Below are 288,358 nucleotides of genomic sequence, written 5' to 3' on the forward strand. Positions count from 1 at the left end.
CTGTGTTCTGGGTACAATGGTCAAAGAAGTGCTTATTCGTTTCAGCTTTTGATTGGTGAAAAGGAGTTTGGGTTATGCAAAAATACTCGATATTTGATTGATGTTACTTGTGGATCCAGTCTAAAAATTATTGAAACGAGGTCCCTGAAAACAAAGAGAAGGTTGCAGCCTTCTGTAGGTAGGAGCCTATGTACTAGTATCTCAAGCTAGTACAAGTACTAAGGGGGTTGGAGCTCCCTTCTAGGAAAGCTGGAAAACGAGAGAGAGTTGTAGCTCTCTGCAGGTTGCAGCCTGCGTACTGGTAAAGTCTGCTCCAGTACAAGACATTGTAAAGAGAAGTTTATAATTAAAAAGAAGATAGAGACGAATTGCAGCAGGGGGTTTTCACTCACATTGGGTTTCCTCCTTATATCTTGTGTTCTTGTGTGTGACTTTCTTCTGCTCTGTTTCACTATTTCTGGTACTGTTTATTTGCTTCTGAATCACAGATTAATAACTGACTCCTCGAAGATAAATCAAATTATAAGTCTGCTTTATATACGCGGGTTTCTTTATTTGTAGTTGCGTATATACGCGGTTTTTATTAACTGAAGTAGCGTATATCATCTGGAATTTAAAAAGGAAATATTTGGCTTAATAATACTGATTCACCCCCCCTCTCAGTAGTATTTCCAACAGTTCCACTACCCAGTTTTTAGTTCTCAGTTTAGAATTTGTTGGAATATATCCTAAACTCATGAGCTCGACCCCTAGAGGCTAGGAAAATTTGTTGTTTTCATATATCTTATGTTTTTTCAGTCATTAGCATGATTGGACTTTTGAGAAATCTTGGAGCTTCATTGTATACATTTCTCAGCAGTTTTGGCTAAGGAATAGATCAGGGTTTGCAACACTCTATGGGATTCATGTGGCATCTTGTTTTGATATTTTGTTTCCTTCTATAATTTTAATTTTGATATGTGTTTTATGTATGCCATTATTTCTCTTGCTTCTTCTTAACTAAAACAAACAAGGATAAAGGTAGAATCCATTGAAATTGCAGTGCTCTACCTAGGGTTTGCTTAGTTATTGATGTTTTCAGCTATTTGAAGAGGATCCCTGAGGTTTTCTTGCCCTCTTCAACTCCTCACCTATCTAAATCTCTCCATTTCATTCAATTTGAAGTATCAAATCACTTGCCTACCTTGCCCCATTGAGACTTCTTTAAAATTGAGCCTCATTCCCAAGACCCAAAATTTGTCTTTCCATTTGAGCCAACAAAACATCTTTAAATTCAATAAAACTCTTTGCACACATACCTAGCCTAAGATTAGTATTCATATTAGTCATCTCAAGCCCTCATTGATCATATTTTGCTGAGAGTGACAAGGAGAGAGCCCTCTCCTGACCTGGTAGGGCTAGCTACAAGGTTAAGCATGTTTTGATGTTACCATAGATCCTACCTTTCTCAGCCTGAGGTAGATTTAGGCCCTAAAAGATTCAAAGGAAACTCATCCCTCCATGATGACCTGCTCGTTCTTTGACATGCATCACACGCATTACAATATGCTTTATAATCTTTATGCAGTGTCGGCCACCACAACCCAACGCACAAAAGTTTTTGCGCTATTGCCTGTGCTACATAGTGCCATCTCGGGAACTCCTCCATGAGCTTCAATGAGTATACTATTTTGTTCAAAATCATGCACATATTGTTGAAGCATCTTGTCCAATCCCATTTTATACAAATGTTCGGCAATTATAGAGAAATCAGCCGCGTGCACTACCAACTCTTTTTTCTACTGACTGGTGTAGCCTTTTGGAGCTATCCCTGTAGTCAGGAAGCAAATAATATCCCTGAAGTGATTATCCGCTACGCACACCGCGAAGAGCTGCAGGTCAAGCAAGCCTTCCTCCAAACTAGTAGGCTCCTCTCCTATCTCAATGCGCGACAGATGGTCAGGGCTTGCATTCAACCTTCCTGACTTCAAAATTACCTCAAAATCATATTCTTGAAATAACAGCAACCATCTGCATATTTCCCCCCCAACACAGGCTTATTGACTAGAAACTTCAATGCATAATGGTTTTTGTACATCTTGAAATGTCTGCTCAACAGGTAATGCCTGAATTTTTGGAGCGCATACACCACCGCCAATCCTTCGCACTCTGTCATCGAATAACTCTTTTTCAGCATTTGACAACTTTCTTCTCGCAAATTCTATAGGATGATCCATTTACCCTTCACCAACCTATGTCAGTACTGCTCCCAACGCAATACACGAGGCATCAACATGCACATGGAATTCCTTCTTCCAATCCGGGAAGACCAATATTGGTGTGGTGACCATTTTTTCCTTCAAGACATCTGGACTGCACTGGAATTCTTCATCCCAATAGAATGTAGCGTCCTTATTTAGATTTTTCTCCATGGGCGCGGTAATCTGAGCATAAGCCTTGATGAATTTCCGATAATACCAGGTATGGCCCAGTGTTGCACGCAGCTATTTGAAACTCCTTGGGGCTTCCAAATTGATTATTACTGTGATCTTGGCAGGGTCCACCATGAGTCCTTGCTTGCATACCACATGACCCAGCAAAATCCCAAAGGGGACACAAAACAAGCACTTCTTCAGGTTCAGCGCGATCTAATACCTTCGGCACGTATCCAACATTAAGCGTAGACTGGCTACATGGCACTTGACTAACCCAGACACTATCCAGTCATTAAAATATACCTCCAAGAATTTGTGAGTAAATTCTTTGAATGTCGCGATGACTACGCGAGAGAATATCGCCGACATATTCTTGAGTCTGAAGGCATCACTATGTACTAAAAAAACCCCCATTCCATCGTGAAGGTTGTTTTACTCATGTCTTCTAGTGTGATCTTGATCTAATGGTATCTAGAGAAACCATCAGTAAATGAGTAGGCTTCCTGTTCTCCCACATTGTCCTGTACCTCACTAGTAAACGGTGTCAGGAAAGGATCATGAACGCAGGCATCGCTAAGCTCTTTTAGATCTACGCAAATCCTTATTTATCCCTTCAGCTTCTTTTCCTGAACTACCATTGGGCTCTCCCAATCAGATTCCTCCACTGGTTCAATAATACCTGCCTCAAGCATCTTATCCAACTCCAGGTGGACCTTTTCCTTATATTTTGGATTAAGGCGACATGACCTCTACTTAATAGGCTTCACATCTGGTTTCAGAGTTATTTTCATCACTCCCAAACCGCCTATGATGCCTTTCAGGCCCGAACATTTTGTAGGGAACAAATCCTGATATTTGCAGAGCAACTCAATGACTTTATCTACTATAGCATCATCCCAGTAATCCCCAATCTTCGCAAACTTTGGCTTTGCCTCTGTGCCAATGTTTACTTGCCTAGTTTTCAGCGGCGCAGTGATGTCTAGATTATCTATCTACGGTCCCTCAACCTCGTGGTGGCCTTCTACTTTTGGGATGTTAATATTCCTTGGATCCTCATCCTATACTTCAACAGTCATATTATAGAATTCTAGCGCATGGCGCAACTGGGTGCTCCAATTTGGTTGAACCAATTCCAAAGGATCCTATGGGATTTGAAAGATAATTGCCTTAACCTCCTGCAATGCCTCATCAATGATTCCAAACCCATGTTCAAAGTTGAATGTCCTCACGAACTCTTCTCTTAAGATATCCCACTCCACGGTGCCATGGTGGAGCTTGGTTTCCAAATACCAATTCATAGGGATTATGTCCAGAGTGTGACAAAATAAATGCACCCATTCTGGTTGCGGCTTTGTTCCATATACCTTAGTCCATTTGGCCAAATGATCGCATAGATCATTCCTCCCATCATACTTATCAGTTACCCATACTTTAGGATGACCAAATCACGTTCTCATCATCCTTCTGTAATCGTGCCAATCATCAAAGTTGTCTTTGTGCGTACCCCACCACTGAGTGGGCATAGCGAGTAGTGTCCAGTCCAATGCCTGAAAGCGGTAATCCTCTAGAACTTCTATTTCAAAAGCATCCAAAAATTTATTTACGTCAGTTAAACCATCGTAATAATGAAAATTTCTTACCTCTGAAAACACACAACGCATCGATTTGGTCGTCATGTTGTAGCACAGTGTGGGTACTTCATGCAGCCTATTTTGCTAATGTTCCAACTCTTCGTCTAAATCTGAAGTATAGGAACTTTCGCGGTCCCATGCAATTTGTTCATCAGATGTCAGATTAACCCAGTCTTGATCTCACACTATGATTTTATAGATCTTATCAAATCATCATCCCTCTCCTCATAGTCATGGACCGGTTCAGTATAGTGCGGTCCTTCTTTAGGGTCCAACGGTACTACAACGTGGAGTGATTTCCTTTCAAACGACATTGTTCGCTTCTTCAAATTGATGATCCCATTCATGTCAATAAACCAATGGACCAATCAATTCCCAGGGGCACGGGGTATGGATTGCTATCATCAACAATCTCTATTACTTCAAAATCAGCCAGCACGCTCGCACCTTCTATATCTACGGTAACTCCCTACAATCATACCATGGGGATAATCTTCTGTTGGTTTGCCATCCTTAGTTGAATCGGAGACCACTGCAACGCAGGTCTCCGCATTCTCTCCCAGGTCTGTTTAGGAAATACGTTCGTGTCAGACCTCAAATCCAAAATAACCTGGTCCATCTCATAGTCTCCTATTTGTGCGGTAAGCCTCATCTCGCACCCTGTTCTTGCCTTATGATTACCGATCTTTCTAACTACGCGGGGTCCATCAGAAGTGTTATTTTTACTGACACATTTTTTTATCAACTCTTGTATCCCTTTAACAATCTTTCTATCACGCAGTAGTTTCATACAAGTCTCCAAGAAGGTGGTAGGCACAAAGGGATCAACCTCTACAGGCAGTTTGTCTTGACTTCCTGATGTAGAGGCCTCAACGAAGATTTTCTTCACTTCCATGAAAGTTTCCTTCACATGCTCCAGATCAAACCGAACCTCCTTTTTTGGAGCCTTGTGGACCCATTGACCTTCTTGAGGATGCTTTCCCTTATCGTTACTAGTTGCGATCCCACTTCATAGTATGATATTCACATTCGGGCCCTCTTTGCGGGGCTCGACCCTCATCATCTATAAGTTCTAGGTAGGACACTGAGGTTTCACTTTCTTCTCCTACATCTTGGCCATCAGCGTAGGACATTCTTTGATTGTGTGGTCAAACTAAGTGCAGTATTGACATGACAGGCGTGTCTGATTCGTACACTCTCGCGCGTAGTGTCCTAGCATTCGGAAATTGTAACAAATGACCTTCCCCCGACCCCTACCAGGTCCTCCTCTGTCTCGACCTCATCCGTGTCCCTGATATCCTATGTGTGTTCCCCTAGTGCCCTACTCCGAAGGCTGAGTTTCTGCTTGCATTTGATACGTAGGCGTCCTCTCCATCATTAATTAATAACTTCGACAGTGGCGCTCATAATGGCCCACCGATTTGTAGAAATCGCAGAAAAATTGTTGTGGTGTCTATACAAACTTTTGCAACAAATGACAACTGTCTGTTACATGTTTTTTGACTACTTGACAAATAGTGCACCATAGCATGGTCCCCACACTTGGTCCTACTGGAGCTTCCTGCCTTAGGGGCATAGGCTACCCTCCCGTGATGTAATTCGCGAAGACAGGGCAGTGATCTTTATCATGTCCCTGGTTTTTACACTTGAGACACCAAAATTCTTCGCTCACCTCCGGCTCAGCGGCTTTTTCCTTTTTCAAGCTCTGCAACTCCAAGCAGAAGTTCTGCAACTCTACATGAATATTTTGAACTCCCAAAGAAGCATCCTGGATAGGTGCCTTGTGCAATCTCATCACGATTTCTAGAGATTCTGCCTGAGTTCCTATCTTTTGTTGTCATAAAGCAATCTTTAAGTGGGGTAGGAGTACAACTATAAACCAATCCCAGTTTTGGATATCTGTGAGATTCATATTAGCTTCACGGATCCCGCACTTCAGTCTTTGATCTAGCTCCCATGGCGTTTCACCGGGCCTCATCATGATTTCCTTAAATCCAATTACCAACTGCGAGGCAGATTTAGGCTTACTGAATTCCTTGTTCAAAGCAGTCTGAGTATCTGCCAACGACGCCAATGGATTATTAGTGCAATACTTCACATACCATGTCAGTGCGCGGTCCTGCAGAGTGGTGACTAACTGTGCCTTCTTTATATTATCATCTGTAATTTTTTGTGCTATCCACACAACCTTTGCAACAAACCAAAACTGATCTAGATCCTCACTTCCTAAGCCTTTGAAAACTGGCAACTTCATCGTATTCGACATGTTGACCAGCGGTGGTGGTGGTGGCGGTGTGGGTGAAGGTGTATGTTGTGGAGGTGAAGGTGGAGGTGGTGTGGATGGATGAGGTATCCGCAGAAAACCCTGCCTTATCAACTAGACAATGCTCTATGGTGAAGCCTGTGATGCTCCCTCGTTGTCACTTGAAGGAGGTCCAATCAATGGACTATATTCAGGACCTGTTTTTCCTTGATTTCTAAAGCTTCGTCCACTTCACATAGATCCAAACATCAAGGTAATGGCATAACCCGCTTTTCACACAAGAGCATCTTAATCCAAGTATTCAAAGATCTCAAATACTTACCTCGCGGTCCCTTGAAGAAGTGTCGCTCTGCTTCGTTGTAACTGACTGAGGTATCAACCACGAACTCTATAACAAATCCTCTGATGACTTGATCAAGCCAGTGATCAACTGCACACATGATCTTATCTTCAGAAGCTTCCAACCTCTGCACGAGCTCCGGGGTCCACACTATCGGACTGTCAAGCCTCCACCTTCCTTGGCCGTCTTCCAATTTAGCGATCCACTCGTATAGTTCGATCAGGAAGGTGCAATAGAAGATTTCATGTATTTTTGTGTACAAATATCTATCCAACCACTGTTCTTTTTTCAAGTGTGGATTCCTGTTTTCTTGCATTGGGAATTTGTGGATCCTTCTATCAAACCACTTCTCAATTTCCTTCTTGGTCAGATTCCAGTGATGCGACATCACACATCTTTTTATGCAGATCTCGGTCCCGACAACAGAACCAATTGTTGGCTTAGTGGGTCTTGACCCAGGTTCAAATTTATTTGCGCCAAACAAATCCCTGCACTACTGGCTCTTTTGGCATCAATGCGTAGTGCGTGGACTGAAATCTCACCTGAAGCAATATGGGGGGATGCCGGAACCAAGTTTCCACACCCAGAGATAAGTGCGATGTCCTTTTGTGACCTAGGTCTGCCTTCTCGCAGATCGATAAGACTTTATGGCTTATCGAGGAACTTCCTTTATTCAGCCTCTAGACCTCCGCGAAGGTCTACGACTAGATTTTGCGGACCCTAAACAAGAAAATTAGCTACTTACGTGCACCATAGATAACTCTTAGACCATATTTGCTCAGATTTACTTTAGTGATTGATAACTTTAACAGAAAGCATTATAATCTTCGCGTATTCACTTCACATTAATTGCATTAAGATAATAATGTAGATCAAGTAAAGTCAGGCATCAATACATCATTATTTCATAAAACAATTATTCATCACAACATAAAGTGCATTCATACATAACAAAAGTTAATAGGTAAAACACAGGAATTTCTGCAACAATATTCTTTATTGATATTCAGTTAAGCTTACAGACTCAAGAATTTCCTATGCACTCAACTGCAGGGATCCACACACTCAACTGTGGACACTACTCTAGGCATCTGCGCACTTAGCTACAGATCCTTCCTTCTTACTCTCCTGCGCTAACTTTCTAGACTCTTTCCGTCATACCCATAGACAACTTCAATTACTTTCCTTAGACTCTCTAAGACACACCTATTTATACAATCCCATGGTCTGTGAACCATTGGTAGATCTTCAAAAGCTGACTCTAGTTACATAAAAGAAGGGTAAAAACCTTTTTTACTCTTAACTAGCTACGCGCTCCATGACCACAATTTACGGAGCCTTTACATATTTTTACATCAAAATTTGGGCTTTTGCCCCAAAACTAACCCAGGGGACCCCATCCCAACAGAGGGGGTGGAGACTTATATATCAAATCATATCTCGGCCATGGATCCTAATCAATGCAAATCATATCACCCATGCCAACCTGCTAAGAAATCCCGCTACCAATGATGTCAAATGTGTTAAGAACAACCCACCAAATAATGGAGATGTTTGATCATGCTTTGGTCGAATTCCTAAGCCAATATTCTAGAGAAGAAGGAACAATATATTTTTTCCTAGCCACCAAGGTCCACATACTATCTGTAGAGATCAACCACCATCCACACTTTGTATCTAGGGCTCTTGAACATATCAAAGAAGAGATGGATAATAGACCTGAAGAAGCAACCATAATCATCAAAGTCCTAAATTCAAAAACAAGGGAGGAGATAGAAGAAATGGGAATTTAAGATAGGATGGATATAGTCCTTGAAGTGAGGAAAGCATTGGCTAAGAGGAATTTAGTGCTGCAACTTGAGAACAAATGTGAAAATTTATAAGTTAAGATTAAGATATTTCATTAAAAGTTCTTTGTTCTCCAACAGAAAGGACTCCCATCATTGAGGGATTCTCATGGTCAATTAATTCAGCAGGAAGACTATAAAAAAGGACTACATGATATAGGAGCAGACAAATCAAAATTTTCTAAAGTTAAAGGAATTATTAGTGGTAAAAGTTTTCTTCAAGGTATAGTTGATGATTTGTTTATTTCACATGAAATTCATCATCTTTTTGTCAGTAAACCAACTTTTGAAAAGTATACTGAGGTAGATGAGGCCTACAGAAAGGTGATAAATTTTTCATGCCCAAATGATGATCAGTGGGATAAGTTCATTGAACTTATCAGTTGAACAAGAATCATATTTCCTCGCAATATTTAACAAGGTAGCAGAAAATTCAGGAGCACAATTAGAAGAATGCAGATTTAAAGCTAGCAGTTGAAACTAACATCCTCGAATAGTGTGCAGAGTTAGAAAATCAGTTCGAAGACCTTTATTTTGAGTTATTTTGATTAGGATTATCCAAATTATATTGGATAAACATTTATTTTTTCATGAAAAAGCTATAATAGGTTAGAGATTTTTGAAAAAACTCTATATGTACTTTGTAATTTGAAGTAAGAAGGGTTGATACTTGAAGGATATTTTTGAGTGATATTGTTGTAATATTTTCATCTTGAAGATAATCAAAGGATTCTGGTTTCCATTTATGCAACATTTGTGTACTTGTGAGTGTTTTCTAGTGATTTCCATAATCTATTTCTGCATATTTTTGAGATAGTGTAGGACATTGGGAAGGGAAAGACTGAATATCATTCTCCCCGACTTCCCTAATGCAGGGTTATTTTTATATACTGTGTTATAATTAAATAATATGTTTAATTAGATACTCATAAATTAATATATTATTAATTCTATGCTATACTTAAACATATTTTGTTTACTATAGAGCTACATCTGTACATTTCCTCTCAGCTTAGATGGTTAGATGTTCAAGAAGTTTATTTAGTCTTCTAAGTTCTTCTTCATTCTCCCTTCAAAGAAATTATAAAGATTGTATGTTCTCATAATGGAACACTGAAACTTTTATTAATCTAAAGAATTAAATAATTATAGGCATATGCAAGTATTTACATCTTTGGATCATCCATTTCAATCAATACCCCTCACAATTGATTATTTGGCATGTTTCTTTGGGCGAGGACTATCTACAAAGATACAACACCATCCACCCAATTTTTTAGGCTTGGTAATCAACTCCCACTCGACCCATGGAATATCCTTTTTTCATTCTTTCTAGACCAAAGAAAAAAAGAACGTAGACTCTTGATTTTTTCCAAAATACATTTATGGATCCAGGCCAATGAATCCCAATAAATGGGAATGGATTCCAATATAGATTTAATAAGCAGTGAATGACCCACTCTAGAGAGCCGCCTATGGCTCCAATTGTTCAGTTGACTACCCATTTTCGCCACAAGCCAGGCCCATACTTCTTTGACATAACAATTTGGTTTTAGATGAAAACCCAAATACTTTAAGCCCATATCCATAGGTATAAAAAGATATGGGAGGACACCAGATAAGTGACATATTTCCATTTTAAATATATTTTGATGAGTTATAGAGGATTTTTGAACATTAATGGAAATGATTGTGGCAGCTCAAAGAGTGAAAATAGGTCAATACCATCAAAGAATCACGAACATCACCATTGCAGAAAATAAGGATGTCATCCACAAAAAGTAGATGGGTAATAGATACGTTCTTGGAAATGACCACTCCCTTGAAAATCCACCTTCTCTTAACATCACTAAGAATACGACTTGGACCTTCCCCCATTAGAAGAAATAGAAGAGGTGATAAAAGACAACCCCTCCTTAGGCCCTGTTGAGCATTGAAGAAGGGAAATGCAAAACCATTGATCAACACAACAAAATAAATAGATTGTATACAATACATAACTAGTTAACGAAATCGAGGCAGGAATCCAAATGAATGAGTAAAAGTATAATGTAAATCCAATTTACCTGATCATAGGGTTTGGATAAATCAATTTTAATAATATATCCCTTTTTATTTTGATATTTGAGACTACCTAGGCCTTCCTAAGCCACGTCAGTGAGCTCATGAATTTGACAACCCTTGAGCAAAGAAAACTATTTAGGAGAAATATATCTGGAAAGGATAAGCTTAAGTTTGATGACAATAATATTAGCAATAAATTTTTATATGACATTAAAAGGATATACGCCAGAAGTCGGAAAAGGAAGAAGGATGACTGGATTTAGGAATAAAGGATATGAAATTAGAGTTAAAAGTAGGGTAGATGTGACCCTCCTTTCTTTACCAGGAATTCCACACCCCAACCGTCCTAACTAGGAATTTTGTCCCATTGAAAGTTATGTAACATTGATTTAAGCTCATCCATATAAACTTCCTCCACTAATGCATTACTTTCCTCTTCATCAATCATTTTGTTGGGTTGTGTTATATTCTTTCCATGACTAGCGCACGTAGTTAACTAGAGGGTTAGAAGGGGGGCGGAGCCCCCCCTTCGTTGCGCCGATTGCGTAGCGGGGGGGTCATAGGGGGTTTGTGGGGTGCAGGTAATGCCCCTCTATGGGGTCTAGGGTGGCGCCCCAGGAAATTTTGTTTTTTGGACCATATATTATGTTGGGTAGACCTACCTATGGTTTTGTGCATGATTTTTGCACATGGTTTTGGATGCGATGGTTGTTGGTCCATGGTTTTGGATGCGATGGTTTTCGGTCCATGGTTTTGGACACAATGGTTTTTGGTCCATGGTTTTGGATGCGATGGTTTTTCGGTCCATGGTATTGGGTGCTTAAACATGTATAAATATGTATTGTAACATTGAAAGGAACTTAATCAAAAATCAAGCTGATAGTCCCGGTTTTGGGATCCAGGGAAAAATATCTGTGTATATGTGTTATTCTCTCGCATTGTTTATTTTCTGTGTTTTAGAATTCATATGCAGGTAATTTCTGTATGGGGTTAAAACCTACATTTGGTTTCAGAGCTGTTTTGGCTTCAAGGGGACGCCTTTGTTGCTGAGGGGTTTCACTCAGGCCTGTGGTAGACCCTGTTCAGTGGGAGATCTACGGGATCGATTCTAGTGGTGAAAGAATATGACAAGCAGTAGAAAGATAGAGATCGAGAAATTTAATGGTCAAAGTTTTGAGTTATGGAAACTCAATATGGAGGATCTGTTGGTGGATAAAGATCAGTGGATCGTGGTAGATCTAGGTACTAAACCAATGGGGGTGTCTGATGAAGAATGGAAGAAGTTGGATCGGAAGGCAAAGAGCACAATACGATTGTGTGTCTTAGATTCAATATTGCTGAATGTATTAGGGGAAGCTACGGCGAAGGCTTTATGGGACTAGTTAGGGACTTTGTACCAATCTAAGTCTCTGGTGAATAAATTGTTCCTACAGAAAAAGCTGTATAACTTGAGGATGAAAGATGGAGACTCAGTGACAGAGCATCTACGCATTTAATGCTGTGGTAAGTCAGTTATTATCTTTTGATATTTAAATTTTAGATGAAGATAAGTGCATCAGTTTTTTGTGTTCTCTACCAGATTCGTGGGATAGTCTGGTTATTGCAATAGGTAGCAATGCAACTGCCTTGCAGTTTGATGAAATAGTCTCATCCTTGCTGACGGAGGAAATGAGACAGAAAAATATGGAGAGCCAGAATGGTGATGCCTTTTCTGTACGAGGAGGGTACCAGAATAGAAACAAAAATAAGTCATCGAGTGGGAGGTCTAAATCTAGAGGGAGATCCCTATAAAGGTGGTGTGCTGGAAATGTGGAAAGGAAGGGCACTACAAAAGGCACTGTAAATCTAAAGCTCCTAATAAAGGAAAGGGATATGATGATGCTCCTTCTGCAGAGGTGAAAACCACCTCAGATGAAGGTGGGGATGTGTACTTGGCTTCTTCAAGTACACATGTAGATCATGAGGCATGGTTGATTGACTCAGGTGCATCCTTTCACTTCACTCCCCATAGAGAGTGGTTTTGCGAGTATGAGAAATATGATGGTGGTGATGTCTTCTTGGGAGATGACAGGAAGGCTAGAATCATTGTTTGTGGAAAAGTAAAGTTGAAGTTGCAAGGTGGAAGGGTTAAAACAATTCCGGGTGTTTTGCATATTCCTGCATTAGCCAAAAATCTGATTTCTGTAAGCAAGCTGGATGATGCAAGTGTAAAAACAGTGTTCGAGAATGATACCTACAAGATGGTTCGGGAGGCATTGGTATTGATGCAGGGAGTTAAAATTGGAACTCTGTACAAGCTACAAGGTAGCATTGTTGTTGATGGGTACAACAGTTCTGTGGTTCCTGAAAGTGGAGCAGAAAATCTAGTGGTCTCTAGAGAGAAGACCATGTTGTGGCATCAAAGGCTTGGAAATATTGGAGAGAAGGGCCTTCGAATACTTCATGGTAAAGGTATGGTAGAATGTATAAGTAATAGCTCTCTAGATTTTGATTTTTGTGAAAATTGTGTATATGGGAAGAAAAATCAGGTGAGTTTCCCCTTTGGTGGTAAGAGGGTGAAACAGATATTAGAACTTGTGCACAGTGATGTGTTTGGACCTATGAAGGTTCCATCACTGGGTAAGTCTGTGTACTATGTATCCTTTATAGATGACTTCTCAATGAATACATGGATATATTTCCTTAAGAAGAAATCTAAAGTCTTTGACAGGTTTAAATAATTTAAGGCTTTGGTGGAAAACCAGACAAAGAAGAAGATAAAGGTGTTGAGGACAAATAACGATGGAGAGTTTCGCAGTAAGGAATTTGAAGAATTCTGTAGGAAGTGTGGTATAGCACAGTAGAAGACTACTCCATACACACCTGAGAAAAATGGAGTTGCAGAAAGAATGAACAAGACATTGATGGAAAGGGAAAGAAACATGCTCAGTGGTGCTGGGTTAGGATAGGAATTCTGGGCAGAGGCAATGGAGACAGCATGTTACCAGGTCAATAGATCACCTTCATCAACATTGGAGGATAAGAGTCCACAAGAGGTATGGACTGGTAAGAATCCCTCTCTTTCACATCTAAGGGTATTTGGATGTGATGCATATGTACATGTTCCAAAGGAGAAATGAACCAAGTTGGATAGTAAACCTAAAAAGTGCATCTTTATTAGGTATAAGGATTGTTTAAAGGGTTATAAGCTTTGGAACCTAGTAACAAGGAAGGTTGTGTACAACCAAGATGTGGTGTTCAGAGAGGTAAAAGATATTAAACATGAAGTCAAACCAAAGGAACCTGAGAAGATAGAGTTTGAGCTTAAGGAGGAAGAATCAGACTCTACAACAGAGGAGGAATCCGAAGATGAAGAGCCACAAACTTTGGGTGTGAGAAGATCAATTCGAGAAAGAAGGCAGCCAGAAAGGTATAGTCCATATGCTTTCTGTTCAAATTTTTCTTTATCTATTATTGACGATGATCCCATAACTATGAAGGAAGCAGTAGATTTAGAGGATGGAAAACTATGGAAAGAGGCCATGGCTGATTAAATGGCATCTTTGCACAAAAATGAGGCTTGGGATCTGGTGGAGTTGATGGCTGGAAGGAAACCCATTAGCAGCAAATGGGTGTTCAAGAAGAAGACAAATGCAGAAGGAAAGGTGGAGAAATACAAAGCTCGGTTGGTAGAAAAAGGTTATTCCCAGGTGTCGGGAATTGATTTTGGTGATATTTTTTCTCCTGTTGCCAAGGTAAATTCTATTAGATTACTTTTATCTATTGCTGCTGCTTTTGATTTTGAGGTAGAATAGATGGATGTCAACATTTCTTCACGGGGATATGGAAGAGGAAATCTACATGAAGCAACTTGAAGGCTTTGCAGTGAAGGGTAAGAAAGCACTGGTATGCAAGTTAAAGAAGTCTCTGTATGGGTTAAAACAGTCACCAAGGATGTGGTATCAGAAATCTAATACATTGAGACGGGGACTTGGCCTCACCAGAAGAAAAGCATATCACTATGTGTATTTTAAATTAATTTGTGACTGTGTTATTTATCTGGTCTTGTATGTGGATGATATGTTGCTGGTTGGAAATGATAAAGAAATTATCTAGGATTTGAAGACCCAATTTTCCTCCAAATTCGACATGAAAGATTTTGGTGCTACAAACTATATTTTGGGCATGGAAATTAAAAGAGATCGGGCAAAGATGAAGCTCTAGTTAAACCAAAGGAAGTATGTCGAGACAATACTGCAGAGGTTTAATATGTAGGATAGTAGACCGGTGAAGGTTCCTATTCCTATAGGTGTGAAGTTATTTGCTAAATAGTGTCCCAAGACACAAGAAGAGGAAGAGGACATGTCCCGTGTTCCATATGCAAGTGCAGTCAGTAGCCTGATTGGTCTGTACTAGACCAAACATTACACATGCAGTGGGAGTATTGAGCAGGTTTATGTCAAAACCAGGGAAGGAGCACTAGACAACAGTGAAGTGAGTTTTCAGGTATTTGCGTGGCACTAGTGATTATGGTTTGTGCTATCAAGGAAGATCAGGATTAGATAGAGTGTTGGATATTTGTGGCTTTGTTGATGTAGACTGGGTTGGAGATCTGGATCAGAGAAGATCTACAAGTGGGTATGTGTTTAAACTATTTGGAGGTGCAGTCAGTTGGATGAGTAAGAAACAATATGTAGTGGCACTATCAACTACAGAGGAAGAATACATGGCAGCCACTCAAGCAAGCAAAGAATTAGTTTGGTTGCAGGGATTATGTTCAAGTATGGGGTTAGTATAGGGAGCTATAAGGATAGACTGTGATAGCCAAAGTGCAATTTTCTTGGCAAAGAACCCTGCATATCATTCAAAGACAAAGCAGATTGATGTTCAGTATCACTTTGTGAGGGATATGATAGAAGACAAAAAGGTGTTGTTGGTAAAGGTGGACACTTTGAAGAATACTACAGATGCATTGACAAAATCTGTGAGCTCTGAGAAGTTCTCTTGGTGTAGAGAACAATGGGCATTGCAAGGTTGGATAAATGACTAAGCTCTCTTGTGGCCCCTTATGGAAAGAAAACAACAAGTGGGAGAATGTTGGGTTGTGTTATATTCTTTCCATGACTAGCCCATGTAGTTAACCAGGGGGATAGAGGGGGGGCGGAGCCCCCCTTCATTGCGCCGATTGCATAGCAGGGGGGTCACAGGGGGTTTTAGGGTGTAGGTAACCACCCTCTATGGGGTCTGGGGCAGTGCCCCATAAAATTTTGTTTTTGGACCATATATTAGGTTGGGCAGACCTACCTATGGTTTTGTGCATGATTTTCGCACATGGTTTTGGACGCGATGGTTTTCGGTCCATGGTTTTGCACACGATGGTTTTTCAGTCCATGGCATTAGATGCTTCGGCATGTATAAATATGTATTGTAATATTCAAAGGAACATAATGAAAAATCAAGCTGGTAGTCCCGGTTTTGGGATCCAGGGAAAAATCTCTGTGTATATGTGTTTTATGTGTTGTTTATTTTCTATGTTTTAGAATTCGGATGTAGGTAATTTCTGTATGGGGTTAAAACCTACACATTTGCAATAACAACTGGGCTATTTGGATTACTTCTGCAATAGATGAAACCTAAGGAGATTTAAATTGGTCCTCAAATTTTTTTTACCCATATTTGTCAAACCATTAAAAGAAGAGATCTCATAACCTTGGTCGTCCTGTAGACTCCTTATGGTCTTCATTATTTTTCCGCCCTTTGAAAATGCTTGGAAAAACTTTGTATTTTAATCCCCACTTTTTATCCAAATATATTTACTTCTTAATTCCATTCCTCCTCTTTGGATTTTAAGAGGCCAAACCTTCTACTTTCCAGGGACCTTCAAAGGGAAAAATAGTTCGATAAAGAAAAATCCTCCCTGTTAGTGGAAGAAATAACTTCCAACTCCGTTTCAGTCACTTCAAGTTATTGGACCTCCAAAATATTTTTTTCTCTTTGCTCACTCCTTAATATTTTGTTTGGTCCTTTTAAGATTTGATTCAAACTGGGCTACAACTATGGCCTTTAACAATCAGAAATAATTATACTTTATTAGAGAGATGAATTCCTCGTCGCATAACTAGGAAAAGTTTAATTTGACTAGCTTGCCCACTTCTTAGGGAAACCATTAATATCAAATAATATAGGTGAGTGGTCTAAGATGCCACCTTCTTCCACTGATTGTTTAACCATAGGGAGAGAATCAAGTAAATATGTAGCAATAAGAAACATATTGATATTTTTGTCGATCCAATCATCCCTAGAACATCTGTTCCACCAAGTAGGAGAAAGCTTTGTAGGCTCAACATCCACTATAATATTTCAGGAAAGCTGCCTTCTAATGAAGTCCACTTGAGGGTTAGGATGGCCCTGGAGGCCCCAAGATTCAACACGGCCAAGGGAGAAATTAAGATCACCACCAAAAATTACATTATTTCAAAGGGGAAAAGAATTATCAAAGTGGTACCCTAGAATTTAGGGCGGTTCTATGTGGGACCATATATATTTAAAGAGGAAATAAATTGTCCTAGAACCAAAGGGGAAGCTCCAAACCCATGATTGAATTTGAGCCCCAAATGGCTGTAAATAAACTTTCTATGGGACCCAACCCATGACAAGGCCCCATGAATGGCCCAATGCATCCACATCTAAGAAGGACCAACCTTCAATAAACATTCAAGGAAAGAAGAAATAGACTCACTATTACCAAGAGTCTCCTAGAGAAAAAATATATTTGGTGAGGAAACTTCCATGAGGATTTTCAAAGCTTATTTTTTTGAGGGACAAGCCAAACCCTTACAATTAAAAGACATAATTCTCATTAACGGGAGACCATCGGGGCTAGGATTTCTCTAAGGGCCCCTTGAATGGGTTGTTGTTTACCTATACCGAGGTCAAATTTTTCTTTCTCTTGTGCAATAGAAATAGATTATTTGCAACCACGACATTGGCTTCTGTTAGCTTAAAGAGGAAGTTGCCCCAAACCCCATGAAATTCCCCCCATCTGAGGGATCACTAAAAAATAATGCAAGTTATAAAGCACATAGAATGATAGGTGTCTCTCTGATGGGATAAAAGAGGAATACAATGATGGGGAGGATAAGTCACCAGGGGCAAAGGAAAAAGGGCACAAATTTAGGTCCGGATGAGAGGGAGGCTTTAGAGACAAAGGAGAAGATACAACTTCGTGGAGATTCCTAAGGACAGAGAGAAATGTACAATACATAGAGAAATAGAAGAAACAACATCAAAATAATAGGAATTTGAAACATAAGAGGAAGGGCATGACACAACAACTTCATCATCGAGAGGTAGGGGAACATGAGAAATGGACCCGTGATGCAATCCTTTAGACACCATAATTGATGTGTGGTACTTAGTAGAAACATCAAGAGAAATTGAACATGAGGCCAAGGAAGAATATTCTATGGAATAGGATGCCAAACCCAAACCATCCCCGTGTGAGCACCTTATGGCCGATGAACTTTCTTATTCATAGGAAGGCAACATTTCTTTCATATTGTGACAATGTTGGTGATAATTCCAATTTCAAAATGGTATACCCTCATAATCAAGTAAGACTGGATTCATCCCAGGCCCAATATCCATAACACTAGGAAACCCACCTCTAATATCCACATTGACAAAACTATGGGCCATCTAAGTATCACCAGAATATAGATATGATGAGTTGTGCTCCAAATAGGAACCCAACTGATTACCAATATGATAGAAAAACTACTCATTCCACAAGTGGGATGGGAGACCAGGAATGCATATTCATACTAGAATAGATTTGGTCTTCTCATGCCTAACATCAAAGTGGGGAGTCCACTGCTTGAAAATGGCTAGGGAAGAATCAATATTTAAAACCCCACTTTCAATTAATTTAACATTTGCTTCATCTTGGAAAATCAGATAAACCCATCCCTTCGTGAGTTCTCGAACAGAGATAGGGTGATTCTTTAAGGGCCACACTAAGAATTCCACCATTCATGTAGAAAAAGGAGTCCAAATTTCTGGCCATGAATCCTGTCGAGCGAGGATATTTGACTAAAATCCTTAGCTTACTAGATGGTCAAATGTAGGCCCAGTGTCGGGCCACATGAATTGCATATTTTCTACAAATGTTTACCTTACTTTTCACTCATTTACCACTTATCCTTACATCACTACACTACTATTTTGAAATAAAAAGCCATCAAAGATACATAAATAAGCAATAAGGTAAAGGTCTAGTATTCTCTCAATTTTATATGTTTTAGTTTGTTAATTCGACTTAATATGAATGAGTTACAAAATTTGACACATTCCACAACCTCACTAATATTCTGCAGCTGAATCTAATGTTTGAATATATCTCATGGAAGACAGTTACGCCAAAGCACATGGGAAGATGCCAAATTGTGCCTATATCGTTATCCACCTTTTAGGCATAAATGGAAGTTCATAGGTTGAACGTAACATCAAAGTCAAACCTTTGGTAAAACTGCGACATGGCATATTCTTAGCACTAGAATAGAGTATCAAGCAAGCGTGATCACAAAGGAATGAAGGATCTCAAGGATGATGATGTGTTTCTCACATGATTCGCTTCCTTGATAGGGAATCATGTGAATTTGAGTTCCAATAGAGATCAAAGATTGAGATGTCAATTTGTAGTTCTAGCTTCTGACAATTAGTTTCTCTGGGTTGTTATTTTAAAATATTATAAAATTATTCATTGAGAAGTGAACCATATGCTAAGATGTTGTTATTATTCTTTAATTCAAGTGACATTATTTTCACTGTATATGCACTTCTCTGCTAATACAATTTTATATTATGGTTGCACCTTCAAAAAAGAGTCCATGTTTGATAAGAAAATTTGTTGAGTTTTCCATATTGACATGTGCCTTAGGAGGCCCCCCTGTTGAGTATGAGTGTAGATTAGCTTCCTTACATTTACTTTCTGCAAGATTTCTTTTAGTATTTTGTTTAATTCTATGTTATTCTTTGTTTATTTTTTCTATGTATTTACTCATTTATTTCTAGTTCTTTTATCAATGCAAGCACTTGAATAAACCTTTGAAAAACAATAAAAAACATTTGTTAATCACTCATTGCTAGTAGTCTTTTACTTCTGCATTTGTTTTAGTCTCAAATTTACAGATAAGATATGAGTTATTGCGGAGACATGAATGAAATATGAATTATGTACACACACCAGTCTTTCACAAGCTTAGTTTACTTTGATTGCATAAGTAATTGTCATTTCAAATTGGTCTTTCCTAGAATAACATCTTCGTATTTTCATAGGATAATTATATATTTATTTTCCTTAGAGTAGAGTTCAAATGCTTCCTTAGAACAAAGTTTAAATGCTTTCCTAGAATAGAGTTTGATAGCATAGTTTTCAATTGATCTTTTGTAGAATAGATTTTGCATGCTTTCATAGAGTAAGTCTATTAGAATAGAATTCAAGAGCTTTAATATAATAAAGTTTAGAATAGATTTTTAATGCTTTCATAAAATAGAGTTTAGAATAGGTTTGAAATACTTTTGTAGAATAGATTTGAGTGTCTTTCATAACATAGAGTTTAATTGTTTTTCATAGTATAGATTTACATTTTTTTTTTTCATAAATTGGAAGTTACGTTTTCATTTTCCATAGCTTAAAATTTAATCACTTTCTAGTTTAGAATTATTTTTCTCAAGATATATTTCTTTCCTTCGAATAAATCTTATTTCATTCATAGAATAAATTTGGTTTCTTCTTTTAATGTTTTTTATAAGAATGTGTGTGTGCTCTTTTTGCATATCACTTCATGAGTGGAATTTTATTGTAATTTCAGTCTTGTAGTTCCTTTTATTAGGCTAGATTTCCTTTTTGAATTGAAGTTTAATTTCATAGGATATATTGTGCAAGTGTAATTCACAAGTGTACACACTTGAATTGTCATTTTAATGAAGTAGTTTAATTAACAATTAAATTACCCTACATTTTTGGCGCCATTGTCGAGGAACTATATATAGGCATTTACTTTCAATTTAGAATGTATTTTTATTTTACACAACTCTGATTAGGAGGAGTGTAAGATGAGAGGTAAGAAACTACATATCATGATTGTGGGTTTCTTCCTAACCAGAGCTATTGCATTGCATCTCATTCTTAGTTGCATTAATTTTTAGATGCATAAAATTAAAATTCATTGTAGAGAGAATGTATAGGGAAAGATATTCTATGAGTAGATTTATTATAGGACACACTATAATTCCATCCTCACCAACCACCCACACTAGAATATGTGGTGAAACAAGATCCACATCACCATCCATATCACAAATTCCATCTTTTTCAAGTAGAATAAGAATTCTTCAAGTATAAATATCAGATATTTTACCTAGAGAAGGACCAACTTCATCTATAGAAGCAGTGGTAGAAGAAACTACATCTTCAACTGAGGGAGTCATCTTCCTTTGTTCAATAGGTGAACAAACTTATTGGATAATAATTATAAGTAACTAGTGAAGAAGAAGAAGAAGAATATTTCATTGAATAACCATTGGTAGAAGATCTAGAGGAAGACAATCCACTTGAAGAACCTTGCATAAGTTCTGAAGAATCAATGATGGCATAAGGAGAAGGAGAAACATTACATGATGGTCACCCATTGATAGGAGGAGAAGAAATACCACCATTTAAAGGTGGAATAGGAGGAAGAAATCCTCCTCTTAGAGGTGGTAGAGGTGGTATAGGTGGAATAGGTGGAAGATGAAATGATGGATATGATAATAAAAAAGAATATCCCTTTGGATTTCCTATCCAAGATATTGACACTATTGTTACCATGAAAAACATCTCCTCATATTCTTCCTAAATTCCATGGTGTGGGGACAGAGGATCCAAAAACGTTTATTTTTGAATTCGAAGTATTACGTAGATCTCATGATTATTTGCTTGATACTTAAAAGTTGAAATTGTTTCTAGCCACATTGAAAGATGGGGCTCTCAAATGGTTTATTTAGGAACTAAATTTGTAAGGTCATGGGGTGATATGAAAAGATTATTTTTAGAAAATATAAGGATTAATGTATACATCATGATCTTAGAGAAGAAGCTTTTAACATGACTCAAAAAGAAGATGAAATCCTTGAGGGTTTAGTAGAGAGATTTGCATATAATGTTAATAGAGAAAAATTACATAATCTAGGACTTGATACATTAAAAACTCTCTTACTTAGAGCTATAAGGGATGAATGGATTAATCTCCTTAACCACATATATGAAAACATATATCAAGAGGAAAGAAAAAATATGTCAAGAATCCTAGAGATTCAAGTATGTCAAGAGTAAGTAAATCTGCATCGAGAACAGTAAGTTGCAGAGAACTTTCTAATTTTCTTGATAATTTAAAACAAATATCCTTGGTAATCTTAGTGAAAAAATTGATATGATAAGAACACAAAACGAGCAAAAAGATCAGAATGCTTCTCTATCTATATTTTTTCCTAATGTAGAAAGAAACATGCATTATGAGAATGTCTACTTGACAACATTGAAATTTGTGTGATTTGTGCATAAACATATGCTACAAAAGATTTTCCTTCAATACTAGGATTAAAGGATGTTCTTGTAGCGGCTACAACCACCCTTCAAAATTTTTCCTTAGCTTCATTTTGGAGCCTCCCATCCAACCTTCACAGTAGCTTGCCTTACTTTGTTAAGTTCACAAGTTTTAGTGTTTTTCTTGCACAAAGGTAGCCTATCGATCACAACTCGATGCATTCCCCTTAAAGGTGATTACCCAGACTTGGTCCAGCTGTAGGCTGAGAAGCTCCCCTAAGAAATTGCGTAATTCTGGAGGGCAACCAACCTTCCTTTCAGACTAGAAACCTACTGGGTAGCAGAAATGCGCAATTCTAGCAGTCAACACTCACAATGAAAATTGCGCAATTTTCCCTAGCAGGGCTGCTCAGCCCAGAATTTGTGCAAATCTTGGTAGTAGTTAGCTGATCTGCCCAGAAATTGCACAAATCTCATGGGTAACTAGCCCATCTCCCAGCCAGAAATGCTCATTTTCTCCTAGCAGTCGAACAACCTCTTGCATGTGCATCTGAGTTGACCGGTTCCCTCCGGGACCGAGCAAAACTGACTTGCATGCATGGGATGTTTCTCCCAAGTCAGCATGCAAAGGAATCCCTTGTTTTAGGGATCTATTTTTAGCAGTTGGAGGTTACATGCAAGGATCATTTCAGAAACCTCCCACCAAGTGTCGCTTTCCCTAGATTTGTGGCATGCGCGTCACAAGCTCAATGTTATCAAAACTCATCAACCGGATGCCGTAGAGCTCATTCCTCACATCAACCTTGTAGCTCTAACATCCCACATCACATCTAGGAGCTGTCGGCACACTCAACTCAGTTGTTTTGGGGTAAGCCTGCTTTCCATGACTTGTGTTGCATTTCTGACACTTTCTGTGTTTCGTTTCATATTAACGTTGTCTACCTGATTTCAGTGAGTGCTTGTTGTCATTTTGATACATACTAGCTTTTACTAGCACCGTTTCAGTTTTCATTGCTATCTCACTGCTGTCACATGCATGAAACTGTTTTACATGAACAATCGCCGATTCAGCGACTCGCTTCACCCACATGCATGTTAATCTATGTATTGAATCTTTCATTCAATGTTTACATGCATGATCAATCACTTCTACTTCCACTTAGTGTCGCCATGAATTTACTTCCACATTTGCTTTCAGTTTCCCGTCGGCAAGTCAGGGCAGCCTTAGCCCATGTTGGGTGTGGACCCTGATTATCTTCTATATTCAAAGGTATTGTCGAATTGGACCCCAGTTCGTAATGAGGCAACAACACTGCCTGTAAAATACGTTACAGGGGGGGTCCAGGGGGGACGGCTGTGACCTTTGGGAGCCTCCCTATGGTCGGGGGATCAGGGGTAGTGCCCCCAAAGCTAAAAATAGATGTAAAATTTCCTTATAAAATGTTGTAATTTCATAGTCAATCTGGGTCGTTCATTAGGTAGAGATCTGACGGTAGATGTTATGTTTAATTTAGGGTTTTTTTCCCTATAAGGAACCTCCTTGCTATAATGATGGAATTTTATTGCGTCTATGTATATCTGTATTCTGAGTGAGGAAGAGAGAGGAGATTGAGAACGAAGAGGGAATTACAATAGATCTATTGTAGGTTGTATCTCTTTAGTTTGCTGGATAATATAAACGGAAGGATTGGTTATTTCTCCGTGGACGTAGCCCAAACTGGGCGAACCACATATATCTGTGTCTCTCTTGTTTTATGCATTTTTTGTGTTTATAATTCTGCAATATTTTATGTCTTCCATTGCTCTATAATATATAATTTTCTAATAGCCCGAACTTTGTCTCACCAAGAGCCTCACCAAGACAACATTACACAATACTGAGAGGGAAGGCTCTATCCTCCTCTTAGGAAATGTGCATTTATGCCCAGGGACTATCCTCCAGGACTTTTTTGTGCATTTTTGAGAGACACTGACTGCTAGCCCAGAAAATTGCGGAATGCAGTCACTGAGCCTACAACCATTGCCAGCTGAGATTGCGCATTATGCAATTCCAATAGTCAATAGCCAGAATGGACTGTGCATTGCGTAACTCCAGCAGTCAGTCAGTCTCCCAGCATCCCAGATTGTGCCTTGCACAGTCTTGGCAGCCAGTCTCCCGACCTCCTAGCCGAAATTGTGCAACCTTCACGATCAGTCACACACGTATGTTGCAAGTTAGTTCTCAAGTTCATTTTGGTTTTCGACTGACAGATTTCTTGCCATGAGTGTTGTCATGTCTCCACGTATTGCAGTTGTTCATCTGCCTCTTAGCAATGTAGGTACAATGGTTTCCAAGAGAGCAGAGTCATAGGCACCGTTCAAAGCACACCTGGAGATGCAGTCGATCAAATGTCGATGAGATTGCCTACTCACGAAGATATCAAGTTGTTCATAGAGAAGGACATCAAGATATGACAACGGCAACATCACATCGAGCAACATCATGAACAACAACTGAAGGCAGCATACCGAATGTACTGAATGCAACGAATGCAAGAGGAAGTTTGTTGACAACACAGAGGCAGAACAATGTATGTTGTTTAACTTACATAGTTGTGTATGAATTGTTTTGTATGAAATTATATGAATCTTGTTGCAAATGTGTTGTTGGTTTAACCATCACTTTGGATTGCCAGCTAACTTACTTTCCAGCTTGTGATGCATCTTCACTCGTGTGTTCCCTTCCCATCCGAGTACTGTTTCAGGTTGCCAAGGGGCACACTCATCTCAACCCACCTATGTTAGAACCTCTTATGCACCTTCCTTGACTCACTACAATGGTCAAACCCTTGCTATTGATAGACTTATCTTACTTGCCTCTGTGTGACATCACGGTCAAAGCATTACTATACAACCCACTGTTGGGACTCCTACACCAAACTGTCTGAGGTCTAATTGGGACTTCTTACCGGGGAGATCCCCTTACATGTTGGCTGATCCAACACTGTCAACATTTTGGCACTAGAAGGAGGGCCAGATGACAAGCTGAATTCTCACATTTGTTTTGAATCTCTACACATCTATCATGACTCACTACCGAGTTGCTCTTCTGGAATGTATGTCTTATGGAAACGATTTCATCATCTCAAAAATTCTCTCGGATAACTTGTCTCATAAAACATTTGATGGTGGAGGCTACGTAGCCTTGGTAAGGCACGTGGTCATCGTTGTAGGCTTATGCGAAAGACATGGATTCTTTGAAGAATACATGAGCAACGAACTGTTCATCTACATGCTTTGAGGGCACCCAATGCACTGGTGTGCCACACTGCCTGAAAAATCTATTCATTCTGTTGCTCATCTGGTCATAGAGATAGACCATGATTTAAATCACTTTAACTGGAAAGCACTTGATCAAGAAATTTTGAAATTACAAAAAGCACCCGATGAATCTGTTAATTAGTTTTACACGCACTTTTGTAATGTTGCATATCGATTCCATAAAGATGAAATTGATTGGGAATTTCTTTATGGAAGATTTGAGTATCTTCTTCACATATCCGAACCTCGCTCAGCACACTTTGGTGATGGAGTTGCGTAATCACAGGCAGGCACAGTCACTGTCACAAATGATTATCTGCCTTCACCTCATCAAATAGCTCCACCACCGTGAAGTGATGTGGGAGATCATGCACATGCCTCTGTTGAACTTTCACACTCTCCCACCCCACCTGCTCTTGAGATTTGTGCAGATTTAGCTTGCAAGCCTGTGGGTTGTCACATGGACTCTTTCCCTCGACCTCCAGCCTCGTGTTTTGTTGATCCTCCCAATTATAATGCCTTGTGTTCTCCCACTGCGGAATCCTCACCTTTTGTGAACAAGGACCAAGCTATCGACGAAGATGGTGTTATGCAACTAACCTGCGCCAGCATTCATGATAAGTGTTTGCGGGAATCTAAAGAAGATCCTGTGGTGAAGGATGATTCCCTTCCAGCCGCACCTCATCTGCTTCATTATGAAATCCCTTGTGATTCTGCCACTGCTGATTTCCCCTATGAAAACCCATTTCCGGATGTTTCTACTTCCAATCATTCACAAGACACCTCAGATGTCAACCTATCATTACAGTGTGGAGAGGACACATATTCCTCGGAAAATTCATTCAATCTATCATTTATCTTTCTTGAAAATGCAGAGGGTGAAAATCTTTTCTTCTCATCTACCCCTCTACCCGATTCATCAAATCGTGAGGATGCCGACAAACATCCTAAATTTTCTAATCTTGGTTGTCGTGATCTATTCACTTCCTCATCCAATCACGATGTTGATTCAACTATTGTTAATCTATCAGAGAAATTGGTCTATGATGATCTATTTGTCAATGAGGTCAAAACCCCAGACTGTTGAGGCACTTCAGCCCAAGCTGATGGTTATGTCAAGCCCTCGCTTTCTTGAGGTTGGTTTCACTTTTGGTTAGGAATTTGTTGAAAACTCAAGGCTCCTCATCACTCTCTGCTTTGCATTTAAGATCAACCAAACACCCAGATTTCACTTCCTCCACTCGAACTACATGATCCCATCGCTCATGCGTTGGAGGAATCTTACACAACAAGCACACATCCACAATGCAAGTGGCCTACCTTTCTCACGTTTGATTGCATGTGACGGTCAAGAGAATGCATACACTCAACATCTACATGCGCTGTAGCACAACATCATGGCAGCTCCACAGAATGCATGTCATTCACTTTCACTCATCCTTGTTTTGTGGTCACTTTCACTCATCCTTGTTTTGTGGTCACTTGTAAGCTCGGAGTGTGTTTGTCTTCATTGTTACATCTTTCTTGTTTTCTAGTTCACATAGCTATCTTGTTCGTGAACCATGCCTTCACCAACATGGGTCAATCAATGTGTCTGTGGCTGCATTGGAAGTATCACTTCACGTGAGTTGACCCATGCATTGTTAGCTTAGGAGTAGGAGTAGTGTTTGATTTTGAGTTGTTTGCTTGCATGCTTGTTTGCTTACTTGCTTCTTTTGTTGTTTGTCTGCTTACATGTTTGATTACTTTCTTTTCTTTTGATGTTGCTTCTTCCCTTACTTTTATTTTATTGTTTGTTAGTTCGCTTGTTTCGTTTCGTAGGATAGTTTCGCATGAAACCATGTATGACTCTTGAAACAAGCTAGGTAAAGTACAAGAGGCCTTGTGCAACTATCACTACTTCATTATCTATCATCCTATCTCTATATGAAGAACTTGTTACTTTTAGTCCATGATATGTCAATGGAAATATGTATTGTTTGAAGTGAACCTTGGTGAAAACAATGCTTGCGCACTAACTAGTATCACCTACTCTAGTTGGTTGCTTTTGGGTTAACCCTTGTTAGCTTCGTCAAGTAGAGTAAGGTGAGGGGGGAAACCTTAACAAGCATGCCAGAGGTATAATAAACTACTTCTCTGCAGAAAAAACCTCTTCTACTCTCAATAAGTCAGGATCCCTCTTCCACCTCTGAAATGAATAAGTGCTATGCATAGTTACGAAGATGCAAAAATAAAAATAAAAAATGAAAAAGTGAAAAAAGTTTGAAAAAAAAATTTGAAAATGAATAAGGCAAAAGAAGAGAAAGGCTTCCTGCATAGAGAGGTGATGCAAGTAACTCTGTCGGGGTAATGAACAGGTTCGCTAGCAATGGAGCCATGCTTGTGTTCCTATGTGACTCTGCCAGGGTACTGTCGAGGCCTGCTGGTAGCAAAGCAACACCAGAGATGAAACTAAGACTCTGAAGACTATACTACTTGTGCACCAATATACCCCTCAACCCTAATCGAAACAATTGTGTTGCCTTGTCTTGGAATGTGTGTCAATCAACCAAGAGCTTGGCAGATGCTACATATTATAATCAAGCTAGTGTGGAAACTAAGAGGAGCTGAGAACTGAACAATACTTCCGAAGGTGTTAGACTTGCTTTTCACAAACAAGGTCCATTCAAAGAGCTGGAGTTCTATTAGTGTGTCACCAAGTGTTGTAGCAACTACAACCACCCTCCAAAATTTTTTCTTAACTTTATTTTTGATCCTCCCTTCCAACCTTCACAACCAATTTCCTTACTTCATCAAGTTCACAAGTTTCAGTGTTTTGCTTGCATAAAGGCAGCCTATTGATCGCAGCGTGATGCATTCCCCTCATAGGCTTATTACCCAAACTTGGTCCAGCTACAGGTTGAGAATCTCCCCCAAGAAATTGCACAATTCTTGAGGGAAACCAACCATCCCTCCAAAAATTGCGCAATCCTAACTGGTAGCTTGCTGGGCTCCAGAATTGTGTAATTCCGACAGTCAAAACTCACAATGAAAATTGCACAATTTTCCCCAGCATGGCTGCTTAGCCCAAAATTTGTGCAAATCTGGGCAGCAGTCAGTTGCTTTGCCTAGAGATTGCACAAATATCCTAGGCAGCCATCCCAGCTCCCAGCCAGAAATGTGCATTTTCTCCCATCAGTCAAAAAACCTCTTGCATGTGCAGCTGAGTTGACCGGTTCCCTCCGGGACCGATAAAAACTGACTTGCATGCATGGGTTGTTTCTCCCAAGGCAGCCTGCAAAGGCATCCCTTGTTTTAGTGATCTATTTTTAGCAGTTGGAGGTTACATGCAAGGATCATTTCAGAAACCTCCCACCAAGTGTCACTTTCCCTAGATTTGTGGCATGCATGTCACAACCCCAATGTTATCAAAAATCATCAATCGAACGCCGCAGAGCTCATTCCTCACATCAACCTTGGAGCTCTGACATCCCACATCACATCTAGGAGTTGTTGGCACACTCAGATCAAATGTTTTGTGGTAAGCCCGCTTTCCAAGACTTGTGTTGCATTTCTGGCGCTTTTTGTGTCTTGCTTCGTATGAACACTATCTACCTGATTTTAGTGAGTGCTTGTTATCATTTTGATACATACTAGCTTGTAATAGCGTCGTTTCAATTTTCATTGCTATCTCATTTCTGTCGCATGCATGAAACTGTTTTGCAGAACGGTCAATTCGACGACTCACTTCACCCACATTCATGTTGATCTATTTACTGAATCTTTCATTCAATGTTTACATGCACAATCTATCACTTCTGCTTTCACTTAGTGTCTCCATGCATTCACTTGCACATTTGCTTTCAGTTGCCCGTCGGCGAGTCTAGGTAGCCTTGGCCTGAACTCTGCCTCACCAAGAGCCTCACCAAGACAACATTGCGCAATCCTGAGAGGGAAGGATTTTTCTTCCTCTCAGGAAATGTGCATTTCTACCCAGTAACTATCCTCTAGGACTGTTTTTCACATTTTTGAAGGACAGTGACTGCTGGCCCAGAAAGTTGCGTAATGCAGTCACCGAGCATGCAATCATTGCCAGCTGAGATTGCACATTGTGCAGTTCCAACAATCAGCAGCCAGACTTGACTGTGCATTACGCAGTTCCAACAGCCAGTCAGTCTCCCAGCAGCCTAGATTGTGCCTTGCACAGTCTTGGCAATCAGTCTCCCGACCTCTTGGCCGAAATTATGCAACCTTCACGATCAGTCACACAAGTATGTTGCAAGTCAATTCTCAAGTTTATTTTGGTTTTCGACTGACAGATTTCTTGCCATGAGTGTTGCCATGTATCTAAGTATTGCAAGTGTTCATCTGCCTCTCAACAGTGCAGGTACAATGGTTTCCAAGAGAGTAGAGTCATAGACAACGTTCATAGCACACCTGGAGATGCAGTCGATCAAATGTCTATGAGATTTCCTACTCCCGAAGATATCAAGTTGTTTGTGACAAGAACATCAAGATATGATAGCAACAACATCACAACGAGAAGCATCATGAACAACAACTAAAGTTAGCATACCGAATGCAAGAGGAAGGTTGTTGACAACACAGAGGTGGAACAAAGTTGCAAGCTCAAGCAGATCCATTGATGATGAAAGAAACTTTGGAGACTCATGCTATGAGGTGACGGAGCGACATGAAGATCACGTGAAGAAAGAGAATGGAACAAAGAAGGAGTTGCATGTGCTGAAGTAGCAACTCAAGGAAGAACATGAAGTTTCACAGATAGACGAATGAGTTGTGGCAGGAACAGGAACAACAGTGGGCGCAACGTGCACTCACATATGAAACTACGCTCGTACATGTTAAATATCCATCCCAACAACTGGCATGGAGCAGACATGGTGAGCAGTGTTGTTGGTCACATGCAAGGGATTCAACAACTTGCATGTCATTGTGCGCACACATGCGATCCAACCCATTCATCACACTCACCAAGGTGAAGACAAGAAGCAATTCCAACTGGAGTTGAACATGTAATTCAACAAGTTGATGTGCATGACCACCATCACACACTTGAATATTAGCACAGACACTATGCATCATTGTGTTTCTGGTTCAGCTGCACCGAAGAAGACCATGCGCATGTTGTTGGCATTATGATACATGTGTTGTACTTGATCGCAACCCACTTGTAGCAAAATAATTCACATGTATATGGTAACTAGATGAATCTACGTAACTAGATGAATCTATAGGAGATATATCAGATGTGACAGAGTGCATGACAATTGTGTTTACAGATGTGACAAAATGCAGGGCAGTTCAAAGGAATTAGTTCAGAAGTAATGTACAATGGAAAATCACATTATAACAGGTCTATTCAGAGGGAACAAAGTAATGGTACAAAAGAATAGGATGAAGGAACAAAGGATTACAGTTCAGAATCAAGAAGTTGAAGAAAAATTACATTTTCAGGTATCTTAAGTTGTATACGCGGGTTCACTGTACAAAAAGAGCGTGTACACACGGGTTCATTGTACAAAAAGAGCATATACATATGCACGCACTTTCATAGAAGAAAAAATGCGTATGGGATGAAAAATTAAGGAAATTAAGGTGAAAGAATACCAAGGGTCAATACCATAGTATTAGCCCACAATATTGAGCAGAGTAACAGTTATTTGATCCCATCTAAGAATACCACAGGCTTTGAGTGTTGGTTTGATCCAAGGTATTGAGAAAGGCTAAAGCTATATAAGGAGGAGAAGATCAAAGTGCTAAATGCAGAAGGAATGAATATCTTATGAAGTGTTAGATCAAAAGAAAATATGCATGTTATGTTTTCTGATGCTTTGCTTGATCTGAACTAAGTGTGCACTTGAGTGTTTGATGATGGATGAGATCTAATGATGGATCAGGATCATAATGACTTATCATTATGTGATCTAACAATGGATATGCTAGATATAATTGCTAACACATGTTTTATCCTTATATATGATGATCTGGGTATGTCTGAAGTCTGGAATTGCAGCAAAGTTATAAGTAAGTATTTGCAGATCTATACGTTGGTTCACTTTGATGAAGGTGTGTATACACGCTGGTTCGTCTCTTCCAAGTAGCGTATGCAAAAGAAAATCTTGATGTTCAGGGATGACTGATCTATCAGATCAGTGTTGTTGTTTTACTATTATCTGTCAATGAAGTCTTCTTAGATCTGAAAGTAAAACTAAATGCATAAAGAGTTTGTGTCTGATTGATTGATTGATTAAGTAAGAAGGGTGATCCTTGCTCCTATCTATTTAGAACTTTGTAAATTGACAGTAGATATTCAGAGTATCACTGATTGGTACAGTTTGTGGTTCAGAGGTTTATGATTCAATATCTTTAGAGGTATACGTAGGTTGGGCTAAAGGAAGTTGCATATACATGCACGTTGGCTTCATTGAAGAAGCGTATACAGTTTGACACATGATTTTTGAGGTTAAAGTTGGTTCTGGCTTTTGATGCAGTGTTATGGGTTCAGATCTGTGTACTGGTTGCAGTGATCTGTCTGTTCCAATTGATTGGTTGAATTTGATTAAGTTTGAATGAATGGTTGATTCAGTGGTGTCACAGGTTAAGTGATTGTTTCATTCAATATGTCAGAGGTTTCAGTGATTGATTGATTCAATTATGGTTGATTAAGAGATTGATTATTGGTTTCAGTTATGCCAAAGATTGATGATTGGTTTCAGTTATGTCAGAGATTGATGATTGAGTTTTAATGATTGGTTTTGATGGTTGTATTACAGTGATGATTGATTTTTGAGCTTCAATGTTACTAATGGGTCCAGTGTGAAAATTTGATGAAACATCGCCTTCATATTGTAGTATTGTGTACCAAGAGTATCTAGTGTGAAAATTTATGAAACATGGTCCCTCGAGGACACTGAGGGTTTGAGCCTTTAGTGAGGAAGTCAAAGCTTCCTGCTAGTAGTGGCTGATGATTTGATCAGGTGGTTGGAGCTCCCTTCCAGTAGTAGCTGGAGAATGAATGAAGGTTGTAGCCTTTTGTAGGTCAGAGCCTACGTACTAGTAAAAATATCGGCTAGTACAAGAACTAGTGGGTTGTAGCTCCCTTCCAGAAGAAGCTGGATAACGATAGAAGGTTGTAGCCTTCTACAGGTGGGTGTTTGCATACTAGTATGAGTCTGCACCAGTACAAGATTGTAAACATATTTTCTTATTATTAAAAGAAGACAGAGATGACAACAGCAGGTGGTTTTCACCCACATTGGATTTCCACCTTAAATCTTGGTGTTCATGTGTGTTGCTTATGTGCGATGGTTTATTATGTTATTACTGCACATGGTTACTGTTTAATGTTAAATAAATTGCCGATGCACTGATTAAAGATCAACATATAATGAATTAACTTAATCATAACTTCACTGGATATATGCCGGTTTCCTTAAGAACAATTGCGTGTACACACAAGTTCGCCTCACTGAAGTAGAATATATAAATCTGATTATGGAAATGAAAAAGTTATTGATTTGTAAATACTGATTCACCCCCCTCGCATTATTATTTCCAACACATGTTAGAAGACGAGCTGTATGAAGGAGCCATACCAATGCACTGGATGCAACATAGGTAAGAGCTCACTTCAGCAAGATGTCACCATGGGGTGCATGCACACCATCATGGACGACCAAGCTTGGCATCAACTCACCAACCTCACCATCACAAGCATGTCAAAGAGTTGGTCTCACCTCAACGAACCGAGTGTCAGTGATGTGTTGCATGGATTACTTAAGCCATTTTGTCTCACATGAGCACATGTGCATTATAATGTAACGTCATATCAAGTGGAAGTTCAAGTGTCAATAGTTGGATGTAACAGTCATAGAGTAGATGAAGAGTCATGAGGGTAGATGAACTATCACAAAGGGGAATATCAAGGGTCACCCCACCCTTTGATATAAATAGAACCTCATTACTCATTGTAAAGGCTTTTGGTCAGCTAAGCTTCTGATAAGACTATCTTGGAGAGAGATTGGACAGTATTGTGATGCACCTTGGCTTCTCCACTGCACGAGCTAGTTCATCTCTTTGGAGGAACAAGCAGATGTGGCTGTAACATTCCACTATTTGGGCTAGCAGGTTTACATGGATGTATTGTATGATTGGAACTTACACTTCTTTATATAATAAGAGCCAACACGTTTTCATGCATATGTTGTTATTGTAGTTGGATTGTTCCAGTTGTTGTAGTAATGTATGTTGTTTAACTTACATAGTTGTGTATGAACTGTTTTGTATGCAATTATATGAATCTTGTTGCAGATGTGTTGTTGGTTTAACCATCACTTTGGATTGCCAACTGAATTGCTTTCTAGCTTGTGATGCATCTTCGCTCGTGTGTTCCCTTCCCATCTGAGTAATGTTACAGGTTTCCAAGGGGCACACTGATCTCAACCCACCTATGTTAGAACCTCTCATGCACCTTCCTTGACTCACTACAACAGTCACACCCTTGCTACTGACATAGTTATCTTACTTTCCTCTGTGCAACATCGTGGTCAAGGCATTACTGTACGACCCACTGTTGGGGCTCCTACACCAAACAGTCTGAGGTCTAATTGGGAATTCTTACTGAGGAGATCCCCTTACATGTTGGCAGATTCAACACCGTAATAGATGTTTACCAAGAAGAATCTGGAACAAGTCAAACACCAGAACAATTTTTCCATGTTTCTCCTAGAAGACCTTGGTAGCCTCATAAACTAGGTATGGTGTAGGATCCCAATCCACAATCTTAATCTTATGCACAAAATTAGAAATGTTGGAATACACCCCTAACTTGGAAAAACTTTCAACCCCAATCTAAAAATCCATCTTGGTCACAAGGATAGTAAGGTTCCTACGGTAGAAATCCACAGTACCCTCAAACTTTGTGTGCATATGTTAGATCAATTTTTTCAAGAAAATTTTAGTATTCAATACTTTTCATCTCAAACAATCCAAGATATCATTAAATTCAATGCAAGATTTTCACAATACTCTTGTAGAAATTAACCCAGGAAAAACATTAAACGTCAATAATAACTTGGAGGAATTTCAAAAGGAACAATTGATTAAGATGCTACAAAAATATTCCTCTACATTTTCATGGGAATACAAATACATAAAATATCAATATAAATACTTGCATGCATCCTCTCTCTCTCTCTCTCTCTCTCTCTCTCTCTCTCTCTCTCTATATATATATATATATATATATATATATATACACACACATACAAGAGAATGTCAAACCTATAAGACAACCTCAAATAAGGATGAATCCTAATCTGAGGAAGATTGTTAAAGAAGAGTTACAAAAATGGATCAATGTAAACTTTATTTATCCAATTCCAAATAGCTAGTGGGTCTCACCAATGGTTATTGTGCCAAATAAAAATGGAAAGTGGAGAGTTTACATATATTATAGATAATTGAATAAAGAAACTTTAAAAGATAATTTTCCATTACCTTTCATTGATCAAGTTTTAGATACATTAGCAGGGAAGAAACACTTCTCTTTTCTTGATGGTTTCAATTGATATAATCATATTCAAATTGCACCTGAAGATCAAGACAAGCCAACTTTTACATGTTGATAAGGTACATATGCTTATATAGTACTTTCTTTTGGATTGTAATGTACCTACTACATTTCAAAGAAAAGTATTGGGTATTTTTTCTGACTTGATCCATGATTATGGAGAAGTATATATGGATGATTTCATTGTATATGAGAATACTTTGAAGAATATTTAGAAAAAATGGAAAAATTCTTTGTTAGGTGTCAAGAAGATAATATTTCATTAATTAATGAAAAATTCTTTATGATGTTTAATGAAGGATTTGTTTTGGGACATCATATTTTAGGTTATGGAATCAAAGTGGATTCATCAAAGGTTGAAAACATTTCAAAATTTCAGTGCCTAAATGGCAAAAGGATATTGAATTTTTTTTGGGATTCAAAGGTTACTATAGAAGGTTTATAGAAAAATTCACAGAGCTTGCTTCACCACTTTTGAAATTACTCACCAAAGATTGTGAATTCATTAGGATTTTGATTGTCAAAAAGATTTTTCATTGTTGAAACATAAAGTTTTTGAGGCACCCATTTTAAGAGGGTCAAATTGGTTCCTTCCATTTCATATTTCTACTAATGGCTTAGATATAACTTTAGGTGCCATGTTAGGATAAAAGGACTTAACTCCTTATGCTAGAATTTGTTTACTCCTATAGAGTTGAATTATATAGTCGTAGAAAAGGAGTTTCTGGTAGTTGTTCATGCTATCAATAAGTTTAGACACTAAGTTACTGGATATGATACTTTTATTCACACTGATCATTCTTCTATTAGTTATCTTATGAATAAACAATTAACTAATAGCATAATTACTTTATGGATTTTACTATTGTAGGAATTTAATATTACCATTTTAGATAGGTCGGGAAAGGAGAACACAATTGTTGATTTCCTTTCCAAGATTCAAAATAATAGTACTATAATCCCTGTAGTAGATAATTTTCCTAATGAATATCTTTTTGCAATATCTACTAAAAATCCTTGGTTTGCAGATATCACTAATTATTTGGCTATAGGAAAATTTCATCCTCAACTATTAACAAAAGAAAGACAAAGAGTTATCAAATCTAATGCACCTTATTGTTGGATAGAAGGAGAAGTATATCAAATAGAAGTTGATATGATCAATAGAAGATGTGTTCGAGAAGATGAGGAGTACTTAACGCATGTCATGATGAACCTTTTGGAGGAAATTTTACCGATAGATGAACTGCATATAAAGTGCTTCTTTTGGGATATTATTGGCCTTCTCTTTTCAAGGATTCCAAAAAATATGTCAAGAGATGTGATAGTTGTCAAAGGATGGGGAAACTTGTCCAGACTAATGAAATTCATCTACAACCATATGTACTAATAGAACCTTTTGAGAAATGGGCTCTAAATTTTGATCGGCCCATCAATCCTCCATCCAAGAAAAAGATGTACATTCTTGCTTGCACTAATTATGTTACTAAATGGGTAGAGGATAAGCAACTAAATTTTGCTACTGAAAATTTTGTTGTTACATCTTTGTGTGAGAATATTTTCACCCATTTTGGTGTACCAAGATAAATTGTGACAAATCAGGGTGCTCAATTGACATCCAATCTCATGTAAAATATTATGGAGTAATACAAAATCAGGAATTGAAAAATCCACTCCATATCATCCATAAAATAATGGACAAGTAGAATCCACAAATAAGGTTCTTGAAGCTATGCTAACCAAGACCGTACATCTACATAGAAGAGATTGGGCAGATCTACTTCTATAAGCACTATGGGTATACTAGAGTACATGTAGGAGTAACACTAGACATATTCCTTATGAGCTTGTTTATGGAAACAATTTTTGCTTCTTATTTAATTCCATGTAGAGACATACAAGACAACAACAAAATTGGGGCTAGTTCTCTCCAAATCCAAAAAGCAAAGATTGGCACAACTAAATGAATTAGATGAAAATAAACAAGATAACATTCAAAAGACAAGCATAATCCAACAAAAAAGGACAAGATGACATGGCAAATTTATCAAGGACAAAAAGCTTAAACCAAGTGATTAGGTCTTTCTCTTTGATTCCAAATTTAACTATTTCCAAGGGAAATTTTGAACACATTGGTTATAACTTATGAGATAGAAATTGTTTTTGACAATGGGGAAGTAAGGATTAAGACCATTGATGAAGAAGGTCATTTTTCTTGTTAATGGGCATTGATTAAAGCTCTATCATGAGGCATTGGCAGTAGAATAATTTGTTCGAAGTTTGCAAAAAAAATATGAGATGAAATTGGTGGAAAAAGGGGATTATTCTCCTCTACCACCAAATGATATTTGATTTATTTTCCTTAAAAAAAAGAGAGAAAAAAGTAAGAAATTATATAGTTATGAAAACCAACATTGTTGGCATAAAATATGCAAGAAATCCTAGTTGAAAACCAAGACTCTTGGAAACTTGGATATCTCCTTTCCTTTTTGCAAATAATTTTTTGATTCAAACTAATCAGTTTGAAGACTTTGTTTCTCTTTTAATAAGATCTTGTCAACATTATCAACATAAACAACAAGAAGTTTCCTTGAATATTTGGATCAATTTTCTAAGATTGGTAATATTTCGTAGCCAATGAAACATTCTATAACTGATTCATTCTAAGCAGCATACAAGTGTTGCCTTCATATCTTCAAGCAATCAATTTCAGAGGCAACAAATATGAGGTAAATTAAAAGGTAAAAACATGTACAATTGGTCAATTTATTAAAGTTTAACTATAGGATTTGGAATGTATACATGGACTAATTACTATTATTTTCCAATAAAGCTTAGAAAAGGCTTATAAGAAGCCTCAAATCCTAATGGATTCATAAATAAATCCATAGTCCACCACCTCAAACTACGAGAAAAAAGGTCATTGGTGAGGGTAATGCTTGTGACGAACCTTTAAGGTCTGTCACTAGCATCGCATATGGTGATGGTCTTTAAAAAAGTGGTGTTGTAAGTGTATTCAATGATGATCCTTTATGGTTTGTCATCAAAGCCATTTTCAATGACATTTTTGGTGAGGGTCGTTAAAGGCCCGTCATTAATTCTCTCTTTGGTGACACTTTTGTTGAGGGTCGTTAAAGGCCCATTTCTAATTCTCTCTTTGGTGACACTTCTATTGATGATATTTTATTGACCGTCACCAATGATCTTTTTGGTTACTTTTGGTGACGGTCAATAAATGTTCGTCATCATTTATCATTCCAATGAGTTTTTGATGATGCTTCATGCTTGTGACGGACATTTAAGGTCCATCACCAATGTCACATATGGTGACAGCCTTTAAAAAATTGTTGTTGTAAGTGTATATAGTGATGGTCCTTGAAGGTTTGTCACCAAATCCATTTTCAATGACACTTTTGGTGAGGGTCGTTAATTTCCCATCATTAATTCTCTCTTTGGTGACACTATTGGTGAGAGTCGTTAAAGGCCCGTCACTAATTCTCTCTTTGGTGACACTTCGAGTGATGATCTTTTATTGACCCTCACCAATGCTCTTTTTGGTTACTTTTGGTGATGGTCAAAAAATGTTTTTCATCATTGATCATTCCAATGAGTTTTTGATGACGCTATGTACTTGTTACTATATTTTTTGTCAAATTATTTTGATTTAAGACCATTGTTGTGGAGTCTTTTTCATTATTTGTCCAAGGTCACAGTGGTTATAATAGCCAGTGAATATGTTAAGAAGTAATTAGTGTGTATCATTTCCCTCAAGTCATAAGAATATAATCTTCCTATGAGTCAATACATGATTCATCTCTATTAGGTTTATTATCTAGAAAATTTCCTTTAAATAAAGTTCCACTAGTGTGTGTAGGAACTATATTATTTAATACATAATCAAGCTTTGTCAATTCTATTAATGAGAGAGACCTAGCACTCCTCAACACTCATGGCACACCTTGCATGTCTTGGAACATCTTTGTACCTGGAACATCTTTGCACCTAGAACATCTTGCCATGAGTAGGACGCCAAAGCACATGTTGGCATACCATAGCATAGCATAGCACTCCCCTATCATGTGTTGGCATTCCTTGTAGTCCCTAGCATGCCCTGGAATGCCTTCACATAATATTGCATTGACAAAGATTAGCACTTGGCACACATTGGCACTTGGCATGTATTGGAACGTATTATTAGTGTGCCTAGCATGCCCCTTTTGAAAAAGATAAAGTCCCGACTTATTAACCCTCTTATGTGTTCATTTCCTTTCATTTTAGCTTGGCTATTCCTTTTTTTTCCTTGAAACTCCTTGACACATATTGGCATACTCTGGAACCTTGCACATCCTAGCATGTCTTAGCACCTGGAATGCCTTGGCACTATTTGGCACATGTTAGCACACCTCGGAACTACCTAGCACACTCTAGCACTTCTTGGCATTCCCTGATATTCGTTGGCATGCCTTACCCGTTCTTAGCATACCTTGTCACTCCCTCCTTGGCATGACAACTAGCACTAATTGACACTCCCCAACACACCCTCATATTCATTCACTTCCATGCATTTTGACCTAGTGCTCCCTTGTGTTCTCCTAGTACTCCCTAACACTCCTCAGCATGCATTGGCACTCTCTAGCACACCTTAGCACTCATAAGTGAAGAATGAAACTTGTAACCAATGTTACCAAACTTGGAATAGATAATAAATCAGTGAGGGAAAAGAGCTAAGAGTTTTAATTAGATTGGGGAAAAATCAAGAAAAAAATCAGTGAATTCAATAAATAAAAATATACACATATATTGAATTAAAAAGAAAAACATTTTTCATTGATATTCAGTAAAGCCATGTCCAAACAATTCATAATATCAATAGATTTCCAAAATATTATGAATGAATAAGCATCTCATATATGTTATGAGTCCAAACATGATCCAAAGTACTGAGTCATGACTCCTAACTAGTGACTACATAGAACTAGAAGCAACTACTTCTAAAAGTTTAAAAAGCACTACATACTAATTAGAAAAAATCAGTAACTAAGAGTCGAAGACTCTTAAGAGTGAGAACTAGAAGTGATTCCTCCCACTCCTCTGCTTGCACGACACTCAAAGTTCTTCAAGTCATGTAGGCTTAAAAGAGGAGCCTCCTCTAATTGGATCCAATCTGCTACATTTGTAGTTTGCAAATTTATCTCTTCAAGGTCTATTGGTGAATGATCCAAACCTATCATTATCATGAGACGTTGAAATGTGACTTTAAGTTTGACTTTGAACTTTAAAGTTTAAATTTTAAATTCCAAATCATATTATGAAACCTTCAAATTCAAGCTCTCACCTAGTATTTTCTTGTTGCGAAGTTGTAGATTGTAATGGAAAAATACAAGGTCATTTAAGTGTTTTTGTGTCAATCGGTTGCGCTTCTTAGAATGTATTTTCTCAAACATGCTCTAGTTGCACTCACAACCTGAAGCACTGCATGCTTGGTTTAAGATTCGAATGGAAAATCTCTTCAAATCTAGCGTATCACTACAAAAGTTTTGCCACCAAAGACCTAGCAAGTGGCAAGGGTTTGTGAGTAGACGTACTAAATACTAAATAGTAAAAACTTAAAAAGACAAAAAAATTTAATAAAACATTTAACATACAAAATAAAGTTTAAACAAATTTAATGAACTAATAAAGCCTTCAAGCCTCAAAGGGTACCTGGCAACACCTTAGACCTTTCTCATATAACATTGGTGTAGGAAAATAATTTAAGTGGTGCTCTATAATCCTATAGTTGGGAAAAGACACAACTTTGAAATTCTGGATCAGGGAAGCACCTTTCCATGCATGTCATAAGTCCTCTGTGAACCTCCCCATCCTCATTAAATTTTCTCTTATCATAAAAATATTATGGGTTTAAGAAGTACCTAGCAGCATGTAAGGGGGAATGCAATTTCCTATCCCAATGTGCATCAATAATGTCCCAAAGAGGCATATACTTTGCCTCCTCATCCCCATATCTTCTTTTGATGGCCTCCTTTGTGAGATCCATTGCCTCATAAATGTAACCCATAGTGAGTTTGTCACCATCAACCATCCTAAAATTTCAACCTTTCAAATTTAAATTAATATGAAATATTGAAAATAAAAAGAAGCTTGAAATGAAATTTAAAACATGAAAAAGTTAAAAGACTTGAAGTACCTAAGAACTCTAACAAGGGACTCCATCACAACAATAATCTCTTCGACATCTTTCCAGAAACCATCATTAAACACAAGTGCAACAACTTCAATGCCTTCAAGGGTCTTGGAATGTTTAGATGCCATCCACTCAGGTCCCAAGGACATCCTCTTCAGATTTATCTTTTACTCAACCACAAATTGCAAAGATATGAAATTTGTTGCAAATCTAGTCACTGCAGGTCAAACAATTTCTTTACCTTCAGTGTATTTTCTCATGGTGTTTAGGACAATAATGTACCCAATGATGCTTACCAATGTCCTCAAGCATTAAATCGATACAATGGGCAACACAATAGGTCCAAAAAATAGTGGGGTGCCTAATCTCAAAAAGTCTACCAATAACCATATAATTAGCTACGTTGTCGGTGACAATTTGTACAACATGTTCTTCTCCCAATTCTTGAACGACTTCCTCCATCATTTCACAAATAAGTTGTGCAGTCTTAACCTTGTATGAGGAATCCACTGATTTGAGAAACATTGTACCTACTGGACAAGATACAAGGAGATTTATTAAAGTTCTTTTCCTCTGATCTGTCCATCCATCACTCATGATCGTGCACCCTGTTTCTACCCATGATGAACGAAACTCAGATAGCACAAGCATGGCATCTTCAACACTTTCTAATAGAAAATTTGTCCTAATGCTCTCTATTGAATGAGCTTTGAACCCTGGACATGCAACAACAACTGCATCAATCGTAGCTTTCCAATAAGGACTTATGGCACAGTGGAAAGGTATGTCAGAATAGTACCAAAAGTTAGCAATGGCTTTCCTTGCCTGAATATGGATATTTTTTTTCCAACCAGTGGTATGCAAGGTAGGTTGGGATCCTAGTTTTGTGCGGGGAGAAAAAAGGGTGTTTATGTTTCCACCTCCAATGTTGAATGTAGGAGGATTCATTTGGCCTTGAGTTTGACTTGGACTTGGAGGCATGTGTGGGAAACTTGGGAACTGTATTGAGGATTCAATAGAGGGAGATGACAATGGGGTAGTGGAAGAAAAATTGTCAACTCCAGGAGTTCCTATTTCTATTTTTTTCTTTTCTTTCTTTGCATTATGCTGACTCAACATATCAATGGCCAAGGTTTACTGGTGTTTGACATTTTTGTCAACGTTTTTGCAGAGACCTATATCATGGTTGGGTATTTGTGCAAGGTGGTACGTGAATCTATAAATGCCTCCACTACGTTTCGCTTTGCAAAATTTACAAAGGAGCTTAGGGTCTCCAAGAATATTGTCACAATAAGCCCAAGAAAAGTCCTTCTCCCTCGACATTTTTGTTTTTTTGGACTTGTGTTTAAATTGTAGATTCTATTTAGATTTGGAGTTGTTCCTTCTATTTAATTTGGCTCCTGTAAAATAAAATAAAAAATCAAAATTAAAAATGCCATATATAACTTCGCAAAAAATAGGGTTGGTTTTAAAGGATATGAGGTTTTGTTAAGGATCAAAGAGGAGTCTGTCCAACAACACAAGCATATTTTGACCTAATATATCATTATGACCTTGAGACACAATTAGGTATATATGAGGAAATGCTACATAAAGGAAATATTATCAACATATATTGCATTGTAATCTTGAATTTGCAAGTTCGTTTAGCATAAGACAACTGAACCAATACATCAATAACAAATTCTCGAAGAACAAAAATACCCAAAGTTGTGAATGCATGGTTAAAGCCTTTGAAATCGGCAAGACATCGACTAAGGAAGGAATGCTTGATGACTTGGTCGATGGTTGGTATGAAACCATTTCTCAGTGCATTTTTAAAATCTATTTAAGCCCCATTTATAGGGTTGAAAATTCATAACAAAAGGAATACACCTAACATTCAATTGCTGAATAGTGAAACTTGAAACTTGCCATTGAAAACGACATTGAAACTTCAACATAGTAATATACCTATTATTTAAGCCAAGTGCTAATGTACCTCGCTTGTTGAATAATGAAGCAGCTAAGCCTAAAGGTAACACACGCTGAAGGTGACGCGTGACTACCCAAGGGTCGATATGGAGTATGGATAGAGCACACATTGGCGACTGCCCGATATGGAGTCTGGACTTAGGCTCACCTTGGTAGTTCCCCGATATTGAGTTTGGACTATGTAATAGTGAGTAGTGATTGATTACTGAAGGTCTCGACGTATGAGTTTTGGGCCTGAGAAATGAGAAATAAATTTTGGAACGACTAACGTTTAGTTTTTAGCAATGCGGCATACCTAAACTTGAAAAACTCGTGCTCGTCGAGTGAAGGCTAAAAATTGAATAAATTAGAATTAATCGCAGGAATTTGCTTTAATCGGCAAGTCTCAAGTCAAAATTGCATTGACCATGAGTTCAACTTGGTCAATGTGAGTTAGACTCGCAAATATTTAGATCAGATCATTTGGAGAGCGAGCAGATTCCAACTCGTGATTGATCAGCGAGTCCTGTTTCACTGCTTGTAACCGAAATCTGAACTGAAAATAGGAGTTATTACAATTGAAAATAATTGTGAATTTTATAAACTGAAATTGGCCCATCGACATCGTTTCTATTTGTGGTTGGGTGCGTCAATGGAAGAGATTCATTTTAAATCGGGTTTGTGGAGAAAATATTTTATGGAAGATGTTTCTTTTATGTCGAGGAAGACATAGTACTATTTTTTATTAAATTTGAATAACAATAGTATCTAATTTGTATCTCCCGTATCTCATTATTTTTATCCCCTGTTACTCATACAAAATTTGGGGTAATAGTGGACATGTAGCATCAAGCTCCACTCCTTTTAATCCAAAGTTCTACATGAAAACCTTTGTGTCACTTATGCTGCAAAGCCTTCGCTGTAGAGTGTGGAGTTAACACCTACCTCTGCACGACAAAAGCTACACATAACTTTTGACTTGTTTTTTTCACCTTTTTTCCATTCTTTGTTTGGAATCTGGGACAACAAGCTCCACATACTTTTTTTCCATACCTCTATGTGAGTGTAACTTTGCACATTTTCTTTACTTCAACCAATATCAAAAGCATTTGTGAGCTTCTTTCAAGGCATGAATAGATGATTCAATCATGGAAATTAGCAAAGTTTCTAAAGAAAAAAATAACAATGGAGTTATCCATTTCCATTTCAAATATGTTAGGATTCTATTGAGAGTTTTTTAGAGATAATTATTAACTCGCCCTCTAATTTTCCCTTTTCCTTAATATAAATTGCATCTCTTATTACATTTCTAATCAAGAAATTTACATCAAATACTGGATCAAAGGGCCAAGGAATTTTCATAAATGCTTCCTTGTCCAGTAGAAGAATAAATGGTCAACATGTCAGCTTGGCTCCAATTTCTTGGGAATTAATAATTGTTTTGAAAAATGACTATTCTTGTTTGAATCTAGAACTATGTTTAATCTTTGAAAATGGGTTTTCCTCCAAATTGATCTTGGAAAGGTCCTTATTAAAGGCTCCTCTATATCTCCTCCACAAGAATGAATGGCATGTATGTTGAAAAGTATAGCAGAGCTCCCTTCTTAAAAGCCTAATCATCTCATTGTCACTAAGAGCTCCTCCTTTTCCCCAAATGGGACCCAAAACAACATTGAGTACTTAATTATGATCCAACCTGAGAAGTTTTGATTGACACTGCAACTCAAGAGCTATTAAATTTAAAGTGCGCTAATATGATTCGTCATTCTTTCATTGAATAAGTCTATTGTTTTTGAATTTGTCATTTGTGCTTGTAGTATGTGGTACTGACCTTGTTTCACTTGAAAGGGTTTTTATTCTTGGACTATGACAATGCTAGTAAGATCTAGGCCTTTTGTAGTATTTGTATCCCATGATCATTTTTGCAAGATGTATGTCCTATGTGGAAAGAAATAAGCATTTAGTTATTACCTCCTAAACTAAAGCATTGTTTATTTTATTAGGTGCCATGTAACATCCTCTACAAAATTGAGGATGAATGGGACGTAATATCCTATCCATCCCCGTAGAATATAGCCCTCCATAAAGGGGAAAACCCCAAAAATACCCATTGTTGGGCAATTTTTGGGGAAACTTGGCTTAAAAAACCCAAATTTGGGGTTTGGAGTAAGGTTTACTCAATCACTTAAGAATATGAAACCCCTCAACAAAATCTATAAATAAAGAAGGATTGAATTCATTTTGGATCACTAAGTGTGGACTAATTCATTTGTTCTTGAGCATTAAGTCTGATAGTTTTTGACCCCTTCTATCTCTTGTCAGTTTTAGTGGTGAAATATTCCACCCTAGTTGACATTCCCTTATTATCTCATTGTTTGAGCACAAGGGTCTCTGGTTGGTCAACGAATTCTGTTGGATATTGGTCTCTTGTCTTTTTCTGGGCACAGGAATTCTGTTAAAGGTGAATGAATTTGGAGGATAGTGCATGATAGCTTAGTTCTGTTTGGCATACACCTGTCTTGAAGGAAGCAACAAATTTTTTGAGTCCGTAATATCTTGTTCTGGGCAAAGCACTTACCTTAGGCAGTGGATTCGTTTCTGGCACCTAGAGTAGCGAAACTCTTTGCTTTATTTACTTTTTTCATGCACAGTTAAAAGGAGCACTTCGCTAGTTATTAATTCTCAGCCTTAGCTAAGGAAGCATGTCTGCATATCTCATATCATATTCACTAGTGACAGAATTTAATTGTCTTATCTATCCATGCAAGGAAGGTGCATTAGGATTAGGAGTTAAGAAAATTGAGACATTATTGTACATGTTTCCAGATTCATTGTACCTTCTAGACTAAAGGAAAAGTGAATAGTAGTGTTTGAAATTTTTAGTTATTTCTTGTTTCAAAGAGTATTAAATAGTGATGTGATTTGAGTTTCAAATATGTGTACTTGTTGTTACTTTCTTCAGTGGCATGTGCTTCCCTATTTAGAACAAAGGGTTTTTCTATAGTATCTAGTCTAAAAAGCTTCTTCAATGCAAACTAAATATCAAATCATGCCCTTGTACTCCAAATCATCTAAGGAATCACCCTAGAGAAGTTCCAAAGTAGACCAATGAGCTTTGACAGGCCAACTCCAACCCCATGTCATTATACAACTGTTGACATCACTGCTACAAAAATTATTCTGAAGTGTTGCATCCTATACCAATTCATAAGATGGATGCCTAAAGGGGTTCTAGAAGGAGGCTCAACCTTCATTACCACATTTAATAATTTTCAAAGGTCCCTTTAAACCATACCAATTTTTACACTTTCACAATTTGGCCATGTTCTTATCAATCTATATTTTGTATAGAAAATTCAGTCCTATTTTACATGTTTATTAAATTTAGGACAATTATAGGTTAGCTCCAACAAAATGTCAACAAATTTGTGGGTTAGGTTGGCATTTCTCCAAATACTATCACACATGTATATATAACAATACATTTTCCTTTTTAGATCTTGATTGGTTAAACAAAAAGGTTCGCTGCCTGTGTAATTTTGTCCCATACCTCCACATCAGTACTCATAGATAACAATATTATTAATTCTTCATCTGTGTGCATAGTAAGGTCCCTTTTGGTTGCTATTTTTGATGGAGCAACCTCTAACAGTACACCTTTTACCACAAAGATGTTGTTGTTGGATAGAAATATCTAGAGGAGTCTTACACCAGATATATAAATGGCTATTGTATATCACAATAATAAGCATTAACATATGAAGATGTGCATACCCTAAACTATGTGCATTCAATCCATTACTTTTTCTTTCATGGCAGATTTTGTTCTGCATAGTAGATGTGTTGTGGCACTTGAGTGCGTTCGCATAAAAAATTCTATGGCCAAACCTGGGTTCTCATGTGTCATGGAAATTCAACATATGCCTTGTTCACTGAACAACTACTTGTAACTCATCTTAGGGTACTCATGTACAATCTCACTCATCCCACTTAACAAGTTACCAAGACAAGGCTCATCACATCCAACCTTGGTCTGAAACAATTAAGCAACACAATTTACATCTTGACATGCCATAGCACCTGACATGTCTTAGAATGCCTTGGCACTATGTGGCATGTGTTAACATCCCCTACATTCCTTGGCATCCTTTGACACTCACTAGCACACCGTGGCACTTCCTGACATGCCTTGGTAGTTTAGCATATCTTGGCATTGCCTAGCATATAACCTTGTGACTCCCTCCTTAACACACCTACACTCATTGTAACTTCCTCTCACACGCTCTTATTCGTTAATTTCCATGAATTTTGAACTAGCGCTTCCTTATGTTTCCTTCACAACCCCTAACACTCCCTAGCTCACCCTAGCACCTGACACATCTTGGCCTACCGCCTTAACACTAGCATTCCTTGGCACTGCATAGTATACCTTGTCACTCTCTCCTTAGCACACCTAGACATCGATAACACTCTTGGTCACAAACTCTTATTCATTCATTTCCATGAATTTTTACCTAGTTATCCCTTGTGTTTCCCTAACACTCCTTATCACTCCTTGACATGTGTTTTTACACCCTAGCACCTATGACATCTTGGCATGTTGCCCTAGCCTCTAGCATGCCTTAACACTACCTTGCATACCTTGTCAATTTGCCCTTAGCACACCTAGAACTCAGTGAAACTTCTAATCACAAACTCTTATTTGTTCATTTCCATTCATTTTGACATAGTTCTCCCTTGTGTTTCCTTGGAACTCCCAGCTAAAACTTCCTTACACGCGTTGGCACATCTTGGCTGCTTGTCGCCCTAGAACTCTAGCATTCCTTAGCATTGCCATGAATGCCTTGTAACTCCTCCTTAACACACTTGGAACTCACTAACACTCCATGCCACACATTCTTATTCCTTCATTTCCATGCATTATGACCTAGTGCTCCCTTGTGTTTCCCTAACACTCCTTGGCACACATTGTCACACCATGGCACTTGTCACATCTTAGTAGGATTTCCTAGCACTCTATCGTCTAGTGGCACTGCTTATGATACATTGTCACTCCCTCCTTAGCACACCTATAACTCGTTAACACTCCCTATCACACACGCACATTCATTCATTTATGTGTAATTGAAACGAGTCCTCCCTTGTGTTTCCTTGGAAATCCCTAGCATGTGTTGGTGCCACATCCTAGAACCTAGCACACATTGGCATGCCTTAGCACTTGGCATGTCTTGACATGCTTAACATTCCTTGGAACTTTATAACATGTGTTATCACTTCCTAAAATTCCATGCACACCTTGGCACTCCCTAGTTTTCGTGCCCTCATAGATAACCTTACTTTGTTTGTGACTTGGGAACCCAACCAAGTCATTGAAAAAATAGTGTTGTGCCTAGACCAAAGTCTCCCTTTGTCTCAAACTGCTTTTTCCATCCTCTTATCACAATTGTAGGCTTTCCTCCTACAAGTCCTAATATGAACTTCTCCTAACACACTTTATCCATGGGACTCCTAGAATTCACTGACATTCCCTGGCATAATCTATTATTCATTCATTTCCATGCACTTTGACATAGTTCTCCCTTATGATTCTCTGACACTCCCAAACACTCCTTGCCATGCATTGACACTATCTAATATATTTCAACACGCCTTTTCATTCCTTGGCATGCCATGGCACTTCTTAATTATCATTCCCTCATAACTACCCTTATTTTATTTTAGACTTAGGAACCCAACCAAGTCCTGCCTCGACTAAAACAACTTTACCAAGTTACATTTACTACGACTAGACTATGCCTTGTTACCCTAATGGACTACAAATCATCATAGGCTTCTCATGTCCAATATTAACTCATCCCACTTAACAAGTTTACCAAGTCAAGGCTCACATCCAATAGTGCCCATAAAACAACTAAGAAACATAGTTTACATCTTCACATGCCATAACATATGGCACGTATAACAATCCATTGACACTACATGGCACACATTATCATCCCCTGCATTCCTTGGCATGATTTTCCACTCCCTAACATACCCTACCACTCCCTAACATGCCCTGACACTCTAGCATGCCTTGGCACTGCCTAGCATCTACCCTTGTCATTCCCTCCTTAACACGATTGGAACTTGCTGACACTCCCTATCACACACTCTTATCTATTCATTTCCATGCAATTTTAACTAGTTCTCCCTTGTGTTCTCATGGCACTCCCTGACACACATTGGCACACCCTAGGACTTGGCACATCTTGGCATGTCACCCTGGCACTCTAGTATTCCTTGGAACTACCTAGCATACCTTATCACTCCCTCCTTAGCACACCTAGAATTCGCTGACAATCTGTGTCATGCACTCTTATTCATTCATTTCCATGCATTTGAAACTAGTGCTCCCTTGTTTTTCCCTGACACTCCATAACTCACCTTGGCATGCATTGGCACACCTTAGCACCTAACACATCTTGTCATGTTTCCCTAGCCTCTAGAATGCCTTAGCACTGCCTAGCATACCTTCTCACTCCCTCCTTAGCACACCCTGAAATCACTGACACTTCTTGTCACAAACTCTTAATCGTTCATTTGCATGCATTATTTTCACCTAGTGCTCCCTTGTGTTTCCCTAACGCTCCCTAACACTTCCTAGCACTATTTGGCACACCTTGGCACTTAGCACATATTGCCTGCATGTCGCTCTGGCACGCTAGAATGACTTAACGCTACTTAGCATACCATGTCACTCCCCTCTTACCACACCTGGAACTCATTGACACTCTTTATCACACACTCTTATTCATTCATTTCCATGCATTTTGACCTAGTGCTCCCTTATGTTTCCTTAGCACTCACTAACACTCACCACACATTGGCACACCTAACTGTAATGAGTTTCACTAACAGTCAATCCAAAAACCCTTCCAGAGTCTAGCTAGTTACTTGTTCTTCACTAAGATATTAGGGTTAATTTTATTGTATAGTGTTCAATGTGAAAATATTACTAGGTGTTTTTATCACATAGAGTAATTATGATCTTCCCCATGTACACAAGGATAATTGAGAAATGTTTCCCATAATCATGCAAGTGGAACTTCAACATGAACATCAGGGTAACCACACAATATTTATCATATTTACACAATGCAAGGTAATAGGAAAATATTTACATTATATATGTGAATGTACTAAGATCAGAACCATTAGCATCATATCTACATATTTACCACAAGACGAGGGTCATTACAACCCCTTAAAAATAGCCATAAGGCCTTCCTTTTTTGCAACTCCTTGACCACAAGGGTTTAATTGAAAAACACATAGTTCCTTTAAATATTTGTAGGTTGAGGCAACCACTACAAGCCCTTGAACTTAAAGATAATCAAATATTTGCGATTTATTACAATAATAAGTCCATTATGCACACTCCTCATCTTAGAGTTGGGTAGAGAGGGAGAATACTTGATTGATGCCAACCTTGTAAATGAAAAACTTTGTCTACTCATTGGTTGGACACTCCACCACTAGTTGACACCACTAACACACACCAAAAGTCCAAGATACCCATAATATGTGCCCTACACCCAAGGGCTTAGACTACACCTCCATAAAATGTACCTTCAACTTTAGATGTCCTAAACAGTAATATCCTAACCCTAGCCTATTTGTTAGATTTTTGTAACTTTCTCCTTAATTAACATTTGTTTTTAACTATTTAATCCACTTACCATATACTCTCTCTTGTTTGCACCCACCTATTATACAAGAACACTTATGTTTTTAATGCAACCAAGTTAAGAGGGAATGTTTCTTTCTTACACTTAAATGTTTTCAATACAACCAAGTTAAGAGCACGTGTTTCCTTTTCAAATTCCAAAAGTATAACATGTCTATCTATATAAACTAACAACAAAATCATTTCATAAAAAAGGTAAGCTTAAAATTAAATTATTATTATTATGATAAATACACCAAATATGGAAAAATTGTTTTCAAACACAACCATAAAAAAAGTGTTAGTTTATCAAATACAACTACAAACTTATTAAGCCAACCTAGATCCATATTAACCCAGATCTATCAAGCGCCAAGAGGGATCCAATCTCTCGAAGTGCAAACCTCTTTTTTGGTGTTTGGTAGATCCAGGTTAAGATGGATCTAGGCTGGTTATATAATACTATATAATATCTATATTTGTATCTATGTGTCTCTTTCTTATTCCATCTCTCTATCTCACCCCCCAAACATACACACTCTCTCTCCATATATATCTCTCTCCCTCCCTCTTCCTCTCCGTCTCTCTCTCTTCCCTCTATCTCTTCTCTCTCCATCACTCCCTTGTCACTCCCTCTCTCTCTACCTTTCTCCCTTTATGTCTTTCTTCTTTCTTCCCTCTCTCTCCCCATATAACTTCATCTCTCTCTCCTCTCTCTTAGTCCTCTCTCTCCCTTTATCTCTCACCTCCCTCTGTCCCCCCCATCACGCTCTCTCTCTCTCCCCCCTCCATCTTTGTGCCTCCCTCTCTCTCTCTTTCCCTTCTCTCCCTATCTTTATCCCCACCTATTCTCTCTCTCCCCTCCTCTCTTCTCTCCCTCTCTCTCTATCCATCTATCCCTTGTCACTCCCTCTCTCTCTCCACCTCTATCTCCATATGCCTTAGTTATTTCCTCCCTCTCTCTCCACCTCTATCTCCCTATGCCTTAGTTCTTTCCTCCCTCTCTCTCCCCCTCCAACTCCATATCTCTCTCCCCCACTCTCTTCTTCTCTCTCTCCCCTCTCTCTCTTCCTACCTCCTTCTCTCTGTCTCCCCCCATCTCTCTCTCTCTCTCTCTCTCTCTCTCTCTCTCTCTCTCTCTCTCTCTCCATCTTTGTCACTATCTCCCTCCCCCTCTCTTCCCTTCACTTTTCTTGCTATCATCACTTCGATCCTTAGTTAAGATAGATCTATGTTGGTTCTTACTAATATTTGTATTATATAAATTTCACATCTTTAAATACAAAAGTATTCTCATTTATAATTTTATTAAAACCTTAATTTAATTTATATGGGAATAATTTTAGTAGTCGTGAGGATAGAGGGTTTATATATATCTCAAAACTAATTACAACCCTCTTCCTATTAGATTCAAATAAAAAGTGTTATAAAATTAGATTAAATTAAAATATTTTTATTGTGAAATAAGTTATGGTTTTCGGGCATGTGGTATTGATAAGGCATGATATTGGCCCATGGTATTGTAACAAAGCCTATTTACAAGTTAATAATATCCATGGTTAAAGTGGGGGTGAATATCGATGGTTAAGAATCTTGCCATATTGTTATAAAATATTTAGATTGTGAAATAAGCCATGGTATTGTAACAAACTCTATTTCCAAGTTAATAATATCCATGGTAAAGTGAGGATGACTATCCATGGTTAAGAATATTTTCATATTGTTATAAAATATTTTGATTGTGAAATAAGTTATGTTTTTAGAGCATGTGGTATTGATAAGCCATAGTATTGGCCAGTGGTATTATAACAAAACCAAATTTTTACAAGTTAATATATCCACTATAAAGTGGGGGGTGAATATCCATGGTTAAGAATCTTGTCATGTTGTTACAAAATATTTTGGTTGTGAAATAAGTTATGATTTTTGGGCTTGAGGTATTGATAAGCCATGGTATTGGCTCATGGTATTGTAACAAAACCTATTCACATGTTAATAACAAAATAAAAATATAACAAATTGAATTTTATTATTTTTATTATTAATTGAGCCAACATTTAGATTTTTGCACTCATCCTCATACTTTTAACTTTTATTATTATTATTACTATTATTCTTTAACTAAGCCCATATTTAGAATTGTTTACATACTTACATTACACCTACACATCTACTCTATACTCTATAAATATTGTATTTATTGTTTTTTAGGGAGGGAAATTTTAACATTTTTGAAAAAATTCAGCCTTAATTTTGATGTAAGAAATCCCTCCTAATTCCAATCTTCATTTACTTTCTAAAACAAGTAGTATATTTTCAATTTTCATAGGGTGTAGGGAAAACTAGTAGATATTTTCACTTTTCACAAGGCGGGAGGGAAAATGAGTTGAAGAGAGTTGTGAATTAATTTTTCACTTTTCATAAGGCAGAGGGAGGGAAAACTAGTAGCATATTTTCACTTTTCACAGGGCAGGAGGGAAAATGAGATTGAGATTGAATAGAGTTGTGAATTAAGGTTTTACCAGTAGCAGACTAATATCGAACCCCACCATTGGATCTTCAATCCATTAATGGCGCCCAGGTATGTTTCATTTCTAACCTCACTGCATTTATACCCCACTTTTAGTATTCTTCCACACAAGGAGGACTGGTTCAAAATTCACTATTTTTTTCACCCTTTCTTTTAAGTTTAAGAGTAGCATATTTTCACTTTTCACAGGGCGAGAGGGAAAACAAGATTGAAGAGTGTTGTGAATTAAGGTTTTACCAATAGCAAACTGATATCGAACCCCACCATTGGATCTTCAATCCATTAATGGCGCCCAGGTGAATTTCCACCCCACTTTTAGTCTTCTTCCACACAGGGAGGAGTACACACACCTCAGATCCCCCACCATTGGATCTTCAATCCATTAATGGTGTCGATGTATGTTTCATTTCTAACTTCACTACATTTACACCCCACTTTTAGTCTTCTTCCACATAGGGAGGAGTACACACACCTCAGATCTCTGGTTCAAAATTCACTATTTTTTTCATCCTTTCTTTTAAGTTTACGAGTAGCATATTTTCACTTTTCACAGGGCGGGAAGGAAAACGATATTGAATAGAGTTGTGAGTTAAGGTTTTACCTCTTCAATCCATTAATGGAACCTAGGTATGTTTCATTTCTAACCTTGCTGCATTTCCACCCCTCTTTTAGTCTTCTTCCACACAAGGAGGACTGGTTCAAAATTCACTATTTTTTTCATCCTTCCTTTTAAGTTTAAGAGTATCATATTTTCACTTTTCACAGGGCGGGAGGGAAAACGAGGGAACATAGGTAAAATCATATGTTTTTTTCCTTCTTTTATGGTTTGTCTCTATAGAGTTGATTTTACTAGGTGTACATTGTATGCATCTCAAAATTTCTCTTTAGGAAATCCTATTTTTATTCTTTCCAAGAAAAACTCTCTAGGGAATCCCAATGGATGTCTCCCCACATTCATGGATGGCATCCTTGGTAAAACCATTGGCATTGACTATTGCACCTCACCCAAGGGATTTCCAACATAGAACCAGCCAAATACCCAGTAACATTAATGACATTCAGTTGGGCTAACCCCTTGGGCTTAACATTTTTTTAGAGTAACCATAACAATCAAAGCCTGTTCCTATTTTTATCTGGGTTTTTAATTCCTTCTTTGATGTGGTGACAACTTTATATGACTATATAGATGTTTATTTTTGTCAGAGTATATGTTGAAAAGTAGATGCTCTCTTACATTCTACCTTGTCTATTATTATTGATGGAGTTCAGTTTCATTAGTTGTGACCAAAGAACTGTGTCAGGCATGTATACAATGATTCTTGTATCACTATTTATAAACTAAACATTGTCCTTAAACAAGCAAAGTAGATCCTTAATGTTACATGTTTGTATCTAAGGGAACTTGCAATCCTAATAAATGAGGCGAAATTTAAGTGTTTCTAGAATCCAAATCTCAGGTTTGTAATTTCACCCATATATGGTCCTGGAAAAGTGAAGTGAAATTTAATTATTTCCAAATCTTAAGTGTTGTGAATTCAATCATATTTGGTGTTGGAATCTTTTGAGCAAACAAGAATAATTTCTTTTAGTTGCATTCAAATTTTCCAAAAAGAATACTAAATTTCTCCCTGAAATGGCTTTGGGATTGAAAATTTTGTAAATATTTTTAGGGAAACAACCCAAACTACTTTTTCCAGATTAGAGTTTTATAACACTAGATACTAAAATAGTCTTCTATTTTCTGTTGCAAATGTGTGATAGAGTCTTCCCAGAAACTGATCAGAAAATTAGGTAGATGCACTGGACGGACTAAATAATTTTTAATGAATAATCACTTAACATAAATGATATATTAGGTTGCATAAATATGTAACTTAGAAGCATGAAATGAAGAAGAAATCTCAATGAGATTGACATATTCTTAATTGAGTTGAATGAGGCCAGAAATAACTTTGACTAGAGGGTGTTGAAAATGGCATAATTTTGTTCTAGTTGGATAGATTTAGAACTAAAAATCAGCAGTTTTCTTGCTTGCATAAGTTGGGAAGCTTTTTGTATCTCAAGTCTCAAACTTATTGAATAATATGATTTATGCCTTGCAATGTTGAGATATGTTATGATACCACTTGCTAGTAACCTAAACACTTTGGATGAAAATTTAGTTGTGAATTTTACTTGCAAAAGATATAAGTGAAAATATAGATTAATTGTCCCTTGTGTAGAATTTCCTTGAAATTCTGCTACTGCTTGAATGAATAAATATGAAACTAATTGTTGCATGAAGACAAAAAATATCTCTACCACTTTGTAGTGGAATAGAGCAAAAATAAAACATAGTCACACTATAGCAAAAAAACCAAAATTTTCTAGGGAACCCAACTGGGAAAACCCTTCGCTAGCTGTAGAAATTTAAAATACTATCCATATTAGACTTTGAGACACCTTCTTCAAGACCAGGTTCATCGATGCTTATTTCTTTCCATATTCATTTTCATAAGCATTAGGGTTGTTGTCCATCAAATCAGAGTATCTAGAAAGTGTCTCTTTAATTTCAGAAAGTAGATCATGATCAACTTCATCCAAGAATCCCCTAGAAGGCTCATCAATAGCAAGAAGAAAGGTCTTTTTTTATTTTATTTCATCACATGCATCCATCATAATAACTGATTTGTCTTCATTTCTTTCACACTCATTTTCAATGTTAGATGCAAAAGGTAATTTAGTATGATATAATCCTTAGGTAACCAACCTCAGACATATTTTTTGTTAATTTATTTTGTTTTAAGTTTATTGAGTTTGAGTTTTATCATGAAACTACTAGAAGCATACTAGAGTGGGTGAGTTGATTATCTTGATAACAATGTTATGGTTTGATCTAGTCCTTGAAAGGAACCTATAGTTGATGATAAAAATTTCACATTCCTTTCATTTTTTAATCTTCACATATAACAAATATCTTTATGTTATAGCCTTTAGCTAGATATATATAGTAACTTCCACTCAAAAGTTGGATGCCATCATTTTGGAGCTTGAGATTACTCAACTTACCTTTGTTTGAGTTGAAAATGTCATTAGATCTCATTATATCATCTATTGCAGAGCATGAATCCAATTTACCTTTGTTTCAGTTAAAATGTAATTAGATCTTGCTATATCATATTTTGTAGAGAATTAATCCAATTCCTCAGAGTCCATTTGCTTGAGGTATAACAAAGCTACTTTAATTCATTAAAGTTACTTTTCATATTATATTTGCTGATTGTGATTCTGCAAGCCACATCTGCATTGGAAAAGGGGCATATTTAATGAAGTGTGGAAGGAGAGGGAAGCTTCAGTTATGTCCTTTCAAAATTTCTAAGGTATGTAATAAAATTTTAAAACAATTATCCATAGAATGTTGTGCTTTAACTTTTTCTTTTGATAATGGATTATTTATGTGATCTCCCCTCTCTTACACACAACCAGATTCTAGACATACATGATTTTTTGGGATATGTGGACAATGGACAGATTTACGCTAAGCATTTATGTAGAAATTTACACTGTATAAGATCAAGCATTTACGGTTGAATATTTCCTTGCCACTAAATTAGAGTTGAAGAGTCAGACTCCTATGTTTCAGGCATATACCTCACTTTTAAATCAATTTATTGTTGACTCTGTATAGACCTTCCATGGGAGGGAAAAGAGTGATCACTACCATTGCTTAATCTTTTTGCAGGCCAAGTAAAGATTCCAAATGTGTATAAATTAGTGGCTCCTTGGAGAATCCCAAGAGTGGTGCTATTGTAACAACAAGAAATTCGTTTATTTTGAGTTCTTCATTAGTGCATTGATAGTATATTGTTTATTCCATACAATACCTCAACAGTGTATGATCAAATTACAGTTAAGCTTGTCATAATATTTTGACTTACCCTCTTTTAGAGGGAAACTAAGTAGCAAGATACATGTTGGAATTCAAGAGGCAACAATACTACAAAGTGGGAAAGAGGTTTCATAGTTAACCTGGATTTCACATTATGGTTGGAGTCGGTTTTTTGGTAAGATGTTGGATACCCTAACTTCCTTTTTATGACTGAGTGCAAGATTGAATCCTTCGACATATTCCTTGCTCAATTGTCATTAAGTGATGGGTTTTCTCAAAAGCGTTGCACAACTATAAACTTTACTAGAGTTGTTCTTGAGTCTTCGGAGGTGGTTAGCTTTTCAAATCACACACGTACAAGAACAGGAGAAATAATATGCCCGACTAATTTGAAGTTATCTACCTATGAATAAGGTGTTCTCATTCATAAACCTGATGACTCGCTTTACTTCTTTCTAGTAAACAACTTTGGGACTTGCCATGAATCGTGAGACAATTCCAACCCCATAACTATAAATTTATTATTTAAATATATACCCAATAGATTAGAATCTACACAAGGAGAACTCCATTCTTGTTTCGAAAGAACCTGCAATCGACTTGTACCATGCTATTTAATATTTTCTGTATTTATTCACATCCTTGGTCTGTGACATAAAGATGCAATAGGATACCTTGCATTTTCTATACTAACACTCCTAAAAAATAATAAAGTATGCCCAAATATATCATTTCAAATTATCTATGTAGCTCACCTTTTGGTTTTTCAATTATCAAAGTTGTTACCTATATTGATGAGAACTTCTACAACCGATATCATAGTGACAATATATACATTATAGTTTTATTCGTGTTTCTCTGAAAGTGTTTCTCCTTCAATAGAGCAACAATACACAACAATTTCCATTTAGGGGAGAAGTGTACCCAGTAGCAACCTTGGCATATGTGCAGATGGGTTGAATGCACATTAGACTCTATCTGTTGTTTTGAAGGTGTTTCTCCTTCAACAATACTTCATCTTAGTAGATACTTTCGATCTGCACCTTTAGTAGATGCATGCAACCTTGGGATACATGTTGTAGATTATAGTTTTCCTATGAGGTTGTAGCAGCGATGAAAGAAGTGCATCGATTTTAGGCATATTTAGTATGCTTTTATAGTTTGACTTAGATGCTCACTTTTCTTAATTTAGGTGTTTTTCTTAGTTATGTTTTATGCACAGATTTATCTTTAATAAAAGTGAATAGTAGAGAAGGGTTCTATATTTTGAGCAAGGGGCACACTTCTAGGTAGGAGGTACTCTATTCTAGGAATCTTTTGCCATGCAGGTTAGGTGCTTTATCCGAGAATCCCAAGAGGCACTATTGTAGCAATAAGAAATTCATTTATTTTGAGTTCTTCATTAGTGCATTGATAGTATATTGTTTATTCCATGCAATACCTCAATATTGTATACAACCATATTTAGTATGCTTTTATAGTTTGACTTAGATGCTCACTTTTCTTAATTTAGGTGTTTTTCTTAGTTTTGTTTTATGCACAGATTTATCTTTGAGAAAAGTGCACAGTAGAGAAGGGTTCTATATTTTGAGTAGGGGACACACTTCTAGGTAGGAGGTACTCTATTCTAGGAAGATTTTTCCATGCAGGTTAGGTGCTTTATCCAAGAATCCCAAGAGGCGCTATTGTAGCAATAAGAAATTCATTTATTTTGAGTTCTTCATTAGTGCATTGATAGTATATTGTTTATTCCATGCAATACCTCAATATTGTATGATCAAATTATAGTTAATATTGTCATAATATTTTGACTTACCCTCTTTTAGAGGGAAACTAGAGTGTGTGTCAAGCTTGCACGTCACAATTGTATCATGAAGAATTTACTTGGCACGAGTTTTGTGGATCTAAGCAACCAGATACCTGTTGGAATTCAAGGGGGAACAATACTACAAAGTGGGAAAGAGGTTTCACTGTTAACCTGCCTTTTACATTATGGTTGGAGTCGGTTTGTTGGAAAGATGTTGGATACCCCAACTTCCTTTTTATGACTAAGTGCAAGATTGAATCCTTCGACATATTCCTCACTCAATTTTCATTAAGCGATGGGTTTTCTCAGAAGTGCTTCACATCTATAAACTTTACTAAAGTTGTTATTAAGTCTTTGGATGTGGTTATCTTTTCAAAGCACACACGTACAAGAAGATGAGAAATAATATGCCCAACTAATTTCAAGTTATCTTCCTGTGAATAGGGTGTTCCCTTCCATAAACCTGACGAATCGCTCTACTTCTTTCTAGTGAACAAATTTGGGACCTTTCATGAATTGTGAGACAATATCAACCCCATAATTATCAGTTTCTTATTTAAAGTTATACCCACTAGATTAGAACCCGCACAAGGAGAATTCCATTCTCGTTTCAAAATAACCTGCAATCGACTTATACCATGCTATTTAATATTTTATGTATTTCTTTTTATCCTTGACCTGTGACATAAAGATGCAACAAGTTACCTTGCATTTTCTATACTAACACTCCTAAACAATAATAAAGTATGCCCAAATCTGTCATTTCAAATTATCTATGCATCTCAGCTTTTGGTTTTTCAATTATCTCAGTTGTTACCTATATTGATGAGATCATCGACAACTGAGGCCACATTGACAATATCTGTTAGAGTTTTATCTGTGTTGCACTAAAGGTGTTTTTCCTTCAGCAGCACTACAATACATTGTAGTTTCCATTCAACAGAGAAGTGTACCCAGTAGCAGCCTTGTCCTGTGTGCAAATGAGTTGAATTCACAATAGACTTTATTTATTGTTTTGAAGGTGTTTCCCCTTCACTAGTACTTCATCTCAGCAGATCTTTTCAATCTACACTTTCAACAAATGCATACAGCCTTGGGGTACATGTTATAGATTCCAGTTTTGCTGTGAGGGTATAGCAACAATGAAATAATTGCATCGATTTTAGGCATCTTATTGTTGTTGTATGAAAACATGCTTGTCTAGTGTTTCCCAAACTTATATAGAGCCTTATTTATTATACTTTTATAGTTTGACTTAGATGCTCAATTTTCCTAATTTAGGTGTTTTTCTTAGTACTACTTTATTTATGCACAAATTTATCTTTAAGAAAAATGCACAGTAGAGAAGGGTTCTATATTTTGACCAGGGGAAACTCTTCTAGGTAGGAGGTACTCTATTCTAGGGAGCTTATGTCATGCATGTTAGGTGCTTTATCCTAGACAGAGTTCCAAGTCCTTGCCTCCTTGAAAAATTCCCTGCCAGATAAGACACCAGTGGATAGAGTTCCAAGTCCCTAATTTTTCCAAAAACCCACCTAACCTTAGCTATCTAGCCTAAAATCCTTTACATTCCAGTCATCTCTTGGCTGTGATTTCATAGAGAGAGCCCTCTCTGGTCTGATAGGCTAGCTACCAAACTAAAAGCTTGGTCTATGGTTACCTCCGTTGATCTCTTCATCAACCTGGGACATTATGGAGGATAACAGAGGGCATAACAACTAGGGAGTGCCATGGTGTTCTAGTGAATGTAAGGTTCTCAAGTCATGGAAAAATGAAATGCTAGTTATGAGGTCATGGCTACCAAGGTGTGTTAGGGAATGCTAGGGCATGCTAAGATGTGCTAGATAGTATGAAGACATGTCAAACAAGCTAAGATGTGCCAAGTGCTAAGGCATGCCAAGATGTACAAGGGTTCCAAGTCCCTGCCTCCTCTTCTTCCATATGATATCCACTTATGACATTTCCTTTGCAATATTTGCTGCATTTGATAGTTATAGGTCATTTATAGGTTATAAATGTCTTCAGAGTTTCACTTCTAATTAAGTATTCAACTGAACATATTGATTCTCTCATACATAACTATTTTTCCCTCCACCCAATTTTCATAACTTCGATAACCATTAGGTAAGGACCTACATCTTCGATGTTGCTTTACTTGTTTAGTAAAATATTACTGAGACTTTAATTTATTGAAAGTTGTAGAATTTACAATTTATGAAGTTTCAAGGTATAATTAAAAAAAATATAATTCTTTAAAGGGTGCTAGCTCAATGGAAGAGCACCTGCTTTACAAGCAGGAGGTTGGTGGTTCGATTCCATCATGCCCTGACATCCATATGGAATGACGACGATCAATTTTTTGTGACGGAGGCTCTTTTGATCATCACTAATGAGCTTTGGTGACATTTTTTGACCCTCACAAAAATTATGAAATGGTGACGGTCAACGAACACCACCATATATACGCATCAATAATGACGACCCTCAAAGGTCTGTAACCATAAATTGTTGTTGTTGATATGAAATGGTGACGGTCGTTGTCCGTCATTATAGTCATTATTCATGATGGACATTGCATGTCACCACAAAACCTATACTTCTAGCAATGTAGCTTTTGGTGACAGTCAATGAACGTCACCATATATATGCACCAATAATGACGGCCATTAAAGATCCATCACAATAAATCACTATTGTTCATATGAAATGGTGACTATCACTATTCGTCATTATAATCAATATTAGTGATGGACCTTGAATTTCACCATAACACTTATACTTTTGGCGATGCCACCTTTGGTGACGTTCAATTTTTGGTGACCAAGGCTATGGTCCATCACCATTGCTCATATGCAATGGTGACAGTCGCTATCCGTCATTATAAATCATTATTGGTGACGAACTTTGAATGTCACTACAACACCTATACTTTTGGTGATGTTCAGTTTTTGGTGACGAAGGCTATGGTCCATCACCATTGCTCATATGAAATGGTGACGGTCGTTATCTATCATTATAAACCATTATTGGTGACGGACTTTGTATGTCACTACAACACCCATACTTTTGGCGACGCCACCTTTGGTGACGTTCAGTTTTTGGTGACGAATGCTCTTTTGACTATCACCAATGAGCTTATGGTGACATTTTTCGCCCCTCACCAATGTCCTTCTTTCTTGTAGTGTCACTCCATAATATGCTAAAATATTCCTTATCCTATTCATAAAATGAAAAATCAAAACCTATATCGCAACTCAAAGAATTTTTAGTAAACAATTATGGTTAGTTATTATGGGAGAGTCCTAATTCACTATCACCACACAATCTTATCATAAAAATTTCTCCATTATTATCCATCACCCTCCTCGTTCATTTCACCAAACCATTTGATTCGTGCCTCACCATTCCTTGCAACAATAGTGTGATTATGAGGTAAAACTTATCTTATGACCACGGATGTCATAATCTTTCATGATCCTAAAGGAGTGAAGTTCCTGACTACATACTCAAAGCTCAAAAAGCAATTTCAAAAATTTGGATGGTTAAATTTCTTTGGAAAGTTTGAAGGTTATGATACTAAGGTCACAAGGGAATTTGTAAGGGTGTTCGATGGAGTTGAGGTTGAAGTTGGGGACATTACATTGAAGGTGACATAATCATTCTTAGCAGAGGTTGTAGGGCTCTCAAGAATTGACTTGAACTTTTTCAAATGTCAGAAACTTAAAGATGGGTCTCAACATTCAGAAAAGGAATTCCAATATCTGCATTTAAAAGGAAATGGCAAAACTTGTTTTTTGTTTTGCTAATTTTTTTACATGTGAAGGCATATATGGAGTCATCTTGTTTTACCGTGCTCAATTGTTAATGAATTTAGAAAGGTAAAGAGTTAAATTTACCATACTATTTGCTGAGTAGCGTGAGAAAAATGGATTTCAATATTCAAAGAAACTCAAGGAATATTGATAGGGCTCTTTATTATCATGGAATGGTCAAAATTATTGTTGAAGTAGAATTGAAAGCATGAAATGATAACTAGAAATACTTTTTAGTTAAAAATCATTTCTTCAATGTCTTAGATGAAAATATGATTCCAATATTGAAAAAGAGGAGAAGTAGGGTTCCTCCAAACCCTAACCCTCAAGATGAGAAAGCAGAAAAAGAAGTGGTACTAATACAAGAGACAAAGAAAAATGATATAGCAAAGATAGGGGATATGAATATTGAAGATACATAGAAAATCACCACACCAAAAGATCCATTGAAAGAGAATCCAGATACAACTGAAATAAAAAAGTGTTCAAGTCTTCCAAATACTCCAATAAAACTGTCAAGGGGAAGACCTAAAAAGAAGAAAAATGTGAACGAGAAAAAGGAAAATGTATCAAAGATGGAAAATAAAGTTAAAGAAAATGAACCGAACATTATGGTCTCGCATGAACTAGAAAATCAAAATACTAAGAGGAAAAATGACCAAAGATCAAAAGAGCTAGAGCATGGAAATAAGTGTCGAAGAATTACAAGGAGCATGTTGAAACAAAGTAATTTTGCTTCATCATAGGTTATATATGTCCATGAGTCATAATCACCAGTTCCACCAGTTCCAAAGGAAAAGAGTCCAAAGGTAGATATCATTCAACAATAAGCATGTGATTATTTTGAATCACTGGAGAAAGAAGCACATAAATATAATGTAAATCCTCCCTTTGAACAAAATTTCATTGATGATGTTCCCTAACTTAATATCACTATACAAGATGATAATATTCCTTTCCATATGGAGCAAGAAATTATTAAAATACTAAAGGAAGATATAACTAAACTTCAAGTGCTAGAAAGTCATGTAAAAGGAGAGAATCAATTTCTCAAAGAACATAATGAAAAAATTCTCAAACATATGTACCTTTGGTATCGAAAGAATTTAAAACTCAAGAAGGCCAACAAGTTGCTCCAATAGAAAATTAACGGGTTGAGGACTAGAATAATAATGAAGAAACCTAGATGGTTAGTAGCTTTGTAGAAGAAAGGAGTTCAGAGAAATTTCTTTAAAGATCAATGCTACTACAATTTTGAATTTTTTATACCACAGGTGCATGCAAACATGCAAAACCATAAGCGTGGGGGAATGTTGGGCCACAGGTATTGCATCTTTTTGACATTATGTTACCTTACTTTTCACTCATTTTCCACTTATCCTTACATCACTACAATAGTATTTTGAAATAAAAATCCATCAAAGCTACAGAAATAAGCAATAAGGTAAAGGTCTAGTATTCTCTCAATTCTATATGTTTTACTTTGTAAATTCAACTTAATTTGCATGAATTATAGAATTTGACACATTCCTTGACCAGACTAATATTTTGCAACTGAAACCAAGGTTTGAATAGATCTCATGAAAGAAAAGTCAGCCAAAGCACATGAGGAGATGAAAAATGGTGCTTACATCATTCTCCACTTATTAGGCACAAATGGAAGTTCACTAGTTAACTACAACATCAAGGTCAAAAGTTTGGTCAAACTATGACATGGCATATTCTCAACACTAGAATAGAGTATCAAGCGAGCATGATCATGAAAGAACAAAGGATGTGAAGGATGATGATGTGTTTCTCACATTATTTACTTCCTTGATAGTGAATCATGTGAATTAGAGTTCCAATAGGAATCGAAGACTAAGATGTCGATTTGTAGTTATAGCTTCTAGCAATTAGATTCTCAGGGTTATTATAATGCTTCATTGAGAAGCAAACTATATGCTCAGATGTTATTATTTTTGAATTCAAGTGAATTTTTTTTAAATGTATACACATTGCCCTATTAATACAATTTTCTACTATGGTTGCACCTTCATGAAAAGAGTTCGTGTTTGATCAACAAATTATTTGATTTTTCCATCTCTCATGCCCCTCAGAAGGCCCCCTATTGAGTACGAGTATAGATTATATTCCTTACATTTACTTTATACAATATTTATTTTAGTATTTCATTTAATGCTATGTTTTGCTTTGTTTATTTTTTCTCTGTCTTTTACTCATTTATTTCTTATTCTCATGCAAATACAAGTGCTTGAATAAAGCTTTGAAAAAAAACATTTGTCAATCATTTTTTTCTATTATTCTTTTACTTTTTCATTTGTTTTAGCCTTGGATTTATAGATAGAATATGAGTTATTACGCAGACATCAAAGAATTCTTAATTATGTAAACACACTGTCTTTCACAAGATTTAGTTTATTTTGATTGCATAAGTACTTGTCATTTCAAATTAGTCTTCCCTAGAATAACAACTGCTTATTTTCATAGGATAAGTCTATCTTTATTTTCCTTAGAGTAGAGTTAAAATGATTCCTTGGAACAAAGTTTAAATTCTTTCCTAGAATAGAGTTTGATAACATAGTTTTAAATTGATCTTTCATATAATAGATTATGCTTGGTTTCATAGAGTAAGTGTGTTAGAACATAATTCAAGAGCTTTCATAGAATAGAGTTTAGAATAGATTTTAAACACTTTCATAAAATAGATTTTAGAATAGATTTTAAATACTTTAATAGAATAGATTTGAGTGTTTTTCATAGCATAAAGTTTGATTATTTTTTCATAGTATAGAATCACATTTTTTTTCATAAATTAGAAATTGTGTTTTTATTTATTTATTTTATTTTTTCCACAAAAAAATCATACCTTTCTATTAAAAAAAAAAGTTACATGGAGTAGATACAACAAAGGTGCATTCCAAAAATTCCTAGAAAATAAATGCTAGTGTCATCACTTGATAATCTATAAGCTAGTACATAAGAAATAATCCCAAAGAAATTGCGTTTTCATTTTCCATAGATTAAAATTTAATCATTTTCTAGTTTACAATCAATTAGCTCAAGATCCATTTCTTCCCTTAGAATAAATATTATTGCATTCATAGAATAAATTTGGTTTCTACTGTTAATGCTTTTTATAAGAAAATGTGTGTGCTATTTTTGGATATCATTTCATGAATGTAATTCCATTGTAATTTTAGTCTTGAAATTCCTTTATTATACTATATTTCCTTCTTGAATTGAAGGTTAATTTCCTAGCATATATTGTGAAAGTGTACTTCAGAAGTGTATGAACTTGGATTGACATTTTAATGAAGTAATTTAACTCACAACTAAATTACCCTACACCTAGCACCAAAACCATTTGTAGATTCTTGGTAAGCTTAAAAAAGTGACTTTTCTTTCATTTTCCTTGCGAAGGACCCCCTTATTTTTTGGAAGGGCCCTTCTCTGACACAACTGAAGCCACCCTACCAGAGCCTCACACCTCCTTACCCAAAAAATGAGACTTGTCCTAAGGGACTTGAGAAGCCAAAAATTTTAGAACACTACTAGTAGAGGATAAGTTCAGAGGGATGCGAGGAAGAGGGTCCCTAAAAAACCCCATAAAATGGAAACCCATCACAAAAATCCCTACCCTCAGATGATATGGTAAGAGTGATAGAAAATAAGGAGCCTACACCAAATTCCATAGGGTCCAATGGAAATAAAGAAGACACTAAGGGAGACTGCAATACAGAACAACAAGGGTAACCATGAAAAACATGGAAACCCTGAAAAACTTCTGACACTGGAGGGAAAAGATAAGGGAATGAAATCCCAACTTATGATAAAACCCTATCACCAATAGGAAATATATGATCTGAGGATGAGGGCACTAGGATAGCCAATGAAATAGGTCACTACAAACCCATAGATAAATTTTCAATGACATAAGAAGGAACAAAATAAAATAGGAACACTTGGGCGTCAAACTCCTATGATTTGAAGGATGTTAAGGGAATGTCTGGGAGATATTTCCACCCCATGTTCAGGGCCAGGTTAATTCCCTATCAGTTGAAACCCCTCCAAATGGAACCACTTGTAGGAATTAAGAAAGATAGGGCTAAACAAGACAAAAACCCCATAGAGAGTGATGAGAACTAAGGAATCCAATGCAAAAAACATGAATAATAGATAAGGGACCATCAGAAAAAAGAATAAGGCTCTAAAACTAGCAAGAAGATAGGGGAAAATGCCAGAAAGAATCCCAGAAGCAATGATGCGATGACCATGGCCACCTGTAGAAACCATAGCTTCCATACTCCTTCCCTCCTCCCCTAGTATTTTTCTAACTACAATTTAAAACCTCCAACAACACAATTTTCCATAAAATAAAGAATAATTTGCCTAGGCCTAATGATTTATGCACATGTGCATTATGATGTAGAACACCATTTGCAAAGGAATAAAGAGACACCATTATAATTTATTGAAAAAAATGAATTCTTAAATTTATTACTAATTCAATGTTGAATTTATGAAAATAACGAATCAAAAGTACATTGGATCAATTTTGATCCATGGTGCCCATTGTTGTGTCTAAGTAGGAAAAAGAAGCTATGCATGTACTATTGATAAATCCAAGAAATTAGAGTGGAGTAGATAGAAAGAAGATCAATAGATGGATCCCATGGAAGATTGGTAAGTATCATTTGAAAATATAAGTAGCGAGAGAATGGAGAGCTCATTCAAATTAGAATTGTTTCTCTTTTGTGCAGCAAGAGGATTCTCCACAACCAAAGATTTTGATATTAAATGCCTTATACTAAGATGTAACTTCAATAAATAGGTGAAAAACACATGCATGGGCTCCATAATGGGAGGATTCTATCATATAAAAATGACAACATTTTTTTTTTGAATCATGATATGAGGAAAATGTTGGAAATAATACTGAGAGGGGGGGGTGAATCAGTATTATCACATTAATAAAACTTTTTCATTTCCATAATCAGATTCATATATGCTACTTCCACAACTTCTTATGATTAAGTTAATTGATCTTCAATGAGGGCATTAGAACATTATCAACCATATTATCAGATAACAGATGCAGTAATAGAGAATAGATCATCACACATAAGGCACACACATGAACACCATGATATAAGGTGGAAACCTAACGCGGGAGAAAACCACCTGCTGCAAGTCATCTCAATCTTCTTCTTAATAAGAAAATCCTTTTACAATATTTGTACTGGTGCAGCCTCATACCAGTAGGGGAGCTACAACCCCCTTTGCTCTTGTACTAGCCGATCCATTTACTAGTACGCAGGCTACTACTTGCTACAATGCTCCAAAGATTTCCTTTAGCTCTTGTACTAGCTTAGATACTAGTACGTAGGCGCCGGCCTACAATCTTCTCTCCTTCAAGTACCACGTTTCATCAATTTTCATACTGGATACACTGAAGCACAACCCATAAACTGAAAGGCCACATTTCATCCAATTTTCATACTGGACCCAACAACAACATTGAAGCTCAAACAACCTTCTGAAACACCCAATCAACTGAAATAACTAGATCAACAATAATAGGACCAAACCCAGAATACAACAATGATAAACAAAGATTTTAAGAGAAGGAAGCACCCTGCTCAACTGCTAGCCTGAGTCCGGACTCGCCCTGCTCAACTGCTAGCCTGAGTCCCGGACTCACCCTGCTCAACTGCTGGCCTGAGTCCCTGGACGCACCCTGCTAAACTGCTAGCCTGCGTCCCTCGCACTGAGTCTACTGAACTGCCTGCGTCCCGGCGCACCTGAACCCTTCTGCTCATGCGTCCGGTGCACCTGAAACTCTTCGCTCCTGCGTCCCGGACGCACCTGAACCCTTACTGCACCTGCGTCCCTCCGGGCATAGATGATTTCAAGACTTTAGAAGTAACCCAGACAATCAGATCCACAGATCTGAACATGCGCCAAGAGATCTCAGTCCATTAATAGATTCGCCTTCATTAGATCTAGACCAGATCTCACCTCATAAGATATTCAACAAAAGACATGCTCAAACAAAATGATCTCCTTTGCTTTATATAGGCAATCTCCTCCTCAAATCAAGGAACAATACCATGAGCCGACACCATAGAAACACAAAACTGTCGGCTAGATACCACACAAGAAACCCCCACGTGCTTTTCTCTGCTTTGAAATGTGTGCACTGGGTGGACGCACCCCCTGAACGCTTGGCCTGCGTCCCTGGACGCGGGTTCTGCATGGTGTACCTGCGGGTACGCAACTTCTGAACTGGCTTCCTGCGTCCTTCATAATTTTTCAATAAAATGAGAGCTGATCATCAACTTCTGCTGCTGACTTGAAGAATAGTGAACTACCACCTGAATGGGTTGCCATCAAGGACAACACTTTAGCCATAATGTCAACAATCTCCCCCTTTGGACTTGATGGCAAAGCTTACTAAGAACTTGCCATTTGATTCCTTTGAGCTGTCCTGCATCTATGTATTATGTTACATCTGATATCTCTTCTGAATGTATATAAGTGAGATGGTCTTCTATGAGGGGGGTTGCCATCAAGTACAACACATGCATCATAATGCCAACAATCTCCCCCTTTGGACTTGATGGCAACAACACCAGATCACTCTCCCCCTTTGACATCAAGGGCAAAGGGGTATGCTCCCCCTAAGAACATGCTCCCTTTGACTATGAACCAGATCTGCTGAAGTCTCTGAATGAGCTCCCCCTTTGTATATGTCATGGTGCTCCAATCTGATAATGGTCTTTCTGAGAACCAGCTGAGATGTCTGCTCTGCTGTATGGTGTTTGTTCATGGTCAAGCTCCCCCTGACTGTAAGCAAGGTCTGCAAAAAGATGTTCTACAAGAAGAACATGACTCTATATATATCATAAATGACCTTCCTATCACCCATCACAATAAGGATCATCCATCCAACCAAGTGGGAATACATCAAAAATATGAGAACCAAATACATTACATCTTCATCCCATGCATAGTGGGGTACATAGGCCGTTACATGACCTGAAGAGATGACTATAATAGATAGACCATTACAACATGAGTCTTGCTACGACCTTCCAAACATCTAAATATCATGACAAACAACAGCACTGTATAATCTGCTCCATAGTATCTGTCAACATCAACTCATAACCATCCAGATATACATGAATCAAGAGCCATCAAATGAAAGCATCAGCATCAATCAACATATGTATGAATAATCATCCCTGTATCCAGCCAACAATCCTCATCCATTTGTGCCAAGAAAGAATTCATGCATCATGCTCATGTTAACATCATCATGAAATGCGTATGAGTAACTCATCATCATCATGTCTCCAACAATGCGACTTTGAGTAATCATCCACGAAATCAGCCAACCTCATCCATATATGTGCCAAGGATAATAAAGACTTCATACAAGCATCATTAGAGAATCAACCATACATCTGATCATATGACCAACTCATAATAGCAAGATGAATCATAAACATTGTCACCAAGGACCATAATGCCAACAATGCATTTAGGACATATGCTCCCCCTGAACCAGTGCCATCTGTTAAATCTGATCATGCATATCAAGAAGAATCAGCCAATAAATGCTTTGAGACATGTACGCACTTTATCTTCTGCTGCGCTGCGTCCTGTTGCTGCAGGGACGCACCCAAAAACACTATCGCGCCGCGTACTTTTACTCAGGGACGCACCCAAAATTACTATTGCGCCGCGTCCTTTTGCTTCAGGGACGCACCTGATCCTCAGTCGCTCTGCGTCCCCACGCAGATTTTCAATTACTGAACTGCGTCCTGGACGCACCTGGACTTGGTCTGGCCTGCGTCCGCACGCAAGTCTCCTGTTACTGCACTGTGTCCTGTACTTTCAGCTTCCTCTGATTCTGGTATGTCTGTACATTGTACCGTGCCATCCTTTTCTGACTGTACTTCCTTTTTCCTCCATATCTTCAAGCGTGATGATGACATTTTCTCCTTTTGATATGGTGCCCAAACTTTGTTCCTGCATTCCTTGGCTATATGTCCAAGCTTGTTACATGCATAACATCTTACATGTTTCATATTCCTCCTGTAACAATCAGTAGCTTTGTGACCAAACATATTGCAAGCAAAGCAATATCCATAAAAGTACCTTGATTGAGATGACCTTTCTGCATAATGGTCTTGAACTCTTCTTCTTCTACATCTAGCTGCAACATGTCCAAGATTATGACATACATAACATTCAACATTATTCATAGGAGGAGTAAACGATTTTCTTTGAGGAATCTCTTTCCTTGGTTGATGATGAGATTGATCTTTTATTTCTTCATTGATCACTTTAGATTTCTCTTTAGAATTTCTTGCCTCACCTTGTGAACTAGATTCACCTTCATGGAAACCAAGACCAGTCTTTATAGCAGGGGACCTTTGACTACTAAGAATATCATCCAATACTTTAGAGCTATCTTGAAATCGTAAAAGCTTATCCTTTTCTTCTAGTTTACTTTTCAAGATATTTACCTCAACCTGAAGCTGTTCTTCCTTTTCAAGAGATTTCTTTTTCAAAACTTCTTCACCGTTCCTTCCTTCTTCCATTTGTTCCCTTAGTTTGAGAATTTCTTTTTCTTGTTCTTCATACAGATCCTGCTGCATTTGACGAACTCGGAAGGCACATTCTAGTTGAGATTTTAAGCTGGTGACTTCGTTTTCTTGTTTTGCAATAGCTTGGAGTAGATCTGTATTCTGCTTCTTTGATTCTTCAAGATCTCCTTTTAGTGAGAGGATTGTAGCTTCAAGATTTTCATAGTAGCTGGATCTATCTTTGAGTTTCTTGATGGTTGTGCTTCTTTCGTTGACTTCTTTTCTTAATGATGTCACTTCATGCTGCAATTTTTGACATTGGTCTTCCTTGTCCTTGAGTAGCTTTCTTACCTTGTTTCCTTCTTCTAGTTGGGCCCTTAGTTTGGTAGCTTCTTCTTTGAAATCACATTCCTTTTTGTTCAATAGATCTTGTTGATCTCTAATTTTGTCTGTCAGCCTTTTAAAATCTGCCTCTATTTGATATCTCTCTTGTTCACCCATAAGAGCAAATTCAGTAGTTTCGCTATCACTTTCATCTCTTTCACAAGGAAATATAGCTGGAACATCAGAGGATAACACATTCATACCTGATAATGACTCTGAATCTGATTCTGAATCTGAAGAGCTTCTTATGCCTAATCCCCAATCGATTCTTCCACTATCATAGTTCTTCTGAGATGACTTCTTTTTCTTATGAGCTTTCTTCTTAAGCTTCTTTCCCATTGTTCCACGGATCTCCTTCAAGCGATCAAGCTTCTATCAAAGGACCTGCTCTGATACCAATTGTTGGAAATAATACTGAGAGGGGGGGGTGAATCAGTATTATCACATTAATAAAACTTTTTCATTTCCATAATCAGATTCATATATGCTACTTCCACAACTTCTTATGATTAAGTTAATTGATCTTCAATGAGGGCATTAGAACATTATCAACCATATTATCAGATAACAGATGCAGTAATAGAGAATAGATCATCACACATAAGGCACACACATGAACACCATGATATAAGGTGGAAACCCAATGCGGGAGAAAACCACCTGCTGCAAGTCATCTCAATCTTCTTCTTAATAAGAAAATCCTTTTACAATATTTGTACTGGTGCAGCCTCATACCAGTACGGGAGCTACAACCCCCTTTTCTCTTGTACTAGCCGATCCATTTACTAGTACGCAGGCTACTACCTGCTACAATGCTCCAAAGATTTCCTTTAGCTCTTGTACTAGCTTAGATACTAGTACGTAGGCGCCGGCCTACAATCTTCTCTCCTTCAAGTACCACGTTTCATCAATTTTCATACTGGATACACTGAAGCACAACCCATAAACTGAAAGGCCACATTTCATCCAATTTTCATACTGGACCCAACAACAACATTGAAGCTCAAACAACCTTCTGAAACACCCAATCAACTGAAATAACTAGATCAACAATAATAGGACCAAACCCAGAATACAACAATGATAAACAAAGATTTTAAGAGAAGGAAGCACCCTGCTCAACTGCTAGCCTGAGTCCGGACTCGCCCTGCTCAACTGCTAGCCTGAGTCCCGGACTCACCCTGCTCAACTGCTGGCCTGAGTCCCTGGACGCACCCTGCTAAACTACTAGCCTACGTCCCTCGCACTGAGTCTACTGAACTGCCTGCGTCCCGGCGCACCTGAACCCTTCTGCGCATGCGTCCGGCGCACCTGAAACTCTTCGCTCCTGCGTCCCGGACGCACCTGAACCCTTACTGCACCTGCGTCCCTCCGGGCATAGATGATTTCAAGACTTTAGAAGTAACCCAGACAATCAGATCCACAGATCTGAACATGCGCCAAGAGATCTCGGTCCATTAATAGATTCGCCTTCATTAGATCTAGACCAGATCTCACCTCATAAGATATTCAACAAAAGACATGCTCAAACCAAATGATCTCCTTTGCTTTATATAGGCAATCTCCTCCTCAAATCAAGGAACAATACCACGAGCCGACACCATAGAAACACAAAACCGTCGGCTAGATACCACACAAGAAACCCCCACGTGCTTTTCTCTGCTTTGAAATGTGTGCACTGGGTGGACGCACCCCCTGAACGCTTGGCCTGCGTCCCTGGACGCGGGTTCTGCATGGTGTACCTGCGGGTACGCAACTTCTGAACTGGCTTCCTGCGTCCTTCATAATTTTTCAATAAAATGAGAGCTGATCATCAACTTCTGCTGCTGACTTGAAGAATAGTGAACTACCACCTGAATGGGTTGCCATCAAGGACAACACTTTAGCCATAATGCCAACAGAAAATTGTTAACATTTTTATCTTTTTAGTTGTCTTGATATATACAAAAATCAGTAATAAAAAAAAAATAAAAATTAATATCAATTAAAGCATATTATGAAAAGTTTCCTTATCCTTCACCCTTCAATTGAAAAATAAAAAATATTTTTCCTTTCAAATTTGACAAATAATTTTCTATTTTAATATTCATTTCGATAGGAAATAATTTTATGCCCTTCTATGATAGGCAAGAGAGATCTTTAAGGGTAATGAGACTTCAATGTTTAACCCTGATATAGACTTACCTTCAACGTATGTTCTAGGTATAAGGAGGTATGTATTCTTCTAAGTACTCCTAGGACTTACACAACCTCATCTCCTTTTAACGTGTCTTCAAGTGGGATCAACCATAGCCAGAATGGAATATTGGTGGGTAGATTAATTGGAGGTTTTAACCTTGTATAGATAATACCTACAAACAAATTATTAAAAAGATATAACATATACAATGACAAGAATAGAAAATATACAGGCTGCCCCAAACCTTGTGTAGGGGGGCCACCACCCCCCCTATAACATGCCAATCAGGGGGGCCACAAGTCATACAAAGAATATAACACATACCAAACATCAGCCTCCCCAGTGAACTAAGGCACTGTGGGAATTTGTACATATTTTTAAATAATTACGTGAAAGTTGTTTTGTTTTAATTTACTCAAGAGATCCTCGGAAGAGTAAAATTGTCCCTATAAAGATTATGTTTTCCCATGTGACCTTCAATATTTTGGAGTAAATAGGACTCAAACTTGACATATAATGAAAAGATAAGAATTTATCCTCAATAAGTTTTTATTTGTTAGCGATAGTGACACTCTTGTAATAGTTGTTTAATGTTAGGTATTGTGTAAACCCTATACCCGGAGGGCCATGGCTATTATCCATATAATGAAAAGATAAGAATTTATCCTCAATAAGTTTTTATTTGTTAGCGATAGTGACACTCTTGTAATAGTTGTTTAATGTTAGGTATTGTGTAAACCCTATACCCGGAGGGTGATGGCTATTATCCAAGCTATAACATTGTTGGATTCTTATGTTTGCTATGAATATTGTTATAATAAAATACACTGGCCTTTATAGGTTCCTAATCAATATATAAAGATTAACATCAACTAGAGATTTAATGTAAATAATCAAGCACTCATAACAAAATTTCAAAAAAATCACAAATTTCGGTAAAATTTAGTTTTATTACATGATCTAATTAACAAAATCCAACATGAATCCTCTTGTTGTAAACTTATAATAGGATTATACCCTTAGAGATCCAAAGTTAAACAAGGGGAGCTGCGACGCAGCGAGTCCCTGCGTGAAGTTGAGCCTGTCTATTACGCACTACAAAGTAGAGGAAAACACATATCAATATATAGTCAATGGCATAAAACAATGAACTGATGCGGCAATTGAAATTTTGTAAGCAGAAACTGTGGACCTTCCAAGCAAACCACAGTGAAAACGAGTTCCTTCCATGCTTATATGCTGCTGCTTCCATGCTCATTGATCATTAGTAGAGGAGGATAGGTACATAGTGAAATTAACTATATGCATTTACACCGAGTTCTTTTGACCTTTGAACGGTTCTGCAATTTTCTCAGCCAAACAAGCAGCATTTTCATTTTCTGTGAGAACTGGCAGCTTCCAAAAAATGCACAATGCTATTTGTCTCCGCAGTGGAACCTGATCTTTATGGTGACCATTAGACCATCACAATTGCAGTTCACAAACATAAACACCGTTAATTCATAATCAGTGAGTACCATGGATATATGAAAGCAATTAAATTATTCCTGAATGCCTCCTACACCCAGATTTTAAATCTGTTAACAATTGGTCTGACTCCTGCGCAGTGCGTACAATGTTTCTTGGCAGCGACAATAAATTCCTGAATTCAGCCACTCATATTTGTAAAATTATGCTCATGCCTGTTATGAAAAGATGTCAATTAATAAACACGTATGTTATTAAATTTTTAATTAAATATATGAAAATGCACAAATGCATATAAGAGTACATTTTCGGCGGTGTTCAATGGTTACATCAAAGAAAAAGTTTGGTTACACATGGCGTAAGTTAAGCTGGCGAGGATAATAATTATCATTGTTGAAAAGGCATATATCGTCACAGGCTAAATAGAATTATGTTGGATATGAGAGTTGCATGGTATTCGGTATCCAAAAAATGTTCTTGAAAATCCCACTCGGTCATGATGATTTTGTAACGATGAGCATACAGAATTCCATGCGGAGATAATTATTTCCATCGTGCCTGAATTAACTGTCCTTTTAAACAAAAATACCCACATAGATTTTAATGATGTGTTTGATTTTAATGGATTTTCTTGGGTGTTAGCTGGACTAGTGATCCAAACAAGATAAAATTCATGATGTTGCAAAATTGCATTCTTAAATGAATTTTGTTATCAATTTATCGAACTGCATCGATCAATACCATCAATTCTCTGAGGAAACTGTACACAACAAGTTTTCTTCCCAAGAGAATGATCCATGAAAAAACACGAACAGACATTGACTTAGCAAGAGCTTCGACTTGACATGGGCGCGACATTACAAGTGGCATGTTACCAGCTGCGAGCTGGATCGTCCCACGAATTATTATATATTAAAATAAGCCCATAAGTATTTTATGCCACAGAAAATATGAAACGACTTCCACGACAACGCCAGCAGGGTTTCCGGCCCCACCACCAGAGACAAACCTAGCGCCACGGAAACCTGTTTGAACATAACAAGCGAGGTGATTGAACATAACGCATAATGCATGATAGAAACGTGGCTGAACCGCAGGACAACGGTGACAAGTGCATGTTGGATAGCACTATCTGAAAACGGCCTACAGCTCACGACTGACCGTGAACTGGCGCTTTCTATTTGAACGGAATTAGTCTTCGGTTATCAGCCCTTCGCATCCAAACTCGAACCCGTGACCTACAATGGACTGGGCAAAACTTTGTTGAACTCTCAGAATATTATCTTACATTACCTCCGGGTTTTACAGAAGCAGGTAAAGATTTAGTTTCATTCGTGCATTTGTTCTGCTGGATTGGATAAGTTCCCAGAAGCTACGTCCCTCTTTTAAACAGAGTGTATCAGATTGCAAATGGCTGAAAACGGGCAGGGGTTTCGAATCTCCTGCTAAGTCCTTTTTGTTTGATTCGAAAATGAGGCTTGCTCAGCATTTGGAAGAGGATGATCTTCCTTGTATTGACGAGGCATTCTATGGGTATGCTATTCATAAGTTCAAAGATGCTCTTGAAAAGATAGGAGTGGTCACTGAGGAAGGAGGAGGATGCGATGTTATTGTTGATCATCATATTCAGATGCATACAGATTTCAAAACCATAAAAAGGCTATATGGACTCGAGGAGCTGAGGCCTTGAAGGACTCGAGGAGCTGGGCTTTCTCAGGATTAGAAGCCGTGGATTCTCTGACCAGAACAATTGTGGGATGGCCACTAGCAATACTAGCTTTCGCAATATAGCGACTTTTTTGCTGGTATTTCCTGCAGTTCAAAGCCGTCAATGACTGTTATCCTTTCTATGAATTCCCAATATATGTATTCTGTTATTAGAAGTATGATCAAATTTATGTTGTTGAAGATCACTTTTAAATATAGCTTTTTTTATAACAGTGCTTTAGAGTCTAGACACCTACGCTTAAGAGCCTTCTCGAACTTTGTTTTTCCTTTCTAAGAATTTACAATTGTCGGACACCTCTGCTAAAGAGCCTTTTTCAAAATTTGTTTTTCTCTTCCAAGAATTTACACCTGTCAGCCTTTTTCTTGAATAGCATTGATCTGGTAGCCTGTTAACTTGCTTTGCCTGGTGACCAGAGAACAAGATCAAGAGTTAGATGCGCTTAGTGCGAGTGTTGAGAGACTTGGCAGTGTTGGTCTCACAATACATGAGGAGCTCATGGGACAGGTGAATTTTCTTGGGCATATTTGTTCCTTTGGTTATTAAACTGCTAGTACTATGATCTAATGCATTCAAGTGATCGAGTTCATCAGTGTTTGCCTATCAATTCCTGTTGATTTTAGATCAACATTTCTTAAAAGATGTTAAAGAAGTGAATCATGTCGACTGATGCGTACCACAAATCTGCCTTTGCCTGCAGGAAAGAATTTTGGAGGACCTTGACCAAGACATGGACAAAACATCAAATAGACTAGATTTTGTTCAAGTTAGTTCTATGTGAACACCATCGATTTGTTTCCACTCGAGTCTTTATCTAAACACTGATTTTCGTAAAATGAATCCTCGCATTCTCAATGTATACTACGTAATATATAAAGTGGATTCTCCTCTCTTTATATTTTTTGTTTGGTTCAGAAGAATTAAAAGACATCAAAATTAATGAAACTGAGCCTATAGGAATGTACTATCTGATTTATCTGTTCAGATATATATAGAGGGACATCAGAATCGGAGGCTACTCTAGGTACTGCTCTAAATTCAACCTGAAAGCATTACTTATCAAAATTCCTAATCCAAAACATTCTTCTGTGCAGAAAAAAATCGCTTTGGTGATGAAGAAGGCCGGAGCCAAGGGACAGATAATGATGATTGTGTTATCTTTGATCAAACAGAGCTGCAATACTATTTACAGAAAGAAAAGCTGAAAACACAAACCAAACCATACCATACCTTTGCAGGTAATGACTTTTCCATCCATGTTTGTGGACAGGAGCCGGCTTGTCATTTGCAACCACCGTCGATGGAGTAATTGTTGCAACGGGACTTCTATAATGACAAGGCTTAGAAGATTATAAACAGCCACACTATAATTGATGAGCCAAATGAATAGATATAAACATGTGAAATGAACAGGAATTGTAGGAGAACGCACCTGGTTGAGTTTATGTAAGAAAATATCTCTGTTGCAGACGATTTCAGGCAGGCCGCAACGATTCACTTGAAGCAACTGGCACAGTACTTAGCAGGGGAGCCTGATTGCTGCCCGCAACGATTCACCTGAAGCAACTGGCACAGTACTTAGCAGGGGAGCCTGATTGCTGCCGATGTTACCAAAGAAGAAGACTGTAAGAGATTCATAGACACTGTAAGATCCCTTTCTGAGATTTAAAATGTTCTTGTTCTTGTAGTTCTCTGTGTAAATTCTATGTTCTGTTAGTATAATAGAAATTCTTCAAATTAATGCAATAATTGTGGAAACCTGTACAGTAGTATTAAAATTGCATGTTTCATTATGAGTAATTGTACCAGTCTTTTTCAGGCGTTCCTTCAGGTTCATTCAGTCCAGCTTCCAGCTCCAGCTATTAGTCTTTCTCCGCTCCTATTCTCCCACAGGCAAGCAGCTCGAGGAATTCATGCAGCAAGGGAAAGTGGGCGGGGAATGAAATGTACCTGTGCGACCACGGCCTACACAATATCACAGCAAAGCCACAGCAAAGCAAAGAGGCAAGATATTTTGCGCACAGAGGTGTTGATATTGGGGCCTCTGCTGAGCCGGTAGGCGGACACCTCCCACCATGCAACCCTTTACCATATGGCGGACACCTGCACAACAGCAACCAAACCTTACCATATGTATGCCGTTCAGATATCATACGAAATAACATTAAACATTAGCCAATTAATGTTAGCATTAAGAGCAAACCGCTAACGGTCAGGCCCTGTTCATTGTGCCTAAATAGCAATTTAGGCTATGGTCGGGCCTCTTCCGCCTCGGGAAGAGGCCAAATAAGATGGCGAAGGCAAAGTCAACTCAAGTCAACTCCAAACTTTACAATATAACTGCAAATAACATACGAAAAGTTTGCAAATTAATGCTAACTCGGCTCCGAACGGTTACTATAGTCCCTGCCGGATGCCAGATGGCAGGGACTAATAAAACCAGCTCGAATAATGTAATTTATGTCCCAAACAAATTATGCAAACCAATGATTTAACAAACTATGATTGATATATACTTTGACATAATCTACCCACAAAGGTACATAATTAAAAATCAACAAATAAGGGCTTGAAAGGGAATACAAAACAAATTACGATTGCGCAAGAAAATGACCTTCGAATTCTGATCCTAAAACTGCGTATTGATATCTTTCAACATTGTCTTCTTAATTTTTTCTATCAACTATGAAATTTTTACTTCTAAGATTCATATCATGTTAAATTCCCTGAAATAAATTTAAGCTATTTCCATTCATCCCACCATCCATCATGTTTAAAACTCTCTTAGTTTTAAGTTCTTGAGGAGGGACAAGGTTTTCTCCAGAAAATCAAGCATAAAAAAATGTTGGAGCCTCATGAGCCAACCATTTCCTAACCTCTCTCAAGTGGAAAGCAAGCAAGTGAATCTGCACCGATAAAGTGTCCTTAATGCAAAACCTATTGGAAATCAAGTCTTCCCTACTGGGTGTATCAAAAACATAGTAATAAGAACCTATAATAAGAGAACTGGCAATTCTCATGTGAATTTATTTAGCCCCTTGCTCGTTTAATCAATCTCAAAATTTTGGATGAATTTATGCCCTTGACAATTGAATCATTGACTACAACCACCTTCTTTCCCTTCAAGACTGCCATTCACTAGTGGAAGCTTCAACTTCACCCTAAAGCCCCCAATATTTTTAGAAGGCTCTGTAAATTTTCTCCCCACATAATGAATCATAATCATAACTTGTTGGAAAGGCACATTTTCCTTAGGAACATAACCAAGTGCAATAAAAACCTGAGTCCAGCACCACAATAGTATTATCACAATCCTTTAGATCTTCATTGATGATGATCTCATTGATAACATACCTAGAATGATAAATTGATCACTCGAAGACAAGAAAATTAGTAAATTAAAAATAAATATGCTCAAATATATAGGATTTTCTCTGTTGACAAGCCAATAAACACACAAAACTTATCCCATCCTTTTCCACAACCAAGACCTCTATGAGATTCACTTCTATCTGATACTTGGCCTCATTGAGATCCAATACACAGGTCTTAGAGGTGAAAACAATAACTTCGTTCTTCCTCCTCCCCATGACGAGGGGATTAACCCATGTGAATCCCTAATATCCACCAATTTATCCACATGAAGGAAAACCATAGAATAAACTCCCTCTAATTTCTAACATGTATTTACATTCTACTGCAAAAATGGCCCAACCTTCGATATATCAAACAATTGAAGCAACCTCTGTATCAGAAGAAGTATTGAAGATCAAATAATTTTCTTCAAGCCTTTCCCTAAGGGTTTCATAAACTATTTAAATTCCCTGAAGAGGTATTGAAGATCAAACTATTTTCTTCAATTTTTGCCCTAAGGATTTCGTAATTATCTAAATTCCCATTTTGCGCAACACCAAGAGAACCATTTTTTAAAGCATAGAAGAACTAGCATTAGAGTACCTCACATGAATGATGGCTGAGCTCCCAGGTATTTTATTGATTTTGGACTCGTCAATAATCATCAACGAGGCCCACACTAGTTATGGTGTGTAAAATTCCATTAGTCACAATTACAATGTTCACCCCTCCTTCCCATGATGTTGTAGGGACAACCGAGTTAAATAATAGAATTGTGTTGCCTTAGGGTTTCCATAAATTCCCACCATGCGACATTCTTCCTTTATACATAAACTGAAGAGAAGATATAATTTCCTTCTCTATAGGGAAAAAAAGAAATATTAGCCTTCCTATGTGGGCCCTAGGGGCTATTTTATGGATTTTAGAGGAGAAACTTTTGTGGGTATTGGGGCATGCAACGAACATATAAACCTATAGAGACCAGGGCCATAGAGGAAAATGTTTGAATGGGGACTACTAGGGATTTAGGGATAATTTTGCAGATGAGTTGCAGGGTTTTAGAGTGTATTTGAATAGAGGTTTGAATATAAGAGAAGAATAAATATTGTCATTTTTTAGATAATTTGTGGATAGGTTTCATGATATTTTATTGTTGGGTTTTAGGTAGGTTTGATGTAGGAACATCTTACTTTATGAAAAATATACGTATTTACAATTTCCAAAATTTAAGAAAGATCTAGAAAATAGTAGATTATATAAAATTCTAGAAAACAAATGTAATCAAAACTAAATTTATTTGTTAAACAGATAATTTCTTTGAGAGTATTCCCCTCAACTTCCTCCAAATATGCAGGGAAGGGATTATCTCTTGAAAATTCTAGATTTTTCTTTTCCAATAATAAATAAGGATGTAATTAATTTGTTGGGAAAGAAAGGAAAGTCTTGAGCTTCAATATTGAATAAAAGTTTGTTTTTATGATGAAATGATGGAGTTATGTATGAGTATGGTTTAAAATAAGAGTTCTAGTAATTTATGCCATCATTTTAGTATTAGAGCTCAAGTGGATTTCATTGTTTTGGTGTCAGAGCTCAAGTTGATTTCATTTTTTTCCTGGTACACAATCTTGTCCAAACTGTCTGTAAGAAGAATTATCTCGCTGGCGTCCTTATTATTAGTGGGCGACTGTTGGTCAAAGGTATTCCAAACAAACTAGGAGGAAAAGTTCAATATCTATGTTGCTTCATTGCTCCTTATCTCCCTCTTGAATCTCCACCTCCCATCGCTATCATTAGCTACTACTGTGTCGACCACACCCACAATGTGGGTGATTTCCGCAACCATTGCTAGAAGAAGTAGAGAAATATGTTTTTCTACTACCATATTCACTAAGAACAACGTGTACAAAATTTCCCTGATCTCTGTGTTTAGATCACCTTGATAATTGCCAATGAAGTCAGAAACAAACATGTGGGACTGAGTGACAATAAGTGCGCTGGGAAGTGTTGTTAAAATAAATGAAGACACATGAAAAATCTAATTTGTTGCTATGTATATATATGCCATAGTCAATTTAGTAAAGAACAAGCCGAGCAAGTCACTTGCAATACCCGCCATTGGTTAAGGCAGTGTAAATGTTTATAACATGAAATAATATCATATTACCTTATTTTCCATCCATCATTAGGAATTTTCATCGATCAAAGAAGCTGAGATACCAATGTAAATAAAAATAAATAAATAGGAAGACACGTGAACTCCCTTGATAGATCATTGTTGCAATTTGATAACATATGGAAAAGAGTGGGATTTCTAGTTTTATCATATTGGTGTAGTGGTACAATGTGGACACACAACGAATAATGGGCATAAAAGCTGAAAAGTGAAGCATCAGATATGCATAAATACCTGTGTGTGGAATGGACAACCTGCATTATGGAGACTAATATGGAGTATCTGCATGGATGGACATTATATTAAATGCTGTGCATGTTGAATTTTTTATAAGCAAGTGTTGTGTTAAACAATTCATAGTATTTAATGGTGAACCATGTCAAACACTGAATATGGTACATTGGATTATGTGCGTTGTTGTTGAAATGGCATGTTGTGTGGAAATTTCTATTGTATGTTGTGTGTGGATGCTAATGTGATATCCCTGGTTTGATGTATTTATGTAATTAAATATGTATATGTGTATCTTGCTAAATGTGTTAGTCTAAAAAAAATGAAATTTTAATTATCAATAATTTAATACTGATAATCACTTATTATAAATATGTAATTATGATTTTTTATTTTTTTAAATAAAGAAAATATGGAAAATTAGTTTTTAAGTACAGATGGCTGAAAGAGATGAGGTTGCAATTGTTGTGGAATAATTATTACCCATCAATAAATCCTAGGCATCTAATCTGGATGATTAAATTTATTAAGGAATTATGAGATTGGCCAATTAATTATTTCCCTAGAAGACAAGGAATTGTCTTTAGGGGTTAATGAGTTGATAACTACCTGCCACCTATTGGTGAGGTGGAGGTAGTTACTAACCACCAAAATAGTGGTATATGGGATTTGATAAAAAAAAAAAAAATTGTCTAATTTATTTTATCTGATTATGAGAAGAGAAGAAACTGAATAGAAGCAAAGAAATAGAGACAAAAGAAAAATTGTTGACCTATTATGCTTGGGGGGATATTGGCTAATTTGTAGTATCAAGGTTGGGAGGATCCAAGTACTTGATTATTAATTTCCTAGAAAGCAGTTTCAAGTCAGCATTTGTTGCCTTATAACCTATTTACAGAAAATTAGTTGATTGAAAAGTGATGTGTCTATTTTACAATTCTGAGTAATATATGCATATACTAGTGGAAAAAAAAAGAGTAGAAATAATTTGGTTGAAGAACTCTTTGTTTAAACAATGTTGTAAAAATTTAGTATTGAAATCTAAAGGAAAAGGAAGAATTAGGAAATCATATATGTAAAACTTGGTACTATTTATTTTTGCAACATTTAATCAGTAGAAGCTATGCTACGGTGACATTGAAAAAAGAATGGTATGTTTATTCTATTTTTAGAAAGGACTTATTGTTTACAAGTTCCAAATAGAATTGATTATAAAAAGAAAATGAAATAGTGCATGTGTATATGTACAATGATATACATAAAATAAAACATATATTCACTAGTGAATGACTGTAAACATAAATATGAAAACATGGAAGAGTATACTTAAGTAGAATCTAATGTATGATATGTACAGATATATACTATTAAGCATTAGAGATAAATGAACTTTGTAAAATAAAAAAGGCACAAATATAATAGTAAATAGACTTGTTCTGGTAGAAAAGAAAAAGATTGATTTTATAATTAATCATATATGCAAACTCTTAAGCATATAGAGATTATTTTTCTAAGGATACACAAGAAGAAATCTTAGAACAAGTACAAGGTTAACATTTCATTTGGACCCAAACAATGTCAAATAGAAGCAAAGAACAAAATGTGCAGTATATTTATATAAATACTCTTACTAAAATTATAAGAATAAACAAACTCCAAAATATGTTTGAATATCTTCATAAATTAAAGTACTAAAATACATAATTTGGCTCAAATGGTCTTAGAAGAAAGTTTATAAAACAATGTTGGGAAAAAACCAGTGAATGAGTATATACTCGAGAATTGTAAACAATACATAGTTACAAAATGACAATAGCCATGAAAAGTATCTTCCATTTAGGAGGAAGAACTTAAAATATAGAGAGAATCATCGTCACACATTTCATTCATGCCAAGAGAAGCATGAAACCAAGGAGGTCGAAATCTCCAACTTGGTAGAGAATGTGGTCGAAATATTAGTAGAAGTTTAGATATCCGTGCATTGGAAACATCGAAGAAAAAAGGAAAACTATCCATATACAAAATTTTTACATGTGAAAAGTAAATAAAATTATGATAGTTGTTAATCTAAAAGAGCATGAACCTGAAAACATATAATTACTTATAATATAGTGAATGAAAGAAATAGCTTAACAGTATTACCTTAGAACAATCATTTGGATTTATGTTAGTATCCACCTATAAAAGAAACCAACAAATTAATACATAATGTGAGAGAATAATTCTTTAATATTTTAATAGAACAATTACAGGAGACATCAAGAGAAATCATAATTTTAAATGTCAATGTAATTAAGACTACAAACCCTGTAACAACAAAAATGAAGAATTATAGATAGTGAACAAAGGGTTTACTCCCACTCACGGTGGAGAGAAAAACTTGAATAAGTAAATACACCCTAAATAGAAAAGGCTATGAAAGTGTCTCTACTATATAAAGCAGAAAATACATTAAGAAGCCGTGAATTTTCACATATCAAACAAAGAAGAGAAACATAGTATCAACCTTATGCTCTAGACAGAAGAGTTACGACAATAATACAATATTTCATAGCCTGATAGAATTTATATTATTACATATACATAGTCGCACTCTTTAAGAGAAAATATAAATTGTGATGCAACTCTATATGAGCTATGTAAGTAATATAGTAAACAAGTTTTCAAACCACAATTTGAGTAGGGTATCACGGTAAATAACAAACCCAAAATACATTTTTCTATTATAGATCCAAATTATAGATCCAAATTTCTAATCACCTGGATTAATTTCAAGCCATAAGAAGCCTTAAATGGATATAGGTAAATAAAAAAAAACCTATAAGGGCTTTGTTTTTTAAACTACCCAGTGGTATACATTCACAAATAGAACCTCAACCTAGAGAAATATTCCAATAAAGGAAAGAATAGAAAATTTAACACGGTGTAAAAGAATATCAAGTCAATTCAAGCGTAAAGGTACTTGTAATAAATCGTAGGTCAGTAAGAAGTATAACAAACGATTATGTTTGGAAAAAATAAAAAAAATAACCCATTTCCAGAACGTTAAATAGAGAATCAAAAAGGGTTTTTAGTTTACCTACACAATGTAGCTCAAAATATTCACATTTTCTTCCTTATCTGATGAGAGACTAGTAGCCACGTTGTTGGTATAAAAGCCCAATGAATTTCTTCAAGGACATAATGGTTTCACGAAGGGAATTTCCTGTAAAAGAAAAGTTTTGAATATTACATATGAATCGATTAGTTTGGTGAAAATTCATGAGTAGAATGAAATACAAACTTCTAACTATGAACACAAGTTTAAAAAGGAATGAAAAATTACCTAGGTAGTTCTCAAATAATAGAAAGAAGCATGTCATAGGGATGGAGGTACCAAATGTTTAAGAAATATATGAGAACAATAGTTAAAGGATGTGTTCTCGCAACATAAAACATAAAAAAATGAACCACAAATAAACTCTTAGAAAGATCGATGTTTCAGAGCCAAGAAAACCCAACGGCAACAAAGAAAAATGGGTAAACCAAAAACAATGAAAAGAACGGACAGAGCCATAGTAATTCTTTCATCGTGAAACCCTAAATTCATTTACACCATCGATCTATTACGAATGTATAATATTCATTGATCTGGTAGGTGGGGAGGACCCTTGTGGCAGTGCCAAAATTTGACAGGTACACATGTGGAAGACTCTAGAGAGTAAACATGGTCATTACAAAAATATTATCTTATAAATTAAAGAGAAAATTCCATGTTGACGTCATAATTTAATAATATGACATTGAATCGTTCACATGAGCCAAACAACATTAACAAAGGTCGATCAGAGTATGAAACGATGTGAAGAGGAAATCTACACACGTAATATATATGATACATTTGTTATAGTTCCATTCTCTTGGTAAATTCGAAAACCAATAGTGTGATATTATAGAGGCGGGTATGTATACCAAGGATTATATAGTTATAATCTTATAAATAGGTATATGCAAATAATAATTCATGTGTAAAATTTAAATAAATATTTTGTTGGCATTATGATGCATGTGTTGTACTTGATGGCAACCCACTTGTAGCAGAACAACTCTCACATAGATAACAGATCATAGTGCAGCAGGTCAGTAGCAAAGAATAGATGATCAGACTACAAAGAAAAAAGAAAGAAAAGTACATACGCAGGTTCTCTATATACCAAGTCGTGCACGCAAGTTCACTATATACCAAGTCATGTATATACGCAAGTTCGCTATATACCAAGTAGTGTATACACGCAGTTTCACTATATACAAAGGCGTGTATATCGTACACGCACAGTTTCACGCAAGGAAAGGCGTGTACATGTCAGAAAACTAAGTTTTGGGTCCGTGGTATTTGGACCTATGGTTTTGGACCTTTGTATTGTGTCCGAAGTATTGAACCCAGGTATTGGGTCCCTAGTATTGGTTCTAAATGGTTTTGGACCATGGTATTGAGTAAGACCTAAGACTATAAAAGGGGAAGGAGATCATTGGGCAAATGCATTGACTCAAGTATTGAATATCTGATGAAGAGCAAGATATAGAATTGGGTTATGGTGCATTGTTGGGTCTGAACCAATCACGAACCTGAGCACTAAAAGATGGATAAGTTCTATTGATGGGTCAAGATCTTAAGGCTTGAATAGTAGTATATTTGTGTTATTTTGATTTTTTTGGTGCATGACTTGATTTATAAATCTGATAATCTGGGTTTAACTGATGTCTGAATAAGTGAAAAGGGTAAATTATTTTTTATAGATCTGTACACAGGTTCGGCACAGAAGAGGCGCATATACACGCAGGTTCATTAATTCAAGACAGCGTATACGCAGGGTGGCCTTAACACATCAGCGTATGCACACAAGTTCTACATATTGAAGTAGCGTACGTCTCATGAAATATGTTTTAGCTACTTCTGTTTATTGTTACAGTGTTCTGGGTTCAGGATTGGTTCTGGTTACTGTTACTGTATTCTGGTTACAAATTTCTGAGAAGTGATTGATTGATTCAGCATTGGTTTGTATAAAAGGGATTGGTTGATGCAGATATACTTGATGTTTGATTGATGTTATTCATGGATCCAGCCTGAAAATTTATGAAACGTGGTCCCTGGAAGAAAAGAGAAGGTTGTAGTCTTCTGTAGGTCAACACCTACGTACTAGTACATCAGCTAGTACAAGAGCTAAGGGGGTTGTAGCTCCCTTCCAGGAGAAGCTGGAGAACGAGAGAAGGTTGTAGCCTTCTGCAGGTAGCAACCTGCGTACTGGTATAAGATTGCACTAGTACAGAAACATTGTAAAAAGAAGTTTCTAATTAAAAGAAGATAGAGACAAATTGCAGCAGGTGGTTTTCACCCACATGGGGTTTCCACCTTATATCTTGTGTTCTTATGTGTGACTGCCTGTTCTATTTTACTGTTCCTGGTTATTGTTTATATGGTTTGATGCACAGATTAATGATCAACATCTGAAGAATAATTTAAATTACAAGTCTGTTGGTTATACGCTCGTTTCCTTAACCGTATTTGCGTACATACACGATTTTCACTAACTAAAGTAGCGTATGCAAATCTGATTGTGAAATGAAAAATAATTGACCAGATAATACTGATTCACCCCCCCTCTCACTATTATTTCCAACAGAGTTAGCATTCTTATAAAGAAGACTAAACACTTTTTATGATTCCTTGTATTGGAATAAAAGGTAAAAAATATTAGGGTGTTGAATGTGTTAGGTTGTTATATTTAAGAACATAGGTCAAAAGAGAAATAAGTGGAAATCTTGACAAGTGATAATCAAAGTTATCCTTGAACCATGCTATGCATAAAAGAAAAGTAATATGACAAAAACTAATATAATTATTGAGAAGGTTATAGTGTCAATCTAAGGATGTAATGGTATATCGATATTAGAAATACGAGAGAACAAAGTAAACACAACACATTTATATGAATTCTTTACAACCATTAAGTTGGTAAAAAAAATATTGTAGATGAGGTATGTTACAAGTGTTATGAGAGTTATAGGTTACAACATTGGGCCTTTTATGAGTCTTGAACTAAACCAAGTTATTTATTTCAAAAATAGATTATTCAAAGGACTGTTAGGAAAGTTTAAAGCATGGCTGAAGAATTTAATGGACAAACTTCCATAGGATGACCTAGAAGAGGTGAAGAAATAGATACTGAACTAGGAATGATGGGTGGAGGAACTAGTAATGTAGAAAATCAAGAATTTGAGTTATAGCACATAGTACATAGCTTGAAGGAAAACTTATATGAGTTAAAGACAAACCAAGAAAGGTTGTCCAAAGCCAAAGAAAAACAAGAAGAAATTAATGGACATCTGTTGAGGAAACTGGAAGAAGACAAAGCCAATAGGAAAGTAAAAGAAACTCATAAGAAAAGAGCTAGAAGTGAATCAACAAATACTATTGATTCTATGTAGAAATTAATATAAATTCGCTACTACTGATGAATTCAAAAAAAAAAAAACGAATTACAAATTTACAGGGGAACTATCAAATTTACAAGGGAGCAATGATTACAAATTTACAGGGGAACTATCAAATTTACAAGGGAGCAATGATTACAAATTTACAGGGGAACTATCAAATTTACAAGGGAGCAATGACATGCAACCATCAAAACCACAAGAACATAATGATTTACAGGGGAACACAACTGGGAAAAATCTATCTGTTGCTTTTCATTAGTCAGATGAGAATGAGAAACTATTACAATGTCTTGCTTCAACTCTAATGCACACCCTGCAATGTAAGCCTATTCTCCTGCTGACTATCCTGCTTTGGCCAACACCTAGCTAATTAAAGCCTCCAACTTTCTCCTATTTCCTTGCATATTTCCAGATAAATTGAGCTCCTAAATAATAGGGTAATTTCCTATTTATTTTCACAATTTAGGAGAAATTAAGTTCCTAAATAATAGGGGAATTCCCTATTTCCTTGCGCAATTCCCAAGTACTTGATCACTTGCTTAATTGACAAGCCTGTACACTCAACTAGTATATAATTGATGATTACAATGTGCCTTTTCCTCCACTCCATCTAGAGAATTTGAATTCCATGCATGTTTGGGCTAGTTTTAGTTGATTGACTAGTTTAACTGAGAGATCAGTGAGTTAACAACATTTCTACTATTCAACTGACTCAATTAATTACTTGGGCTCAATTAACTGAGTTCGACTAAAAATAACTAAACTAGATTGCTAAATTTTAGCAATTAATACATGCACAACTTTACTCCAATCCTACAAACTCGAATTTGTTGATCTAACTAAGTAGAAAATGCCATGTCACTCTAGCTAACTGCATTCCAAGTCACCCCACTGATGTGGAAAATCAAATTTTCTCCATTTGACTAAGGCACTAGTCAAATGAATCCTTTTATTACTACAATTTCAACACTCCCTCTTAGAAAGAAAAGGGTTTTGCACAACACAACTCCTATAGGAATGTACTATAACACAACTTCCTCTCACTATTTTTATTGCTACTGCAACAATTGTAACTAACAAGCATCCTAAATATTGAATCAATAATGTCTCTGAGCTGCAACTACCTCCTGAGCATCTGACTTCTACTAGTCTCTGCATTGTGTACTGGGAAAATAGTAGTTTTGTTGATTATGATGCTGAGTCTCTTGCTCTATTATCAACACTACTTTGTGCTCCTTAGTATCTGACTGCTCCAACTGACATTGGTCCTCCTACTACTGAATATTATGGGCCCCTATAGCATGGGTAATGATCCATGAGAAGAGTATACTGCAATTGTTGCTCCTCTCCTATGGACTCTACCCAAATCTTTAAAAATGTGAGACTAAGGCTTTACATTGTCCCACCTCACTCTTGGAGGTATAGCTGCATGCATGGCGAAATATATCTCTAGCTTGTAGAGATTTTTCACTCCAACTCCAATTTGTTTCACTTGTCTAGTAGCAACATGCTTCAGAAAATAGTTCCCTTACTGAACACCACATCATAACCTTTGTCCTCCAATATAGCTACATAAATCAATTTTTTCTTCAGCTCAGGTACATACATAACATATTTTAGATGAAGATAGGAGCTTGACTCCATATTAAAGGTTACATTTCCAATTCCTTTGGTTATGTACCTCCCATCATCCCCAAGTTCTATGTGCATTCGAAGATCCTTCTCCTCTAGGATACTGATTAAATTATTTGCATCTTGTCAAATGGAAAGAGGCACCTGAATCTAGGTACCATACACTCCCCATGACAGTGTTGGCCATGCATGCAATTAGGGTGAAGTATAATTCGAATTGAGATTCCAGAGAATCTCCTCCTGCTTCTGCTACAACCTCCTTGTTGGATTTCTTGTGGGGACAATTGGCTCCATAGTGTCCATAGTCATGGGAATGAAAACATTTTATTTTGTTGAGGTCCTTCTTCTTTCCATTGTTCTAGATGGATTATGTATTGCCTTGGGTCTTCATGCCTTGAAATTCTTTCCTTTTCCAACTAGAGCCCAATATTCTTCCTCATCTATAATGGATGTGACGCCATATCTAGTGTTTCTTTTGATCTCCTCATGCACCAAATCAGACCAAAGTCTCTCCAAACTAGTAGCTTGTCTCTTCCATTAACTGAGTCTTGAGAGTTATGCCAGGATTTCAGAAGATGACATATTTTCTCCTACTCCTCCAAGTTGATCTCAAACCTGAGTGAATCTGGAGAGGTAGTGTGGAATGGTTTCATCTTTTTGCAATCAGATGTTTTTGATCTTGTCCCGCAATGCCAATTTCCTAACATCACTACTGTTTTTGAATAACCCAATGAGGGTATTCCACATAGAAAATGGAGTTTCCTTGCCATGTAAATTAGAGACTATGTGGTATCTCACACCCTCCAAGATGATCCTCCTGGCTTTTGCAGTATCCGTCTTCCACTGGGCTAACTATTGTGCATCCGATGCTACTAGTTTTAGAATGTCAAATATGGTGTACTCCAACAGTCCATTATCATTGAGTAAAACTTCCATCCTATCCGTCCAAGCTATGAAATTCGAGTTTCCCTCCAGGGCATACTCTAATCTATATCTGTTGAAAGACATTTTCCCGCATGAAAGAAAATTACTTCACTAAATTTGTAAGTCTAAATTTCTGAGGGAGAAGATCTATTGAATGGCTTCTATTGTGATTTCAAGCTCTAATACCATGTATAAATTAATATAAATTTGCTACTATTGATGAATTCAAACTGAAAACAAGAGATTACAAATTTCCTCTACAATTTCGTGGAATGAAAATCACAATTTAGAAACACATGCAATGACATGTAACCATCAAAACACAAGAACACAATGATTTACAGGGGAACTCAACTAGTAAAAACCCCTCTGTTTATTTTCATTGATTAGGTGAGAATGAGAAACTATTACAATGTCTTGCTTCAACTCTAAAGCACACCCTGCACTTTAAACTTGTTCCCCTGTTGACTATCTTGCTCTGGCCAATACTTAGACAATTCAAGACTCCAACTTCCTCCTATTTCTTGCAAAATTAAGGAGAAATTAAGCTCCTAAATAATACGGGAAGTCCCTATTTCGTTGCACAATTCCCAAGGACTTGATAACCTAATTAATTTCCAAGCTTGTACACTCAACTAGTATATGATTGATGATTACAATGTGCCTTTTCCTCCACTCCAACTAGGAAATTCGAATTCCATGCATGTATGGCCTATTTTTAGCTGATTGACTAGTTTAACTGATAGATCAGTGAGTTAACTACAGTTCTACTACTCAACTAACCTTCAGTTGACACAATTAGTGACTTGAGGTCAGTTAATTGAGTTCAACTAATAATCACTGAACTAGATTGCTAATTTTTAGCGATCACTACATGCACAACTCTACTTCAAGCCTAGAAACTTGAATTTGCTTCTAAATAAGTAAACAAGGCCATGTTACTCTAGCTAACTGCAATACAAGTCATCCTGCTGATGTGGAAAATCGAATTTTCTCCATTTGACGAAGGCACTGACAAATGAAGCCTTTGCGTGCTACAATTTCATCATTCTAAAACTTCTAGTGGAGATGAATCTCATGAATTTTAAGAGAAAGAAGAACAAAAATATGAAAGTAGGACCTCCACATCTAGAAAGAAGAGAACCAAATCTCAGTTGCAAGGAGAATTTAAGAAAATTAGGCCTCCTAATTTTGATGGTGAATATGAAGAAGGATTGGAGGCATGGCTCCTTAACATGTCTAAATACTTTTAAGTCTACAACTATCTGATTAATTTGAAAGAAATATTGGAAACTTACCAATTGACTAGTAAGGTAGCTTTATGGTGGGGAGAGAAAAAAGTTGTTAAAATAATCAGAGGCAAAAACATCACTTGGAAACTCTTTAAGAAAGGATTCGGAAATAAATATCTAACTGAAATGTATTTTGATGAAAAGATAGAGAGTTTTATGAGTTAAGATTGGTATAATCCACTATGGATGAGTTTGTTAGAAAATTTATGAGTTTTCTGAGATATGTACCATACTTAAAGGAGGAGAAAGCTAAAATACAAAGAATTGTTAGTTGTTTAAATTTCTCACACAGAGAAATAATTGAGTTCGACAACCCAAAAACTATGGATGAAACCATAAGAAAAGAAAAATTATGTTTGTTCTCAAAATTAGAAGAAAGGCAATAAATCAAATGGTTGGATGGCTAAAAAGCATAAGAACTTCTGCATTAAGAAAAAATGATTCAAGAAGCCAAATATCCAAAATACTTACAAAATTAATCAAGGAGGAAATTGTAGCAAAAGTGTGAATCAACCAAGGAATTTTGGGCGAAAAATTAGACAAGGAGTTGGAATGGGGAATAAAAACATTGCAGAAGAAACCCAACCACCAATTAAATGTTGGGGATATAGTGAAAATCACTTGTGGGGAGACTTTCCACAAAATCCAACAAACAAAAGGGGGATGGTGAAATTTCTTAAATAACCTTCAATTGTTAATGACATTTTCTGCAACATTCCAAGAATTCGTGCAATATTAAATGGAAGATAGGCAGATCAACAATCAACAAAGGTGGAAGTCCAAGGTATGAACAAAAAGTTTTAATATTAGTAGACCCTAGATCTACCTTAAGTTACATTTCCACTGCTACAATTGAAAAGTGTGAATTTAGTAAGGAAAAACAAAGAAAACCTTGGTTAGTATAGCTAGCCACAAGGACAAACAGAAAAGTATCTGAAATCAGTAAAAGTTGTTTATTGATTTTGAATGGAATGAACACTCATCTAAATTTAAATTTGTTTATCTCTAGGGTTATATGACGTGTTAATTTGGATGGATTGGATAGAGTCTCATAAGGTAATTCTAAATTTTCTAAAAAATTCCTTTATCTATGTTAATGATGATGGATAAGATTTCACAGTTAGAGGAGTGCCAAGAGTTGTTTCATTCAGGCATATTTCTACCTTATAACTAAAGAAATGTGTTCACAAAGATTGTCAGATGTTTTTTGCTCAGACTAAATACTTAACTAAAAACAAACAAAAACCATCTTTAGAATACTACCCTATTTTACAATAATTTAAAGATGTTTTTCTCAAGGATATACTAAGACTACCTCCAAGAAGAGATGTAGATTTTACTATTGATCCATTCCTGGAGTTGTTTTGGTGTCCAAATATCCCTATAGGACGAGGATTCTTGAGTTAGTGGAATTGAATTTTCAGTTACAAGAATTGTTGGACAAAAAGTACATAAGGCCTAGTATCTCTCCTTGGGGTGCATTGGTGTTGTTTGTCAAAAAGAAGCATGCAATGAGGATTTGTATTGATTATAGACAACTGAATAAAATGATAATTAAAAACAAATATCCCCTACCCCTGATTGATGGTTTGTTTGATCATGTTCAAGTAGAATCAATCTTTTCAAAAATCGATTTAAGGTTAGGATATCATCAAATAAGGATCAACGATGAAGATATACACATGACAACATTAGAACATGATATGGACATTATGAATTTGTAGTGTTTCCATTTGAGTCACTAATGCACTGCCAACTTTCATGTGATTAATGAATGGTGTGTTGAGTCCTTATCTTTACAATTTTGTTATAGTATTTATAGATGATATTTTGGTTTTCTCTAAGAGTAAAGAAGAACATGATCAACACTTGTAGATTTTTCTTCAAACACTTAGAGAAAAAGAACAAATTCAATATCTGGGTCATGTGGTGTCAAAAGAAAGGATTATGGTGGATCTAGAAAAGATTAAATCCATTATAGAGTGACTGGTTCCTAAAGATGTAGCTGATGTGAGGTCATTTATGGGGGTTACAGGTTATTACAGAAGGTTTATAGAGGGTTTTTCTAAGTTGGAAAATCATATTACATCTTTACAGAAGAAGGGGATAAAATTTGAATGGAATCAAAAGTGTGAGGACAATTTTGAGAAACTGAAACAATTATTAACTACAACTCCTATCTTGAAACTAGCTGATCCAAATAAAGAGTTTGTCGTGTGCACAAATTCTTGTAAAGAAGGTTTGGGAGGTGTTTTGATACAAGATATTCATGTAATCAGTTATGAGTTGTTGAAGGATCATGAAAAGAATTATGCTAAGCACGATTTAGAGTTGACAACCATAATACATGCTTTAAAAATGTGGAGACATTACTTGATTGCGAGAAAGTTTCAACCAAGGACAAACAATGTTAGGTTTAAATACATTTTTTATCAGCCTAATCTAAATGCAAGACAAGCTAGATGGTTAACATTTATTAGTGAGTATGATTTTGAACTCATACATATTAAAGGAAAAAATAAAAATTGCTAATGCCTTAAGCAAGAAATTACATCAAATTTGCACACTTTCAACAACAAATTGGCAAATACGTTTAATTAAGATGATTAAAACAACAACATAATTTGATGAAGAATATTTACGAATCAAAAGAAAATTGCAGAAAACTAAAGAATTAGGTGAAAATGACACAAATTTTACAATGAATAATGCATATTCCTTGTTGTTTAAAGGAAAAATTTACTTGCATAACAATCCATAACTGAAAGTTTTTGTGTTATATGAATTACATAAGAGACCTATAGTTGGTCACCCTGGGTATCAAAGGTTGATAATTGTGTCAAGGAAATATAATTATTGGCCAAATATGAAGTCTGAGATAGCAAAATAGGTGGCTAGATGTTTGGAATGTAAAAAAGTAAAGGATTCCCATCAACATCCAATTGGTTTATTGCAACCTTTGCCAATTCCAAAATAAAAATGGTAAACCACATCCATGGATTTCATTATCGGTTTCCCAAGAACTAGGAAATAACATGACTCAATAATGGTAGTGGTAGATAAGCTAAATGAAGATGCACATTTTATCCCTATTAAGTCTACTTTCAAAGCTATCAATATAACATAAATTTGAATGAAGGAAATATTTAGGCTTAATGGTATGCCCAAAACCGTAATTTCAGACCATGATGCCAAATTCACTTCAAAATTTTGGAAAGGAATATTTAAAGGAATGGGGACATAGCTGAAGTTCAGTACAACTTATCACCCTCAAATCGATGAGAAAATAGAAAGGACTTAACAGATCTTAGAGGACATGTTGAGAATCTATGTTATGGATAAACCAACAAAGTGGGAAGACTACCTTCACTTGGTTGAGTTTGCTTATACTAATGGGTACCAAACTTCTTTAAAGATGGGTCCCTTTGAAGTACTATATGGCAAAAAATGCAAAGTACCTATGAGTTGGGATCATCCTAAAGATATATTAGTGTTGGGGCTAGATATGTCAAAAGAGATGGAGGAAGTGTTTAAATAGGTTAGACAAAATTAGAAAACAACACAAGATCATCGAAAGAGTTATGCAGATTTGAAAAGAATACCAAAAGAATTCAATGTGGGAGATCATGTGTATTTGAAAGTGAAACCCAAGAAAATCACGCTTAGACTTGGAAATTGTGGTAAGTTATCACCTAGATATTGTGCAAATTTTGAAGTTTTATCCAGAATTGGACATGTTGCTTATCAAATTTCCCTCCCAACAAACATAAAAGTTCTCATTTTTTTTCATGTGTCTTTACTATAAAAGTATGTGCATGATCCAACTCAGATCATTGATTGAAATGTTGTATAGGTGGAACTAGAGGGAGAGTTCCTAGCATAACCATTGTGTATTCTAAACTAGAGAATAATCACACTCAGGAATAGAGATAGAACTCAATTGAAAGTTCAATGGAAACATTTCAATCCAGAAGAGGAAACTTGGGAGTTCAAGGATGCTTTCAAAGAAGCATATCCTTCTTTGTTTTGATAAAACCAGAGTGTATTCCAGGAAGTCAATGATCAAACATCATGATGGTGTTAAATTCAAGGGGGGAGGATGTGATCTCCCATAGCTTGATGTATTTATGTAATAAATGTGTATATGTGTGTACCTTGATAAAGGTGTTAGTCTGAAAAACATTTGAAATTTTTTATTATTAGTAATTTAATACTAATAATAAATGATTATAAATTTGTAATTATGATTTTTTATTTTTGTAAATAAATAAAATATAAAAAATTAGTTTTTGAGTGTAGATAACTGAAAGAGATGAGGCTGCAAATTATTGTGGAATAATTACTACCCATCAATAGGTCCTAGGCATATAATTTGGATGACGACATTTATTAAGGAATTATGATATTGGAAAATTAATCGTTTCCCTAGAAGATAGGAAGTTGTCTTCAGGAGTGGGAAACAAAATCTCATTAATGAGTTGATAACTGCTTGCCACTTGTTAGCGTGGTGGAGGTCATTGCTAACCACAGAAAGTGTGGTAGATGGGATTGGATAGAAATATTTTGTCTAATTTATTTTCCCTAATTCTAAGAAGATAAGAGACTGAAAAAAGCAAAAGAACAAATACAAAAGAAAAATTGCAAACCTATTATGTTTGAGGGAATATTAACTGACTTGCAACATCAAAGTTGGGAGGAGCCAAGTGCTTAATTATTAATTTTCCAGAAAACTGTTTTGAGTCGATATTGTTTCCTTATAACCTACTTAGAGAAAATTAGTTGATTGAACAATGATGTGTTTATTTTACAGTTTTTAGTAATATATGTATATATTGTTGAAAAAAAAGAAATGAGTAGAAAGATATTGGTTGAAGAAACTCTTTGTTTAAATATTGTTGTGAGAATTTAGTATTGAAATCTAAAGGAAAAGACAAAACTAGGAAAACCTATTGGTAAACCTTGTACTGTTTATTTTTGCAACATTTAATCAGTAAAAGCTTTGCTACGATGACTTTGAAAAATGAACGGTATGTCTATTCTATTTTTAAAAAGTATTTATTGTTTAGAGGTTCCAAATAGAATTTATTATAAGAATAAAATGAAACAATGCATGTCTATATATACAATGATATATATACGAAACACTGATTTCACTGTAAACATAAATACGAAAACACAGAAGAGTATACTTAAGTAGTATATATATATATATATATATATATATATATATATATATATAATTCTACATTAGATATAAACGAACTCTATAAAATTAAAAAGAATAAAATATAACAGTAAATGGACTTATTCTGGTAGAAAAAGGAAAAACACTGATTTCATAGCAAATAATATATGCAAATTGTTAAGCATATATAGATTTTTTTCTAAGGATACACGAGAACAAAGATTCGGACAACTACAACATTAACATTCCATACGGACGCAAACAATGTTGAACACAAACAAAGAACATATTGTACAGTATATTCATATAAATACTCTTACTCAAATTATAAGAACAAACAAGTTCCAAAAGATATTTGAATATCTTCATAAATTAAAATACTGAAATATAAAAAAATTGGGTCAAATGGCCTGAGAATAAAATTTACAGAATATTGTTTGGCAAAAATAGTTAATGAGTATATACTCGATAAATGTAAACAATACATAACTACAAAATGGCCACAAAATGACCATAGCCATGAAAAGTATCTTCCACTTAGGAGGAAGAAATTAAACAAACAGAGAGAGAATCAACATCACACATTGCATTCATGCCTAGAGAAACGGGAAACCGAGATAGAATCAACATCACATATTGCATTCATTCCTAGAGAAGCGGGAAACCAAGGAGGTTGAAATCTCCGACCTAGTAGAGAATGCGATCGAAATATTAGTACAAGTTTAGATATTCGTGCACTAGAAACATCGAAGAAAGTAGGCAAACTATCCAGACACAAAATCGTTACCTGTGAAAAGTAAATACAATTATGATAGTTATTAATTTGAAAGAGGCATGAACGTGAAAACATATAAGTACTTATAAGAGAGTAAATGAAAGAAAGAGATTAACAATATTACCTTGAAATATTAATTTGTATTTATGTTAGCATCCACTTACAAAAGAAACCGAAAAATTAATATATGATGTGAGAGAATAATTCTCTAAGATTTTAAGAGAACAATTACAAGAGACATTAGGAGAAATATTATTTTTAAAATGCCAATGTAATTAAGGCTACAAATCGTGTAAATATAAAAGTGGAGTTATAGACACTGAACAAAGGGTTTACTCCCACTCATGGTGGAGAGAAAAATGTGAATAAATAAATACATCGAGAATAGAAAAAGTTATGAAAGTATATATGCTATATAAAGAAAAAAATACATTCAGATAAGTCGTGAATTCTCACATTTAAAACAAAGAAGAGAAACATAGTATAAACCTTACACTCTAGACAAAAGACTTGTGAAAATAATACAATATTTCATACCCTGATAGAATTTATATATTACATACACGTAGCCGCACTCTTTCAGAGAAAATAGAAATTGTGACACAACTCATATATGAGTTTTGTGTGTAATATAGTAAACGAATAATCAAACCACAATCTGAGTAGTGTATCATAGTAAATACCAAACTCAAAATACAATGTAAAAGAATCTCAACTTGATTCAAGGGTAAAGGTACTCGTAAGAAATCCTAGGTCTGTAAGAAGAAGTGTAAAAAAGACTATGTTGGAAAAAAAATAAAAAAAACATAACCCATTTCCAGAATATTAAATAGAAAATTGAAACAAATGGTTTTTTGTTTACCTGCACAATGTAGCTCAAAATCTTCACATTTTCTTCCTTATCCGATGAGAGACTAGTAGCCACATTGCTAGTATAAAAACCCAACGAATTTTTTCAAGGCCTTAAGGGTTGCACGGAGCGAATTTCATTCAAAATAATTTCTTTAATATTACATATGAATCAATTAGTTTTATGAAAATTTATGAGTTGAATGAAATACAAACTACTAATTATGAACAAACTTTAACATGGAATGCAAAATTACCTGGGTAGTTCTCGAATGCCTAAAAAAAGCATGCCAGAGGGATGGAGGTACCAAATATTTAAGAAAGATATGAGAACAATAGTTAAAGGATGTGCTCTTGCAACATAAAACATAAAAATCAAATCACAAATAAAATCTAAGAAAGATCGATGTTTCAGAGCTGAGAAAACCCAGTCGCAACAAAGCAAAATGGGTAAACCAAAAATAATGAAAAGAACGAAATAAGTTGTAGTCATTCTTTCCCCATGAAACCCTAAATTTGTTTACACCGTCGATCTATTATGAACACATAATAGTCGTTGATATGGTACTTGGAGAGGACCTTCATGGCAGTGCCAAAATTTAACACTTACACCTGTGGAAGACTATAGAGAGTAAACATGGTTATTCCAAACCTATTATGTTATAAATCACAAAAAAAATCATGTGTCAACAACATAGGTTAATTATACCACATTGAATCGCCCACATGAGCAAAACAACATTAATAAAGGCCAATCCAAAGTATGAAACCATGTGAAGAGGAAATTTGTACATGTGTAATATATGGTACATTTGTTATAGTTCCATTCTCTTGTGAATATGAAAACCATAGTGTGGTATTATAGAGATGGTTATTCATACCAAGGATTATATAGTTATAATCCTATAAATAGGCATATCAAAATAAGAATTGATATGCGGAATTTAAATAAATATTTACCATTCTTATAAAGAAGACCAAACAATTTTTAATATGATTCCTTGTATGGGAATAAAAGGTAAATAATATGAGGGTGAGGCATATCAAAATAAGAATTAATATGCGGAATTTAAATAAATATTTACCATTCTTATAAAGAAGACGAAGCACTTTTTAATATGATTCCTTGTATTTGAATAAAAGGTAAATAATATGGGGGTGTTGAATGTGTTAGATTGTTATATTTAAGAACATAGGTCAAAAGAGAAATAAGTGGAAATATTGACAAATGATAATGAAATCTATCCTTGAACCATGCTATGCATAAAACAAAAGTAATAAGACAAAAATTAATACAATTATTGAGAAGGTTATAGTGTTAATATAAGGATGTAATGGTATATCGATATTAGAAATACGAGAGAACGAAGTAAACACAAGACATTTGTATGAAGTATTTATAACCGTTAAGTCTGTAAGAAAATATTGTATATGAGGCATGTTACAACTGAGAGTAATTAATGAAATAAGTATTGTACCATGGATTTAAGCATATTGGATGGAGTTGTTTATCAAAGCTGCAAATTCTTTATACATTCACCGTTTGCCAGCTACAAATTGAATGTTACAAGTTGGTAATGTAAGTTGTAGAAATTGTAGGACGTTGTGTGGACCTGTTTGCACGAGTTATCACATGCTTTTCCATTAACTTGGAGATATTATTGTTAGAGATATTTGATTGGTGATCTTAGGTTTATAAATAAATTATTATATTTGTTTGGTTGTTGGAATTGATAACTTCAACATGATATTATTATTTTTCTCTACTTCAAAGAAAAGAAAATAAAAATGGCACATAGAGCCATAAGAGTGATAATAAGTTGAGGAAGACTAGCTTCTAACCAATATTACTCAAAGAAGTAAGAAGCATAACAACAATATTAGATGCAATGGAGAAAACACAAAGAAGAAGAGTCGACGTTGAAGATGAAGTGGAGTCCAAATAAGAAGAAGTCAATGTTGAAGAAGAGACTCCAAAAGAGAAAATGATCAATATGATCATGGGATTGAGTATCAAACCAATATTGGAAGTGCCTATGTATGAAGGAAGCTTAAATTTTGAATAGTTAATCGATTGGATTAGCACCATGGATAAGTATTTTGACTATGAGAATGTAGCTAAGGAGAAGAAAGTGAAATTCATAGTGACCAGATTGAAGATACACACCTTCCTATAGTAGGATAACATGCAAACAAATTAAAGAAACAAAGGGAAAAAGGAGATTACTAGTTGGGATGGAATGGTGGTGAAATTAAAATGTAAACTTATACCCAAATATTATCACCTAAATCTCTTTAGACAAATGAAAAACCTTAAGAAAAAAATCAATGTCCATAGAAGAGTATATAAAAGGGTGTTATAAGTATAAAGGTTGGTGATGTAGAAGAAAGCATTGAAAAAGTAGCTAGATATGTGAATGGTTTAAAATATGAAATCCAAGCTGAGTTGAGTTTTTTTCCTTAAAGAACTATTGAGGAAGCATATGAGGTAGCTCTCCAGATGGAAAATAAATTAGCAAGGAAACAAGGCCAGAGAGAAAAAGGCGCAAAGTACAATGGGAAGTAGATGACATACAAGTAGTTGAGGAATATATATAGAGCACATAGAAGGAGGTGGTTCCCATCAACCATAATATTCATCACGAAGAGAAGATTTCAGAGGAAGAAGATATTATCATAGAGGTAGAGGATGAAACTTTGTTGTTAGATGTTACACATGTAATATAATTGGTCATAAATCTAATGAATGTTTAGAGAACACTTCCAAAAATACTAGAAGAATCCACATTACACACACACATGCACATATATATTTATACACAAAAAGTGTGAAGTCCTTCGTGCATGAGAATGCACCAGAAGTTGGAGAATCTCCAACAATGAAAAGAGTCTTGTTGAAACCTGCTAAGAAGATAAGGGAGCCTCTGCAAAGAAAAGAATTTTTTAGAACCACATGTAAGTCAAAAATTAAATGTTATAAAGTTGTTATTGGTGGTGGAAGTACTGAAAAATTGGTGTTTACAGAGATGGTGGAGGATTTAAATCTAAAGAGGAAAATGCATCCTACTCCATACAAAGTGTCATGGCTACCAAAAGCAAACGAGATCTTGGTAAATGAACAATGTGAAGCATAATTCCAAATTGGATGCTACAAAGATAAAGTACTTTGTGGCATTATGCCTATGGATGTATGTCACATTTGTTTAGGAAAACCATGGAAATATGACAAGAAAGCAATGCATGAAAAAGGGAACAACACATACACTTTTGAAAAGGACGTCGAGAAACAAGAATTACTACCATTGAAGGATGAAGGTGCAACAACATAGATTATTAGTTGAGTACTAATGATCAGTGAGAAGAAGTTTCTGAAACTGGAAACATAAGAGGAAACAAAACATACATTGCCTGATAAGATAGAGACAATTATTGAGGTAATTGATTTTCCTTCAAACAATCATATTTTGTTAAATGAGCATGATAATATGATGAATGATGAATTTTCTAGTGAAGTGTTGATGAGAGAAAATATAGATTATCCAATGCTATCTATTGAAGAAGAAAATTTTCAAAAAGAGATTATGATGGAAGGAAATAGTGAAGAAATTGTCATGTGTGAACAACAGGAAGATGAAGAGAAAGAGGTTTTCCTAAAATAAAACGAAGGGTTTTTGTGTGAAAACCTCAAACTGATCTTGAAAATAAAAATTGTTGTGAGAAAATTGTGGAAGATGAAATGTTTGTGGGTTTAAAGAAGGATGAGCGTGAGAAAGTGATAGAAATACAATTCCATGAGGTGAAAAATGAGATAGTGAAGCATATATATGTGAAAGAAAGGAAGGAAGGGCAAAGGAATATGAAGATAACTTCCTTTCAAGTTTTACTGAATTTATATACATGGCAATGATTTTGATGGTTGAAGATAAGATTTAGAAGCTTCATGAACAAATTTTTTTTTAACACGTTTTCTTCATGTGCGAGTAAAATCGAAGAAGACAAGAAAAAATTGAAGATAAAATTTGAAGAAACAACTCATAAAAATATGTCAGTAATGCATACATGATTATTATGTTTTACCCAAATTCAACAAGAAATCAAGGTTCCAAATCAAAACACTAGAGAATAATTGAGAAGCAAACTAGGTCTAAAACCAACAAACAAGCCTTGGGATCTAAGAGGAAAATAATCACCAATGCACCTGAATTACTTCATACTTTTGAATGAGGAAAACAACAATGAAGAATTTATGGATAGGATTCCATGGAGAATTTTATTCCTCGAGAGTCTTATCCAAGAGCATCTTACCTTATGAAAAATATATGTATTTAAATTTTCCCAAGTTTTAGAAAGATCTAGAAAATAATATATTATATAAAATTCTAGAAAAGAAATGTAATCTAAACTAGTTTTATCTGTTTAATAGATAGTTAGGATAGATTCCTAAGTTTGAAAGGATTCCCCTCAACTTCCTCCAAATATGTAGGAAGCAACTACCTCTTGGAAATTCTAGATTTTCCTTCCCCGAGAATAAATAGGGATGTAGTTCATTTGTTGGGAAAGGAAGGAAAGACTTGAGCTTCAATATTGAATAAAATATTGTTTAATATGAGGAGTTGATGCATTTATGTTTGATTATGATTTAAGATGAGAGTTTTGGTTCTATGTGCCATCAAAGTTTCATGTGTTTTGGTCAATTTTCCGATTAGGGTGCATTTATCATGAAAGGACCATAGAGGAGAACACGTGAATCACAAAAAGTGTGATTTTAGAGACACAAAGGAACACGTTTATTCTAATTAAGAGTTGAAATCTCATGAATCCATCCTTTCCTTGATCATGACTCTCATGCCAAATTGTAGCACCCATATATAACTAACCATTGTAGGATCCTTGGATTTAGTCCCAAATTACAATTTTTTTGTTATGCATTAATTTAGATTAAATAACTTACATTTATTTAGATTAAATAACTGACATATAATTTAACAAATCATAACATAAGTAATTTCTATTTAATCTTTTTCAAATACATTTATCTATAGATATTTCAATTTTACTCACATGATATTCTTACAAATATTATTAATAAATACGTCAATATCAAGATAATTTTCATAACCATTGATAACATCAATATTCAATGCACATTTTAATTGAATTTTCTACAAAAAATTACAATAAAGGTATTGTTCACCTGAGTGTAGAGCCTTCAATGTAGGCAGGTCATGATCCTAGTTACTAACTTAAAAAAAAATCTAATGACCAATTCTTCTGTAGATCCGAACACACTAGACAGAAGTTGTTGACCCACTCAGTTATACACCCTACCGATGCCAATGTACTTGTATTCCCTTTTGGCCCCTCGAGTTGTAGTGGGTTTGTAGGAAGGAAAAAATACCCAAACTAGCTGATAAAAAATGGCCCACAACTCTCATCTCCCTAGATCAACAAGTTCCTATCCACCACACTCTCCAACAAGTACTCAAGATCATATTTTCACAATTAAAAGATCACAATATCATAAGTTCTCACAAGAATACATGGAATGCCATTATGACACCTATCTAGCACTAGGGAGCTAAAACTAAAAAATCCCCCCTCCTTCATAAGAATGGTTTCCCTTATATAGTATTTTACATGATGATTAGATGTGACACTTGTTTTCACATGCAAAAATAATTAATTATTTAATTCCATAAATTTGATTATTCACCAAGACATGTGTCTTATCTACAATTTGTTTCTCATGTAAATTCCTATTATTTTATTTAAAATGGTGTTTTTCTCTCACCCAAGAGTCACATGCTCCTAAATTTACTCGTAATTATTCCCTTATGCCCCTTTTACTTAATTTTTGAAATTAATTTTAGTCAACTCATTGTTACCTACCATGATTCCAAGTTAAATTTAGTTACTTCCTTAAATTTGTCCATTTCAAAAATTAGTTATCTTTCCTAGGATTTTCTTAATTAGGTAAGGTTCTTTTGATTTTAATTTCTTTGAATTATTTACTCAAATAATTCAATTCTTGCACATTACTATTTAGATTTTAGTTCACTTAAACTTACATAAGATAATCCCCTATTTTTAAACATGATAACTTATAATTCATATGTACATATATATCTACTTAGCTCTAACTTACACTAAACGCCTTTTAAATATTAGTTTACTAACATTAGTTAAGTCATTTCTCTCATTCATTATGCTTTCTCATTAAGTTTAGTTTTCAAAGTTAGCACCGATTAATATTTAGATTAACTTGATACTCAAATAATTTATTTTATTTTCATTTATATCTTTCGTAACATATCAATCTTTAAGAATCTTATTAATTAATCCAAATCAAGAGATTTCTTTATCCCCTCTCTATTGCCAAGGGTGCCAACTCTTGTGCCTTTCATGGGGCTCACAATACAAGGGTGCCACAGGTTTCCCTTCAAAAACCAATGATTTAAGATTTCCTTGTCTCCATATGGTTCCAAGAGTTCCATGTAGGTTTTAACCCTGTACATAAATTACCTGCATACGAATTCTAAAACACATAAAATAAATTATGCGAGAGCATAACACATAAAACACATATACACAGAGATTTTCCCCTAGATCCCAAAATTGGGACTACCAGCTTGATTTTTCATTATGTTCTTTCAATGTTATAATACATATTTATACATGCAGAAGCATCCAATACCATGGACCAAAAACCATCGCGTAAACCATGGACCAAAAACCATCGCGTCCAAAAACATGTGCGAAAATCATGCACAAAACCATAGTTGGGTCCGCCCAACCTAACATAGGTTCCAAAACCAAAATTTTCCGAGGTGCTACCCTGGACCCCATAGAGTGGGGTTACCTGCACCCCTCAAACCCCTGTGACCCCCCTGCTATGTAATCGGCGCAACGAAGGGGGGGGCTCCGCCCCCCTGTTAACTACGCGGGCTAGTCATGGAAAGAATATAACGCAACCCAACATTCTCCCACTTGTTGTTTTCTTTCCATAGGGGGCCACAAGAGATCTTAGTCATTTATCTAGCCTTGCAATGCCCATTGTTTCTCTACACCAAGAGAACTTCTCAGAGCTTACAAATTTTTTCAATGCATCTGCGGTATTCTTCAAAGTGTCCACCTTTACCAGCAACACCTTTTTGTCTTCTATCATATCCCTCACAAAGTGATACTAAACATCAATGTGCTTTGTCTTTGAATGATATGCAGGGTTCTTTGCCAAGAAAATTGCTCTTTGGTTGTCATAGTTTATCCTTATAGCTCCCTATACTAACCCCATACTTGAACACAATCTCTGCAACCAAACTGCTTCCTTGTTTGCATGAGTGGCTGCCATTTATTCTGCCTCTGTAGTTGATAGTGCCACTACAGATTGTTTCTTACTCATCCAACTGACTGCACCTCCAAATAGGTTAAACACATACCCACTTGTAGATCTTCTCTGATCCAGATCTCCAGTCTAGTCTGCATCGACAAAGCCATGAATATCCAACACTCTATCCAATCCTGGTCTTCCTTGGTAGCACAAACCATAATCAGTAGTGCCATGCAAATACCTAAAAAACCACTTCACTACTGTCCAATGCTCCTTTCCTGGTTTTGACATAAACTTGCTCAATAGTCCCACTGCATGTGCAATGTCTGGTCTAATACAGACCATTGCATACATCAGGCTACCAACTACACTTGCATATGGAACATGGGACATGTCCTCTTCCTCCTCTTGTGTCTTGGGACACTGTTCAACAGATAACTTTACACCTACAGGAATAGGAACCTTCACCGGTTTACTATCATGCATATTAAATCTCTGCAATATTGTCTCAACATACTTCCTCTGGTTTAACCAGAGCTTCCTCTTTGCCCGATCTCTTTTAATTTCCATACCCAAAATATATTTTGCAACACTAAGATCTTTCATGTCGAATTTGGAGGACAATTGGGTCTTCAAATCCTGGATGATTTCTTTGTCATTTCCAACCAGCAACATATCATCCACGTACAAGGCCAAATAAATAACATAATCACCAATTAATTTTAAATTCACACAATGATCTTCTTTTCTTCTGGTGAAGCCAAGTCCCTATATAAATGTATCAAATTTCTGATACCACATCCTTGGTGACTGTTTTAACCCATAGAGATACTTCTTTAACTTGCATACCAGTTCTTTCTTACCCTTCACCGCAAAGCCTTCAGGTTGCTTCATGTAGATTTCCTCTTCTAGATCTCCATGAAGAAATGTTGTCTTCACATCCATCTGTTCTACCTCAAAATCAAAAGCAACAACAACAGATAAAAGTAATCTAATAGAACTTGCCTTGGCAACAGGAGAAAAAATATCACCAAAATTAATTCCTGGCACCTGGGAATATCCTTTTGCTACCAACCGAGGTTTTTATTTCTCCACCTTTCCTTCTGCATTTGTCTTCTTCTTGAACACCCATTTGCTGCCAATGGGTTTCCTTCCAGCCGGAAACTCCACCAGATCCCAAGCCTCATTTTTGTGCAAAGATGCCATTTCATCAACCACAGCCTCTTTCCAGAGTTTTCCATCCTCTGAATCTACTGCTTCCTTCACAGTTCTGGGATCATCATCAGTAATAGATAAAGCAAAATTTGACAAAAAGAAGATACTATACCTTTCTAGCTGCCTTCTTTCTCGAACTGATCTTCTCACACCCAGAGTTTGTGGCTCTTCATCTTCTGATTCCTCCTCTACTATAGAGTATGATTCTTCCTCCTTTAGATCAAACTCTATCTTCTCAGGTTCCTTTGGTTGGACTTCATGTTTAATAACATCTTTCACCTCTCTGAACACCACATCTCGGCTGTACACAACCTTCCTTGTTACTGGGTTCCAAAGCTTATAACCCTTTAAAGCATCCTTATACTTAATAAAGATTCACTTTTCAGATTTACTATCCAACTTGGTTCGTTTCTTCTTTGGAACATGTACATATGCATCACATCCAAATACGCTCAGATGTGAAAGAGAGGGTTTCTTCCCAATCCATACCTCTTGTGGAGTTTTATTCTCCAACGCTGATGAAGGTGATTTGTTGACCAGGTAACATGCTGTCTCCACCGCCCTCTGCCCAGAATTCATGTCCTAACCCGGCACCACTGAGCATGCTTCTTTCCCTTTCCATCAACGTCTTTTTCATTCTGTCTGCAACTCCATTTTTTTGAGGTGTATATGGAGTAGTCTTCTGCAGTGCTATACCACACTTCATACAGAATTCTTCAAATTCCTTACTGCAAAACTCTCCACCATTATCTTTCCTCAGTACCTTTATCTTCTTCTCTGTCTGGTTTTCCACCAAAGCCTTGAATTCTTTAAACCTATCAAAGACTTTAAATTTCTTCTTAAGGAAATATATCCATGTATTCCTTGATAAGTCATCTATAAATGATACATAGTACACAGACTTACCCAGTGATGGAACCTTCATAGGTCCAAACACATCACTATGCAAAAGATCTAATATATGTTTCGCCCTCTTACCACCAAAGGGGAAACTCACTCGATTCTACTTCCCATATACACAATTTTCACAGAAATAAAAAATCCAGAGAGCTATTACTCATACCTTCTACCATACCTTTACCATGAAGTATTCAAAGACCCTTCTCTCCAATATGTCCAAGCCTTTGATGCCTCATCATGGTCTTCTCTCCAGAGACCACTAGATTTTCTACTCCACTTTCAAGAACCATAGAACTGTTGCACCCATCAACAACCGTGCTACCTTGCAGCTTGTACATAGTTCCAATCTAAACTCCCCGCATCAATACCAGTGCTCCCCGAACCATCTTGCAGGTATCCTTCTCAAACACTGTTTTTACACCTACATCATCCAACTTGCTTATAGAAATTAGATTTCTAGCCAATGCAGGAATATGCAGAACACCCGGAAGTGTTCTAACCCTTCCACCTTGTAACTTCAACTTTACTTTTCCGTGACCAATGATTCTAGCTTTCCTATCATCCCCTAAGAAGACATCACCACCATCATATTTCTCATACTCGCAAAACCACTCTCTATGGGGAGTGAAGTGAAAGGATGCACTTGAGTCAATCAACCATGCCTCATGATCTACATGTGTACTTGAAGAAGCCAAGTACACATCCCCACCTTCATCTAAGGTGGTTTTCGCCTCTGCAGAAGGAGCATCATCAGATCCTTTTCCTTTACTAGGACCTTTAGATTTACAGTCCCTTTTGTAGTGCCCTTCCTTTTTGCATTTCCAGCACACCACCTTTACATGTTTTCTTGGAGATTTAGATCTCCCTCTAGATTTATATCTCCCACTCGATGACTTATTATTGTTTCTGTTTTGGGACCATCCTCATATAGACAAGGCATCACCATTCTGGCTCTCCATATTTTTCTGTCTCATCTCCTCCGTCAGCAAGGATGAGACTATTTCATCAAACTACAAGGCAATTGCATTGCTACCTATTGCAATAACCAGACTATCCCACAAATCTGGTAGAGAACACAACAAACTAATGCACTTATCTTCATCTGAAATTTTAATATCAATAGACGCTAACTGACTTACCACAGTATTAAATGCATTCAGATGCTCTGTCACTGAGTCTCCATCTTTCATCCTCAGGTTATACAACTTTTTTTCGTAGGAATAGTTTATTCACCAGAGACTTAGATTGGTAAAAAGTCCCTAACTTGTCCCACAAAGCCTTCACCATAGCTTCCCCGGATACATTCAGAAATACTGAATCTGAGACACACAATCGTATTGTGCTCTTTGCCTTTCGATCCAACTTCTTCCATTCTTCATCAGGCAGTCCTATTGGTTTAGTCTTCGGATCTACCACGATCCACTGATCTTTATCCACCAACAGATCCTCCATCTTTAGTTTCCACAACTCAAAACTCTGACCATTAAATTTCTCGATCTCTATCTTTCCACTGCTCGCCATCTTCTTTCACCACCAGAATCGATCTCGTAGATCTCCCATTGGATAGGGTCTATCACAGGCTTGATCAAAACCCCTTAGCAACAAAGGTGTCCCCTTGAAGCCAAAAAAACTCTTATACCAAATGTAGGTTTTAACCCCATACAGAAATTACCTACATAAGAATTCTAAAACACATAAAATAAACAATGCGAGAGCATAACACATATACACAGAGATTTTCCCCTAGAACCCAAAACCGGGACTACCAGCTTGATTTTTCATTATGTTCCTTTCAATGTTATAATACATATTTATACATGTCGAAGCATCCAATACCATGGACCAAAAACTGTCGCATCCAAAACCATGGACCGAAAACCATCGCATCCAAAAACATGTGCGAAAATCATGCACAAAACCATAGGAGGGTCCACCCAACCTAACATAGGTTCCAAAACCAAAATTTCCTGGGGCACTGCCCTGGACCCCATAGAGTGGGGTTACCTGCACCCCTCAAACCCCCTGTGACCCCCCCGCTACGCAATCGGCACAACGAAGGGGGGGCTCCGGCCCCCCTCTAACCCCCCGGTTAACTACGTGGGCTAGTCATGGAAAGAATATAACACAACCCAACATTCCAACCCTCATTCCCTTCATGAATCTCATGTTCTAAGGGTGTTATGGGTTGCCCTTAAAACACCTGTGATCCGAGAAGGGGAAATAAATACTGGTGGAAATAAAAACTCAATAGCCTCCTTATCACCCTTGTTGATAGTTTCATGGTGACTAGGGATCAAGGATTCCCTTGATGTACGCCCCTCAGTGGTGCTTCCCAAGTGACCATATCCATGGTCTAACCCCTACAGTATCATGCAACTCTAAGGATAAGTATCCCCATGTACTTCATGTTGAGCCATGACTGAAGTGCTCGTAGGTATAACTAGGGATGCTAATCATACCCCTCCAAATATGTCTAATCTCCTTCACCTACAATCCCACTACCCATAATTGGGTCGCTCGATCAACACTTATCAGTGCCTACAAAGTTGTGGGAACATTCATCAGTATAACCCATATAAGTATACCCACTATCTACATCAATACCAAATATCAAATAAAAAATGCAAATCATAATATGACTCAAATCATCATGATATGGGTCATGTCCATAGTCTTTTTTTCCTTCCATACTTAAGAATTAGTTAGTAAAATCTTATAAACATGATATAACCATCATCCAAGAAGTTGATTTGTCACATAAAAATTCCATAATCAACATTATAATATCATGAATTACATAACTCACCCAAATATAATAATTGCCTGGATCATCATAATGATGTCCTCGAATAATAATATATATGTCATAAAGCTATATTAGGGTCAAGATAATGTAAATGTCAAATCATCTAGAGTGGGGCATTACATGTTCTTGATAGGAGTTTGGAAAAACATGTTGAGAGTCTTGTTTGTAGATGCAAAACATATGGTCGATGTCGATAAGTTGCTAAAGTTAATGAAGTTGATGGATAGACTATGTTTGAATTTCAATTCAAGATGAAATTCATATCTGGGATTGAGAGTTGCAAGTGGTACTAAGGAATTGGTTAAAGAAAACACAATGCCACTAAATGGAAATGTTTATTGAAACCAACTTAAGATATTGGTTGTAACCAAATATACAAAAAGAACATTATGTTTAGATTTGGAGTACTTGAAAGTGAGAAAATATAAATATAAATATAAAGATCATGCATTAAAAAAATGTTTAGAAAAAAACTAAATTTTATTTTGAAAATAATATATATATATATATATATATATATATAATTAATTTGGCATGTCTATATGTAATAAAGTTAGACATGTAATGAAGTTTTCAAGGAAAATGAGGTGATAGTAATAGAATATGAGATTTTTTATTAAATTGAATTGCATGTAATGAGGTTTATAGCAACGACTCCCTAATAATGATCAAAAAGTGAGAGGGTGTCAGGCTTTTTTATCCCTCTCTAGAGATTTTTTCTTCAATTAAATTTTTTGAAATAAATTATATATGTATTTTATATGATGTTAATTTTTTTTATTTTTTTATTTTTTTATCAAATAGTATTTATTTCTTTTTTTTAATATCTTAACATTTTCTTTTTTCATTTGATCTCTAGAACTATGGCAATAGGTGTCAAAATAGTTAATTATTGATTGTATTTTTTCGTAACACTTTTTTTCCTTTGTTAACAACTTTATATCTAGAATTATGGCATCAAGAGTGTTAAAAGAAACTCTAATGTTTATTTAACTAACTTAGATCCATTTTCATGGCATTACTCAGAATGGTGGCTGGTGTGTAGCCCTTGGCTTCTCCTTGGACCGTGACTCTCGTTACTTCATTGATAGATGGTTAGCAGCTTCTCGCGAGTCCAAGGTTTGTGATCCCCCAAAGAAAGATGAATCATGGTTAGTTCCTAGTCACACTATGGTTTTATGTAAAGGCTCAGCCTAATCATGGATAATTCCTACCAATTTTGTTACTGTCTAGCTAGCTCTACGTAGTAGAGCCAACAATTTTGTAACCTTTGTCACAGTAGATTTAGGACTAGTCAATTCTTTATACTGCTAGATATTCTCATTAGAGAAACATATGTAATTTGAAGAATCTCAATTTGTGTTATTGGGCATGTTTCCCAATAGAGCGACCCATAACACAAAGACAAACTCTGTAATATTTTGCATCACTAATATAAAGCCAAGCTTTAAACAAAAAAATACGAGCTTAAATCTATCTTAACTCCAGATCAACTCTAGATCTACCAAATGTCGAGAAAGATTATATATAAATCATATATCTTCGATTTTTGATAGATTTATAGTTAAGATGCCCAAATAACTATTTTATCTTAATTTATTTTATTTTATTTTATATTATATAAATTAACCTAAAAAAACATTACAACATCTCTTTTATATCACTTATGAATAGATTGGAGAATCCCAATTAGCTTGTCCTTGAACTCTATATGCATGGCTATATGTTTAAGTCACAGGTTTTGTCATGCGTCACCTTGACCTATGTATGCATGGACATATGTTCATTCCACAGCTATTGTTGTGCCGAAATATACGATCTTCGTAATATTAAAATGGTTTGTAAAATTGTGACAAAATTTCTAGCACATAGGCCATGAACCAAGGCTATAACCACCATACTTCAAAGAAATCCAACAGGATTCAAAACTAATAGAGAAATCATTAAGCATATACCTCATGGGCCTATTGCAAGTTTCTTATTACATCAATTCAAAGCAACCATGACACCAGGGTCTATGTTGAGAGCTTCTGCTCTTCCCATTCACATGATCGTTGCGAACTAGCAAACAAAAACACCAACAAATCCAAGGAAAATGCATTTATGACTAGTTTTGTTCACTGGCTATAGTGAAGAATGATTGGATGATAACAAATCTGCACTTTTTTTAAAATGTTTTGAAAAAGGAAACCACGCAAGCCATGGCTAAACCATCGAACCGATCAAGTTTCACAAATAAGGAATCACCTTGAAGCACAAGAGTTACAAACCTCAAAATTTAGACAAATCTAGGTTTAGAATCAGCCAAATTTGAGCATCCTCGCATGTAAATGCCAAACTGAGGGGGCTTTGATCCTCCATTCTCCTCTAAACTTTCCAATATCATGCCTCTAATTACAGATGGGATAGGTTAATCTCTTGAATCATTGTCACCGTCAAACCAATCACAAACCGCCCAGCACTGCCAAGTCACAATCCTAGCTAAAGCAATGTGTCCCCAATGCGTCCTCCGTCGGGCTCAAACCGAAGCTAAAGCAATGCGTCCCCAGTCGGGCTCAAACCAATGACCAACGAGGTTGAGAACCTAGAATTCAACCAATTGCACCGAGGGTCTACCAATTGAGTTGAGGAGGACCTAAACCCAACTCCTTGACTGTCTCGTGAAAGTCAACTACATAAATTTTTAGCCATATACATAATTCTAGTTCTAATAATGATGAAAGAGGAGATGGGGTAAATTTTTTAAAATACATTTAGTTTGATTTTTTTATCTATTAAATTAGTACAATAATATTAATAAATGTAGTTGATATATGTGTATATCAAGCACAAACACAATCATATTAGTAAATATGATTGGTATACACAAATAAGTGTATACCTAACACAATAATAATTATTAAATATATAGTAGAGATTTAATATTAATATTAATATTGTATCTAGGATTGAGGGCTCATGGCTGGCACTTCATGGTTGCTTAGGGTTTCTGGCAAACTCTGCAGCAACTGAACCTCTCTGCACAACACTAGACTGCAACAACTCAGCCTCTCTGGCGACAACTTTAATCAGCAATTAGGCACATTGCTATGGATCCCTTTCTAGGGGCGGACTCGGAGCCTCCCCCCATTGGTAACAGCGAGATTCAGACTCCCAATGGGACTGAAAGGGCTTTGGATAAGGTTCAACCTGACAGCACTGCAAAGCAGACTGACCCAGTAGAGCAAGGGAAACAAAAATCACCACAGGATACGGAGGCAATGCCTCAGACTCAGTAGCAAGATCATCCTACATTGAACAGAGAGATCCCCAAAGCAACCTCTGCCACTTGCAAACCTATTGCAGCAGAGTGATGCAAGATAGAACTACATGGTCACCGGATCAATACCCAAATCCAATTTATGAAGGACCATGCTCTCATAGGGAAATTTATCGGCTTCTGGCTGATGGAGAAAGCCCTGCAGGGATGGATTGCGGCCAAATGGAAACCTAAAGAACATGTCACCTTGCAGCTCAAGCGTAAAGGTTTCTTTACGACTATATTCAACTGCATAGAAGATCGTAACAGAGTTCTAGATGGCGACCCCTACTTCTTCAACTCCGCAGGCCTGTATCTGAGAGACTAGATCGAAATATTCAATCCGGACAAAGAGGATTTCAGTTGGGCGCCAGTCTGGATCCGCCTGTATTCCCTTCCATTGGAGTACTGGGATGAAGAATCGCTAAAAGACATTGGAAATGGTCTGGGAGACTTCATAAAGATAGCTGAAGAAACGAAACTTAGAAGGTATACCTCTTATGCTCGCATCTGTGTCTACATGCATCTAGACAAGGCACTCCCAGACTCGGTAAGTCTATATCATGATGATTTTGAATGGATTCAGCCTATATATTATGAACATGTTCCATTCAGATGTAGAAAATTTCATGCCCATGGTCATCTTTTCCGTGACTGCCCCCTCAATGAAACCCCCAAAACCAATACCAGCTCAGAAAAACCTGTTTCGGAAGGATTTACCAAAGTCAATATCCAGAAAAAGCACCACAAAAAGCCTACCTCAGGCCCTAGAAATCCCACAGCCAACTCCTCCATACCCTCCACCAGCAATAGCTTTGATATCTTAGCACAACCAGCATTGAATGACTCTGAATCCCATAACCAAACCGACGATATACCCAAGTCATCTTCGGTAATCCAACCCTCAGACACAAGGAAAGCCCTAAAGCCACCTCATGCCATGGTAAGCCCAACATCCAATCCCAATAAGGAAACTGAATGGAGGTCTAATGGAATGGAAATTGATATCTTTCTCCAAGAACCAATCCATTCAAATGACTTAGTAGCGGGAAGCAGTGAGCCCAAACATATGGAAGAGGAGCCTGAAAGTATTGACATTGGGGATCTGGATATATTCAACCTTGAGCAAGCATGTAGGAAGAAAGAGTTTGATAAAATCCTGGATAGATAGTTAGAAAGTTTGGAGGTAATCCTTTCTAGAGCACATCAGCAGCGAACTTTAGGGATTCAACCGGGTAGTCAATGGGATGGGAAAAACCTTCCCAAAGATACCAAGAAACGAGGAAGAAAGACAGATATGCAAAGAACCATCATCATTGGGGAAATGTTGATGGATTCATGAAGATATTCCAAGTTAACGAACTATTACAGGCTGATACCCAATATTGAACCATGAAGCTTACATTATGGAACTTAAGAGGGTTAAACAACCATGTGAGATACATAATGATCAAAAACATGATACAGCAGGAGAAACCTCAAATTTTCTTCATGCAAGAGACAAAATGTAATAGTAATAAACTTGGCACCACTCTCTCAAAAGCCTGGCTAGGAAGCCATTCAGTAGCAGTGGGCGCCTCGGGAGCTTCAAGTGGACTGGAAATAGCATGGGATACACAGGCTATTTCACTCACTGATATCCATGTGACTCATAATCTCATTCAATCTACTTTTCATATTATTGGGACCAATGCTCACGAACATCTCACCAATGTCTATTTCCCTTAGGATGCCACGAACAAATTGGCATTGCTAAACACAATTGCATTGCTCAACTCTACCAGAGTCCATCCTATTTAGATTATAGGTGGTGATTTTAATATGATTACTAAACTTGAGGAAAAGAATGGAGGCTGAGTCAAATTAGACATGGAAAGCAGCCACTTCAAGGATTTTATACAAAATAACTAGCTCATTGATCTGCCCTTTAACAATGGAATGTACACCTGGAACAACAAAATATTAGGCTCGTAGCAAAGAGCCTCATGGTTGGATCGATTCTTGTTATTTGACAATGCCATTCATTTAGGAGGAGACTTTCCTGCCTCAATCTTGCCTCTATCCGGGTTAGATCATTGGCCCATATCTCTTCAATGGCAAAGACCTGGCAACTCCACAAGGAGACCCTTCCGTTTTGAAGCATTTTGGCTCACTCACCCAGAATTCAACAATTTGGTCTTCTCAGTATGGAAAAGCTTCACTCCCCCTGAAGGATAAAAAATGTATCAATTTCAACAATGGCTTAAATATCTCAAAATGCATATCAAGTAGTGGAATCAAACGACACTTGGAAATATCTTTCAAGCCCAAAAAGCTCTAGCACAAGAAATGATGGAACTTCAACAGAAAATAATTAATGAAGGAAGGATAGAAGCACTGGTAGAAAATGAACAGAACCTTCAAAATTAGCTAAAAGAAAGAAGAAAGTAAGAGGAGATCCTCTAGAAGCAGAAATCTAGAGTAAGATGGCTAAAAGAGGGAGAGCGGAATATGAAATTCTTTCACCGCACCACCATACAGAGAAGAATGCACAACAACATCACACAAATTTAGAATCAACAGGGAGAAAGGCTGGAAGAACACGATGATATCGAAAGAGAGCTCCTCCAACATTTCAAAAATGTTCATCAGGAACCACAAATCAACAGACAGCCAACGATAGAACGAATTCTCTAGCATATCCCTAAAATCATAACGGAAGAACATAATCAATTACTCCTTCAACCGGTTACTCTACAGGAAGTTGAATCAGCTCAAGGAGGGGAAAGCTCCAGGACCAGATGGTTTTACCTCCAACTTCTTTCATAAATTCTGGGATCTCATCAAAGTGGATGTATGGCAGGTTGTGGAAGAATCTAGGACTTTGCATTGGTTGCTTCCATCTCTAAATGCTACCTTTATTGCACTCATTCCTAAAGAAGAGCATTCTATAACTCTGGACAAATTCAGGCCAATAGCTCTCTGCAATGTTATCTACAAAGTCATCTCCAAAGTCATCGCTTCCAGTTTGAAACCGCTGCTTCCCTTGCTAATATCGCCAGAACAATCGGGATACGTAGAAGGACGGCAAATCATTGACGGCATCATCCTCACCCATGAGATCATTCATTCATTAAAGCACAACAAAAAAGCAGGTATGCTTCTCAAAATTGATCTCTCTAAAGCTTTTGACAAGTTAAGCTGGATCTACATTCAAAAAATGCTTACTGCCTTTGGATTCTCTCCTCCCTGGGTCAGATGGGTAATGAATCTTGTCTCCTCTACTTTTTTCTCCATATTGGTAAATGGCATTCCCTCACATCCTTTCCACCCCTCTAGAGGCATTCGTCAAGGAGATCCCCTCTCTCCCTTTCTTTTTGTGCTAATGGCTGAAGGGTTAGGACGTATAATAAAGAACGCTCTTCAAACTCAGCAGCTCAAAGGCATTTCACTCCATGACTCCCCAACCATCACGCATCAACAATTTGTGGATGAAAACATGTTGTTTGGGCACCCTTCAGTTCAAGAAGCATTAATGTTTAAATCCCTGCTTGATGAATATTCGGAAGCATCTGGAGCTAGCATCAACATTGCAAAATCCCAAATTTTATTTTTTCACACTCCCCCCACTACTCAATCCTTTATAACTCGCATTCTTGGATTCTCTAAAGCCTCTCTACCCTCAAAGTATTTAGGCGCCCCTTTGACCGATTCAACACTTAAACATGCCTCTTGGAAATTTCTCCTCGAAAAACTTGAAGCCCGCCTTGCTTCCTGGACCTTTAGAGCCCTTAATATGGCTAGTTGGTTAGTGCTGGTTAAAGCCGTTTTACAATCGATGCCTCTATATCTTTTCTTTGTTTTAGCGGCACCAAAATGGGTGCTTAAGAGAATAAAAAATTTACAGTGTAACTTTCTATGGGGATCCTCAGGCCAAAATAGTAAATGGGCATTGGTCAAATGGACGATAGTTTGCCTTCCCAAAAAATATGGAGGTGCGGGTCTTTGAGATCCTCAACACAGCAATGCAGTTATGGGAGTAAGGATATGGTGGAAATGGCTCTCAGCTCCAAACACACCATGGGCTACACTTTGGACTGCCAAATATGCAAATAATAGACCGCCAGAAGATTTAATCAGACTTCTGTCCACTGAAAAGGGCTCCTTAATATGGAATGCAGCCAGACAGCATAGCGCCATGATACAGAAGCACAGTTTCTGGGAAATCAGAGATGGTAGCAATGCTCATTTTTGGGTTGACTCTTGGCAACAAAGGCCAAGACTCAGCAATTTGTAAAAACCTCCACATCAGATGATTGGACAACGCAACAGAAGGAAAAAGTCAATCAACACTGGATTCTAGCCCTTAATCAGGGATATAGACAATGGCTAGAAGCGACACAAATTATCAGACAAGGAATAGAGCAAATCTATAATGAGATTAACACAGAACTCACGAATAGGAAAATTAGATTCTCAAACAAGAAGGATATTCTGAGATGGGGGTATACACCATGAGGGATTTTCACCACTAAGGAAGCATACAACCTTTTGATTAGCAATCAGGATTCAAAAGACCCTATTTGGGACAAAATCTGGTCTCCTGGTATTTGGCCCAAGATTTCAACGTTTCTCTGGCTGCTATGTCAAAAAAGGATACTCACCTGGGACAATCTAAGGAAAAAAATCTTCCACGAGCCCTCAAGATGCCCCAATTGCAACCAACAGGAAGAGACAATACAACATCTTATGGACACGTGCCACCTAGCCAATAAACTATGGGAAAAAACTGACTTTAGATGTCAAAAAAGAGGCAGAGTAACAGGGGATATTACAAACATCATCTGTAATTGGGTAGTCGATCCTTACAAGAGCAGGTTGCTAAACTCTCTATGGAAAATTATTCCAGGCCTTCTCGTCTAGACTTTATGGAAAAAAAGAAAGAAATGCATTTTTAAGAATCAATGCACACCTCTTGATAATATATGGAGTAATTTCCGCAACAATATTCAGGAAACCTTGGCACTTCAAAAATGGCATGAAGAGGACCTTCCTACCCTTCCTCAGGAGAAGAACATATGGGAGAATTGACATCTTCGAATTACCCAGACTCATGAGCACCCTAGCAACCTCTCTCAAAATCCCAAAGCACCAAGTAAATGGCAGCCTCCTCCCCAAGGAATGATACAATTAAATTTTGACGGAGCCTTCAAAGGCAACCCAGGCATGGCAGGTTATGGAGGCATCTTTAGGGATCATGGAGGCAAACTACTCCTGCTCTTCTTAGGCTCAATAGGTTGGGACACGAACGATTCAGCTGAACTAGAAGGATTGTGGCAGGGACTTTTCTTAGCTCAGCAGCATGGATTTTTTCCTATTGTAATTGAAGGATACTCATAAATCCTTATCAACATGGCCAATCAAATTCTCCAAGGAACACATGCTCAGAAAGTAGCTAGCAGCTGGAGATTAGCAGCTCATTTAGAGCTCATAGAACATTGGCTCTTAACCAATAGAGCAATCACATTCCAACATGTCAAAAGGGAAGGTAATAAAGTGGCAGATCTCTTGGAAAATCTGGGGGTGGATAGTGATAGAGTTCTAAATGTAGGCTCGTTTGACATCTTAAATGACAACTCTCATTTACAGGAATGCACTGACCTAGTGCAGAACGATGCAGAACTATTGGATGCGAGTGTTTAAAAGCGCTGGTACAACGCAGCAAATTTGGGCCAGCAAGTGGCATGGCCACCTGACCACCCACACTTCCACCCAGAAGATCACCACCGACATTAATGGTGTTTTACTGTAATGCGCGGGCCGGGGAAACCTCAATCTAGTTCTTAAGATGACATATTTGGACCGCCTTCCCCCAATTCTGCCTCCTCTGAACTGCAATTGTCTCACTGCTTCTGTAGAGCCAAGCTCGCGCATGACAACGGGGAGACGATGCCAAATTTTGTGCTGCATTGAGATGGTAGATGGTTCCCACTTCTCGCAGAGTCTTCTTTGTTGCCTTTGAACTAATGCTTCGGTCTTGAATCTTGGTTTTGAACAATGGATTACTGGTCCTCCTGCTCCCACTAGCCATTCAATCCCTGGCATTGCTCCTCCTCGTCCTCGTCTGCCCAATTTCGACTAGGTAAACATTCCTCGTCTACATCACAGGTTGCACTGCAGGAGAGGCAGTATCAGAGGAAGAGCAATTCACCCCCCTGTCCCTCTTTGAATTGGCCCCTTCTGACTCTTTCTCCCCCTCGTTGACAGCTCATTTCACGGGACGTTATCTAGCCACCTGCAGCAGTTCAGGGTGAGCTCAAATGGCAGGTTCTCGGATGCTGAAGATGCTCCACAGCCTCCTGCTATCTCTGTCCCGTCTCTGCAACCCAGTCACTCTGCCCAATTCCAGTTTCTCTGCACACTGTATCGCCCTTGCATAATTGCAACCATTTCAGTAGCTTTTAGAGAGGAGCCTCAAAGCTCTAAAGTCCCATCTCGCAACATTCAGGAGAGGACCAAAACTAGTAAAAGAAAAGCCCCTGGCAGCAACTCAGGGATGCACAGAAGCCATGAAGAAGCTCCGGACCGCACAGGCATAGCTCAAGGACACAATAATCCAGGCCACTTCAAGACTATGGAAGCAACGCTGAGAGATCAACAGGATGAGGAAGATGACATGGAGGCATACAGGTGTCTGATAGTGGAAGAACCTCCTCCCACTAATGACACCTAGCCGGCCAAAGTTTTTTCAGGTTTTGGGTTCCCGGCTCCCAACCTCAGGGGTCTATTCTGTTGTTTCTTTTATGTAAATGTTGTTAATTTTGATGTTTGTTCGACAAACTATTCCACTCTGGCATTACAGGTTGCTACCCTTGCGTGGGTAGCAAACACTTCTAGTTTTGGACTAGTTTCCCCGGTGCGGACAGTCACTTTCAGTTATTGGTTGTTAAACATGGCATAATCTGAGGCTTGCTCTACAAAGGCCTGTGCCTCCTTGTACCATTTTTGTTACATTAATAGAATTAGTCATATTTAAAAATAAAAACATTAATATTAATATTAATATTAATTATTATATATTTATAATAATTATATAAATAATAATTATATTTTATAATACTAGGTTTAAAATGTTGGGTATTAAGATTAAGTTTTCATATCGGGGTTCCAATTTTGGATTTTAATTGTAGAGTTTTATTATAGGGTTTAAATATTGGGTTTTAGCATTTGGTGTTTAATATTAGGGTTTTATTATAGGGTTTTAATATTGTATTTAATCATTTGGGTTTTAATATTAGTAAGCATAAATTAAGCTAAGTGAGTTTCAATTAACGTTGAAACCATAATTTTTAACCCTAATTTTTTAATTTTTATTTTTATTTAATATTAAAACCCAATATTACAAAACCTAATATTATAAAATTTAATTAAACCATAATATTATAAAGCATAAACCCTAATATTATAAACCCTATATATTAAACCCATCTTAAACTCTTTTATTAAACACTATATATTAAACACCCTATATTATAAAGCCAATATTAAAAAACTTAATATTAAACTCTAATATTATAAATCTTGATATTTTAAACCTAATATAAAATACCAATATTATAAAGCATAAACCTTAATAATATAAACTCTAATATTAAACCCTATATTATAAACCCTAATATTAAAAACTCAATATTATAAACCCTAATATGGTTGAGTTACATCAACGGAGGATAACTATGAGTGACTTCTGACTTTTGTTAAATATGGTAAACATAGGGTTGATCAAGTTTGATCATGGTCAACTATTTAAACGTCGACTATAAAGGTTAACTCTGTTTGACTATGTTTGACTAATGTGGTTGTCTATGCTTGATAACCCCCCAAACACACATAAACCTAATATATAAACCTAATATAATAAACTCTACATATAAACCCTATATATTAAACAATATATTATAAACCTTGATATTAAACCCTAATATTATAAACCTTAATACTAAACTGTAATATTATAAACCTTATTATTTTAAACCTAACGTTATAAAACCTAATATTAAACCCCAATATTATAAATAATAAACCCTAATATTATAAACCCAAATATTATAAACTCTAATATTAAACCCTATATTAAACTCAATATTTTAAAGTCTAATATGGTTGAGTTACATGACAGAGGATAATTATGAATAAATTTTGACTTTTTTTTTAAATATGGTAAACATAGGGTTGACCAACTTTGATCATGGTCAATTACTTAAACATCAACTACAAAGGTTAACTTTGTTTGACTAATGTGGTTTTCTATGCTTGACTATTATTATTAATCAACAATATTAACAGATGATTCCGTTATGACCGAAGTTGAAGAGTGTTGAGTGTCAAACATAATCAAATATTGTTGAACATGGTCAACCACATTAGTAAATTTGTTTAACTCTAATATTAAACCCTTATGTTTAACACTCTATATTATAGACCCTAATATTTTAAACCCTATATATTAAAACCCCTACATTATAAACCCCAATATTTTAAACATAATATTATAAAACCTAATATTTTAAACCCACTATTATAAACACTAATAGTAAAAACCCAATGTTAAACTCAATATTATAAACCCTAATATTAAACCCTATGTTATAAACACAAATATTATAAACCCTAATATTACACCCTATTGATTTTTCAAGTGCAATAGATAGAAGAACTAATTTCTAAAAAACTGATAATTACTTCTAATGATGTATATATTCTTTTATCACTTCCAATTTATGATTATGAAATTACACTTCAGAAATCTAGACATAAATGCACAAGGACAATAGAGATCACAATGCACAGAGATAACACAATATTTACCCTAGGAAAACCCACTTGGGGAAAAAACCTAGCAACCTTTCCTTGCAAAAATTCTTCAGTTCAATAAGAGATACACCTAATTCTGCTAGTCAAATATGAAGGTCAAATTGACCAGTAGTACAATGGTCAAACAACCCTCTTGTCAATCCCAACAAACTCAACCCGACCTAATCTACCTCGGTTGAAATTAGGCCTCCTAGAAACTGCCCCAAAACTTATCCCTTCTACCTAGAATATACTTACCAGAATTTTAGCCTTGCTACCCATAAATGGCTACGCATAAGTTCAACTTCTTGGCCAGAATATGCCTAAAAACTTGCATGTGCAAAGTCAAATAGAGATAAATAAAATGCTAGAGATGTCTTTTTCCTTGTTCTTCTTCTCCTTCGCTTGGATACCCAAAAGATACTTTATTATGTGTGTGATCGAATTGTGTCTTGTGGAGGAGGTCGAGTGCCTTATATATAGTGTTCTTGATGGTTTGAATGGTTATCTCTTCACTGGGTCTGACTTGACTTGAAGGAGGTTTTACTTAAAGAGTTTGGAACCAAAAAATCCAAATTTCAATTTTTTTCTCTTTTGAAATCGACATGAAAAACATGTCTTATATTAATCATTTCAAGGGATAAACAATAAAATGACATGAATAACATGTCTTACATTTTCATTATATATTTGAAGGGTTAAAATATTAATTATGATGACCAAACATAGCTACAAAATTCAACACTCCCTCTTAGCTAGGGAGGTATTCATAATGACTAGCTAGAAGTTCTCTTGTTCACAAATTTATCTAAGAAAAGATTATAACAATTCATCATTAGCATCAACATCATATAATTACCATAACATTGGTAAAAAACTTTGACACACGGGAAATCAATAACATTAACAATCTACCATAATTATGGTCGATACCTCTAACATATGGTGTATCCTCACCATAATCTTGGTTGATACTCCTGACACATGGTACATCATTAGCATCAACTAGTCACCATAATTTTGGTCCATCTGAAACATGTTATACATATTAGTTTTGGTTCACCACCATTTCAATCAATATCTTTGACACATGGTGAATCTCCAAAGTCATCACTATTCATGAGTAGTTCTAGGTTTGATGCTAAATGTTCTCACTCAACCTATTTGGAGAGTCTGATCCTGATGCTGAAAGACACCCATTCAATTGAGTGATTATGGGTCTTTAGGAAAATTCTTCCTAATTTTGGTCAACATGCTTAACACAGGAAGAATGACTGTCCTCTACCAGACCATTCTCCCTAATTTTAGTCAACACAGTTGACACAAGGAGAATGGTTGCCCCTGATGCTATCTCATCAACACCCTCTCTCACTGAGAGAGGCATTCTCAATGAGTCCAAGCTTGTCCCTAAAGTACATAAACTTCTCTCTAGACAAACGCTTTGTAAGAATATCAACTATTTGTTCATCAATAAAGATGTATTGGAGCTTCATTGCTCCCTTCTACACCATGTTATGAATGAAGTGGTACTTGATATTGAAGTGCTTCGACCTGTCATGGAAAACTAGATTTTCTAAAAACTTAACACAACTCTAATTGTCACAATATATCACAGTGGGTTCCAACCCTTGATCAAATAATCCTGCGACTAACTTTCAAATCCACATTGTTTCACGACTTGCTAAACTAGCTGCAATATACTCTACCTCGGTAGTGTTGACTACAATAGATGTCACATAGCCACTTCTTACTAGCAGGATCGAAATATACCATATAGGATTAATTTTACCATGGTAAAACCAACTTTCATCATAGGAAATAATTTAGTAAACCATTTTTCCTAAATTATTTCTCATTAAAATCCAAAAACCCCATGAGAATAATTAAATAAATCATTATTTATTTATTATTCCTATTTATTCCATATTTACTTTTTTTTGAGATAATTGTTAAATCATTATTTAATAATTATTTTAAATTCAGATTTTCTTTAATTCTCACAAAGTGATTGATAAATAAATTTTATTTTTTAATCACTTTAGCCACTTTCTAAATAAAGATATTTGAAGGTTTTGAATATCTTTTCCCTCTCAAAAAATATAAAAAAATATCCACAATGACTAGATTTTGATTTAGTCAATAATATTTTCTTATTTTCTAATTCCTAATTTAGCTCAATATTTTGTTATAAATAGAAGGTTTTCTATTCATTCTTCACTGTTACCATTTTCATCGTCAACACTATCACCTCATAGCATTTGAGCTCCCTCTTGAGTTCAAACACTTTTTATTTTTCTGCCTATTACAAATTAAGATGGACAAGAATGTTGTTGAAGCACAAGGACAAGAAAACTACCCATCCCATGGAAGGGGAATTACAAACCCATATTGTAATTTCTCCTCACTAGGTGTATTCATTAATAAAATTATCATTTATTCAAGTCCTCCATTGGGTTATTACAATTTAATTTCTGTTTACATAATCTATTTTGTTGCAAGGTTTTCTCTCATGATTTATTGCAGATATGAAGCATAGAAACAACCATATTTTGTTGTTAGGGTTATAAGTCACCTATAACTTAGTAAGGGATTTTCGCTCACTTGCAGAAAAAGAATTTACACTAAAAAATGATGACTCCAATGGTGTAGTAATTTAGAACCTTGGTGACTGTTGTTTCAGTTATTTTCAGTGTTTTTCTTGAATTTTTATTCCTCTCAATTTCTATTTTTAGATCTCTTTGATTTTTTGGAAACTTTTCCATTTCTATTTGGGTTTCACATATTTCTACAGGTCACAGGTACCAGCAGAGTAGGAGACAACACAATTTAGGCTAGGTCTATCAAGCGAAAGAAGTAGGAATAAAGTGCACTTTTGGCACACTTTTCAGGTCAGTTTTTGCACTCTGCTTTTTTCAGACTTTCTAGATTTTGTCGATACTATTGTGTGTGCCAGGAAGGGTTTATGTTATTTCCCAAGTCACCTCTAGGCCTCGATCCACTTAGTAGTTTCTCATTGAGGAAGGAAAAAACCCCTAGGGTTTAGAGTACACCTCCATCCTTTAGGAAGAGAATTGTTGAGTTGAGGAGTTTGGTGTGCAACATTTTTAGCCATTGTTTTTTAGTGTTTTTTCCACTATTCTACAGTAATTTTAGAAATTTTGTTTAAACACTTTATTCCCTTTAGAATCTTGTGCTCACTTTCCCCGTCAGAATCCCATTGTGTATCCTTGCTTTTGCATCTTCTTGCCTGTCTTTTTTTGAGCATTTTCACCTCTATTTTTTGTTGGTTTTCTGCATCATTTTCAACATATTTTCTCCTTTAGATTCGAGTCCCTTAGAAAATAGATATTTTAGCCATTTATGTGTCCTTTAATTTCTTGTTTTCCCTCTTTTATATTGCTACTCGATTACCTTATTGTGGTGGGGGGGTGTTGTACTTAAAATTTTTGTTCCTTTTATTATTCATTTTTAGTACTATTTACAGTTTACACACTTTATTTTCAACAACATTTGTTTCATCAAAACATGCTTAATGAACTCATCCACTTGACACATTTTTCACACACACACACCCTAAGGGAACATGAGCTTGGTTATCACCTCCAAGCCAAGACTTGAAACAATCCACATTAATAACTGAACTCACATAGATGAATCCCACTTGGGGCACCAGGGCCAAAATAATATTTGTAATTAGGTATAGGATTAGTGGGATAGGCTTTCAATAACACCTATTGATCACATACATTGAGAAATATAAAGTCAGCATATTAGGGAGCTTAAAATCCTTCATTATCCCATGGTCAAAATCGAAGTGCGTGAGAGACCCAATTCAAAGGGGGTTAGGCTAGATCATGGTGCGAGTGGTTCTCCTCAAGGCTATGCAACTCGTGGTAGGGAATTATGTGTCGTGGTTGATCACCAAGAAGCTCAAGACCTTAGCATGCCAAATCGTACCAAGGTACAAGCACATCATATGCATTTCCCCATCTGCATCAGTCAATTCTAGGGCCAACTATTGTTCAACCTGGTTATCAAAACCTTGTCGTGAATCCTTACTATCTGTAAACACAACCTATAACTCTAGCCCCATCGACACCAACCCTTCAACCTTCCATTCCTCCATTGCCTTTGCCACAATCACAACCGCCTCCTCAAGGTCAAGTATATGCTCAACATAATACTACCAATCCCCCTAACCCCAAGAAAATGAATAAGGGGAAGGGTAACCATAACCAAAAACCTCAAGGTAACCAAGGCAATCAAGGTACACAACCTAATGCCCCTAAGGGTGACCAGCCTAATCCTACAACCCAGCAATAGGGTAAACAACCCAAGTAGAACAAGGCTCCTAGAACTAATAAACCTTATGCTTGTTGTGGAGTTTTTGGCCACTATAATCATGAATATCTCATTTTACCTTAGATGTGCCAGGTGTGGGAAGCTCGAACAATTGCTTGTAGAGGACCTTAGCCTATGGCACCACCTCCTCCTCCCTCTTCTTCGTATCCGATGGTGATTACTAATCCATTTCCTCATCAAGGATATGTGGCTGCCTAACCCACACATAGTACTACAACCCCTCAACATCCACAATTGGCAATAGAAATTACCAGATTCACGTGATGGACTTTGAAGGAATCGACCTCTAGACTTGGTCGCGCCAATTTGACAATCCTCCTGATAAGTTAGTGACTGATTCCCAGCCCAAGAGTTCCATTGAGCCTCTATCATCCCTAAGGTCTATTACATCGAAATGTTGCTTCTTCTAAACTTTCCCATACATATAGTATAGTAGATGACTTGGCACAAGCTCATGCTTCCATATCAATGTTGGAAGTCCTCCAAATGTGACCATCCCAATGGAAAGATATACTGTCTTCTTTAGATGCTATGGATTCTCTTAATGATCATTTGATCATCTTTGATGTTGATGAAGAAGCACATCCCCCCTACCTTCATCCATTGCTTTTCAGGTACCAACCTCAATTAAAAACACCATTGTTAAATGGTGTATAATTGACGAAGGCACCTCCACCTGTGTGATGGCCGCTAGTGTATGGAAATGACTTGGTTCCCCTAACCTATCACCATCCACCATCACCCTTCATGCATGGGATGGCCACCCCTCTCAGCCTCTCAGTCTCTATCAGAATTTCCCTATAACTATCACTGACAAGACGGCAATGATTGATATCGAAGTCATCGATGCCCCATTAGATTATAATCTCTTGTTGGGTCATAGTTACACCTATCCCATTTCAATTGTTGCATCTTCTATCTTCCGCAAGAGACACTTTCCCCATAATGAAAGATCATTACTATCGATAAAATTACTTACTATGACCCCCAGTCACAAAAATCTCCTCTGAATACCATCTCATTGATGGAAGGCAACAAAAATTCCACTACCATTACCACTATTTCCTCTAAAGTCTACAAAGATTCCATGCTGCTTGGGGATTATTGTGGCCCTCTTCCTACCCCTTTTAAGCCTAATTGTTCAAGTGTTTGCATGCTTCAAGCATCATGGGCCACCGGCAAGCGATCTAGTATGCCTTCACAACAACCATCCCCTCTGTAACCCCCTACTCTAGAATCAACTCATCCTTCAAGTACAATTCCTCTAGGTCAATTCCCTTCCACTGGTATCTCTCCCGGTCCTTTCCAACTAGGAACCATCCCCCCACATATTTCCCATCCAGGAGAAGTTCCTCCAAGTCACTACCCCTCTAGTCATATGCCTGTCTTATTCCCGCTACCAAGAATATTTTCTATCCCTATAATGGCTACTTTGAGTCTTCCTAACTTCATTTTTGGGATCCTAGTAAGGTACATTGATCCTCCAACAAACACTCCCCCCAACCAACTCAAACCTTACATGGATTTGACTCTGGTTCAACCTGTCGTTACCACTCCTTCCTTTGCTTTAGTTCTGTCACAACCCCAACAGGAGTCCATTCCTATTTCTAAAGAATCTGGTGAGGGGTGCAAAGCCCTATAGAAGGGGGCCAAAGACAAGGCACCCCAAGCAACTCCCACTCCTCCCAAACCACCTAAACCTTCTCCTACATGCGCTTTATGTGATTTTTTTGGGCATGCCACCAATAACTGTCCTGATCTCCCTCATATTAATAATGTGGTCTCTGATACTTTACCCAACCCTAACATTCCTAAGATCCATGTTACCTTACCCGAGTCTGCCAAGAAAAATAAAACCTTATGCACAAATCACCCTTGTGCTCTGTGTGATAAGCATGGACATTATTCCCATCATTGTCCCCATCTTGAAGACTTTTGTGATAAACTTCAAGTGCTTTACAAGTTAGATGTGTCCCATAGTGACTTCACTCCCCTCTGTTGGCCCCAATACTTCGCTAGGACGAGAGGTTTCTCAAACCACCATCGTGATTCCCCCTCTTGATGTCGAGATGAAAGATAGTACCACCCCTATTCTCTACCTATCATCATCCATGGGCTTAATTTATTCTACCTCTTTATGAGTTTCTAAATGTGTTTCTTTCAAAACACATTTGGAAGACACTTCAGTTTCATTATCGGTGGATTCTACATCCACTATTCATATATCTCCTCTTCCTGACAATGCACATGTGAACTGTGTCTCCCATGAAGATGATTGGTTCCATCACCCCTTACTTCTAACCCAATAATTTAAACCAAATCCACCTTGTGGCCATTACGTTGCCACATGATGTTTGGGTAAGGGGGGATCCATTTTCAAGAGTCGAAGAGAAGCAATTCTCCCTTACCCTCCTAATGCATCTGGTAGTATTGACTCTAGTACCACTATTCTTCCCCTTCTTGAATAAGTTCTAGAGTCCCATCTCACTCTAGATCCTCTTCATTCCTCCATATTCCATCACCAACCTAGTCCATTAGACATTATTGTTGTTCAAACCCAGTGTCATCTAAGTGAGGATCAATTCATTGTATTCAAATCCACTCTTTAGTAAGCTAACACCATGTATGTGAACACAAAAATTAAGTCCATTTTACTCATGTATGTAGTTCCAACATGAGATTGGTAATCCACCATTTCCTGTCTCATACTACATCTATCTATTCTTCCCATAAGAAGGCCTCTGTAAAACAAAAATATGGTTATGACACCATAGCATGCATAACCATATTATGTACCAAACCATCCATACAAGTGTTTAGAGTCCATTGTTATAAATACATCTGGCATGTCCATAACATGTTGCATATACATCTAGCAATTGGGAACCATTCCCACCTTTGCATACCCAATCAATCCCCTCCATCATCATATATTGGAGGGTTTTATCTCATGCTTGGGCATATGATGACACCCTTGACCGCTTTATCACTTGATTGACATAAGTCTCGGCTTAGACCCGACCAATCTAGGTATGGTCGATTATCCTTTCATTCCTCACCTTTCATTCTCTGGACAGTTTGTCCTACTAGCCTCTCCGATGAGCCATAAACACATTACATATCATATATGATTGATACCATATGTTAACACTATAAAATCATACACACATTTGTTCAATCCATATGGCAACCAAATTTGTCCTCTAGAACGTAGAGTTAAATATTTTCCAGCTGAATACATCATGAAAAATAAAAAATTTAAATTCTCCAAAGGTATCATGTATAGAATTGAATTGTGTGGCCTATCTATAGGCCAAAACTAACAACCACATGACTTTTCCTTCAATAGCCACATGGTCAAAGAAAAGTGCGACTCAGCGATTCGAGGCCACTTTACACACTTGGAAGATGAGATTCCCTAACATGTTCCATTCAACGACAACCAAATTCGAGTCGCCATAAAGATATGCATCCCCCAAGGGATCCTCTTGTCCTACTCATGGGTCATTTTATCTTTGATGGATCAAGAGAGGGAAGAGGGATTCAAAATTCTATATAAAAAGGCCATTGGAAGACCAAAGTGTTATAGACATTTTTGTGCCTTACAGCATGAAGCATGAAATTTCCATAATCTAAGGGATCCAAAGTCCCTAAACATGTTGTTCCTACCCCTAGAGGAACAAGGTCAGCAAACCACAGCACTAAATATCAGTTCTCCACCTGAAAACACTCAAAAACAAGCTAATTTTGGATCATGTCAACTGCTCCACTGAGCATCTGCGCTGAATGTCAACTGCTCCACTGTGTACCTGCGCTGAATGTCAACTGCAAAGAAGGCTACCTGCGCTGGGCGAGTTTGGACAAGTGGCACAGTCATTCCTCAAGGTGTCAATGCCCAGGAAGCTTCCAAAATGACACTTGGATCAAGGAATTCGACTGATGATGAGTAAGAGGGTCTATATCTCCAAGTGGAAGCAAGAACCTCCAAGTGGACTCAAGAACTGAAGAATAACTGAAGTGAGAGAGGACACTAGTCAACTTCATGCCAAGCTCAAGCTGACTCATCCTTTCTCCAAAAATCCTATATATAGATCTCTCTCATGAGGTCTAAGGAGGCTGGAATTTTGTGAATGTAAGGAAGTGTTGTTGGTTTGAGTTTAGAACTATTGGGTGATTTTCTTTGAAGGAGGTGAAGAGGAGATTTCTTTCTGCTGGGAGGTGGTGCTGGATTGGGCCTTTTATGGTTGTATCACTTCCTGAACTTTACTTCTTCCATTAATAAAGCATTTGAGGTTCTTCTATATACATGTGTTTCAATGATGTGTTGCTATACTTGTATATTTGATTTATTCTAATCCTTGAATCAATTATGAATGTATGCTTCTTGTAGTTTCCCTCTCTTGCCATTTTGCAGGATCTTGGTGTAGCTGGGCCAGTGAAAGAGCAAGGAGCTGGGAGCAAGCAGCAAGGAGAGAAGATTGGATCAATCATTAGCGGAAGACACCGGTTAGTGGATCTCTTTCTCCCCTCTTTTACATCTCATAAAGAAGTAATCTCGAATAGCTTTGCTTTGATTGTTGCTGAGGTACTATCACCCTTAGAGTGGGATAGGGTCATTCCGTATTGGATACTTTTCCCAACAACAAATTGGCGACTCCTCTAGGGATCGTATCTTGTTGGTTGTTTGTGTTTTTGCTATTCATTTCATAAACACAGGGAGTACCGAATCGAATTGCATTTGGATCTTTCAAATGCAAAGTAGAGGGCAGCTGCTCTAGCTCAGTTTCTGTGCATGTTTATGATTTGAAGAGCTGATCCACAAGGACTCTAAATAGCTCTTAGTGATAGCTTTTCATCCTCCTTTTCATCCCTTAGTGTGTGCTTGATTGATAGCTTCTGATTTGGCCAAAAACTGTTGATTTCTGAGCAATCTGTGACCCGGAAACTGAGAAAAACGAAAGTTTATCTCTTCATTGCAGGCACTGTGAAGGCAGTCTGCATTTTAGCGCAGATCCCGAAGGGGCTACCTGCGCTGAATGTCAAACTGACAGTGTACCACCTGCGCTGAACCAGTTTTGCCTAGTGCTACTGGGGTTCCCTGCTGTTTATTGCCCTGTTTTCATCCTTGTTTTTGCAGCCTGTTGTCAGTCAATGTACCTATCTGAAACCAACTTTCCTTGCCATTATTCCGCCTCGGTTGTATAAAGAAACTGTATTTGTTCTTTGTGTATTTCTTACATCATTTGCAGTTTCCCATAACGAAAGTGAACTAGTCTTGCTGTGGCCTCTTAGATCTAGACCTGTGATTAAGTGTCGTTTTGATCTTAAGAGTTAGTTTGTTTGCTGTTCATAGCTGATTGAGCATTTGCTTTCGTCATATGGTTTGAATTTATACATTTCTAGTGTCGAAACAAGTAAATCTTAAGGTGTATTTTGATTTTGGACAAGCTTGTTTGCTTTCACTTGAAATTGAATTCGAAATTATACAACAGCTTTCTTTTTGTATTACATCAACATTAAGAAAGAGAAAAGAAATACTTGCATTGTACATTTTGCATTTGATAAGTTTGCAGGTTGATTTAGGAAAAAGTGCATTAGTGTGTGCTCTTTGATCTATGTGAAAAGATGATGTCTTTCTTTTCCCTCAGTAGTTAGGATTTTCAAAGTTAAAAGATTGGAAAAGCTTGCTTCTCATCTTAGACTGCATTTAGGAATTTGTATCATACATCTCGTGGTGAACCTTGAAAGGCAAACTTTAAAAAGATCAACTTAAAATATATTGAATGAACCTAACAACGCTTTGAAACATAACACAAACACATAGAGGTCTAAGCTAGAGACGTGTTCCAGCGTCGTTAAACGTAGTGACTGTCGATCTCGAAGAAGGTGGGTGATTCCTCCTGAGAGTCGGTGGCACTAATACGGACTTGTGCTCCCACGTACCATCGCGTATATATTGGGAGACCCCTATAGGCATATATCTTTTATCCTTAGGAAGCCGTGTCGGCCGCCCTACTGATCGCAATGCAGTGAACACAACATTCACGAAGATCGACCACCCGTACCGTAAAACGTATTCTGTGGTTTTGCGAAAGGTTTGGCACACCCTCTGCCTAGATCTCCAGAGTAGTTTCTTTTGGCCTTTTTCAAACTCTATAACTGAAAAAGTCCATCCGAGCATTTGTCACTTCGGGCTCATTAAAACATCGAAGGAGACTAGAGTCATCTTTAGCTTTTTCTCGACTCTTAAAAAGTGAAAAAGCAAGTTGTGTCTAAAAGCGTCTAATAAAATTCATTCAATTCGGAAACACAAATTTCCCCTTTTAATATTTTAGTTGATCGAGTAATCCGCAATCGTGGAAGAAAGTCAATTGAAACCCCGTCGTTCGCGGAGGCTTACGAGTCAACCGTCTTTGTCTCCGAAATCGAAAACAGTACGGACAAAGCGAACTCGTTTAACCGGTTCAAAATCTCCTATAAAAGTTAGAACAAGTGTTCCAACCGCATCTGAGGTTCCGGTTACTCCAAACATTTCTGGAAACCCTGCCTCTATAGAAGAAGTTCAACAACCATAGAAGGACAGTAATATTGATCCTAGTCTGGGGGCAAATACTTGTATAACTGAACCAGTTCCATCTGTAACCGGTCCAGAGAGTTTTGCTCCTCAAACAACTGTCGCTGTCGAAACAACCACTTCTTCGGCACCAGAAATATTTTACGGACCTGACGGTCTTCCTCTTCCACCAGGTTTGATTGCGATAGAGGAAATCGCAGAGGATCCGCAAGCAAGTACTCCAACTCATTTTGGAGTCGGGGTCACTCTATTTCCTTCATCAGAAGTTAATCCACCACAAGTGGAAGTTCCTGTAGAATCGCTAGGCAATCTATTGGATAGACTTAAAATGTCTGAACAACCGTCATCATCTAGGACTGTGTCAAATGACACAGCGACATCAGAAGCCCCTGCCGTCACTCCGACAATGTTTGCCGGCATACCAGCTGTCCCGACTAGCTCACAACAGCTAGAAGGAGTCCACCAAGGGACTATTTCGACAGTATGGTCTGTTCCAGTTTGTTCATCCGGAGTAATACCCGGCAACTCTTATGTTGAGACTCGCCAAATTGATCCATTTGGAGGTCAATTTGGGCAATCCAGTCCCCAAGGACAGTCAATCCCCTTGAGTTCCGGATTGCTACTGTATGGGGGGCAGTGTGCCCTTTCATTACCCCCTCTGGGAGGGTACCCATACGTGAGTTCACAACAGTATTCAGGTTATACTGGAATTGCATCAAGTAGTTGGGTACCTATGCTACCTCAACAACCGAGGGTTGTATATTCTATGCAACAGTGTGTACCTATGACGAACATCCCAACCACACCGGCTATTGTAATAGTGTCACAAGTTCAAGCGATACCTGTTGCATGTCAACCTCAGATTTCTCAGGTTGTAATGCAACAGCCACTTGACCATGGGTCACAACCACAATCGCCAACTGGTGGGGCGACGCAGGTACAAACGGGTACAATTACCCCACACCTTGGTCCAACGGTTAGCATAGCACAACAGAACATGGCTTTACAACCGTGGCTAGTGCAATACCAACAACCACAATTCCAGCAGGTATACCAAGGTTCTGAGCAGCAGATCTTTGCGAACAGTGGACAACCGTATATCCAAAACGGTCAAAACCAACCACTTTACAGTGGTCAAGTCCACCAACCGTATCAGTCATACCAACATCAATTACATTATGCTGGTATGCAAAGGCCCACTACTCAAGCGATTCCATCGTACCCTGGTTACGCTTCGCCTAACCTAAATCAACAATTACCATTCGTGGCAACTTTAGAGTTACCTGATTTACACCGGTTAACCAACGATCCGATTGCTTATGCCCCTTGGTGGCCAGCGATTCCTCATAAACTTCCATCTGACATTCCTAAATTCAATGGAAATCCAGGTGAAGACCCGTCGAATCACGTGATGACTTTTCATCTGTGGTGTTCGTCGAACACCCTAAACGACGATTCGATAAGGCTTCGCCTTTTTCAGAGGACATTGACAGGTCCAGCGGCTAAATGGTATATTGAATTGCCAAGAGCCTCTTTCGACAATTTTAGTTCCCTAGCCAGGACTTTCTTAACCCATTTTCAATTACCGATAAGGTATGAAACGGGAACAGAAATATTAACCAACTTCAAGCAGACAACTGCCACCCATATATCTGATCATATACATGAGTGGCGTCGTCATCGTAGGATGGTGAAAACATACGTTCCCGATCAGCTGTTAGTTGAATGGTTTATAAAGTCGTTACTTCCGGCTATAACGGAAGATGTGGCCAAGGGGGGAGTCGTAACAGAGGAGCAAGTTATTGCTCGTGCACAGTATTTGGACTTAGTTTATACTCAGTCCGGCACGCTCTACAACAAAATACCTGACGCCCCTAGACCGGAATTTTCAATTCCTCCCCCTCCTAAATCCAATAGTGAATCTCATGCCGGTGATGGCATGATTGGCACAGTAAACGTGAAATCGATAAAGGCTTCGTCAAAGAAAGCCCGTAAGAATTCGGATCAAAATGCAAAAGAAGAAATTCTTGCTTCGGAAGTAAATGCCGTATCAGCAGATAAAGGCAAAGAAACCAATCAACCAGGAAGCAAGAAGAAGCAAAACAAAGGGAAGAAGAAGAAACAGGGTGAGTCATCTCCTGGAAAAACTTCTTCAAACCCTCCTGGGAATAGGAAATATCCATGTTTAATATGTGATGATAAGGATCATAACACGAAGAATTGCCCATACAAAGCTGAGCTTAAAAGGTTCTTTAAAAGTTCACAAACCTCAGCTGTGTTGACTGATCCGTTTCCCAACCCAGGTCAAAACATGGTTGATAGTGGAAATGCTTCCCCGTCGCAAGCTTATGTTGTCGGTTTCAAAACAGCAGAATGATGCTTTGATTTCGACAAGGAACAAAGATTACGAGAATCCGCAACTGTCGAACGACAAAGGTAAAGATCAACCAAGTAGTTCGACAACAACTTCGACCGAAGTTGTCCCACCCATAATTCCTGAATTAACAATCAAACCGTCAAAGGGTGTAGTACACAAGTCGACATTTAATCCTCGCGCCAGAGCGGCGCAGCATTATAACATAGTGGAAGATTTGGCCCAATCGCCATCCGCTATGTCGAATCTTGAGGTATTACAAAATTGTCCATCCCAAAGGCAGGCGTTGTTATCAGCAATTGGTGGGGTTGATCCTAAGGATTCCAATCTAGTATCCTTTGACCACAAAGGATACGATCCTCAGTTACCAGCTCAATTAGCTTTCCTTATTCAAGTGAAAGCCCTTAACAAAACTGTTCACAGAACAATTATTGATGAGGGAGCATCAACATGTATTATGTCGATGAGCTGCTGGAAAACTTTAGGATCTCCAACCTTGTCGCGATCATCGATGACATTAAAAGCTTTCGACGGAAGGACTTATACCCCGTACGGTATCCTTAATAACTTAAAAGTTGAACTAGGAGGAAAAACAGTAGAAATTGATGTGGAAGTCATCGATGGAAATCTTGACTACAACATCCTACTGGGAAGACCATGGATTTATGCCATGGCAGCTGTCGTGTCGACTTATTTTAGGAAGATCGCATTCCCGTTTGAAGGAGGGATTACGGTCGTCGACCAACAGAACTTCCTCCCTAATGGTTCACAAGTTACAGGAAGCATTCCCATGATCCATGAGAGCAACCATTCGCTTCAAGATATCGGAGTAGGATTATTGAAAGACCCCACATTGATGGGAACTTTCGCGCTACCACCTCCTATTCACATAGGAAATATACCGTTTGTAGCAACCTGCAACATGATATCTTCCACGAAGGTCGACATGGATCGTGCAATTGTTTTGCCCCCAAGCCCTTTAGAAATATTGTAGCAATCAATGTTTCAAGCATGGGAGGCGAACCCAAATCAACGCTCGTCAAGCGTTTGGGTAGATAGGTCTAGAGAATATGGCACCTCATTAGATCCTTGGTCGAAAGTACATGGGACTGACGAAGGAATCTTACAATCAATGTTGATTGAGGGGGCACCATGGAATGATCACCACCATCGTTCCCTTCTTCCGGAATATGAAGAAGATACTCAAAGTGACCTTTATCACCCTTCAGTTTTTGAATTCCTAACAAATACTGTAAACACGGTGGATTCCGAGCGAAACCTATCCAATATTGAAGAGACTATAGCCATAAATATCTCGACTAAAACAGATGTTGTAGAGAATATTTATGTCGGCAAAGGTTGTTCCCCTTCAGAACTGGAAATATATAACGCTCTTTTTCGCGAATTTAGAGATGTCTTTGCTTGGTCATATGATGAAATGCCAGGCATTGACTCGAGTATCGTTGAACATGAAATTAAAATGTATCCTGATGTCAAACCAGTAAGACAACAGCTTCGGCAGGTGCACCCCAAGAAAGCCGCTGCCATTAAGGCGGAAGTTGAAAAACTTCTCCATGCTGGATTCATCTACCCGGTTCCTCTAACCGATTGGGTATCGAATATTGTCCCTGTTATGAAGAAACAAGGGACGATTAGAGTGTGTGTCGATTATAGGGATGTAAACCAAGCTTGTCCGAAGGACAACTACCCTACACCCTTCATCGACCAGATAATTGATGAATGCGCCGGATGTGAAATCTTTTCATTTATGGATGGATTTTCCGGGTATAATCAAATAAATATCCGCCCACAGGACCAGTCAAAGACTGCATTTATTTGTCCGTGGGGCACATTCGCTTATCGAAAATTACCCTTTGGTTTAAAGAACGCAGGGGCGACGTTTCAGAGGGCAATGAATTATGCCTTCCATGACATCAAGAACATTGTTCAACCTTATCTCGACGACCTTCCGGCTCATTCGCGAAAGCGGACTGATCATCCGCAGCATTTAAGAGCGATATTTCTACGTTGCCGACACTACAAGATAAGACTCAATCCACACAAATGTGTGTTTTGCGTCGGTTCTGGTCGTTTACTTGGCTTTGTAGTCTCTAAGGATGGGATTCGTCTCGACCCCTGTAAGGTTCAGGCAATCATTAATTTGCCTCCACCTTCAAATTTGCTTCAGATTCAGAAACTCCAAGGGAAAGCGAACTTTCTGAGGAGGTTCATTCCAAATTACGCAGAACTTGCTAAAGGTTATACTCGTCTTTTGAAAAAGGATGTACCTTTTGTCTGGGACCAGGTGGCGCAAGCTTCCTTTGATGCTCTGAAAGATTGTCTAGTAAAAGCATCATTAATGTACGCCCCAGACTATCAAAGAGATTTTAACCTGTATCTGGCTGCAGCAGATACGACCATTGCAATGGTTTTAGTTCAAGAAGTCGATGGAATTGAACATCCTATCTATTATTTAAGTAAAAACTTAAATGATACAGAAAGTAAATATTCTTATGTTGAAAAACTAGCGCTTGCAGCTGTTCAAGCGATTCAAAGATTTCGACATTATGTCCTCTTTCGGAAAACTACCATCTTGTCAGATTGCAACCCCATGACTTATATACTGTCGCGACAGTTGCTGGGGGGAAAATATTCAAAATGGATAGCGATCCTTCAAGAGTTTGATCTGGAATTTGTAAAATCCAAATCAAAGAAAGCTCTAGTTTTCGCAGAATTATTGTGTGATCTCCCATCGTCGTCCAACGATGAAACATCGGAAGAGTCAATCGTGGACGAAAGTTTGTTTATGATATCTACAAGCGATGAGTGGTATGGAGATATCATAGTTTATCTCCAAACCCAAAGATTCAGGCCAGACACCTCTCGCTCCGAACAAAAACGTATACGATACCAAGCAAAAGACTACATGATCGTCGGTGATACACTTTACCGTCGTGGTATCGATACAGTTCTGAGGAGGTGCCTTACCCATGAGGAGGCCGAAAAAGCCCTGAATGAGTGTCATTCAGGCACGTGTGGGGGGCATCAATCTGGATATGCAACAGCACAAAAAATCTTACGAGCAGGATACTTCTGGCCAACAATGTTCAAAGATTGCATAACCGCAGTCAGAAGTTGCCATGCTTGTCAAATTTTTGATAGCAAAACCAGACGACCACCCACACCTTTACAGCCGATAGTTGTTGTTGGGCCCTTCGCCAAGTGGGGCATCGATTTCATGCAATGTAACCCCACCTCGACCGGGGGGCATGGGTATATTATAGTCGCTGTTGACTATTTTACCAAATGGGCCGAGGCGATGCCTACATTGGATAACACTGGTGAAACAGCTGCCCTTTTCTTTTTCAATCATGTAGTCGCCAGGTTCGGCGTACCACAGGCTATAGTGACAGATCATGGGTCGCATTTTCGCAATCACATGATGGTCGAATTAGCTGCCAAGCTAGGGCTATCTCACGACAGCTCTACCCCATATTATCCGCAAGCCAACGGACAAGTTGAAGCAATCAACAAGGTCCTGAAGCGTATGTTGCAAAGGATGATCGGGGTTCATAAAAGAAGGTGGCACCTAATCCTGTACTCAGCCTTGTGGGCTTACCGAACGTCGGTAAAGAACGCAACCGGGTTCACACCTTTTCAACTGGTGTATGGCCTGGAAGCAGTCTTGCCAATCCAGTGCGAAATTTCGTCGCTTAAACTCGCAATTGATCTTCTCCCCGGAACTTCAGAAGAAGAGGCTCGTTTCTTGGAATTAATCCAATTGGATGAAACCCGTCGTGATGCCGCTTTGGCTAACGAAGCCCATAAGAAACGAGTCAAGGCTCAGTTTGACAAAAGTGTCAAACCCCGTGTCTTCTCAGAAGGTGATTTGGTCTTGCTTTATGACCAAGAATCCGATAAATTGGGAGCAGGTAAATTCAAATCCTTATGGATGGGCCCCTATATTGTTAAAAGGGTGTTAGCAAAAGGAGCCTACGAGTTAATGGATTACGACGGAATTCCACTGGCGCAGCCCCGCAACGAGCTGTACCTCAAGCGTTACTATGCTTAAATAGTAACCTGCATGCTTTTGTTGTATTTTGTTTTCGCTAAAGTATTTGTTCTGGTCGAGTGATCCACCTTTTCCATTTGTTGCAGATGTCGAACCTTCTGGAGACATGTGTTGGATATGCCGACGGAGCGAGTCGTAGTTCGCGGAACCTATCCTCAGCAGCCTGGGCCATTTTTTATCCAAGCGGCGAGTTAGTAAGTTTCAGAGGTGTGTGTATTGGGCAATCAACGAATAACATCGCTGAGTATAGCGCGTTGATAGAACTACTCTCTGATGCCATCACACGTGGCATACGCCGACTAATTGTCAGGCTAGACTCACAGCTCGTAATACTACAACTCAATGGTATATATTCCGTTCGCAATCCAGCTATTTATCGCATGTTCCTAAGGGTTAAGATCTTGGAAAGACGATTTGATTCAATTCAATATCAACATATTTCCAGAAACTTAAACACATTAACTGACTCATTAGCAAACTATGTGTTAGATAGACATTTGCAACATTTATAAAAGGACACATCATCAAAGATTGTACATATGGATCATATAACTCAAACAGAATAAAACTCGAAAATCAAAATATATATAAGCTGTTTATAGTTCATACATAATGTTCTGTAACCAAGACAAAATGGGTCATATGACCTAAAAACTCAAAAATGCTAGGGGGCACCCTAGCCTAGTGGTGCTCATGATAGCACGTCACGGCCTGTGCAATCATGCGCAAGAGACGAGTCCATCGTCTAGGCACACCAGTAGTGTGTCGCTGCAGCTGTAAAGGTAACTCATCAATCCTCACATCGGGAATGCCGAGAGTAAGGCTCTCAACCTGCTCCTGCACAGCTGTAAGGGTCTCAGTATCGTCAAGGTCGCGGAGGATAGCTCTCCTAGCAGGCTCCACTGCCGGGGAAGCAACTGGCAGTCTTGGACGAACTGCTGGACGAACAGGACCAACATTTGCATGCACCCAAGAGTATGATTAAAAGTCTTGATAGAATAAAGCACAGCAACATTATGAATAAAACAGTAAACAGTGATATGGTCAAAGAGTTTACCAATAGCGCCCCACTATTTGCCATCCGGTAGCACCAAATCCGGATCACCTCGGAAATCCATACCCACATATGGATACTCGGAAAAGACCATCTCCTGGCACTCGAACCACCTGAAGAAGGCCTCAGTAAAAGTAATCTGAGGTTGACCAGCATGCCTAGACATGTGATCGACCCACCTCTGCATGCGTGGCTCGGTCGGAGAAGGCAAGTCGAGTATGATGTACTGAGGCTGCATCAGTGGGATTTTCTCCAAGGCAAAGGCAGTCAGAATAGAACCAAATCCAAAGTTCTTCAGCTTCCCGTCCTTCACCTTGGTCAATTGACTTTTCATCTGAACAAGTACTGCATCACACCAGTTGAATACTTTCGGTTGGAGACACTCCAAGGCGTGCTGCATATAAGATCTGTTGGCAACATGTAGAGCTGCGCTACCGGCCATCCTACCAATGGTATACAGAATGGACCTGAGAGACCTGTCAGTAATCTCACGGATAACAATCTTGCCGTCTCTGCTCGGCTGAGAACCTTCCCTGCAATACTGGCGGACATAATCTCTGGTGGAATCAGTCCCCCGGGCCGTACCTGACAAGGAAATGGGGGCACCTCGCCTTGACAATCCAGTCAAGAAGTACATGTCCTCTATGGTCAAGGGGATGGATTTTCCCCTAATCTGGAATACTTGGTTAATAGGATCCCAAGCATCAAGCATATACTGCAGCAAAGTGATCTGTGCTCTCATACTAGAGATACGGAAAAACTTCAGCAGGCCACAGTTCCGCAGCGCGTTCACCGTGACAGGGTCATGGAGGGCAATCATGTCCTCCTCTTCATGTTCTCGTTCTCACCATGTAAGGGACATTTTGTTCAAAGTTCCCTGCAAAACAAACAAGAGAAGGAGTAAGTTCCTGATTTTGATGAAAAACTGGCGAAAATTCATCAAAAAATGAGCTGGAAACTCAGTTTTCTGAGCCCAACGCAGGCAGAGAGTGTCCCACCTGCGCTAAAGGTCAGGCTGCCTTAAGGCAGCCTAACATTCAACGCAGGTTTCGAATGGGGAACCTGCGCTGAAGTTAGGGTGCCCTGGCAAAACCCCTGAGGCTCAGAAAGACTAAAAAACAGGCATAAAACTGGAAAAGGAAACCATGAAAAGAAAGAGCTAGGGTTTAGCTCCTACCTGGTCCAGACGGCACCGAAAATCGTCCGCAGAATCTCCCGGAATCAGCTGGTGAAAATCAAGGGGAAAGAGGCACCTCCAGAGCTCCAACAAACCAAATGCAAATGAAATGGTAAAATGAGAGGTAAAAACACCTTTTAATGGCTTTTTACGTAGTTCAAAGTGAAATATTAGGGTTATAATCTCATTTTCATGCAAATATCATTCATTTCTAACAAATGTTTTTGCAGGAATTGAAATGCAGTACTATCCTTGAGAAGAGAAAAACTAGTAATGGTAAAAAATCAAAATTTGACCATATAATCGAGCAGTTTTACCGCGGAATTTATGCTCGTTAAAAAATAGAAAAGCGAGATCCGAGCAGTTTTAGCACATAGTTCATGCTCGTTAAAAAATAAACATAAGATTGAGCAGTGTTTTGGCGCATTCAAGCTCGTTAAATAAAAAATGAACCTATCCCGGTAAATAACCATTGTGATCGTAAATTTATTAGCCATAAAAAGCCTTGGTCGTGTTTGCACCTGACACCTCCATTTCATTTGGCCGATCGTTCACCTCCATATGATTGTTTACCCTTTTTGAGGAACAGCTGCGAAGAGTGATTTCACCTAGCCATCCTTGTGACACTGCCGTGATTGGAAAATTCCAACCTGTACCTGGAATCTGCTGCTATCCTTGTTTATCACTCGTTCCTCAAAAGACGAGTCTTCTTTGAGCTCTTTTCAACTGACTCGTAAAATATGAAAAGATTGCCGATTTTTGGCCTTCCAGCTCGTTAAAAGGACCGGAAGAGCTATCCCTCCTCTAGATTTTAATCTTTTTGGACCTGAGGGATTATTGCACAAAAAGGTCGAGCGCTTGTTTTATTCGGCTCGTTAAAGTTATCGAAAATTCATCCCTTTTGTATTGTTTTATACTTTTTCGGACTTAAGGGATTAGATGACGAAAAAGGAATTTTAGAGTTAACTTTCTGTACCTTTTCAGACTCTCTAAAAATGAAAACGACCGAGTTTTCCTTGTCGTTAGACTCGTTAAAATGATTAAATAGCGACAAACTTGTCTTTAGACGAGAACGAGTTTCCCTATCGCTAGGCTCGTTAAAACATAGCGATGGGCTTGCCTGAAGGGCAGGTTATAGAACAAGCATATGTTATCCTCCTCAAGCTTGACAAAAATAAAGAGGTACTGGTCAGAAATGACTGGGGAAAAATTGGGAGAACCTTAAAGCTTTAATGGTAGCAAGTCGCTCTTGAACATGACACTTTTCCTCCGTATCACATCGGGTTGGGTTGTTTCATTCACCGGTCTCATCACCATGGTCTCGCCAAACCATCCACATTTGGGGTAATGCTACCGATCCATCGCATCAGTGTCGTTCTATGTTCAAGAGATGTCGTTCAGAAAGAGTCAACCGTGTCCCATCCACTGCCATACATTGTCCTTCATCCATCCATGATCGCCACCCTGAATCATATGTCACAGATTGTTTTCACCTCCATTAAAGTCATTAGCTCCGTTCCGTGTCACTGATGTGGGATTCATTAAGGCCCTCCTTTGACAGATCGCTTCTTGTCGACTTCAGCTCATTATCCAAGAAGTTGATCTAGGAACACCCCCCTCAGTACTTTGAAGCTTGCATGCCTCAATGGCAAGTTTCTCACTTCCGGCGACAGGTATACATCAATGACCTTCGACCAGAAGATTTTGCATGGTGTTCGACGCCAAGTCCTATATTCACACCACGTGAATTGTACTGCAGTACCTTGAGGGTCATTATCATTATTGGTGATTCCTCTCGCGCTTGTTAACGGTTTACATCATTGACCTGTAATCAAGCGATGTCTTTCCATGTTCGACTTCAGCGCAATTCTCACATGGATCGACTTGTACTTAGAGTGAAGATCGAACGAGTTTGAAGACCCCGGATCTAGTTTCATCCATCCGGGCTGCGACATATATTCAGGAAATATAAAGACATGTGACATGTACATCATTGCAGCAGATGATCATCCTACTCAAAGGATGATAATTTCAGCAGAGAATTATCAGTCTACCATCAGACGATCGTCTGTTCTATGTACCAAAATGAATTTATAAAGCTGAGCATGGGAATGCCCGCCTCAGCTAGATCATGAAAGCAGAATGAAAAATAATGTATTGTATTGTATTTTATTACAGGTCACCTCTCAGCGATTGAATGAACTTCGGATCCTCCTGATAAAGCATTTCACCTGATAAACGACCTCATACTTTAGGGGGCAACTGTTATAGACATTTTTGTGCCTTACAGCATGAAGCATGAAATGTCCATAATCTAAGGGATCCAAAGTCCCTAAACATGTTGTTCCTACCCCTAGAGGAACAAGGTCAGCAAACCACAGCACTAAATATCAGTTCTCCACCTGAAAACACTCAAAAACAAGCTAATTTTGGATCATGTCAACTGCTCCACTGAGCATCTGCGCTGAATGTCAACTGCTCCACTGTGTACCTGCGCTGAATGTCAACTGCAAAGAAGGCTACCTGCGCTGGGCGAGTTTGGACAAGTGGCACAGTCATTCCTCAAGGTGTCAATGCCCAGGAAGCTTCCAAAATGACACTTGGATCAAGGAATTCGACTGATGATGAGTAAGAGGGTCTAGATCTCCAAGTGGAAGCAAGAACCTCCAAGTGGACTCAAGAACTGAAGAATAACTGAAGTGAGAGAGGACACTAGTCAGCTTCATGCCAAGCTCAAGCTGACTCATCCTTTCTCCAAAAATCCTATATATAGATCTCTCTCATGAGGTCTAAGGAGGCTGGAATTTTGTGAATGTAAGGAAGTGTTGTTGGTTTGAGTTTAGAACTATTGGGTGATTTGCTTTGAAGGAGGTGAAGAGGAGGTTTCTTTCTGCTGGGAGGTGGTGCTGGATTGGGCCTTTTATGGTTGTATCACTTCCTGAACTTTACTTCTTCCATTAATAAAGCATTTGAGGTTCTTCTATATACATGTGTTTCAATGATGTGTTGCTATACTTGTATATTTGATTTATTCTAATCCTTGAATCAATTATGAATGTATGCTTCTTGTAGTTTCCCTCTCTTGCCATTTTGCAGGATCTTGGTGTAGCTGGGCCAGTGAAAGAGCAAGGAGCTGGGAGCAAGCAGCAAGGAGAGAAGATTGGATCAATCATTAGCGGAAGACACCGGTTAGTGGATCTCTTTCTCCCCTCTTTTACATCTCATAAAGAAGTAATCTCGAATAGCTTTGCTTTGATTGTTGCTGAGGTACTATCACCCTTAGAGTGGGATAGGGTCATTCCGTATTGGATACTTTTCCCAACAACACAAAGACAAGGCAATGTTATGCTGTCAAAATTGTTCTCAAGCAATCATGCATTCCATTGTTGAAGAATAAGTAGAGCATTAGTGTGTTGGGAATTTTTTTTCTCAACAATCCAACACTCTAGTGTGGAGAGGATTTCACCATTGAGAGAGCCTTGACACTTCTTTGAGAGAGAGGATAATCTTGCAAAGAGAGTGAATAAAGGAACCTCCTTCTTGAGGATTTTTGAGCACCATTTCTCAAAGAATTCTCTCCAAGTGTTTAATTTCATCTATTGTATTCAGCTTCTACTTTCAACAATCAATAAAGTGAGCCATTTTCCATTATATTATTGACTTGTTTGCTTCATCAAGAATTATTTATGTGTTTTGTTTTTTAGTTTTTAGTTTATGTTATGTATGCATTATTTTAACCATTTTCAATGCTTTGTTTTCTCATGTTTGTCCACTAACAACAACCAATTCTATTTGTGATTTCTTTGTAGGGAACAACCAACTACTAAGAAGGTGTCTTTTGGTACCCCATTACTACAAAAACATCACCACATATTTGGCAACTCCAAATGTTTTTTTTTACTCTAACGGTTGTTTTTGTAGGACCTCCTATATGCATTATCATTGTTTGGTCCGTTCAACATCTCTCTCGAATTTTTGCAAGACCTTATGGACTTGTTCTCGGCTGGAAAGCTTGATTGTTCAAAATTTTTTGTCATCTGTGCAACTTTAGTTCAAACAGTCGTGCATGTGCATCTTTGCATAGGAAAACCCATGCGGTTTATGAAGATAACAAACAACCATTATGATTTTCCTTTGTCGGGTGAATGGCAACCTTTAGTGAATTGCCTTCACCTCTGCAAATTTTTTCCATTTAGTTTAGATTGCCTGATTTCTTTACTAATCACTATTAGTAGAGTAATTATGTTATCTTTTTTTGTATTTGAATTTTTCACATACCTTAATTAAGGGAAAAGTAAGTGGCCACATTCCACACATCTTTTTCAATTTATTTTGTTATTTTTCATTGACTCACATAGCTTAATTAGTAAGGAGTAAGTGGCCCATTATTCACACATATTGTTACTAACCAAATTATTTTTATTTCATTAGTTTTTGGGATTGATACCAAGTGTTACTACAAAAATTAAGTAATGCCTACTTCCCTTGTGTCTTCTAGGTGAACCTGTGCTTGCATATGAAAGTCTCAAAGCACTTAAGTTTCCATCTCCCTTTAGGCAGACATAGTGTAATAGGAAAAAGAGTAAGTGGCTCATTATCCACACATTATTTCTTTTCATGCAATGAACAATCAAAACATAGTGTAATTAGAGTATATTATAAAGGATCACCATGTATCCACATCTTATCACACTTTGTATGTTCACTTTTCCACTTGCACACACATTACACATCACACACTAAGCTTCTATAAGATTTGTATAAGAAGGCATCTAGTTTACATAAATTTTTGTACTTAGCTTATTTTTGCTTACATTCTCACACCCTAAGTAAATCAAGACTCCTAAAAGCAACCATAACTTTAACCAACTAAATTTCCCCACAGGGGCCATAAAAGAAGTTATAGTTCAGGTTAGGACCATTAGGGGGTAGGCATCCCATAAGCCTCTCTGGTCATTTTACATCTTTGAAAAATAGAAGTTGACTTTTAGGGTTCTTAAAATCATTCATCATCCCACGAACAAGACTACCCAAGTGTGTTATAGACCCCATTCAGAGGGGGTTCATCTTAGGTCCAATGCATGCAGTACTATTTGGGGCTACCTGACCCATCTAGTGCTCGGTACTAGTTATTGACTACCAAGAAGATAAAGACTCGACTTATCCCATGGGATGAAGATATCTTAGTGGCCAAAATTAGGGCATCCTTTCCCTATAGGTGGAGGTGTGGGCAACACTAAAGCCTGATTTGTTACCTTGGTTGATTCTTCAGTTGATGGAAAGTGTTGCATGTTCTCTTGAGATGATGCCTAAGTACCCATCAAAATATATCTTTTCAAGTCCTAGTTACTTTGAGAGTAGTAAGGATGAATAGGTCTTTATAGGATCTTTTGTCATACTAAAAAACAAATGAAAACCATTTTTTTGTTTGATTGGTCACATAACATAAGTTAACGAAAACGTAATTATTTTATTTTCACTTTGTTTTATGTACGTGATTTACTTACTCTGATACTTACCTCCTTCCCTCATCACACAAATTAAAACACACTCTACTTGACACCATATGGGACCCCACTGCTCCCCGTCTCTCTAGACTTTTTCAAAACCTCCCTCCATTACTAGGAGGTGTGCTAGGTATCTCACCATTTAGGCATAGATGACACCACACAACCATTGTTACAGGACCATCCTTTATTAGTGAAAATTTGATTGGGACCCCTGATTTTCAAAGCACTCCTTTCACTACCCCTCACGGGACTCCAAAAGCTACCCCTCAGGGGAGCCGACACAACTCCCCTCCTAGGAGTCCATGTGGTTATCACCAGGGTAACCATCCACATCAGGGAACCTAGTTTACATATAGCTCTTCAAAATCATTTTGTGATTGCATACAGTGCAAGTCCCATTTTTAGCTTCCTCAAATCTCCTTGATTTAATCAAGTTAACCAATGACCCCATTTCACATGGTTATAATTGGCCACCCATGCCCACCAAGCTCCCTTTGGACGTTCCAAAAATTTGAAGGGAAACAAGGAGAAGACCTAGGAAACCATGTTATGACCTTTCACCTTTGGTGTTCATCTAATAGTATTACAGAAGATATTATTCACCTATGATTGTTTCAACATGCCCTCACATGGTCTGCAGCAAAATGGCACATGGACCAACCCTCTGGGTTACATGGGAACTCCAATTCCATAGCCATAGTATTCCTTACATTGTTCCAAATCCTAGTCTGCCAAGACTTAGGACTAGAACTCCTAACCCATTTCAAACATAAATTTGCTACGCACATATCTAACCATATCCATGAGTGATGGAAACACCGTAGTTTGTGCAAAGCTCATATGGAGGCCAAAATCCTCCTTGACTTGTTTTTAATATCTCTCCCATTAGAAATCTCAAAAGATGTGGTAAAATACTCCCCACAAAACGAGGAATAATATATCGCCAAAGATCAATATTTAGAGCTCATATACGCACAATCTAGATAACTCTATTATGTCTTTCCAGATGCACCTCACTTGCAAACTTTTAAACCTGAGTTATCAGGTGCATCTAGTGTTGTAGACAGATTGATTGAGACCACAATCCAAAATAAACCAGGAAACACCTTCTTGTACTCTAGAAATACATACAGTGGGCAACGATTTGGTGCCAATATTGTAGCACCTCCACCAAAAAACATGGGATATTATCCTAGGCAACCTACTCCCTTACAAAGCCCTATTATGTAAGTAGGTTCGTACCCTCCCACGTAGGGTAGCCAATACCCCCCCACACAAGGTAGCCAATATCCTCCCCCATGGGGAAACACATATTTCCCGAGGACCGCGGAAGCAATTTCCACTTCCCAAAGAACATTTGTTAACCAAGGATAGGGGAACAAATATTTCCCTTTTCCACCACCTCAATAGAATAAGCCACCAACATAAAATAATGCAAGGGTTAATTATGTGCAAACTTATCTCCCTCAACGACAACAATCCTTTGAACAACTAAACATGTTTAATACACCCAACACTGCTAAGAAGAAAGGAAAGAAAAAACCCAAGGTAGAGCTTGCACGTGGGGGGAAACAATTAGCAACAACCCCTGCAGACACCAGCTGGGGGCAACCCCAACCAGAACCCAAACTATGGACAAACCAATAATAACTCACAAAGGAAAAACAAGAACTCGAACCTACGGACTAATCATGCTTGTGCCATTTGAAAGGAATACCATCATTACACCCATCATTGTTAACAACTCCCTAAGTTGAAGAGGATGAAAGGTAGTGGGGGGAAAGGGGGGGAACCAACAAACTGCAATAATGTAACAGCCTTGCCCCCATTAAGGTGTGGTAAATACCCAACAGGAACCCTTGCAACAACAGTATTACAATACTCCGAGAGGAAGGTCCCAAAATACTTCAAGTAGCGTCATTGGCATGGAAGGGGAAGAATTTTTACTGCATATGCGAAACGGAGAACATGGAACTCCCCCAAAAACCAACCCTTCATATGAGCCCTCATATTGCACCAATAATGTTGCAACTCCCAAAGGCTTCTCAACTCAAATTATCAACTCGAGGTTCATACAAACTTAGAGGCGCCAGTGTTATATGCATAGTAGGTTAGGTTCTACTCATGTCACTCATATTCATGAAATCATATCAGGGTATTCAAAGACCATTCCTCCAACTAATTGTAGTTAAAACCTCTTATGAAAGCATAAATGAACATGATTCAGCTACCAAGGTAAAAATTCCATTCATCAAATGTAAATGCTAATTGAAGTTGCATAAGGAAAATAACTTATCTATTTGCAGAAATAACTCATGATACTCTACTTGGATAATTTATTTGAATTAATTACCTACCTTGCATGCATCATTTATCTACTCACACTTGCTGAAATTGAGAAATCACATCTTTAACATGCCTATGAAGAAAAAAATGCTAAATCTAACTCTTTTTTTTTCTATCTAATGGTTGCAATGATGGAAGGATGAGGTTGGAGTGGTCCTAAGGTCTCCCTAATCAAAAAATCACAGTGTGGGGGCTATTATTCAAATTAACTAGGCCAGAGTCCAAGTTTGGAGAAAAACTAGTTGAAGAAATCAAAGTTATAGGGCTGCTACAGGAGGTATTGTATTGTTATAAGAGGCCCTGCTTTGCTACAGGAGGGGGGTCTAAGAGTGTTATGAGGATGGAAATGGTATCTTAGGGATGAAGGAAGGTGGGTGGAGGTAGGAGGTAATAAATTAAGGCTATGGGAGCCTCTTGGAAAAGCCTCTTATTTGCCTTGATAGAGTGATTGTGGAGATAGAGGTTAAGGTGCCTGGAAGGAGGATAGAGAAGTACATGTGAATTTGGGAAGGTATTCCCACCTTTGTAGATTATCATAGTCCCTGCAGCTAGCCAAATCATGCACAAATTGATCAATAACACAATAAAATAAATTAACATGGAAAAGATGAGTTGAATTTGACTAAAATATATTTTATCCCACAACACCCAACTGATCGCTAAAAAAATGAAACTAACTCCTAATTTGCAGAGGATAAGCATGCAAAAGGATCAAAACTAACATCTATACATTTCTAAGAAATCATAAACAAATATTTTTGGATTGTTATTGAATATATTTCCAATATCTTCCCACAAGAGTGGTGATAGGAAATCCTGCAATTACAAGTTTTTAGGATATAATATCTACTGAAACAAGAGAAGGATTGCAATTCTTTAAAACAAGAACAGGAAGGAAAATATAAGAGAGGGACTAAAGCCTATGGGTTGGGCCCAAACCCAAGGGTTTCAGCCTTCCAAAACTAACTCATATGCAAATCAATGGTAAAATTCTCATTAACAGAAAATTATAGTCTCGTACATCATATGAAATTTAAGAATAACAATGTCAAGCAATAGGCTCAATGGCTACTCTTAGCTGGAACAAAAACTCAAAAACAATCATGAACCTTTCAACAAGTTTACTTATACAAAAATGATTGAGGGGTAACTTCCTTGAAAGGAGGAATGATCCCCTCCAAAATATCGAGATTTGTGGATCTAGTTCCCTTTGTCCTTGTCATTCACTTGGAGTTCCTCAACTGCTAGTGAATTCAAGTTGTTGGAGAGGATTATGTGATCTCAAGCCGAGTTAGGGAGTTAATGAGGTGGACAACCTCCCTATATTCTCTCTAGGTGTCTCCATCAAGCCCTTGCATGGTAAATATCTCCAAAAATTATTCTTTGACCTACATATTAATCACATTAGGCCATACAATATGAAAAACACCTTTTAGTCTTCCTACTAAGCATATTATGGCTAAAAATGTGAATTAATGTGAGAAAATGAGAGTTTTAAGGGCTGGAGGATAGCACAATGAACTCCAAAAGATACCTATTGATGGGACCCATCATCACCCCCTGCTGAAAGTGTTTCTCACCCTCTGAGAAACTCAATCATTGATATGAAGTTCATTCATGGCCCTGGTGACCTCTTTGACATCCCAAGGCACTTCAGATGGTGTGCCTTCTGTGGATAGAAACTTGCATTTGCATCTATGTATTCCCATTCTTTTTGTTCCTCTGCTTGATTTTTTCCTTATTGTAGGCCCAATAGGAAGGGGGGACTGAGTTTGAGGCCTATACACATGATCTTCAGCCCTTGCATGATCCTCTTGTATAGGGGGGGTGTTCTCTAAGGCACTCCTTAGTCTCTCAGGGAGTGATATTCTCTTATTTGTAAACTATGTGGTAGGGCTTACCATCTAATTTGACAAGCTTGCAGACTCTCTGTCCCCAACATCCTAAAAGTGTCCTCAAAATGCAGGATGAATTTCTCTTAGGATTTTAAACTGCATCCACTGTTATTTGGGGGAAATAGCATAAGATTTGGATGGTTTCCTACATTGTATAGCTTCCATGGATAAACTTTCCATGGTGGAAATTTGTGTCTCTTTTTCTTGTAGATTCTCTCTTAACCTGGTGTTTTCTGCCTATATCTATTCCCTCATGATTGAATCTCTTAATTTCAGGTCATTTAATTATTTTCCCAAATCATTGATTTTCTCTTCCATGAGACCCACATCCTCTACAATTTTGGATTTTTCAATTTGCATCCATCTATGTGTTCTACCTCTTTCCTTCTCTAACTCAAAAAAGAGTGGGATGGCGAATTTCTTGGGTATAATCCTACCTCCCTCAACAAATTTGTAGTGAGATTCTAGGTTGAGCTATGGATTAGGCTTTTTTAGTCATTTTTCTTCTTCTTTTAAGTTTCCTTCCCCTTCCTGTAGCACTTCCTATTGCTCTTGTAGCAACCCCTATTTCTTTGTAGTAGCCCCTGTTTCTCATGTAGCTTCTTTGTTTCCTCCTGTAGCTCTTATTTTTCTTCTTGTAACATGGCAGCTTGTGTCTTGAGCCTCTTAAAGGTGACTACCCTGGTGGTGGGCCTTCCCATAGGGAGCACAGGTTGCTTTGTTTTGATCTTAGGAGAAGTAATTTCTTCAATATTCCCCTCACTAGGTCCCACTTCTTCCTTCTTGGTTGCTAACTCCTCTATGGTGATAGGGACCTTTGTAGGAGGCTGAGGTTTCCCTTTCCTTATCCTAGTTCTCTTCCTTGTTTTGAAATATAGGGGACCTTGCCTTGGCTGCCTCCTTTTGGGATTGGAAGGTGTGCTCAATGTGGCCAATGTTGTAGCCACTTCTTGCTCAGTATGTCCTAGAGAGAGACTGGTTTGATGTCCTTGTTTCTTTGTCCCTTGAGGCTTTGAGGTCTCCTCAGGGTTCTCTTTTTATGCTACTTTTTTCTCTCCTTCTTCTTCCTTAATTTCTACTTCTTCTTCTTCTATTTTTGTTGCCTCCTCTTCTTCCTTGGTTTTCATTTCTTCTTTTCCTTCTCTACCCTCAATACTAGAGGTTGTTTTTCCCTCTTACTATGTGGAGGTTATGTTTTGTGTTTCAATGAAAGTTTCCCTATCCATATCTATAAAATCAGTCCAGAGTACATTTTACCTTCAGTGGTTTAGGGCATCCATAACAATCAACTTGATGAGGTCATGGTGAGCAATATGTTGGTGCTCTCCTTCCCTCACTTTCTACCTCATCTCAATGATAGACTGAAGTAATAAATGGGGAACATTGAGTCTTTGTGGGATAGGAAATTCTTCTTTGAATATTAACTCATGGAGTAACCTAAAATGGTAGGCATATACAATTCTCAACCTCCCCTCCCAGGCTATTTATTTGAGAATGTAGTAGGCCACTTCATCCCAGGGGTAAGGTAGGCTCTCCCTTCTCACTTCATTTTTTTCTTCTATATGTTTTTCTTTCAGAATGAAGAAGTTCTTCCTATTGTGACCCTCATTTATTTTTCCTCCTTACTCCATCAAATTCCTAAGGGTAATGTAGTAACTTTTCTTATGTGTTCAACTTTTAGAGAGATGTAAAGGCCTCTAACAATAGTGTTGGCACTATATTCTCCTTGAGGATTTAGTGCCATGGAAAATTCCTAGGTTATGTTATCATCATACTCCTTCAACAGTTCAAGGAAACCCAACCACTGATGTCTTTGAAAAATATTTACCACAAGAGGATGTTGATGAATTCTCTTTGTGTCTGTGGGATCTCTTTTGTTAAACCCTCCCCCCATTTCTCCTACTACTCCTTCTCGAGGATACTTAGGTGTATTTAAAATTTTGACCTTAGAGCAGTCTTGGTTGTAGAGACAATGTCAAATTTTCCATTTCTATCATAGGGGGAGAAGGATGCCAATAATTTATTAATAAAACAAACCTTTCTTTGAACCTATCTTGCTCTTACGTATGAAAATTTCCAAAATGGAACTACTATGTAATTCCTTGCTACAGGGCACTTATTTCAAGCAAGAGTTTCCAAGAAAAGGTATGGAAATTAAAGAGGGAAAGGATCACTTACTCCTTTTAATGTTACTTTGTCATGTGCATGAGGGTTTGAGGGAAACTTTGGGTCACTTTGGCTTCCTTTCTCCCTTCAATTATCTCCTATAGCTTCCTTTTGGGCCTCCTATAGCATCCCAGAGCCTCCTATAGCTCCTCCTGTAGCTTCTCCTGTAGCACCTACAAACATTATTCGAATCATCTCGGTGGCACCCAAGGTAGTCTCTGATAGAACTAGCTCATCCTTCTCTAAATTTTTCTTGAAATAAGTGATTATACAAATGGAGTTGAGATTTGTACTTAACATTCCCTTTGTGGTAAAGGTTTAGCGTGCTACGATGACATGGCTCTTGCATGAACTCCCTTTTCTAACCGTTGTCCCCACTCCTTGCAATCATCACCCTTCTCCTCATGATTATCACCTCACACCTTGTAATCACCACCTCACTTATGAATTTTCCATGTGCATGTGTAACTAAAATGAACTTTGGTTTACTAATCGAATGTGGCTGAGTTTACCAGCCACATCCAACCCATAAAAAAATCATATCTCGACCATTACATATTTTATCATCATATGCATAGGGAATAGGTGAGGGTTTCCATACATGCGCCTGCCTGTGATGTCAATGTGTTGGAGAATATTGCATGCTAGAGATGAGCTTCATAATAGGATGATCATGAAGGTGTTGATTTCCTTTGCTTCTTCTGCACAGGTACTCATAACTTAATAGTTCTTTGACTGATAACATTGTTGTGTGTACATGTTTCTTCTCAGTGTCCAATCTTTTGTTGGTGGAGTGGATGGATTATTAGCTGATGGGCCCCTCCTTACTTCATAAATGGCTCTATGATGCTCAAGGCAGCTGGATCTCTTTCTTTGTGGTTGGAAAAAGTTTATTATGGGATTTTTAGTGTGACTACACAGGCTGCTATAGGAGGAATCCTCTTCCTGTGGCAGTCATTTAATTCCTCTTTGAGACACTACATTGCATGTGGAATTTGAGGGAAAGTTAGAAAAAGCATGTTTAGGATCATGTGGAAGTGGTGTAGGTGAGGGGAAAATAAAAGCATAGTTTTTTTGTGTATGCATGGTAGAGTGGAAGTTGGAACTGACTTTTTTCTATATGGAGTGGATGGGTGATGAATTTTATGTTGGTGGACCTCTCTCAACACTTCCTGAAGAAGACATGAACTCTTGGACTATTTCTCCAATCGTATCTTCCTCTTGTAGTATTTTGGGCTCCTCTTGTAGCATTACAACGAGGAGGAAAAATTTGATTCTATTTTGACTAGATGATGGAGAGAGGTAGGGAGGTGAGTGAAGTATGTGAAAATTCAATGGATGGCTAGACAATTGGAGGAATTCACTTATAGAATCTCTCCTATAGTCATGGTTTTGTTGACTATTTGGAGTCCTACAAAAGAGAGATGTTAGCATAAGTAGCGTAAGAACTCCTTCCATGTGTTTTTATTTTCTCTTTTCTCTTTTTTCTTGTTTTTTTTGAGACATGCAAGATGCCTCTACAAAGGTTTTCAACCTGCATGCCTTCCCTAGGCACCTCAGAGGAGGTTTTCACCTGGGGATATTTTCATCTTTTATTTCCTCTTTTTTGTTTTTCTTCTTTTTTTCTCTTGGGCTGCCTCAGAAAGGTTTTCAACCCTAGAGTTACCCTTAGATGTCTCATGGAGGTTTTCATCTAGGCCCTCTTACTTTTTTTTTCCTTTTCTTTTATAGAAATTTTGTGGACTGAGGGTTGTGAGCCTCCCAATCACATTCAATTCTCTACTGACTGAACTAACAAACTCTTCCTTGGACAGAGGTATTTTATACAACTTCAACCTATAATCATTTACAAGTAGGGGAATACCTTCCTCATCAATGGTTCTAATCTAGACAGACCCATTCTCATGGAATTTATCTACTAGATATGGACCCAACCATCTTGTCATTAACTCCCCCTTGAAATATTTGAATCTAGAATCATATAGGAGGGCCCAATATCCTTCTTGAAAAGTCTTATCCCTAATGTGTTTGGCATGCCAAATATTCCTCTGCAACTGGGTCACCTCACGGAGATATTTCATCTTGAACTCATATAAGCCATTAAGTTGGAGCAACCTCTCATGTTTTGTTGTATTGAAGTCTAATTCCAACTAAGTTACCATCCTCAAGGTGTTTTATTCAAACTCAATAGAAAGTCGAGCCTTCTTCCCATAAACTAGTTCATATGGAGTGAATCCAATGGTGGTCTTCCAAGTGGTGTTGTAGGCCCAAGTGGCGCCTGCCAACCTATCTGCCCAAACTTTTAGGCTGATGCTAACAAGCTTAGTTAGAATGTTCTCCAATGCTCTATTTATGACCTCTAACTGCCAATTTTCTTGAGGGTGATAGGAAGTGGATGTCATGTGCTTGATGTGGTGTTGCTTCAAGAGATATTCAATTTAATTTGATGTAAATTTTGTTCCTTGATCAGTGAATAACTCCCTTGGAAAACCAAACTTGTAGAAGATGTTCTCCCTCAAAAATTCAGCCACCTTTTGCTCAGTTGCCGCCTTAACTACCTTTGTTTCATCCCATTTTTTCAGGTAATCAATGCACACAATGATATAGTTCTATTATCTTGATGCAAGATTAATAGGTCCAATGAAATCCATGCCCTACTTATCAAATTGATCTAGGGTCACTTGAGTTTGTAAGGGAATTTCATCCTTGGCTGTTGGTTTGCCTATTGTTTGGCACTGATCACACCTAGTAGTATACCTTCTTGCATCCTAATGTAAAGTGGGCAAATAATATCCTGATTGTAGAACTTTGAAGGATGTCCTCTAAGAAACAAAGTGGCCCCCATAGGGTTCATCATGGCATGCTGAGAGGATGTCAAAGACCTCCTCTTCCCTCACACATCTCCTCGAGATCTAATCTAGTCCCAATCTGAAAATATTCCCCCCAATCCAAGTGAACTCGACACTTTTCCTAATAATCTTTCTCTTCTCCTTGAAGGATGGATTAAGAGGGAACCTCCCAGTAGCCAAGTAGTTGGATATATCAGCAAACCAAGGAGAAAGAACCAATAGTGCAAAGATATGTTCATCTAGAAGTTGATCATCCACCATTTCTTCATTATCTACAAGTAGGGTTAGTCTTTACAGGAAATCTCCAACCACACTGTTCTTTCCCTGGTTTGTTAATAATGGTCAAATAAAATTACTGCAATAATAACAACCATCTAATTATCCTAGCATTAACATCAAGTTTATTCATTAAATACTTAATGGTTGTATGATCAGTGTGAAAAAAAGTTTGATAACCAGTGATGTAGTGCCTAAACTTGTTTAAAGAATGTACCACAACCAAGAGTTCCTTTTCAGTGACTGTATAATTCAACTCAGCTTTAGAAAGGTTCTTACTGATGAAATAGATAACATAAGGCAATTTGTCTTCCACTTGTCCTAAGGCTGCCCCTACAACTTTATTTGATGCATCTGTGTGTATATGGAAAGGTAATGCCTAGTTGGGACCCCTAAGGATAGGTGTAGTGGTCAAATTTTCTTTCAACACTTCAAGGGCCTCTTGATAGTTGCTTGTCCAACAAAAGTCTAAATCTTTGGCCAACAATCCAAACAAAGGTGAAGCCAACTTACTAAAGTCTTTAATGAACCTCCTATAATACCTAGCTAATCCCAAGAAGCTCCTAACATCTCTTTGTTTTTTAGGGATGGGGACCCTTTTAATGATGGCAATTTTTTTTGGGTCAACCTATATCCCCTCCTTGGATATATAATGGCCAAGGACAGTCCTTGCATTCATAAAAAAATCACATTTCTCGGGACTCAATGACAGATTCATTTCAATGCATTTTTGTAAGACTTTTCACAGATTAGACAGAGCTTCCTGGAAATCACATCCATAAGGAGTGAATTCATCCATGTAAATCTCAACAGTGTCATGAACAAGTTTAGCAAAGATACTTAAAATTGCTCTTTGGAAAGTAGCATGGGCATTGCACAGACCAAATGGAAGGACCCTGTAAGAAAAGGTACCCCAATAACATATAAATGTGGTATTATCTTGGTCTTCAGGGCTAATTTGGATTTGGTTGTATCCACTAAATCCATCCATGAAGGAGAATAATTTCTTTCCCACAAGGCCATCTAGGACTTGGTCAATGAAGGGAAAAGGAAAATGGTTCTTCTTTGTAGCCCTGTTAAGTTCTCGGTAATCAACACAGATATTACACTTCCCATTTTTCTTGGGGACTAAAACAAGAGGTGACACCCACTCACTATCTAAAATGGGGTATATTAACCCTACATCGAGTAACTTCTGCAATTATTCTTTCACAATGTCCTTAAGTGTTGGGTTCATCCTTCTCTGAGGTTGATGCACAAGCTTGCATCCTTCCTTGATGTAAATATGATGAGTATAGACTAAGGAATGCACACCTTTCATTTCCTTATAATCCCAAGGAAAAGCATCCAGCTTTTACCTCAGTGTTATCACTTAGGAAAAACCTGGCTACGGGAAAAACCCTAAGGTAACCTCAAAACCTCTTTTAGGTTGAAAATTGGCCCTTCAACCTGGAGAGAGATCTCTCCATAAAACTCAACTACTCTATGGTCACTTTAGTAGTAGGTTTTCAAAATTGAGTTCACTGGCCATATTTAGTTCATAGGATAAAAATGGTTGGGTTGTTTACAAAACAAACCATTGGGCATGGAGTCTAGTTTTAAACAAGTGAATCTATAGATCCAATGAGAAAGCTATACAAATCATGATAGAAGCAAATCATTTGATTGTTTGAGAAATTGGAAGAAAGAGAAACTAGAATGAAACAAAGCTTATAACTGATCGAGGCAACAAATACTAATGGTTGATAAATACAAGAAAGGAGCATCAATGAATCCCAATCTTATATTCTAACATTTTCAAACATGAAAGAAAATTATTATAACAAATAAGAACTGATAGGGAACTAAAACACATGAGTTTCCTATAAAATGCTCATTAAAAACTGTAATATATTCAAGACTACTAAAATATACTAGAATACAAAATGTTTTTTCAATAAAATCCAACCCTTCTTCATTCTTCATAAATTGTTTTATAGAACTTACATCAACTTTTTTCAAAATAATGGTCTCCATATTAATTACAATAATCTGAGATATCTAAATATATTTAAGTCCATGCATGTAAATATAAAACTTAGATACATTCAGTTTTTCCTAAAATAGCTACAAGAAAATATGATGATATATAGGTCAAGTAAAATATCTTATCAAATTATCTCCCTTGGAAATAGAAATAGGTCCCTAACTGATAGCACAACATCCTAGCTGGAAAAAAAGTTCCCTCAAAAAAACATTTCAAAAATTCCTCCAAAACTGCTCTTTTGTTGATCCTTACTTTCATTCTGACCTCCTGGTAAAAAATGTTGATACTGTTGCTGTCAGCTTCACTAGTTTTTTTCTTTGTAGCTTTCGTTGACAGGATGACTGTTAGCATTTTATTTTTCGCCTGATTTCAAAAATTGTTGACAATAGGAAGTTCAGTATTTTCTTTTATCTGAATTTCGCTGACTATGGAGATGTTAGCACTACCTGGTTGCTCCAAAATCGCTAATAGATTAACTGTCAACTTTCATCCCTATATAATTTTCTATTAATTGGCACACAGTTTCACCCCAAAATAGCTAACATTGGATCTTTCAACTTTATCAAAAACACTAACAATGTGAATGTAAGCTTTCCCAACTGTTCCGCTGTATGTAAAAACTAAAAGGCCAACTATCAGCGATAAAAAGAAAACCATGTTTCATAAAATAAATAGGAAAAATTCCAAGTTTAATCCCCCAAGCCTCTTAGCTGAGGGTACTATCTACCCTGAGCAATATATCCACATTCTCCAATCTTTGGCTTTTTCTTTCCCTTGTCTCTATAGGTCCCTTTTTCAAAATTTCTTTGCCTCTGCTCTTCTTAGAGCCTATGGTTTTCTTCCTGTTGATGATGAGGTACTTCAGTGGCATATTATCAACATCAATAACGTCCTTGGCCAACTCTGGGTTATTTATGAGTTTGATTTTGTATCTTAACTTGTTAGTTGGCCTTGTATGGGGTCTCATGCCACCCTTGAAAACTTCAAACAATGTCTCCTCCTCTTCTCTTTCAACCTCTTCTTCTTTTCCTTTAGGAACCTCCGTTTTATTTGCGTCTGTAGGGGAAGTTTTGAAAGGTGATGTCACAGCCTGGGAAGAGATGATATCAATAGGTGGGTTTATAGGGGATCCAGGGTCTAGTTTATGAAGCATGGCACTTTTCCTCTAGTAGACTTTTGGAATATTTGGACCAGATGATGTAGATGGAACTTCTAGGCTTTCTTGTCCGAGAGGTGGCTAAATAAGGGCTTAATCTTTAGCTTTCGTCTCTTTTTTGGTAGTATTTGGTCTGCCTCTTCATGTTTTAAGGGGTTGAGGTTGAAAACCTCCTCAAAAAAGGAAATGGCTCCAAGTCCTTTTTGCCTTGGCTAGCTCGTTTTCCAATAATAGATTTATCAGGGCTTTGTGGTATATAAAATGAGAGGAGGGATATGTGCGGGTCGTGAACCTAGCTGCCATATGTTTAAGGCTTAGTAGAAAATAAAAACATGGATTAATTCTTATTTGATCGGCAAGATGTGCGAGGAAATAAAAGTGGTAGAGTCTTACCCGATTAAACCATCCTTCACAAGTAAAATATTGTTGACAGAGGCATAAAGGGACATGCCATTTGTCCTGCAACCACTCCTTTTGAACTCCAACCCTCCAATTTTTCCCCTTGAATTATTCTTTGAAAAATAAAGGGACATTGATCCCTACCAACACATGGTTGTGGAAAATCCTCTCTTCGTCTGCTAGTAAGGTTGTGCCCTCAACAATGTTTTTCTCTGTAACTGAAAATGATAGGCCTCCCACCTCCACGTGATTTCCATCAAAACCCTAAGCAAAAGACCGACCACTGGATCATGGAAGTCGGTACAGTGGTGGAAAAAATCACTCCAACTGGCTTGCTGAAACAACTGATGAATTTCGGGGTACATGTCCAGCAAATCCAACACTTTGGGCTCAGAGCGGTTCACTTTCCCTCCTTTCCCCATCGTGCTATGTGGTATTCCCAGGATTTGATCCTGAATCCCTATGAGCAAAACGGTTTTCAATGCCAAGTGTGACTGAATCCAAACTTAACAAAAATAAATTGTTAACGAAACAAGGTAAAACAACTCGACATGCAAATGAGATAATATAGTTGGCGAGTGAATAATCATGGAGTTTCATGTTATGATTACAAATGAAGTTTGTATCATATGGTAAGATCATATTAAATGACATTCACTCATAGCAGTGTAGGAAAAATCATTAACCAGTACTTTTTACCCCTTCAAAATAAATAGGGACACATTTCAGTGATATCGTTGATGCTGACGTGGTCAGTAAAGTCATCACTTTTTAAATTTAAAATTTGTTTTTGGCTCTGAAAGTTGGCCTATCAATCAAAATTGAAATTTCTAATAAGGCTATTGTCAGCAAATTTGTTCCAAGACCATATCGAATCACTAAAATGCTGATAGCCCAACTATCAGTAATTTCCCTATTTTATTACAGCTAAAATGTTAACACTGAAATTGTCAACATTTTCTGAAAAATATTTAAAAAATGAAGTTTATTGTGATAATAGTTGGCTCCACAGAGATGTTGTTGATCAATGATGGTAGCAAGAACTCCCCATAGACCAGTTACCTCATCCATTACAAACACTAGCTCAAAATAAAACTTTTACTAACTCAAAAATAAGGACTTCATATTTTAAGAGATGATCTTTTACAAACTTTGAACTTGAAAAAATATGAGTGTTCCTAAAAAACTTTTATTTTCAGATGAATATCAGCCGAACCTTAGGGCCTTTGCTTTGGGCTTTGATTCCCTTAGAATATTCATCCATGCCTGCAAGAAATTTTTTAAAAATATATGTATATGTACAATGAAACTTGAAAATCATTCTTTGTTTAGGAGATATAATGCTTCAGGAAATGTCCATTGACTGGATATTCGGGTAGTAATTTTGCTTACATACCTTCTAATATGAAATTGTTATTACCCGGGAAATATGCAATTTTGTATGGCCCTTTCCAAATGTTCTCAAACTCCCTGTGCTTACCTTTATCCTCAATACAGGCATCCCATTTTAAAACCAAGTCTTGGCATTTAAAGTCATCCTCTTTAGTTTTTCTATCAAAAAATTTCTTAATCTGATCATGTACTTCATAATATTTTTCATACACTCTTTCTCTAGTTTCTTGCACTTCAATTAGCTGATTTATCCTTCTCTATAGCTGATTTGGTTCTTCTCCCAATTCTTGCAAATATTTCATAACATGAATTCCAATTGAAATAGGAAACAATGTGTCAACTCCATATACTAATTGGAAAGGAGAAGTGTTGATTGGCCTCTTAGTACTAACTCTATCTGCCCACAAGGAAAACTTGAGTTTTGTGTGCCAAGCCTTTTTGTTATCTTCTAACAACTTTTTAATAATTCTGATCATACTCTTATTGGATGATTCTGCCAGTCCGTTACCTTGAGGGTAATAGGTTGTGGAATGGCTAAGCTTGATATGGTAGTCTTCGCGGAATTTTACTAATATCTTAGAATTAAAGCATTGTTCATTATCAGTAATAGCAATCTTCAGGAAACCAAATCTAGAAAGAATATTTTATAAGAATTGAATAACCACAAGATTTCATTAGCTTGCCTGCTCGGAAGTGCCTCAATTTAGTTTGTGAAGTAATTTGTACTTGTCAAAATCCATCTATGTTGTGCTGACAATTTCGGATGAATTTCACATATAAATTCAATCCCCCACTGCCGGAAAGGTGCCTCCACAGAGATAGGTTTCAAAGGAAAAGACATTAGTTTTGACTTACCCTCAAACAACTGACATTTGTGACAAGATGCTACTTCTTTTCTAATATCATAAAATAGAGTAGGCCACTAAAATCCAACTCTTAAGATTTTATCTACTTTGGCCTTCCAGTAATGATGTCCCCCACATGCTCCTTCATGAAAGTATTTATTCATTTTCTTGGCTTCATCTTCTAGTAGGGAATTTAATAAAATACCCTGAGGATCCTTCTAATACAAATAGCCATTTAAAAATCTAGTTTGTGTCTTATTTATTCCTGGTGGTACTTTTAAAATTTGCATAATGTAAACAACAACAACATTGCACAGACATTGTTTAAAATAATCTTCAACTTTAACAACTGATTCTTCACATGACAGATCTAATAATTCAAAAATAGAATTTATACCAACAACATCAAGATTTGTTTAATTCATTATCCTAGCAAGGCCCTGCCCTTTAACTAACTTTGTGGGTTTGATTTCCAAGTCAAACTCCAACATTTTAGCAATCCACGTCCATCTTCTGCCATCACTGGCTCGTTGTACTAAATTATTTTTAATTGTAGCATCCAACACATACACAATCACATGAGAATGCAGAATAAAAACTGTAAAATATTTTCGTGCTTTGATTAATGCATATGCATGTTTTTCTAGAATGTTGTACTTCATTTCAGCATCCCTCAACACCCTATAGAAAAAAGGATATGGGTTATTCTTGACCTGCCTCATTCTTATGAAGCAACACACAGGAGATAGTGTGTTTGGAGGAAAAAGAGAAAATCATTAAATCCTTGGAAAAATTTGGACTAATGAGTAAATATGCTTGGCCTAACACTCTCTTGATATCATTAAAATAATTCTTTGCTTGCTCAGTCCACTTAATTTCGCTCCCTTTCTTAAGCATACATGTTATTACTTTTAAAATTTCTGCAAAATTTGGAATAAAACGCTGCAGAAAATTTACTTTACCTAAGAAAGATTGCACTTCCTTCTTGTTTCTTGGCTTCTCAATATTTTGGATTTTTGTCACTCTGTTGGGGTCTATCTTGTTGCCATCCTTTGATATTATGTGTCCCAACAACTTGCCTTCCTTCATGGTGAAATGGGACATTTTTGGATTTAGAGAAACTCCAAATTTCCTGCACTTGCTAAAAACTATCCTTAGACGTTTCAAATGGGTGGATTCATGTTTTGAGAAAACAATAATGTCATCTAGATAAATTACCACAAACTTATCTCTTTCATTAGCAAAAGTGATGTCCATTGCGTGCTAGAAAGTAGCTCTGACGTTCATGAGTCTGAATGACATCTTAGAATACATGAATGTACCCCACGACATGCTGAAGGAAGTATTCTCTTGATCTTTTGGGTCAACCAGGATCTGATTGTATCCTGAAAACTCATCCAACATGGAAATCCTTTCTACACCAACTACCTTCTGCAGAATGTGATCCATTTTTAGCAAAGGATAATTTTCCTTCAATGAGAATTTGTTTAAATTTATGAAATCCACACACAGGGGAATTTCCCCACTTTTATTCCTCACCGGCACCAAGTTTGCTACCCAATTGGAAAATTTGAGTGGAATTATGATTTTTGCAGCTAGTAGTCTCTTTAATTCTTTTTCAATCTGTGGTAGTAGTTTCACATTGATCCTTCTTAAAAAAAATTAAAATTGTTTTTCATCTTCCTTAAGTGGTATAGTATGTTGGATGATGGACTGATCATAAATCTTCAAATCTTCCTACCTCCAAGCGAATATATCAACAAAATATTTCAATGATTATGCATATTTTGGTTTTTGCTCCTTTTTCAAAGTGTTAGAAACTTTGACTATCTTTGGGTCATTTTCAGTCCCAAAATTGTAATCCTCCATCTCACCATCGCTTGGAAGAATTCTTGGCTTAACTGCTACATCATTAGAATCGAAAAATATTTCTAAAGGAACCAAGCCTCTAGTAATTAGATTGTTACTTAACATAATAATTTCCTGTCCAACCACAACATTCAAAATGACTGATGTCTCAAAATTCTTATCTGTAGTTTCATCTTCATGCTTTTCTATTACAGTGATGAGAAATTCATTTGTTCTTTCCAGAAATATTTTGATTTGTTGATCGCCTTCAAACAACTGCCAGTGTTTTGTATTATCCAGAATTGAAGGCATATGTCTAACATTTATCTCATACTTTTCATTTATATAAATCGGAATTCTGAATGCACTAGAAATTGCTACTAAGGAATATGTAATTCCATTCTCCTCTCTTGATACCAATGAGATCTCATGTTAAAAAAATAAATTATAAAATAAATCCCAAACTTCATTTATGTAAGCTCTCATTCTTAGATGCTTAGTTTGATAGGTACCTTTGATTTGGTTCACAATCAGCTTTGATTCTCCAAAAATGTGAATTTTCTGCACCTTTTTCTCTCTTAATAGATTTAACCCAATAATGAGAGCTTCATATTATGCTACGTTATTTGTAAATTCAAAATGCAGTTTAAATGAATGTAATTGATTTGTACAATATGGTGGAACAATCCACACTCCTGCTCCAAAAACTTTCTCACAAGTGGAGCCATCAAAATGTAATTTCCATACTTCATTTGAAAAATTTTGAACCTGTTCTTGTTGAATATTAATTTCATTTTATGTTCATGTTTCTCCCTCAAAACTACAATCATTGAAGAAATATTTTGATCCTAGCTTCATGTCTACTGCATAGATTGGACGATTATCCGGCTGGGTTTTGTTGCTCACCATATAGGCCATTTGAACCTCTCATTTCATTTCACCAAACAATGGTATAGAATCATAGGACATGTCCATCTGTAAAGTTCCTCCCAACCTTGATGTTGGGCGCAACCCAACTTGGTCCATGTTTTGGTCAAGGACTCCACATTTTGAGGAGAAAAGTGCGTAGAGCTGGTGATGTTTTATTCATCGCGCAATTCTAGGGGCTTTGGGGTGGGTCAAAGTCCCTTATTTTGTAACAAGAATTGGGTATTAGTCCATTATTTTGTCAGATCCATGATGTGTGGACCATGGTCTTGTAGTAAGGAAATCTATATAAAGAAGCTGTAATACTTTGTCTAATATAGCCAAGGATAGATAAAATTCATAAATTGATCATATTTTATGTCTTGGGTCTGTATTCTTGGGAAGGCTCCGTAGCTGAGTGCGCGAAGGCCTTGGAAGAGTCTGCAACTGAGTGCACATACCACCTGCAACTATGTGCGCTAGTTAAAGAAGTGTATGTATTGAAGATCCTTATTAATAAAGAAGAAGTTTTGGTGAAGTATTGTGCATATTTCTGTGTTCATTATTTGTTGTTATAAATATCGTCATGCATGCTTTTTATTGAATTATTCGGAAGAATACATGTTATGCAATTTTCGAATATGTTTAAGCAATAAGTGAAAATATGTGAAGTTAATCATCAACGTGAAGTTATTTATGTATGTGAGGTTGTAGATATGTATAAAATATAAGTGAATACATGAGTGCCATAGCGCCGATATTCCTCTGGCTGCAGAAACCTGGTACTACAACCTCCCATAATCATTTCAGGTGAGACTGTGATCTACTTGCGGGTCGTTGTCGAAAGGGCCAGTGGTTGAGGGTTTTTTTGGTGTGCATTACACTCTAAACCTAGGTCAAGCCCCCTTAAGCCAAAAAATGGTTCTATTGCTAGCACTAGGATCTACTTAAGGGATATGTTTTGGCGTCCATCGAAGAAAGAAATCCATGAGTGGGTTGAACAGAAAGAAAGAGAATTTTTAGAAAAAGAGAACAGAAACCCTCGATTATTAGCTAAAGACTGGTTTCAGAAGTATATCTTCAAAGAGAAATACAATATCTTCTTTGGTTCATTCCACATTGAACTATATGAGTGGGTATCTAAGTTGGCTGAGCATAAGACTTGTTTTAAAGGAGATGCACCTAAGGAGTGGAATCCTGAATTGATACAACGACTCAAAAATGTCAATAATAATATCTCAAGAGTTGTTGATTTCTAGATCAATAGAATTTCGGGAGGATTTATCATTGAGTTTGTGATAGATGCGATCATGTCCTATAACAAAGTTGAATGAATATTTTTCAAAGGACCGTGAGTTAAGCTCTTACGATCTTTTAATCTCTAGATTAAGATGTTATTGTGTGAAAAGGTGATTTTCTGAATGCAGGCAAGATTAATGTTTGGACAAAGAGGGAATAAGTCTAAACCAAGACCAGGGTCTACGCGAAGTCAAAAATGATATAGAGTAAATCATGAACCAAAGAAATTTATTGAGATTGACTATAGCCCCTTGTTAGGAGGATCTAAGAGTGAAGAAGAAAGAAGTAGCCCTACAACCCCATGACATTCCCCATCCCATCTCGAGGGCATGTCGAAGTTAGGACTTGAGAAGAATCAGGGCATCTTTGGGATTCCCCCCATCAACTCGCCTTACCCCCATCCCCCTAACCATAATTACCCTACATCTCCTCCCCCTCCCCCTCCCCCTCCACCTAGCCCCCTGAGAAGGAAAATGGTCGATGATATTAAGCTACCTATTTTTAAAGGACTATGATTAAAGGACCCTGATCAATTTTGGGTTGTAGATGATGCAGTATGGACAACAAGGCAGATCATTAGTGACGATGTAAAGAAGGCGTAGCTCGTCACATCACTACAAAAAAGAGCGCTAACATGGTATATGAAATACTATGTGACTAATATGACTTCTTCATTGGATGAAATTAAGAAAGCACTTGTATCATAATTCAATAAGACGAAATCAGAATCGCAGTGCATCACAGAGCTAAAAGAAATAAAAAAGATAGCGATTGAATATGTGTGGGAGTTGGATCAACGATTCAAAGTGTTTATGGGTCAAGTAAACCTTAATATACCCCAAAAATAGCATAAGGAATGGTTCATAACCTTGCTACTGCCACATATTAGGTTACCTTTGACACAATAGAAGATCGCAACTCAAGCTGAAGCATTGGAGATTGTGATGAAGATGGAAGCTTCACCGATTGGAGATACTCATACAGGAGTATAGCAGATTCAAAATCAGCTAGCCAATTTGACCTTGGAAATGCAAGATCTCAAGAAAGGTAAAGAAACTCGTTCAGATGTATGGTGTACAAAATGCAAAGTAGAGGGTCATTATAAGGATCAATGCCCTATGTTCAGATATTATTTGGCAAGTGGAGCACCTAATCCAATAAACCTAGGTTTGTGGTGCGAGATTTGTAGAATGAGAGGCCAACATCACTCTGAATATTTCTACCTATTACAGAAGTATGTGCAAACTTTGAAGCAGCGATTTTGTGACTTTTGTAAATCAGTAGGTCATGATGAGAAAAATTGTCGAAGTTATGACTTAATGATGGAGCGCACTGTTGATACTTATAGACTACAAGATTAAGGACATACACACAAGGAGCCAGGCCAACACGTTGGTCGAGGAGGATTTTAAAGACATGGAGGAGGAGGAGCTAGTTGAGGACGTGACCAGATTATTTGTTATAACTTTGGATAGACAAGACACTTCGTAAGAGACTGTCAGAAGTGTATGACAACCTACAGCTACTATAAGTCTTTTGATCATGTGATAGAAGAATGCCCCATCCTTATCGCGAAGATGTAGGAGAAAAGGAACTAGCAGCCTACAACAAATATTCAAATGATCACTGTTGAGCCAAGGGAGGATGAATCATGCATTAGTATTGTAACAAGAAGTGGAGTTGTGACTAGAGATGATAAAGAAGTTGGGAAAAAGGAAGTTGAAGCTACATGGATAAGCAAAACTATTTAAAAGGCCCACACATTTGACATTCAGAAGGATAAGTAGGTGTTCATGGAGGCGAGGTGGATTTTCATGGATGAGGGGGCCTCAACCTCTATGGCAGAGCCAACCCATAAGAATAATTGTGATATAGTACTAGTTGCAACACAATATGTGGATCCAGATATTTTGAAGTCTTTTGTACAGACTTTCATGAAGTTGTTGAGAAACTAGAAGGTTGTGGATGGATTGAAGGAATTGATAGACTCTTGTGCTTCTAAAGAATTACCACAGAACGAGATGTGCACATTGAATAATCTACATAGACACAAGAAGAGAACTGGAAAATAAATGAGGCTTACTACACAAATCGGAGAATATGACATGGACCAAGTTATCTTGGATCTAGGATCTGATGCCAATAACTTTTTGAAGCAAACTTGGGAATTGATGGGTAAGCCAAAGCTACAATGGTCAACTATCCAGCTGAAGATGGTGAATCAACAAAAGATTGTCCCTCTAGGAAGATTGTCAGGTATCATAGTAGACATTGATGGAGTGTGCACTACCACTGACTTCGAAGTGATTGAGATTGTGGATGATAGTAATCCCTATCCTGCATTGCTTGGATTAGATTGGGAATTTTCTAACATGGTTATAATTAACTTAAAGAAAAGGTAAATGATATTTGAAAGCAATAATATGTGAGTGATTGTTCCCTTAGATCCATCTGAGGGAGCGAGGTATACTAAACCTCTCAAAGAATAATACAACACATATGACATCAACAACATTTATCAAATAACAACAAAAGAAGAAGAATGGATTAACCCTACTGCAGATGGAAATTTGACTTGGGAGAAAGATACTTCCCGCACTTCAAATTTATAATAAGAATTAGAGAACTGGAAAAACGGGTTGCATGAAGTGTCTACATGGCGATGTGCAAGGATCACTAAAGCAGTGCGTTGTATGACCACTGAGGTATGTTATTTTCCTTTGTATGATGGTTTGGGTAATATAAATACATTATTTAGAGATTAAGAAAGATAGACAATTGAATGTCAAAGAGTTTTAGATTTGGATCAAGCATTGAAGGCTACTCCTACTAGATGGTGGGGTACTCATAAGAAGAATATAGGATACTGCCAACAATGTAGAAGATTGATGTGGGTAAGGTCTGGTCAAGTAGAAACATAGCACATAGATAAGTATGATGGCTAGACTAATCCTAGAGACCACATACAACTTTGTATGGCAGCTTCGGAATAAATTCCGCGAGAAGAATGGGTGCATGGCTTCATCCATACCTGGAGACAATTCCTCATAATTGGTATCTAGAAATAGAGCTTCGACATGGTACTGCTAGCTGGGAAGAAATGTTTGATAGATTTATAATGACATTAAAATTTGAAGATGACTATCCACATATAGATCCAACTCTGAATATAGTTAACAAGAAGATTTTTGAGAACGGATTTCTATTTATCTAGAAACCTGATTGGGTTGCGCATATATGTAATGCAATGGAATGCTTTAATCTCACTACAGAGGAGGATGAAGATCCTCGCAATATTGACATCAAAGAATCAGAAGGTCATCGCGAAGTAAATGTACCTGAGATAGAGATGCTTGATATAACGAAGCCATTAAAGACGAAGAAGTTGAATATAGGGTCAGAGGTTCAACCAAAGTACACAACAATATGAGATTACTAGGTAGAAGACACAGTTAGCTAGATAACAGATCTCTTACATGAATATCAAGAGTTGTTCCCGACTAAGTTTTCATAAATGAAGGGCATAGTAGGGGATTTGGGAGTTATGAGGATTCCTCTGAAGCCTAATGTGAAGCCTGTCAAAAAGAGACCTTATAGACTGAATCCAAAATAGAAGGAGAAGGTGAAAGAATAATTAGACAAAATGTTAGCATCTTGGATAATCAAACCTGTCGAAGAATCTGAATGGGTAAGTCCCATGATGGTTCAGCAAATGAAGGAAAAAGGGGAAATCAGAATTTGTGTTGACTTAAGGAAATTCAATGATGCATGCCTACATGACCCCTTCCCTACACCATTTATAGATGAAGTATTGGACAATGTAGGAGGACAGAAGGCCTATTCTTTCACAGATGGTTTTTCAGGATACCATCAGATCATAATTGCGCCATAAGATAGACATAAAATGACTTTTTCTACAAAGTGGGGCCCTTACCAGTACACAGTGATGCCTTTTGGATTAAAGAATTTGCTTGCTATCTTTTCCATAGTTGTAGTTGTGGCCTTTAAAGAATATATACACAAATTTTTGGAAGTCTTATTATATGACAACAAATTCGCAAAGCTCCTAGGAATATTTAAAACACACTAGTTAGGACCATATATCATCAAGAAAATCTCTGATGGTGGTGTAGTTCATCTCACGAAGTTGAATGGTCAGCTGATTCTAGGACGAGTTAATGGTAGTAGATTGAAGATATACAGGGATGACTCTGTCCCTGGAGCTTCACACTAAAAAATGAAGGGAGGAAAGTCTTAGTGCCACCTGCAATTAAAAGTGGGTGTGGGACTATAAGCTACTCTGTAGAAAGGGACTTCGTCGAAGGATAATACTACGCGATATTTAGGAGTATGATGGAGTCCAAAGGAACTAAGACAAAGAAAAGGTGGCTGCGCCACAAGGGAAGGTTCATCGAAGTTGGCCGGAAATATGACCGTTGGAAGGTAAAATCTAACGTTAAAAGGAAGTTGTCATTAAAATCCATCAGAGAAAGGCATTTATGAAGAACAATTGGCTGTATCTAGCCTATACCTACATTAAATGAGAAAATATTAGTCAATCGTGGGGCTGGGAATTCAAATTTATTATAAAAATCATATCCTACGCCACATTTTACACTTTGTTTCCTGGAGAATTCAGAATTTGCATCTACGTGAAAAAGAGCTATTGTGTGTCTGAGAAGATATTTGAAGAAATTGCTAGAATATTTGCAGAAAGAGGATTAGTATGTATAGTCGAAGCACAGACCGGAAAAACCACAACAGTAAACATACCCATGTCCCCAAGGCGTGTAAGGTCGCCGAGAAGCAGGTACCCAAAGAAGCACAACCATAGAAGAAATAGGAGAAGGGACTAGCGAAGGTCTTTGGGGCAGAACTAAGAACACCCCTGAGGAAGAAAACACAGAAGGAAGTACACACAAAGAACAAAGAAGATAAGGGGAAGAAGCCTGTGAAAAAAGGAAATAAGTCGATGTAGCAAAAGGTGCCTCAACAAATCTATGATATTGAAGAGGAGGCTTAATTTCACCAGATGGAGATAAGGGATGAAGAGACTCTCGATGTGCTCCCACCTTACATGCCACCATGAAAATAGAGTGCCAAGTCGGTTAAGGATTCAAAGGATGGAAATTTTGGCACGTACAATCCATTGCTGCCGGAGGAAGTGTCGTTTGATGGTGAAGTGTTGGGGAAGATCCCACGGTTGAAGATGGAATACTGGACTTGAATGATTGAAGAAAATACTCTCAATTTGAACCAAGTATATATCTGAAGCAAGTTCAACATCCAGAAAGTGGGGTCACGAGGTTGGCACTGCACCAGTAGGCTGCAGGATTGTAGAGAGAGGGCCTCTTAAAAAAGTTGAATGTGACACAATTCGGTAGAAGCACATCCAATATAGCTTGTGTGCGGAAACTCCTCGCACTGGTACATGATGGATGCCTCTAGCTAGGGACAAGGATCACGATTGATGTGATATTGATCAAAAGAATCACAACGTTTCCTCATCAAGGAAAAGACCCTGCAGAAGAATTTGTGGGAAAAGATAAGGATCGGGACATGGCACCCATTGCCATACTTAGTGACCGAAGATGATTTTCTCATAGTAGTACAACGCTGGCCGAAAGAATGGATGACTCCACCTAATGGATAGATTGGAACAGAGAAGGGTACCCTACAGGGTGCAGGTACAATCGAAAAAGATAGAGAAACAAACAAAATAGAGTGAGAGAAGGAGCATGAGGAACCCCTCAATGATGTAGGATTATTAGAGGAGTCACCCTTTATTGTCAAAAGGAGAGTACCAAAAATTGTGATGGGTTTAAGGAAAAAGTAGAAAGAAGATAAGTCCAAAGGTGCAATACTGCTGGTCCTCACTAATGGGGACATCAATGAGATCGAAATAAAGGTTCAGGAGATCACTGTGGAGACCTGGGACAGAATTGAAGATCGCTATAAAGTGATCTTGGCACCGGTAAAATAAGGAATCATGGAATTGAAGGTGCTCCCATAGGCAGCAAGACAATCAAAACAAATAAATCAGTGATTGCAGGTAGAGCGTAGAATAGAGACAACCTTCAGGGTTAGAATTTTACAGGTGTCATCTGGAGCACTACAATTCGACACACCAAAAGAGAAAGAGCGAGCTAAAGCATGTCACAATGCCAACATGAACATCATTAGGCTGCCCATTCAAGTATTACATGAATTTCATTAGAGTTTAACAACCGAGTTGCAGAAGCAGGAACAACGTACCTTGTTGTTGACTATGCAGGTAGAAAACGATAAAGCTACGTTGAAGAAGGAGCTGGAGCAGTTGGCTAAGAAAAGTGATGATGTATGGCAACGGCAAGAGCAGTTGGAAAAAGCCATCACATACACTTGAAGCACATTTCCAGATGTGAAGGTCTATGAGGAGGAACCACCAACAGAGAAGGTTGTGAAGCTCACACTTGCAATAAAGGAATCAAAGAATACACTGGCAAAGATGAAATTCGAGTATGAAGTCCAGATATCAGAGATGCAAATAATTTTGTAGCCAACCATGCCACCAGAAGTGTGGAAGTAGGGGAAGAAGGACTTAAAAGCAACATTGAAAGGCATCTCCGACACAATGGCGAACGGCAAGAAATTACTAGATGACACGATGTAGATTTGGACCTCACTACAAGAGGATCCAAACATTCAGAATATCGAGGAGGAAGTACAAGTGAAGTAGAATCAACGTGACAAGATCTTGATAGTTGCAAAGACCCTACCAGCCTTTTAGAGGCTCACCAGTATTATCGAAGGAAATAACCTCCAAAATTAGATAGATGATCTTCAGAGGAAGGAGCAAATTTTGTAAGAGAGGACTTAGTAGTGGCAGGATGACACCCTCCAACTATCGTAGGTAGTGGAAGAAAGGATTAAAGAGTTGAAGAAAAGGGAGACAAAATTACTATAGAAGGATGCTGGCTGTTATGAAACCAGCTCAAGAAAAGATAGAAAATATAGATCAACGCCTTAGAATTCAGCCTCTTCGAGGGGGCAACCTCCTTTACATTACATAAATGAACAATTCTTGGATGATTCAAATGACAAAACCTCCTTTCTATATATAGGAGTCTAAGGAGTCACAATATAATCCAGTCGACCTAACAATAATAATATAAAGCCACAAAAATAACAATAGAGGGATTCTATGGGGCACAGTAATAACAATATGGGGGCAATAGGGGCACAACAATATTAATAAGGGGTATAACTACAATAGTAATGGGGTAATCACTAGTATTATAGGGACCCAACATGCCCCTCTCCTTCAAAAAAGTGTTGTCCTCAACGCTTGAGTAGTTCTGGATACTTCTGCATAAAATTCTCATCCTCCCATGTGGAATCTTCAGCGGATAAGTTCTTCCACTTGATAAGATACTCTAAAATTGAACGATTTCATAGTTGTCGAGTTCTTGTTTCTGTGATTGCTTCCGGTTCCAATATAATTTTTCCTTCCTCGTCAGGTTCTGAAAATATTGATTGAACTGGGAGCTTGTCGCCTATAACTTTCTTTAAACATGAAACATGGAAAACTGGGTGCAATCAAGAAGCTGCAGGAAGCTCCAATTTGTATGCCATAGTACCAATCTTTTTCAAAACCTTGTATGGACCATAATACTTTGGTGATAATTTATTATCCTTCGTAGCTTGCTTGAGGGACATTTGCTTATATGGTTGTAGCCATAGGAATACCCAATCACCTACATCAAAACTTCTTTCACTGCGATGTTGATCTGCTTGTTGTTTCATTCTATTCTGTGCCAACACGAGGTTATCCTTTAAGAGTTGGAGGACTTGTTGTTGATGTTCGATGTGATGTTCCACTGCCTGAACCTTAGAATTTTCTCTTAAATATGATGTGATGGATGGTGGTTGATACCCATAAAGTGCCATAAATGCGGTCATTTTTGTTGTTGTATGGAAGGAAGTGTTATACCACCATTCAGCCAGAGGCAACCATTTGACCCATTGTGTCTATTTATCAGATACAAAGCAACGAAGATATCCTTCCAAACATTTTTTTACTATCTCAGTTTGCCCATCAGATTGAGGATGATAAGATGAGCTATGAGCTAACTGAGTACCAAGACAAGAAAATAATTCTATCCAAAAATTTCTAGTGAAAATGGGATCTCTGTCACTTACAATAATCTTTGGGTTTCCATGTAGCTTTTGAATTGTTTCCATAAATGCAGTAGAAACTGTACTGGCTTTAAATGGATGTGATAATGCACAAAAGTGTGCATACTTGGTAAGTCTGTCAACTACCACCATGATGACACTCTTTCCCTCAGACTTGGGTAAACCTGTGATAAAATCCATTGAAACCTCCTCCCAACATTGGCTTGGAATGGATAAAGGTTGTAATAGACCCGGTGTCTTAATTGTTTCAACTTTATTTTGTTGGCAAACCAAACATTCAGCCACAAACTTTTGAATATCTGATTTAAGGCCATCCCAAAAAAATTCCTTCTTAACCCTGTGGTAAGTTTTTAAAAATCCCGAGTGCCCTCCTAAGGGAGAAGTGTGCAATTCCATAAGAATCTTTTGTTTTAGCTGGGAATTCTTACAGAGGTATAAGCGATCTTTGTACCATAACGAATCATTTTTCCAGCTAAATGTATCATACGTACTGGAATCTTGTTGTAACTTTCGAATAAGTGCCCACACTTCTTCGTCATTCTTCCATTCCTCCCTTGCTTCGTTTATCCAATCTGGTTGGATAATAGAAATGGCGCACAACAATGCTTCCACATCCTCATCCTTTCTTGAGAGTGCATCTGCCACCACATTTTGCTTCCCTTTTTTGTAGATGATTTCAAAGTCATAACCCAACATCTTTGTGACCCACTTTTGTTGCTCTTCAGAGGATAATCTTTGTTCTAAAAAGTATTTAAGGCTATCATGATCCATTTTTACCTTGAAGTGTCTACCCATTAGGTAGGGTCACCATTTCTTAAGTGCATGGAGTATTGCCAACATTTCCTTCTCATAAATAGCTTTTCTTAAAAACTTTCCCTTGATTGGACAACTTTCAAAAGCAATGGGTCTTTCATCTTGCATTAGAACAGCACCAATTCCATTTCCTGAAGCATCACATTCCACAATAAAGGTTTTTGTGAAGTCCGGTGTAGCTAAGACCGGTGCTTGGCACATTGCCTCTTTAAGATGTTCAAAGGCCTTTGTTGCTTCCCGAGTCCATGAAAATGCATCTTTCTTCAATAATGTTGTTAGAGGTGCTGCTATTCCCCATAATTCTTAACAAACTTGCGATAATACCCTGTCAACCCGAGAAATCCTCGCAGATGCTTTATGGATGTGGGGATTTTCCATTCCTTAATGGCTTTAATTTTGCTAGGGTCTACCTTAACTCCTTCATGAGATACAATATGACCCAAATATTCCACCTCCTGGACTCCAAAGAAACATTTGGATCTTTTTGCATATAATTGTTTCTCCTTCAATAGTTGTAGCACCTTGTCAACATGTTCAACATGATCCTTCCAAGACTTGCTGTAGATTAGTATATCATCAAAAAATACTAACACAAATTTTCTAAGGAATGGTTTGAAAATTGAATTCATCAAACCTTGAAATGTTGAAGGTGCATTGGTAAGGCCAAAAGGCATGACCAAAAATTCATAATGACCCTCATGAGTTCTAAATGTTGTTTTCAGAATGTCTTCAGTCTTCATTCTGATTTGATGATATCCTGAATGAAGATCCAACTTGGTGAAGTAAATTGATCCATGCAATTCATCCAGTAATTCATCAATGACAGGAATGGGGAACTTATCTTTAATAGTGAGCTTGTTGAGCTCCCTATAATCCGGACACATGCACCATGATCCATCCTTCTTGTGCACCAATACTACTGGAGCAGAGAAAGAACTTTGACTCAGTTGAATTATACCAGCCTCTAGCATTTCTGCAACCATACGTTCAATTTCACTCTTTTGGACATAGGGATATCTGTACGGCCTGATGTTTGGAGGAACACTTCCTGGAATCAGATGAATAGCATGATCATGATCACGCATAGGTGGGAGACCTTTGGGAGTCTCAAATACCTTGGAATGATTGTCCAGGACTTTTTTGGAGATCTGGAGAAATAGATGATTCCGATGTGGAAACATCTAGCGAGCATAATTGTGCATAATTCAACTTCCTTTCCTTCCGTAGAAAATTTGATGAAAAGTTCTTGAAAATTAAAAGCTATTGTACCTAGGGATTGTAGCCATTGGACTCCTAGTACAACATCAGCACCTCCCATTGGAATGGAAAGCATTGGGCTAGTCAATACATATTCTCCCATGGATAGCTTGATATTATGGCACTTTCCAGAGGAATTTATTGTTCCTCCATTTGCAATCATCACTTGACACTCTGGTGCTGGATATGGGAAGCAATTCAATTCTTTTGCTACCTTACAATGAATAAAATTGTGGGTGCTTCTTGAATCAATCAACACTATTACCTTTTTCTTCTTGATTTGTCCTTCTATCTTGATGGTTTGAGGAGTGGTAATTCCCGCCAATGCATTACAAGATATGGTCGGATTTATTTGTTCTTCATCTAGGCTTTGTTCCTGGAGTATATCCTCTTCTTTTGACCTTTCTTGCTCCTTTTCTTCTTCCTCTTCACAATCTATGTAGAATAATTTCTTCTCAGCACACTTATGACCTTTAGTGTATTTTCTATCACAACTGTAACAAAGCCCTTTTGCTCGTTTTTATTTCAATTGTTGTGGTGTCAACCTTATAGGTTGTGGAAGACTAGGGGCAACAACACTTCCGTCTTTATAGTTGTGAGTGGTATGCTTCCTGGTTGCCATAATTTTGCTTTCCATTTTTCTTGCTAACCTGAATGCCTTCTCTAATGAATCAGGTTCCCAAAGGCGAACATCATGTTGGATATTATCCTTTAAAAACCCTATGAACACATCAATCCTATGCTCCTCTGGAATATATTTTACCCTTATGTTCAATTTTTGGAACTCCTCAATGTGCTCCATTATTGAACCCTTTTGTTTGAGACTTATCAATTGGCTAAAAAAAGTGTTGCTTTTTGTATCCTCATAATGTGCTATCAATTCTTCCATAAAAATTGCCCAAGTGATAAATGGTTTACGAGAGCAAAGCCATTGATACCATACAAACTGATTTGGTTCCAAATATAAAGTTTCCATACGTACCTTTTGTGTGTTTTGCACATTATTGAGATCGAAGAATTGCTCCATCTGTAATATCCATGTTGCAGGATCCTTGCCATCAAACTTCCTCATATCGATTTTTGGAATATGGTGAGTCTTCGATCCAACATTAGCGTCTATGGAATCATGATTAACACTTCTTTTTTTCTCATCATGAGTTTCTTTTAGTACCCTTTCACCCTTAGGTACCATTTCTTGTACCAACTTATTCATATTTATCTTCAATTCGTCCATGTCTGTCTTCAAATCTATCTTCAAATCATCCATATTAGCTTCCACGTCAATCATCTTAGCTTCTACGCCTTTCTTTAAACATTCCATCTTAGCTTCTACACCTTTCTTTAAACCATCCATCTTAGCTTCTACATCTTTCTTTAAACCATCCATCTTAGATTCTGTTCCTTTTTGTGCAAGGGACAGTTGTTGCACTTGGTCTTGTCATTTTGATATATCATGTTGCATTTCTTCCTCTTCTTCATGAGTCATGCTAGAGCTTTCAGGTTCCTTACTAGGTGTTTGCATTTTCTTTCCTCGGCGAATCAGTTACCGATAATAATGCTCTACTATGCCCTTTGAATTCCTTCAAAATAAATTTTCAAACCAAGCTTAAGCAAAAATTTAAGAAAATCTACACACCTTTTTTCACTTTGTAGGAGCTCGATATTGCCTCTGATGTATCTATGTAATTTCCAATCATCTATTTCTGAATTTGTGAGCTGTAGTATCCCTCTATGTCCTCTTTCCAATGCCACAAGTCTGACCCAAATTGGATTCTCCAAGGAAGAGTTATGTGAAATCTCCCACAGTGACTTGCTTATAGACTAGTTCAGTAGTGCGAACTTGTACGATGTGCCACGAGTCACTGTTTTGACCTTTGGATCTGAAACATGCATACAAGAAACTACAGTCTGTCCTCTTTCTGTACCTTCTTATGAAATTTCAATCCGATCCCCAGAGAGAAAGTTATGATGATTTTCCCCAGGTCACATGTTTTGAATGTAATTCAGGAGTCTTCAAAAAGACAAACTTCCTCATATCATATCTCCGCAAATATCGTGCAAAAAGCTCTGAAATTCGGACCCACGTTTCAGTGTGATTTCTTCTCAAATGGGTTTTTTTTTCGACTTCTGAAACATCACAGAAAAAAAAGTTATAGCGAAAATTCCATGATGACCTGTTTGGAGCAGCGAAACCCTAGAATCCAAAGCTCTGATACCAAATGTTATGAAACCAGCTCAAGAAAAGATAGAAAAGTTAGATCAACGCCTTAGAATTCAGCCTCTTCAAGGGCGCAACCTCCTTTACATTACATAAATGAGCAATTCTTGGATGATTCAAATGACAAAACCTCCTTTCTATATATAGGAGTCTAAGGAGTCACAATATAATCCAGCCGACCTAACAATAATAATATAAAGCCACAAAAATAACAATAGAGGGATTCTATGGGGCACAGTAATAACAATATGGGGGCAATAGGGGCACAACAATATTAATAAGGGGTATAACTACAATAGTAATGGGGTAATCACTAGTATTATAGGGACCCAACACTGGCCCAACCACAGAGGCATTACTGGAGGAGGTGCACCAAGAGGAGAAACAAACGACAAAGACAGTCTAGCAGTACAATGCAGTCTACAATGGAATTGTACCAAAATCAAGGGGACTGCAGCTTAGTGACTCAGGACGAGTCATGGGTGAGTGTTGGGGGCTTGGGTGCAACCCAACTTTGTCCAAGTTTTGGTCAAATACTCTGCATTTTGAGGAGAGGAGCTCGCAGAGCTGGTGAAGTTCTATTCATCATGCAATGTCTAGGGGATTTGGGGTGGGTCAAAGTCCCTTATTTTGAAAAAAGTATTGGGTATTAGTCCATTTGTTTGTTGGATACATGGTATGTGGACCATGGTCTTATAGTAAGGAAATTTATATAAATAATATGTAAAATTTTGTCGACGATAGCTAAGGATAGATAGAATTCATAAATTGATCATATTTTCTATCTTGGTTTGTATTCTTGGGAAGGCTTCATAGCTAAGTGCACAGAGGACTTAGAAGAGTCTGTACTTGAGTGCGTAGAGGACTTAGAAGAGTCTGCAACTGAGTGCACAGAGGACTTAGAAGAGTTTGTAGCTGAGTGCACATACCACCTGCAGTTGGGTGTGCAGGTCAGAGAAGTGTATGTATTGAAGATCTTTATTAATAAAGAAGAATTTTTGGCGAAGTATTGTGCATTTTTCTGTGTTCGTTATCTATTGTTATAAATATTTTCATGCATGCTTTTTATTGAATTATGCAAAATAATACATGTTACACATATTTTGAATATGTTTAGGAAATAAGTGAAAATCTCTGAAGTTAATCATCAACTCAAAGTTATTTATGTATGTAAGGTTGTAGATAGGTATAAAATATAAGTGAATACATGGATGCCACAACATGGATATCCCTTTGGTTGTATAAAACTGGTTCTAAAACCTCCCATAACCGCTTCGGGTGAGACTGTGATCTGCTTGTAGGTCGTTCGTAAAAAGGCCAGTGGTTGAGGGTTTTGTTGGTATGCAATACACTCTGAACCTGGGTCAAGCCTCCTTAAACCGACACTTGTTGCCCAAGATCAGGGTAACAACATTCCAAATCTAGATGGAATGTCTGCTACTACTATATCCATCAATACACTCTTAGCAGGAATTTGAGCTAAGGTGACAACTAAATCCTTTATTGGCCCTAGGAATTTTACCTTTCTAGAATCAAACGTGAACAAATATTTGTAGGGTCTGGTAATTTGAAGTCCTAGGTGGTCCATGACTGACTTAGGCATGAGGTTATATGAAGCTACAGAGTTTAACATGGCGTTGTGAAGAATCATCTAATGTACATTTAAACTTACATAAAATGGAGGTACATCATTGTTTGAACTAGTGCCGTGTGGGCCAAAAACAAATTCAGGAGCATCATCATCTAGGTTTTAATAATCTTGTGAATTTATGTTGACTTGATCATTATATGAATTTTTAATCATATTGGAAATTATTTTCCTATATTGCGCATTTCTCAATATTTCAACAAAAGGAATGGATACTTTCAAATTATTGATTTCAGACTCCAGATTAATGGTTAACTGTTATTTTCCTACATCTTTGGTCTCCTTTCTTGCTTCGTCTATCTTTTTTGGATTTTCCTTCTTTGGATCCTTTGGTTTCTTCAAAATCTATTTTCTAGGTTTAGTTTGTTGTTCAACAATTGTATTTTGTGGTGGAGCTTTGATAGGGACATTCTAGTTTCTGAGGTTGTACTGCCTTTGAAAAGATGCCACCACATTATTATACCACTACTGATAAACAACTGAATCACAGAGATGAATGTTGTCTTTTTCTCTTGAGCATCCAGCAGAAATGTCATGTTCTTCTTTGGTGGCAAACACTTGGGTTTCTTTGTCATCGAAACACCCAATTTGACAATCTTCTTCATCAATAGCATCCTCATCAACAAAATATTTTGGAAAAGGAGGTCGAACAACAAGCTTTTGTTCTTCAGGATCTTTCTGCTCTCTAGGATGATTTTGGGCAGCCTGGTGTCACCTGAAATTCGGATTTCTAACATGAGTTTGATTTTCACCTTGCGGAGGATTCAATTTATCCACCAACTTCTCCATAGTTTCAACATCACATCAAATTTCAAGTCATGAGATGAAGATGAATCTTCTTTGAAACCTACTCTCCTTTCAACCTTCATTTTTTCTTTGTTTGCCAATAAATTGAACTCCACTCCAATTACATTGATCTGCATTTTGTCTAAAGTAGCAAGATTCCTTTCACGGAGCTAATAAGCCAGCTTGACATCGAAATTATCAAGATAGTGTAATAAAGCTAAAACAGGAGAAGGTTTGATCTCTGCTGGAATAGAATTATAAATCTTACTAAACCTAACCATGAATTCTTAAACAGATTCTCTCGTGTTCCCTTTAAGGGCATCATACTCAACTAAAATTTGCAAGGGGTTTTTCTTCACTTCCCATCTGGCAAGAAACAACTATTCAAATTGCTGGAAGGTATTGATACTAGCTATAGGTAAATATCTGAACCATTTCTTTACCTCACCCAACAAACTTTGTGCAAAAAGTCTCAGTTTGACGTCCTCATGGTCAACTTCTTCTAGATCTATAAAATCGTTAAGTTTTTCTAGATGTTGTTGAGTTGTATAATATCCAATACCATCAAATTGAGTCAGAAATTGTCCATAATTTTGTGGGAGGTCATGGATCTGACCCCCAAGATCTAAAGGTGCATATCGGGCAGCCATAGGGCTGATATGTGAAATTATACTAACAACAGGAGTAAGGACAATGGAAGTCATAGGTATTGAGATTGTTGGAATGGAAGTTGATGGAATAGGCTTTTGAAAACCTCTAGAGGACAGCTAAGTAGTTGGGGTAAACAAATATGGGATGAAATAAGGAAAAGTTGGAGATTTAGCAGCGACTTCTTGAAGTTCCTGGACTTTTTGTTCCAATTTCTGAAAATGAGACCAAATCTCAAAATCTTGGGGTAAAAGCTCTAGTTCTGGGATAGAGGGTCTAGGAGTAAAATTCTTAAGATCTATTGGATCAAGAAGAGTATCTGATAGACTACTCTCACTTAGATCTGAGTAAATTACTTTCAAAATTAATATCTAGCACCAAGTCTTCAAAATTTTCTAGCTAGGTAGAGAAAAAGATCTTTCTAAATCAATCGTACCTGTTTCCTTAGGAGTATTTTTCCTGAACATCTTTTGTGGGCTTAAAAAAATCTGAGGTGGATTTGGATCAGGGTTCCTCTGAGTATAAACACATGTATGAGCCAGAACTTTGTCAATAAGAACCCTTCAGATCATAATGTGGAGTTGCCAGAGCAAACATCTTGTAAGCAAACTGATATACAAATCTTTGTTTTCCCTCAAAGATCTGATCTTAAACAATCATATAGTTTGAGGAAAAAATATGCTTCTCATTCCCTGAAAACGACGCAAAAATGTTATCACTTAGGGAAAACCCTAGCTGCAGGAAAAACCCTAAGGTAACCTCAAAACCTATTTTTGGTTGAAAGTCATCCCTTGAACCCAGAGAGGGATCTCTCCATAAAAATCAACTACTCTATGGTCATTGTAGTAGTAGGTTTTTGCAATTGAGTTCAGTGGCCAGATTTAGTTCATAGGATAAAAATGGTTGGGTTGTTTACAAAATAAACCATTGGGCATGGAATCTAGTTTTAAATAAGTAATATACAGATCCAATGAACAAGTTATAAAAAATATGATAGTAAAAAATCCTTTGAATGTTTGAGAAATTGGAAGAACGAGAAACTGGAATGAAACAAAGCTTATATCTAACTAAGGAAAAAATACTAATGGTTGATAAATACAAGAAAGGAGCATCAATGAATCCCAATCTTAGATACTAACATTTTCAAACATGAAAGAAAATTCTTATAACAAAGAAGAACTTACAGGGAACTACAACACATGAGTTTCCTATAAAATGTTCATTAAAAAATGTAATATATTCATGACTACTCAAATATACCAGAATACAAAATGTTTTTTCAATAAAAGCCAACCCTTCTTCATTCTTCATAAACAGCTTTATAGAACTTACATCAATTTTTTGCAAAATAATAGTCTCGATATTAATTTCAATAACATGTGATATCTAAATATCTTCAAGTTCATGCATGTAAATATAAGACTTGGATACATTCATTTTTTCCTAAAATAGCTACAGGTGAATATGTTGATATATAGTTCAAGTAAAATATCCTGTCAAACTGTCTCCCTTGGAAATATTGTAGCTGGCGAAACAAGTCTTTCTACAAAACAGGTCCAAAAAATTCCTCCAAAAGTTATTTTTTATTCATCCTTTCTTTCATTCGGATCTCCTGGTAAAAACCATTGATATTGTTGTTGTCAGCTTCACTAGTTTTCTACTTTGTAGCTTTCGCTGAGAGGCTGACTGACAACATTTTTTTTTCCACCTGATTTCAAAAATTGTTGACAATAGGAGGGTCAGTATTTTTGTCTATCTGAATTTCACTGACAACAAAGATGTTAGCACTACCTATTTGTTCCAAAATCACTGACAGAATAACTATTAGCTTTCGTCCCTGTATCATTTTCTATCAACCGACACACTGTATCACCCCAAAATAGCTGACAGTAGATCTTCCAACTTTATAAAAAAGGTTGACGATGGGAATTTCAACTTTCCCGACTTCTCTGCTGGATGTAAAACCTATAAGGCCAACTATCAGCAATAAAAGGAAAACCTTGTTTCATAAAATAGATAGGAAAAATTCCAAGTTTAATCCCCCAAGCCTCTTAGCTAAGGGTACTAGCTTCCCTGAGCAATACATCCACCTTCTCCAATATTTGTTTTTTGCTTTGCCTTGTCTCCATAGGTCCCTATTTTACAGTTTCTTTGCCTCTTCTCTTCTTAGAGCCCGTAGCTTTCTTCATGTTGATGATGAGGTCCTTCAATGGCATATTGTCAACATCAATCACCTCCTTAGCCAACTTTGGGTTATTTCTGAGTTTGATTTTGTATCTTAACTTGTTAGTTGGCCTTGTATGGGGTCTCTTTCCACCCTTGAAAACTTCAAACAATGTCTCCTCCTCTTCACTTTCAACCTCTGCTTCTTTGCCTTTAGGAACCTCTATTTTAGTTCTGTCTGCACGGGAAGTTTTGAAAGGTAGAACCACAGCTTGGGAAGAGCCGATATCAATAGGTGGGTTTACAGGGGATATAGGGTCTGGTTTACGAAGCCTAGCACTTTTCCTCTAGTATACTTTGGGAATATTTGGACCAAATGATGTAGATGGAACTTCTAGATTTTCTTGGCTGCGAGATGGCTCAATAGGGGCTTGATATTTAGCATTCCTCTTTTTTGGCATTATTTGGTCCGCCTCTTTGTCTTTTAAGGGGTTGAGGTTGAAAACCTCCCCAAAAAAGGAAATGGATTCAAGTTCTTTCTTCCTTGGCTAGCTATTTTTTAATTAACCATTTTATCAGGGATTTTTGGTATATAAAATTAGAGGAGTGATCTGTGTGGGCCCTGAACCTAGCTACCATATGTTTAAGGCTTTCTAGCAAATAAAAACATGGATTAATTCTAATTTGACCAGCAAGATGTGAAAGTAAATAAAATTGGTAGATGTTTACTTGATTAAACCACCCTTCGCAAGTAAAATATTGTTGACAGAGGTGTAAAGGGACATGCCATTTTTCCTAAAACCACTCCTTTCAAACTTTAGCCCTCCAATTTTTCCCCTTGAATTATTCTCTGAAAAAGAAAGGGACATCAATCCATGCAAGAAAATGGATGTGAAAAATCCTCTCTCCAGCTGTTGGTAAGGTTGTGGCCTCAACAATATTTTTCGTTGTAACTGAAAATGACAGCCCTCCCACCTCCACGCAATCTTTATTGAACCCTTGAGAAGAATACTGAGCCACTAAATGGTGGTAGTCGGTACAACAGTGGAAAAATTCACTCCACGGCTTGTTGAAACAACTAATGAATTTTGAGGTATATGTCTAGCAAATCTGGCACTTTGGGCTCAGACCGGTTTGGTTTACCTCCTTTAACCATCACATTATGTGGTATTCCCGAGATTCGATCCTGAATCCATGTGAGAAAAACAATTTTCAATTCCAAGTGTGACTGACTCTGAACTTAACGAAAAAAAAATATTGGTGGGACTTGGTAAAACAAATCGACATGCGAATGTCATAATACAGTTGGTGAGTGAATAATCATAGAGTTTTGGTACTTTTTACCCCTTCAAAACATATAGAGACACGTTTCAATGATATAGTTGACGCTGATGTGGTCAATATAGTCATCACTTTTTAAATTTAAAAATTGGTTTTGGCGCTAATAGTTGGTATATGAGTCAAAATTGAAATTGTTGATAAGCCTGTTATCAGCGAATTTGTTCCCAAGACCATATCAGATCACTAAAATGTTGATAACCCCACTATCAGTAATTTCCCTATTTTATTCCAATTAAAATGCTGACACTAAAATTTTCATCATTTTCTGATTTTTTTTTAGAAAATGAAGTTTATTGTGATAACACTCAACACACTGCATAAGTTCTTCCCGCTCAGTAGAAGAGAGGGGTTGATATTTTGAATTCTTGATGGGTCAATCTCTACAATAATGGCAAGTTCCAGGTTAGAGTCAACAGAGCACAATTCAATTCAAGGACTAATCTTAGATTCTTTCATCAGTTCTCAACTAGTATGGCAGTGGGAGGCTAGTTCTATAAGATATTGTCAATAATGTCATCTTCTTCAATGTTCCCCCCTCCTTTAACAATGTCTAGAGTGCATACTAGGTAGAGGTATTTCTAATAAAATTCTTCCTCTTCCCCCTCCTTTAACCATAAGGGTAAGTCATGTCTAATAGAAGGTTGAGAAGGAGGATACAACACAAGTTATTTGGATAAATGTCCATTCTTAATAGTCCTATTCCCAACCCTGAAAATAATGTAGGCATCAACAATGGCCAACCAAGGTCTTCCTAGAATGAGAGGATAGCCATTAAACTTGGTTTTGGGCTAGAGTACCAAGAAATTAGTGGGGTACTCCTAGGATTCAATGGAGACCATCACATCCTCAATAACTCCCTCAAGAGCTACTGTGGACTTATCTGAAAGCTGCAACATTGTGGTGGTCTTCCTTAAATCGCATTGGAGTTTGAGCTTTAGAATGGTTTCCCTAGTAATTACATTGATTGCAACCCCAAGATAAATCAAGGTATTAGGGACCATAATGCCATCGATGTGCACATCCACTACTAGACTACCAGGATCCAAGTACTTTGGGGAGATTACTCTTCCTAGCATTAGATCAGATAATTTTCCAACAACATTGATTATGGGAGTATCTATTCTCCTTCTCCCAATCCTTTTGAAACATTCCTCCTTGATAAGCTTGTTGTAAATGGGAACATCTTTGATGGCCTGGAGGAGGGGTATCTTGACACACAAATTCTTCAACTCTCCTAGAAGTTCAACCTCTTCTGGGGTGTGTTGTTTAGGGTGGACCAACCTTTCAGGATAATGAGGTGCATTGATTTTAGGGGCACTCTCCTCCTTCTCTTCTTCAATATCTTCAGGTGGAGAAGGTGGTTGATTATCTGGGAGAACTCTCCCAGACCAAAGGTTTATCTCTTGGATTTATACAACATAAATAGGATAGTATGTTTCCCCACTATAGACCTGTTGTGTCTTCTTATTATTTGGGTTTAGATTTGGTTGAGTAGGAATTTGAGGTTGTTTAGGTGGAGTATGGAGAGGGAGTTGTGGTTTAGGTTGAGATGGAGGTAGTAAAGGAGGAGGTTTGGTGGTTTGAGGCCTCCACCCTGGTGAGCAGTTGCCCCATTGGGATGGTTGGGGTGGGTATGGCTGAAAAGAAGGGTTGATAGGCTAAGGAGGATATTAATTAGTATAAGACCAAGGAGGAGGTGTGGACCATGATGGATAAACGGAAGGGTACCAAGGCTATGAAGGTGCATTTTTATTTGGATTGTAGTGAGGATAATGTGTGCTTGCATTCCTTGTTGATATGGTCGAGGACCTGGGGGTATCCTTTGGTTAATGAAGCACAATTGATTGAACCCACCTTATACCCCTCCTTGTTATACAACCTTTAGACCGCGTTTTATCCTCCACAATGTCCCAGGCTGAGAGGAATCGATGGAGGTAATCACAGACCAAGATTTTAGTTTGGTAGCTAGCCCTACCAAACTAGAGAGGGCTCTCTCTATGAAATTACAATCAAAAGATGACTGAGATATAAAGGATTTTAAGCTAGATATGTTTAGATCAGGGTTTGATTTGATTTTGATTGTTTTCTGGATGATGGCTTAGGTCTAGGCTTTGAGAATTAAATTTATAGAGATGTAATGGGGCAAGGTAGGCACACACTTTTGCACTTTAGGGTTGTCATTGTGTATATGGGAGATAGGAAGGGTTTCTAAACGAGCATGAGTCTCATGAATTTGTTTATATCAGAAGAAAAATGAACAATAATGTGAAAGCTTCTCCAGAACAGAGCATTACATGAATGAATTATGTTTATTATCTTGGGAAACAAGCACATGAAACATGGAAATGGAAATGAAAGATAAAATACATTAAAATTTATGATCATAGAAGGAAAAACACTGCTAAAACACATACCACAGGAATCCCACTATAATAGTTGCAAACTTTGTCTATTAGTTCTAGCCAAATTCTCAATTACACTAGCATTCAAGGCTTAATTCCACTGCATCCAATCCTTGAAAATGATTACAAAAGTCCTCATATAGGTTTTGAAGTCGAAATCCTCCCTAGGAGTTCGAATTTCCGGCAAAGAAAGTCAAATACATGCGCCTATCTGATCACTGCTACATACTAGGGAGGTTACTCAACGATTTCCTCTTTTATCTAACTATCACAAGATATTTATACAAAGCATTAAATGGAGGATAAGACACCTATTTACCCATATAGTAACCCATTTACATTTAAATTTTACCATTTACATTCATCCACTTTCACCTTTTTACTTTTACAAAAGTCAAACTAGAAACTCTGAAAAATTACACAGTGAAAATTTTAATTAAAATCTCATAAAATTGGAGAACCGTAGTTCCAAGTTTGAGGCCATTTTTAGGTGTCTTCCTGAAGTCAAAATTTAAATATGAAAGAATAGTAAACTATCCTTGTCTATCTAGTTTCCAGAACATCTTGAATTTTTGAAAATGACCCATGGGAAGGCCTCCAAAAACGCATTCTCCCAAGGTGTCTCTAGAAGGGTCGCACCAGCTAGCAAAAGGGTCACGCCTGTTTGAGGCCAGTTTTAGGTGCCTTTATGAAGTCAAAATTGAAAGCTAAAAGAACGGTAAACTGGATTTGTCTATCTGGTTTCCATAAAATCTTGAATTTTTGAAAATGACACATGGGAAGGCATCCAAAAACGCATTCTCCCAAGGTGTCTCCAGAAGGGTTGCGCCAGAACCAGAAGGGTCGCGCCAAAACCAGAAGGGTCGCACTTCTCCTAAGAAGGGTCACACTTTTCATAGAAGGGTCACACTTATCCTCAGAAGGGTCTTGATTTTCCTCAAAAGGGTATCACTTCTCACAGAAGGGTCGCACTTCTCACAAAATGCAACAAAACCCTCAATTTTCACAAAGTTTTCTCCTACACGAAGATGACTTGGAGATACTTGAAATTTTAAGAGTGAAAATGAGTTAAAAACAACTCATATTACCCTTTTAAACTTGAATTTGTAACCTTGAAATTTTCCCACCCTTGTTATAAGGCCTCCTTTCCTTCTCCATAGTAAACTTGTGAGTGCAAACCCTAGAGGGAAAAAAAGGGGAAGGGAATGAGGGAATAGGATGAAGGGGTTAGGGAGTAGGAATGGGTGTAGGAAAAATTTATGAGATGGGGAGGGATGTTAGGAACTTACGGAAGTGGAGGGACGTGAAAAGAGTGAGGGAATAGATCTAGGGAATTTATGCATAGTCCCAACTATGAAGGCTGCCAAAAACACAGTGTAGGGTTAGGTTTTAGGTATAGAAGGTTTTAGGATTGATAGTGAGGGGGTGTGATGGTTTTAGGAGTGTGTTTGAGTGTGAAGGGGGATATAATGTATATGAATAGGGTTTTTAGTCTTGCAAACATGAAAATAAGGGCTTCCCATAGAAAACGCAAGGAGGTAGCTTGAGACCAATTTTTTGGAATGTCTTTGGCCATAAAAATGTTGAGGAAGTGGTTGATGATGAATGAGATCTCTTTAGAAATGAAATGAGTGAGGAAATAATTTATGGTGGATGAGATCTCCCTTGAAAATTTTATGAATGAGAGGAATGAGAAAAAAATGTTTTTATAGCCTATAGAACTCAACTTTGTAATGAAAGGGTGGCCCACCATAATTTCCATTTTTCTTTTTGATGTAAACTATGTAGCTTGGAACTTTTTCATGCAGATTTGAAACATAACTCATTACATCATTCTGAAGTGAATTACACTTAGAAACAAAACTTTTAGATCAAACCCTACCACTACTCCTTCATTTCCTAGTTTATTGAATGAAATTACAACCTTGATGACTCTAACCCTAATGACCTATTGGAGACACTGAGTTGAAATAAGACCATGGTGACATGACTGAAATGATGATGATGATTTGTTCAATGATGGCACATCAAACTGTGTGATGGTATTGAATGAACATGGAAATCTTGAAGGAGAAGCAGTAGACCTAGACACACTAGCCAGTGGCCAAATTTTATTCTGAAAACCTAGTGACATGATAAATTTGACTTTGAGACTCCTAACAAAACTTGGTAAAAGAATATTTGATCACTAGTGACAGGCAGAACTGATTGACACTAACACCTGGCATAGAGGAGAATTTATCTGTTGCATGATTCTCCTCACAGAGTAAGAATACTTCTCTGACATTCAGTGGGAACTCATTCCTAGGGTGTTTCTTAGTGCATCTAGGGAAGAAGATAGTCATTTCCCTCTATGATTCCTCTTGCTTTCTTTTGATTTGCATAGTATCCATCTGCAAGAAAACGTTATGCATCATTTCACTCTTAAAATATTCCAACATACTTCCTATCTCATGCCTAATGGTTTTTGTAGAGGGAGAGGAACTTACCAAGCTTTGGCTAGACCTACCATTCTTCCTAGCAACCCTAGAGTAATTCTTGAATACATTTTTGATGTCACCATAAGGAAATTGTTAGATATCTCCTCCAAATAGCATGTTGAGGGTTTCCATTACATATTCTCTGATCCCTCAGAGAAGGAATAGCTTGAGTGCCTCATGATCAAGGGTACAGTTGGCCCTCCTATAATTGAATTGAAACCTTTCCTCATAGTCCTCCAAAGATTCATTAGGTCCAAGGGTCATTCTAAATATTTCCTCTTTGTTTATTTGGACCTACAGTAACCTCTATATTTGTCATTGAAGGTTTGTTGCATTTGGGTCTAGGTAGTGATGATACCTCCAGGTAGACTCATAAACCAGTGCAAGGCTGCATTGTTGAGGGAAGAAGGAAACAACTTCAGCTTATTCTCATCAGAGGCATAGTCATAAGTCCCACAGATAACAACAAACTCAAACATGAAGGTGTCAAGATATTTATAAATTAGGAGATGGAAATGTAGAAGGGAAGCAAGGCTTATATTTTTCATTCTAACCTCTCCATTGGTTTCTTTGGTAGGGAAAATCTCATTGTTCTGGTTTTTAGCCATAGTTCGGGTAGGTGAGATAAGTTCTTCTTCTCCTATAGGTTCTTCAAAAAATTTAGGTGGCTCTCTTAAAGGGTTTTCCAACTCCCCTATAGTTAGAGAGGGAATTTCACAATCCCCGAATAAGAATGAAGGTTGACTGCTTGAGGGGATGGGGGTTTGATCTGAAAACACAGGGTTGACTATTTGCTCAATTTCACCAAATATTAACTAAGGTTGATTTTATGTGAATGAATGAGAGGAAATTGAGTTTTAAAGTGAATTAAACATAAACTTGAGAACTGAAAATAAACATGACCAACAACAAGAAAAGAAGCAAACACAACAAACATTGATGACGAAGTTCGCCCCTCCTGGATTACATCTCCGAGTCCACTTGCAATGGGTGTCTATTATATTAGGAATGCTCAAAAAGGTTCTGTTAGTGTCGGTCTTGAAGCCCTCCATCAATGATCAAAGCTCTTTGCATTTGCATAGGTAGGTGTCTCATCAGTGTTAAGTTTTGCATCCCGTTAGGCATGCCATAACCTTGATGGAGGAGCTGGTTTATTTATACCCCTCTTGGTTTTGCTGGATCAGGTCATATCAGTCATTAAGCTCTTTCAAGCTTGTCTTGTTTTGTCTTGAGGTCAAAGGTCCTAGGTCTAGGGTTTTGGTCATTTATCTCTGCAAGGTCATGTCTTTGAAAGTCCTTGAGTGCCCAGCGAGCCAGAGGGAGGATTGTAAACATGTTTCTTTGATATTTTCATCATGTACAGTTCATTTTTAACCTTGGATTTAAAAACTCTGTTTTTAAAGCCAAGGTCATGTTAAATTTTTGTAAAAAGAACGAAATTCCAAAAAGTCTTCAAAAGGGCAGCAGTAACCCTGGTCCCCTTGCCAAAGTCCCTCAGATGATCTACCTGCAAAAAGAATCAAGTCAAAGCACTCAATGAGTCAAATTCAGGATAAAGGAAACCAAAAATCAGTGTTATAAAGTGTCAAAAGAAAAAACATTAGAAAGTGGGTTTGTAAATGAAATTTTTTCAAATGAGACTTATAAAAGCCCAAATTCCCTCCTTTCACTCTCATTGTGCATTCTAACGCTTGCAAGAGAGATAGAGAGAGTGATTGAGAGAAAGGAGCGAAAGAGGAGCAATTTCGGGCAGCAGAGAGGGGCGCGACCCATCGAACCAGGTGCGCGACCCGTTGGGTGGTGCGCGACCCGTTGAGAGCTCTTCCGCAGTTCAGAAAAGCAACGTGCGCGACCCGTTGGGAGGGGCGCGACCCGTTGGGCGGCCTGCGCGACCCGTTGAACTGTTTTGCTGCAAACTTCAAACAAAATTACCCAATCTTTCTCCAAGCCACAAATTTGTTCGAGGTAGGTGGTCTAATCTTAAAAAAGCTTGTTGGTTATGAATGGTGGATGTCTTGAAAATGTTTGAATGATCAAATCATGCAAGTGAAAAGACATTATATGGCTGCAATGTTAATGAGCAAACTGTGCTAGGGTTTATGTTGTTTCAAGCTATTTTTCCCTTTGGTTTGTTTCCCTCCTTTCCCTTTCACTCACCCTTATATGTTCATCTCCTTTCCCATATTATTTTACAAATGAAATGCAAATCTTTCCCCATCCCTAATGACTAAAAATGTAAACCCTACCCCTTTCCCAAAGCATACAAAACCCTAATTTCCCTCTACTATATACATGTGTAAACAAAGGAAAAATTCATGTGAAAACAAAAGAAAATGTTGATGAATATATCAGCAGGTTTTGTGTATGGTTTCCCTATTTCCCCTATTAATACATGTATGCATATTCCCATGTTCACTTTCATACATGTTTTTTCCCATATGTAATGATCTTTGCAAATGATTTCCCAATTACAAATATGTGTTCCTATATGCATAATGATTTGCAAAATTTCCCTAAAAAATTCCCTGTAATATTTATATATTCCCATTCCTTGTTAAAAGATCCCTCCCCTAACATTTCCCTCATGTCTTTTTCCCCTTGAAACAGCATAGATTTCAGCACTTTTTGCAGGCAGAGATAGCAGTTCAATTTGTCCACTTTGCTCCTAAACCATGTCAGAAACCGAAACTTATGAGCAAAGTGATGACCATTCATCATCTACAGAGGTTGAGGTACAGAGGAGGCCTCGTAAGGGTGGTAAGGGTGGACATCATAAGCGAGAGGAGCCCACCTCTTTGGCAGAATTACAGGCTTGTCCCATGGCAGTGACTTGTTTTCAGTATATGTCTTGTTATGATTTCTGTGAGAGGATTTCCCGGATTCAGCACCATAGAGAGTTGGCCCGCTTGTTTGTTTTACACCTCCATGATGGACATGTCACTCTGGCAGGGGTGAAATTTACATTGACACCTGAGGTGATCTCACAAGCTACAGGGATACCGAATGTGGGTGAGGTGTGGCCTAAGCGCAGGTTGCTAGATTTTGTTCACTTTGAGCCCTATGTCCGGCCACCATTCGTGAGACTTTTGACGGGTGTTTTTCCATTCAGATTTCTCCGGAGCGAGTATGCTCCCATCATGAGGCTTATTATGCATTATTTTACCTGTCAGGGCAGATTTTCACAGGTGTACTCATATCACATTCGCCTTTTGATGCATTTCACCCGAGTGAGGATGATGAACATCCCGGTCTTCTTGTTTCATAACATTCAGAGGATGGTGCCCATGTTGCAGAAGAAGACCCCGGCCCAGCAGTACAGGAGCTTATGTCATTATGGTTTGATTCAGCGCATAGTCTCACATCAGTTGACTCAGCAAGGCATCTCATGGGAGGAGTTCATCTCCCGTGAGTTTTTCACAGCACCACCCCAGCCACATCTCGAGGTCATTCATGAGGAGGGTGGACCGTCTCAGCAGCCTGATATTCCGGTCACTAGACATGTTGTTTCTTCACCTCAACTCACATATCAGAAAGGCCCGAGGGCCTTATTTGCAGCAGCTAGGCGAGTACTCTCTCCACAGTAGGTGGAAGGGGTCTCGCCTTCATCTTCAGCTCAGCGAGTGTTATCTCCACATCAGGTGGAAGGGGCCTCGCTTTCTTCACCAGCACAGGTACTACAGAGGGGCAAAGAGCCCATGATTCATGAGGGTCTGGTGATTGATCTTGAGGCCAGTTCTCCTAGCCAAGAGGCGAAGGAGATCATTCAGCATCTCAGGGCTGAAAATGATGTTTTACAGAGGAGACTTGAGGGTGCCCAATGGACTATTACTTACCTGGAGCAGCGGAACAAATAGTTAGAGGAGGAGAAAGCACTTGATGAGCTTTGGAGGATTCGTAGCGACCGAGTCTTGAACCGTAGAAGACCCGGTGATCCATTGCCTGCTGACCGAGAGTCAATGCTCATTCAGGAGAATGCCCACTTGGAGAGGTTGTTGGCTAAGGCCAACCAAGAGAAAAAGCTGCTGAGAAACATGAAGAATCACTATTGGGCAAGGATGCATGTATGCAAGGCCAAAATGAAAATGTTCCAAAGGAGGTTGTCCGAGGCTCTTAGGCGGAAGAAAAGGACCAATCCACTCCATATCTTGGCTGAGGCCTCACTGAAGGATCAAGGCACTCAATAGCCTAGCCACAGCTCAAATCCCAAAAAATTTTGAAAGTTTTGGGTAATTTTGGCAATTTTTGGAAATTTACAGGTTTTGGCTCCTCAACGGGTCTCACCCCCGGTGAGATCCTTTGTCATGGCAACTCCTTTTCACAAAAACTCAGCATTTCCTGATTTTTTATGCAAATTTACATATGCCCATGGATGGACTTGAGTTTTTATGGAGTTTTGGGCCTCCAAAAGGTCAAAATACATGCAAAATTTGACTTTCTGCCACTTTTTTGAACTGCAGAAAGCTGTCTTGGGAGAATTTATTTTTGACAAGGAAAATGAACTCCAAATTGACAAATTATAGTTGGTTTGGAAAGTAGACTCAAAGACCTTTCCAACGAGCTATCCTGCACCTGATTCTGACACCAGGAAGTGCCTCAAACAGAGCTCCAAAGGGGCGCGACCCGTTGAGCAGGGGGGCGCGACCCGTTGAGCAAACTTTTCCAGATTTCACTGTACAGCTCGGAAAAGCACAGTTTGACTTGGTTTGACTTTTTGGGGTTGAAGATGATTATCTTTGATGTAATAATTGTAACTCTAAGACACTTTTACTCTTGTTTAACACTTCTAGAAGATTCATTCATGTCAAGGGTAAATATTTAATGAATGGATTGGTTTCCTAGCTTATAGAGGCAAGTTGTTTTGACTGCCTAGATTTTAGTGCTCAGTTTAGAATTAGTTGAAACAGCTCCTAGAAGGATGAGCTCGACCCCTAGAGGCAAGGGAAGAGGTTGGCTTGCCTATATTATGTATTTTCTTAATCATTTTCAGAGGTTGGAAGGTTGGACTCTTGAGGGAGAAGCTATCATTGTATTATTTCACTTGTATCTCTGCAATTTTTGGCTAAGGAAGACCAGGGTTTTGCAGTCATCTTTGGGATTCTTGTGGACTCATGTGTTGATGGTGTGTTTCTTCATGTTCTTGTAAGCTTTGTTATGTGATTCATTTCCTTTCTTTACTGCTGCACATTAAACAAATGAAGTGTTAAAGTATGAATTCATGCTAGCCATGCTCTGCTTTTAAATTTGTTTAATTTCCATGTTTTCTACTGTCTAAAGGGAATTCAAAGTCATTTTTTGCTCTCTTTAGCTCCTCATCTTTCATTCTTGATCATCCACCTCAGTTAAAGGCATCAATACTGTTTCCTACCTTTCCCCAAGGAATCCCCTGCAGAAACTGTGTCCAATCCCCGCAACCAAAATTGCCATTCCCTCAAATTGCCACCAAAAACCCAAAAAAACCCCAAATCAACCTTTTTAATTAGTTTACTAGCCTAATATCAGTGTTACCTTGTTGGTCATCTCATCCCATTGAAGATCTGCCGAGATTGACCGGAGAGAGCCTTCTCCTGCCCCGTAGGGCTAGCTACGAGGCTAAATGGTTTTATGTAGCCTTGAGGTTTACCTTTCTCAGCCTGAGGTGAAATTTCAAGTGCTAACAGGTTCTTTACATAAATTTCACCAATCTGGATTGTGCACGTAGACACTGTTGATTACTATCAGAATCAAGGCCTCGACCTCTGCTCTCCAAAGCAATTCTCCATTCTCAAAAAGGCCCAAAAATGTCCAATTTATGCCTAAAAAGGCAATTACAAGCATAAATATCATAAGTTTTGTAGGCTTATTGTACAAATCCGTCACATTGGTGCAATGGCACATAGTTTTATAACGTCGTGGGCAAGTCCTGAGGTCAAACTTGCGGACCTCCTGGACCATAGATGGAAAATAGTTACATTCATTAGAACTAAACGCTATTTTAAACTTTGAATTAACATTACCCTCGCGCTTTAATATATGGTGTGTGGTGTTTATTGGACCAACTCTTTATTTGTTATAACCTAAGTCTAAACATAGACTAATTTTAATCCTTATACTGGTGGTGCCATATGTATTAAGAACCAACCTTAATTTTGCGTCATCGATCTTGTGGCTTGGGTTGTGACCATTGGTTGATCTGTCAGTTATGGAGACTCTGCGTTGTGGCAATTTCACTTAATTAATGGGGTTGGTGGACCTGCCAAGTATGGCGGTCTCCACCAACCTCCTTCCCATACACCATACCATATAGCTTCAAGTACAACCTTTGCGCTATGAATAATCAAAGAAAATGTGTGGTTTATTGGTAGAGTTTTGTAGTGTTCAAATGGAGGCCACGAGTTCGAGCCTCAACCCTGCCAATTGACCTGCCAAGTTGACTTTGACTTGCCTATGTTGACTTTGAATTCCCTGCCACGTGTCTTGGTATGTGCTTGCCACTTTTCTTGCAAGACCCATTTTTTTACTTGTTTTCCATAAACTTCAGAGTGCATTTTCTCACTCATACAAAGGCCATTTTTGAAACTGAATGTATTGTTGGAATCAGTGTGATGAGCTCTTTGGCTTGGTGTTAGTTTTGTGAGCATCTAAGACTTTTGAACTTTGAGGATTTTGAGGATCCTCCTAGATCATTCCTCTCCACTGGAAGCTTTTGGACCACCCAAATTTTGGTTTTAACTAGACATGAGGTGAGGGTACAACTCCCTCACCCTTCTGATCTCCATCCACCTTGCTTTGCTTAAATTCATGCCTTTGAGTCCCACTCGAAGATACTCAACATCTCATCGCCTGGAAGTGCAGACCTTCCTGTATAAGATGGTATCTTCCTATAACTTAGTCATACATTCATGTGAAAAACATCTACAGTAGGAATTTGAACATTTTCCTTTGGATCCATGATCATAGGAGGTTCATATAGCTTCAAATTTTCAACATTTAAAATTGAATATATGTGCATGTATGGAGGAAAATTTAACCCGAATGTAGTGTGCCCAATATTTTCAACAATCTTAAATGGACCATGCCTGATAGGTTTCAACTTTTTGCCCTCACCTTTCATCCATTATTTGTTGATGTGTAGCCATACTTTATCACCAACCTAGAAGTGATGATACACCTGATGCTTGTCATGACACATTTTGTGTTGGCATTATGATACAAGTGTTTTCCTTGATGGCAACTCACTCAGAGGTATGATATAGGTGATGGCAACTAAATCAGAGGACAGATCTTAGTATAGCAGGTCAAGAGAGAGATATACGCAAGTTAACCTTGATGAAAGCGCGTATACACGCGGGTGAGAAGAAGAAAAGGTGTGTATGCATACACATGCAGGTTCACAGAAGGAAAGGCGCATACATGTTGGAAAACTAAGTATTGGTCTGTGGTATTTGGTCCATGGTATTTCGGTATTGGTCTGTGGTATTTGGTTCGAAGTGTTGACCCCAAGTATTAGGTCCAAGGTATTGGTTCTACATGGTTTTGGACCATGGTATTGAGAGAAGCCTAAACCTATAAAAGGAGAAGATCATTAGACCAAAGGGTGTGGAAGTAATGAGTGTCTGATGAAGTTTAGAGATCCAGTATGCTGGTTATGGGTTTGTAATGCTTGGCTCGATCTAAGTCAAGTTGGAAATGGCAGCGAAGGTATAAGTAATTATCTTTAGATTTGTACACGGGTTCTCTCTAGTGAAAGCACGTATACACGTGGTTTTGATAGAGTCAAGTAGCGTATGCATTATGAGATTTGATGTTTCGGTTTGCTGTTTGGTTCTAGTGGTTATTGCAGAGTTCTGGGCTCTGGTCTGTGTTCTGGTAACTGTGTTTTGATGACAGGGTTTCAGTGATTCAATATTAGGTGATTTAGAGATTGATGATGCAGGTATAAGTCAATGATTGTATTGTAGTAGTAATTGTTTTGTATTTATGGATCCAATATGAAAATGTATGAAACGTGGTCCCTGGAAGAAAAGAGAAGGTTGTAGTCTTTTGTAGGCCAGCACCTACGTACTAGTACTTCAGCTAGTACAAGAGCTAAGGGGGTTGTAGCTCCCTTCCAGGAGATTCTGGAGAACGAGAGAAGGTTGTAGCCTTCTACAGGTAGAAGCCTACGTACTGGTATAATACTGCACCAGTACTATTGTAAAAAGAAGTTTCTTATTAAAGGAAGATAGAGACAAATTGCAGCAGGTGGTTTTCACCCACATTGGGTTTCCACCTTATATCATGGTGTTCATGTGTGCTCCTTATGTGTGATGATCTGTTTTTTTTACTGCACCTCTTTACTGTTAATATGGTTAATAATTTTCTGATGCACTCATTGAAGATCAACTAACTAAATCATAAGTTTACAGGGTATATGCTAGTTGCATTAAACACAGTTGCGTATATATGCAGGTATCCTTAACTGAAGTTGCGTATATGAATCTGAGTATGGAAATGAAAAATTTATATTGATTTGATAATACTGATTCACCCCCCCCCCTCTTAGTATTACTTCCAACAATTGGAATCAGAGCAGGTCCTTTAGAAGAAGCTTGATCACTTGAAGGAAAGATCCATCAGAATGAGTAATCAAGAAAGAGAGGCATCCATCAGGCCACCAATCTTTGATGGGAGCAACTTTGTCCACTGGAAGATAAGAACCACAACATATATACAATCGCTTGGAACGGATGTTTGGGGAATCATGGAAGGAGGATAAACATATCCATCAGAAATTCCTACAGATACAGTAGAGAGAAAGCAATATGAACTCAATGCCAAAGTTGTTACTGTCTTATTGGGAAGTTTGTCACAATCAAAATTTATGAAGGTCATGCATTTCAAATCAGCCAAAGAAATTTGGGACAAAATCATTCTAAGCTACGAAGGAGATGAACAGGTAAAACGAGCAAAGCTTCAAACTCTCAGAATACTGTATGAAAATCTTAAAATGCACAATAATGAAAGCATAGCTAATCACTTTCTGCGTATAAATGAGATTGTCAATTGTATGAGGAATCTGGGTGAACAATTTAAGGAAGTTGTCTTAGTTGAAAAGGTTTTAAGATCCCTGTCTGCTAAATTTGATTCCAAAGTTTCTGCCATAGAAGAAAAGGAGGATCTACAAAAAATCACTATGTCGCAGCTTCACGGAATCTTAACTGCTTTTGAGATGAGAAAAGGAGGACCATTAGATATGAGAGAAGTTGCATTCGAAGTATCACCAAATGAATCAGGATACATTTCAGAAGGAGAAGATGAGGTAAATTTTGTCAAGAATCTTGAATGGGGATCTGGAAGGTTCAAAGGCAAGCTACCTTTCAAATGCTTTTCATGTGGTAGAGTTGGTCACTATGCGGCTAGATTCCCTCATACCAAAGGAAAGATGTCTGAAGAAGGTAATAGAAGTTATTATACCCATGTTAAAAGTAACGACTCATCCAATAGTGATGAAGACATTAGAATTCTCATGGCATATGAAAAGAAGGACGTAGAAACAGAAGAAGTTACCATATTAAAAGAACAATTGGAGTCAGTAACCAGAGTAAGGGAGCAATTGTAGGATGTAGTAAAAGATCAGAGCATAAAAATTCATAGACTTGAATCGAAGATACTCTCTATAAATGAAGATCTTAAATCAAAGAAGCATAATAGAGAAGCTCTTGAAGAACAAGAACATGAAGTGATCGAATTAAGGCAACAAGTGGAAGAAGGACGAAAAGCTGAAGAAAACATAAGGATGCAGTATCTGTAAAAGGAAGAACAACATCAGGTTGAGGTAAATATCTTGAAAAGTAAATTAGAATAAAATGATAAACTGTTACGATTTCAAGATAGTACTAAGATTTTGGATGACATTCTTGGTAGTCAAAGATCCCCTACTATCAAAACTGGTCTTGGCTTTTATGAATCAGTTGAAGGTGAATCTAGCTCACAAGGTGAGGCAAGGAACTCTAATGAGAGTTCTGAAATGCTCAACAAGGAGATGAGAGGACAACCTCATCAACAACCAAGGAAAGAAATTCCTCAAATAAAATCCTTTACTCCTAACTATGGACGTGATAGACGATTATTTCCTCCATTGAATAGTGTTTAATGTTATGTATGTCATAATCTTGGACATGTTGCAGCCAGATGCAAAAGTAGAATGGTTCAAGACCATCACACAAGATCATCACATTCCAAGTACTTCAAAGGATATTTTTTTGCTTGCAATATGTTTGGCCACAAAGCAATTGATTGCAATAGAAGGAACATAAACCATGTAAGATGTTATGCATGTAACAAGTTTGGACATAAAGCAAGGGAATGCAGGAGCAAAATTCAAACTCCAAAGAAAGAGGATTATACATCATCACAACTCCAGGTATTGAAGAAGACAGAATTAGAGACAGAAAGGTGTGACATAACTCAGTTAGCTGACATAACAAACACAGGGGAAACTAAAAGTGAAGACCTTCAGTATTCCATTTTGCATATGCTGATATAATGAAGATAAGTCGCATATATACGCGATCTAGAGGCTGCAGAGTCACGTATATGGAGCTCAGAAGAAAAAGGCAGCAGAACAGACTCAGGAAATGGTTCGGTCATGGTATATGATGGTTGGCATAGGCTCAGGGGGAGCATAAACTTCAAATAATGCATTTTTGGCATTATGGTTAGAAGTCTTTGGTGATGAAGCTGATGAGGCTAAATGATACATCTTGTTGTTTGATCAAAGGAATGGTATTGCAGGTTTGGATGTTGATGCTTATGGTGTAGATCATATATGATGTATGATAGTGGCTAATGACTATCATGGTCTTGAACAGATTGTTGGTCCTTGTTATAAAGACCTTGCATGTGCTCAGGGGGAACATGGACGGATTGGTACATCTTGACATATACAAAGGGGGAGCCCAATCAGAGATTTCAACAGGTACTCAGGGGAGTATGGACAGTAGAGGGAGAGAACTTCTTGGTCTTCCCTTTGCCCTTGATGTTAAAGGGGGAGAGTGAATTGGTGTGGTGGTTTCCATCAAGTCCAAAGGGGGAGATTGTTGGAATTATGATACAAGTGTTGTCCTTGATGGCAACTCACTCAGAGGTATGATACAAGTGATGGCAACTCAATCAGAGGACAGATCTTAGTACTGTAGGTCAAGAGAGAAATATACGTAGGTTAACCTTGATGAAAGCGCGTATACACGCGAGTGAGAAGAAGAAAAGGCGCGTATGTGTACACACGTAGGTTCACAGAAGGAAAGGCGCGTACATGTTGGAAAACTAAGTATTGGTCCATGGTATTTTGGTATTTGTCCGAAGTGTTGACCCCAGGTATTAGGTCCAAGGTATTGGTTCTACATGGTTTTGGACCATGGTATTAAGAGAAGCCTAAACCTATATAAGGAGAAGATCATTAGACCAAAGGGTGTGGAAGTAATGAGTGTCTGATGAAGTTTGGAGATCCAGTATGCTGGTTATGGGTTTGTGATGCTTGGCTCGATCTGAGTCAAGTTGGAAATGGCAGCGAAGGTATAAGTAATTATCTTTAGATCTGTACGCGGGTTCTCTCTGGTGAAAGCACGTATACACGCGGTTTTGATATAGTCAATTAGCATATGCATTATGAGATTTGATGTTTCAGGTTGCTGTTTGGTTCTAGTGGTTGTTGCAGAGTTTTGGGCTCTGGTCTATGTTCTGGTAACTGTGTTTTGATGACAGGGTTTCAGTGATTCAATATTGGGTGATTTAGAGATTGATGATGCAGGTATAAGTTAATGATTGTATTGTAGTAGTGATTGTTTTGTATTTATGGATCCGGTATGAAAATGTATGAAACGTGGTCCCTGGAAGAAAAGAGAAGGTTGTAGTCTTTTGTAGGCTAGCACCTACGTACTAGTACTTTAGCTAGTACAAGAGCTAAGGGGGTTGTAGCTCCCTTCCAGGAGAGTCTGGAGAACGAGAGAAGGTTGTAGCCTTCTGCAGGTAGAAGCCTGCGTACTGGTATAAGACTGCACCAGTACTATTGTAAAAATAAGTTTCTTATTAAAGGAAGATAGAGACAAATTGTAGCAGGTGGTTTTGACCCACATTGGGTTTCCACCTTATATCATGGTGTTCATGTGTGCTCCTTATGTGTGATGATCTATTTTGTTTTACTGCACCTCTTTAATGTTAATATGGTTAATAATGTTTTGATGCACTCATTGAAGATCAACTAATTGAATCATAAGTTTACAGGATATACGCTAGTTGCATTAAACACAGTTGCGTATATACGCGGGTATCCTTAACTGAAGTAGCGTATATGAATCTGAGTATGGAAATGAAAAATTTATATTGATTTGATAATACTGATTCACCCCCCCCCCCCCCCCCCCCCTCTCAGTATTATTTCCAACATTTTGTACTTGGCCTAACTTTTCTCCAATTGATCCTACACTACTTGATGAATCTTTTTAATTCTTTGAATGAACTTTATTTCTTTGTCGACATCTCCATGTCCATCCTCCTGAGCTTCTTCACCAAACATGAAGTCCATTGGTGATTTTGGCAGGTACCCAAAACCTGTCTCAAAAGGAGATCTACCAGTGGAAGAATGCAAGACCCAGTTGTAGGCATGTTGGACATAATGTAACGATTCATCCCACAACTTAGGATGCTTGCTTCAATAGCCTCTAAGATGATGTCCCACTGTTCTATTCACCACCTCAATTTGACCATCTGTTTGTGGATGAAAAGTTGTGCTCTTTTTCAGCTTAGTGTCCATGAGTCCCCACAAAGTGGACCAAAACTCTCCCATGAAACAAGAGTCCCTATCTGAAATGATGGAAGTAGGCAACCCAAAATGAACCCATACATTTGAAAAGAACATATTTGTAGTTTTTTAAACAATTACTTTCTTTTTATATGGAACAAGAATACACATTTGTCTAAATCTATCAACCACAACATACAAATAATCATGCCTTTTTCTAGAAATAGGAATTCCTCCTACAAAATCCATAAATATATTGTCCCATGGTCTAGAAGGAACTGGAAAAGGCATATACAAAACTAACTTTATGTTTCTTAGTTTTCTTGGTGAACACATGACACAATCTTTGATGTACTTAGCAACTATTTCATTCATTCGAGGCCAATAGAAATACCTTTGTAACTGTGCCATTGTCTTACCCACACCAAAATTACCTTAAACATGAGAAGAATGTGCTTCCCTAATCACATGCACTCTTTCTCCCTGTGGTATGCACAACTTGCCAAGATGGTACAATAACATGTCATGAACATGATAATTCACTTCTTCCACCTGAGCACCATGAGTTAGTGATTCATAAACATCTTTGAAATCAATATCTTCAACATATTGTTCAATGTAACTTTCATGTGCTAAAGAACTATTTTTCAAAATAACTTAAGCATTCAAAGAAGGTCTTGATAACATATCAACTACTTTATTGGTGGTACCTTTCTTATATTTGATTACTAAGTGGAATTGCTGCAAAAAACACATCCATCTATAATGTCGAGATTGTTGCAACTTAGTTTGAAATTGAAGGTATTGAAGTGGTTGATGATCTGTATGAAACATTGTTTATTTTCCCATTAAGTAATGTTTCCATTTTTTAACACTTTCAACTAATGCAAATAATTCTTTATCATATTTTTGATAGTTAGCTGTAACTGCTTTAGAAAATGTTTCTGAATGAAAACAAATAGGCTTCCCTTTTTGCAATAACTTTTCACCCATTGCATACCCACTAGCATCAGTTTCTATTTCAAATGATTGTTGAAGGTTTGGCAATGCTAAGATTGGAGCTGTCACAATTTTCTTCTTTAAAGTATCAAATGTTTTTTGTTGTTTTCCTCCCCAATGGAAAGAAACTTTAGAACTTGTTAAAGCATGAAGTGGTGATGCAATAAAAGAGAAATGAGAAATAAACTTCCTCCAATACTGAACTGCACCCAAAAACATTTTAACTTCTGTCACATTTTGAGGTCTTGGCCACTTAATAATCACATCAATTTTAGTTGGATCTATTTTAAGATGACCTCCCTAACTATGTAACCAAGATAAACTAAGGAAGTTTTCTCAAATTCACACTTAGAAAGTCTGAGATACAGTTTCTCCCTTTACAACACATCATAATGTGCTTTACATGTTCTTCCAAACTTGAACTAAAAATATGAATATCATCCAAATAGTCTATGACAAACTTATCATGAAAAGGATGAAACGCATCATTCATCACTCTCATAAATTTTTTTGGAGCATTTCATAAACCAAACGGCATAACCAACCATTCATAAAGCCCCTGTCTAGTCTTAAATGCAATTTTCCATATATCATTCTCTGCAATACAAATCTGATGATAACCACTTCTTAAATCCAGTTTTGTAAAGTAAACAACATTCTTTAACTGATCAAGAAAATCATCTATTCTTGGAAGAGGATACGTGTTCTTAATGGTGATTTTATTTAAGGCTCTAAAATAAACACGCATTCTCCAAGTTTCCTCTTTCTTAGGTACTAATATGATCGGTGATCCAAATGGAGAAGAACTAGGTCGAACGAAGCCTTTACCAACCAATTCCTGAATTTGTTTCTTAATTTCTTCATTTTCTATGACCGACATACGATACATGTCAATATTCGGAAGAGGGGCATTAGATTGTAATTGAATCTCATGTTGTATTTCTCATTTTGGAGGCAGAATTTTTGGTTCTTTAAAGAATTCTTTATAAGAATCTACTATTTCAACCAATTTGTCCTTAAAATGAGAATCACACCCTTGAAAATCATCATACTTATCTTTAGGTTGTTCTTTAATAAACATGAGAACATACTTTTTACTTGAACTTATGAGTCTTTTCATTTGATTCACATTGATTAAATCCAAGCTTGTATTCATTCTGTGTGCCCTGACAATGTATTCAATTCCATCCTTAATAAGATGATACTCATTCTCCTTTCTATGAAATATCACATCTCTATCTAAATATAAGGACTACCCAACACAACCCCACATATATCCAAAGGAATCACATCTCAATCAAATTCATTAACAAAATTATTTGTAATTGCAAACCTTAAACGACATTGTTTTGTAACTTGCATCTGAATGTTTTACTTTAACCATCCTAAAGGGTAAGGTTTTAGATGATTTTTAGTTTCCAATCCCAATTTCCTTACTAGTTCCTTAGATATTAGATTTTCATGTGATCCACTATCGAATAATGTATCTATCTTAGTGTGCTTGGAGATAATCCTAATATGAAACAATTCAACTCTCTTCTTTTCTTCAATCACATCATTAGATTTTTAAGAGGATGCAGAACAAGTAGAACTAGAGCTAGATTTAGAAGGATTACCTGTCGTACCCATAGCAATTATCTTATTTTCATAATCAGAGTCGGATCCCAATCTTGTTGGACTGAAACATTAGCTTTCATCTCACCCTTCTTCTTAAGGAACTTCTTTGGCTTAAGTTCCGGATGAAGCTTCCAACACTTGGACTCATCATGTCAAACCCTCTGACAATGAGTACAAGTGGGACTTTCTCCTTCTTTCTTAGTTGTTGTCGATTTCTTCCCCTTTGATTTGATCTTCCCTTTGTTGTCTTTGGAGTCTTTGTTTTTTGAATGCTTTAATGGTTTGTTTGAAAAGTTGAACTGAAAAGGTCTGCCACCTGATTCAATATGAATAGCTTGTACACACACTTCATCAAATTCAATTGGATTAAACATAAGCAATGTATATCACAAATAATAATGCAAATTTCCAATATATTTTAACAAAGTATCCCGTGTGTTTAATGGAACATTAAGTGCTAATGCCTTTTTCCTGAATTCCTGTGTAAACTCTTGCACATTCTGTCCTTTACCTTGCCTTATATGTTGTCAATCTATTACACCCTATTTCATATATCAGAAAGGATAGAATTGATTTCTAAGAGCTTTAACAAACTTAGACCATGAAGAGAAAATTTTACCTTTATGCTTCAAATCTGATTGAGTTTTACTTCCCCACCAAATCAAATTTGTTCCCCCCATTCTAAGTGTATCTAACTAAATTTTGCAAATTCATCAACTATATTATGAATTCTATAATACACCTCAAGTTTCTTTATCCAGTTATCTAACTTTTCAGGATTCATTTCACCATCAAACTTAACATCAAGCTTCAAAAAAGTAGATTCCTTTGGTTTCTTTTGTGAGTCTGAATTTGAACTAGAATGATACGAGGATGGGGAAGAAGAAGAAGATGAATATGGAGGAGAAGGAGGTTCATTACCATCAATTTTTTCCTTTCCCTTTTTCACATTCATGCCTTTAGAAGCCGAAGTTGCATCTCTAGTCTTCATGTCTTCATAAAGTTATGCAATCATCCTTTGCATATTATGGAACATCTGCCGAAATTCATCCTTGCTCTTTGTCTCAGGAACTTCTCCTTCATTTGAACCTGGCATCTTTTGCGAGAATTTCTTCTTTCCAATCTCTGCATTTAACTCTTAAATTTTCCCTTCTCCACATCGCGACTTGGATCTAGTCAATATTAACATTGCAAATATCCTACTTAAACATGATCAACCTTGCTCTGATACCAAAATATGATCTGAAACCACAGGATTGACTATTTTCTCAATTTCACCAAATATTAACTAAGGTTGCTTTTATGCGAATGAATGAGAGGAAATTGAGTTTTTAAGTGCCTTAAACATAAACTTAAGAACTGAAAATAAACATGAGTAGCAGCAAGAAAAGAAGCAAACACAACAAACATTGATGATGGAGTTTGTCCCTCCTAGACTATGTCTCTGGGTCCGCTTCTAATGGGCGTTTGTTATATTAGGAATGCTAAAAAAGGATCTTTACATAAAATTTCACCAATCTGGATTGTGCATGCAGGCACTATTGGTTACTATCAGAATAAAGACCTCGACCTCTGCTCTCCAACACAAATCTGTGTTTTCAAAAAGGCCCAAAAATGACCAATTTATGCCCAAAAAGGCAATTAAAGGCACACTTATCATACGTTTTGCAGGATCACTATACAACTCCGTTGCACTTGTGCAATGGCACATAGTTTTATAAGGCCGCAGGTAGGTCCCGAGGTCAAACCCATGGACCTCCTGAGCCATACATGGAAAATAGTTACATTCATTGGAACTAAGAACTATATTAAACTTTGCATTAGCATTACCCCCACACTTTAATATATGTTATGTGGTGTTGATTGGACCGAGGCTTTATTTTTTATAACCTAAGTCTAAACATAGACTAAGGTTAATCCTTATGCCGACGGTGCCATATGTATTAACAACCAACCTTAATTCTACGTCGTCGATCCTATGGCTTGGGTTGTGACCGTTGGTTGATCTGCTAGTTATGGAGACTCCACGCTATGGAAATTTAACTTAGTTAATGGGGTTGGTGGAACTGCCAATTATGGTGGGCTCCGCTAACCTCCTCCCCATACACCATACCATATAGCTTCAAGTATAACCTTTGCACTATGAATAATCAAAGCAAATGCGTGGTTTATTGGTAGAGTTTTGTAGTGTTCAAATGGAGGTCTTAGGTTCGAGCCCCGACCCTGCCAATTGACCTACTTGGTTGTCTTTGGCTTGCCTGTGTTGACTTTGACCGCCCTGCTAGGTGTCTTGGTATGTGCTTGCCACTTGGCCTGCAATTCCCATTTGTTTTACCTGTTTTCCATAAACTTCAAAGTGTGTTTTCTCACTCATACGGAGGCCATTTTCAAAACTAAATATACTGTCAAAATTAGTGTGATGAGCTCTTCGACTTGGCACTAGTTTTACAAGCATATGAGACTTTTGAAATTTAATCATTTTGGGGATCCTCTTGGATCAGGGTTTTTGGTAAGAATTTCCCTTGATTATCCCTACTCCTACAAGGCACAAAAGAACTAGATTTGCTGATTTTTATTTTGGATTTTTTCAAGGTTTTAAAAAGAAATAAGACCGATGAAAAATAGAAAAGAACAAGTCATTCTTAAGTGGAAACCACACCTACTTAGACACCTCCCCAAAAACAACGCCAAAAAGTGATGAGCCCTAGTATTGCACCAATAACGTTGCAACTTCCAAAGGCTTCTCAACTCAAATTATCCACCCGGGGTTCGTACAAACTTAGTGGAGACAGTGCTATATGACTAGTAGGCTAGGTTCTACTCATGTCACTCCTATTCATTAAATCATATCAGGGTATTCAGAGACCATGCTGCCAACTAATTGTAGTGAAAACCTCTTATGAAAGCATAAATGACCATGATTCTGCTACCAAGGTAAAAATTTCAATCATCAAATGTAAATGCTAATTGAATTTGTATAAGGAAAAGAATTAATCTATTTGCAAAAATAATTCATAATACTCTACTTTCATAATTAATTTGAATCAATAACCTACCTTGCATACATCATCTATCTACTCACACTTGCTGAAATTGAGAAATCACAGCTTTAACATACCTATGAAGAAAAAAAATGTTAAATCTAACTTTGTTTTGTTATCTGATAGTTGCAGTGATTGAAGGATGAGGTTGGAGTGGTTCTAAGGTCTTCCCCAATAAAAAATTCAGAGTGTGGGGGCTATTATTCAACTTAACTAGGACAAAGTCCAAGTTTCGAGCAAAACCAGTTGAGGCAATCAAAGCTACACGAATGCTACATGAGGTTGCTATACGAGGTCCTGTATTGCTACAAGAGGCCTTGTTTTTCTATAGGAGGGGGTTCCGAGAGAGTTTTGAGGATGGAAATGGTATCTTAGGGATGAAGGAAGGTGGATGGAGGTAGGAGGTAATAAATGAAGGTTGTGGGAGCCCCTTGGCCAAGCCTAGCACCCCTCAGAGGTCTATCTTGCACCAAAGTTGATGCCCATAGTGCCTCTTATTTTCCTTGACAGAGTGATCGAGGAGACAAAGGTTGGAAGAAGCATGAGGTTCCCAGGAGGAGGATATAGAAGTCCAAGTAAATGTGGAAGGTATGCCCACTTCTACATATCGTCACAATCCCTACAACTAGCCAGATGCATGCATAAAATGATCAATGACACAGTGAAATAAATTAACCAAGAAAAGATGAGTTGAATTTGAATAAAATCTATTTTATCCCACAACACCACTTTGATCACTAAAAAATGAGACTAACTCCTAAGTTGCAGAGGATAAGCTATTGTTGTCCCAAATTTCCCTATTTTTACCTCATTTCTATAAACATTAACCTCTGTTTTATCTCAACTTAAACCTCTCTTTTTTGCACTAGTCCAAGATAACTACCTGTTCCTGCATATGCTTCGTATTTTACATTAATATTTATTAAAGTGCTTTATTAATCATTTTTACATAGATTTCATGCCTATTAAGTACCTCTTGTAACTCATGATAATTTCCTAGAAGTAATTGAGGAACTTATTGTTAATTATGAGTTAGTATGATCAGTGCAATCACATTCCTACACCACCACGATGATTGGTTCGAGATTTCCATGAGTTGAACCTTTCCATGCGGCCGTTTTGATCCATAACTCCGAGTTTGGTTGCTGATAAACTGAGGATGGATATGTGGCACAAAATTAGGAATGTTTGCCAAGGATGGTCCATGGCCAATGAAGTACATGTTCCATTATAACTGTTAGCCGATTTTGTAGCGTTCGGTTGTTAGTCTTTTCGGCCAAAAGGCCTGAATAGGAAAATTACTATAATTAGTGGAAGATGGCTAAGGCCGAAGGATGTATAAAATATAGATTGTAGGTAGAACTAGTTAGCAATCCTTAGACTGTAATTTCATTTTTCTATGTAATATGGTATCGCCCTCAGCTCTGGGGCTGGACTCGCATTACTATGTACATTTGTTGATCAAGTAATACAAGGAATCTACCATGTTATTCATGCACTGTGTTTAATTTATCTTTGATGCATACTTGAGTGTTGAATCTATTCATTTCTTAAAAGGGAAACGAGCTGGTTGGCTAGGGCCTAGCCAACCCATCTCGTTTACCCTTGTGCTTTCGTTATTCAGAAAGACTTTGTGGATATTTCCCTTTGCAGTTGCGTGGTGTGAATAGCTTTATGTTTATTTCTGAAGTTGTGATTTAAATTTATTTTGGAGTTAAGTGTGAAATGGATCCGTGGTTGGGAGTTAATTGAGTTATTTCTTTTATGTAATTCCTTTCTCGCATTTCTTTACTCGCAATTCTTATCTCGATTTGCTTCCACTTGGATCGTACAGGAAACCCTTTTCCTATACCAGTGCATGTGATTTCTTGCACTCCAGTTCAGTCATTTATTTTATAGCAAACATTACATTTCTTTCCCAGATTATCATTTTAGTTATTCTCGCAAGCAAATGGGTTGTTAATTACAGTAATTGTCTTCAACATTAAAAGTATATTTCTAAAGGATCTGAGAAAAATTGCATGAATTTATCATAGACACATTATACTTGCATTTCATGCTTTATGACCAAGGAACAGAAATACTTTAAGTGGATTGTCGAAGTTAGATGATACATGCAAGATCACTTAGACTACTGCTTTGATTACTTCGAGTTGTTTTCATTTCATGAAGTTTACTTCCTTTGCAAGATTTAATTAATTAAAGCATTTCCTTTCCATAGATAATTTATCTCAGAGTTTCATTTGCAATTGCAATTCTTTTTCAGCACATCTTTCAATCTTTTCGAAAGTAAATTAGAAACTTGGTGAAGGAAACTCTGCCTCGGTGCAAGAGCTAGTCTCTTGTCATAGAAACAGAGTGCTCTAAGCCCTGAGGCTTAGAGCACCTCCACAAAGACATAAATCTTCAGTATAGGAGGTAAAATATACTTTTACACAGAGGTATTGTACCTGCACTAGTGCAAGCACATTGTAATAGTACAAGAATAGGTTGTTTATGTAGAAGGAAGATCAAGGGGAAAACAGATCTCTACAAATTAGACTGTTAGCCACCTATCTGAAGAAAAACATAGCATTTCCTTGCATCATTTAAGATTTCTTCAGTTGTGTGAAAGATCCTTTACTTGATTTACTTGCAAATTGTTCTTTAATATTCCAACATTAGAGTTGCTTTGGTGTCAGTTTCCTTTAAACATTGTTTTCTGTCTGATTCTGCAAACATTTCCTTTAAGTAGGATTAAGAATAGGAAAATTTCATACCACTTCTAGCATTGCCTGTGCTTCTTCTCCAAGTTTACGAAACCCCTGGGTTGACAATTAAGTGTTGAGGAGTTTGCTTAAGTGCAATTCCTGCACCCAACATTTTGGCATCGTTTCCGAGGAGGCGATTTGAATTGGTAATAATTTTCCATTTTTGCAATAGGGGTAAGTCTGCTATTATTTTTTCCTGTAGTGTGCTTCTATTGTTTGAAGGAATTTATAGGTGCTAAGTTATTTCTTTAAAGATTGCATTTTTTTATTTGAATTTTGTTTTGTCATTTTTGAAATGAATGCCTAAAATAGGTAGGGGTCCGAAGCCCACTAGGGGCCAATGAAATACTGACAAATCTGAAACCAAATCTCATATTGGGCCTTCTTTTGCAGGCAGAAAGTCCAAACAAACTCAAACTCATCAAGCAGGAACAATCCATTTGGGCTCTAGTAGCAGTATTCCAAGTGTGACACAACCCACAAAGGGGAAGAAGGAGGCTATTATAATCCATAGTCAGTCTTCTTAGCCTATTGAGAGTGGTTCATGTGGAAAAACAACAATGGCAAATCAAGAAGATCATACAGAAGGAACTGGTCAAAATCAGGTAAATGAGGAACAATCCACTTTTGGATTCCCAATTGTGGATCCTGATACACAAGTAAAAATGAAAAATATTCCACATTAGTGTTGGCTTATGGGGGCTTGACCCAGATTAGAATTTATTTAGCCAAACAAATCCCTACACTACTGGCCCTTTCGGCATCAGCCCGTGGAACGCAAACTGAAGTCTCACCCGAGGCAGTATGGGGGGGTGCTGGAACCAAGTTTTCGCACCCTTGAGATGTATGTGATGTCGATTTAGTCCAACTAGACCTGCCTTCGTGCAGGTTGAGTCACGCATTGTTCCAATCTTCAGTACCTTCACGGTTTGTTATAATCGTCTTTCACACAGCCCTAACCAAGGGCTTATACGCTTTCGCGATGCTATGGCAGTGAACTGCACTATTTCCCCAAACTACATCATGTATCTTACTTATCTTCTTAACAGATCTTAGTTAACTTCACGTAAATAGATATTCTATCTTGCATTCACTTAATCAATACAATTATACACATTCGTGCATCATATAAGTATTAGAAGTGAATTTCATACCCAAGATAACAGATGCATAAAATAGGAAATAAATTCATAGAAATGATAGGAAAATTCTCTTTATTAGTACTTCCAACTATTACAAACTCGACTCGCCCTGTGCACTTAGCTGCGGACTACTAGGCCTCTGCACATTCAACTGCAGAGCCTTCTCCTACTCTATGACCCAAAACTAGACTTTACTCCACAAATATGACTCAAACCTTCATCCTTGCTTCTTCTTCTTAGATTCTCTTCTTTTACTACTTAGAGCCTCACCCTATTTATACAATCCCATGGTCTGTGGACCATGGGTAGATCTCTACAGCCGATATTACAATAACAAAATTAAGGGTGGACAACCCTATGACTATTTAACAAACTACGTGCTCCGCGCCCACAAAATGTGGAGTCTTTACATCGGAATTACAAAATTGACCAAAATCTCGACTCTAAGCCCCAAAACTTCCCTTGGGGAATCCTGCGCCCAACAGGCCCCCAACAAAAACATCATGACTCGCCCTCGAGTCACTCTGTCGGTGTGGAGATATTTGCGCGGAGACCTCCCAACTCTAATTGGATCGCTGCTATTTCGGTAGCGCACTGAGTAGCTGCCTGCTGTACTTCCTCTACGCACTTTTTAGTGACCGTTGTGGCTAAACTACTGCCCTGAATCCTCTCCTGTGTTGCTTGCAGCTACATGAGCTTTGCTTCAATGGAGGCTGTAATGGTATATGCCTCATCAATCCACAGTTGTAGGTGCGTCTTCAAAACTGCTTCCTTATGTTGAGTATCATCCACCTACTCCTTAAGCGCCTTTGCGTGTTGCATCCTAGCAAGCCTCTATGTAAGGGAAACCTTCTACGCGATCCCTTTTACTTCATTGTATCTCTGCTGCAGCTTGTGCGCCTCTGTCTCTAGGCACTCTATGTTTAGGTCCTCCTGCAGGGTAGTGAGGACCTCGAACGACTGCCTGAACAGCTTCGTGTAGTCTGTCATTGCACTGTTAACTACCACTATTGTTGTTGTGATCGCGGTGGCGCATTGTTCCTTAACCTTCGACAGAGTTGAAGGCTGCGCCTTCAACTACAGTTCTGTTATCTGAAGGTTTAGCTCCAACTGAACCTTGGCCATTTCAACTCTAGCATCGCGCACCCCAGCTGCTAACTTTCAGACGCGCGCCTCCACCAATTCCTCTTCTTGGATGGCCAACTTTGAGACCATCTGGTAGGCTTCCTCCACCACCTGCACTATATGCCTATTCTGCGCCACTGTCTCATTGTGCTGCAGGATCAATTGCGTAATGTTGATGCGCTGCTCACTCATTACTTGTATCGTGCGGCTCTCTCTGGCCCGAAGCTCTACAGTGACTCCATCCTGCAAAATATAGAGCGTCTCCCGAGGGAGCGCAGCCATGTCTTACCTTATCCCTTTCAGCCCGTTGACCATAGGCTTGTCGGGCTCATTTTTGTAACGAGTGCTCCATCTGGCAACACTATTGCGTTGGTCATCTAGGCGCGCAACATTTCGTTGGCCGTGGATGTGCCTACTACGAGGCTGGTAGACACAGTGCCAGCATGTGGAGTGCGCACCTACAACTCCTGTATCTGCGTCTAGAGAGCCCCCAACACCATCTGGTGTTGCTCCTCAAACTGTTGGAGGGCCTTCAAGGTGACGTCCTTCACTGTCTCGCCAGTATCATGTAGATCCCCTTCAGTGAGGGTGATCGGGTCAAACGAAGCCTTTGAGGCCTTCGTCTTCTTTCATGGCCTTACTTGCTCTCTTGGGCGCGGATGTTTTAACTGGGTGGTCATTGTCTGTGGGTCCACGCCACCTTGTTCTGTATTGGTCTCCAGCTCGGGTGAAGATGACTTCTTTCCTTCACGCTCTTCTTCTGTTGCCTCTATTGCTCCTCTACCAACTTCACAGGGTTGTGTGCTGCTTGGTCCTTTGTCGTTGCTTCCTCCTTCTTGCGTTTTTTCATTAGTTGCACCATCCACAGCTTCACCTCTTCCTTCTTCCACTGCGTGGCAGACATCTCTACTTCCATCGCAGAGCTAGCTGGAGCACACCACCCCAGCGGCCAAGACTCAAGGACCACGAAAATTACATCATCGATCACCAAATAGGGTAGCTCATGCCACGTCTTCGTAGGGTCCTTCCACGCCCTGACAAAGACATGGTGGAAGTCTACTTTGAACTCTGCGAAGATCTACAGACTGTTGTAGGCCATGGGCAATAACCATGGCTTGCGATTAATCCCCATTCTGGTATTCATTTCCATGAGCACCCAGAATATTTTGCTTTCCCTTATCCTTTGTGCATCCATGGTTTCCCACAGTGAAGCACACCTCGCTGCCTCTGGAAGGTCCTGCGTGATCATCAGGAACTGGCTATCTTTGGGCAATTCCCATGCCACTAGTACTATTAACAATAGAAACCATGCATAGTGAAGGTTTTTCCTTGCTCCTCTGCCTCGCGACAGTTCTCAAGGAACTCACCGCATAGATAGTTTGCCCAGTTAAACTGGACCCCTTCTGTGCATTGTGCTGCTAGTGCAACCACCAACGCGGGCATGTCATCCGCGCAACACTTTCTCATCACCTTCCCTGCCAATATCTGTGTCATGACCTTGACAACCAATTTGTTGATTTTGGAAATGGCGTACCCTCACTTCTTCTTCTCCATTTTAAATTTCTTTTTCATGGCCTCCATGATGGCCAAATCATCACTCTTCCCTTCTAAAATGTTCGTTGGGTCCTCCCCTACATAAGGGAGTCGTGTAGTCCTATGAATCAGATGGTCCGTGATGGGGATGGGCTCCTCCAACCACAAGCACCCATCATGCACCAAGCAGAGTAGCTGCTTGACGAAAAAATTGGTCACTGGGGCACGATGGTAATGCAACACCCAGAGCAAGTTTAGTAACCTTGCTTTCTTTACACCTCTCAGCCATTTGTGCGGCTCCAACTCTATTATCCCAGTCGACACATCTTTCTTCTAGCGCCTTAGCTATGTGGTCGCGAGAAGCGGGAACTTCTCGTGATCCGCAAGGTCCCAATCCTCAAATTTCAGGATGGGCACTCATCCCAAGTGCGCTCCTTCAAAAATAATGTCATTTGGGAGCAGCGATGTTTGCAAAGAACTCTTTCTCTCATCTATATCTTTGGGCACCTTTGCTTTACCCTTTCGTGGAGGAACATATGCAGGCAATTTGGTGAGAGGGTCCGCACCCTGGGTTTCGACCTCCATCTCTACATCCTCTTCCTCAATTAGGATTTCTTCGAACTCTTCTTCCTCATCGACCTCCAAATTGATAGCCTTCCCCTTTTCTTCCATGGTGAGCTTGGTCCTCAGCGGATTTCTAGGTGATACGTGCAACAGTACCATGGCCTACTTGTCTTTCTTGGGTCTCGGCATGCGTGGTGATTTAGGGATTTCAACAACTATCTCGGCTCGGTGCTCTATGGGCTTCCACTTCCGTAATTTCCTGCGTGGCTTCCTCAGCAGTCATTGCTCTGGTATACATGGCTTCCTCGGGTGCTTCCATAGTGCGATTCCAAAATTCTCCCAGTGTCTCTGGCAATTTCTCAAGCAACGAATTTGCTTTCAGAAGATCGAACAAGCCTCAGTTCATGAATATCTGAGCACACAACAACTCAGTTCTCAAATTGCTAAGTGGTGTTTGCTGGACAACCCTTTCTAATTTATATCACCTTTTGAATTTGAATTTGACCGTTCCCCCCATATTTGATCCATTAATGCTAGATTGGCGCAGATTTTCAAGAATATAGCCCATCAAGTTCGCCTTAAATGCCTACCGCTCACTCCACTTGGTCTCAAACCAAGCATCACATCGTGAATAGTGACTTTAATGGTCACTTTTTGGCTGACCTGCATGCCATCGCAGCTACCCCAGCGTTGTCGCGGACCCTATGACACTTTGCTACTGCACGCAGTCCTGACATCGCGCAATCCTCGAGCATAGTAGTTTATAGTCTTGCGCCTCCTTTCAGCTGCCTGGAGCGCTAAGACTATGCTGCGGTCAGCTAGTCAGGTGGTTGGGCCACCTGTGTATGGCTTCAAATGACTATCATTCACTTTTCCTAGGAAGGGCTCTCCATTTAACTTGACAAATTGTACCGTGCCTCCATCTGTAATCTCCTTAATAAAATACAGCCCTAACCAATGCATTCTGAATTTCCCTGGGAATTTATCAAAATTACTATCATACAACAACACCAAATTGTTTACCTTGAATGTGCATAGCTTAATATGTCAATCGTGCCAAGCCTTTTCGCACTGTTTTGGTGATCTGAAAATGGGGATCTTAGGCTTCTTGTCTAGCTTACAAGAACCTCTCCCACTTCCAAATCTTGAATTTTCCCAAGTATTTTATGATTAACCAATGCGGAATTAAGAAATGCTTGAAAATATAGGAATATGCTTGTTTTTATTGTTGACTGTTATGTGCTTTAAAATCTGTTGTGTATGCTGATATTTAAATGTGCTTGAACGTATACATAAATGCATATAGCAGTGAATAATGCAGCAAAGAAGCAAACACATAAGACAACAATGTAATATGGAGTTCACCCTGATATCCTAGGCTACGTCTCCTTGAGCTCTAATCAAATCAATTAGACTCTTTGGGATTATGGCTGAATTTTTTTTACAAGTCCTTAACTCAACTCCATATGGTTTAAAAATGAACCAATGGGCTCAAAATACCGTCTTACCCCTGGCTGTCATTTAGCTGCAAATAGTTCTTGGCTTCTCTCGACTAATTCTTTCAGTTAGTGCTCTGAGACTCCTTTGAGCCTTTGGCTTCTCTGAGTCACTCAGAATTGTTTACTATCTCTGGAATCCTTCTTCTGTCTTCAACTCAAACAACACTAGCAACAACTCAAGCAGTCAGTCTCCTTGTTGTCTGATACTTCACTAAAGTATTTATGCGCTACCTCCAACCTTTGGTGGCTTCGCTCTGTTAAGTGCTCTAGCACACCGAGCCTCCCAATGGGTTCCTCAGCGCTCCAACTCTACCCACACATTCACGGATCATTATGGGCCTCCATGAGCTTCTCAGAACTCCTACGCATCATACTGCCTCCACGAATGAGAATTCACCACTATCTGTGTTATCAGTGCTTCACTTTACCTCCAAGTGAATGAATCAATTGTGCTCTCAGACTAAGCCAACTCTGTTTCTATTATGGAACTGCTTTTTTAATCCCATCAGTGCTTGTCTATTCATCTCAGCTCTCAGGCTCTCTGGCTCCCGGTCACCGTCCCTTCACCTTCCTTCTAGAGCGTTTAACAGTCATTGATAACATACCAAGGTATGGTGGCCATTTGTTTTGCACGGATGGGAAATCAGAGCTTTAAATTCTTCTGAAACAGTCGTTCTTTATTTACTCAAAGAACGCTGTAAAAACAAGGGACAATCTGCATAAAAACACAATTCTGAGCTTGAAATTCCCATAATTGTGCTTTATTTTCCTATCGGGTCCGCCCGTAGGTCGCTATCGTAAGTCGCAATGGCTCTAAGGCCTGCCCCTTTGTATTTTGTAAATATATTAAAACATGGAAAATATCACAAAAACCCGTGGAAATGGCTTTGGTCCAGATCTGAAATATTATGTATTTATATTTTAGAACCCTTTCGGGTCTGGTTCCGATCGCAGTCGCAAGTCGCATGGCCCGGGGTTCTTCCCTTTTGGGATCGCCCGGAGCGATCCGCTGATACTTGCGATCACAATTGCAAGTCGCATCGGCCCGAGTTCCTTCCCTTTTGGGATTATTGACAGTGATCTGCCAATATCGGCAATCGCAGTCACATGTCACATCGGCCTTGGCCTTTGTTAAGTCCTCCCATGAATCTGTGCGATGCGATAAAGCAGCAACCGTTGATGACCCAAGGTCCTTTCCCTTATAAATAATTGCGATGTGATATTTCCTCTTGACCAATCAAACAAGGCCACATGGCCTAATCCTAGCCTGCCACGTGTCAGCTATGGATTGGCTTGTGAGCCTATACTAAAATCAAAATTTTCAATATAGTTCAAAATTTAATGAAATTGCCTCCTTTCTAAGGACATTGGGCAATTTTCATTTTACAATAACTCCTTCATCCGGAGTCCGTTTTCGCTCATTCAAGTTGCATTAGATTCAGAATGAGAAGATCTCTACAATGAGACTATTTCTAAGAGAAACTTGTGACTTTCATTTTCCTCTGATTTACAAAGGATTTGTGCCATTTGACACCTTTTACCTCTTGCATGAAGTCTTTTAGACTTAGAGGTTTATCTAGGATCCATTTTTGGATCATGCCTTCCCACTAATAGAACTTTTGGTCTCCAAAAGACTGATATACTGATCTGAATAGTAAATGAGAGTGACTCACCCTCTTCTTTCAACCTCCCTACACTTGATTTTGCATAGTGCCTTTGAACCAAAGTTTCTGACCACTTCCCTTCTTTGGATGGGTTGGTTTTCTTGAGAAGAACTGTCTTCCTCCTTTCCTTCCTGCAAAACTTCTACTGAAATGGTCATAGAAGGTAGTTTGAGCTTCTTTGCCTTAATCATTGACCCAAGGTGGCTCAAACAAATGTGAAGTACATCTGCTCCACAAAACTTTCATTTGTACCTATTTGACAAGCTTCCAACAACAACTGTTAACAAAAACAGGCATACAGACAACAACTGGATGGACTAAACTCCTGCTTCAACAAAAGAAACAGATTTTTCACATCTTGTGAACACCTCCATGTCTTACATCTGCATACAAATGATGGACTAGACAACAAGCCCACAAAACATGCCTTTAAAGCAATCAACCCTTCAATTCAATCACACACATGTTCCGAAAACAAGGAAAACATCAACATCCCTGTGTTCATGCACATCATCTCATGCATGCATTTCATCCTTCAACTTTTTCTTAAGCACATTGTACTTTCGAAGCTGAAATAAAATATAATGTTGTAGCAACAAAGTGAGCTTCCCACTCAACTTCTCCATTCACCTTCTTGGTAAAATCCTACAACTTGCATTCCATCAACAAAGAAATGCAAACAGATGCATCAATAGACATGCAATCTTTAATTGGATAAGAACTCTAACCATTTCTTACCAATCCATTTCAAAGGTCCTTCCTTTGTCTACACATCAGCATCAATATGTGAATCATTCTAAGACACATCAGTCATGGAATCTTCCTTTCCATTTCTGCCATCTTCTCTTTCCACCTTCTCCCTCAGCTTTAGTGGAAGCATTGCTGGATTCAGAGTCCAACACCTTTCAGCAAGATGCCCTTGCTTATGGCAGTAAGTGCAACACATATGCATCCTCTTGACAGCATGATTTGCCTTGTCCAATGGACCTTTGGCTGCTTGCTTCTTTTCCTTCAAAAGTTTCTTGTATGTGGCCATTCTCTTCCAACATCTAGAAACATGATGGTTATCCAAACCACAAAAGGAACAAGCAACTCTTTTTCCATATCTATGTGGAAATTTATCATGTTTTTCAAAATCAAAAGGACTATGGTTAGCACCAGATTTATACCTGCCTCTTTCACCTTTATTTCCTTCATGAGGAGGTGAAGCAAATGAAGAAGTGGCTCCCTTTGGAATCCCACCAATCTCTTCAAGGTTGTTAGAGTTTTCACAACTCTCTGGTTCAAGGGTGTGCTTCTGAACACCTACATCTTGCAAATGATTTTTCAAGCCATTGCATTCCTCTTGAACACAATCTTCACACTCTTGAGATAGAGGACCTGCAATGAAACTCCTTCTTGTAAGGATTTTAGTGGCCTTCATGGCAGCTTTGGAACTTTCTCCATACGACTATCCATAGCCAAGACCCAAATACTTAGGCCTTTCCTCAACCATTATTGGTTCAATAATACCTTGTGCATGCTTTCCCAAGCCCTTTCCTTCATAGTGCATCTTGGACATTAGCTTGGAACCTATGCCTTTAGTATGTTTTTCAAAAGAACCAATACAAGTATTCTTAGAAGAGTTTCAAGACAAACTGGAATAGATTACCTCTTCTTCAAGCTGATACTTGACTAAGGCTTCTTGGGAAACAAAGAGCTGTGACTCCAACTCATGCATCCTTTTTAGGTTCATGTTTGCAATATGAAGTTGCCTCTCCATTTCTGCAATTTGTCAACAAGCAATTGCTTCCCTTCCTTCATGGAATTTAGCTACTTTCTAAGTATGTTTCTCTTCCTTCCATCCTCATATATTTCTCTCACCATATCCATCATGGTGGATAATTCTTGCTTCATGTCTTCATCAAAGAGTCTTGTGAAGAGAGCAGAATTTGAGGACCCACTTGTAGAAGTTGTCATTATGCCAATGAACAAAAGGACTTCAACAAGATAAATAAAGAGATTATTTAAGCAACCTCTTGCAATAAACCTCTTGTGCTTTACATTGCCTTGAGGTCCTTTGGGATAGAAGAATGCCTTTAGCCCTATCAATATCTTTCCCTTCACCTCTGCAAACTCAGCAAATAGTCAGTCTGCAAACAAGCATACAATCACCCTCTTGTTTTTCAACACCTTTCAAACAAGCAATCTTTGCTCTGTCAATAAAGCATTCTGAAATAACCTTCCTAAAGGTGTAAGTTATCAATCTTAAGCTCCGATACCACCTGATCTGAAAATGGGGCTCTTAGGCTTCTTGTCTAGCTTACAAGAACCTCTCCCACTTCCAAAGATTGAATTTTCCCAAGTATTTTATGATTAACCAATGTGGCATTAAGAAATGCTTGAAAATATAGGCATATGCTTGTTTTTATTGTTGGTTGTTATGTGCTTTAAAATATGTTGTGTATGCTAATATTTAAATGTTCTTGAACATATACATAAATGCATATAGAAATGAATAATGCAGCAAAGAAGCAAACACATAAGACAACAATGTAATATGGAGTTCACCCTGATATCTTGGGCTACGTCTCCTTGAGATCTAATCAACTCAATTAGACTATTTGGGATTATGGCTAAATTTTTTACAAGTCCTTGACTCAACTCCATATGGTTTACAAATGAACCAATGGGCTCAGAATACCATCTTACCCCTGGCTGTCCTTTAGTTGCAAATAGTTCTAGGCTTCTCTGCACTAATTCTTTTAGTTAGTTCTTTGAGACTCCTTTGTGTTTCTAGCTTCTGACTCCCTTAGAATTGTTTACTGTCTCTAGAATCCTTCTTCTGTCTTCAACTCAAACAACACCAGCAACAGCTCGAGCAGTTGGTCTCTTTGTTGTCTGATACTTCACTGAAGTATTTATGCGCTACCTCCAACCTCTGGTGGCTTCACTCTGTTAAGCGCTCTGGCACACTGAGCCTCCCAATGGGTTCCTCAGTGCTCCAACTCTACCCACACATTCACTGAGCATTACAGGCCTCCATGAGCTTCTTGGAACTCCTCCTGACCATCATATTGCCTCCACGAATCAGAATTCACCACCCTCTGTGTTATTAGTGCTTCGCTCTACCTCCAAGCAAATGAATCAATTGTGCTCTCAGACTCAACCAACTCCATTTCTGTTATGGAACGGATTTTTTAAGCCCATCAGTGCTTGTCTGTTCATTTCAACTCTCAGGCTCTCTGGCTCCCGGTTGTTGTCCCTTCACCTTCCTTCTAGAGCATTTAACAATCATTGATAACGTCCCAAGGTATGGTGGCCTTTTGTTTGCATGGAAGGGAAATCGGTGCTTCAAATTCTTCTGAAACAATTGTTCTCTATTTACACGGAGAACGATGTAAAAACAAGGGACAATCTGCATAAAAACACAATTCCAGGCTTGAAATTCCCATAACTGTGCTTTATTTTCCTATCAGGTCCACCCATAGGTCGCTATCGTAAGTCGCAATGGCTCTAAGGCCTGCCCCTTTGTATTTTGTAAATATATTAAAACATGGAAAATATCGCAAAAACCCATCGAAATGGCTTTGGTACAGATTTGAAATATTATGTATTTATATTTTGGAACCCTTTCGAGTCTGATTCTGATCACAGTTGCATGGCCCAGGGTTCCTCCCTTTTGGGATTGTTGACAGTGATCCACAGATATCAGCGATTGCAGTCGCAAGTCGCATCGGCCCGAGGTCCTTCCCTTTTGGGATCACCGACAGTGATCCACCGATATCGATGATCGTAGTCGCATGTCGCATCGGCCTCGGCCTTTGTTAAGTCCTCCCATGAATCTGGGTGAAGCGATAAAGCAGCAATCGCTTATCGCAATCGCTGATGGCCCGAGGTCCTTTCCCTTATAAATAATTGTGATACGATATTTCCTCTTAACCAATCAAACAAGACCATGTGGCCCAATCCTAGCCTACCACATGTCAGTTGTGGATTGGCCCATGAGCCTATACTAAAATCAAAATTTTCAATATAGTTCAAAATTTAATGAAATTGCCTCCTTTTCTAAGGACATAGGGAAATTTTCATTTTATAATAACTCCTCCATCCAGAGTCTGTTTTCGCCCATTCAAGTTACGTTGGATTCAGAATGAGAAGATCTCTGCAATGAGACTATTTCTGAGAGCATCTTGCGACTTTCATTTTCCTTTGATTTACAAAGGACTTATGCCATTTGGCACCTTTTACCTCATACATGAATTCTTTTAGACTTAGAGGTTTATCCAGGATCCATTTTTGGATCATTTGAACCTGTTGGTGGAATCCAACCAAAAATTGTTCTTCTTCAAGCTCTTCCAGTTGCGCGAGCTTCTCCTCCAGGGCTCCACGATCCATCATAACTGTGAGTGCTGCTATGCGCAGACTAGGCACGATGTATTCCATAGGCATTACGACTTCCAATCCATAGACAAGCCTAAAAGGCATCTGTCCCGTTAGTTTCTTGCATGTCCTTCGATAAGCCCATAACACTACAGGTATGGCGTAGGTCCCAATCACTTCGCTGCGTGTTGCATACCTTGTTGAAGGTTTCTGCGCAATTGCTCTTCTTGCATAATGTCTTCTTAACATTAAGAGCCATCTACAAGGTTGCCCCCCTTAACACATGCTTATTGACCATGTATTTTAGTGCGAAGTTCATGTGCATTTGTGCAGATTGTGGCTCTTCTCCATATGCCTGCGTCCACTTGGCCGGATGCGCGTGCGGATCATCCTGCCCATCATACTTGTCTATCAATCGCACCTTAGGCTTCCCAAGTCGTGTGTGTGTCATTCTCCTACATTCGCGCCAATCATCAAAGCTTCCCTTGTACGTACCCCACCATCTTGCGAGCGTAGCGCACAGTACCCAGTCCAAGGCCTAGAAGCATTGCTTTTCCGTCACCTCCCTTTCAAATGCATCCAAGAATGTATGTACCCCATTTAAACCATCATAAGTAGGTATATTTCTTACTTCTATCGACGCACAATGCAGCGACCTTGTCATCATATTTCAGTTCAACGTAGTTACTTCATGTAACTGATTCTGCCATTGTTCTACTTCTTTGTCAGAATCTGAAGTGTAGGAACTCTCACGCTCCCATGTAATCTGCCTATCCGCGGTGGGATTCACCCAGTCTTGGTCTCGCATTGTTATCTTGTAAATGCAGTCAAGATCATCATCACTTTCATAGTCGTGGACCAGCTACATATAGCACGATCCTTTAGCGGGGTCCGGGGGTATAATTACGTGTAGTGACTTTTTTTCAAAGATCATTTTCCACTTTTTTTAGATTAATTACCCCATTCATGTCAGTGGCCCAGTCAATTCCTAGGACCGCGAGGTAGGGATTGATGTCATCAAAAATCTCTATCACTTCAAAATCAGCTAGCACACACGCTCCCTCAATATCCACAGTTATTCCCTGCAATCGCCCCATGGGTATTATTTTCTGCTGGTTTGCCATTCTTAGCTAAATTGGAGACCACAGCAGTGCAAGTCTTCCCATTCACTCCCTTGTATATTTTGGCAGAACATTCACATCCGATCCCAAATCGAGGATGACTTGATCCATCTCATATTCTCTGATCTGTGCGGTTAGCCTCATTTCTAGTCCTGTCCTTGTCTTATGCTTTCCAATTTTCCGGACTACGCGTGATTCTCCTGGTGCGGTCCCAACACATTTGTTGATGAGTTCCTGTAATCCTTTCACATCCTTACTATCGCGCAGTAATTTCATACAAGTTTCCAGGAACATTGTGAGCATAGATGGGTCCATTTCCAACTTTGGTTTATCTTTTCTTCCTGAAGTGGAGGCATAACCGAAGCTCTTTGTAGCTTCCATGAAGGTTTCCTGAGTGTGCTCCAAATCAAACTCCGCTTCTTTCGCCGAAGCTTTGCGAACCCAAGTACTATCTTCTGGTTGTTTTCCTTTGTCATCTCTTGTCGTGATTCCACTTCAAAGCATAATGTTCACATTTAGATCTTCCCCGCGCGGCTCAGACCTCATCATCTGCAAGTTTTGAGTCAGGGGAGGCGATAGCACTCCTTTGTCGCATATCCTAGCTATCAGCATAGGACAATCTTCTGTCTCGTCATCAAACATCATGCAATACAAACATGAGGAGCGCATTGGATTCATGCAATCATGGACATAATGTCCTAGCCCTTCGCAATTGTAGAAAATCAACTGTCCGCGACCTCTTCCAAGTCCTCCTCCACCTCGGCCTCGTCCGCGCCTGTGAAATATTGTTCGCGCCATTTCTACATTCTAGTCAAGGGGCCGAGTTTCGGCCTGAACTCGGTAGGTGGGAGTTCTATCCATAATCAACTCATAGCTTCTACAAGTGCACTCATCATGTCCCACCGACCTACAAAAGTTGCAGAACAACTGTTGCGAATTTTGCGTATACTTCTGTAACAAGTGACAATTGTCCGTGGCATGTTTTCCAGCTATTTGATAGATCGCGAACCACAAAGCAAGCACCGCACTAGGTCCTGCTTTAGTTTCTGACCTTAAAAGCATTGGTCCTCCTCCTACGAGATAATTTGTAAAAACAAGGTAGTGGTCTTTGTCATGACCCTGACTCTTGCATTTCATACACCATACTTCTTCACGCACTTCTAGTCAAAACGTCCTATCCTGTTTCAGACTCTGCATCTCAAGGCACATATTCTTCAGTTGCGTGTGGATCTGTTGAACTCCTAGGTTAGGATCCTGCATCGAGGTCTCATGTAGCCTCATAGAAATCTCTATGGCCTCTGCCCGATTCGTTGTCTTTTGCTGCGATAACGCACTCCTTAAATGTGGTAGTAGTGAAGCTATAAACCACTCGCAATGTTGTCAATCCATTAGATTCATATTGGCTTTACGAATCATATATTTCATCCTCTGATCTAGCTCCCAAGGAGTCTCACCTGGTAACATCGTAATCTATTTAAATCCAATGATCAGTTGCACTTCAGATTTAGGCCTGTTAAATTATCTATTTAGCGTTTCTTGCATATCCATGACTCTCGCATTCAGGTTATCGTTGGAGTACTTAATATACCAGGTCAATGTGCAATCCTGCAGGGTGCTAACCAGTGTCATGTTCTTTATATGGTCATCTGTAACACCTTGTGCTTCCCATACAACCCTTACAATGAACCAAAATTGGTTCGGATCCTCATTTCCCAAACCTTTGAACACATGCAACTTCATTGTGCTTGCCATATTGAATCGCGGTGGTGGTGGAGTTGGTACGAATGAATATGGAGGTGATGGCAGTGAAGCCAATGGTGGTGTGGGTGGAGGCGGTATTCATGGAATTCTTTGCCTTATCAGATGAATGGCACTTCGCAGAGAGACCTTGGCGAGACCTTCCTCATCTCCTCATGTTACAGATCCATTTGGGCACATCAAATCCCAACATACAGATCAGTGTTTTAAGGCTCATCAAACCCTAATTTTAGTTGCTTCATGCCATGAACAAGTCACCCCTTTGAATTCCTCCTTCCCAGACAGTTTCATGACTTGAAGACATCCAGAAATAGCCTCTAGAGGGACCAGCGCAAGTAAGCCCTTATGAAGGTGCACTGCAGAGCAGTTAATTCCACTGCCAGGGTGCTCTGCAAAGCACTTAGGCTTCCTTTCACCTACGTTGGGCGAGAATGAGCAAAATTCACATAGGGTTTGGGGAATATTCTTATCTTTCGGAGTCATCTAGAAGGTTACCTCACTTATCAACTCTTATGAGCTCGAAAATGGATGAGGAATGAGTTAAGGTGCATCCTATCCTCTCATCCCTTCCTATATGGAACTAATTCTAAGTATGGAAGGCCATTCAATGCCACCATTAATGACAAAACCTCCTTCATCTTCCTATAAATTGACCACCCATATAAGTGATCAGGGGCTGGATTATGTTGAATTGTAAGGAGATAATTCTACTATGAGATTTGGCTTTGAAGCAAGTATTGTGATGCTACAAGTTTGTCACGCTTTTTATGTGATGTGGATGGGATCCAAGCTGGAGGAATGGCTTTGAATCAGACACCAATGGTTTTAATTCCTTCTTCTATCTAATAAAGTGTTTCATCCTTTTTCCCATATGTTTGTATTATTTCATAATGCTTATGTGTGTGAATTTTATCTGATTCCTTTCACTTATATTCAATATATCGTATGCTTTTATCGGTTTTTGTCTTTTGTTGTGTTTACAGGGTACTTCTCAAGCAGATTAAGTACGGGAAGGAGCGATGGAATAGATACAAGGGAGACGAGAGGAAATCGGAACTATAGGTAGGCCTTATATCTTCTCATATTATCTATTGCTTATAGGAAAAGTCTAAAACATTTTAAATTGTTGTTCTAGATACAACTACTTATCTAGGGAATTAATATTTATTCATAGATACTAAATTCTTAAAAAAAAATTGGCGACCATACTGGGGAAGAATCCTCTTTCCTAGTAGCTTATCCACCTCCTAAGACATCCTTGTAGACCTTATTTGTGTTCATAGATTGTAATTCAGTTGTGTGCATTGAAAAATTGGTCAAAATTGTGTCAAATTGCCTCTTGAAATGCTAACTGTTGCCAGTGCAGGATTTTGATGGACACAGTGCGCTGCAGAGCACCCCTGGCTTAGGGACAGAGCTCTGAAGTGCACTGTCTCCCACTCTGGGCTGCATTGATCCTCCTAGGATTAGTTTCCCACCTTTGGAAACAGTTTTTTGCCAAATTTTCTTTGTATGATTGTTTGTTGATTGTTTAATGAATGCTATGTCTTAGAAAGTGAGTCGCTATCTCCTGGTCTAACCCAACTTTGATTGGATTGATTAATGTTTCTTCATGTTTTCTTTGTCATTATTGATCAATAGTCAAAGTTAGGATATAGTTGATTAATCTTCATTCGAAAGAAAGTGTCGTAAAGTCTTCTCTTCCTTCAAATCAGAATTGTCATCAAAGTCTCCATTCTTATTAAATATTGATTGATCGTATGTGCATATTTCCTTTTGTTCATATTCACATTAAGGAAATCAAAAAGAAAAACTTGCATCATTCATCTTGTAGTTTGTGAATGCTTTAAAGGAATAGTTAGGGAAATTGCATTAGATATTCTCTTTGCTCTTTGTCAATGATCTGATTGCTCTATCCCTACTAGTTAAGGATTTTCATTGTTAAATTGAATGGAAAGAATGCTTATCATATTAGTTTCGTTTTAGGAATTGAAAACATACATCACGTGGTTAACCTTGAAAGGCAAATTCTAAATAAGATCAACTTAAAATTGATCTGAATTTACCTAATGGACCATTGTCACCTAACAAAAAACATTTAGTGGTTCTAGGCTAGATACATGTTCCGGCGTCATAAAACAAAGCAGTTGTCGCTAACTTGTCTACAATACATCCTGAGTGTGATACCTCATTCCACATACGTGTGTATATCGTACCTCATGCACATACCTTCAGGTATATAAGGCAGTGTTACAGTACGTAAAGTATATGGGAATGCTCTCACTATACGGTTTTTTATTAGACAGTGCTTATACATACTGGGTCTCCACGTACCTTCAGGTATATATGGGAGGAAAACTCTAGGTTTCTATCCATCCTTAAGTAACTGAGTCGGCTACCTTGTAAACTGTGATACACTGAACACAACATTCGGGGAGATTGCTTGCCTGTACTTCTTGGTTCACCGTGCTCACTCCTTAGTTGATCTTAGGTTGAAACATATGGAGACAAATCTGGAGTTCACCGATCAAGGAATTCCTTTTGATGGGACTCCTAGTCCTTTTCCTCCTTTTGGAAATATTGGTGCTCCTTATATGGCTACATTATCCCTACCGAGACTTACCATTGGCTTTCCAGTATGGTTGTTTTCAACCTCTTTGGTTCAAAATGTCATGATTTCTCCGCAATCGAGTACACCTCCAACTAGACAAAATCAACCTCCAGTTGATCCTACAGTTGACCCTTTGCCTTCTTCCTCGGTTGTTTCTTTCTCCCCTTCTTCCTCTTCACCTGGTGAAAGTATTGGTACTAGTAACCGGGTGGCTAAGAAGAAGAAGAAGCAAATTCAGCAGAGAGGCAGCCAAGCAACTATTGCTTTGAATGCAAAATTTGATGAGAAACCACCCATCAAACCTCACAAAGTTCGATATCCATGCAAACTTTGTGCAGGAGACCATCTTCTTCGAAATTGTCCTGATATTCCTCAGATCTTAGAAGAATGGTCTTCTCATTCACATCATCCTGTGTCATCAACTTCTGGAGATCATGCTGGTGACAAACCATCAACTAGTGGTAGTAAAGTTCATGGAAAGAAGGGTAAAGTTAAGTTTTCCTATAGGTTATGTGAAGGGAATCAGCCCATCCACCTTTGTCCCTATCTGGAAGAAGCCAAAAAAGTGTTGGATAACCATCCTGCTTCACCGTAGCGACTTCCATCTAGTTACAGGAAACTCTCCCTAAATCCTTCACTAGTTGATGAATTGACTAAAAATCAACCATCGGTCGAACCCACTCTCTCTGAAAGTGAATCCTATGAGTTTATACTCGACCTAAATCAACAGGTCAAGGAAAGAGTTGACTCGATTTCACCTTTAGATAATCGTACCTTTCCTGGAGAGAGTGAATATGATACCACTCAAGTTCTTTTTGTTTCTTCAGATTCTAAGGAGCTTGGGAGTATTCCTCTTGTTCCATCAAGACAGGAGGAAAATCCTCCAGTTCTCGTAACTCAAGGGGTTAATTCTCTCGTTTCTACGGTACCCCCTCCAAGTAGTCTAGTCACTTCCCTTCATTGGAATCGACTGGCATGATTCCGCCTTCCTTCTTATGTGCCTTTCCAGATCATAGTACAAGTTTGTAATATGATTGTATTTGGAACTATTATAGATGAAGGTGCATCAGTGAGTATCCTTTCCTCAACTTCTTGGTAAGCGCTCGGTTCGCCACTGCTTGTGCTAGTTACCCAAAATCTGTTGGCTTTTAACAGAGGAACCAGTCAACTGTTAGGGATCCTCCCTTAGTTACCAATTACTTTGGGAGGAAAAATCGTTTATCTAAATGTGATGGTAGTCCCAGGCCCTTTAGATTACAATTTACTTCTAGGGCGTGACTATGTTTATGACATGGGAGCTATTGTTTCAACACTCTTTTGAGTGATTTGTTTCCCGTATGAAGGCAAAATTGTCACTGTTGACCAGCTTTCATTTCCCGGTCCAAATATGGCTCCTAGTCAACCATATTCCCTAAATGGTCCTTTTGTACCAATGGTATCATCCCCACCATAGGTTAATTATGTGGAAACCCGTTCCATACTTACATCAATTGACGATCATTTCAGTGATGTTGTACATCATGTACTGGGGGAATTGGAACCAGATCTCTCCTTCATGACCTCTTATTAGTTGTGATACAAATACGAGGATAGTTCTTTTACTGTGTCAACCTCATTAAAAAATGAAACAGGTCCACGAGGATAGTTCATTGTCTTGTGTCAACCTCGTTAAAAAATGAAACAAGGAATATGAGGATAGTTCCTTGTCTTGTGTCAACCTCATTAAAAAATGAAACAAGGCGTATGAGGATAGTTCTTTTACTATGTCAACCTCATTAAAAAATGAAACAAAGAGTATGAGGATAGTTCTTTTACTATGTCAACCTCATTAAAAAATGAAATAGGTCCATGAGGATAGTTCCTTGTCTTTTGTCAACCTCGTTAAAAAATGAAACAAGGAATATGAGGATAGTTCCTTGTCTTGTGTCAACATCGTTAAAAAATGAAACCAAGGATATGAGGATAGTTCCTTGTCTTGTGTCAACCTCGTTAAAAAATGAAACAAGGAGTATGAGCATAATTCCTTGTCTTGTGTCAAGCTCGTTAAAAAATGAAACAAGGAATCAGAGCAGAGTTCCTTGTCTTGTGTCAAGCTCTTTAAAAAATGAAACAAGGTCCCTTGGAGCAAAGTTCCAAGTCGAGTCTTTGAGTAGATCTCGTAAAATCCCAGTCGAGTCTTTCACTTGATCTCATAAATGAACCTTCATTCCATCCACCTGATATCCACGAGTAGTCTACTTAGGTGAATGTAATGAAGCTTGGGGGACAAGCACCTAGTGGTAAAGTTAAGTTTCCCTGTAGGTTATGAGAAGGGAATCACCCCATTCACCTTTGTCCCTATCTGGACGAAGCCAGGAAGGTGTTGGATAAACGTCCTGCTTCACCGCAGCAACTTCCATCTGATTACAGGAGACTCTCCCTTTCATCATGCTGGGGGCATGTAAACCAATTTCAAGCATAGTTTTTCCTCATTTCAAGCTTGTGTAAAAATGAAACCAGTCTCAAGCATAGTTCTTCGTTTCAAGATTGTGTAAACATGAAATTGAATCCAAGCATACTTCCCTATGGTTCAAGCTTGTGTAAAAATGAACCCAGTTCTATTTTTAACCCTAGTGATTTCCATTCTATCAGCGTTTTTTGTTAGATGAGCCTTGGTTGTTTTCATCCCATCGCCACCATCCCCTTGGCCAATCATACACTTTCACTTGGTTGTTTTACCCTTTTTGAGGAACAGTTGCAATGAGTGGTCTTATTAGCCAGCCTCTTCACATAAATACACATGTTTTGAGAAGTTCTAACATCACCAGAACTAGTTGCTACCATAGACACCACTCGTTCCTCAAAATGGAGTCCTCTTTAAGCTCTTTTCAGACTCTCTAAATATGAAAAGGTTGTCGAGTGCTTGTCATTTCCAGCTCGTTAACAGATTGGAAACGATATCTGATACAGGTGGATATTGGTGGCCACCTGCCAAGTCCACCTGGACCCCCACCAACGTCTTTCTCAGCATTTTCAGTTTCCTTAATTGTAGCACAACTTACTATTTTTAGCAGTTTTTCGGGTCCTGAACTTCCGGAGCCGTTTTGAGGCCCTAAACGACGTTTTTTGGGGAATCCGAGGGCAACATGGGTCCATGGAATGGACCAATGTTGCTCGTTCCAACAATGATAGTGCTCGGATAGATCTTTCTAATGAGCTATTGTACGCGTCAAACGGAGATCATGTGCCAAAGTTACGACCCCGGGAAGTTGATGTACCAACTTACCCCCAAACGGGGCCCATAGTTTGGCGTTTCATCTCCTAGGGTTAGGTTTTGGAATGTTAAGGGTTTTCCATTGTTTCTCAACAATAAATAGGCCTTCGAGCCTCATTGTAACACAGTTCAGAGGCATGTAGCCATCACATCTCTTCTCAGAGATAAGCTACCATCGCCCTAGCTGGTTTATTTTCCATTTCTAATTGTAAGCATATTTCAGTATCTTCCATTAATGAAATGAAGTATTATTTCTGCTGCATCTTTGTGTATATGGTTATCTCTGTAATTTGTTGTGTTCCTGTTTAAATCCGGATCAGTGGTATCAGAGCGGTCTGCTTTTTTCTCTGTTTTTTCTTTACATGTCCCCAACAAGGTTGGGATATAAGGAGTTAGGGCTTGAACTGGTTGAACCTTTGCAAGACCAGCCTCGCAAATCCCGACGGCCTCCCATGGCGGACGAGAAGAAAGACGAGGGGGCAGGAGATCCCATCAAAATCTTGCTCGAAGAAGCCCTCGAGCGACAACGGAACGCGATGATGGACAGCTTTGCTTAGATCCTTCAGCGGCTACCCAGAAGCAACGCATCGGCTTCCAGTAGCTACTCTGGAAACGCCACACCCTTTAAGGTACAAGTTAATTTTGAAATCCCCATATTCGAGTGTCAGATAGATGCAGATGCCGTAGATAAATGGTTAAATCTGCTAGAGGGTTATTTTTTTGTTCATGAATTTTCGAGTCGGGAAAAGATTGTTTTTGCTCTCCTCAAAGCAGCCCCCCATGTCAAGGACTGGTGGGAAACCTACTGCGAGCAGAAGGATGAAAGTACTAGCTCACTATTTTCAGCCGCACCCACCTGGGATTCGTTCCGGGATGCCATCAAGGAGCAGTACTACCCTGTCGGGAGCTATGAGGATGAATACATAAATTGGACCACGCTGCGGTAGGGAAGGGACCAAGACGTGCCGGAGTTCACCAATCTTTTCCATACCCTTCGCACAAAGTTGTGTATCAAGGATTCGGAGCAACATTTGATACTCAAATACCATGGCTACCTGCACAAGTACATCCAGGAAGAAATACAATTCCTAAACATCCCCTCGCTCGGCGCAGCATACCGGTATGCCGTCAAGGTCGAGCAGAAGTTTAAACAAAAGAAGCGAGACTTTGGATCTTCGAATCCAAAGAAGGGGAAAGGTGCCCCTAAACCACAGAACAAAGGACAAAGCCAAGGCGGGACAACCCAAGACAACCAGCCGAAGCTGCAAGCAAAGAACAGCGCCGCGAAGCCGAGAAAGGACACTGGAAAATGGTGCGAGTTCCATAAGAGCTCCACTCACAACACAAGTGAGTGTCGGGCCAAGCAGTCACTGGTGGCTGAGCTAAAGGTTTCAGAATCAGATGCATGTTCCGAATCTGAGTCAAAACCCGATAAGGGGTATGAAAAAGGGAAGCAGATCATTGATGCGGACCCCAGCGCCACTGTTGCTACCGCAAAGATCCAGAAAAATGAACCCGAAGATCCAGAGGAGGAGGAGCGTCTCTTCCACTCCCAGATGTGGGTAAAGGGCTCCCCGATACAGTTCATTGTTGATAGCGGGAGTCAAAAGAACCTCATTTCGGCAGAGGTCGTGAAGCGGTTAGGCTTACCGACCACAGCACATCCACAACCATACACCATTGGGTGGCTTCACCAAGGACGAGATCTTCGCGTGAGCCAGCAGTGTCGCCTTCCATACAACATCAAGCCCTTCACGGATGAGGTATTGTGTGACATTGCTCCCCTTGAAGTTTGTGATGTATTACTAGGACAACCATACTTGTGGAAGCGACATGCTGTGTATGAATCATGGCCCCGTGCTGTTATTATTACATTGGGAAATAAGTTGTTCAGGATACCAGAGGTAGCACCACCTGCCGCCCTCTCTTTGATTACTGCAAAACAATGCAGTAAGATCATTTCCAAAACCAGGAAATTTGTTTTCCTGATGATATGCCCTCAAGGAAAGAAGAAGACAGTGGCTGTGGCCTCCAAACGGGGCCCCTCTGCACGACAACTACAGATGGACAAGATTGTGGAGGAATACGAGGATATCTTCACCTCCCCGGCAGGGGTTCCTCTGCACTGTCAAGTCAAGCACTCCATCGATCTGACCCCAGGTGCGCCGCTACCCAATGGACCAATTTATCGGCGCTCCGTTCTGGAGAACGATGAAATCAAGAGGCAGATTCAGGAGCTCCTGCAAAAAGGTCACATCCGTCCGAGTTCTTCGCCCTGTGGGAGCCCGAGCGTGTTGGTAGAGAAGAAGGATGGGGCGTGGAGACTCTGTATTGACTATCAGGCGCTGAACAAGATCACTGTCTGTAATAGGTACCCAATCCCGCAGATTGATGACCTCCTAGACCAACTAAAGGGGGCGAAATATTTCAGCAAGATCGACCTGAAGTCGGGATATCACCAGGTACCAATCGAACCCTCCGATGTGTGGAAGACTGCCTTCAAATCCAAGGAGGGCCTCTTCGAATGTTTGGTCATGCCTTTCGGATTGACGAATGCTCCTGCAACCTTTATGAGGCTAATGGATGACATCTTGCGGCGATTCACCAACTCCTTTGTAGTAGTATACTTGGATGAAATTCTGATCTTCAGCCAGAGTTGCGAAGAGCACCTCCACCACATCCGACAGGTTCTCCAAACACTGCGGCAACACAAGCTATGTGCCAATTTGGAGAAATGCACTTTTGGCATGACCCAGGTTCAGTATCTGGGATACATCATTGATGAACAGGGGGTGCATGTCGATCCAGCCAAGATCCAAGTCATTCGGGATTGGCCCTCTCCAACCACTCTAACAGAGCTCCGCAGCTTTCTAGGTCTTGCCAACTTCTACCACAGGTTTGTGTTGGGGTTTTCTCATATTTCTTGGCCCTTGAGTCAAGTCACCAAGGGCGGGGCGAAAGCAAAATTCTTTTGGTCTGAATCTCAACAGAAGGCATTCAGGGAGTTGAAGGATCGCCTCTACACGGCACCAGTGCTCGCGTTACCAGATTTACAACAACCATTTGAGGTCGAGACAGATGCCTCTGACTATGCTATTGGGGCAGTCCTTACTCAACATGGACATCCAGTGGCATATCACAGTGAAACACTTTCAGACACAGTCCGGAAGTACCCCACTTATGATAAAGTGATGTATTCCATTGTACAGGCCTGCCGACAATGGAAGCATTACATATTGGGGAAGGAAACGGTCATCCACACAGACCACCGACCTCTGCAGTTCATACGGACCCAAGGGAAATTGCAGAATGATCGCCATCAGAAGTGGTCTACATACCTGCAACAGTTTCACTTGAATATCAAGTATAAAAAGGGCAGCACCAATAATGTTGCAGATTGCCTCAGTCGACCACCGATCATGGCGCTAACCATCGTGCTCAACTCTTGTGGGCACGAGACTTCTGATTGGCCACTTCTCTACAAAAGCGACCCAGAATTCGGCCACACATACCAGACACTCTTGGAGGGTTGGCAGGTTGCAGATTTTCACCTCCAGGATGCCCTATTATGCCACCTCGGTCACCTTTGTGTTCCTTCAAGCGAGCGTGCCAAGATGATTTGGGAAGCACACTACAGTCGGGCTGCTGGGCATTTCGGGGTCGAGAAAACAGTGGCAGTACTGCAAAATTATTTGTATTGGCCGAATCTTCGACAGAATGTTGGGAAGTACATCTGATCATGTACTGCCTGTGCCATTGCCAAACCGGCCATTAAGAAGCATGACCTTTATACCCCGTTGCCTACCCCTAGTCGACCTTGGGAATCCATCTCCATGGATTACATGTCAGGCCTTCCTTCCACTAAGCGTGGAAATGACTGTGTTTTTGTGGTCGTCGACAGGTTCTCGAAGATGGCCATTATGGTGGCCTGCAAGAAGAATATCATAGCAGAAGCCACTGCTAAACTCTTCTTTGAACGAGTGTGGGTGCACTTTGGGATCCCACAGTCTATCATCTCAGATCGGGACAGTCGGTTTCTCAGCACATTTTGGTCCAATCTCTGGTCAATGCTGGACACCAAACTCACGAAGTCCACAGCCTTCCATCCTCAAACTGATGGCCAGACAGAGGTTGTCAATAGGATGATTGTGCACATTCTGCGCATGTATAACTCAAAGCATCCACGCACATGGGATGAGAGCCTCCCCTATGTTCAGCACAGCTACAATCGAGCTCTTCACAGCTCCATTGGCCATAGCCCTTTTCAGGTGGGTTTTGGATTCCAGCCACTATGCCCCATTGATGTGGCCATTCCACTTGCAGCTACTCACATGAATTCAGCTCATGTCCAGTCCGAAACAGATAAGGCCACCAGCTTCATTGAGTGCATCCAACATATTCGCCAGCAGGTCCATGACATTCTTGAGAAATCAAATGCCAAGTACAAGCAGCGACATGATCAACATCGGGTGCCACACAAGTTTCAGGTGGGCGACAAAGTCTGGTTGCATTTGCAAAAGGAACGCCTTACTGGAGCCTATCGGAAATTGAGACCACTCTGATATGGTCCTTACACCATTACTAAGGCTATGGGAGACAATGCATTTGAGCTCAGCATTCCCCCATTCCTTGGCCTGCACCCAGTGTTCAATGTGGACCGCCTTCGGCCATACTTTCCACCATTGCTAGACACATCCGACATTGCAGAACAGCTCAAACCCACAGAATTAAATCCAGATTGCATGGAACAAGCTGCAACTGATCAGATCCTGGACACACAGATCAAGAACACTCGCCAACAGAATATCCAATTGTATCGAGTTGTCAAAGCAGGCCAACTCCTTCAGCAGGGCAAGTGGCTCACCAGGGAACAAGTTCAGCAGAAGTTTCCTCATCTCATGGAGGAACTCAACGCAATGGGGACCATTGCTTCCTAAGGGGGGAGGAATGATCCAGGTGGATATTGGTGGCCACCTGCCAAGTCCACCTGGACCCCCACCAATGTCTTTCTCAGCATTTTCAGTTTCCTTAATTGTAGCACAACTTACTATTTTTAGTAGTTTTTCGGGTCCTGAACTTCCGGAGCCGTTTTGAGGCCCTAAACGATGTTTTTTGGGGAATCCGGGGGCAACATGGGTCCATAGAATGGACCGATGTTGCCCGTTCCAACAATGATAGTGCTCGGATAGATCTTTCTAATGAGCTATTGTACGCGTCAAACGGAGATCATGTGCCAAAGTTACGACCCCGGGAAGTTGATGTACTAACGTACCCCCAAATGGGGCCCATAGTTTGGCGTTTCATCTCCTAGGGTTAGGTTTTGGAATGTTAAGGGTTTTCCATTATTTCTCAACAATAAATAGGCCTTCGAGCCTCATTGTAACACAGTTCAAAGGCATGTAGCCATCACATCTCTTCTCAGAGATAAGCTACCATCGCCCTAGCTGGTTTATTTTCCATTTCTGATTGTAAGCATATTTCAGTATTTTCCATTAATGAAATGAAGTATTATTTCCGCTGCATCTTTGTGTATATGGTTATCTCTGTAATTTGTTGCGTTCCTGTTTAAATCCGGATCAATATCTCTCTTGTTTTATTTTACGCTTTTTCTAGCTTGACAGATTAATTTATGAAAAAGAACTTGAGGAGTTTTCTTTTGTCCCTTTTCAAACTCTCTAAACATGAAAATGACAGAGTTATCTTTGTCGTTAAACTCGTTAAAAACATCAAATATTGACAAACTTGTCCATCTAGAGAAGACCGAGTTTCACCTTCACTAAACTCATTAAAACATCAAATAGCGATGGATTCACCCAAAGGGTGGAATTATACAACAAGCATGCGTTATCCTCCTCAAGCTTGATAAAAATAAAGATGTATTGGTCAGTAATGATTGGGGAAAATGGGAAAAAGGGGTAAACCACTTTATGGTAGCAGGTCGCTCTTGAACATGACACTTTCACTTCATCTCCGTGACTATTTGGGTTGGGTTATTTGCTTGATGGTTATCATACCTATGGTCTATCACACCATCCATCACTTTTGGTGTTGGGTCAATGTTGCCAATTCATTCAAACTATTTGGGTTGGGTTATTTGCTTGATGGTTATCATACCTATGGTCTATCACACCATCCATTACTTTGGTTTTGGGTCAATGTTTCCAATTCATTCATTGCCACCAATATGTTCAAGAGAAGTCATCCTTTACAGTACCATAAACCTTCATTTTTCATGATCATCATTCCTGAACCTTGTGTCGTCAGTCAAATTCCATCTCTAAAATCACTACACTCGTTTAGTGTCATTGATGTGGGATACATCAAGGCCCTCCTGTGACGAGTTTCTTCTTGTCAACATCGGCTCATTATCCAAGAAATTGACTTAAAAACACCCATTCAGTACCTTGAAGCTTGCATGCATCAATGGTCGGTTTCTCGCTTCCGGCAATAGGCATACATCAATGGCCTTCGACTGAAAGACTTTGTATGCTGTTAGACATCAAATCATCCATTCACACCATGTAGAATGTACTACAGTATCTTGAGGATCATTATCATTATCAGTGATTTCTCTTGCATCTGTTAACAACTTACATCATTGGCTGGTAATCAGATGGTGTCTTCCCATGTTCGATTTCAGATCACATATTCACATGGTTAGACTCATACTTGAGCGAACGATTGAACAAGATTGAAGACCCTGGATCTAGTTTCATCCATCCAGGCTGCGATTTCAGGAGTACTAAATCATATGTACAATGGCTTTACACTAATAGTCATTCCGATCATGGATCTATATCTATAGACGACTGTTTATGTACATGTAATGAAAGTTTATAAGTTGGGCATGGGTATGACTTCCCTCAGCAATTCATGTAAAATCATATATCATGATATGTGTATTGTAATTGATGCAGGTCACCTTCCACTTTGATACCTCCTCATCACATCGTAAAGAATTTCATTCAACATTGGCATTTTTCTGACTTCGTGCTTTAAGGGGCAGCTGTTACAGATCCATTTGGGCACATCAAATCCCAACATACAGATCAATGTTTTAAGGCTCATCAAATCCTAATTTCAGTTGCTTCATGCCCTAAATAAGTCACCCCTTTGAATGCCTCCTTCCCAGACAGTTTCATGACTTGAAGACATCTAGAAATAGTCTCTAGAGGTACCAGCACAAGTAAGCCCTTATGAAGGTGCGTTGCAGAGCAGTTAATTCCACTACCAAGGTGATCTGCAGAGCACTTAGGCTTCCTTTCCCCTGCGGTGGGCAAGAATGAGTGAAATTCACATAGGGTTTGGGGAATATTCTTATCTTTTGGAGTCATCTAGAAGGTTCCCTCACTTATCAACTCCTATGAGCTTGAAAATGGATGAGGAATGAGTTAAGGTGCATCCTATCCTCTCATCCCTTCCTCCATGGAACTAATTCTAAGTATGGAAGGCCTTCCAATGCCACCATTAATGACAAAACCTCCTTCATATTCTTATAAATTGACCACTCATCTAAGTGATCAGGGGCTGGATTATGTTGAATTGTAAGGAGATAATGTTGCTATGAGATTTGGCTTTGAAGCAAGTATTGTGATGCTACAAGTTTTTCGTGCTTTTGATGTGATGTGGATGGGATCCAAGCTGGAGGAATGGCTTTGAATCAGATACCAATGGTTGTAATTCCTTCTTCCATGGAAAATTTTAGGGGCTAATGTTCGCCCAGTGGGCTAATTTTCCATGATTTTTCCACAAAAAAGATTCGCCAATTTCCAATTTTATAAAAGACGATTCGCCCAAATTTTAGAATATAAAATTATTTTACCTTAAAAATCGCCAACATTATATAGAGACTATATATAAAATAATTATAAATTTGAATAATTTTACAAATATATCAATAAACATTTATAATTTGCATATTAGGGATTAGTGAGATTCGCCAATGTTTTAAACTTCAAGAAAATTTTCCATCCTTAAAATTTTCCTTGCCTTCTTCTATTTAATAAAGTGTTTGAACCTTTTTCCCATATGTTTGTATTCTTTCATAATGCTTATGTGTGTGAATTTTATCTGATTCCTTTCACTTATATTCAATATATCGCATGCTTTGATCGGCTTTCTCTTCTGTTGTGTTTACAGGGTACTTCTCAAGCAGATTAAGTACAGAAAGGAGTGACAGAATCGATACAAGGGAGACGAGAGGAAAGTGGAACTACAGGTAGGCCTTATATCTTCTCATCTTATCTATTGTTTATAGGAAAAGTCTAAAACACTTTAAACTATTGTTCTATATACAGCTACTTATCTAGGGAATTAGTATTTATCCATAGATACTAAATTCTTCAAAACACCCCACAGAGGTGAAATCAAAGGGCTATTTTCTGTACCCTTATTTTCTTTGTTCCTGTAAACCTTTCCACTTCACATAGCCCCGAACATCATGGTAATTGCATAACCCTCTTTTCGCACAATAGCATTTTAATCCAAGTATTCAAATATTTTATGTACTTACCTCGCGGTCCTTTGAGAAAGCATTGCTCTGCCTCATTGTAGCTAACTGAGGTATCAACTGCAAACTTAGTAACAAATCCTCCTATAATACGATCGAGCCAATGATCAACAGCACGTGTGATCTTATCCTCCAATGCTTCCAACCTTCGCACTAACTCTAGGGTCCACAAAATAGTACCGTCAAGTTTCCACCTTCCTTGGCTATCTGCTAGCTTCGCGATCCACTCGTATAGCTCAGTAGGGAAGGATGCGAAGAAGATTTCGTGGATCTCTGTATACAAGTAGCTGTCTAACCACTCTTTTTTTGAAAGTCATGGGTTTCTATTCTCCAACACCGCGAACTCGTGAATTTTTCTGTCCAACCAGCCTTCGATTTCTTTATTAGTTGCATTCCAATGATATGACATCAGACATCTCTATGCAGATTCCGGTCTTGGCAACAAAACCATTTGTTGGCTTATGGGGGCCTAACCCAGGTTCGGAGTTATTTATCCAAACAAATCCTTACACTACTGGCCCTTTCGGCATCAGCCCGCGGAGCATGGACTGAAGTCTCACCCGAAGCAGTATGGGGGGATGCTGGAACCAAGTTTCTGCACCCTTGAGATGTCTGTGATGTCGATTTAGTCCAACTAGACCTGCCTTCGTGCACGTATCTTCATGCACTGTTCCAACGTTGAATACCTTCGTGATCTGTTATAATCGTCTTTCGTGCAGCCCTAACCAATGGGTGAGACACTTTCGCGCTGCTATGGCAGCGAACTGCACTATTTCCCCAAACTACACTGCGTATCTTACTTATCTTATTAACAGATCTTAGTTAACTTCACGTAAACAGATATTCTATCTTGAATTCACTTAATCAATACAATTATACACATTCGCGCATCATATAAGTATTAGAAGTGAATTTCATACCCAAGATAACATATGCATAAAACAGGAAATAAATACACATAAATGATAGGAAACCTCTCTTTATTAATACTTCCAATTGTTACAGACTCGACTTGCCCTGCGCACTCAGCTGTAGGGATCCGCACACTCAGTTGCGGACTACTAGGCCTCTACGCACTCAGCTGCAGAGCCTTCTCCTACTCTACGACCCAAAACTAGACTTTACTCCACAAATATGACTCAATCCTTCATCCTTGCTTCTTCTTCTTAGATTCTATTCTTTTACTACTTACAGCCTCGCTCTATTTACACAATCCCATGGTGCGCAGACCATGGGTAGATCTCTACAGCAGACATTACAATAAAAAAATTAAGGGCGGACAACCCTATGACTCTTTAACAAACTACGTGCTTCGCGCCCACAAAATGTGGAGTCTTTACATCAGAATTAGAAAATTGACCAAAATCTGGGCTCTAAGCCCCAAAACTTCCCTTGGGGGATCTTGTGCCCAACAATCAGCTCTTCCTCATTTTTATGGTAAGGTATATGAAGACCCAAACTATTTCTTATTCAAGTTTGATATTTTGTGTAGAAGTTATGATTATTCATCTAATGCCCAGAAGTTAAAGTTGTTTCCTGCAACTCTCAAGGACACAACACTCCGTTGGTTCATAGGACTAGGAGGAAACACTATATATTCTTGGGAGCAAATGAAGAGAGTGTTCTTGTCAAAATATCAGGAATATTGTAAAACTAGAGATATTCAAGATGAAATCTTTACTATTGTGCAAAATGATGATGATACTCTAGAGGACTAATTGGAGAGATTCTTGTATATCCTTCAAAGGTCAAAGCACAAATTTGATCCAAGTACCATTAGAACCTTATTCTTACGTGGGCTTACTGATGACGCTAGGAACAATTTAAATCTGTTAAGATAAGGGGATATTGCTCAAAAATCTTTTGATCAAATCTGTGACTTGTGCAGGAACTTCTCAAGGAACTAATATAGATCCAGTAAAGGAATTCAGAATAGAAACAAGAAAACCAATTCTACTGATGCTATGATTATTGGATTAGAAAACAAATTGGACAATATGAAAATTGAAATAATGAATATTGTTAGTAAACAAATAGACTCTTTGAAATTTCAGTAAAAACTTGTAGAAGAGCAAGAGTCATTGGCTATTTTATGTCCAAGATGTAGAAGAAAGCATCCTTTAAGAGAATATCCTCTAGATATTAAAGAAACTAATAAGTGTGAAATTTGTGCAGAGAACCATGCTACAGAAAAATGTCCCTCCATACCTGGGTTGAAAGCTGTACTTGAAGGAGGACAACCTAAAGCCAAATCACTACATGTTATGGGAGCACGAAGAAATTGGCCTTAGGTAAGTGCAGGTATGGTTCCTGAACCTCCACCACATCTTTTTGGTTATAATGCACATTCATATTCCTATCCTAACACTGGTCACTCTCAACATTGGCAACATGGGAACCAATATCAGTATGGACAACCCTCCCAATCTTGGCAACAAGGATGGAGAGGGCCAAACCATTCACATCATTCCTGTCATGCACCTATGCAATCATACCCTCCTACATATGCACCTTACCCAATGCCACAACCATCATTACCTTAGCCGAGTCAACCTATGCCATTACCTTTACCTCCACCGTTTCGACCTTCTCAACTACCTATTCAACCTTTACCCAACCCCAAAAATAAAGCAGTCAAATGATCCATTCTATGAACCTGGTTTCTTCATTCAAATATCATAATATGCCAGTTGCAGTCAATGATCTCCAATTGAGATCAGGGAAGGTAGTAACCTAAAAAAATCAAAAGCAGCATATGGTAATTATCGATGAGAAAGGAGAGGAGGAAACTCCTAACCATTCTGAAAAAGATGACACCATTCAACCTATCCCTGTACATTCTAATCCCTTGTCATCTTCTTCCAACCAACCTCCCTATCCAAAGAGGTTAGTTGTGGAGAATAAAGAACCCATTCCTAAGTTTAGCTTGGCTTCTGAGCTTAGGAACCTTTTTATAAAGGTACCTTTGCTCCAAGATATTAAAGAGATCCCCATCTATACAAAAATCATTAGGGAACTCTGTCTCAAGAAGCCAGGAAGGAGAAGAATGGAACCTCAAACTATTCAATTTGTTGGTAGAGCAGCGGAGTTAATGACGGGGTGTATGCACATGGAAAAATATACCGACCCCGGAAACCCTGTTGTCCCTGTTCAAATAGGTGATGTCCTTGTCTCCAACATACTTATAGACCTAGGGGTAGCCATTAATGTTATGACCAAGCAAACCATGGATCAACTTGGATTGGTCCATATTTGTCCTACTCCCACCGTGCTTGATCTAGCAAATAGATCTAAAATCAAACCGAAAGGGGTATTGGATGATGTGCTCGTTTCCCTAGACTCTTGGGAATATCCCATAGATTTCATTGTGCTTTAGCCAAAGAATCCTGTGGGAGGGAATCCCTTTATCTTGGGATGACCATGGCTTGCTAGGGTCGATGCTTATATCGGATGTCATTCTGGTGATATGTATATTTCCCATGGAGATTCCAAGAAAAAGGTCACCTTATATCCACCTGCTAGATCCATTCAAGAGCTCTGAGACACTTTATGGTTAGACTATAGTAGTGATGAGGAGACTTAGCCTGTTTCCTTGATACATTAGAATGTTGAGTCCTCACAAGAGGGTGAGATTCAAGACTTCTTGAACAGTCTAGACACCATGCCTAATTTTGAGTCATTGAGTCAGATTTTTAGTCTAGATTTTCAGGAAAGATATGATTCTCTACCTCCATCACCACCATATCTAGTGAAACCATTGTGTACTCTTGATATTGATACTACTCTTGTTGAGATTATTCTAGGAAAATCCTTGTATATCATTTCAGACTTGGATCCTTCTCAGCAAGAGTAGCTTGTGAATTTATTGTGAAACCGTCTCGATGCCTTTGCATGGGGTTATGAAAATATGAAAGGAATCCCTCCTGAAACTTGTACACACCATATCTATATTCAGGATGGAGCCTAACCTGTCCGACAACCCCAAAGGTGAATGAACCCAACTCTAAGAGATGTTGTAAAGGAAGAATTGTAAAAACTCTTAGATGTTGATTTTATCTATCCCATTTTTGAAAGCCAGTGGGTCTCTCCATTAGTATTAGTCCCGAAGAAAGATGGGAGATGGCACATTTGTATTGACTACAGAGAATTGAATAAAGCCACTCTCAAATATTGCTTCCCCCTTCCTTTCATTGATCAGGTACTCAATACCCTTGCTGGTAAGAAGTACTTTTCTTTTCTAGATGGCTTTAACGGATATATCCAGATACAGATAGCACCCGAGGATCAAGAAAAAACCTATTTTACATGTCCATGGGGTACATTCGCTTACCGAGTGCTGCCCTTTGGGCTATGTAATGCCCCAACTACCTTTCACAAGGCAGACTTGGCTATTTTTGTTGACCTTGAGTGCGTAGAATTCTATATGGATGACTTCTCTGTGTTTGGTGATTCGTTTCAGGAATCCCTCAAGAATCTAGAAAAAGTGCTTCTTCACTGCCAAGAAGCTCATCTCGCCTTGAGTGACAAGAAATGCAGATTAATGTGCAAGGCGGGAGTGGTTCTTGGCCATGTTATTTCCAACAAAGGTATCCAGGTTGACCCTGCAAAAATAGAAGTCATTTTGAGTCTCCCTATACCCAAAACCCAAAGGGAAGTAAGAAGTTTTCTAGGACATGAGGGCTACTATAGGAGATTCATTGATAATTTCTCAAGGATAGCTACCCCCCATTTCAACTTTTGGCTAAAGATAGTGAGTTTTCTTGGTCCATAGCTTGCCAACAGTGCTTTGAGACATTAAAGGAAAAATTAGTCCAGGAACCAATTTTGAGAGGACTAAACTGGTCCCTGCCATTTCATATTTCCTCTAATGTCTCAGATACTTCTATTGGTGTAGCTTTAGGAAAAGAAGAAGACAAACAATCTTATGCTATTTATTTCACTAGTAAAAACTTGTCACCCACCGAACTCAATTATACGGTTACTGAGAAAGAGTTTTTAGCTGTAATTTTTTCTATTAATAAATTCAGACATTATATTATAGCATATGAAGTATTTGTACATACTAAACATTATGCAATAAGATATTTGATGAATAAACCATTAACTAGTGGTAGAGTGACTAGGTGGTTACTATTGTTACAGGAATTTAATATTACTATTGTTGATAGACCAGGAAAATCAAATGTAGTAGCAGATTATCTTTCAAGGTTAAATAATCTTGGTGAAGTAATTCCTGTTGATGATGATTTTCCTGACGAACATCTTTTTTTTGTGTCAACAAAATCCCCATGGTTTGCTGACATAGCTAACTATTTAGTCACTGGAAAATTACCACCTCACTTATCCGCTCATGAAAAGCAAAATATCATTCAGAAAAGTGTTGCATATTCCTAGATCCAAGGAGACCTCTTTTCCACCAGAGAATATCTCATCATCCGTAGATGTGTAAGAGAGGAATAAGTGTTTGACATTTTAAAATCTGCCCATGATGAGCCTTGTGGGGGTCACTTTGCTGATAAGTGGACTACATACAAAGTGTTAAGAGCTGGCTATTTTTGGCCTTCCTTGTTTAAGGATGCCAAATAATATGTCAAGCGATGTGATAGCTGTCAACGAATTGGCCAGCGTAATAAAACCAATGAAATGCCTTTATATCCTCAGGTTATGATTGAGCCTTTTGAAAAATGAGCCATTGATTTTGTAGGACAAATAAATCTAGCATCATTAAATAAAAAGCATATTTTGGTTTGTAGAGATTTTGTTACGAAGTGGGTAGAAGCTAAAGTTGTTTCTTTTGCTACTGAAAGTGTTGTTGTTGATTTTCTTTTACTGAAATATTTACTAGATTTAGTGTGCCTAGAGAAATTGTTTCTGACAATGGACCACAATTTATTTCTAATCTGGTACAGGGTGTGATAGAGCAGTATAAGATACGACACAGGAAATCTACACCATATCACCCGCAAGAAAATGGTCAGATGGAGTCCACGAATAAGGTGATTGAGTCCATCCTCACAAAGATAGTAAATATGCACAGAAAGGATTGGGCTGACAAATTACCGGAAGCATTGTGGGCCTATTGAACCACTTGGAGAAACAACACAAGACACACACCATATGAGCTGGTGTACGGAAAACAAGTCCTCTTGCCGATAGAATTCTAGATCAAGACTTTCAGAATTGCAGTCCAATTGGGGCTAGATCTCTCTAAAGCACAGTAGCAACATCTTCTACAGTTAAACGAGTTAGATGAATTCTGAAGGGATGTTGTTCAGCAGAACATCTTGGTTCAACAGTAGCGCAAGAAGTGGCATGACAAGTCCATTCAGAAGAAGTAGTTCCAACTAGGTGATTGGGTACTCCTTTACGATTCTAGATTCAAATATTTTAAAGGAAAATTCCATACATGCTGGATGGGACCCTATGAGGTGGTCAAAGTGTTCGAAAATGGAGTGGTAGAAATCAAAACTATTGATGGACGGAATTTTGTGTTCCTGGTAAACGGGCATAGATTGAAGGTATATTTTCAACCCCTTACTGAAGGAGATTTTATGCAGCAAGTCCAACAACCATTTGAAAAGGAGTTGGTAGGTGGTAACACCAACCTGTTGAAGATTTGATTACTTCTTGTCCTTATTGAAAAAAATAATTAAAAAAAATGAAAAAAAAAAAGTATAAAGAGAAAAAATTTCCTGTAATTATGAAAATCAGTTTACTGACATGATTGCAAAAGGATCAACCTGAAAACCAGCATGCTGGCAGGAAGATAAAAATTTTAAATAAAAAGGGATGTTACCAAGAAGAAGCAGGTTCACAAAACCGAGCACTTACCCAAGTTTTGGGTAACTATCATGGACATTTTTATGCAAGTAAATGCTTACTTCCCGCTGCAGTTTTTTTTCCTGCACCAGTGGAGGTAGATTTCAAGGTAAAAACTTTACCTTTCTTCTATTTCCCATTTCGAAAATTTCCACTAGTTTCTTTTCTAAAATCCCCAATGAATTATCTTCCTCTTTCTTCTAAGAAACTACCCTTTCCCAATTTCGTAAAATCCCTCTTTCCCTTGATTTTTTCCTACATCCCATTTCATTTATCCCTCTTGGTGATATTGTTTCAGGAATCCCTGCTATAATGTTCCTTCCCATTCTAAAAAAATTTACCCCCTTTCCCACTTCTTTATTCCCTCATAAATTGATTGCAGAATTTGATGCAGTCAATCCAGAAGGCATGCTTGTGAAGCAACAAAGGATGGCGAATAATTTTTTCTTGTATAATGAGGCAAAAAAAAATTAATTCCAGGTACAGAATTATGTTCTATCAAATTTTTTGCTTTGGTAAAAGTCCCTGGTACAAGATCTGCAGTGCAACCACAGTGCAGTGCAAGCAGGTTTAGTGCAGGAACGCAGCTGACTATGAAAGCAAGTAAAATTCACATAGTCCAAGAGTGTTTTATCAAGGATATTTATGGATCTTTATTTTCCTGCACATGAGTACTGATATATCATAGCATTGCATGTTTCAATTAATACCAAGTTTCATCATTTACTGACTTAGGAAAAATCTTTAAAGTGCAAGGTGTATATGGTTTTGAAATCTAATTTTTAATAAGTGTTGAAGTATGTATTGATTAAATTACAAGGCAGACTGTGGGATAGTACTATTTTCCGATAGCCTGTATTCACTTGCCTTGAAATAATTTCACATTCATTGTCCATTATTACCTTACCCCATAACCCAATCATTGTAACCTTTGTGCCATCGTCGCATAAACCTCCACTTCACCCAATCATTATGACTTACCTACAGTGGGTTGATATGAATCTGTGCCTAGTACGAAGAGTTATTTTCATTATGACCAGCTGAGTGGGACTGAAAAGATGGAGGGTGACAAACCTCCGGCATAAAGCTCTCGACCAAGTGTTGGTGTCACTCGTTGGAATTGATCAGAAAGAGTGAATTTCAACTCAAAATGGCACCCAGAAGAAGTGGGTCGTTGTCTTTGCAGGAGATTGAGCAAACCATAGAGTACCGGAACAGTCTTTCACTATTGCAAGAATCTGGGTTCCAGCCATTTTTACAGAAATTTGATGGGTTCAACATGGTTGTGGTACTAGAGTTTGCACGGACATTCAAGGAAGGCAAAGCCAAGTTCGGATCGTTGAAGTTCAAAGTTACAGAGGAGTCTATCTCGCAAGCTATAGGCTTGCCACTTACAAGAGAGCATTAGTTTAAAAAGGAGCGGCTCAGGAAGAAATGATGGCACCAATTTGTGGTCGAAAAAAGCCTTAAGGTTGACTGGAGGAAGGGACTTTTGCAGAGCACCATGATCGAGAAGTGGCAAGACCTCTGGTTCATACTGCAGAAATTCATGACTGGAAAGGGACACTTTACATTGGTGTTCGTGTATCACCTTCAATTGTTGCTGCACTTTGAGTCGGGAAAATTGATTAATTTCCCTTACTACCTGCTCAGGGGTCTTGAGAAAATGGTGAAGAGCATGCAGAGTGGAAACACAAGCCAATTTGCAAACAAGCTCTACCATCATGGGCTTATCACGATTATGGTTAAGAAGAGGTTGGAAAAAAAAAGGAGTAACTTGGGAAGCATTCTTAAAGGAGTTTCGAGCGAGTGCAAAGAAGTCTACCAGCACAAGTACAAGTAAGAAAAGGAAAGCGGAGACATCGTCTCCTATCGAGCAGGAAGATGAAGACACACCAATGCAAGCAAGGAAGGAGGTTGTTGAAAATACTTCACCCTTGACTAAGAAGAGAAAGACCAAAACCTCGATGAGGAGGAAGACTATCTCCCAAGGGACAAACCAGTCGAGTTCTCCGATTATAATCGATGAACCACCCCAAGTTTCCCCTAAAGTCCATAATTTCTCTTTGCTTGCAGATGTAGTAGCACACACTGTGGAAAATGAAGAGAATTTGGAAGATGACATATTGTTGTCAACTTTTGTCAGCAAATTAAGGACGAAGAAGACGACACTGAGCACTGGTGAAGTCTAAACAAATGGTCATGACGAAGAAGAAGAGAAGCATATAGAGACCCTTGATAATTTTAGTGAAATGGACATTGAAACCCTCAGTGATTTCGAGGAACGGGGTACTGAAACCCCCATTGTTTTAGAGAAATGGGGTACTGAAGCCCCTACTATTTTAGAAGGATAGGGTATTGAGACCCCTGCTAGTCTGGATGGACAGGGTATTGAGTTCCCTGAGGAACTGGAAGAACAGGGCGTTAAAAACACTAAGGAGTTGAGTGCACAAGGTACTGAAACTCTTGGTATGAAGATTGTGGAGGGCATCAAAACCCTCGGTGACAAGGAAACCTTGAGCATAGAAACCCTCAGAGACGTCATAATGCAGACGTTTGATGGCCTTGACCTTGATGATGATGGGACCTGTTTCAAGTTCCTTGTAGAGAAGACATTTACCCCCGAAGATCTTAGCACAACACCCTCTACTCCATACCTCAAGAGTGGAATAGTAGAATTGGAGCAGCAATTTCATGACCTGGAGGCTTTGAACCAGGTCATGAAGGAACAAAGTTGGCAGAAACAGATTGAGGTGGAGCTATTTGCAGAGGTAAAAAGGCAGAAGAAGCAAGTAAAAGTGTGGAAGTATTAGGCTTCCAAATGCTACAAATGCCTCAAGAAGGTGACAAATCAGCTGAGAAGAGCCTGAGGGAAAAATCCAAAGACAGTGAAAGCGGGAATAAGCATTGAAGTTCAGGGTTGAGAGCTAGCCACCCATTTTTGAGGATTTTGTTTTGCAGAAGGTAAAATGCTGTGTGAGGATACACAATATCTTAGGGATGGGAGGATGTTGGTGTCCCAAATTTCCCTATTTTACCCGATTTCTATAAACATTAACCTCCTTTTTATCTCAACTTAAACCTCTCTTTCCTGCACTAGTCCAAGATAACAACCTATTCCTGCATATGCTTCATATTTTACATTAAGATTTATTAAAGTGCTTTATTAATCATTTTTACATAGATTTCATGCCTATTTTTTTTTTCTCTGCAAATACTAAATTCTATTAACTGTAAGGCAAAATATTTTTACATAGTGTCAAGGCTTGAAAGCGATCAACAGAACAGAACTGCCCCTTTACAAATAGAAGCTAGGGAGACCAGTTACAAAGATCAAGAAACCAGATAAAAGACATAAAGAGTGACATGTTTTGCCGAGAAAGAGAACTGAGCCAGCACATAATGTGTCACCAAATCCCCAGCTGGAAGCCAAAAACAATAGGACATTAGCGTTGAACCCTGACCATGAGCCTGAAACAATAGCTGAAACAACAAAAGGAGGCAGTCCCAGGTGGCGCTACCCCTCCTTTGCTGTGCCATGGTTCTTCTCCTCAGCTAGACCTACACCACTAGTTCTCAGACCTTCATTGCCGCCCAAGTCGCTGCCAGGGATTGCCATGGAATGGCTTGCTTCACCATGAGTCCCTTCCTCAGCAGCAGGTCATGTATCTTCAAGGGGAGGAAGATTTTTGAGAAATTCCTCCTATTCAGACTTCTCATTTTTCCAATTCTCCAAGCTGTCTTTGTCTGTGGAATGCTCACTGCTTTGGGAAGGATCAAGAGCAATGCACGCCAGAGGGGAGATCTGATTTTCCTCTTCCAAAAGAATAATGGTGATGTGAGCAGTAATAAGGGACCTGTGAAAATTACTTTGAAATTTAAAGTGCGTGGTTTGGAAGGCACTGTTCGGAATAGGCTTACGACCAGAGCTTAAAGATGGCCCAGCTTCGTGGACCGGGGGGGATTGAAGGGTTCCGACGCAGTTTTCATAGCTTGACCAGCTGGGGGATGCAAGCGGCTATCACGACACCCCCCTGAATTATGCCTCTTGCCCGAATGAACCATGATGATAGACAGGAGGTAGGGCGCAGATAGATTATAGACAGGAGAGACAACAGAACAGAGTCAGTTGAGGCGAGAGGGATGCCCAACAGAACTTGCAGACGACAACACAATGCAGCCAATGCGTAAATCCAGAACAGGGGAGAACTTACCCTTGATAATGTTGGCTTGGAGCTCGCGGCGATGAACCAGAATCAGTCCATCACCAACAGCCTCCGCTAACCAGGTTCCATTGCTGAGCGACTGAGCATAAGGCATGATAAAATCGCTGTGGAGTAGCATGATTATAACTGAGAGAATGTTGTGTCGATCAGCGTAATGCATTAATGTGAATCCGCCAATCGATCCAGCATTAATGCCTTCCCCCTGCTCGCATGAGGTTAAGTCCCGGGAAGCCACACTGCTCTGCAGCTGGCAGTACTGGACTTTAATTCCCTGCATGAGAAACATTAAGGGTGATGGTGCCACCCGCATCTGGGAGAGATTTCATGCCTATTAAGTACCTCTTGTAACTCATGATAATTTCCTAGAAGTAATTGAGGAACTTAGTGTTAATTATAAGTTAGTATGATCAGTGTAGGCACATTCCTGCTCCGCCATGATGATTGGTTCAAGATTTCCATGAGCTGAATCTTTCCACGTGACTGTTTTGATCGATAACTCCGAGTTTGGTTGCTGATCAACTGAGGATGGATATCGGTGGCGCACAATCAGGGATGTTTGCCAAGGATGGTCCATGGCTAGCGAAGTACACGTTCCATTATAATTGTTAGCCAATTTTGTAACGTTCGGTTGTTAGTCTGTTCGGCCGAAAGGTCTGAATAAGAAAATGACTGTAATTCGTGGAAGATTGCTAAGGCCAAAAGATGTATAAAATATAGATTGTAGCTAAAACTAGTTAGTGATCCTTAGGCTATCATTTCATTTTTCTATGTAATCTGGTATCGCCCTCAGCTTTGGGGCTTGACTCACATTACTATGTACATTTGCTAATCAAGTAATACAAGGAATCTGCCATGTTATTCATGCATTGTGTTTAATTTATCTTTGATGCATACTTGAGTGTTGAATCTGTTCATTTCTTAAAAGGGAAACGAGCTGGTTGGCTAGGGCCCAGCCAACCCATCTCGTTTACCCTTGTGCTTTCATTATTCGGAAAGACTGTGTGGATATTTCCTTTGTAGTTGTGTGGTGTGAACAACTTTATGTTTATTTCTGAAGTTCTGATTTAAATTTATTTTGGAGTTAAGTGTGAAATGGATCCATGGTTTGGGAGTTAATTGAGTTATTTCTTTTCTGTAATTCCTTTCTCGCATTTCTTTACTCGCAGTTCTTATCTCGATTTGCTTCCGCTTGGATCGTGCAGGAAGCCCTTTTCCTGTACCAGTGCATGTGATTTCCTGCACTCTGGTTTAGTCATTTATTTTACAGCAAACATTACATTTCTTTCTCAGATTATCATTTCAGTTATTCTCGCAAGCAAATGGGTTTTTAATTACAGTAATTGTCTTCAGCACTAAAAGTATATTTCTAAGGGATCTTCGAACAATTGCATGAATTTATCATAGACACATTATACTTGCATTTCATGCTTTATGACCAAGGAACATGTATACTTTAAGTGGATTGCCAAAGTTAGATGATACATGCAAGATCACTTAGACTACTGCTTTGATTACTTTGAATTATTTTCATTTCATGAAGTTCACTTCCTTTGCAAGATTTAATTAATTAAAGAATTTCCTTTCCATAGATAATTTATCTCAGAGTTTCATTTGCAATTGCAATTCTTTTTCAACACGTCTTTCAATTCTTTCAAAAGTAAATTAGAAATTTGGTTAAGGAAACTCTGCCTCGGTGCAAGAGATGGTCTCTTGTCACAGAATAAGAGTGCTCCAAGCCCTGAGGCTTAGATCACCTCTACAAAGATATAAATCTTCAGTACAAGAGGTAAAATATACTTTTACACAGAGGTATTGTACCTGCACTAGTGCAAGCACATTGCAATAGTATAAGAACAGGTTGTTTGTGTAGAAGGAAGATCAAGAGGAAAACAAATCTCTGCAAGGGCCCACTTGTCAGACTGTTAGCCACCTATCTGAAGATAAACATAACATTTCCTTACAACAATTAAGATTGCTTCAGTTGTGTGAAAGCTCCTTTACTTGATTTACTTCCAAATTTTTCTTTTATATTCCAGCACTAGAGTTTCTTTGGGGTTAATTGCCTTTAAAAATTGTTTTATGTTTGATTCTGCAAACATTTCCCTTAAGACGTAGGATTAAGAATAGGAAAAGTTCATACCACTTCTAAAATTTCTTGTGCTTCGTCTCTAAGTTTACAAAACCCCTGGGTTGAAAATTAAGTGTTGAGGAGTTTTCTTAAGTGCAATTCTTGCACCCAACATAAGCATGCAGAAGGATCACAATTAACATCTATCCATTTCCAAGAAATCATAAACAAATATTTTTGGATTTTTATTGAAGATCTTTCTAATCACTCTTTCCACAAGAGAGATGACAGGGAAGCCTGTAATTACAATATTTTATGATATAATATCTACTGACACAAGAAAACAATAGCAATGCTTTGAAACAAGAACAATAAGGAACATACAAGAGAGGGACTAAAGCCTCTGGGTGTTGATTTTTGGGTAGCATCGGATGTGGTCTAGCTTTGAAATTTTGTGGAGGAGATAGAACACATGAGGTCTCCAAGACCTAGAAATAGTTTGATGAAATTCCACCCGGATTGTATTTTATTAAAATAATTAATATTTTAATGGCGTTCCTCAGTCTAAACTTAGGAAAATTAAAATATTAATGAGTATTAATGAAAATATGGGTAAGAAGATTCTAAGAGATGAGGATAAATTCTAATTTAATCTTATATGTTGATTAGAGATTAGACCATGGTTGTTGATTTCTCAATAGGGAAAGTATAAATGGAGGCTTGGGGTCAGTTGGAGAACACACCCAGAGAGATTGAGGAAATCGATTTTCTGAGGTGAGAAGTTCTCAAGAGGAAAATAAATTGGGGAGATCTTACAGTTGAGGGGAAGGAATAGTTTGGGAATACCTATAGAGAGGCAAAGAGAAGCTTGTGGAGGTAGCGCAGTAGCCAGGAGGACTGACGCTAGGCCAATCTGGGCCCACACAGTCTTGACACATAGCCAGAAGGGCTAGCGTAGAGGAGGAAGAACTGCCAGGAACTGTCAGAACAAATAGGAAAGATGACATAGTGGGAATAAGAGATGGCGTAGAGCCTCAGATAGCTCCACGCAGTTACTGCGAAGGGGCAACTCAGTTGTGGCTGGGGCCAAAGAGTTTTGTTGCCGGATAGCCAGAATCTGTTGGGTGCAGTGAGGTAAAACTCACTCAGATTTTCCGCCATTGTATTTCTCTGCCATTGGTTTTCTGGGAGGGAAATCAACATTTGTATTTAGAACTACTACTTAATAATAGAAAATCCTCAGAGCTATTGCACCAATTTTCCCACATTGGGTTTTTTCAGGGACGTTTATCCAAAAATAAGTGTGTCCTTTGTATGGTTGTCTCATTTATTTTTAAGTACTTGATCTATATAGTGGTGTAGGTTGCAATGTATTTGCATTAATATTTTTTAAATATTTCTAAAAATAACTTGTTAAATGAAGAACACAAGTAGGAAATGCAAATTAGTTTACTACAATAGGATTTCTGGTTTGTTAGATTCAGAAATTTTCACATGGTATCAGAGAGATTGTAGATCAATGAGGACGGAAGCCATCAATGAAAGGACAGAGGAAAATCTGCGTGTAAAGATAGTTGTCCCAAGAAACAACGCAGTTTCTGACCGAGAGAGCAGAGGAGGGGTGATGCAGTCACCAAGGGAGGCTCACACAAAGCCTGTGTCAACCTGATTGGGTGACGTTGTTGCTACAGAGGGAAGTGTAGAGGCTATTGAGTCTCGTGCAGTGAAGATTTCATCTAGAGTTGCTAGTGCAGTGCATATTTCATCTCGAGTTGCTGGTGGGGTGCTGATTCTGTTAGTGCAAAACAGTACCTAGTGGGGCAGAAGCAAAGTAGAGGGAATTAGTTCCTCATAATATTTATTTCCAAGAAATCTAGATATAGTGCTAAGCAGCAGCAAAGAGAGATTAAAGAGGGGTGGTTTGACAATGGTTGTCAGAAGGATTTCTATGAAGGAAATTGAAATTCAAAGGGAACTTGTTCCTTAGAGGATTTCTAGCGCCAAAGAAATCCAGATCCAAGTTTTGTTGGGGCAGCAAAGAAAGAGGGAGAAGAGAACTAGTTCGGCATTCATTTGAGCAGAGATGGTCATTAACAGACTGAGCAATCAAGACAGGTTGGATGGAGCATCCAACTTCGTCATCTGGAAGACCAAGATCCTAGCCATTTTGGATAAAAATTGCATTAAGGATTATGCCTTGAGGACGATTATTGTTTTGGTGGATGTTGATCCTCTCAAGAAGTACGATGAGGCTCAGGAAAAACCAAAGTGCATGATATTGGATGGGGTCAAGGATCATGTGATCCCACATATTGCTACGAAGGACACAACAAGGAAAATGTGGGAGTACTTGACCACATTGTATGAGGGAACTTCTGTTCAGTGGAAGATGTTGCTTGAGATTTAGTTGAGACAGTTTTAGATGCAGAAGGGAGAAGAAATCAATCCCTTCCTTCTCATGTTGCAAAGGATTCATGACCAGCTAAATTCCATAGGGGCTACACCAGATCTTGAATTTATGGTCAGGACTACCCTGAATGCAGTCACTGAAGACTATGAAACTTTTGTCCAAAGCATCTTGGGCAGGGATTCTCTTCCCAGTTGGGAGGAGATGTGTGCAGATCTTAGATAGGAAGAGATAAGACATTTGACCAAGGCAAGAAGCAGCAGAAAAGGGATCAAAGTCAAGATAGAGGAAGAGGAGCATGTGGCTCTTGCATCAGTGGGACAGCAAGGGCAGCAGAAGAGAAAGAAAAAGAACATATCCAAAGTCAGATGCTTTACATGTGGAGAAATGGGTCATTTCGCTACATAATGTCCTGAGAAAGAGGACGATGAGGATTGCGCCATGAGTGCTCATGCACCTCTAAAGAAGAGGTGGGGCAATATTGAGCTTCAATCAGGAGGACTACAGTAAGGGGCAGGATCCGTGAGGTGCCCAAACTCTTAGATCACATACGGCTGCGGGAGCCCTTAATGACAATATAAAAATGATAGGATTCAGTTGGTGCGAGGGATGCTGGAGCAACAGTGGCAGAGCTAGAGTGCTCAAAGTCTGAAGCAGCACAATCGAGTGTTGCAGCAGTGCGAGAGGCATAGAGCAGATACAACATAAGCACAGTAGCATCAGAGGGTCAACACAGATTAGAAACAAAGGTAGCTTTAGCATCTAGGGGCATCCAAACTGACCAGCATGTCAACCTTTGGGTGATTTTTCAGTTTCTTACTTCTCAGCAATTGAGTTGCAGTGAAGCAATTAGCAATGGCAGTGCTATGGGAAACATGATGCAGCATATTGAGAGGGAGTTGTAGTATGGATGAAACAGTGAAAATGGAAGTGTCATGGGAAGTAGTACAAATTGCAGTAGCATAGTGGATGAAGGGCAGCAGGCCGAGCATCAGCAGCGCAAAGGACCAATGACATGGATTAGTGTGATACTTCTGCTGGGAAGTATTGTTAGAGCACATTCCTCACTAAGAGGGAGTGTTTACTTTTAGGTAGCATGGGATGTGATCTAGCTCCAAAATTTTTTGGAGGGGCTAGAACACATGAGATCTCCAAGACCTAGAAATCGTTTGGTGAAATTCCATCTAGATTGTAATTTATTAAAATAATTAATATTTTTATTGGGGTTCCTAAGTCTAAACTTAGGAAAATTAAAATATTAATGGGTATTAATGAAAATATGGATGAGAATCTTCTAAGAGACAAGGATCAAGTCTAATTTAATCTTAGCCATTGATTAGAGATTAGATCACGGTCATTGATTTCTCAACAGGAAAAATATAAATACATGCTTGGGTTCAGTTAGAGAACACACACACAAAGATTGAGGAAATTGATTTTCTAAGGTGAGAAGTTCTCAGGAGGAAAATTGATTGGGGAGATCTTGTAGCTGAGGGACAAGGATAGTTTGGGAATACTGATAGAGAGGCGGAGAGAAGCTTTTGGAGGTAGCGTAGTAGCCAGGAGGACTGACGTTGGGCCAATCTGGGCCCATGCAGTTTTGATGCAATGCCAGAAGGGCAAGCGTAGAGGAGGAAGTTGCCTTCCACGGAGATAGCCAAAACTGACAGGAACTACCGGAAGAACCGGGAAATTTGAAGCAGTGGGTAGAAGAGCTGGTGCAGAGCCTTAGAGATCTCCACACAGGCCCATGAAGTTACTGCGAAGGGGCAGCGCAATTGTAGCCGGGGCCAATGAATTTTGTTGTCGAATGAGCCAGAATTTGTTGAGTGAAGTGAGGTAAAATGCACTCAAATTTTCTGCCATTGTATTTCTCTGTCACTTGTTTTCCGGGATGGAAACTAGCATTTATATTCATAACTACTGCTTAATAATAGAAAACCCTTAGTGTTGTTGCACTGGTTTTCCCGCATTAGGTTTTTCCTGGGATGTTTAGTCCAAAAATAATTGTGTCCTTTGTATGGTTGTCTCATTTATTTTCCAGTACTTGATCTGTATAGTGGTGTAGGTTTCAATGTATTTGCATTAATATTTTCTGAATATTTCTGAAAATAACTTGTTAAATGAAGAACACAAGAAGGTAATGCAAATCAACTTACTGTAGTAAGATTTCTGGTTTTTTAGATTCATAAATTTTCACACTGGGTTGGTCCCAAACCTAAGGGTTTCAGCCCTCCAAAACTAACTTAGATGCACATCAATGGTAAACTTATCATTAACAGAAAATAATAGCCTCATACATAATTTGAAATTTAAGAATAATAATGTTAAGCACTAGGCTTAGTAGATACACTTAGCTACAACAAAAACTTGAAAAAAATCATGAGCTTTTCAATAGATTTACTTATACAAAAATTATTGAGGGGTATCTTCTGTTTGGTCAATTTAGTGTGTCCTAAATTGCTATTTAAAATTTCAATCCGAGAGTCGTAAACTGCTGAAGTGAAGTGCACTGTATATGCAAGATAACCGATTTCTTAGTTCTTTGTCGTTTTTGAGTTTTTGGTTTGTTTTTGGGTTTATCTTCTGTGGATTCCCTAATGTGAGATGGAAAAATTGAAGGTCAAGTATGGATGGTAATGGTGATTTCTACAATGATTTTCCAAACTTTAAAGTTCTCAAAAAGAAGGTTTCAAACTGGCTGTGATGAAATCAATTCTCAAAAGAAAATAAAAATGTACCAAAACAGTGAACTAGTGACAATGAAGCCCAATATCCTTACTGTTGTATAAAAAGAAAATAAAAACTGAACTCAAAGCAATTCAAAGATTGAAAGCAAAGAAAACTAAATCACACTACTTCAACCCATATTCTGACCCTTCACCTTTCGACTCGCTCTGGCTATAGGAAGTAATCATAAACAAGTTGAGTAATATGATATCTAAATTGCAGGAAATGAAATTGCATAAAATGAAACTAAGATTTAACTACTCATTCATATTTCAATTCCTGAAAAATGACATAAGTAATTTAATCACTAACTTGCAGGAGAGTAAACTAAATCATACTACATCAATTAATATTCTGATTCCTCACTATTGAGTCGCTTGGCTATAGGAAGGAAATCATAAACAAATGAATAATATGATATCTAAGTTGCAGAAAAGTAAATAAGCAAAGCAAAACTGAAAGAAATGACAATGCTGCAATTAAAACTCAGTAAATGAATCAGCAGAAAGGACAAGATGATCTCATGTCATTAGTCATGAAAATTATGTAATTTGCCCGGGCTGCCTACAAGAACCTAAAAGAAAAATACTGATCAGCTAGCAATCATGAGAAAGCATAAAATAAAAGATGAACAGCAGTTAGTATAAATATCAGGACAGCGTAATATATACAAGCAAATGATTATAAAAGCAGTAACATAATGAAAGCAAGTAAGAAACTATACAGTAAATACAGAGCCTTGGTGTACAGGGGCCCTTTGCAACCTCGGCCAATCAATACTCAGTCACAAATTGAACTTAAGAATGTTGTGTTCTCATATATTTAAGTGCAGTCAAAACATAGAAATAGAGCATGGCATAGTGGGCTCGTAAACACAGTCAAGATTACATGTAAAAGCTAACTATAAAGCATATGATAACGCGTTATTTATAAGTGAAAATGCTGTAACTGATTCCTAAATTCTACGCTGTCAAACAGACACGTAAATCTCCACGTCCTGAGATCTAGCAGTACGGTAGTCATGACAAATAAATCTATGGAGTGGTGGCTGTTTGATTTGGTTCACGGATTGATCCACAGGTGTTAGCACACCTCCGGAGATTGAGGATCTTGCCACGCAAAACTTCACATGGGCAAAACAGAGCCATGCCACCGCAAAACTCTTGGTTTGACCACTCCTTTGACTGTCTTTGACCATGGCTGTTTGTGAGTGATTCGGCTGAACCAAGGGGACACGCTCCATGTACATGTTATTTGTAGCTTTCCCATGTGGTCGGATTCTCCATTGGACACCTGTAACATAGTCTTTAACAAAATGGCTGTGGAAACTTGAGCTGGCTGCGGAAAGTGATAAGTTTCCGCAGCTGATTGAACAAAAATCTAAATCAAACATCAGTCACAAACATAGTTAGGAAACCATTTTATAAGCTCATTTTAAACTAATATGCAATGATTTGACAGCTTGGTGGGTCAAGTAAATGGAAAAGAAGGCTGAAAAGGTATATAGGGAAGATGCAAGTTTGGGACTCAACATACCCCCACTGTGAAGGTGTTGCATGTCCTCATGCAACCAAAATTTTAGTCATTCCCTTTTAATCCATATGTTCTGAAGCCTCTGCTAGGACATCTAGTCCTCTTTTCTTCTTTCTTGGTGCTATCACCATCCTGGGTTTCCTTATCAAACATCTGAATTTGAGATTGATCAATTCTCTGCTCAACTTTCTGCACTTTTTCTTTAGTTTCTTGTTCTTCTTTTGCCATAGTCCCAAATGAAGCATAGTATTATCATGAATAATTTTATCTACTTTGCTCTGCTCCTTAAGTGCTTCATTTTCTTGCTTGATATGCATATTTAGAACCTCTAATTCAAACACCTCTTGCTTTAAGGATTGAACTTGTGCATCTGGTTTCATGTGGGGTAGAGTGGTACTCGGGCCTGCAGCTGTCTTTTCTAAAGATTCAAGGTATTCGTACACCTCCTATTGACTAGGATCTATTTCGGGTGTTTTTCTTGGACTGACTTCAAAGTCTTGTGGAGGAGGAGGAATGCTTTCTAGCTCTGGCCGAGAAGGGCTTTCATCAACATGTGGAGGACTAGTTTCAATACTTGGCTGAGGACGAGGTGGACTATGGCCAGCTGGAGGTTTCTCGAGTGTTTCCCCACCCAAGTCAATGAAGTGGGGCCGTTTTACTTGTTTTTTACTCCCCTTTCCTCTAATCCTGGTGCTTCTTCTTAAATATGGTGGACTAGTACTCCCTTCTTCTATGCTATGTTTCCCTTTTTCCTTTTTCTTTGCTGTAGTAGCCTGTTCTTGAAGATGCACTAATCTCTCAGACAATGTTTGATAATCTTCCTCTATAGATGGCTCAGGTGATTGGTAGACTTCTTCTATGTTTCTTTTGCCTTTCACTTTTCTCTGTTTCCTGTCCTTAGTTCTTTTCTCCTTTTCTTTTTGACCAACTTCTTGAGTTTCGGTAGTAGGAGAGTCTTGGACTATGGCACTCTTTTCTTTTCTCCTACTCCTTCTCGGTGTCTTTGGTGTACTACTTTCAGATGCCTCAGATGGCTCTTGAAAGTAATTTCTTATTAAGAATTGTTCCCAGGTATCTTTGTTTTTCTTCAGTTGGTCTTCAATGAGAATCTTTACAAGTCCATGATGATATAGATGAGGTTCTATATTTCCTATGTGCTTTTGGACTGTGATACTCATCTTTTTCAAACTCAACAGTAAGAAATAAGGCAAATTAAGAGTTTGAATCTCTAATAAGTTCATCAACAATCTAGCATGGTACATGTACATTGAACCAAAGCGTCCTTCACAAGTGATAAATTTTTGGATAACTAACAGCAGGCTGGCCCATTCTTCTTTCAATGCATGAACAAGAATTCCTTTTGTAAACACAGTGATGTCCATACCTGGGTTTCGTAGCATAATTCTCCATGCCTGTTCGTCCATGCTTTTGTTTTTAAACCATCGCTCACCTTCCTGGGGTAAGCCTGTGGCAGTTGCTACTGTTGTTTCAATCACCGTGAGCTTTAAGTCTCCAATTTCCACCATTTGGTCGTCGAAAGACCGTGCAAAGGCTTTGGTTACCTCTTTATTATGGCCCTTAAATTTTTGGATAAAGCATAACCATTTTGCTTTCTTCAGCAAATCTTTTGCTTGAGGGTAACCTTCTAAATATTTAGGTCCTTCTGGTTCTGCCCTTAGTAATCGTCCCATTCCTTCCTCTGTTTTGAATTTCAACTAAAAATTCAATTGCGTGTGAGGGTTTAGCAGAGGGAAGGTGGCTTGGTTGCAGGGTTTATGGCAAAATACAGTGGCTGCAATCAGTAGATGGATAGCAGGTAACGGGAGTGCTTCAGAATTACAGGTGGAACAGAAGATGAGCAGCCGTAATGAGTTCACAAGATGAAGTTCAGACTTATGTGCAGAAGATGGTCTTAATAGAATGGTAAGGGAATGGAGTGAAGTCGAGATTTTGAATTAAACGGTTGCGTACGAAATTTTACACGTTTTAATGAATGGCTACGGAGAATGCGGTGGAGAGGAGCCGTAATGAGATAGGTCACATCTCATGATTACAGGTGGTGAATGAAAGTGCAGTCGAATATGAGTTTAAACTCGAAAATCAATCATGAGACCATTAGGAAATGAATGCATGGTGTGTGGAATAATATCGTGGGATGGTAGTGGGTAATGGAGCTATTGTGACAATCATTGCACATAGTAGAGCTTTTATGGTTTGATAACTATGCATAATCATGACTTTAATTGCTATTTGAAAAAAAAAATTGCTCATACCTTTGGAAACCTTGTCATTTGTTGCTCATTAGCTTTTAACCAACTGCTCTTCATTGATGTCTGGAGATGCTCCATGTCTTCATAGCATATGCTCAATCACACCTGCATTTTCATGATTATTGCACTAACATTTTGACTGTGGATTTGAAAAACAGAGTGGTGGTTGCAGAAACTGCTTCTGGCTGTGGAAACTGCTTCTGGCTGTGGAAACTGCTACCAGCTGCGGAAACTGACACAGCACCCACTTAGCTGAACAAAGATAGTTAGATAATAACTAACTGAGTGAAAATGGTCCTGAAAGGGACATTTATTGATGAAATGGAATGAAATGAATGAAATGGAGTGAGATGAAGCGGAGTGAAGTGAAATGAAAATGAGATGGAGATGGAGTAGAATGGAAAATGAGGTGGAGTGAAGATGGAAAAAGAAGGAGAAAAGATTTTTTTTTTGGAAAATATAGAGTGTCAGGTGTCCCTGATTTTCACTCTACATTTTCTGTATAAAACCGCCAATCTGTGATTGGTTTTCAGTCTTATACAATTTTTTTTTTTTTAACTGAAAGAAACAAAGGCTAGGCGCTAGGCTGGTGGGGAAGAAGGATTCTTCTTGACCAGCCTTATTGCAGAATTTTCTTGAAACATTTTGACAAATTCCTCTTTTGAGAGTGGCTTCTGATAAATTTTCAATCGATGGCCAGTCACAATGAGAGGAGTTTGAAATTCATCAATGGTCTTGATTCTTACCGATCCATTGCTAAAGACTTTGTCAATCTCATATGGCCCAAGCCAATGGGTCTGAAATTTACCTTTGAAGTCTTTAAACTTGGAATCAAACAGTAGTGCCCAATCTCCCTCTTGAAACTTTTTCTCTTTGATGTATCTATCATGCCACTTAGCTCTTTGATGTTGAACTAGATCAGTTCTTAAAATTGCTTCTTATCTGATCTCATCTAGCTCATTTAGCTGCTCCATTCTGTGCTTTTGGGCTTCTGATAGATTCATCCCCAACTGAACTGCCATCTTGAAAGTCTTGACTTGAAATTCAATGGGGAGCAGGACTTCTTTCCCACAAACAAGTTCATAGGGAGAATGTCCTGTTGTATTCCTCCATGTAGTTCTGTAGGCCCACAAGGCTTCAGGAAGCCTTTCTGCCCAATCTCTTTTGTGTAGATGGACAGTTTTGGTGATGATGCACTCAAGAACTTTGTTTGTAGACTCCACTTGGCCATTTGCTTGCGGATGGTAAGGAGTAGATTTTCTGTGCTTGATTTTGTATTCTTCCATCAACTTCTCCATCAAGTTAGATGTAAATTGACTTCCCTGATCGGTCACAATTTCTCTTGGGACACCAAAACGAGTAAAAATATCCTCATAAAGAAAATTAACAACTGAATTTTCAGTGGCAGAAGGCAATTCTTTGGCTTCTACCCATGTAGTGACATGGTCAGTGCATACCAATATATACTTCTTCTGTTTAGATGGTGGATTAATGGGTCCAATAAAATCTAAAGCCAATTTTTCAAAGGGTTCGATGAGTACCTGTGGTTTTAATGGTATTTCATTTGAAAGAGTCGGTATCCCAACTCTTTGGCAGCTGTCACACCTTCTGACATATTGTTTTGTATCTTTGAAGAGGGAAGGCCAATAATATCCTAAAGAAATGATTTTATAGGTCGTCCTTTTGTCAGCAAAGTGTCCACCGCATAGTTCATCATGACATGCCTTGAGGATGTCAGGCATTTCATCTTCCCGAACACATCTTTTGATCACACAATTTAGCCCTGTTTTAAACAATTCGTTAGAAATCCATGAATAATTCGAACTCTCCTGAATAATTATTCTTTTTTCACTAGGAAATAAATGTGGAGGTAGCTTCCCTGTAACCAAATAGTTAGCAATATCTGCATACCAAGGAGTCTTAGTAGTTACTGCAAATAAATATTCATCTGGAAACTTATCCTCTACAGGAGAATCTTCTTTAGTATTTTGGATCCTAGACAAGAAATCAGCTACTGTATTTTGTTTCCCTGGTCTATCCAACACAGTAATATTGAATTCTTGTAAAAGTAAGAACCATCTTGTAACTCTGCCATTAGTAACAGGTTTGTTCATTAGATATCTAATTGCAGAGTGATCAGTATGGACAAAAGTTTCATATCCTGTTATATAATGTCTAAACTTATTGATTGCATGAACAACAGCTAAGAACTCTTTCTCAGTCACAGTATAGTTCAACTCGGTGGGAGTCAAATTTTTACTGGTGTAGTAAATGGCATAAGGAACTAAATACTTTTGACCCAACACAGCTCCTAGAGCTGTATCTAAAGCATCTGTAGAAATATGCAAAGGAAGTTTCCAATTTGGCCCTCTCAAAATGGGTGCTTCAGATATTTTTGTTTTCAAAGTTTCAAATGCAGATTGGCAATCAGGATCCCATTTGAATTCACAGTCTTTTGTAAGTAATTTAAAGAGTGGAGATGCTATTTTGGTGAAGTTTTCGATAAATCTTCTATAGTATCCAGTAAATACAAGAAAACTTCTAACATGTTTTTAACCATTTGGAATAGGCAACTTGGAGATGACTTCAACTTTTGATCTATCAACTTTAATCCCATCCCCCGAAATATGATGTCCCAAAACAATACCTTCAGTAAACATCATAAAGCATTTTTCATGACTTAATGAAAGGTTTGTTTCTTTACACCTTATAAGGACTTTTTCCAAATTCTCTAATGCCTCTTCAAATGAATTACCATAAACTATAAAATCATCCATATAAACCTCTACACAATCATGGATTAGATCAGAAAAGATTCCTAGTACTGCCCTTTGAAATGTTGCGGGTGCATTACATAATCCAAAAGGAAGTACTCGGTAAGCAAAAGTTCCCCGTGGAAAGGTAAATGTGGTCTTATCTTGATCTTCAGGTGCTACCTGAATCTGATTATAGCCACTAAAACCATCCAAAAATGAAAAATACTTTTTGCCTGCTAAAGTATCTAATACCTGATCGATAAAGGGTAAAGGAAAGTGATCCTTCAAAGTAGCTTTGTTCAATTCCCTGTAATCAATGCATACCCTCCATTTACCATTCTTTTTAGGTACTATAACCAAAGGAGAAACCCATCGGCTATCTGAAATTGGATAAATGAAGTTGACATTGAGTAGTTTTTGAAGCTCTTCTTTCACTATCTCCCTAAGGTTTGGATTCATCCTTCTCTGAGGTCGTCTGATTGGTCTATTGTTTTCCTCGATATAGATGTGATGAATGCAAGTCTTAGGGTCAATACCTTTCATATCGGTATACTCCCATGCAAATGCAGTAGAATGCTTTTGCAAGATTTTGGTTAGCTCTCCATGTTGTGATTTTTCCAAGTTTTTGTTGATATTCAATGTTTTACCTGGAAAGATCTCAATGGTGGAACTACCAAACTCTTCCATAGAGAAAAGAGACATTTGTCTAGATGATAGATACTCAATGTCAGAATCTAACTGAAATTGTGTGTGGTCATATTCTGAAGATGTTTCAAAGTTTTCTAATGTGTTCAGAATTTGACTATCTTCACTGATTTCAAAAATGGTAAAGACAGGTTGTATAGTATCCTCATCATCAACCCACTCATTATCTCCTATTTCTGTAATTGCTTTTGCTGGAGGATACAAATTTAATTTCTTTGTCGAATTACCATCAGAAATATACATATCCCCAGATCTACAACTGATAAAAGCATCAGCTGTGGCTAGCCAAGGTCTTCCTAAAATGAGAGGGTGTCCTCCTAAATTACTCTTGGGAGTTAAGATCATGAAATCTAATGGATATTCCCAAGAGTCTAAGGAGACTGAAATGTCTTCTAATACACCATCTGGTTTGATAATTGATCGATCTGCAAGTTGCAGTAAAGTAGGTGTAAAAATAAGATTAGGAAGTTTTAGCTGTTCCATAGTCTGTCTACTCATAATGTTGATAGCAGCCCCTAAATCAATCAAAGTATTTGGAATTTCTACCCCATTGATATGTGTTTTGACAATTGGACTACCGGGATCTACATACTTCTGCATAGTAATTTTTCCCATCATGATATCTGCAATTTTTCCTACCAGGTGGATTCTTCTTGTATCTCTCGGTTTCCTTCCTAGTCTTTTAAGACTCAACTCCTTTATTGTTTTTGCTAGAGTAGGAATCTCTCTAATGGCTTGTAACTAGGGAATCTTGATACAGACATTCTTTAATTCATCCAGAAAATCATATTCAGGCAACAAGATTTGTTTTTCCACCCCTTTGTCAATTTGTAATCTTTCAGGAAAAGGAGGTGTGGATGAAGATTCAGGTTGCTCAACTATAGGAGTTGTGGGGGTTGACTCTTTTCCTTTTTCTTTTTGAGTGCTTGGGTTTTGAAGAGATGCTTCAGAACCTTTATTGGCTTCAAGAGAATCTTCCTCAGAAATGCTTTGCTTTTGAGCATCTATAGAAGGCTTATCTAAAACTCTACCAGATCTGAGTTGTACATCATTGAGAGGAACAATCATATAGGTAGGAAATTGTTTTCCTTCTACCATGTAATCATTTTGAGGGTTTTTATTGTTGGGGTTCGGCAATGGCTGGGAAGGTAGTTGATTTGTCTTCCGTTGGAATGGAAGCAAGAGTTGAGAATTTGGATTCTGTTGAGAAGGTTGGTGTTGTTGTGGAAATGGCAATGATAGTTGTGGATTTTGATTTGGAAGTTGTGGAGCCTGTTGATTTTGAAAAGATGGAGGATATTGATAAAATTGAGCAAATCTCCCATAAGGATTTTTCATACCTTGTACCCATGATTGAAAAGGACTTTGAGGTTGGGACCAAGGTTGTTTCCAAGGATTCCAATTTGGTGGGGGTTGAAAGTTCATAGAGTTATTAAACCCTTGATTTTGTTGCCCCTGCCAAGGTCTCCTTGCAACAAAACAAAGAGACTCAATTGAATTTGGATCTTCTTGAAAGACAGCTTTGAGCCCAGGAATTGAAGGACAATCCTTGGTCTCATGGTTTTCTGAACAAATCACACATGTTTCTACAAATTTTGCATCCAAGGGACATTCCCTTAGAGCATGTTTCTTTCTACATTTTGGGCAAAAGATGGCCAAAGCTTCAGCTTCTGCTTCCTGCTTGTTTTGTATTTTAAGGGTGTCTGGTTGCTCACTAAGACTCCCTAAGATATCAGTTTTGAATTCATCAAGCATGTTACCAATCTTAGCCCTACTTACTGATCCAGTTGCAGATTTGTTTGCTCTAATGAGAGAAGGATCTCTAGGCCCTTTTCCAGTTTTAGATTTTCCCCTTGAGAGATGGACACATAGCTCTGCTATATCATGAAGTGGAAGTTGAGATATATCTCCTTTTCCCATCATGTTCAAAATATCTATCCATTCATCTCTAATGGCTTTTAATAGAAGGGTTTTCAAGGTTTCCTCATCTAAGTTATTCATTTTTGCTCTTTTCAGGTTGTATTGAAATCTTTCAAGTAAATCCTCCAAGTTTTCATCTTCTCTTTGCACCATTTTGAATACCTCATCCTTGTGATTGGTGGGTATACAATAGTCCAGGTATCTAACCAAAAATGTTTGTTTCATATCATTCCAAGTCCTAATGGACTGAGTGACTAATCCCATGAACCATTTCAAAGCAGCTCCTTTCAATGTTGAAGGAAACAATTTGAGTTTTTGAGAGTCTTCCAGATAATCATAAGTTCGACACACAACTTCAAACTCAAATAGAAATGTTTCAGGATCCTCATTTCTTAACCCATGAAATTTTGGGAGGACAGTTGGTGAGATGTTTTTCATTGTTGCTCGAGAATCCTCATCAACTATAGGAAATCCGAATGAGTTATCTGCATCCCTATTTCCCCCATTGTTACCTCTACCTCCTCCATTGTTTCCTCCTCCTCCTCTACCTCTACCTCTACCAAATCCGTTTACTACTTTCTCTGTCATGATAGTTTCCTCAGAGACTTCAGAGTCCTCTGATTCCTCTACTAATGGCGAACGAGAAGGAATTTACCCCTCTTCTTCTTTAGGTGATTCTACTTCTTCAATTACAATGTGTTTTCCTGTAGAAGTAAAGAAAGGGTCTTTTCCTAATTCAGATTCAATGGATGGTGTGGGAGAGTCTCCTAATTCAACTACTGCCTCTTGAATTCCAGGAATTCTAAGGCTAGGAGTGTGAGTTGGAGATGATGGAGGTGTCCCTTGTCTATTCCTTGAAGTAGATGGAGTTGTAAAAATCGAACTCTTGGCCCTAGCTAAAAACCTTCCCCTAGAATCTCTTGCTCTATGCATGTCATTTTTTTATTTTTCTTCAAGTCGGGCTAATAATTCTCTTTCTGATCTTCCAGGTCACTCTAGGTGCAAGAAGAGAGCATACTCAAGAAATTATTAAACCAATAACTCTCTCTTTTCTGATCCTCCAGATCACACTAGGTGCAAGAGGAGAGCATACTTTTAGAAGTTAACAATTTTTCCTTCCTTGAAATTTTCTTGTTTTTTTTTTTTTAAGAAATTGGCTACCTAGTTTCACTTCCCCAGCAATGGCGCCAAAATGTTTGGTCAATTTAGTGTGTCCTAAATTGCTATTTAAAATGTCAATCCAAGAGTCGTAAACTGCTGAAGTGAAGTGCACTGTATGTGCAAGATAACCGATTTCTTAGTTCTTTTTCGTTTTTGAGTTTTTGGTTTGTTTTTGGGTTTATCTTCTGTGGATTCCCTAATGTGAGATGGAAAAATTGAAGGTCAAGTATGGATGGTAATGGTGGTTTCTACAATGATTTTCCAAAATTTAAAGTTCTCAAAAAGAAGGTTTCAAACTGGCTGTGATGAAATCAATTCTCAAAAGAAAATAAAAATGTACCAAAATAGTGAACTAGTGAAAATGAAGCCCAGTATCCTTACTGTTGTATAAAAAGAAAATAAAAACTGAACTCAAAGCAATTCAAAGACTGAAAGCAAAGCAAACTAAATCACACTACTTCAACCCATATTCTGACCCTTCACCTTTCGACTCGCTTTGGCTATAGGAAGTAATCATAAACAAGTTGAGTAATATGATATCTAAATTGCAGGAAATGAAATTGCATAAAATGAAACTAAGATTTAACTACTCATTCATATTTCAATTCCTGAAAAATGACATAAGTAATTTAATCACTAACTTGTAGGCAAGTAAACTAAATCACACTACATCAAGTAATATTTTGATTCCTCACTATTTGAGTCGCTTGGCTATAGGAAGGAAATCATAAACAAATGAGTAATATGATATCTAAGTTGCAGAAAAGTAAATAAGCAAAGCAAAACTGAAAGAAATGACAATGCTGGAATTAAAACTCAGTAAATGAATCAGCAGAAAGGACAAGATGATCTCATGTCATTAGTCATTAAAACTATGTAATTTTCCCGGGCTGCCTACAAGAACCTGAAAGAAAAATACTGATCAGCTAGCAATCATGAGAAAGCATAAAAGAAAAGATGAACAACAGTTAGTATAAATATCAGGACAGCGTAATATATACAAGCAAATGATTATAAAAGCAGTAACATAATGAAAGCAAGTAAGAAACTATACAGTAAATACAGAGCCTTGGTGTACAGGGGCCCTCTGCAACCTCGGCCAATCAATACTCAGTCACAAATTGAACTTAAGAATGTTGTCTTCTCATATATTAAAGTGCAGTCAAAACATAGAAATAGAGCACGGCACAGTGGGCTCGTAAACACAGTCAAGATTACATGTAAAAGCTAACTATCAAGCGTATGATAACGCATTATTTATAAGTGAAAATGCTATAACTGATTCCTAAATTCTACGCTGTCAAACAGACACGTAAATCTCCACGTCCTGAGATCTAGCAGTATGGTAGTCATGAAAAATAAATCTATGGAGTGGTGGCTGTTCGATTTGGTTCACGGATTGATCCACAGGTGTTAGCACACCTCCGGAGATTGAGGATCTTGCCACGCAAAACTTCACGTGGGCAAAACAGAGCCATGCCACCGCAAAACTCTTGGTTTGACCACTCCTTTGACCGTCTTTGACCATGGTTGTTTGTGAGTGATTCGGCTGAACCAAGGGGACACGCTCCATGTACATGTCATTTGTAGCTTGCCCATGTGGCCGGATTCTCCATTGGACACCTGTAACATAGTCTTTAACAAAATGGCTGCGGAAACTTGAGCTAGCTGCGGAAAGTGACAAGTTTCCGCAGCTGATTGAACAAAAATCTAAATCAAACAGCAGTCACAAACATAGTTAGGAAACCATTTTATAAGCTCTTTTTAAACTAATGTGCAATTATTTGACAGCTTGGTGGGTCAAGTAAATGGAAAAGAAGGCTGAAAAGGTATATAGGGAAGATGCAAGTTTGGGACTCAACAGCTTCCTCAAAGTAAGAATGCTCCCGTCAAAAATCTCGAGATTTGTGGATCTGGTTCCCTTTGTCCTTTTCATTCACTTAGAGTTCCTTGGGTGCTAGAGAACTCAAGTTGTTGGAGAGGATTTTGTGACCTCAAGCCGAGTTAGGGAGTTAATGAAGTGGACATCCTCCCTATATTCTCTCTAGGTGTCTACATCAAGCACCTGCATTGTAAATATCTCCAAAAATCCTTCTTTGACCTACATATTAATCACATTATGCCATACAATATGACAAACACCTTTTAGTATTCCTACTAAGCATATTATGGCTAAAATTATGAATTAATGTGAGAAAAGGAGAGTTTTAAGGGTTGGAGGATAATACAATGAACTCTGAAATATACCTATTGATTGGAACCATCATCTTCCACCTTGACTACTGCAACACCTACAACACCTTTGACAATCCCTTGATATGCCATAGAACCCATCCCAAATATGGTCAAAGGACCTTTACGGCAAACTGGATAGAACTCAAAGGTTGCTCACAACTATAGCATAGTCGATGACTTAGCTCAATCTCCTTCAACTATGTCAGCATTGGAAGTTTTGCAAACATGCCCAACCCAATGAAAAGCCTTACTTTCTACATTAGGAGAAATTGACCTTGTCAAGTCTCATTTAATGGTCTTTGACTTGGATAAAGCTACCCCATGTCTTCCATCATCTGTTTCTTTTCAAATTGCGGTCTAGGTCCAGAATATCACTATCCATCGTTGCATATTTTATGAGGGAGCATCCACATGTGTTATGTCCAAAACAGTTTGGAAAAAAAATGGATCTCCCAAACTCAAACCATTCGACTTCACTCTCAGAGCATATGACAGGTGCCCTTCTGTTCCCATAGGCCTATACCAAGGCGTTCCATTACAACTTGCCTGTAAAACGGTGCTCATTGACATAGAAGTGTTGGACGCACAATTGGATTAAAATATCATTCTTGGCCGAAGTTACATGTATGAAATGAAAGCAGTGGAATCTTCTGTGTTCATGGTAATGATGTCCCCTCATGATGGGATTTTTTTTTATAACTGACCAACTCACATACTACGAGAAGAAGACATTAACTTCCCCCAACGGCATGCTACTTTTCATTGGATCTCCTCCTGAGTTGATCACAACTTACACTGAATTCATACCTGGACAATTTAAACCATCAATGCTCCTCGAGACATACCTTGGAGACCCACCTGTGTTGGAGGATACTTCTACAACCACAGGAGCCCCTGTGTGTATGATGAGTTCATCAAACACCCTTCAAGATTAGGAACCAATTCCAAATACCAAAAACAATACATTTTTTTATTCTACCTTCTTACCATATGCTATCACCCAAACACCCTTCTTATACCCCCCACTTGGTTTTGTCTCACACCAAGTCATGGAAACACTCATGTTTCCAAATATGGATCTAGAGATCCCAGTCTAGTATATGTACCCTCAGGCCATGTCAGAAAACTCAGGTATTACCTCAACATGAATCCTTCCTATAGACCCTCTTTAGGATAAACCCCCACAACAAGAAAAGCATGCATCGACACCAATCGGTGCCAGAAAAAGGGATAAGAAAAAAGGTAAGAAGGTGGAAGCTTCAAATGCTTCCTCCTTGTTATCACTTAGGGAAAACCCTAGCTGCGGGGAGAAACCCTAAGATAACCTCAAACCACTTCTAGGTTGAAAGTTGGCCCTTCAACCCAAAGGGGTATCTCTCCGTAAAACTCAACTACTATATGGTCGCTATTGTAGAAATTTTCCGCAATTGAGTTCAGGTGGTCAAATTTAGTTTTAGGTATAATATGGTTGGATGATCCTCAAAACCTACCAATGGGCATGGAGTCAAACTATCAACCAAATGAAAACAATGATCTAATGAGGAAATTGCACAAAGCATGGAAGTAACACATCCTTTGACTTTTTTGGAGATTTCAAAGAAAGATGAAATGGGAGAAAACAAATCTTATAATATATGAGAATAACAAGTATTTAATGACTAATAATTTAATAGAGGAGCATCAAATGAAATCCAATCTCATTAAGTTAACATTTCAGATATGGAAGAAACAATTAATAACAGAGAAATATTGACAGGGAAATGAAACACATTAGTTTTATACTAGCTTCTCATCAAACACTACAAATACATTTAAGGTTTCTCAAACATATCTAGACTACAAGTGATTTTTTCCAATGATTTCCAACCCTTCTTCATTTTACAGAAAATTGTCTTCATAGACATTACAAATTGATAACAATAAAAGAGATTAAGCGTATCTCTCAAATACATACATAAAAAACTTTCCAAACCTATCTGCATCTAAATCTAATTATGTTGTTGGAGTCACTATTGGAGATAAGCAACAACAAGTTGAATCTGATGAGGTGGCATCTAAGTCACCAACTGTCCATGAGTTTTTCCCTCACGAATTCCTGAAAAATAAGGTCAAAATTATCCCTTCAAAAATCCAAATCCGTGATACTTATTAGAAAACCGAGAGAGGTTTTTCTAAATGGGTGCATTTTAGACAAAAAAATCTTTCAGTTTCATAAAATTCATTCTCATTTTTCCGGGATGGTATTTTGAAAACAATTACTAAAACAGGACTGTAAAATTCTTTAAAAAAACCTTTCAAGTATCCCTTCGAATATTCCAAACTGTAACATCTGTTAGAAAACAGAGAGAGGTTTTTCTAAATGGGTCTATTTTGGACAAAAAATTCCTTCATGTTTGGAAAATCTGTTTCCATCTATTTGGAAACCTCTCCCAAATTTACTACCTTTTACAGGAAAAACAATTTTAAAAACAGAGTTTTTAAATGCCTATTTTTACAGAAAAAACATTGATAAGCCCGTTGTCAGCGAATTACTTCATAAAATATTATTGGAACATTAAAGGCAGTAGATGAAACCATTTTCAGTGAATTTCCTCGAAAAATATAATAGGAATACTTAAAATGCTATCAGAAATTTTCACTATCTATTACAATTTAAATGCTCACACTACAATTGTCAACATTTTCTAAACAAAATTTAAAAACGAAGTTTATTGTTATAACACTCCTCTATGGTACCTCCACCCTATGCTTTATGTGAAATAGTTGGGCGCCCTACCAACATGTGCCCCAATTTAGACGAGTTAAAAGTTCTTCTGCATGCCCCAAAACTGTCAGTCAACCCCCCTCCAACTACTAGAGAAAATATCACACCTGCGCATAATAAGGAATTGTGCACCAACCATGCATGTGCTATATGCTCATAGTATGGGCATTACACTCATCATTACTGATGAGCACCAATATTGCAGCAAGAATGATGTGACTCCTGGGGCTACCAACTTTACTTTATCAACCTGGGGTTCGTACAAACTTGGAGGTGACATTGTTGTATATATATACAAGTAAAAGTGATGGTTCTACCTTTTGTCACTATTCAGCTGGCGAGAGACCACTAGGGTTTTCAAGCTAGACTTCTATGGATTCAGAAGAAGCTTGATTACTAATGAAATAAAGAGAAATCTACTCTAGGAGAAATCTTGTCTACTGCAATAAGGAAAATGACCGAAATCCAATGCTAAAAGCACACCATTTCCTAACTAACTGTTAAGAAACTATGCTTTACAAGAATGCCAAGCTAACATGTATGAAATGCTACTGTCCCAAGCATGAAAGTTAAAAACATCAAACATCACTACTATGCATGTAAAAGACTGAAATAAACCTGTTTTTTTTTCTTTTTATTCTTTTTATGGAAAAACAAGTGTGAAAGCTAATCTCTTTTGGTGATGTGGATGGTGGGAAGGTTTGGGATACCCTTAGGTGACCTTGTGTGGCTTCCTGGAGGTTTTCCCTCAATTCGGCCTCAAAACAAGCCACTACAGGAAAACCTATAGGATGTCCTAAGAACCTACAGGATTCCCTGTATTTCTACAGGATACAGCCGAGAGAAAAATGATGGGTGCTGGAGGTGATGGAAGGCTTAGGGAAGGTGGTTGGTGGATTGAATGGAGTGAGAAATGCCTAGGATCACTCATGACTCAAAACCAAGGTTGGGAGATGGTTGGATTTTCTCAACATGCTTGTAGAAGTTTCCATGTAAAATGATGAAATTGGCAAAGGCCTTAGTGAAACAAACGAATGATTATGGATGGATGAAGTTGGAAGGAGGTTTCTTGCTATGAAATATTTCTCTACTTCGAAAACACCTGCACTGCATCAAACAATGATATTTGCGCAAAAATCATGTAAACAAGAATAATTTCAATGAGCTAGAAAAACATAGTTTAATGAGCTAGTTGTCTACTTCATGCATGAGGAAAATTTAAAGAATAAGATGAATTCATTGATGAGATCTACTATAAGACTGAAAATGGAAGAAATGGTAATTAAATCCCACACTTGCAAACTGATAAAATGTTGGTTCAAGTACAATAAACTCTAAATTCTATGAGAAAGTATAAACATGTTTTTTTGGGGCTGAATAGGGGTCCTTTCCTCAAATCACGATCCCTGAAGGAGGAAGTGAGGCCAAGACACCTATTGATAGATTTTTGGTGTTTCTTTTATCCCTTCTTAGCTATTTCTTAAGTAAAGCACAAATGGAAGCAAACTAATAAACAAAATAATCAAATCTACACTACTTGCAATGAAATACTTCTAAGGACAATTTAACCATGAATCTATGAAACTAATCTAAGTATACAAATACAAGAAGAGGAGCCTTTGCTACTAGGGTTAGGCCCTAACTCAAGAGCTTTAGCCCTCTGAGCTAACTCATTACTGGATCATGAAAAATCTCATTCTCATTATCAAAACATAAAATTACATAGCAATGTCTTCCACAAGTCTAGAGCTCCAAAATAGCTAGTGTTTTTTTACAGCAAAAATTCGAATCCTAATGAGGCTCTAGGCGTCTTTATTTATACAAATGAATTCTCCAACGACTTCCATAAATATAGGGAGGCTCGTCTCCCAAACTCGAGATTAACTAACTCTTTGACTATCACTTGCTCGGCTGCCTTTTGATCTCCATGACTTGCCCGCTTGTACTCCGAGCTAGTGTGATTGATGGAGGAATATTCGAATGAGGGAGGAGTAAATGAGGAGGATTTTACCTCCTACAATCTCTCTTCCTTGTCCCATTCGAGTTTCAGCCTTTAATCTTGCGAAAATTCCCTGATTTTCTCTCACAAACCTGCATTTAATGCACATTAGCCCACTAGGCATAATATCTCACTTTGACTCGTCTCATTAAAAAAAATATAATCAAAACATGTAATAAGTTGTGAGAAGAGTTGATTTCATTAATCTAGGAGGTGAATGAAGGTACATATAGTTACCCAATGGCGAGGCTCATCATCGCCCCCCTAGTGAAAGTGTTGCTCATCCTCTAAGAAACTCAATCAATATCCATGTATTTCATAGATCTAGTGGTTACCCTGACATCCCATGCTTCTTCTGTGGGTTCTTCTTCTTGTGCATAGAATCCTACCTTCCTTTCTATCTCCTCCCACTACTTTCTTGCTTCCTCTTCCTTCCTTCCTTCTAACATCCCCAAGAGCAGTGGTGGACTGAGTCTCAAGCCAATCCAATTGACTTTGAGCCTTTGGATGGTTTATTTGTACATGGGTGCCTTGTTCAGTTCTTCTCTCATCGTTTGAGGAGAATGGTACTCTCTAATTTTCAAATTGTAAGGCAAATTATTCCATCTCCTTTGGAAAGATTGCATGTTGTCATCCCCTAACAGTCTGAACATATCCTCAAAATGTGTAATTGCTTGCTCTTGGGAAGCAATATACCTGGGTGAAAGTTGAGGATCATTTGCAATTAAAGTATGTGTGTCGATGATAGCCGTTGGATTAGACCACTAAGCTCTTATCATGAGAGGTTCTGTCTGTTCCCTTGCCAATATCCTCTTCATTTCTGCAACCCTTGCTTCCTCATGGTTCATCCATGATGCCAAATCCATCAACTGTAAATCCCCTAGCTTTTCATTAGGGTCCCATACATTCATATATGTAAAGGCCATGTTATGAAAGTAGAACTCAGACATCTTAGCCCTATCTTCCAATGTTCTTTGACCACAAATATCAATGAACAATCTATAATCTTGGAATGGCATAGTGCCTCTCTGTGCTAGGGTCTTGATTTGGAACTGTAGCCATTGTTCCTTAAGGTATAATGCATAGGACTTAGCTGGCATCCTGCATTGGATTGCTTCCAAAGATAGACTGGCCATGGATGCCAATTGATTCTCTCTTTCTTGTATCTTTCCTTTGAACCATGCATTTTTTTCCTCCAACTGAGTTTTTATTATGGCCTCTCTGTCCCTCAGGCTACTTAGTTCTCTGCCTATCTCTTTGAGCTTCTCCTCCATGTGACCAATGTCCTCCACCCCCTTGGAATTTCCAATCTACATCCATCCATGTGTTCTAGCTCTTTCTTTCTCAAGCTCAAAGAATAATGGGATGGAAAAATTTTATGGAATGACCCTACCCCCTTCAATAAATCTGTAGTAGGATTCAAGGTTAGGTTGAGGACTAGGTTCCCTTAGCTCTGGGTCCTCTCTCTTTGTTTCATGCTGCATACTTCCTTCCTTACCCAATTTCTGAGTTTCCTGTAGGTTTAGCAGAGTTTCTTGTAGGAGTTCCTCTACTTCCTATAGGTCTTGTTGTGTATCCTGTAGGATGTCTTTTCCTTTGGATGAGGTAGATCTAGTCACAGGCCTTCTCTCATAAGTGATAGGATAATTAGGGGAGGTTTGTGTTGAGGATCCTTCTCCTTGAGTTTTTATAAGAGGGGCCATATTCTCCTGTTGTTTAGGTGAGTCCTTAATAAAAATGGGAGCCTTGGTTGGATTTTTAGGTTTTCCCTGCCTTATCCTTGTACTTTTCCTTATTCTGAAGTATAATTGGGTTTACCTCTATTTCTTGCCTTTTTTGTTTGATAGGGGTGCTAAGGGCAGTGAGGGCAGTTGCTGCCTCTTTCTCAGTGGGTTTTGGTGACACCTCCTTGTCCTCTGCCTCCTCTTTTCCATTACCCTTTTCACCTTTGTCTTTCCCCTCTTCTTCTCCCTCTATATCCTCATCTTATTTATCAGTTTCCTCATTGACATCTTCCTCTATTTCTTCATCACCTTCCTTCTCTTTCTCGTCCTCCTCATCTATTTCATCTTCATCCATATCTACTTCTTCTTCATTTGGTTCAGTCTCTTCTTCATTCTTTTCACTAACAGTAGGGCTTCTATCATATGTGAGGGCCTTGATATCCACCTCTGCTGGCATGTCTCTGAAAATTTCCCCAAGTGATAGGAATTATAAGTTTTTGGAGGGCATCTTCTATGATGATTCTATTTAACCCATGGTCGTCTAGCTGTTGGTAGTTTCCTTCCTACACCTTCATGCTTGTATCTATCAGTGACTATAGAAGGAAGTATGGTATGCTGAACCTGTGGTGAGGAGGTGTTTCTGATCCAAACCTCAATTATTCAAGAAGCCTAAAGTGATATCCATATACCACACGATACCTGTTAGAGTCGGTCTAGTAGCCCTCCACCAGAGATCAAAACTCTTTGCATTTCATAATTAGGTGTCTCATCAGTGTGATCATGTTGCATCCCGTTAGGCATGCCATAACCCTGGTGGAGAAGCTTATGTCTTTTATTCCCCTCTTGTTTGGCACTGCTGGATCATGTTTTCTTGAGTAAATAAAGTCCTCAAAGGGTCATTCATCTTGCTTTAAGTTTCAAGGTCTTAGGTCTAGGGTTGAGTCAAGCTTTGTCTTGAGATGTCATAAAGGACCAGCAGGCCAGAGGGATGTCCGTCATAAAGCATCATTTTAATAACTCTTATCATTGTACAACTAATTTTTACCTTGTTTTCAAAAACCCTGTTTTTGAAGACAAAGGTCATTTTCTCATTTTTGTAAAAATTTGTAAAAAGTTCAAATTCTCCGAAAGTTGGCATGCAGCCTTGGTCTCCTTTTCCAAGACATCTCAGAAGCTATCCCTGCAAAAAACTTTCAAGAGAAATCATCATTTCAACCAATTTATTTTGAAAAAAGGAAACCAGAAGTCAGCAGCAATTAATTCAAAAAAAGTGTCATTTCAAAAACATTATAAAGTGGGTTTTGGGCAAATTAAATTCAAAAGTGAGCCTATAAAAGCCCCTCCCTCCTCATTGGTAACTCATTTGCCTCTCAACACTTCAAGAGAATACTTGTCAAGTCGATTTCAAGGTTCATTGGGCGAATTGGGCAATTACAGTGGCGCGCTACGCATCAGAGGAGGTGCGCTACGCGTTGGGGGCGCGCTACGCATCAGCGCGCATTTTCCAGTGCAAATTAACTCAGGCGCTACGCGTTGGAGGCGCGCTACGCATCAGGCTGGGCGCGCTACGCGTAGGGTTTCTTGCTCAGGAAATCGCCAGCAGGCCACCAAAACTACTTCTCTCTCAAAATCTTTTCAGGTAGGCCTCTAATCCATGGTGATTTTGGTTTGGCTAAGATGAATGAGCAATGAACATGCAAAAAATGCCATGCTAATATGGAGTAAAAACCCTACCTTGATGTGTCAAAATTTAAAAATGTAAATGTGCTAGGGTTTCATTGAAATTTGCTGCCCAAGGTTACCCATTTTCCATTCCTCTTTCCCCATATTTTCATCACCATTTTCCTTGACATTTTTCCATGCAATCATATAATTTCCCTATTAAAAATCATTAAAATCCCTAAACCCTACTAATTCCTAAAACCCTATGTAAATTTCCTAAACCCTACTTCCCATTAAAATCCCACAAATTATGATTGTATATGTTCCATGTTCCTTTCCTAAAATTTCCTTTCACATTTGTTTTCCCTAATCCCCTCAATGTTCCCTTTTCCCTAACATTTCCCATGTGTGTTTGTCCCCTTGGTAACAGCATTTAAACAAGTCAAAACAACAGTTCATTGGGTGCACAGTCAGCATTATTTTTCAGTCACTTGCCTCCAAAACCATGTCAGAAACCGAAACAGATTATGAGCAAAGTGATGACCGTGAATCAACACCAGAGGTAGAGGTGCCAAGGAGGCATTACAGGGGTGGTAAAGGTGGTCAGCATGTCAGGGAGGAGCCCACCTCTTTGGCTTATCTACAAGCTTGTCCACTTGCAGTGACATGTTTCCAATACCAATCATGTTATGAATATTGCGAGAGAATCTCCCAAATTCAACACCACAGGGAATTGGTCCGCTTGTTTGTCCTACATTTGCACAATGGGCATGTGAATCTTGCAGGAGTGGACTTCACATTGTCACCCGAGATTGTTGCTCAAGCAACAGGGATACCCAATATTGGAGAAGAGTGGAACAAGCGCCAGCAGTTGGACAGATTTCATTATGAGCCATATATCAAACCTGTATATATGAGGCACCTAACTGCTGTTTTTCCCTTCAGATTCTTAAGAGACGAGTATGCACCTTTGATGAGGATCATCATTCGCTATTTCACTTGCGAGGGCAGATTTTCACGTTTATATTCGTACCATATCCGTTTGTTGATGCATTTCACACGGGTACAAATGATGAACATTCCATTCTTCATGTGTCGAAATATAGAGAGGATGGTGCCTGTTGGAGAGGAAAATCCCCTCTACAGATAGAGGCGATCCCTACTAGCCCAGAGTGGGTCTAGCAACAATCAGTCAATGCTACTATGCAAGTTCCTAATTGCAATTAAAATGTAGGCAAGAACACCTACTTGGATTCCAGCGCTGTTGTTTGATGAAGAGATGCCACCTTCGCTCCTCCGCTCTGGCTGGTCGCGATCTTCCGCGATCTCCGCGAATAGATACCTGCACACACGAAGAGGAAACAAACACAAACGTGAAATCTAATAAAAGAAACTATACATCAATCAGAAAGGATGTAATTCACATTAACCATTACATAGACAAATGAGAATGGAACAATAATAGTAGTCATCTATTATTAATCAAGCAGAGAAGAGTACAACCAAATGTTCTAACGTCGGTATCCTTCTCAGGAGGGGCCAGTCAGCAAGTGTCTCAAGCATTCACCTTTGGAAATGATTCTCCCAAGACAAGAAACTCTCTCTCTCACACAAGCAACACAAAACAACCTTCCCTAAGCTATCAAGCACTTCCACACTTATCACACCAACTACCTATAGTGACCACTATAAGCTCCACACAATCCAAGCTATTCCAAACTAGCTGCTCATGGTAATGGTAGAGGTTTATATAGGAGAAGGAGTCTCCTTAAATGGTGGAAGGATGAGCTTATCTTCAAGGGAAGTAGTTGCAAAGGGTCGAACAGACATGCCATAGAAGGGAGTCGATACTCACAAGGCCAACAACCAAGTCTGGAGTTATCTGGAAGGCTGGCTGTTGGAACAAATTCGCCCAAACTGGATCAGCGCGGGTGCATAACTGGTCTGGTGCGCTGACGTCGCAAAGACATAATGGAAAGGGCCATGTCAGCGCGGGTAAATACAAACAGAGGCTGCGCTGGTCATGAAATTCGATCAGCACGGGAAAGTCGTGTGCTTCCGCGCTGGCAGCGCACGCGGTCTGTTATGAAGCGCCGGTCATCGCGGATATTTTAGAAACAGACGCGCTGATAAGGAAAACTTTGGAAAAGTGGGTTTTTGGCCAGTTCAGAAGGCATGAACTTGATTATTGTGAACTCCTGACACAGTAGGGTGACTGACATGGAGACAGTGACAAATTACTGTGTAACAGATGCCCCCTAAAGCATGAAGACCGAGAGAGTGGGAGGGGTGAAATGCTTTACAAAACTCATCGAACTGGAACACCACCAGGAAGGACCGAATATCTCTGATAATTAAGTACATGCAGTCTAGGCATGGGCGCAGCCATCCGAAAGACATGCGAAAAGGTCTGTGGAATGGACGCAGCCACCCAGCTAAAGAGACCAGAATAATGATAGGGTATGGTCGCAGCCATCCATGAAGACTCAGGTATGGGCGCAGCCATCCATCAATGAGTCATGTAATGATCATCCACAAAATCGCAACCTGGACCATAACAGACAGAGATCCAGGGTCTTGCGCTCCGTCCCGACCCGAACAAAGTACAAGTCCAAGCATGTGAATACATGAGCTGAAGTCGAACATGCATGAACATCGTCTGATTACCAGTCAGTGATGAAAACTGTTAACAGACGCGAGAGGTACCACCAATAATGACAATGGTCCTCAAGGTACTATAGGTACAATCTGCGGCGTGTGAATCAATGAGCTGGTGTCGAACACCCGCAGAATCATCCGATCGGAGGCCAATGATGAAAACCTCGCGTCGAACACGAAGAACCTGCCATTGAGGCATGCAGGCTCTAAGGCACCTGAAGGGAGTCTCTAAGTCACCTTCCCGGATAATGAGCTGAAGTCGACAGGAAGTGACCTTGATCGAAGGTGGGCCATAATGTTTCCCACATCATCGACACGAGACAGAGGTAAAATGATTTGTGTGAGATAGCAGATGAGGTTGTATTATTGCAGAGGTCAACTTCTCTTGAACATGTTGGCGGCACGACAGTGGATTTGGCAGTATTTGACATCAAATGAGCAGAGGGTATGATGACGACGACAATGAGCAAATGAGAGGTCAAAATAGGATAACCCGTACCCACAGAGGTCAGTTGTGAAACAAAATGAGAAATTCCCACCAGACACGAATGCAGACCAGTGCCATGTTCAAGAGCGACATACTGCCGACGCGATAATTGCAGTTTCATTTTCCCCACCATTTCTGGCAGGTAGCCCGGTTATTTTTAGATGACAAGCTTGACAGGGATAGCATATGCTTGAAGAGTGTCATTTTGACGATGCCCGATGTCATCAAGTGTTTAACGAGCCTGACAAAGGAAAAACTCGGCGTCTTTTCTTGTTTAGAGAGTCTGAAAACACAGCGGAAAAGGAAACTCCAGGGGGGGTCCTTTTTCGTAAAGTTGTGTCTCTCGAACCCGAAAAAGTATAAAACAATGCTCGAAAGAACCGCCCGACCATTACGATCGAGGAGTACTTTTCGTAAATAGTGCCTTCGGCCCGAAAAAGTAAAAAAGCGGTCGAAAACACGTCGTTTTGGAGCCAATAACGAGTGCAAAACGACAAACATCCGACAATCTTTTTAAGTTACACGGTCGGAAAAAGAGCTTAAAACAACCGCCTCTCATTCCCTTTAACGAGCTGAAAGGAAGCTCGGCCATCTTTTCTTGTTTCATGTCGGAAAAGAGCTCAAAGACGACATTTTTTTGGGACCAAGTGTATTTAGGACCATTATGACTTCACCGTTTCTGAGGACCTGCACAGTAAAAATACCCGCATAAATCCATTCGACATGTTTAAAAACATAGTAAAACATGCATAAAGGCATAAGACATTGACAGAAGCACTAAATCCATGGTAAAAGCATGACAAAAACCCGCATTTATAAAATATATAGTTAATTAAGCCATTTTCACTATAAATAGAAGGGTAAATAGTCATTTTTACCATTGTTACCATATTGAGCCTTTGAGAACGTTGTGAAGCTGCAAAGTTGACGGAGCGAATTCTCCCCCGTGCGGACACCATTCATCGAACGGCTTGCTCCAGGTAGGTTCCCCTTGCCATGCGCTCTATTTTGAGTCCCTTTTTGAGCATTTCAACGGTGGGAATTGGCCGTTTGGCCAAATTCTTTGAGCGTTGGTGCGCTCTCGGTCAGCGCGGATTTCCCGCGCGGGTCCGCGCTGATCGAATTAAAATTACACGTACCACCTTCCCGGTCAGCGCGGAAAACCAGTGTTCTTCCGCGCTGACCTGGGGAAAAAACAACGGGCTGCCATGGTCAGCGCGACTGTTTTAAAAACAGTCGCGCTGACGCTGTAAAATTTTGTTTTTTAAGATTTGAACGTAAAAAACTCATTAGTCAGCACTCTAATATTTTTTGATGCTCATGCAGGACGCAATGGCTTTTCAGTGGCAAGAGAGGGCCCATGATGTCGAGGATATAGCTGCTTTTGCAAATGCGAATTGCCGAAATGCCATGCGGGCGTGCGGATTCATGAAATTCTTTCTCACTCCACGTCTGAGGGCTCAGCCTGACCTGCTTGAGTTCCTGATCAGGGCATGGAACCCAGTAGATGGAAAATTTACCATCCGAGGCCGTGACATTGAGTTTGACCATATGGACATTTATTTTTTGACTGGATTGTCGCGCCGGGGCGTGATGCCTATCATAGAGGGGCAACGGCCCAGCGGCGAGACACTTGACCAGCTCATGGCTCGAGTGTGTCCAGAGGCGGTAAAATCGCGAAGTGGAAAGGTGTCAATTCCCACGGTGACTGATATGGTCCTTCGTACCATACTCTTTATGGTAACCCGGGCAGCGGGGAGCTTGGCCAACCATGAGGCCTCGAAGACCCATCTATTGCTAGCTCTCGAGTGCTTACAGCCTACTGTGTTCAACTGGGCAACGGCGGTGACAAACAGCATGAAGAGGCAACTTAGCAACTGTCATCGCGGGGAGACGAAACAGTTTGGCTACGGGTCGCTCTTACTCCCACTCATTCTGGAGCGGGTGCCAGCCATACGGCTACAGATCATGGTCGTGGATCCACCTAGAGGTCCCCGGGAGACGAGGGCCACTCGATGGGCCTGAGTCATGCCGCGCGGGGGTGGTGGCCGCCCAGTGGCTTGGGGAGTGTACTTTCGAGAGTGGTTGGACCAGCAGGTCATTTTCGTAGAGGACTGGCCATATGCTGGTATGGACTTCCGCAACGATCCTGACATGCCACTGCCCGCGGGAGAGCATTGGGATGATGGAGGTATGACACTTGATCTCTTTTTAATTTTTTAATGTTTTTGATTTTTTATGTACATGTCTTGATAAACGTCACGGTGTGCAGATGTGGGACCTGTTAGACCCATCGGCCTAGCCCCAGAGGCTCGGAGAGAGGGGCAAGGAGCTGGAGCCCTGGCCCTAGTTCCTCCAGGAGTTGACACGTCGGAGACTGTAGCTCGCAACCTTGAGGGTTTACTGGAGGGGGTTCCAGATTACCAGGGGGTCGAGAAGGTCCCCATAGCTCATCAGATCCACACAGTGGGGGTGGAACCCAGGATGCACTGCCTCTTGAGGCGGGTGGCACAAGCAGCTGTATGCTACAGAGAGCATAACCCAGCACAGTAGTCGCCTAGATTTATTTCCATTGATGTTTTGAGAGACATATGTCTCGGATGTACTGAGGATAGTGATTCCATTTTTGACATATACACTTATTTTTTAGCGCCTTAGTGCGCGACACGATATATATATATATATATACATACCTGGTTTTTGGATGGATCTTGTTACATATGATGATGTTTTGTTTATGCTATGCAAATGTTCAGTACAAATGTGATCTTATGTATGAATTGCACAACACACGACCCATGTATTTTAATGTTTTAAATGCAAGCTTAAAAGCACACACGGCACGCATGCAAACTATGCTTGGGAAATATCTTATTTACATATGCTTTACTCTATTATGCTTTCTATGTTTTCTTGTATGATGTTTATCTATTTCGCAAATGTCTGTCTAACACATGATTTGCCAATGCATCAGTCAACGTGTTTAATCGT

At 38.3% G+C, this 288,358-nt stretch overlaps 1 pseudogene; it reads right to left on the reverse strand.

Moving 5' to 3' along the window:
- Positions 1–79,928: 79,928 nt before the first annotated feature.
- Positions 79,929–216,234, reverse strand: LOC149167925 (amidophosphoribosyltransferase 1, chloroplastic pseudogene; annotated as a pseudogene).
- Between the last annotated feature and the right edge of the window lie 72,124 nt (positions 216,235–288,358).

The sequence above is a fragment of the Pinus tabuliformis genome, chromosome 5_1 (genome assembly GCF_031772625.1).
Source record: "Pinus tabuliformis cultivar Carrire ecotype Pingquan chromosome 5_1, CPIR1, whole genome shotgun sequence".
Taxonomy (NCBI): domain Eukaryota; kingdom Viridiplantae; phylum Streptophyta; class Pinopsida; order Pinales; family Pinaceae; genus Pinus; species Pinus tabuliformis.